At 50.8% G+C, this 288,358-nt stretch overlaps 5 protein-coding genes across 28 annotated transcripts; 3 read left to right on the plus strand and 2 right to left on the minus strand.

The window, feature by feature from the left end:
• Window positions 1–6,141: 6,141 nt before the first annotated feature.
• MYBPC3 (myosin binding protein C3) lies at window positions 6,142–101,354 on the plus strand. The gene is made up of 33 exons (XM_073541826.1): window positions 6,142–6,196; window positions 6,276–6,536; window positions 11,709–11,813; window positions 15,698–15,781; window positions 15,866–16,014; window positions 25,114–25,231; window positions 25,615–25,663; window positions 32,595–32,651; window positions 37,520–37,522; window positions 43,486–43,652; window positions 45,499–45,631; window positions 51,030–51,032; window positions 52,542–52,666; window positions 53,295–53,400; window positions 56,158–56,324; window positions 57,327–57,492; window positions 59,180–59,286; window positions 61,872–61,901; window positions 62,417–62,553; window positions 64,390–64,455; window positions 70,303–70,462; window positions 72,176–72,280; window positions 72,584–72,772; window positions 91,636–91,770; window positions 95,348–95,515; window positions 95,589–95,677; window positions 96,605–96,800; window positions 96,882–97,021; window positions 97,422–97,581; window positions 98,985–99,121; window positions 99,566–99,752; window positions 99,996–100,029; window positions 101,096–101,354. The coding sequence occupies exons 1-32, from the start codon at window positions 6,142–6,144 to the stop codon at window positions 100,004–100,006; spliced, it is 3,765 nt and encodes a 1,254-aa protein (XP_073397927.1). The 3' UTR covers window positions 100,007–100,029; window positions 101,096–101,354.
• A 1,482-nt stretch (window positions 101,355–102,836) lies between these two features.
• Window positions 102,837–169,313, minus strand: MADD (MAP kinase activating death domain). Of its 20 annotated transcripts, none has more exons than XM_073541602.1 (36): window positions 169,158–169,313; window positions 161,498–161,636; window positions 160,290–160,853; window positions 142,854–143,157; window positions 140,828–140,959; window positions 140,619–140,732; window positions 140,454–140,534; window positions 136,551–136,723; window positions 135,396–135,631; window positions 135,164–135,320; window positions 134,598–134,701; window positions 134,324–134,517; window positions 132,535–132,791; window positions 132,253–132,401; window positions 131,687–131,788; window positions 130,097–130,156; window positions 128,571–128,676; window positions 127,890–128,076; window positions 126,640–126,790; window positions 126,262–126,471; window positions 124,483–124,536; window positions 121,660–121,766; window positions 121,340–121,420; window positions 121,079–121,237; window positions 120,393–120,498; window positions 120,073–120,135; window positions 117,794–117,914; window positions 117,530–117,635; window positions 117,105–117,215; window positions 115,984–116,091; window positions 115,374–115,538; window positions 115,145–115,217; window positions 114,371–114,477; window positions 112,529–112,598; window positions 106,587–106,633; window positions 102,837–103,563 (listed from the first exon to the last, which is right to left on the minus strand). In XM_073541602.1, exons 2-36 carry the CDS (start codon window positions 161,557–161,559, stop codon window positions 103,456–103,458), a joined length of 4,929 nt encoding a protein of 1,642 aa, XP_073397703.1. In that variant the 5' UTR covers window positions 161,560–161,636; window positions 169,158–169,313; the 3' UTR covers window positions 102,837–103,455. The 20 variants fall into 20 exon arrangements, with proteins under 20 accessions (XP_073397703.1, XP_073397700.1, XP_073397702.1 ...); XM_073541599.1 differs by having other exon boundaries at window positions 132,535–132,794; XM_073541601.1 differs by lacking the exon at window positions 169,158–169,313 and adding an exon at window positions 162,309–162,448 and having other exon boundaries at window positions 132,535–132,794.
• Window positions 169,314–183,368: 14,055 nt separating this feature from the next.
• Window positions 183,369–193,230, plus strand: ACP2 (acid phosphatase 2, lysosomal). The gene is made up of 11 exons (XM_073541623.1): window positions 183,369–183,524; window positions 185,752–185,847; window positions 186,312–186,398; window positions 186,475–186,627; window positions 187,005–187,103; window positions 187,195–187,284; window positions 188,194–188,326; window positions 188,452–188,537; window positions 189,194–189,300; window positions 190,211–190,386; window positions 190,546–193,230. Exons 1-11 carry the CDS (start codon window positions 183,411–183,413, stop codon window positions 190,680–190,682), a joined length of 1,278 nt encoding a protein of 425 aa, XP_073397724.1. The 5' UTR covers window positions 183,369–183,410; the 3' UTR covers window positions 190,683–193,230.
• A 335-nt stretch (window positions 193,231–193,565) lies between these two features.
• On the minus strand, window positions 193,566–201,705 carry DDB2 (damage specific DNA binding protein 2). 2 transcript variants are annotated; one of them, XM_073541622.1, is made up of 11 exons: window positions 201,583–201,705; window positions 200,102–200,249; window positions 199,740–199,840; window positions 199,474–199,662; window positions 199,248–199,393; window positions 198,828–198,927; window positions 198,565–198,742; window positions 198,336–198,481; window positions 197,995–198,159; window positions 197,817–197,862; window positions 193,566–197,005 (listed from the first exon to the last, which is right to left on the minus strand). In XM_073541622.1, exons 2-11 carry the CDS (start codon window positions 200,247–200,249, stop codon window positions 196,794–196,796), a joined length of 1,431 nt encoding a protein of 476 aa, XP_073397723.1. In that variant the 5' UTR covers window positions 201,583–201,705; the 3' UTR covers window positions 193,566–196,793. The 2 variants fall into 2 exon arrangements, with proteins under 2 accessions (XP_073397723.1, XP_073397722.1); XM_073541621.1 differs by lacking the exon at window positions 201,583–201,705 and adding an exon at window positions 201,416–201,572.
• A 47,281-nt stretch (window positions 201,706–248,986) lies between these two features.
• Window positions 248,987–286,776, plus strand: PACSIN3 (protein kinase C and casein kinase substrate in neurons 3). 4 transcript variants are annotated; one of them, XM_073541624.1, is made up of 12 exons: window positions 248,987–249,119; window positions 271,231–271,306; window positions 274,890–274,981; window positions 275,503–275,659; window positions 277,739–277,974; window positions 279,549–279,704; window positions 280,033–280,208; window positions 280,391–280,511; window positions 281,517–281,656; window positions 282,091–282,153; window positions 283,958–284,115; window positions 285,906–286,776. In XM_073541624.1, exons 3-12 carry the CDS (start codon window positions 274,937–274,939, stop codon window positions 286,019–286,021), a joined length of 1,368 nt encoding a protein of 455 aa, XP_073397725.1. In that variant the 5' UTR covers window positions 248,987–249,119; window positions 271,231–271,306; window positions 274,890–274,936; the 3' UTR covers window positions 286,022–286,776. The 4 variants fall into 4 exon arrangements, with proteins under 4 accessions (XP_073397725.1, XP_073397729.1, XP_073397727.1 ...); XM_073541626.1 differs by having other exon boundaries at window positions 249,035–249,184; XM_073541627.1 differs by lacking the exon at window positions 248,987–249,119 and adding an exon at window positions 259,672–259,822.
• The last annotated feature ends 1,582 nt before the right edge of the window (window positions 286,777–288,358 follow it).

Below are 288,358 nucleotides of genomic sequence, written 5' to 3' on the forward strand. Positions count from 1 at the left end.
CAGATACATGCACTGCACACACCTCAGATACACGCACTGCACACACCTGATACACACTGCACACACCTCAGATACACGCACTGCACACACCTCAGATACACGCACTGCACACACCTCAGATACACGCACTGCACACAACTCAGATACACGCACTGCACACACCTCAGATACACACTGCACACACCTCAGATACACACTGCACACACCTCAGATACACGCACTGCACACACCTCAGATACACACTGCACACACCTCAGATACACACTGCACACACCTCAGATACACGCACTGCACACACCAGATACACACTTCACACACCTCAGATACACACTGCACACACCTCAGATACACGCACTGCACACACCTCAGATACACACTGCACACACCTCAGATACACGCACTGCACACACCTCAGATACACGCACTGCACACACCTCAGATACACACTGCACACACCTCAGATGCACACACCTCAGATACACGCAGTGCACACATCTCAGATACACGCGCTGCACACACCTCAGATACACGCACTGCACACACCTCAGATACACGCACTGCACACACCTCAGATACACACTGCACACACCTCAGATGCACACACCTCAGATACACGCAGTGCACACACCTCAGATACACGCACTGCACACACCTCAGATACACACACTGCAGACACCTCAGATACACGCACTGCACACATCTGATACACACTGCACACACCTCAGATACATGCACTGCACACATCTGATACACACTGCACACATCATAGATACACGCACTGCACACACCTGATACACACTGCACACACCTCAGATACACGCACTGCACACACCTCAGATACACGCACTGCACACACCTCAGATACACGCACTGCAAACACCTGATACACACTGCACACATCATAGATACACGCACTGCACACACCTGATACACACTGCACACACCTCAGATACACGCACTGCACACACCTCAGATACACGCACTGCACACACCTCAGATACACGCACTGCACACACCTGATACACACTGCACACACCTCAGATACACGCACTGCACACACCTCAGATACACGCACTGCACACAACTCAGATACACGCACTGCACACACCTCAGATACACGCACTGCACACAACTCAGATACACGCACTGCACACAACTCAGATACACGCACTGCACACAACTCAGATACACACTGCACACACCTCAGATACACGCACTGCACAAACCTCAGATACACGCACTGCACACACCTCAGATACACGCACTGCACACACCTCAGATACACGCACTGCACACACCTCAGATACACACTGCACACACCTCAGATGCACACACCTCAGATACACGCAGTGCACACACCTCAGATACACGCACTGCACACACCTCAGATACACACACTGCAGACACCTCAGATACACGCACTGCACACATCTGATACACACTGCACACACCTCAGATACATGCACTGCACACATCTGATACACACTGCACACATCATAGATACACGCACTGCACACACCTGATACACACTGCACACACCTCAGATACACGCACTGCACACACCTCAGATACACGCACTGCACACACCTCAGATACACGCACTGCAAACACCTGATACACACTGCACACATCATAGATACACGCACTGCACACACCTGATACACACTGCACACACCTCAGATACACGCACTGCACACACCTCAGATACACGCACTGCACACACCTCAGATACACGCACTGCACACACCTGATACACACTGCACACACCTCAGACACACGCACTGCACACACCTCAGATACACGCACTGCACACAACTCAGATACACGCACTGCACACACCTCAGATACACGCACTGCACACAACTCAGATACACGCACTGCACACAACTCAGATACACGCACTGCACACAACTCAGATACACACTGCACACACCTCAGATACACGCACTGCACAAACCTCAGATACACGCACTGCACACACCTCAGATACACACTGCACACACCTCAGATACACGCACTGCACTCACCTCAGATACACACTGCACACACCTCAGATATACGCACTGCACTCACCAGATACACACTTCACACACCTCAGATACACACTGCACACACCTCAGATACATGCACTGCACACACTTCAGATACACGCACTGCACACACCTCAGATACACGCACTGCACACACCTCAGATACACGCACTGCACACACCTCAGATACACGCACTGCACACACCTCATATACACACTGCGCACACCTCATATACACACTGCACACACCTCAGATACACACTGCACACACCTCAGATACACGCACTGCACACAACTCAGATACACGCACTGCACACACCTCAGATACACACTGCACACACCTCAGATACACACACTGCACACACCTGATACACTGCACACATCATAGATACACGCACTGCACACACCTCAGATACACACTGCACACATCATAGATACACACTGCACACACCTCAGATACACGCACTGCACACATCATAGATGCACGCACTGCACACACCTCAGATACACACTGCACACACCTCAGATACACGCACTGCACACAACTCATATACACACTGCACACACCTCAGATACGCGCACTGCACACACCTCAGATACACACTGCACACACCTCAGATACACGCACTGCACACACCTCAGATACACACTGCACACACCACAGATACACACACTGCACACACCTCAGATACACACACTGCACACACCTCAGATACACGCACTGCACACACCTCAGATACACACACTGCACACACCTGATACACTGCACACATCATAGATACACGCACTGCACACACCTCAGATACACACTGCACACATCATAGATACACACTGCACACACCTGATACACACTGCACACACCTCAGATACACACTGCACACACCTGATACACACTGCACACACCTGATACGTGCACTGCACACACCTCAGATACACGCACTGCACACACCTCAGATACATGCACTGCACACATCATAGATACACGCACTGCACACACCTGATACACACTGCACACATCATAGATACATGCACTGCACACACCTCAGATACACACTGCACACACCTCAGATACACACTGCACACATCATAGATACACGCACTGCACACACCTCAGATACACACTGCACACACCTGATACACGCTGCACACATCATAGATACACGCAAGGCACACAACTCATATACACGCACTGCACACACCTCAGATACACACACTGCACACACCTCAGATACACACTGCACACACCTCAGATACATGCACTGCACACACCTCAGATACACACTGCACACACCTCAGATACACGCACTGCACACACCTCAGATACACGCACTGCACACACCAGATACATACTTCACACACCTCAGATACACGCACTGCACACACCTCAGATACACGCACTGCACACACCTCAGATACACGCACTGCACACACCTCAGATACACGCACTGCACACACCTCAGATACACGCACTGCACACACCTCAGATACACACGCTGCACACACCTCAGATACACACTGCACACACCTCAGATACACACGCTGCACACACCTCAGACACACGCTGCACACACCTCAGATACACACTGCACACACCTCAGATACACACTGCGCACACCTCAGATACACACGCTGCGCACACCTCAGATACGCACGCTGCGCACACCTCAGATACGCACGCTGCACACACCTCAGATACACACGCTGCACACACCTCAGATACACACTGCACACACCTCAGATACACACGCTGCACACACCTCAGATACACACTGCACACACCTCAGATACACACTGCCCACACCTCAGATACACACGCTGCGCACACCTCAGATACGCACGCTGCGCACACCTCAGATACACACACTGCACACACCTCAGATACACACTGCACACACCTCAGATACACACGCTGCACACACCTCAGATACACACTGCACACACCTCAGATACACACTGCACACACCTCAGATACACACTGCACACACCTCAGATACACACTGCGCACACCTCAGATACACACGCTGCGCACACCTCAGATACGCACGCTGCGCACACCTCAGATACACACGCTGCGCACACCTCAGATACACACTGCGCACACCTCAGATACACACGCTGCGCACACCTCAGATACGCACGCTGCGCACACCTCAGATACGCACGCTGCGCACACCTCAGATACACACGCCGCGCACACCTCAGATACGCACGCTGCGCACACCTCAGATACGCACGCTGCGCACACCTCAGATACACACTGTGCACACCTCAGATACACACTGCGCACACCTCAGATACACACGCTGCGCACACCTCAGATACACACTGTGCACACCTCAGATACACACTGTGCACACCTCAGATACACACTGCGCACACCTCAGATACACACTGCAAACACCTCAGATACACACTGTGCACACCTCAGATACACACGCTGCACACACCTCAGATACACACGCTGCACACACCTCAGATACACACGCTGCACACACCTCAGATACACACTGCACACACCTCAGATACACACGCTGCACACACCTCAGATACACACGCTGCACACACCTCAGATACACATGCTGCACACACCTCAGATACACACTGCACACACCTCAGATACACACGCTGCACACACCTCAGATACACACGCTGCACACACCTCAGATACACACTGTGCACACCTCAGATACACACTGTGCACACCTCAGATACACACTGTGCACACCTCAGATACACACGCTGCACACACCTCAGATACACACGCTGCACACACCTCAGATACACACTGCACACACCTCAGATACACACGCTGCGCACACCTCAGATACACACTGCACACACCTCAGATACACACGCTGCACACACCTCAGATACACATGCTGCACACACCTCAGATACACACTGCACACACCTCAGATACACACGCTGCACACACCTCAGATACACATGCTGCACACACCTCAGATACACACTGTGCACACCTCAGATACACACACTGCACACACCTCAGATACACACGCTGCGCACACCTCAGATACACACTGCACACACCTCAGATACACACGCTGCACACACCTCAGATACACATGCTGCGCACACCTCAGATACACACTGCACACACCTCAGATACACACGCTGCACACACCTCAGATACACATGCTGCACACACCTCAGATACACACTGCACACACCTCAGATACACACTGCGCACACCTCAGATACACACGCTGCGCACACCTCAGATACGCACGCTGCGCACACCTCAGATACACACTGTGCACACCTCAGATACACACGCTGCGCACACCTCAGATACGCACGCTGCGCACACCTCAGATACGCACGCTGCGCACACCTCAGATATCAGATACACACGCTGCGCACACCTCAGATACGCACGCTGCGCACACCTCAGATACACACGCCGCGCACACCTCAGATATGCACGCTGCGCACACCTTAGATACACACTGTGCACACCTCAGATACACACTGCACACACCTCAGATACACGCTGCGCACACCTGAGATACACACTGCACACACCTCAGATACACACTGTGCACACCTCAGATACACACTGTGCACACCTCAGATACACGCACTGCTTTATTCTGAAGGGAACGAGATGTTGCACACTATAAGCTGCAGCTTCTCCCAGCAGACACCTCCATGCCTCTCCTCTCCTCTGAGGTGACTGACAGCAGGGAGCTGACAGGAACCATTTTCCCCTGGAGCAGCTCACATACAGGTGCTCACTGCTGAGGTTGGTAGGTGTTGGGTCTCAGCTCTCCCTTCCCCTCAGAGGCCCCGTGCAGGAGGACAGGCACACTGGCCAATGAGGACATGGCCTGTGGTGACATAACGGTTACATGGCAGGTCACATGATCGTGATGTCACTACAGGTCCTCATCCAGTCTCTCTCTACATGGGAAGCTTGAAGTTCAGTGATGATCAGTGGAGCTTCAGCTGTAGATGCTGAGGGCCTCCATGGGAGTGGGGCCCTAGGCAGCTGCCTAGTCTGCCTTGCCCTAACGCCGGCCCTGGTAATATATAGTTGGGCCCACACAGGACTTGGAGATGTCAGTTTTCCTAATGTTTGATGGCCATCATGTATGACAAGATGGAGATAAGCACATTCATGATACTTCCAAATGGTTCTAGAGGTCTCTCCGCAATAGTTTACTGTATGCTTCCACAGTATTACCTATTCCTCCACAACTTCTTGCTCACTTTTGTGCACAGCTTTTATCAAGAAGCCAAAATCTTCAGAGGTTGTGGTGGGAGATTCCATTACCTTTGAGGCCGAGATAGAGAAAGCTGGTCTTAAGGTGAGGTGGCAGAAAAATAACGTAGACATCGCCGCAAGTGACAAGTACATCATCAAGGCCGATGCCAAAAGCCACTCGCTGACCATCAGCCACGCTAGTGCCGAGGATGAAGCCGTCTACGCCGTCATCGCCGGGACTTCGAAGGTGAAGTTCGAACTCAAAGTAAAGGAACCAGGTAGGAACGACACAATACACGTCCATTTTCACGGTTCTCATTGTATTAGAATGTCACGTAATAAGCAGAGCTAGATCTACCATGTAGGCAATTTAGGATTACTTTTACTAGTTTTTTATTTTCTCAGTATGATGTTACAAATTTTCTCTTCTAATCACCCAATTTTCACCTTCTGAGCTGCAGACACTTTGGGGCACAATTGCTAATTTGGAGTTCACTCAGACTCATGCACTATTGTAAAGGTATCGTCTGCACCAATTGCCCCCAATTGTCACGGACACCCATAATATTAACTCCTAACTATGGTGAAGGAGGTCAACGCAGAAGCGTGGAATTGGTGGAAGCATGGATTGGGCGTCACAATGAGCGCACTATGGGGACTAGTAGGTGGTTGGCATTTGGAGCGTTACTTTGAGGTTGGCTCTCTGGGAACTGCTATAAGGCTATGTGCGCACGTTGCAGATTTTCCTGCGGAAATTTCTGCGCGGATTCTGCATCTCTTGGCAGAAAACTCAGTGGAAATTCCGTGCGTTTTTTTGTGCGTATTTCAGGAACCTGACCTAATTAAGACGCGTGATATCATGGCGCTTCATGATCAGGACATAAGGAGTTGTCCTGTCCTCTCATTCCAGCTTGTCCTCGGAGTCTTCAGTTTTTCTTTTGATAAACTACAGTATGTGGTTGCTTTCCAGTAGATGCATCTTCTGTAGTTCTAGAACCTGACTTTCACTTGATGAACCTTACCTTTACCTTTAGCAAAGGTGGAAACTGAGAGACTCATTGCTAAGGAAAGTAAAACAAACCCCAAACTATTCTTTAATGATATAAACAGTAAAATGATTAATATTGATGGTGTCGGCCCTTTAAAGAACAATGAGGGTGAAATCATGGAGAGCGATGTGGGAAAAGCAAATGTTTTAAATACTTTTTTCTCAACAGTGTTCACACAGGAAAAGGATTTGCCAGGGGAAATGCAGAGTGATAATGTAAACTCCCCATTAAGTATTACCTGCCTAGCCCAGGAAGAAGTGCAGAACCGCCTTAGTAAGATGAAAATGGACAAATCACCAGTCCCTGATGGCATTCACCCTCGGGTATTAAGGGAGTTAAGTAATGTGATAGACAGGCCTCTATTCCTTATATTTAAAGACTCTATAGAAACAGGGTCTGTTCCTTTTGATTGGTGGCAAGCAAATATGGTACCAATATTCAAAAAGGGGTGTAAAAGGGAACCTGGAAACTATAGGCCGGTAAGCTTAACATCTGTTGTGGGTACAATTTTTGAAGGGTTTCTAAGGGATACCGTTATGGAATATCTCACTGTTAATAAATGTTTAACCCCATATCAACATGGATTTATGAAGGATCGCTCCTGTCAGACTAACCTGATCAGCTTCTATGAGGATGTGAGCTCTCAAATGGACCCAGGAGAATCATTGGATGTCATTTATCTCGACTTCTCTAAAGCATTTGACACTGTCCCACATAAAAGATTGGTAAGTAAGATGAGAAAGCTTGGGCTAGGGGAAAATGTGTGTAGATGGGTAGGTAGCTGGCTTAGTGATAGAAAACAAAGAGTGGTTATTAATGGGGCATCCTCAGATTGGGCCAGGGTTACTAGTGGGGTACCACAGGGGTCTGTATTGGGCCCTCTACTATTTAATATATTTATTAATGATCTAGTGGATGGCTTACACAGTAAAATATCAGTATTTGCAGATGATACAAAACTATGTAAGGTAGTTACCACAAAGGAGGACAGTTTGCAACTACAGACAGATTTGAGTAAATTGGAGAATTGGGCTGAAAAATGGCAAATGAGGTTTAACACAGATAAGTGTAAGGTTATGCACATGGGAAGGAGAAACAGATGCTACAATTACTTACTAAATGGGAAACTGCTGGGGAAATCAGACATGGAAAAAGACTTAGGCATCTAAGTCAATAAGAAGCTAAATTGGAGTGCCCAGTGTCAGGCAGCTGCCACCAAAGCAAATAGGGTCATGGGATGCATTAGAAGAGGTCTGGGGACACGAGATGAAAACATAATTCTCCCTCTGTACAAATCACTCGTCAGACCACACTTGGAGTATTGTGTGCAATTTTGGACACCGGTGCTCAAGAAAGACATTACTGAACTTGAAAGGGTTCAAAGGCGTGCTACTAAAATGATAAATGGAGTTGGTTTACTACAATACCCAGAAAGGTTATCAAAATTAGGTCTATTTACTCTAGAAAAGAGAAGACTTAAGGGAGACTTAATATATATGTACAAGTATATCAGAGGGCAATACAGAGATCTCTCCAATGAACTGTTTGTACCAAGGACGGTGACAAGAACAAGGGGGCATTCTCTTCGTTTGGATGAAAGACAATTTCTGCACCAGCATAGAAGAGGGTTCTTCACGGTAAGAGCAGTGAGGCTCTGGAATTCTCTTCCTGAGGAAGTGGTGATGGCCAATTCACTGAATGATGTAAGAAAGGAATGGAGGCTTTTCTTGTGAGTAACAGTATAGAAGGCTACGAATAACAGAATATTATAGGTAGATGGGTGACCCAGCTTAGGGGAAGGAATTTTTTCCCTCTGGAGAAAATTGGCTTCTACTCTTGGTTTTTTGCCTTCCCCAGGATCAACAATGCAGAACAGCTGCACTAAAAATAGGCTGAACTAGATGGACATAAGGTCTTCAGCCTTCAAAACTATGTTACTATGTTACCTAAGTTGTGAAGACATTAGACCTTTTATACTGATCTAACCCAGTGATGATATACGAAATCGCAAATTTTAAATCTTGCATTCACTAAAATAGTGGGAAGCTGAGATCTCTGTTCTTAGTGCTAGTGGAAATCCCAGCGTTCCAATTCCATACTTTCGACAGTTTCCTGTTTTTCTATAGTGTGCATCCAAACCAGGATGGTCCTCGTACCAGTGATGTGGAACCTACGATGGTCTAAAAGGTCGATCTGCCCAATGTGCGGAGACCAGGACTATACATTACACATCCTATTTGTGTGCTTGGCTACATATTGTAAATTGGGGCCCAGGAGCCTTGACTTATGCCTCCATCTAACACTTATAGGTCTTCTTATAGTGTACGTTTGTGGCATATCCAAGGGGTTGCTTGTTTGCAATTTTTGAAATACACATAAAAATTAATAGAGACACCAATTTTTGCTCTTCATCCCTCATGGCCGTATTCTTGAGACAGAAAAAGGTTCCAGAAATCAAACCCACATTTGTCAAACACTTAAGGCGTATCATGTGAATATGCCATTTGAGCAAGGCCAGTTCTGACTATTGGATTGTGTGCGCACCCATCTTCTGCCTAAATTTTCGGGGTATCTATGTTGCTACAAAACACCATCACTTGACAGCAATTATAAAGTACATTTTTTAGAATTTAATAATTAAATCAGGATTTTTTTTCTTTTGAAATGGTCAAAAATCTCAGATACTTCCAGATATTGTCCATCTTCATGTGTTGCAAGTACCTAGAAGTGTCACCAAGTGAAACTTCTGCCGGGCAAATGTCTTGTAAAAAAACTTTGCATAAATACATTACATGAAAACGAAAGCGCTGAAAACAACTCATTATGGGTGAAAAAAAATAGTATGGAAGATGGATTCAATATAGCTTGTCCAAATAAAGCTAAAAAGGTAATGACAAACGGGGAAAAAAAAGTATGGGTCAACTTTTTTTTTTTTGACAGGAACTGAACACATCAACGCCCAAAAGTTGCTTGTGCCATCAGAATCTTGAAGTTCCTCTTTTGAACAATATTCCTTTTACTTTCTGTGCTATTAATACATTTACAAGCTAAGAAACCCTTCTAGAAACCTGCCGACCATTCCTCTGCTCCAACTTCTTCTTCTTTCTTTCACATGGCATCTCACCTTTAGGCATAACTGAGAAATGGAGCGTGATTAGCTGCATCTTCTTGAGCCCAGTACGTGAACTCTAAACCTGCAAGTCGCGACTTACGGGATTTACGTTCTCGGGTTTTCCTTTTTTAACTGCAATCCTATCCTGAAAGAGATCGTAAGAAAAGTAACATTTCAGTGTGTTTATGACCCTTACCCATCTTTAGCTCCTGTGCAGCTGTCAAGGAGGCATAGGATGACTTATCTCATGTGTCTTCTCTTCATCCAGGCTAACGTGTATGGCAACTTTTACTACTGGTACAAAAGGTGGGAAGAGTTAAGAAAACCATCTTCCAAATGCTTCTAATTGTAACTTAGAGTGCACTAAGTTACGTGGTGTTTCCACAACTCAAGCTTAGTCACGAGAGGGAATGTTCATTTTTCCATAAGATCTAATTTTGGCCTTCAAGCTCAATTCCAATCATTTCTGAAACCTACCATGGAAGTCTTACCTATAGTGAATAATAATGGGCTCATTCATTCAATTTGGCACTCTATATATGACCAAACTGGCCATAAAGGAATTATCTAGCATAGAAAGCCATTTTCCAAATAACAAAGGGCAATGCGAGTAAAGAGAGGAGAGAATCTCACTTGGGGGTTCTGAGACACCATGTGATCAACCAATGTTTAGGTGGCCCTTCGATCAAAAAGGTCCTATTGCCAGAAGGGGCCCGAGGGCCTCAGCGACATATATCACCGGTATTATAATTGGAACATAGTAGGCTTGGGCCCCTGAGACAGATTCTGCACTGAAGCCCAGGAACTTCAGGAAATGACTCTATTCACATTGGTGTCGGAAGCATGATGGAAACTTGAAGGTGGTCAGTCAGGTGCTGTTTGTGTCCATCATGAAGGATCTGCTCAAAATAAAGGCACTGAGCTTGGAGTCTTAGTCTTCACTGATCGGTTGATATGAGATTCCAGCTCTTCCATATTCACCTCTTATAATGAGGCAACCTAATGGTGCCATATCAGCACCCAGACATTGATGTCCCGCCTGTTGCTTGCAGCCTCTTCAAAACCTAAACTGCATGCCTATGACTGACCTCTACGTAATGTGTGTGCACTAACAGAGTGAGTGTAACCTTGCATTCACTATGCATTTCAGTAGTGATTTATACTATTAGCGACGCATTATGTTCTATGGCATGCCGATTTATTACGTTTAGGTATCATTGTTAGAAGTCGCCAAAATGTGTTATTTTTTAGAAGAATAAACTAACTGAAATTTCTATAAAAACCTGTAGAAAAAGCCAAAGATGCTCCGGCTCCAGCCCCTACTCCTGCCCCTCCTGCTGCGGAAGCCCCGGCCCCTGCCGTAGAAGTAAAGAAAGAGGAGCCACCTGCAGATGGTAAATATCACACTAATCAGCCAAAACAACAACTGGATTGTCCTGATGTTGCAAGTAATCCGAAGGATTGGGGCTAACGTTCAAAATGCTGGGTTCCAACTGCTGGAACCCCCACTAATCCTGGGATAGCAGTGCCGCATACGGCTGGTCTTGGAGGGTATTCCTGCTATACGGCGGGTCTTGGTGGGTGTTACTGGTATATGGCAAGGCTTGAGGGGGTTTCCTGGTATAATGTAGGTCTTGTTGGATATTCCCTGCATATGGTTGTTTTGTAGGATGCTGTCGATATACGATGGATTTTGTGGGGGTGTTCCCATTATATAGTTAGTGTTGGAAGGTGTTCCTGGTATACAGCAGTTCATGTGGGGGTGTTCCTGGTATACAGCAGGGCTTGTGGGGGTGTTCCTGGTATACAGCAGGTCTTTTTAGGTGTTCCTGGTATTTGTCAACTCTTGTGCATTGTTCTTGGTATACGGCAGCCTTGGGAGTGTTCCCGGTATGTGGTGGGACTTGCTGGGTGCTCCCAGTATATGTCAGGTCTTGTGTTAACCCCACATAGCCTCCTGTAAAGTATGAACCCCACATAGCCTCCCTATATACAATATGAGCCCCAACATAGCCTTGATATACAGTATGATACCCCCACATAGCCTCCTATATACAGTATGAGCCCCACATAGCCTTCAATATACAGTATGAGCCTACATAGTCCCCTATATACAGCAAATAGCCCCAAATAGCCTCATATATACAGGATTGAGTCTCTAGATAGCCTCCCTATATACAGCATTAAGTCCACATAGTCTCCTATACAGTATGAGACCCCCATAGCCTCCTCCTTACAGTATGAGCCCTGCATAGCCTCCATATACATTATGAGCTCCCCACATAGCCTCCATATACAGTATGAGCCTCTCACATATACTGTATACAGGAAGCTATGTGGGGCTCATGCTGTATATAGGGGGCTATGTGGGAGATCATACTGTTCATAGGAGGCTATTTTGTGCTCATACTGTATTTAGGAAAACATGTGGGGTCTCATACTGTATATAGGAGGCTATGTGGTGCTCATGCTGTATATAGAGAGGCTATATGGGGCTCATACTTTAAATATGAGCCCATATACAGCATTACCCCACATAGCCTCCTATACATTATGCACACCACATAGCCTCCCTATATACAGTATGAGGCCCACATAGCCTCCATATACATTATGAGCCCCCAAAAAGCTTCTATATACAGTATAAGACCCCAGCATAGCCTCCAATATGCAGTATGATACCCCACATAGCCTCTTATATATATAGTATGAGACCCCACAAAGCCTTCTATATACAGTATGAGCCCCCACATAGTCTCCTATATACAATGAGTCCACTATAGCCTCTTGTATACAGTATGAGACCCCACCGAGCCTCATATATACACTGAGCCCCATATAGCCTCCTATTTACAGCATGAGACCCCAGATAGCCTCCAATTTACAGTATAAGCCCCATATAGCCTCCTATACACAGTATGAGCCCCACATAGCCACCTATATACAGCATGAGCCCCCACATAGCCTTCCTATATACATTATGAGCCCCGTATAGCCTCCTGTATACAGTGTGAGACCCCACATAGCCTCCTATATAGAGTATCAGCTCCAAGTCGCCTCAATATACATTATAGGCCTCCCGCATATCCTCAATATACATTATGACCCCCACATAGCCTCCAGATATATAGTATGAGCCCCACATAGCCTCCATATATACAGTATGAGCCCCACATTGCTTCCAGATATATGGTGTAAGCCCTACATAGCCTCCAATATACAGTATGAGCCCCCCACATAGCCTCCAATACACAGTATGAGCCCCACATAGCATCTAATATACAGTATGAGCACTCACAAAGCCTCCTATATACCTTGAGTCCAACACAGCATTGAATATAAAGTATGAGCCCCACATAGCTTCCTATATACAGTATGAGACCCCAAGCCTCATATATACAGTATAAGCCCCATATAGCCTCCTATGTACAGCATGAGCTCCACACAGCCTTCCTATATAGAGCGTGAGGCCCTCACACAGCCTCACTACATAGCCTCACTATATACAGCATGAGACCCACTTAGCCTCCATAAATACAGTGTGAGCCCCACATAGCCTCGTATATAAAATATGAGCTCCACATAACCAGTGTGAGCCCCATATAATTTCCATATATACATTGTGATCCCCACATAGCCTCCTATACACATACATATGTCAAATACGCATGAAAAAAAAACCACAACACATATCCATCTCTCTCCCATTTACCTGGCGCTCTGCTCTTGTCTCCTGTACACTGAGTCTCAGCAGCAGCAAGATTAAATGATGTCTTCGCGTTTGCTGTCTTGCGCGCTGATTAGTGGAAGATGGAGACTGCGGCCTTGTCCTCCACCAATGTGTTCACCACTGTCTGCATCCCAGCAACAGGCCCGCTGTCTTGGGGTCATACTTGACTCCGAGCTTTCCTTCGCCCCCCACATTCGATCACTGGCTCGCTCTTGTCATCTGCACCTCAAAAACATTTCTAGAATTTGACCTTTTCTTACTTTTGACTCCGCAAAAACTCTTACTGTTTCTCTTATTCATTCTCGTCTCGACTATTGTAACTCTCTTCTAATCGGTCTCCCTCTTACCAAACTCTCCCCTCTCCAATCTGTCTTGAATGCTGCTGCCAGGATCATATTCCTCACCAATCGTTACACCGATGCCTCTACCTTGTGCCAGTCATTACACTGGCTACCCATCCACTCCAGAATTCAGTATAAACTTATTACCCTCACCCACAAAGCCCTCCATGGCTCAGCACCACCCTACATCTCCTCCCTTGTTTCAGTCTACCACCCTACCCGTGCCCTCCGTTCTGCTGATGACCTGAGGTTAGCATCCTCAATAGTCAGAACCTCCCACTCCCGACTCCAAGACTTTACACGTGCTGCGACAATTCTTTGGAATGCACTTCCCAGGTCAATACGAGTAGTCCCCAATCCCCACAATTTTAAGCGTGCCCTGAAAACGCATTTATTCAAACTGGCCTATCGCCTCAACACATTAACCTAATCTATCCCTGTGTGGCACAGCCAAAAGTTTTACCATAACCAGGTTCCCCGCATCATGTCCCCACATGCTTTATGCATCCATTAGCCCTCTGTGTCTGTACTGTTACACACTTAACATTATGGCTGGTCCATACAATCAGGGCAACTGTTACCACCCACCTTTCGTGTCTACCTCTTTCCCCATAGACTACAGTCTAGCTTGCGAGCAGGGCCCTCATTCCTCTTGGTATCTGTTATGATCTATGTGATTATTGTTATTCTGTAATGTCTATTGTCTGTACAAATCCCCTCTGAAATGTAAAGTGCTGCGGAATATGTCGGCGCTATAGAAATAAAATGTATTATTATTATTATTATCCTGAGGATGCAGATAGTGGTGACATTGGCAGCGGGTGGGGGAAGGCATGGTGCGGCCCGTGGGCCACTGTTTTAGCCCTTCAGCTGTCTCGGTCCCCGGGCCGGACTGGAACAGCCAGAGGACCAGAGGTGGCCCATGGGTTGCAGTTTCCCATGTCTCCTCTATAATATAATGGTTTTCCCCCATCATGTATGAGCTTAGATGGATGTGGGCCCCCAGGTCTCAGTGGGCTCCATGTCTATGCCATCAGCTTGAGATTACAAAGTCACCATGGTTTCCTGACATCTGGCTGGCCCTGGCATCTGCCCAGGTGTGGACTGCCAGCAATAAATGTCAGCATTTCTGATCCATAGTCTGCCTTTTGCATTAGGACCATTCCTACGCATCATGTTCATGTGACGATCTTTTGCAATGTCGTAGCTCCGGCTCCGCCAGCACCAGAACCTCCCAAGGATGAGATCGGGCTGTTCATGGAGAGACCGGTGGACGGAGAGGTCTCAGTGGGTCAGTGTACCATTACTGCCGACTATTATGTTATATTTATCTAGATCAAATGGATTTTTACATTATTTTAATTTCCCATTTCAGGATCAAACATCAAATTCACAGCAAGGGTTAATGGTGCCAACCTGATGAAGAAACCAGTGGCCAAATGGTTCAAGGGCAAATGGATGGATCTGTCCAGCAAAGTGGGCAAACACCTGCAGATCACTGAGACATACGACCGCAACAATAAGGTGACGGGGGCTAACCGGCTTATATACCAGGGACAATTGAAAATATAGCGGTTCTCATTCTGAATCCCTCATAAATTGGACCTTTAGAACACTGCATTATGTTGTTCCTCTGCTGCTCTTCCTGGAAATGTCTAAATAAATTGACAACTGGGTGTTACCATCCCCCCTTTTTATGGGACATGTCCCTGCACTGTCTGACGCTGAGCGTGAAGGGACGCACCCTATGGACTAATGGCAACACCCAGTTATCAGTTTATTTCCACGTTTTCAGGAGTAATAACAGAGGAACGGCAACATTTAGAGTCCTAAGATAAAAATACTCCAGAAATTTTATTTTAATGACATGCCAGGAGAGATGGAAGGTCTGTTTTAACTTATTTTTACACCCGAACATAAATGTACGTCTTCATTTTTTTACCATTTTACCCTATTTTTTTTCCCATTTCCCAGTACATTATAGAGTAAAATGAATCAACATCAACACTACAACTCATCCTGGAAAAAACAAAGCCTCAAAAAATAATGATCAGTGATGAAGAAGAGGAAGAAATGAATGCGCAAAAGAAAAAAAGCATCCAGGTCCTGATGGTGTTACAGGGTATTTCCAGTGATTAGGATTAATTATCGCCCTGGGCACGCTCGCACCATCACAGGTATTACAGATTGGCCCCGGCGCAGGGTCGGGGGCCTCGGTTGCAGGCACAGGACATGATTTAGGCTTTTCTGTGACAACTCAAATTGATTATGGCTGGAAATAAAAGCCGGACTAATAACCAGTTTTTCATTTTCTGACTGGCCCTCGCTGGTCTTATTTATAGCCGGCCATTTGGATGCAGTCGGCTCGTCCACTTCGCTATTGTGGCTATATATTCTGGGAACCATAAGAGGGAACAGCCGGAGTGAACGCGAGGAGACGGAGAGACTGCCGGACCGAACGCGAGGAGACGGAGAGACTGCCGGACCGAACGCGAGGAGACGGAGAGACTGCCGGACCGAACGCGAGGAGACAGAGAGACTGCCGGACCGCACACAAGGAGACGGAGAAGCTGCTGGACCGCACACAAGGAGACGGAGAAGCTGCTGGACCGCACACAAGGAGACGGAGAGACTGCCGGACCGCACACAAGGAGACGGAGAGACTGCCGGACCGCACACAAGGAAACGGAGAAGCTGCTGGACCGAACGCGAGGAGACGGAGAGACTGCCGGACCGCACACAAGGAGACGGAGAAGCTGCTGGACCGCACACAAGGAAACGGAGAAGCTGCTGGACCGAACACAAGGAAACGGAGAAGCTGCTGGACCGCACACAAGGAGACGGAGAAGCTGCTGGACCGCACACAAGGAAACGGAGAAGCTGCTGGACCACACACAAGGAGACGGAGAGACTGCCGGACCGCACACAAGGAAACGGAGAAGCTGCTGGACCGAACGCGAGGAGACGGAGAGACTGCCGGACCGCACACAAGGAGACAGAGAGACTGCCGGACCGCACACAAGGAGACGGAGAGACTGCCGGACCGCACACAAGGAGACGGAGAAGCTGCTGGACCGAACGCGAGGAGACGGAGAGACTGCCGGACCGCACACAAGGAGACGGAGAGACTGCCGGACCGCACACAAGGAGACGGAGAGACTGCCGGACCGCACACAAGGAGACGGAGAGACTGCCGGACCGCACACAAGGAGACGGAGAGACTGCCGGACCGCACACAAGGAGACGGAGAAGCTGCTGGACCGAATGCGAGGAGACGGAGAGACTGCCGGACCGCACACAAGGAGACGGAGAAGCTGCTGGACCGCACACAAGGAAACGGAGAAGCTGCTGGACCACACACAAGGAGACAGAGAGACTGCCGGACCGCACACAAGGAGACGGAGAAGCTGCTGGACCGCACACAAGGAAACGGAGAGACTGCCGGACCGCACACAAGGAGACGGAGAGACTGCCGGACCACACACAAGGAGACGGAGAGACTGCCGGACCGCACACAAGGAAACGGAGAAGCTGCTGGACCGAATGCGAGGAGACGGAGAGACTGCCGGACCGCACACAAGGAGACGGAGAAGCTGCTGGACCGCACACAAGGAAACGGAGAAGCTGCTGGACCACACACAAGGAGACGGAGAAGCTGCTGGACCGCACACAAGGAAACGGAGAAGCTGCTGGACCACACACAAGGAGACGGAGAGACTGCCGGACCGCACACAAGGAAACGGAGAAGCTGCTGGACCGAACGCGAGGAGACGGAGAGACTGCCGGACCGCACACAAGGAGACAGAGAGACTGCCGGACCGCACACAAGGAGACGGAGAGACTGCCGGACCGCACACAAGGAGACGCATAAGCTGCTGGACCGAACGCGAGGAGACGGAGAGACTGCCGGACCGCACACAAGGAGACGGAGAGACTGCCGGACCGCACACAAGGAGACGGAGAGACTGCCGGACCGCACACAAGGAGACGGAGAAGCTGCTGGACCGAACGCGAGGAGACAGAGAGACTGCCAGCCCGCACACAAGGAAACGGAGAAGCTGCTGGACCGAACGCAAGGAGACGGAGAAACTGCCGGACCGCACACAAGGAAACGGAGAAGCTGCTGGACCGAACGCGAGGAGACGGAGAGACTGCTGGACCGAACGCGAGAAGACGGAGAGACTGTTGGACCGAACGCGAGGAGACGGAGAGACTGCTGGACCGAACGCGAGGAGACGGAGAGACTGCTGTGCTGAACGCAATGAGACTGAGAGCCCGCCTTACTAAACGTGAGGAGACTGAGAGGCCGCCATACTGAAGAAGGGGAGACGAAGAGGCCGCCATATAGAAGAAGGGGAGCCAGAGAGGCTGCTGGACTGAACGCAAGGAGACGGAGAGGCGGCCATACTGAACGCAGGAGACGGAGAGGCGGCCATACTGAACGCAGGAGACGAAGAGGCCGCCATACTGAACGCAGGAGACGGAGAGGCCGTCATACTGAATGCAGGAGACGGAGAGGTCTTCATACTGAACGCAGGAGACGGAGAGGCCGTCATACTGAACGCAGGAGACGGAGAGGCCGCCATACTGAACGCAGGAGACGGAGAGGCCGTCATACTGAACGCAGGAGACGGAGAGGCGGCCATACTGAATGCAGGAGACGGAGAGGTCTTCATACTGAACGCAGGAGACGAAGAGGCCGCCTTACTGAACGCAGGAGACGGAGAGGCCGCCATACTGAATGCAGGAGACGGAGAGGCGGCCATACTGAATGCAGGAGACGGAGAGGTCTTCATACTGAACGCAGGAGACGGAGAGGCGGCCATACTGAATGCAGGAGACGGAGAGGTCTTCATACTGAACGCAGGAGACGAAGAGGCCGCCATACTGAACGCAGGAGACGGAGAGGCCGCCATACTGAACGCAGGAGACGGAGAGGCCGCCATACTGAATGCAGGAGACGGAGAGGTCTTCATACTGAACGCAGGAGACGGAGAGGCCATCATACTGAACGCAGGAGACGGAGAGGCGGCCATACTGAACGCAGGAGACGGAGAGGTCTTCATACTGAACGCAGGAGATGGAGAGGCCGTCATACTGAACGCAGGAGACGGAGAGGCCGCCATACTGAACGCAGGAGACGGAGAGGCCGTCATACTGAACGCAGGAGATGGAGAGGCCGCCATACTGAATGCAGGAGACAGAGAAGTCTTCATACTGAACGCAGGAGACGGAGAGGCCGTCATACTGAACGCAGGAGACGGAGAGGCCGCCATACTGAACGCAGGAGACGGAGAGGCCGCCATACTGAACGCAGGAGACGGAGAGGCCGCCATACTGAACGCAGGAGACGGAGAGGCCGCCATACTGAACGCAGGAGACGGAGAGGCCGCCATACTGAACGCAGGAGACGGAGAGGCCGTCATACTGAATGCAGGAGACGGAGAGGCAGCCATACTGAACGTGGGAGACGGCGAGGCCGCCATACTGAATGCAGGAGACGGAGAGGCCGCCATAGTGAACGCAGGAGACGGAGAGGCCACCATACTGAATGCAGGAGACGGAGAGGCCGTCATACTAAACGCAGGAGACGGAGAGGCCGCCATACTGAACGTGGGAGGCGGCGAGGCCGCCATACTGAACGCAGGAGACAGAGAGGCGGCCATACTGAACGCAGGAGACGGAGAGGCCGCCATACTGAACATGGGAGACGGAGAGGCCGTCATACTTAACGCAGGAGATGGAGAGGCGGCCATACTGAACGCAGGAGACGGAGAGGTCTTCATACTGAACGCAGGAGATGGAGAGGCCGTCATACTGAACGCAGGAGACGGAGAGGCCGCCATACTGAACGCAGGAGACGGAGAGGCCGTCATACTGAACGCAGGAGATGGAGAGGCCGCCATACTGAATGCAGGAGACAGAGAAGTCTTCATACTGAACGCAGGAGACGGAGAGGCCGTCATACTGAACGCAGGAGATGGAGAGGCCGCCATACTGAACGCAGGAGACGGAGAGGCCGCCATACTGAACGCAGGACACGGAGAGGCCGCCATACTGAACGCAGGAGACGGAGAGGCCGTCATACTGAATGCAGGAGACGGAGAGGCGGCCATACTGAACGTGGGAGACGGCGAGGCCGCCATACTGAATGCAGGAGACGGAGAGGCCGCCATAGTGAACGCAGGAGACGGAGAGGCCACCATACTGAATGCAGGCGACGGAGAGGCCGTCATACTGAACGCAGGAGACGGAGAGGCCGCCATACTGAACGTGGGAGGCGGCGAGGCCGCCATACTGAATGCAGGAGACGGAGAGGCCGCCATAGTGAACGCAGGAGACGGAGAGGCCACCATACTGAATGCAGGAGACGGAGAGGCCGCCATACTGAACGCAGAAGACAGAGAGGCGGCCATACTGAACGCAGGAGACGGAGAGGCCGCCATACTGAATATGGGAGACGGAGAGGCCGTCATACTGACCGCGGGAGACGGAGAGGCGGCCATACTGAACGCGGGAGACGGAGAGGCCGTCATACTTAACGCAGGAGACGGAGAGGCGGCCATACTGAGCGCAAGAGATGGAAAGGCGGCCATACTGAACGCAAGAGACAGAGAGGCCACCATACTGAACGCAGGAGACAGAGAGGCCGTGTCAGGAACACCGCACTGCACTTGCTCACTGTGCCAGTGCGGGTGTCCTGAGTACAAAGACAGTACTCACAGATACCTGTGGAGCAGGGCAGCAGCGGTGACGATGCGTGCTTCAGAGTATCAGGACCTGAAGCACATGACTGCTGGGGGCGTGGCCTAAGCTCCACAGATCTAGGAGCTGCAGGGAAACTCCTAGAAAGGTAACTACGGGGCAATGTTACCAAGGGGCATAGACAGAGACAGAAACCAGACAAAGCCAGGGTCAAAGCACCAGATAGCAATACAGTACCACGGGGTTTAGACAGAAAGGATAGTCAGGACGTAGCAATAGGTCAGAAAACCAGAACGGGCAATAGACGGTACAATAGGGACAAACTGTAACGGAGTAACGATAGCCAAGCCAGGAGGTCAGAACCGGAGAAGACAGTAGTACCAAAGCGAGAGACGGAGTACAGAGTGAGGGAACAGGCCGGGTCATACACGGGAATCAAACAAGCAACGCAGAATACACGCACACCAGGGGTCAGACACACCAGAACAACAGTATAGCTGACAGAGAACCCTGGTAAAGAGTGAGTATAAATACCCCTCCCAGATCCAGAAAGAGGCCACGAACGCTTAACCCTGTGAGTGCAGGGCAAGAACACTGTTCAAGCCATGACAGGCCGCCATACTGAACGCAGGAGACGGAGAGGCCGCCATACTGAACGCAGGAGACGGAGAGGTCGTCATACTGAACGCAGGAGACGGAGAGGTCGTCATACTGAACGCAGGAGACGGAGAGGTCGTCATACTGAACGCAGGAGACGGAGAGGCCGCCATACTGAACGCAGGAGACGGAGAGGCCGCCATACTGAACACAGGAGACGGAGAGGCCGCCATACTGAACGCAGGAGACGGAGAGGCCGCCATACTGAACGCAGGAGACGGAGAGGCCGTCATACTGAACGCAGGAGACGGAGACGCCGCGCTGAACGCTGGAGACGGAGAGGTCGTCATACTGAACGCAGGAGACGGAGAGGTCGCCATACTGAACACAGGACACGGAGAGGCCGCCATACTGAACGCAGGAGACGGAGAGGCCGCCATACTGAACGCAGGAGACGGAGAGGTCGTCATACTGAACGCTGGAGACGGAGAGGTCGTCATACTGAACGCTGGAGACGGAGAGGCCGCCATACTGAACGCAGGAGACGGAGAGGCCGCCATACTGAACGCAGGAGACGGAGAGGCCACCATACTGAACGCAGGAGACGGAGAGGCCGCCATACTGAACGCAGGAGACGGAGAGGCCGCCATACTGAACGCATGAGATGGAGAGGCGGCCATACTGAACGCAGGAGACGGAGAGGTCGTCATACTGAACGCAGGAGACGGAGAGGTCGTCATACTGAATGCAGGAGACGGAGAGGCCGCCATACTGAATGCAGGAGACGGAGAGGTCGTCATACTGAATGCAGGAGACGGAGAGGCCGCCATACTGAACGCAGGAGACGGAGAGGCGGCCATACTGAATGCAGGAGACAGAGAGGCGGCCATACTGAATGCAGGAGACAGAGAGGCCGTCATACTGAATGCAGGAGACGGAGAGGCGGCCATACTGAACACAGGCGACAGAGAGGTCGTCATACTGAATGCAGGAGACGGAGAGGCGGCCATGCTGAACGCAGGAGACGGAGAGGCGGCCATACTGAACGCAGGAGACAGTCTGCATAGCTTTGTGTGTATTTCTGCGGTTTGTCAGACATGCAGCCAGTTTTTGGCCTCTTTTATCATGGCTGTTATTTGAGTCAGGCTTGTCACTCCAATACAGGAGTCGCAGTGCAGAGAGCTAACACTTGAAGCTTTCACATCAATATGGCGGCCTCTATTACACTGTGCTCCCACTAATACCACACAGGCCGGGCCCCAACAACCAGACCCCGCTCCTTGGGTATCAGAACTCTCTTAGCATAGCAACCAATCGGAGCTCAGCTTTCACTTTACCTCAGCAGTGTGAGGAATGACTGCGGCCGTCGTCTCCTTGGTTCTCATTAGTAATGTGTGAGCACAACATGGCGGATTGTGATAGGGGAGGCGAAGTACACCCAGGGTCAGTCACACACATGGCTGTTCTACAGTAATAAGCTGTAAGATGCCAATAAACATTTCTGGGCTGAGATAGAAGGACCTTCAGGTCCTGTGACATTCACAGATCATGTGACTTTCTTAGGTCATGTGAGTGCAGCAGAGGAGCAGGACACAGGCGGGTGGGATGCCAGTGTGAGGATCCCCATACTGTGTACATCGGTTTTCATGGTAATGTGGCGCCCCTGAAGGTTCAGTTGCCACAGAGGTACTGCACCTCCTCCTGAGGTGTGGTGCCCCACCATCCAGGTGAGTTGGAGGTTCCTGACCACGCTCCAACACCTGCATCCCACACAACACAGTAGTTCAGCAAAGCCACATTGCGGCTCCCTGCTTGGAGTGTAGCAGAGCACCTTTGGTGGCTCCGTGCTTGGAACACGAAACGTGCTGGGAGGCGGGTGGAGTTTAGAATACATAAAAGAGTGGGAAGGTTTAGAAGTTCAGTCAGTCAGTCAGTGAGGAGTGAGGAGAGAAGATCCCTGAGAGAGGGATGGAGGAAGGAGGTGCTGCAGCAGATGTCGGTGATCTGAGCCAGCTGGCACGGGAAAGGAAAGAATGAGAAAGACATTGAACTGAAGCCTGAGCTTCCATAAGAAGGAGAGACTAGTATGGAACGAAGGAGTAAAAGGGAACAGAGGACGTGGGTTAGAGGAAGAACCCTGCCTAGAAGTTCTAAGCGCAAGGCCGGGGCCCGGTCCCCGAGGTTGTATGGACACTAATGGTTCTGCAGCAGACACCGGTGGAGTAGTGGGCTGTAAATGCACTACTCCCATCTAAGACTTGGGGGCACAACAGCAACACTGATAGTGAGCCGGGACTCAGGAGTAAGGAGTCCCCGAAGCAGGCTACAGCTGTCTGCCGTACAAGTATGGTTCTTGGGAACATCAGTCAGGAGGAACTCCAGTGTAACTCAGTACTAGGAGTACTTCACATCAAAGGCGCTATAAGAGGAGACGTTCAGAAAGGTACATGTTGGCGGAGTGTGGAAGGGAGCGTCCTATCTTACCTGGTGGTCGACTGAGTCCCTGACCCGGAGGACACAGCACGGAGGCAGGCACCTGTATGTACTACAGACTGTGAGTAAAGCTTTGGAACTACAAGCCCTGGTGTCCTCCATTGATTCTTGCGCCAACACACCTGGTACCGCTACATCTGGGCACCGGCCTCTACACCGCTTGTGCCTCTCCTCTACCCCTACATCTACACTGCCCTGGGACTACAGCTCCACCTGTGGGGAGCTTCACCATCTTGGCTGCAACACACCACAAGACCCAGAGGATCTGCATGCAGCGTCGGCTTAACATCTCCCTTGCCGAACACCACAGGTGGCGTCACGAACTATTCATCAATTCTATTTCATTGTTCTTTCACCCCCCTTTTGCCATGGAGCCCCAGGGCCACGGACCGGGTCACAGCTTCCGTGACAACTCCCATTGAGATCAACGGGCCCGGTGCTGAGTACCCCGATAGCCCTGGCCGGGCGCTCCAGTAACATGTAATGCTTCAATTTAGAAGTAGGAGTCTTGTTAACTGGTTTCTCTACAAATGAAAACTGATTCCTGGGGGATTTTAACAGGTTGTACAAATTAGATTGTCCTGGAGTGGAAAAACATGGCTTCTGTCTTCCAAAAACAGTAGATAGCTGCCATATTCACATTCGCAGAGTAGAGATGCAGTACCAGGCGCAACCCATGTGCAGTGGAGGCGCTGTTTCTTGGACAATAGCAGCCATGTTTTCTCCTGCTGGAAACCCCTTATCAGAAATCTTCTCCCCTCACGGCGAGCGCCGCAGGGATGATTCACAGATTTCCTGTAACCGTCTCTCTGCTCCGTCTTATTTCAGATTTACACTTTTGAGATCCAAATCATCAAGGCCAAGACGACGTACGCCGGAGGCTACCGCTGTGAGGTCTCCAGCAAAGACAAATTCGACAGCTGCAACTTTAACCTAAATGTGAACGGTAAATGGTTTTCAATAAAACTTCCAATAATGCCCAGGACGGTCTCTGCGCTTCCTCTTCTGGCAGGACGGGCATGTAACCGCTGCAGCAGTCACATGTCTGTATGACTGCAACAGCTCTGTATATACTGTTTTGGCTGCATGTACACATGACCGCTGCAGCCAGTCACTGACTGCAGTGGTCCCATTCCTATCTGGAAGAGGAAGCACAGACACCTGAAGATGAGCATCGGGGATTGGTAACGTGGGCATGATATATTTCACGCACTGCTGTGCATATGTACACTGGACCATGGTATTCGCCATGTAAAATATATATTTCTTTACTGCTCCGGAGCTTTTCACACACATTGAGATTTCACTTCCTGTGATTTTTCCATCCAGAGGTCAGCAATGCCGGAGACATCGATATTCGCGCTGCATTCAAACGCACGTAAGTATCTGTGAAGTAAGACTCCGATGTTGGAACATTCATTAAAGGGAACCTGTCAGGACATGTTTCCATATAGGAATAAATGTTAGCACAGCCAAATAGGGAGGTGCCACACAGTAGGTTCCCAAACCTTATAATCAAGTATAAAATACCGGGCACACTCAGGGATTTTTGGTGCAAAAATTCAAAATTTTAATACATACAGTAGCCATTAGTTACAAACGTTTCAGTCGTGATAGACCTTCATCAGTGCACTAGGGTTAATTTTTAGATGCTAGTGCGAGTAAATCACAAATAGCAGCCAAAGATCAGGTAGAGAGTGTAGCCCAGAACATAGGTGGTCAGTGACCTGCAATCAGGTATGTCAAGACAGGTTTGTGCCGGGTATCCTATGTCACAGTATCCACCGCAAAAATGTTTGCACCAAAAGTCCCTGAGTGTGCCCGGTATTTTTTGTAGGACATTTTTCCATGTGATGGTAGTGGTACGGTTACTTGCCCTACTGTTTTGGAGAGATCTGATGTGCCATTCAGAAATGATATATAGTAGAAATTATATGCAAATTAGGCTGGAAGTGCATTGGGGGCGTGTCAATGCACTTGGGAGAAGCTTAATTTTCTTATGGTTGAATTACCTAAATTCTTGCCTGTTACTACAGCTCATGTCATTCAGTCTAGTGGAGCTGAGCAACAGTACCAAACACCATGTTAGGATCCGTCTATGCATGGTATTGCATCAGTTCCTGCAGACACCTTCATTTTGATGATTTCTGATGATTAAACCTCCACTGATCACAAATTAATAGCGTATCCTAAACAGTGACCATCATTTTCATTTTATTTTTACATAAATCTATAGTACATGTGAAAATAAGAATCTTTGTAATATATCTTATCAGTGAAATCTCCAGGACTGCTCGTTCACTCTGAGTTCACAGGTAAATTGTGTCTTTAGTGAATACAGACTTTCCCATTATTCAAATAGGAGAAGATAGTTGGTCCTTATAAACATCTATGGAGAACTGTAACTGTCCTTTCAGGAGAACTTGCAGCAGAAGGTTTGTCACCTCTAGCTCCTCCCTCCTCTGTTTGTGTCTGTCTCTAGCTCTTCCCTCCTCTGTCTGTCCCCTCTAGCTCCTCTGTCCTCTGTCTGTGTCTGACTCTAGCTCAAGCCTCCTCTGTCTGTATCTGTCTCTAGTTCCTCCCTCCTCTGTCTGTGTCCTGTCTTTAGCTCTTACTTTCTGTCTGTCTCTAACTCCTCCCTCCTCTCGCTGTGTCTGCCTGTAGCTCCTCTCTCCTCTGTCTCTAGCTCCTCCCTACTCTGTCTCTGTCTGCCTCTAGCTCCTCCCCCTTTGTCTCTGTCTGCCTCTAGCTCCTCCCTCTTCTGTCTCTGTCTGGCTGTAGCTCCTCCCTCCTCTGTCTCCTCCCTCCTCTCCCTGTGTCTGCCTGCAGCTTCTCTCTCCTCTTTTTCTAGCTCCTCGCTCCTGTGTCTGCCTCTAGCTCTTCCATCCTGTCTGTCACCTCTAGCTCCTCTCTCCTCTGTCTGTGTCTGCCTTTAGCTCCTCTCTCCTCTGTTTGTAGCTCCTCCCTCCTTTGCCTCTAGCTTCTCCCTTCTCTGTATCTCTCTAGCTCCTTGCTCCTGTGTCTGCCTCTAGCTCCTCCCTTCTCTGTCTGTCTCTAGCTCTTCCTTCCTGTCTGTCACCTCTAGCTCCTCTCTCCTCTGTCTGTGTCTGTCTCTAGCTCCTACCTTCTCTGTCCCTAACTGGTCCCTCATTTCACTGTGTCTGCCTCTAGCTCCTCTCTCCTCTGTTTGTAGCTCCTCCCTCCTCTGCCTCTAGCTTCTCCCTTCTCTGTATCTCTCTAGCTCCTCCTTCCTCTGTCACTGTCTGGCTCTAGCTCCTCTATCCTCTGTCTCTAGATCCTCCCTCCTCTGTCTGTGTCTGTCTCTAGCTCCTCCCTTCTGTTTGTGTCTGTCTCTGGCCCTTCCCTCCTCTGTCTGTCACCTCTAGCTCCTCCCTCCTTTTCCATGTCTGTCTCTAACTCCTCCCTCTTCTGTCTGTATCTGTCTCTAGCTCCTCCCTCCTTCATAGAATCTTAGAAGCACCAACTGTCATCTATCTCAGTAATGGAATATCGCGCTTCACTGATAACAAATTTTACCTATGAAATAAGAATGAATGATCAGTCCTGGAGGAGAAAGAAGCAGATTTCTCTGATAAGATCTTTTACAATGTTTCCTATTTTCTTGTATATTATTGAGTTATAGAATACAAAAAAAGGTGAACAGTTACACTTTAAGGATATTTGATGAAAAAAGTGAATTAGGTAATGGGTAATGAATTATAAATCATGAATATTTTAATGTTTGGCCATCATTGTAGGTCGAGCAGAAAGTTTCTCAAAGTAGGAAAAGTTGATTACTTGAAATGTGAAATATCTTGTAATATTTTTCCATCTCATTTGTAGTGGGTTGAAGTGATAACTTTTAGTTAATCTATTCACTAATTTATCTAAACTCCCAGGAGCATAGTAGGACCTGGAAGCCGGAGGATATCCATAGCCAGGTAGCTAAAGCTTTGCTCCAGCAATTGATATAAAACATCCCAATGACCGTCTTCCTAATAGGACACCAAAATATTCTCACAATTTAATCTCTTATCCATCAGATAGGCGATAAATTACTAAATGCTAGAGGTCCGACCACCAGAATCCCAGAGATTCTGCTGTCCAATGATCATTCCTATATAATTGTTATAGTAAGGACTGTGAATGCTGAGCAGGGACCAAGGGGTGTGTCACTTCTACAAAGGCCAACTCTTTGAGATGACCAGGTTTCCTGTAAAGGTCCATTCACACCGTTCTGATCGGCAATATAACAAATCGATGCCCTTTTACATGGGCTGATGCAAACCTTATGAGGGCAAGCCATGGTTCGCTTTCCTATATAGTTTGCACATTACCGGATCCCAGGAGATGTGCTGCCAAAAGCAGACACCTTATAGTCCTCATAAGATATGATTGGCCGAAGATCAAGTATTTGATCAATTGCTGTCAATTTTCAGTGCAGTTTTTTTATGTGGCATGTCCATGAGAATTCTATAAGCCTCATCCACATTGCTGGTACTTTAATAATCAGCAAATTCTCAGCATGCAATTTTGTGGAGGAAAATCTGCAGTTTATTTGCCCTGTGAGACCATCTAAGCCAAGGATATCAAACTCAAATACACAGAGGGCCAAAATTAAAAACATGGACAAATCTGCGGGCAAACCTTGATATTAATTAAACTATATGGGCCCCACATAGTCCTTCCTACAATATAATGGGCCCCACAATGTCTGCCATATTGTATAATAGGCCCACATAGTCCTCTATACAGTATAATGCATCCCACATAGTCTTCCATATAGTATAATGCATCCCACATAGTCCTCCGTAGTGTATAATGGTCCCCACATAGTCCTCCAAACAATATAATGGGCCCCACAATGCCTTCCATATAGTATAATAGGCCTCACATTGTGTTCTAGACAGTATAATGTGCCCCACATAGTCCTCCGTACAGTACAATGGGCCCCACATTGTCCTCCATACAGTATAATGCGCCCCACATAGTCCTCCGTAGTGTATAATGGTCCCCACATAGTCCTCCAAACAATATAATGGGCCCCACAATGTCTTCCATATAGTATAATAGGCCTCACATTGTGTTCTATACAGTATAATGCGCCCCACATAGTCTTCCGTAGAGTACAATGGGCCCTACATTGTCCTCCATACACTATAATGTTCCCCACATAGTCCTCAATATAGTATAATGGGCCCCACATTGTCCTCCATACAGTATAATGGGCCCCACATAGTCCTACATATAGTATAATGGGCTCCACATAGTCCTACATACAGTATAACAGGCCCCACATAGTCCTCCATACAGTATAATGGGCCCCACATTGTCCTCCATACAGTATAATGGGCCCCACATAGTCCTACATATAGTATAATGGGCCCCACATAGTCCTACATATAGTATAATGGGCTCCACATAGTCCTACATACAGTATAACAGGCCCTACATGGTCCTCCATACAGTATAATGGCCCCCACATAGCCTTCCATACAGTATAATGTGCTCCATATAGTCCTCCATACAGTATAATGCACCCTAAATAGTCCTCCATAGAGTATAATGGCCCCCGCATAGTCCTCCATTCAGAATAACAGGCCCCACAAGTGCTCCATAAAGAATAATGGTCCCAACATGGTCCAATATAACTGGCCCCACACATTCATCCATACAGTAAAATGCTCCCCACAAAGTCCTCAATACAGTATACTGCACCCCAAATCATCCTCCATACAATATAATGGGCCCCACAATGTCCACCATATAGTATAATAGGCCCACATAGTCCTCTATACAGTATAATGCATCCCACATAGTCCTCCATATAGTATAATGCACCCCACATCATCCTCATACAGTATAATGGGCTCCACAGTGGCCTCACATTTAAAAACAAAAACATAATCGCCTCTCCTCATTCACCTGCTGCTTCGATCTCGGCAGCGAGCACTCAAACTCTTCACTGCTCGGCACAGTGGGCGCGAAATTGTGATGCCATCGCGCCCACTGCACTGAGACGTCAGATGCACAGGGAGAATGATGGGGGAGGGAGCAGACGTCTTCCCTTTTCCATCATTGCCTTCAGTTGTACCGACTTTCAGCATGCAGATAGGGTTGAAAGGCGTCGCAGGCCAAATATAATCGCCCTGTGGGCCAGAGTCTGACGTGTGCGCCAAGCCCTATAGGAAGACGGCAGCTGTCTTATCATTGGGATCATTGCTGAGCAAAGAACAACCTGAATTCTGTGTGTCGCCAAGGAAGATCCGATTCTGTCCTTCGACCATCAATATGACTGTATTGATGGAAATCGTATTTCCTCCCCGCACCGCCACCTTGTGACCCCCTGTTATGCCGCCCTATACCTCTGCCCACCGCTGATCCTCACTCTGCTGCATGCTGTGCAGTGCGCACCGTACAGAAGTTACTGCTTTTCCTCTATCAGAGCAGGGGATTTATCCTTCCCCACAACCTACAGACACCTCCAGCCGTAACATCTATATATTGCTGCGGGCTATGTCTGTCCTCTGCCGTACAGGTACATTTTACAACTTTTTGTCACTTTCTCAAACCCGTCCCCGATGCCATATGACTAGCGGATCATATACGCAGCGCAGTTGCCTTTTTCTTCCCAGTTTTCTGGATCCACTTTGCTCATGGTCCAGTTTGTGGATCCCATGAACTGTAAGGGGCCACGAAATAATGTACCATTATACTATGCGATTAGTCACCAAGGGGTCCAAGTCCATAAAAAAAAAAACATGAGGCCTGCATACTATATAGACTAATGTGCCCAAAGCCTTTTAACACACCTGAGCTGCTGTAGAACCTCTTGTTGAAGAGCGAGGAGGAGATTCCTGCCCATTGTTGGCTGATGTATTCCTACTGTAAAGTTCTGCAGCGGACTTGGTTGTGAATGATGTAGTTTGCAGCAGATGTAATTCTATAATGCGCTGAATCTGCTGAAGAACCTCTTTTTTTAATGAGGGTCAATTAGTGGTTCACCCTGGAAAAGATGCCTCAACTGTAGGAAGAGAAAAGCAGTGCCCAGAAGCAGCGCTCATCACTGCATATCGAGATCAGCTGAGTATGGAGTCTTATCAGCAGTGCTTCATGGGAAAAACATGCAAATTAGTACTCTACCAGAAGGAAAGAAAGTGATTTCACGATTTTCATTGGTAAGTGGCACTACGTAGTGTTTCAGACTTCTAGTATCGGGCATGTATGTAGGATAAAAGTAGGTGGCGTGGTTAGGGTCGGGGTCTCTCTAGCACTTTAACACCCCCCTAGATCTGAAGGAAAGGACGCATTGGTCACTGACTGCTTTGTATGACTAAGGCCTCATCAGACGGTCACTACATGGCCTCCCTATTAAGGCCACAATCCCGGGATCTCCCATTTCTCTGAAGTGGTTGAAGGTGGCTTCTGGGTCAAGGGGTATTCCAGCACGGCTCCAGATGAGCAATGACGGTGACCTTACCACTCCACCACCTGCTGAGATGTGTGCACGATACCCTCCGATAGGGCATGTGTCTGGGCAGGTGTGTGCGCTTATATCTCCGCTCAGCTTCAATGCGGTCGTGAGTGGCGCCAACATTCAGTAGAAGTTTGGGAGGTCCATGGATGCGAATGTAGTGTGGATGCTTAAAGGACGACTTGTTATAACCGTCTGTGGTCTGAAAGAGGTTGAACCAAGTATATAAGTTACCCACCAAACTGATAGGATGGAGGGGATAACATTTTGAAAGCTGTGGGTCTGATCTTAGAGACGGACCACCACTGATCCCATGAATGGAGAAGAAGTTGAGCGAGCGCTCCTCAGCTCCATTCAGTGTCTATGGGACTGCCAAGTTTTATCTTGTAATCTCCATAGGCTGACCATGGAGATGCTCAACTTCTGATCTGTGGGGGTCCCAAAGGTCAGATCCCCAGCGTTGAGTACATTGTCCCCTATCCTATCAATAGGATAAACATCATTCGGTATAAGCCCTTTACAGTAAGTAAATATTAGCGATAAGCGAAGATGACTCTTTACGCTCCCACAGGACCTCTCTCCTGCGGGATCTCAATTCCCCGTCTGCATTATGAAGGGTTAAATCCGCGGTGATATCAGCAGCATAAAGTCAGTAGCACCAGTCATTTTCCACTGCAGATTTTATCCTCAGCGAGTAAATTGCTTTTCTAGACACCATGCTGGTACATCCAATTCCATGGCAGAAAATCCACAGATAAAAAATCCACCCAGGAGGATCTCTGAGTAGGGCGCCAATAGTAGATTACTCATCGCAGGTCCTTGTTTTTTATTGCAGTGGAGATGGGAAAGAAGAAGCCGGAGAGCTGGACTTCAGCGCCCTCCTCAAGAAAAGGTGAGAACTCAGCCCTGATCTCGGTCATCCAGGCGGATCCTGTATCAGCAGTCTGCCATCTCCATACCCACGGATCTCCGGTACCCTACACATAGATCACTTATCTATAAATTCACGCTCCCTTATGTCCTCTGCTTCCTGTGCATTATATCCCCTCTGACACGGCTCACTGTGGTTATACAACATCGAGGACTGCAGTGAAGGGGGATCCTGACAGTCGGCTGGTTAGGAAGCAGATCCTGGGTCGGATGGACCCGGACTAAAAGGAAACTGCTGCTCTACTGTACTGATAAAAGACCAATATCCTGACGTGTACGGCCATGTTGGCCCCTGTCGGAGTAATGAATACATTTAAAGAAGCCCATCTCTACCTCCTCCTCCCCCTCTTCCTCCTCTACCTCCTCCCCCTGTTCCTCCTCTACCTCCTCCCCCTCTTCCTTCTCCCCCTCTTCCTCCTCTACCTCCTCCTCCTCTTCCTCCTCTACCTCCTCCTCCTCTTCCTCCTCTACCTCCTCCTCTTCCTCCACTACCTCTACCTCTTCCTCCTCTACCTCCTCCTCCTCTACCTCCTCCCCCTGTTCATCCTCTACCTTCTCCCCCTCTTCCTCCTCTACCTCCTCCTCTTCCTCCTCTACCTCCTCCTCTTCCTCCTCCTCTTCCTCCTCTACCTCCTCCTCTACCTCCTCCCCCTGTTCATCCTCTACCTCCTCCCCCTCTTCCTCCTCTACCTCCTCCTCTTCCTCCACTACCTCTGCCTCTTCCTCCTATACCTCCTCCTCCTCTACCTCCTCCCCCTGTTCATCCTCTACCTCCTCCCCCTCTTCCTCCTCTACCTCCTCCTCTTCCTCCTCTACCTCCTCCTCTTCCTCCTCTACCTCCGCCTCTTCCTCCTCTACCTCCTCCTCTACCTCCTCCCCCTGTTCATCCTCTACCTCCTGCCCCTCTTCCTCCTCTACCTCCTTCTCTTCCTCCTCTACCTCCTCCTCTTCCTCCTCTACCTCCTCTTCCTCCTCTACCTCCTCCTCCTCTACCTCCTCCCCCTCTTCCTCCTCTACCTCCTCCTCTTCCTCCTCTACCTCCTACTCTTCCTCCTCTATCTCCGCCTCTTCCTCCTCTACCTCCTCCTCCTCTACCTCCTCCCCCTGATCCTCCTCTACCTCCTCCCCCTCTTCCTCCTCTACCTCCTCCTCTACCTCCTCCCCCTCTTCCTCCTCTACCTCCGCCTCTTCCTCCTCTACCTCCTCCTCCTCTACCTCCTCCCCCTGATCCTCATCTACCTCCTCCTCCTCCTCCTCTTCCTCCTCCCATCAGTGTTCATTCTCTTGATCTATTGCAGTCATCATATTACACAGCACTGTGCACTTACTATTTCTTGTTTTCCTTTCTACCCAGTTAGTTCTGTTTTCCATTAGGTCTTTGACATGATTAATAAGTGACCAGCTGAATCCTCCTTAGCTCTATGTAGAAACAGGAGGTCAATTTTCCCTGCATGAGTCAAGAGTCCCTGCAAAAGTCCATGGCAGAGAGGGCGGGAGCCGCTGGGTCAGGAGGTGAAGAGGAAAATGATTTTTGCAGGGACCAGAGACTTTCTGTTTCTACATAGAGCAGACGAAAGAGAAGAATTTTCTGGGTAGAAAGGCAAAGAGAGCAATTGTGAGTATACAGTGCTGTATAATATGATGACTGCAATATATTAAGAGGATGGATGCTTTGACGGGAGGAAGAGGAAGAAAAGGAGGAGGAGGGCTTCTTTAATGTATGCACATGGAGCTTTCCACCAAACACTCACTGCAAAATGTTTTACACTTCGGGCATCTTCATTCCAGTTCTTATAAACCTTTCTTAGCTTCCATCTGAATAATAGTTAACAAATCTAGTCTTGTGGCGATTTCCATTAAAGGAGGTTATTCCGATCTCCTGCATTGATGCTTCATCTATATCAGATTGGTGGGGGTCCGACACTCGGCATCTCCAGCAATCCCCCTCTGGCGGTCAGATATACACAGTGTACCAGCTCTTTGCACCATGAAGTGGCCGTTCTAGGTACTGCAGCTCAGCTTTTATTAATGTGAGTGTGGACTGTGCTGCAGTACTGGGAATGGCCATTACACAGGGTATGGCGCTGTGGTGCTCCGGCCCTGAACGTTGTGCACATCTGGGCACTGCTGGAGCTGATAACAGCGGATCAGAGGAGGCACTGGGTGTCAGATCTCCACCATTGGTGTATTGATGGCTTATCCTAAGGGTAACTCATCAATATCTAAGTCCTGGAAACCCCCTGATTATACAGATGGGCCCCAGAATAGCGCCGGTTACCCTGGTACTCGCAGCGATGCCGCCCTTCCAAGGCTGTTTTAGCAATTTCTTGCATTTTCATTCGACATATCGATATCCTACATTTCCATTTCCGGCCACCGACACTGTCCCCTTAGTAGTCATCAGTATACTGTGTGTATATATACTGTATACTACATGCACCGCCTTATCCAGCTTTCGTGCGCTGCTATATCTCTTATGTGCTATTCTTTGCCTCTTGCATTGTCTGCAGTACATGTCGCTTTTTCGCTTTCTGCATCCTTCATTTTGCTATCCGGGCCGGGCTGTCAGGAAGTACAGCGGTTCGTTATCGAGCCCCCTCTTAATTTACCCTTGTAGGAGACGTATAGTAATGGCGACACGATGTCCTTTTTAACTAGATAGCCAATATGTGGGCCGAGCTGTCACATTGCCTGCAGCGCCCCCGGTCATTGTTCGGCTCTGTAGTGCTTGCCGTATAGGAGCGCCATGTCGGCTTCTCTGCAGTCTTCAATGTCTTGCAGCATCTTTATCCTCCATTTCATGGTACAGATGGATGCAACCACCTTGTCGTGCAGCTCTTCTTCTCCGTTACTGCATCACGATGACATCCCGTTAGTGTTTGCTTCTGGACGCTCATCATGTATCATCGCTTGCTATATTGTCTGTATTACTCTATTGTCTTCCTGTATATTCCGTCCAGTGCTTTGGTTGCAGCATCCCTTTTTATTTCGCTCTAGCATAGCTTGCGGCATCCCGTTAAAGGGAATCTGTCACCCCTTTTTTCGAATATGAGCTTCCGGCACCGCCATCAGGAGCTTATCGCCAGCATTCTGTAATGCATTCTGTAATGCTGTAGATAAGCCTCCGATGTAACCTGAAAGAGAAGAAAAACACGTTATATTATACTCACCTGTTGAGGGCAGAGCAGAGTCCTGCAGTACGCAGGCGCCGGAGCCACGACAGGAAGAAGAGGACGGCATCGTACGAAGATGGGAGGCACCAGACCGGACCACGACACCCATCGGACCGGACGCCCGGTATAATCTAACTCATTTTTCTTATCTTTCAGGTTACATCAGGGGCTTATCTACAGCATTACAGAATGCACTATAGAATACTGTAGATAAGCCCCTGATGGCGGTGCCGGAAGCTCATATTCGAAAAAAGGGGTGACAGATTCCCTTTAATTATGTGCTTTATCATTGCTTGCAGCATCCCATTTTATGTGCTATATCACTCCTTGCAGCATCCATTTATTTCTATGGTGTAATGTAGCTTGCAGCATCCCTTTTTATGTGCTTTAACATTGCTTGCAGCATTCCTTTACTTGTATGGTTTAGCATAGCGCGCAGCATCCCTTTACTTCTATGGTCTATTGTAGCTTGCAGCATCCCTTTACTTCTATAGTCTAGCATTGCTTGCAGCATCACTTTTATGTGCTATATCACTCCTTTCAGCATCCCTTTACTTCTATGGTCTAGCATATCTTGCAGCATCCCTTTAGCTCTATGGTGTAATGTAGCTTGCTGCATCCCTTTTTATGTGCTTTAACATTGCTTGCAGCATTCCTTTACTTGTATGGTCTAGCATAGCTTGCATCATCTCTTTCTATGTGCTCTAGCATAGCTTGCAGCATCTCTTTAGTTCTAAGGTCTAGCGGAGCTTGTAGCATCCCTTTCTATGTATTCTAGCATTGCTTACGGCATCCCTTTCCATGTGCTCTATTGTAGCTTGCAGCATCCCTTTTGCTTTGTGCATGGCTTGCAGCGCCTCCCCTTGCTTTGTCTTTCTATCCTAACGATGCTTCTGCCTTCCGTTTCCATCCGTCCGATGCTTTTTGTTCCCTTATCACCATTATTAAATGCTTTTGCATCATATATTCTGGTATGCTGCCTGCTGTGTCCTACGCTCCCTTACATAGTTTTCCTACGCTCCCTTACATAGTTTTCCTACGCTCCCTTACATAGTTTTCCTATGCTCCCTTACATAGTTTTCCTACGCTCCCTTACATAGTTTTCCCACGCTCCCTTACATAGTTTTCCTATGCTCCCTTACATAGTTTTCCCACGCTCCCTTACATAGTTTTCCCACGCTCCCTTACATAGTTTTCCCACGCTCCCTTACATAGTTTTCCTACACTCCCTTACATAGTTTTCCTACGCTCCCTTACATAGTTTTCCTACGCTCCCTTACATAGTTTTCCTACGCTCCCTTACATAGTTTTCCTACGCTCCCTTACATAGCTTTTCTACGCTCCCTTACATAGTTTTCCTACGCTCCCTTACATAGTTTTCCTACGCTCCCTTACATAGTTTTCCTACGCTCCCTTATATAGTTTTCCTATGCTCCCTTACATAGTTTTCCTACGCTCCCTTACATAGTTTTCCTACGCTCCCTTACATTGCTTGCAGCACCCCTTTTGCTCTCTGGCTACATCCCTTTAATTGCTTGCTTAGCTCTTCTAACACTGGCCTCCTATGTACTTTATACATGCACTAGTATTTGCATCTTTTTTTTTTATCTATAACCTTCTTATTATTATTTTCCTCTGACCTTGTTCCTGCGTACAGAGAGTAAGTTCTCCGTGATCTGCCTGCCACATGCATGAGAGCATGAGCTTTACTGATGCCTCTGGCCAAGCCTAATCCACCATGGACTTGGACCGACGTCCACAGGCCAGCAATACGCATTTAGTAACGCTTCGCGAATGTCGCACTCGCCCAAGCTCTGATGCCGCTCATCGGATCCACGTCACCATCACTGGTTCTGCCATATATATAGACAGTGAGTGCAGTGACCACGAATGGGCTCCCGAACGTGGAGAGTCAGGATGAGAGCGCACAACGCAGCTGTCTCTTCTCAGAGGGAATCTCACCTTCCCGTGGAAGTGACAGCTGGTCTGCAGAGAGTAATCGGATAGTCTGCATCATGGTCTGAAGAAAGGCCTGCGCTGCTATATTAAGCCCCCACTACAGGCCCGTAAGATGGATCTATCATCACGTCAAGGCGTGCACGAAAAAAGGAACATAAAAGAGTTTAGAAGCCAGTGATTCTGGGTAGAAGTGACATCCTTAGCCTTTAAAGAGGAATCCCTATCCTAGATACTGTGAATATGCCATAAATGCCTCCTGACTCCATAATTTTGGGTCCCTATACCCCTGTCCTGTATAGTGAAGTGGCCAAAGACTGGGAAACCATTGAGAGGTGGTACACGTGTGTCCGTGGCTCGGTCCATAGCCTTCTATAACTAAGCAAGTGGGCTCTGCTGCTTCCGTAACTCCCTGTAGAGAAAGATGCAGCCATGCATAGCCGCCTCTTCGTGGATTCTCTGACTCATACTATAGATAGGGGTCAGAGAACCCCAGTTCTGGACATACGTGCTAGTCCCAACTATCCGAAATATCCTCTGGCTATGTCTAAAATCAAAATACTCAATAAGACTTCCTGGAGCCACCACTAGGGGGAGCTGAGGAGATCATTGCATACTGGTGATACATTGAACTCAATGGTGGCGCAGTATGCGCTGAGCTCCCTCTAGAGGTGGCTCTAGGAAGTCAGAATTATCCTTTGCCATGCAGGGGATTAAATCATCTGTGCCAGTAAAAAAAAAAAAGAAGTTCTGATTGCTGTAAAAAAAATTAGGAAATGCAATAAGCAAGGGGTGTTAATCCTAAATATATTATGGTGATAAAAGACAGCAAATCACTTGACATAAAGATTTGTCCCCGACCAGTTAATTGTTTCCATATGAACACATGGAAGAGATTTAGTGACTTTTCCCTAAATAAGGAAACGTTTTCTAATATTCCCGTCTGGGTGCAACGACGGCAGACATTCGATGGTGCCACAACCTGGGACTGACTGAGCTATTCTAGGGCACTTTGTGGAATACTTGTGATTTAAGTGGGTGCCACTGCCCTAACTTGAGTGAACTTGTCCAAAAGATAGCAAACCACACATGTAGGGCTCGAACAATGGCTGCCTCCACTGCTTGTTCGTAACCTGGGACTTATAACAACCCTTGATAACAAATACGCTGCGGTGACAGCAATCCATGGAGAATTTGTGTTACGTCAGTGACCTCCACCTTCTCCAGAGCGGCAGAGACCGGCGCTCGCTTCGAGGGTGGAAAAAGCCACTAAAATTACTATCCAAGTTATGTAGAAAAGACACAACGATTTAGGAGGAGTGGGACCATGGCTGCTGTCCGAACACAACACATCGATCTCAGCCAAGATCGGAAACACCCAAATCATCACGACATGGCAGAGGGCAAAGTGCAAACCGGAAATAAGGTTTTTTTTTTAGACTTTACCCCAGTCGCTCTTGTTCCCCATTCCCTAAATGTGCCCATAGATGCTGATGTTCTGTCTGATGACGTCTCGGCGTCAAACCGAGAAAACTTTTTGAAGAACTTGTTTTCCGAACGTTTTGAACCCTTCCAGAGTTTGCGAAGTCTCTTAGTCGTGCCCCCTCCGGGGCCTTACAGGAGAGTCGTCAGGTCTGACGCTCAGCTCTGTGCCTGGGTAAGTAACCTGGCCTCGTCATGTAGTCGGGAGAACCCAACCGGTCCTATACTAAATGACCTACTCTATGGAGAGGCCATGAATGTGAACGTCCCAGAAAACGCCAAAATTTCCATTATGAATGCCGACTCATTTACGTACAGGACTTCAATAGACAGTATCGGGATGTGATCTCGGGCGTGATCATTAGCGGACTAGTTGACTGTCGTCCTTCAGATCTTCCTAAATCTACTGTTGTCGCGTTTTTTCCTGAAACCATCTTCGGTTGAATCGATCATATGGAAATACAGCAATTTTGCACCAATTTTGTCAATGATGAAACCCTTGTGCTCCATGATTGCTGTCACGGCCGCGTCGCTGGAGAATGTCCAGACCGTCACCTGCTTGTCCTGACCTGCTGTGCTCCAGGATTTGCACGCCTTCTTGATTTTGCACTTTTTCCCGGTTGTCACATTCTCTCTCCGCATGTAATAGACTCTTTCTTTGTACGGCATGATAAGAAATTACGTCTGCATTTCTGTCTTACCTCTTTGCCCGGTCTTGGCGAGTGGTCGTGATTTCTGGTGGTTGCCTTGCACTGACGTGTCTTGCTCTCTCTTGCCCCGGTGATGCGGGTGCCGTCTCCGATGCATGCTTTTCTGAATGCCTCTTTGCAAGTCCAGCAGTTTCCTGCGTTCCGTAAATCGGTAAGACCCAAAACATGCAAAAGTCTTTCCCTAAGGTCAAGAATGTGGTCAACCATGATGTTGTTCTCTACCAAGGTTGCTTATGTTGGACCTGCTCTATTTTGCTAAAATGGTCCTCAAAAAGTTATCTGGGTGTTGCGGCAATCAGCTGCAGGCTTCAGCAGGCGCTCAATTCTCCTGCAGCGCCACCACTAGGTAATTAAAGTATTACATGGTGCCCACTGACAGCTGTTCACATCATGCATGCATGGTCGCTCTCCATAGTAGGTCGAAAAGTGAATGTAATAGGGCCAGCGAATATTAATGGACGTTTATACCCCAACTCTTCCCGAGTTTTAGTCTCGTGCAGCTGTAATTTTGGCAATGAAGATGGGTTATCAATAGTCTGAGGGTCTAGTCCTGGAATAGAATCAGAGCAAACGCCAAGAAGGGTCCTGACCCCTCAACACTTTCAGAGCTTCCCCCTAAATCCACACCCATATCTAGTGCCACATTGCTGCGCCCTGGAGGATCCTCTTGACCGATGTTCAGTTCTCTCTTTAGAAATGGATTTACTGTCCTTAACGACGTGACGTGCTGGTGGATTACGATCCCCTGTAAACACATGTCCGGAATGCGATTTACACCGTCATACACACCGGCGCACCGGCTCGTAACTGTTCTGAACAGTGGCCAAGGCACGGCCCGCGCCTACGCCTGTCTATTTGTGGCCTCCTTATTACTAGCAAAGGGCAGATCTGTTTCATTGTAAAAAAGATCGTTGGAGTAACCGGAGGCTCGAAGCGAGACCCTCAGCTAAACGTCATCCGAGACAGCTGTCCCATAGCTAAATGCCATGCTGAGGCCAAGCCCCTCACTGGTGGTCCCCTCTGCACCCAGCTCCAGGCCACGGGCCCCCCCTAGATGGGGAAAAGGCTGTGCTGTCCCCAAATACGAGAGGAGCAGAGAACGTCTGAAGGACGGGGGATAGTGAGGTTACCTCTCACAACAAAGCCATCTCTCCAAAACTCATTGTTTCCTGCTATCTGTGCAGATAATCCCATAAGATTACAAGAGGAAGAAAAATGATTGTTTTAATCGGTCTTTTATGTTAAATGCATTTTCTTAAATGCTTTTGCACTAAGGGAGGAGGTGAGCTGTGACCATAGTGAATGGTGGATCCTATGTTATCTACTGTATATAGAGGTGTTATCCGTTATTGTATAGGAGGAGGAGGTGAGCTGTGACATCGCCTATTGTGAATGGTGGATCCTGTGTTATCTACTGTATATAGAGGTGTTATCCGTTATTGTATAGGAGGAGGAGATGAGCTGTGACCATAGTGAATGGTGGATCCTGTGTTATCTACTGTATATAGAGATGTTATCAGTCATTATACAGGAGGAGGTGAGCTGTGACATCATCTATTGTGAATGGTAGATCCTGTGTTATCTACTGTATATAGAGGTGCTATCCGTTATTGTATAGGAGGAGGAGGTGAGCTGTGACCATAGTGAATGGTGGATCCTGTGTTATCTACTGTATATAGAGATGTTATCAGTCATTATACAGGAGGAGGTGAGCTGTGACATCATCTATTGTGAATGGTAGATCCTGTGTTATCTACTGTATATAGAGGTGCTATCCGTTATTGTATAGGAGGAGGAGGTGAGCTGTGACCATAGTGAATGGTGGATCCTGTGTTATCTACTGTATATAGAGATGTTATCAGTCATTGTATAGGAGGAGGAGGTGGTGGTGAGCTGTGACATCATCTATTGTGAATGGTGGATCCTGTGTTATCTACTGTATATAGAGGTGTTATCAGTCATTGTACAGGAGGAGGAGGTGAGCTGTGACATCACCTATTGTGAATGGTGGATACTGTGTTATCTACTGTATATAGAGGTGTTATCAGTCACTGTACAGGAGGAGGATGTGAGCTGTGACATCACCTATTGTGAATGGTGGATCATGTGTTATCTACTGTATATAGAGGTGTTATCAGTCATTGTACAGGATGAGGAGGTGAGCTGTGACATCACCTATTGTGAATGGAGGATCCCGTGTTATCTACTGTATACAGAGGTGTTATCGGTCATTGTACAGGAGGAGGAGGTGAGCTGTGACATCACCTATTGTGAATGGTGGATCATGTGTTATCTACTGTATATAGAGGTGTTATCAGTCATTGTACAGGATGAGGAGGTGAGCTGTGACATCACCTATTGTGAATGGAGGATCCCGTGTTATCTACTGTATACAGAGGTGTTATCAGTCATTGTACAGGAGGAGGAGGTGAGCTGTAACATCACCTATTGTGAATGGTGAATCCTGTGTTATCCACTGTATACAGAGGTGTTATCAGTCATTGTACAGGAGGAGAATGTGAGCTGTGACATCACCTATTGTGAATGGTGAATCCTGTGTTATCTACTGTATATAGAGGTGTTATCTGTCATTGTACAGGAGGGAGAAGAGGTGAGCTGAGACATCACCTATCATAAATGATGGATCCTGTGTTATCAGCTGTATATAAAGGTGTAATCAGTTATTGTACAGGAGGAGGAGGTGAGCTGTGATGTCACCTATTGTGAATGGTGGGTCCTGTGTTATCTCCTGTGTACAGTATAGAGATGTTATCAATCATTGTATAAAAGGGGGAAAAGGTGAGCTGTGACATCACCTCTTGTGAATGGAGTCTCCTCTATTATCTACTGTATATAGAGGTGTTATTGTCAGGAGGAGGTGAGCTGTATATAGAGGTGTTATCAGGTGTTTTAGTCCTGTCTGTTTTGATAATGAGACTGCTGAAAAGTCACGTGTCCATTACAGGAAGTGTGATTCTAATATTATAAATAGATGGTGAAATGGAAAATTAAAAAAAAAAAAACTATAAAAATTATTTTGTCAAATTCCCTTTAAATCACCTGAATATGTAATATAATTTCAAAAATTAATTATTACAAGTGACCAGTCGTAATCCAACTCTCTTATCTGTACGATCCACAGTGACCAATCATTAAAAAGAACGTCTAGAAATCTGATCAGTACACTCCTGACAAGAGAGAGTTAAAGGGGTTTTGTGGGATTGGAAAAACATAGCTGCCTTTATCCAAAAAACAGCGTCACCCCTGTCTGCAGGTTGTGTCTGGTACTGCAACTCTGTACCATTTACTTCAATAGAGCTGAGCTGCAATACCAGACACAACCTGTAGACAGGGTGGCGCTAGTTTTAAAAGAAGGCGGCCATGTTTTTCTACTTAATAAAGGGGTCATCTGCCATCCTGAGGTCCAGGCTTGGAGGCGTCCATAGCTGTATACTGACTCCATCTCTCCTAACAGTAATGAGGCCAAGCAGGAGACCGAACCAGACATCGATGTTTGGGAGATCCTTCGTAAAGCGCCTCCCTCCGAGTATGAGAAGATCGCTTTCCAGTACGGTATCACCGATCTCCGGGGGCTCCTGAAACGTCTGAAGAAGATGAAGAAAGAGGAGAAGAAGAGCGAAGGTGAGGGGCAGGTCTAGCACTAGCACACGTTCATCCTAAAGTAGTGACTCCAATGGCCACAGATTAAAGCGAGCCCTGAAAGTGGCCATTCTGCTGGCTGCCTGTTATAGCGGGGGACACGCTAAGCAGATTATACCTAACTTGTCGGAAAAGATTCAGCAGAACATTTATTTTATTAATTTAAACTTAATTCTGGGCTTAGGAGTCCAGTGGGCGGATCTAGACTATGAGTCTCTTAGTAAGACCGCCCACTGGACTCCTAAGCTCAGAATGAGCACTGTTTTCAATGAGTAAAGAAGAAGTTACACTGAATCTTTTCCCACGAAGCTTCATATCAGTCTGCTCCGCGGACATGCAGAGTGGATGACAAGCCAACTTTATTTAGTAAAATGCGCCCAGTTTATGAAGAAGAGCTCGCCTCTCATCTTTTATGCTGATCTTTATGCTGGTCTTCTGGGTGTAAACTTGTAGTAAATGGGTCCGTTCCTTGAGACCCCACATCTCCTTCTAAGTCACACCGACTTTTTAAAAAAATGGGGGTCAAGAGCCAAAAATAAAAGAAAAGTTTAGCTCCGCTGTGATCCGGTGCCACAGAGCCCCCCCATCCGGGCGGCCAAGTAATGGCGGATTTGGTTTGCAGTAAATTGTGTCCGGTTTATAGAAACTGATCTTTTTAGTTTATGGGGATTTTAATTTGCTTTGCTGATGTCAAAATGCCAAAAATAACCCGACATTTCACAACAACCGCTTGTGTGTTACACCATTGTGCTGTTTTAGCTGCAGAAGTTTGGAATTGTGCAAGTGTGACCGCTCGCCCGGCCTTTCACCAAATTGCCTGAACGTAGGACAGTATTTTTTATTTGCACCACAGAATATGTCTGCCTGGTCCTATACGGAGAAACCTTTGGTTCTTGAGTCCTTTTTGTTGAGCTCTGGAATATTGAGAACAACAGTAATGATCCCAGTAACTCTCCCAATTCTGGGAAACGTCTCGTGTACAATGGGTAGTTTTTGGATCCAAGAGTTTTCTGTCTGAAGCCAATGACTCAAAAAGACGACCTTAGACCTATGTGGTCCTAGCTGCTCTGTCTAGCAGCTCCCTTAGAGACCCCTGGCCTTTACACTTATACCCCTATACAGGGATCTGGATATAGAACGGGGCCCCCTGGGTTGTGTTCACGGAGTAGGAGTGAAACTCAAGCAAGGATTGTCAACTATTGATGTCACTAACAGGAAAGGCAAAGCCGGGATCAAATCACATGATAAAACAAACAAACAAAAAAGGTAGAAAGGTTGGAGTCAAAGCCTGGCGGGACAACAAAGCAAAGTCATGATCAAGCCTCGTGAGAATCAGGAACAGATCAGAGCGAGAGATGTCAGAGGTAAACAACCCAGAACTTCTAGCAATTCCTACCGTAGTAGTATAGTGGGAGTTTAAGTAAGGCGTGGTTCTGCCCCATTGACCACTTCTGCTGAGCTTCTGGACAGCACACAATTTTGCCTGACTGGGCAGTACCACAAGTACCAGCCACACTAGTATCTCAGACTGGACAGTGTCTGCGCTCCCCAGAGATACAGGCCCTGACACATCGTCCATCACCAGTGCCATCCGCAGAGTGAATACAGAAGTGCCTGCTGGCAGAAGCAGACATGACCAGAGCAGGTACCATGAATCGAGAAGGATCCGTAAACGGCCGATCCTACTGCTGAAACGGGACCAGTCAGATAATTCTTGCACCTGCTGACTTTTACAGATGCCGCTCAGGCTGCTCACAAATTCTTGCCATTTTGGGTGGTGATATTCTTTAGCTGTCACCGACAATTGTTTTTCACTCCATCTTTTTAGCTTTCCTGAAGAAGCTGGATCCCGCATACCAAATAGATAAGGGCCAGAAGATGAAGCTGGTTGTAGAAGTGACAAATCCTGATGCAGAGGTGAAATGGCTGAAGAACGGTCAGGAGCTCCGCGTTACTGGAAGGTGAGATGGTCCCAAGATTAGGACCTGATTATGGGGAGACGGGCCGACTAGTACAAGCCCACTTCCCACCGAAAATCAAGAATAGGACCTGATTATGGGGAGACGGGCCGAGTAGTGCAAGCCCACTTCCCACCGAAAATCAAGAATAGGACCTGATTATGGGGAGACGGGCCGACTAGTGCAAGCCCACTTCCCACCGAAAATCAAGAATAGGACCTGATTATGGGGAGACGGGCCGACTAGTACAAGCCCACTTCCCACCGAAAATCAAGAATAGGACCTGATTATGGGGAGACGGGCCGACTAGTACAAGCCCACTTCCCACCGAAAATCAAGAATAGGACCTGATTATGGGGAGACGGGCCGACTAGTGCAAGCCCACTTCCCACCGAAAATCAAGAATAGGACCTGATTATGGGGAGACGGGCCGAGTAGTGCAAGCCCACTTCCCACCGAAAATCAAGAATAGGACCTGATTATGGGGAGACGGGCCGACTAGTACAAGCCCACTTCCCACCGAAAATCAAGAATAGGACCTGATTATGGGGAGAAGGGCCGAGTAGTGCAAGCCCACTTCCCACCGAAAATCAAGAATAGGACCTGATTATGGGGAGACGGGCCGACTAGTACAAGCCCACTTCCCACCGAAAATCAAGAATAGGACCTGATTATGGGGAGACGGGCCGACTAGTGCAAGCCCACTTCCCACCGAAAATCAAGAATAGGACCTGATTATGGGGAGACGGGCCGACTAGTGCAAGCCCACTTCCCACCGAAAATCAAGAATAGGACCTGATTATGGGGAGACGGGCCGACTAGTACAAGCCCACTTCCCACCGAAAATCAAGAATAGGACCTGATTATGGGGAGACGGGCCGACTAGTACAAGCCCACTTCCCACCGAAAATCAAGAATAGGACCTGATTATGGGGAGACGGGCCGACTAGTGCAAGCCCACTTCCCACCGAAAATCAAGAATAGGACCTGATTATGGGGAGACGGGCCGAGTAGTGCAAGCCCACTTCCCACCGAAAATCAAGAATAGGACCTGATTATGGGGAGACGGGCCGACTAGTACAAGCCCACTTCCCACCGAAAATCAAGAATAGGACCTGATTATGGGGAGAAGGGCCGAGTAGTGCAAGCCCACTTCCCACCGAAAATCAAGAATAGGACCTGATTGTGGGGAGACAGGCCGACTAGTACAAGCCCACTTCCCACCGAAAATCAAGAATAGGACCTGATTATGGGGAGACGGGCCGACTAGTACAAGCCCACTTCCCACCGAAAATCAAGAATAGGACCTGATTATGGGGAGAAGGGCCGAGTAGTGCAAGCCCACTTCCCACCGAAAATCAAGAATAGGACCTGATTATGGGGAGACGGGCCGACTAGTACAAGCCCACTTCCCACCGAAAATCAAGAATAGGACCTGATTATGGGGAGAAGGGCCGAGTAGTGCAAGCCCACTTCCCACCGAAAATCAAGAATAGGACCTGATTGTGGGGAGACAGGCCGACTAGTACAAGCCCACTTCCCACCGAAAATCAAGAATAGGACCTGATTATGGGGAGACGGGCCGACTAGTACAAGCCCACTTCCCACCGAAAATCAAGAATAGGACCTGATTATGGGGAGAAGGGCCGAGTAGTGCAAGCCCACTTCCCACCGAAAATCAAGAATAGGACCTGATTATGGGGAGACGGGCCGACTAGTACAAGCCCACTTCCCACCGAAAATCAAGAATAGGACCTGATTATGGGGAGAAGGGCCGAGTAGTGCAAGCCCACTTCCCACCGAAAATCAAGAATAGGACCTGATTATGGGGAGACGGGCCGACTAGTACAAGCCCACTTCCCACCGAAAATCAAGAATAGGACCTGATTATGGGGAGAAGGGCCGAGTAGTGCAAGCCCACTTCCCACCGAAAATCAAGAATAGGACCTGATTATGGGGAGACGGGCCGAGTAGTGCAAGCCCACTTCCCACCGAAAATCAAGAATAGGACCTGATTATGGGGAGACGGGCCGAGTAGTGCAAGCCCACTTCCCACCGAAAATCAAGAATAGGACCTGATTATGGGGAGACGGGCCGACTAGTACAAGCCCACTTCCCACCGAAAATCAAGAATAGGACCTGATTATGGGGAGAAGGGCCGAGTAGTGCAAGCCCACTTCCCACCGAAAATCAAGAATAGGACCTGATTATGGGGAGACGGGCCGAGTAGTGCAAGCCCACTTCCCACCGAAAATCAAGAATAGGACCTGATTATGGGGAGACGGGCCGACTAGTACAAGCCCACTTCCCACCGAAAATCAAGAATAGGACCTGATTATGGGGAGACGGGCCGACTAGTACAAGCCCACTTCCCACCGAAAATCAAGAATAGGACCTGATTATGGGGAGACGGGCCGACTAGTACAAGCCCACTTCCCACCGAAAATCAAGAATAGGACCTGATTATGGGGAGACGGGCCGACTAGTGCAAGCCCACTTCCCACCGAAAATAAAGAATAGGACCTGATTATGGGGAGACGGGCCGACTAGTGCAAGCCCACTTCCCACCGAAAATCAAGAATAGGACCTGATTATGGGGAGACGGGCCGACTAGTACAAGCCCACTTCCCACCGAAAATCAAGAATAGAACCTGATTATGGGAAGACGGGCCGACTAGTACAAGCCCACTTCCTACCGAAAATCAAAAATAGGACCTGATTATGGGGAGACGGAGCGAGTTATACAAGCCCACTTCCCACCGAAAATCAAGAATAGGACCTGATTATGGGGAGACGGAGCGAGTAGTACAAGCCCACTTCCTACCGAAAATCAAGAATAGGACCTGATTATGGGTAGACGGGCCGACTAGTGCAAGCCCACTTCACACCGAAAATCAAGAATAGGACCTGATTATGGGGAGACGGGCTGAGTAGTACAAGCCCACTTCCCAACAAAAATCTAGAATAGGACCTGATTATGGGGAGAGGGGCCGAGTAGTACAAGCCCACTTCACACCGAAAATCAAGAATAGAACCTGATTATGGGTAGACGGGCCGACTAGTGCAAGCCCACTTCACACCGAAAATCAAGAATAGGACCTGATTATGGGGAGACGGGCCGACTAGTACAAGCCCACTTCCCACCGAAAATCAAGAATAGAACCTGATTATGGGAAGACGGGCCGACTAGTACAAGCCCACTTCCTACCGAAAATCAAAAATAGGACCTGATTATGGGGAGACGGAGCGAGTTATACAAGCCCACTTCCCACCGAAAATCAAGAATAGGACCTGATTATGGGGAGACGGAGCGAGTAGTACAAGCCCACTTCCTACCGAAAATCAAGAATAGGACCTGATTATGGGTAGACGGGCCGACTAGTGCAAGCCCACTTCACACCGAAAATCAAGAATAGGACCTGATTATGGGGAGACAGGCTGAGTAGTACAAGCCCACTTCCCACCGAAAATCAAGAATAGGACCTGATTATGGGGAGACAGGCTGAGTAGTACAAGCCCACTTCCCAACAAAAATCTAGAATAGGACCTGATTATGGGGAGAGGGGCCGAGTAGTACAAGCCCACTTCACACCGAAAATCAAGAATAGGACCTGATTATGGGTAGACGGGCCGACTAGTGCAAGCCCACTTCACACCGAAAATCAAGAATAGGACCTGATTATGGGGAGACGGGCTGAGTAGTACAAGCCCACTTCCCAACAAAAATCAAGAATAGGACCTGATTATGGGGAGACGGGCCGACTAGTACAAGCCCACTTCCCACCGAAAATCAAGAATAGAACCTGATTATGGGAAGACGGGCCGACTAGTACAAGCCCACTTCCTACCGAAAATCAAAAATAGGACCTGATTATGGGGAGACGGAGCGAGTTATACAAGCCCACTTCCCACCGAAAATCAAGAATAGGACCTGATTATGGGGAGACGGAGCGAGTAGTACAAGCCCACTTCCTACCGAAAATCAAGAATAGGACCTGATTATGGGTAGACGGGCCGACTAGTGCAAGCCCACTTCACACCGAAAATCAAGAATAGGACCTGATTATGGGGAGACGGGCTGAGTAGTACAAGCCCACTTCCCAACAAAAATCAAGAATAGGACCTGATTATCGGGAGAGGGGCAGAGTAGTACAAGCCCACTTCCCACCGAAAATCAAGAATAGGACCTGATTATGGGGAGACGGGCCGACTATTACAAGCCCACTTCCCAACAAAAATCAAGAATAGGACCTGATTATGGGGAGAAGGGCCGAGTAGTACAAGCCCACTTCCCAACAAAAATCAAGAATAGGACCTGATTATGGGGAGACGGGCCGAGTAGTACAAGCCCACTTCCCAACAAAAATCAAGAATAGGACCGGATTATGGGGAGAAGGGCCGACTAGTACAAGCCCACTTCCCAACAAAAATCAAGAATAGGACCGGATTATGGGGAGAAGGGCCGAGTAGTACAAGCCCACTTCCCAACAAAAATCAAGAATAGGACCGGATTATGGGGAGAAGGGCCGACTAGTACAAGCCCACTTCCCAACAAAAATCAAGAATAGGACCTGATTATGGGGAGAAGGGCAGAGTAGTACAAGCCCACTTCCCAACAAAAATCAAGAATAGGACCGGATTATGGGGAGAAGGGCCGAGTAGTACAAGCCCACTTTCCAACAAAAATCAAGAATACGACCTGATTATGGGGAGAGGGGCGAGTAGTACAAGCCCACTTCCCACCGAAAATCAAGAATAGGACCTGATTATGGGGAGAGGGGCCAAGTAGTACAAGCCCACTTCCCACCAAAAATCAAGAATAGGACCTGATTGTGGGGAGACAGGCTGACTAGTGCAAGCCCACTTAGCTTCCCACTGAAAATTCTACATCAGGGGATAAAAGCATTGACAGACTTGAAATATCATGTTTATTTGGGCGTTGTATGGAGGGATTATTTCAGCGCTGTAGGATGCCTATAATTGGGCGTTATATGGAGGTAATTTTTAGCGGGTGAATAGTATTATTATTTGATTGTTGTACTTTATGGTACTGTGACGATCCTGCATCCACACCAGGTCACCAGCCCCTCCATGAAGTGTGCTGCATCGGGGTCTCCACAAACTTTGACGTTCCGCCGTACGTGGATAATCGTCATTATATTCGCCCGGCGTGGTGGTGACCGTCAGTGTAGCATTCATGGAGGCGTCGGGAGGGCACCCCCATTATAGTATTATAAACATCCGCGTGGCGGTACCGCAATATCTGTCACTTATATAGCTATGAGATGACCAGTCCTAGAATTCTAACCCACATATCGTCTTCTCTCCTTCTTCCCCCTATTGTTTGCCGTCTTCCTTTGTTCCTTGATGGATTGATCTGAATCGGACACTGATCCTTCAGCAAGTAAGTTCCCCGACACATTCTCGAGCTGTCCGTGTGTCAGACGTCTGTATTGTGAGACCCTATCAAGTCAACGAGGGCTAAGTCTTCGCGATCCCATCCCCGCACCTGCCTCTCTTCTCACTGATTCACATCCTATTCTATCTCGTGTCCATATACTTGGAAGTGTGAGCGCATGAATGTGCACAAATATTTCCTGCACGTGCATGCACTCATTTGCACCCACATATGTGTACGGTTTGCTGTCACTTGCAGCTGCGCCACCATGGAACGGCAGCGCCACCATGGAACGGCAGCGCTCCCCACCGTGCTGTGGCCACTCTTGGTACTGCAGGTCAGATTACATTCACTTCAATAGGAGCTGCTGTGGCAAAAACTGCACCTTTGTGGGGGGTATGCCATCAAAAGGACCTGCACGGATCCTGAGAATTAGCTGCTGCACGGTCTTTCCTTCCAGTTTTGGACGGTCATCCACTGTGCAGGGGAACTGCAGCGTGGCGCTATTAAGCCAAGCTTATGCTCCTTTATATACGTTCAGAATAAGGAATCTCGTTCCTTTCTCAAGGTTAAAGGGAGCGGTGTGAAGAAGCAGGATGAGTGATTGTCCTCAGTCGGAGACGTCAGTCAGTTCTTTATCCCTACTTGTCACCACTTTAATTTTACCCAGCGCTAGCTACTCGTGCCGTCCTTAATTATCTGCCGAAGGGCTTCACATAAACCCGTCTGTCAGTGACTGGATGAGGCGGAGGAAAGAGAAGCTGAAGATCCCTGCGGCCGACTCCTCTATAGTCATGGTCATACCCGTATGCCCAGGCCAAGGCAATGTGGCTAGCTGGCGCATGCCCCAGCCATAGTATTAAAAAGCCCAGATCCCCAATGCTAATCTGTGCCCCCATCTATAATACCGTGCCGTCGGCAGCTGCTCCTAAAGGAGCCATGGGTATTGGGTATTTCACTCTGGAATTAAAGGGATTCTCTATTTTGTCAATAGTTTTACAAAAAGGAAGTGATCCTTGCTGTATTGATTGGCCTGGATCTCTTTTTGACAGGTCCCCTGCAGGTCTCTGCTTCCTATTCCCTGCCTGCAGACGGGAAATGACTTCTCAGCCAATCACTGGCTACAGTGGTCACCCATCTCAGCCTGTGATTGGCCTCACTGGTCACATGACCCTGTGTTGGGCCATCATGGGTGTAGTAGGAAGTAAAGACTGGCGGGGTACCAGTGTCTGAGCATGAGTGCGTGCGGGGGGTATTACTTCTTTTATTTCGTTTTTTAACCATTTAACCCCGACCCTTACTCTGGGCAATGTGCAGTTCTGCAGCTCCTGGGGATGAGCTGCAGTACCAAGCATAGCCCATAGAGGAGCTATTTCTTGAAAAAAAAATTTGTGCATCTCCTTTAATGTCACGGCCCGGATATGTGACGGTACGCGGCAGCACCGGCCAGGAAATGCATAGACCTAACCTGTCAGCGCTCCGTGATGTTCACGTTCTCATTTTTTTGTTTCTCAGATACATCTTTGAGAGCATCGGGAATAAAAGGATTTTGACCATTAACAACTGCTCGCTGGCGGATGACGCGGCGTACACGTGTGTGATAGGAGAGGAGAAGTGCTTCACCGAGCTCTTCGTCAGAGGTTTGTATGGCGCGTAAAGTCCGCCAACCCCCAGGGTGATCAACGTCATCCATGGTAATGATCTGGGGGTCGTGTTTCCAAAGACAATCAATACTGTGCATACCAAAGTCTCGTATCCATCAATATCGCCATGCTGATGGTTTCCATGTAGCGACAGGAGCTATTTTGCCACAACACAAAGTCACAGGTTCCTAAAAATAGGTTACAAAAACAGCAAAAAGATTACTAGAGAACGTTTTCAAAGATGCGAGACTTTGCTTTTGCTACCGGCACGGTCACTTGTGATCATTTTTGCAGGTGATGGAAGGTGTCAGACATTGCATTGACTTTTTTCGTTTGCGTGCTGTGTTACATGCAGCCCCTTCTCCTACTGGGTAGTCAGACTTTTATATTCCTACAGCATATAACGTGCCGTTCCACCTAATCATATTCATCGCGTGGTCTAAACCTGCCCCATTTTTTGGAAATAGGTTCTTCTTCCTCCAAATTGCACACTGCAGCGTAATCACATGAGTGCACAGGTCACTTCCCACACAAAATCAACACATTCATCTCCTGCTGCTGAGATCCGAACACCTTAAGGGGAGGAGTATGATTGATTAATGCCATGCCCTGTGTTCTCGTACAGAGCCGCCGGTGCTGATCCTGCGTCCTCTGGAAGATCAAGCGGTGATGGTCGGAGAAAGAGTGGAGTTCGAATGTGAAGTGTCAGAGGAAGGAGCGCAGGTGAAGTGGTAAGTGACTATGGACCATGAGGTGATAAGGATACAGGTAGAGGGCTGTTAGTCTGTGGCCCGATACACCAACACCGCGTTCTCCGCACCATTCCTCTAGAAGAGGTGAGTGCATGTCCCGGCTTCCGGTCGGGGGCTGGAGGACATTTCATTGGTAATTTACGACACTTTTGTGGCATAAAATACGATGAATTTATCACCTACACTCATGGCCTGAACTGTGCACACTCCCATGTTGCAAGTAGAGGCAGCTTTAACTTTGCAGAATCGGAGGAGCGCAGGGGAACTCAGGCTTCAGAGCAGCGCTTGCAAGGTCTATAGAAAAGAGCTTGTAAGTGCTGAACTCCATGCCTAGGAGGACTGCCACTGCTGATAGACAAGTGACTTACAGCAACAAGCTGTACTTTATAGGTTTAAAACAAATGTTTGCAAGCAGAGAGGATTTTTAGTAAATTGCAAAGTTGCTTGTTTTTATGAGCACTTTGCAATTTTACGCTTTTAACCCCTATCGGTTGGGAAACCCTTGCAAAGAGCAGCCTCAAGGACATCAGTCGATCGGCCCGAGTCTTATATCCAGCACCCATGTGAAGTGGCTGAATTTGATAAGAAAGGATGCAGCCATGCTTGTAATACAAGGACGGCTCGATTCCTCCATGGTGTGGAACGGACGGGCCGGGCGTATCCACAGAATGACACATCTGCTTTGTTATGCCAGCGGAAAAAACAACAAAGAAAAGATGTTGAGAGGAGGTAGAGCTAGTACGGGAATGACAGCAGCAGCAGAGGGTGAGGGAGCTGTTCTTGCAGGAGAAAGTGACTTCGCTCTCTTTATCACTATAACTACATGTAATAGGCCAGTGCTCTGATATAGGGGAATGGTGTAAATATACATTGAGTAGGGGTCCTGTTTTGGAGAAGGAATGACGTACTCTGATATGATGTCAGCAGCCGGCCGGGCCGGGGATTCTGCCCCGTTGTCCTTGACCCTCTGCCACGTTGCGGTCGGAACCTTTGGCCTCGTTACGTGTTTACACCCTGTCTTTTTTAATTACGAGTTTGGATTACACAGAGAAGTAGCACTCGCACTGCAGGGAGCGAGTCTTACACCTCTCCCAGGAAGTGTTGGCATTTTAACAAACCCTTTTGCACCGTTCCTGCGGCCCCCTGATAATTACAACAGGGTATAGGTTTCAGCATTTAAAATAGCCCCTGGCTGCAGGGAGCGGTCCGCTCCTCCGCACACACCGGGAGGCCATCTTATTAATGTCATGTCACAGCTGCCAAAAGCCTCTTCCATGAGCGCAGAAGTAAAGGGCGAAGCCTCGTCAGCAAAATGCGTCTGAAAGGCACCTTGCCTGGAGGTCTGCGAGCTGCATAGCGCCCCCCGGGGGGCAGTCTGTGTCACCCACCCTGAAATCAGACACTTCTCCCACTTCGAACTGTTTTCTCCAGAAATGCACAGCGTAAACCTATAAGACGTCAAGTTGGTTTTTCACTTTGGGATCAGTGCAAAATAAGCTAATCCCCGGGTGTGATCCCAAGCGATCATCTGCAGATCTAGGCAGCCAGTGTCCACTCCCACTGCAGCGCCTCCGCAGGGGAAAGGATGCATTACATGCTCCGGTGTTAAAGCATTTTACACCACGTCTATCACTTTTATTTCGAGCTCACCCAAATTTTCCCATATTTATGACTTAAGACTTTTTTTAAAAAATGACGCACAAAAAAAATAATGCACAGATCATGGATAAAAAGGGAGGATGTGACAGTAAGAATATTAGTTACAGGATGGATCAACAAATATAAAAATTATTTTTTCAGTTGTCGCTGAGCGCCGTCAGTCTCACCATATACTATATTAGATTTTTCTGTGACAAGAGCGCCATCTATATGAAAGCAATGCTATTGCACATCGCTCTGCAACTTTTTTTTCTTTTATTTTAAAAAATTTGTATTGGAAACCTTTTTTTTAATATTTTATAATATTTGTAATTTTTTTGAATTTTTTTTTGATGCTTTTTTTCTTATTATTTTTATTTATTATTTGAAACCTTTTTTTTATATTTTATATATTTTTGCACTTTTTTTATACTTTTTTTTCTTATATTTTTTATAGTATTTTATTTATTATTGGAAACTTTTTTTATATTTTATATATTTTTGCACTTTTTTTATACTTTTTTTTCTTATTTTTTATAGTATTTTACTTATTGGAAACCTTTGTTTATATTTTATATATTTTTTGTAATTTTTTTGCACTTGTTTAGATACTTTTTTTTTTTCTTATATTTTTTATAGTATTTTATTTATTATTGGAAACTTTTTTTATATTTTATATATTTTTGCACTTTTTTATACTTTTTTTTCTTATTTTTCATAGTATTTTATTTATTGGAAACCTTTGTTTATATTTTATATATTTTTTGAAATTTTTTTAGACTTTTTTTAGATACTTTTTTTTTCTTATATTTTTTATAGTATTTTATTTATTATTGGAAACCTTTTTTTTATATTTTATATATTTTTGGTATTTTTTTGCACTTTTTTTTAGATTTGTGGCTGCCATTGAATTATGGAATTTGTATCATTTGTTCTATTTGGTCAAAGACCTTAGTTTTAGTTGCCACGTGCCATAATAAACGGCGGGGGGCCCTGATGACACAGAACTTGCACTGGGGCCCTGGCGCTCCGTGTGGCGCCTCTCACCTGTAGGATGTCCCACGTACTTGTTTTATGGCTTTTTCTTATTTCCTACAGGGAGAAGGATGGAGTAGAGCTGACCAGAGAGGAAACCTTTAAGTATCGCTTCAAGAAGGATGGGAAGAAGCATTTCCTCATCATTAACGAGACGACCGTGGAAGACAGCGGTAACTACACCGTGAAGACCAACGGAGGAGAGTCGGTGGCGGAACTGATGGTGCAAGGCAAGTACATTGGATACCGTGAGAAATGTAGAGATTGTGGCTCCAAGCAGCCACCACTAGAGGGAGCTCAGGAGCTGGCTGGAGACTGATGCTCTGTATTTAAAGGGATTTGTTTTGCATTTTTCAGGCAGCTGTGATCCATTGCCTGTCACTGCCTCCCACGTGTGTCAGTCCCTCACTGGTTACACTGGGGTAAAGGGTCTGATTTGGGCCTTTCATATGGTCATGTAGGTGAAAGAGCCTGGACAGCATTGTACATGTCATAAGGGCATTTTTGCATCTCCAGACAACCCCTTTAAAAACTTCCCAACTGAAACAGCAGCACAAACTGATTTTTTTTTTCTGTTTTTTTTATTTATTTTTTTTTTTTTACTAAATTTCGGATTTTTTTTCACCACTAAAACAATGGCAGAATTGCATTTGTTTCACCATTTCACCACACTTTTTTTTTTTCCTCCGGTTTTCCAGCACATTATATGGTGTCATTCAAAACTACGACTGCAAAAAAAAAACAAGTCCTCGAACGACTGTGGGGACCAAAAAAATAAAAAGTTATGGCCAGTGGCGTAACCTGAAACTCAGGCTCCAATGTACAAGCTCCAACAGGGCCCCAATTATTGCAAGTGTTTAACAGTATTGGTCTTTTTATAGGGACTTTTGGCCCTCGTAGGCTCCAGGGCCCGGGTGCAATTGACTCCCCTGCACCTATTGTGCTTACACCCCTGGTTATGAGTCTTGGAAGAAAAAGAGGGAAAAACAAAAATTGTCCGCAGGGTTTAAAGGGCCATAATAAGGCCATATGCAGAGAGCGCCCTCTGGTGGAGGCTGCATGAAATGTATATGCAGAGGTTTTGGAGCTGTGTATCTGAAAAATAAATCTACGAACACTACAGGTGTGATAAAAGGATTTTACTGGCGGATTACTATCACACATTTCTCACTTTTTTTATGTTGTGGAATTGCCCTTTAACCACTTTTTACTCTATCAATTCCTCTCTCCAGAAAAACAATTGGAAATTCTGCAAGGCGTCGCTGATCTAACGGTGAAGGCCAAGGACCAGGCCGTATTCAAGTGTGAGGTATCGGATGAGACGGTCACCGGAATATGGGTGAAGAATGGAAAGGAAGTGATTCCCAACGAGAGGGTCAAAGTCACCCACATTGGAAGGTCAGCGGTAAAATGTGAACTCGCCAGCAACAGCTTCCTGCAGAATTGTAACTCAGGTTTCATAGCGCTGAGCGTCGATTTGTTGCAGATTTATCAATAAGCAAAAAAAAAACAAAACACAAGTATAAGGCTACTTTCACACTTGCTTTGTTTTGCAGCGCGTTTTTCCCGCAAAAAAACTCATGGAAAAAACGCATACAAACGCATACAAATGCTGCGTTTTTTTCAAGCATTTTTATGAGCATGCATGAAAAAAACGCAGCGTTTTTATGAGTTTGTATGCGTTTTTACCGCGTTTGCGTTTTTTTCCAACATTAGTTGGCCCCTCACACTAACCCAAACCATGACTTTACTAACCCTAACCCTGACCCTTAACCAAACCATACCCTAACCCTGACCCTAACCCTTAACCAAACCATACTAACCCTAACCCTTAACCAAACCCTACTAAGCCTAACCCTTAACCAAACCATACTAACCCTAACCCAAACCCTAACCCTAAACCCCCTTAACTAACCCTAACCCAAACCCCTAATTTCCATTGTCTAACCAATGGTCAACAAAAAAACGCATGCGCAAAAAAACGCATACATGAGCATGCCAATGCGCACATATGCGCACCCATAGACTTATAATGGGTGTCTTGCTGTAAAAAAACGCATGCGGTTTTTTGAGGCAAGTCGGACGCCCAAAAAATGCAACAGGATGCATTTTGTGCGCCCGAGCGCACACCACAGAAAAACGCATGCGCGCAAAAACGCATACAAACGCATGTGTATGCACACATAAGCGCATCCCATGCAAAATATAGGGGGGAAAAGCGCATGCGTTTTTTAGCGCTAAAATACAGCACAAAAACACGCAAGTGTGAAACCAGCCTAATCCGTACTGACGTGCAAGTGGCAGCTAAAAAAAAGTTGGTATAAAATCCACAACTTTTGCACTGCGTTACTTGCAGAGTTTTTCTTTCCACCCCAGTTAAGTTAATAATGGAAAATCAGCAAGAAAAATCCATACTAGAATTCAGAAGTCAATGTCTGCACCTGAAAAGTTGCCATCATGTGAGATATGTAAAGTCTCCATCCTTTTACTTGCTAATCTAATTCACTGCGGATTTTTCCTGAGCAAATCTGCAGGGCAAAGTCGAAACCAAGTGGGCGGACAATTATAGTAAAATCATGGTGCAAATCCGGCAGATTTTACCTGTAGAAATCCGCAGAAGATTACAGAAGCCAGTAAATGGATGGAGACGTTACAAATCCCAACCACACGATGCAGAAACTCTCAATGCGGATTATTACATTTGCGGATTTGTTGTGGATTTCCGACATTACCTTTAATAAGATAGAAATAAAATTTGCAAATAAATCTGTAAATAATCTTTAAAAAGCTGATTTGCTGCATATAACCTGCGGTAAGGCTGGTTTCACACTAGCGTTTTTTAGCGCAGCGCATCGTGCGCGTGCATGCGCAATGCGCCCCAATGTTTAACATGGGTGCGCATGGTCTAGCGTTTGTAAGCGTTTTTGTGCGCATGCGTTTCTTTGCAGTGTGCGCCCAGGCGTGCCGGACATACCCTGTTGCATTTTTTGTGCGCCCAACCCGCCTCAAAGAGACCAGACTGACGCGAAATAGCGTGCAAATCAGGACCATGGAGGCATTTTGACAAAACATTTTATTTCTGCAGAGTTCACAAGCTGACCATCGATGATGTGGTAGCATCCGACGAAGGAGACTATTCCTTCATTCCCAATGGATTTGCCTTTAATCTTTCTGCAAAATTGCACTTTATGGGTGAGTTACATGTGCATCGTATACCATATAGGCAGCTATTCCACTTTTATTCTGATCCCATGTTGATAAATATTCATTACACAGTATAACCCCGATTCTCAACAAGTTGGGACATTGTGTAAAATCTATAGAAAAGTACAATATGATAATTTGGAAATCCCATCGCATTATTTTATTCACAGCAGAACATAAAACAGATCAGAAGTTGAACTTCGGACATTTTTCAATTTCATTTGAAAAAAATACGGTAACTCATTTAGAACTTGATGGAGGCGACACAAAGAGTTAAGTAAAGGCTGAAAAAGTGAGTGGAACCAATAAAAAAACAGCCGGCGGGACAATTTTTTACTAAGTCACCACTGTGTATAAAAAAAAGCGTGTTAGAGAGGCAGAGTCTCTCAGAAACAAAGATGGTCAGAGGTCACCGATCTGTGAACAACTTGCATCTGAAAATTGTGGAAGAATTCTAGAAAAACGTTTCTCAGTGTAAAATTGCAAAACTTTACATATTCCCCCCATCTATGGTACAGGAGATCATGAAGACATTCAGGGATTCTGGATAAATTTATGTCCACATGGAACAATTAAATTCAGGCATAATTCAGTCATGCAAATCACTGCATGGAATCAGGAAAACTTCCAGAAATCATTGTCTATGATCACAGGTTGCTGTGCAATCCACAAAAACAAGTGATTAAGCATCAACCTAGGGAATGGGGTGCACCAATAGTGTCGTAAGCATATATAACCAAATATAATACTAAACCAGGTGCTACACCCTGCATTGAAGGTACAATAGCCTTAATGGGAGAAGAAGGAATCAGTGGAATAAGGATGTGCACACTTAATACATGAATAAGTTTATCATTTTATTGGTACCAAAAAGACACACCTAAGAGTAATAAAATCACCAGCTGGAGAGTGATCGTCTAGTTCATTATCTAGGAGAGGGACCGTCCAGCTCGTTATCAAGGGGAGGGACCATCCAGATGGTTATCGAGGAGAGGGACCATCCAGATGGTTATCGAGGAGAGTGATCGTCTAGTTCATTATCAAGGAGAGGGAGCATCCAACTCGTTGTCGAGGAGAGGGACCATCCAGCTGGTTATCGAGGAGAGTGATCGTCTAGTTCAGTGGTTCCCAAACTCCAGTCCTCACGGACCCCAACTGGTCATGTTTTCAGGATTTCCTTAGTATTTCACTTGTGGTGGAAGTATCATCAAGGCATCAGGAATTCTCTCACATGTGTAACACTATGGAAATCCTGAAAACATGACCTGTTGGGGTCAGCAAGGACTGGAGTTTGGGAACCACTGGTCTAGTTCATTATCGAGGAGAGGGACTGTCCACCTTATTATCGAGGAGAGGGACCATCCAGATGGTTATCGAGGAGAGTGATCTTCTAGTTCATTATCGAGGAGAGGGACCTTCCAGCTCGTTATCGAGGAAAGGCGCCATCCAGTTTGTTTAGAATGAGAGGGACTATCCAGCTCTTTATCGAGGAGAGAGGCCATCCAGTTTGTTTAGGATGAGAGGGACCATCTAGCTCTTTATCGAGGAGAGGGACCATCCAGCTTGTTATCAAGGAGAGGGGCCATCCAGTTTATCAGTGCACAGTTTATATCCCTGATTTATGGTGGCCATTGGTGTCTGTTGCAGAGGCAGTGGACACTTGAGACACGTCATCAGTGCTGAGCGTCATATAGAGATGTGAGAACAGCATCTGCTCCATCGAGACAACGTCTATTTTCATGGAAGACCTTGCATATCTCACCAAGACAATTGTACACTCATAATGCATCCATCAAACAGAACGACTCCACAGAAGAAGAGTTTATTGATGATGTACTGGCCGACTGCAGTCCGGACCTTTCTATTACCTATTAATAATATTTAGCGCATTTTAAAGCAAAAAATCAGGCAAAGACGCCAAACTGAGGAGCAGCGAGAATCCAACATCAAGAAGGGGACAACCTTCCTCTCCCAAAACTCTCATGAATGTCTTCACACCTCCCTGACATTTATAGACTGATGCAAGAAGAAAAGGGGACACTGAACAAAGGCGGACATGGCCCGGACACATCCGTTCTGAGATTTGTTGCTGCCATCAATCTCTAAATTAGTTAATTTTATTTTTAAATGAATTATAAAACTGTGGGAGGTTCACCTTCTGATCTGTTCTATGTTCCGCGTGATAAAATTATGGCGATAACGGATTTCCAGATCAGTGCATTCCTTTTCCCAGCTTTTTATGGAATTGCGTTTGTCTAAGTGATTACGGTTAGTGATAGGCTACATAGACAGACTGTCAATGACCGTTCTTAACTAAACTTAGACAATAGATATACCAAAACCAGCAGTGTGGCAGGGCCTTTCTTCGGATTTTCCGTTAGACTGCAGTCCAACCCTTGCATTTATATACTGCAAAGGATAAATGGTGAATCCCCAGCCTTTCCGCAACGAAATGCAGAGCGGATCAGCATAGAACTGGTGTGTCTAAATGATGTAGATGCTGCCATATCACTCAGCCTGGTATTAGATTTACGTCGTCATCTCCTCTTTTCTTTTCCTTTTTATTTCCACAGAGATTAAAATTGACTTTGTTCCCAGACAAGGTGCGTTGTTCTGTGTATGTGATGTGTCAGGTCTATGTCCTGCTGATATCGTAGTCCTTACTATGCAACATTTTAGTCGCCCGTAGCATCATATATTATGTGTATTTATTGTTAGAGAGTAATAGAATGTGAGTTCTGAAAATATCTCTCGGTGCAGTTCCTTTTTTGCTTGACGTCGTGCATGTTAAGGATTCGATTGCGTGTGTTTTTGTTCTGACTGCACCATGATTTCTTTTTCTTAAAAAGCACCAAAATTCTGGTGCAAAAAGTTGGAATTATAGTAGACGATTTCCTTTTGGTCTTGGTCAGTATCGATCACCAATTAATGACCTATAGTAAGCGTCTAACTTCATACAAGAGGCGCCAAGTCCATGGCACGTCACGCTCCGCTGCGATCTGCCCCAGTACCCTCATGTGGGGTATTTTCACATTTTTTCGTCACGGCCGTATATGTGACTGACGTATTGTCCATTGTCGCGTTCTCGGATCTCATCTGGATCCTTCATCCTCATCAGAACCTCCGAAGATTAAATTGGATTGTATGTCCGGTAACGCCGACACTATCATCGTTGTCGCTGGGAACAAGCTGCGTCTTGACGTTCCCATCACCGGAGATCCGGCGCCTACAGTGATCTGGAGCAAGGGGGATAATGTAAGGAGCGGCCACATCTTCCTTCTTGGCGTTTTTTTTTTTTGATCATTTTGCTTTCTGTTTAGGTTTTGGTCCATGGGGGCATCAATCGTGCAAATATGGACGGAGCCCCCTCTTACTTGTTGGGCTAAGCTCGGAGATCCAGACCTGAAATCACAATTTCCAAGTGATTAGTGGGGGGTCCCAGTTCACAGCCCCCACTGATAACGTCAGAGGCAGTGGCATAACGTGGGTCCCTCCGCTCTCCACATCCTCCGGCGTTTCAGGCATCAGGTGGCACAGGCAGCCAGCATATTTAAGCAATACAGCTGTAGGTGCGGTTCTGCTGATACGCACAGCGCTGCAGTCCAGAGCGCAGCTCCTGCATGTGAGCATGGCGCAGATGAGATGGGTACCCACTTTGCACCATTCTCAACTCAAATGCCAATTTTCTGCTTGGATGCAGTGGACTTGAGCGCTGCAGATGCAAGACTCCATACAGTGCTGCCTCTTCTCTGTTGCTGGGCCTGTAGGTCTGGGCGCTGTTTCTCCTGCACCCCCTGCAACCATGATTAAGCCCCCTGATTAGTGGTCTCTTCAGCCTAAAGGGGTTGTCTGGTGTAGATGCCCACATCCAGACCTCCACGAAGGACCAGAAAAACTGTGGTCACCATGTAATGCTTCATTCCCCCCTGCGGTGGTGCTGTTGGGAAGCTGAGCACTTGCTACTGGTTTCCCGACAGATCACAACTGATCGCTGAAGAAGCCAATAGCTGTTTATCATTTGAAGACTTTTCTAACAAAAAGAGACTGACTGAAGCAGACGACCCCTTTGAAATGATAGCGGAAGATGAAAGAGCCGGAGTCTGGTCGCCAACTTTGCATTACTCCAATACCTCTTTGCCCACGATCTCTGGAGGGTTGCCTGGTCCACCCAATCTCCTGGCTGTGAATTAGGGCTCCCACCCACAGGATTAGGAGACCTGAAATGTGACAATCGAGAGTGATAGTGCAACCAGTAAAGCCAGTAACATTGGACTGGGATTGGCAGGACTATTGGTGGTTACCAAAGGTTACAGCGGAGGGGTGCTAGGTCTCCATGCCTAATTCCAAACAAGTCTCCCTTCCATAGTTGTACCGTTAGGGCATCTGGAGGGGGTGTAGAGGCGCAGGGATCCCAGGGGCCCAGAAGGTCTTTGCCTCATAGAAACAGACCCGTGTTAGGGTGTGTGCACACGCTGCGGATTCTGCTGCGGTGTACAGCACCATAATATCCTATGGGAAACGAAAACCGCAGTGCAGACAGTGTGGATGTTTCCGCGCGGATTTGCTGCGGTTTCTAATCCGCAGAGAGAATTGACATGTCAATTCTTTCTGCGGATTCCGCTGCGGTTTGCCATCTCCTCCATTGTATAGGTGATAAACCGCAGGGCAAAACCGCAGGATAATCCGCAGATAAACTGCAGATCTTTTGACCTGCGGATTTACCTGTGGATTTTGCAAAATCGGCGCGGATCAATCCGCAGCAGAATCCGCAGCGTGTGCGCACACCCGTACAGGTGTCAAATGGTCGGAGGGGGCCAGGTACACAGTCTGCATTGGGGTCCAGACCAACTCCCGGAATGCCTGGAAAAAGAAAACTCCTGGCGTCTCTTCTGAAAGTTGGCAAGTATGGCATTATATTACTCCTCTGGCACCGTCCATGTAGAACAGAGCGCTGGACATTTCTTCTGATCGTTATGGTTTTTCACTTTTGCTGTGATCGCACTGTCCTGAGCACAAAACATGTCAGCCCCCATCATCCGCTCCCTCCGTCTCTGCCCCTTCTTTAGTCTCAGCTTTATTTCCCAATATCAGGTCATTGAGCAGACCCATGTAAGGACTCACCCCGAGCCGGGGGAGGAGGCCGACGACGATGTGGATGTAAGTGGGCACCCTGCCCTCCATGTGCTGTACGAAGTGAGGAGTGTGCACAATTACTGATATCACGTGTGAGCTGTCTGGAGTGTGATCACCAACCACTCACCCCACTGGTGTTATGGTGTGTAACTGCACAGGAACATGGGTAGAGGGGTAGAGGGATAGAGAGATGAGAGAATGTCCATTGGACCCTTGTCCACCCGCGATGTTGGGAGTATGTGGCCACCAGACCAGAGCCCTACGAACCTACTACCTGCCGGCATCCATGGTTTAATCGGCATTGCGTGATGTCATAGTTGTGTGACGATGCAGGTGTGATGTCATCATTGTGGGGCTCTGCACCCGTGATGTCATCATTATGGGATGATGCAGCCGTGATGTCATCGTTGTGGGATGATGCAGCCATGATGTCATCGTTGTGGGATGATGCAGCAGTGATGTCGTTGTTGTGGGATGATGTAGCTGTGATTATTATTATTACTAGCTGAAGAGCCCGGCGCTGCCCGGGCACAGTAACTAACTGTGGTTAGTTCTAGCAAATTATAATTATCCTCCATCCCATAGTCGAGTGCCCATATACCCATCATACATATAATCCATCCCATAGTCCCGTGCCCATATACCCATCACACATCCTTCATCTCATAGTCCCGTGCCCATATACCCATCATACATATCCTCCATCCCATAGTCCCGTGCCCATATGCCCATCACACATCCTCCATCCCATAGTCCCGTGCCCATATACCCATCACACATCCTTCATCTCATAGTCCCGTGCCCATATACCCATCATACATATCCTCCATCCCATAGTCCAGTGCCCATATACCCATCATACATATCCTCCATCCCATAGTCAACCATTATGACATCATAATGAGGGGCGGGGCTTGATACACACACACTTTTCCCCCAGTATGTAGATAGGGGCAAAATTGTTTGGTGAATTGGAACTCGCGGGGTTAAAATTTTGCCTCACAACATAGCCTAGGACGCTCTCAGGGTCCAGACGTTTGACTGTGCCAAATTTGGTGGCTGTAGCTGCGACGGTGCGGATGCCAATCCCGGACATACATACATACCCACACACCCACACACACACACATTGAGCTTTATATATTATTATTTATTTATATAGTGCCATTAATTCCATGGTGCTGTACATGAGAAGGGGTTACATACAAAGTTATAGATATCGTTAACAGTAAACAAATTTACACTGACAGACTGGTACAGAGGGGAGAGGACCTTATCCTTGCGGACTTACATTCTACGGGATAGTGGGGAAGAGACAGAAGGTCGGGGGTACAGCAGCTCAGGCGGTGGTGAGGCGGCAGCTCAGGCGGTGGTGAGGCGGCAGAATGGTCATTGCAGGCTGTAAGCTTTCTTGAAGAGATGGGTTTTCAGGTTCCGTTTGAAGGATCCGAGGGTGGTGGATATTCGGACATGTTGAGGCATGGAATTGCAGAGGATGGGGGATATTCAGGAGAAATCTTGGAGGCGGTTGTGTGAGGAACGAATAAGTGTGGAGCAGAGAAGGAGGTCTTGGGAGGACCGGAGATTACGTGAGGGAAGATATTGGGAGATTAGTTAAGAGATATAGGGAGGGGACAGGTTGTGGATGGCTTTGTAGGTCAGTGTTAGTAGTTTGAACTGGATTCTTTGGGGAATTGGGAGCCAGTGGAGGGATTTGCAGAGGGGAGAGACAGGGGAGTAGCGAGGAGAGAGGTGGATTAGTCGTGCAGCAGAGTTGAGGACAGACTGGAGTGGTGCAAGAGAGTTAGCAGGGAGGCCACAGAGGAGAGTGTTGCAGTAGTCAAGGCGGGAGATGATGAGGGCATGTACAAGAGTTTTAGTAGATTGAGGACTGAGGAATGGACGGATTCTGGAAATATTTTTGAGTTGGAGGCGACAGGAGGTGGCAAGAGTTTGGATGTGCGGTTTGAAGGACAGGGCAGAGTCGAGAGTTACTCCGAGGCAGTGGATTTCAGATGCGGGAGAGAGCGTGATGCCGTTTACCATAATAGATAGATCGGGTAGGGAAGATACGTGAGATGGAGGAAAGATAATGAGTTTAGTTTTGTCTACGTTGAGTTTTAGGAAGCGAGAGGTGAAAAAGGAGGATATGGCTGATAGACACTCCGGGATTCTGGACAGCAGAGAGGTGACATCTGGGCCAGAGAGGTAGATCTGAGTGTCATCTGCATACAGGTGGTACTGGAAGCCATGGGACTTTATGAGTTGTCCTAGGCCAAGAGTATAGATGGAAAAAAGTAGGGGTCCCAGGACAGAACCTTGGGGGACTCCAACAGAGATGGGGCGGGATGAGGAGGTAGTGTGGGAGTGGGAAACGCTGAATGTGCGGTCAGAAAGGTATGAGGAAATCCAGGACAGGGCAAGGTCTTTGATGCCAAGGGAAGAAAGAATCTGTAGCAGTAGGCAGTGGTCAACTGTGTCAAATGCAGAGGACAGGTCAAGAAGGAGGAGGATGGAGAACTGTCTGTTAGCGTTGGCTGTGAGTAAGTCATTAGTAATTTTGGTCAGGGCAGTTTCAGTGGAGTGGTGGGGGCAGAAGCCAAATTGGAGGATGTCAAGGAGGGAGTTAGGGCCCCTTTACATTTAGCGTTGCACCAGCGATCCCGACTACGATATGACCCTGTCAGAATCGCTGGTGCAACACTGAATGGTCGCTAGTGAGCTGCCAAACTGGCAGATCTCACTAGCGATGCAGCAGCGGTCGGCGGTCGCTCTTACCTTTCAGATGCGGCGAGGGTGATGTCTTCTGCCTGCGTCCATGGCTCGCTCGTCGGCGCCAGCAGGAAGCCGACGACGAGAAATGAACCCTGGTCGATCTCACGCGATCTCCGATAACCAGCGGGGGAGCCGGTCGGAGGTATCACATGTAGCGATATCGTTAGCAATATCGCTGCTGCGTCACAAAATCGGTGACGCTTTAGCGTTATTGCTAGCGATATCGCTATGTGTAAAACCCCCTTTAGATGAGAGGTGGGAGGAAAGTTGAGCATGGACATGCTGTTCAAGGAGTTTGGAAGCAAACGGGAGCAGTGATATGGGGCGATAGCTGGGCATAGCATTTTGGTCAAGGTTTGATTTTTTGAGGATGGGTGTTATGGTGGCATGTTTGAAGGCAGAGGGGAAGGTACCAGAAGTTAGGGATAGGTTGAAGAGATGGGTTAGGGCTGGAATGATCATGTCAGTGAGGTTGGGGAGCAGGTGGGAAGGGATGGGGTCAAGTGCACAGGTGGTGAGGTGTGATTTGGAAAGGAGATGAGTAAGCTCTCCTTCAGTGATGTTGGAGAGGGAGATTATTAGGGAAGGGCAGAGGGCTGATATGTGGAGCGGTTGGGGTGGTGGAACTGTAAAGGTTTGCCTTGTTTGGTCAGTCTTGTTTTTGAAGTAGGTGGCAAAGTCCTCAGCAGATGAGGGGAGTTGGAGGTGACAGTGGTGGGCAGGGGAGAGAGTTGAATGTGCTGAACAGTTGTTTTGGGTTGTGGGATAGTGAAGATACAAGGTTTGTGAATAGGTCTGTTTAGCAGAGGTGAGGGCTGATTTAAAGGCAAGTGTAGCTTGTTTGAAAGCAGTGAAGTCGTCTGGCAGGCGTGTTTTCTTCCAATGCCGCTCCGCGACCCTGGATGCTTGTCGAAGTTTTTTGGTGAGGTTGTTGTGCCAGGGTTGCCTATTGGTTTGTCGCACTTTGCCATGCATGAGAGCGGCGACTGAGTCTATGGCTGATGTGAGGGTGGCATTGTAGAAAGCGGTGGCACTGTCCGTGTTGTGGAGTGAAGATATGGAGGACAGAGGTAGAAGAGAGTCTGAGAGTCTGTGAGTGTCTAGGTGTGCGAGGTTTCTGCGAGGATGTGCTAGTGGCTGGACATGGGGGGCAGGTGAGAAGGACAAGGATGAGAAGGTGAGTAGATGGTGGTCAGATAGAGGGAAGGGAGAGGTTGTGAGATTAGATAGGGAACAGAGGCGGGTGAAGGAAGATGAGGTCTAATGTATGTCCATCTGTTTGGGTGGCTGTGGAGGACCACTGAGTAAGTCCAAAGGATGGGGTAAGTGACAGGAGTTTGGAGGCTGCTGGCTGGTGGGTGTCAATGGGAATGTTGAAGTCCCCCATAATGATGGTGGGGATGTCAGAAGAGAGAAAATGGAGGAGCCAGGTCGAGAATTGGTCGATGAAGGCAGTGGCTGAGCCATAACTCAGTACGGCCGGGGAAGCCATGTCAGGGGGTATCAGCCAGGTCTCAGTCAGGGCCAGGAAGGAAAGGTTGCGGGAGGTAAAGATGTTGTGGAGCTTGTTGCAGATGGAGCGAGCATTCCAAAGTGCTCCAGAAAGAGGGTGTGGGGTGTGGGGGTCAGTGGCACAGGTTTTAAGTGTGAGGGATTGCGGTAGTTTTTCTTAGTGAGAGAAAGATAGGGGTGAGGATTAGTGGTATGTATGAGGCAGGGGGGGGCCAGGATTGGGGGATATGTCACCAGCAGTGAGAAGAAACAGAGAAAGGGAAAGCAGGTGGGTGAAGGAGAGTGATCGTCTTGTATTGTATGTTAGTAGGAGAGGTCTGAGGTTAAGGAGTATGTCTGCAGATAAAGTGAGGTGGGGGGGTAAGAGGGAGGGGGAGATAGTTATTTGGTTCGAGGGTGCAGGGGTTTGGGGATAGCGAAGGAGAGTGAAGATTAGTGGAGCAAAAACGGTGATGGCAAATGTGAGCATGGTTAAAGAGCCGGGGGGGCCAAAAAGAAAAAAACAAGTCAAGGAAGAAAGCAGTGGTTAGTCTTACCGTCTGACCGATTTCTGGTGTAACAGTCTGGTAATATTTCTCATGTATCACTTTAAATGATGTCACATCTGACCAAGGTCATATCTGACATGCTCTGTTCAACTTATACCATTCAAATGTCCATGAAATGAAGCCAGGTGAGGGCGGGAGGGAGGAGGAGAAGGGGGTGGAGGACGGTTCACAGCAGGGGGCAATTAACAGATTGCAGTTAATGGGACATTTGACTAGCATCAAATCTGGAGAAAAAAAGGCATAATAAGATGAAAGGAAAACACTAGGTGGGAGGAGCATGGGCAAATCAATATGCATATAGTAAGTTTGAAGTATGATACATGGAATTAAAGTCAGGGGAAAAACAGAGTACAGGCATACCAATTAAAAACAGAGGGTGAGGAATGCATGAGGGTTCAGGGGTGCAGTGGGTATTCTGGATAAAGCGGGTTCAAACGTACCAGTTAAAAACAGAGCTGTGATGTCATCGTTGTGGGATGATGCAGCTGTGATGTCATCATTGTGGGATGATGCAGACATTACTGTATGTCCAGCCAGGGATTCCAGCAGGTATCAGGGGCTTCGTAGGGCTGGGGTCCGGCGGCCACAGATTACCGTTGCTGCCATTGAGCCAGAGTCTTGCAAACCTCTTTACTCGTCTTTATTGAATACATAGGAGATCAATAGGATATAGATAGATTTGTCTGTGCCCACCAGGAGAAGCATGTTTGATAGAATTAGGGTCCTATCAAAGAAGGGGCACCTTGTTGTGGCTGGTGGGCACAGATTGGCCAATTTGTGCACGGTTATAAGAGATTTTCCGCCCTTGGACAAACTTTCGGCTACATAACACTTACACATGGTGGGTATTCTGTAAGCTGGACTGATGGGCAAAGTTTTTTCCAAAGATGGAAAACCCCCTTTAAACTAGCAAATATTGAGTGTTTGCACACACCCTGGTGTCCGCGGTATGGTGAGAGATGACAGACATTCTATCCGCTGGACAGAATGTTGCAGCCCCTTCTATGATCTGTACAGTAATAATCTTGTGCTTTAGATCATTTCAGAAGCTGCAGGCAGAGTCCATGTAGAGTGCCACCCGGACCACTGTGTGTTCACCATTGAGGGGGCAGAGAAGTCAGACGAAGGTGCATATACCGTCCTGCTGAAGAATCCAGCTGGAGAGGACAAGGCCACCATTAATGTGAAGGTTATCGGTAAGAGACCATGTGCATAGCCGTGCTGGAGATGATATGTACTCGTGTATATATATATACACTCACTGGCCACTTTATTAGGTACACCTGTCCAACTGTGTGTTAAGACTTAATTTCTAATCAGCCAATCACATGGCGGCAACTCAGTGCATTTAGGCATGTAGACATGGTCAAGACAATCTCCTGCAGTTCAAACCGAGCATCAGTATGGGGAAGAAAGGTGATTTGAGTGCCTTTGAACGTGGCATGATTGTTGGTGCCAGAAGGGCTGGTCTGAGAATTTCAGAAACTGCTGATCTACTGGGATTTTCACGCACAACCATCTCTAGGGTTTACAGAGAATGGTCCGAAAAAGAAAAAAAATCCAGTGAGCGGCAGTTCTGTGGCCGGAAATGCCTTGTTGATGCCAGAGGTCAGAGGAGAATGGGCAGACTGGTTCGAGCTGATAGAAAGGCAACAGTGACTCAAATTGCCACCCGTTACAACCAAGGTAGGCAGAAGAGCATCTCTGAACGCACAGTGCGTCGAACTTTGAGGCAGATGGGCTACAGCAGCAGAAGACCACACTGGGTACCACTCCTCTCAGCTAAGAACAGGAAACTGAGGCTACAATTTGCACAAGCTCATCGAAATTGGACAGTAGAAGATTGGAAAAACGTTGCCTGGTCTGATGAGTCTCGATTTCTGCTGCGACATTCGGATGGTAGGGTCAGAATTTGGCGTAAACAACATGAAAGCATGGATCCATCCTGCCTTGTATCAACGGTTCAGGCTGGTGGTGGTGGTGTCATGGTGTGGGGAATTTTTTCTGGGCACTCTTTGGGCCCCTTGGTACCAATTGAGCATCGTTGCAACGCCACAGCCTACCTGAGTATTGTTGCTGACCATGTCCATCCCTTTATGACCACAATGTACCCAACATCTGATGGCTACTTTCAGCAGGATAATGCGCCATGTCATAAAGCTCGAATCATCTCAGATTGGTTTCTTGAACATGACAATGAGTTCACTGTACTCAAATGGCCTCCTCAGTCACCAGATCTCAATCCAATAGAGCATCTTTGGGATGTGGTGGAACGGGAGATTCGCATCAGGGATGTGCAGCCGACAAATCTGCGCCAACTGTGTGATGCCATCATGTCAATATGGTCCAAAATCTCTGAGGAATGCTTCCAGCACCTTGTTGAATCTCTGCCACGAAGAATTGAGGCAGTTCTGAAGGCAAAAGGGGGTCCAACCCCTTACTAGCATGGTGTACCTAATAAAGTGGCCAGTGAGTGTATATACATTATTATGCTTGTCTGCGCTGTTTGGCGCTTAGTATGCCATGTTGTCCTCGGCCAGTGCTTGGGGTAAGGACTCCTATGGAGGCTACACAACTGGGGGTCACCTGTGCCTCCATTTCCACTGGTTGGGAACACTTACTTAGAGGACCTGGTGCAAGAGAACCTTCTAGGAACGTCATATATAGGTTCTCCTGGTGCAGCACAATGTTGGGGATGGGGAGGCTGATGGATTCACGCTACGTAGAACATGATGTAATATTACGCATCCAAATGGCGGTCTACACTCGTATCCATTGGCTTACCGTGTATTAACGAAACACAGACCCAGGCTGAGGCTGCTCAGACTCTATAGATGCTTAGATTAGATCCCTGTATGATTTATTTCTTTGGATCCACCCCAATCTTCTTACTGTCCTTTTTCTCACAGAGGTACCCGATCCACCCGAGGCTCCAAAGATCTTGAACATTGGAGAAGATTTCTGCACCGTTCAGTGGGAGGCACCAAAATATGATGGCGGCATGCCGATCACGGGTGAGTGATGATCAGACAAGACCAAGACCTCAATACCCCTATAACACAAGGGTGTATCACTGCTGACGGCGTGCGGGGGGAGTCCCCCATCCACAAAATGGTAACATTCATGCAGTAAGATAAATCTTGGCCATCTCCAGCAGTTCCATAGAGATTGAAGTGAGCAGCAGTATACCTCCATGACCACTGCTCCATTTATACCGGAGACACCGATCAGTGAGGGTTTTATCAGTCGGGACCCCCGCAGATATAGTCACTATCACCTATCCTTGTTGTTAACCCTTCGTATCACCGGCCCTGCAGGTTACATCTTGGAGAGGAAGAAGACGAAGAGTTACCGCTGGATGCGGCTGAACTACGACCTGGTGAAGGAGCTGACCTTCGAGTCTAAGCGTATGATTGAAGGGGTGATCTACGAGATGAGGATCTATGCTGTGAATGTCATTGGCATGTCTCGCCCCAGCCAGCCGTCTCAGCCCTTCATGCCCATTGGTACGTGGTGCTCGGTATATTATATTTTTACTTGTGTCCAGAGTTTGGGGGTCCTCAAGTCCACACTTCTGAGGTTCTCCCTCCATGGTGGTCTTTGCACACACAGAACAGATCACCAAGCACATCGAAGAGATTATTTGTGATCAATAATAGACCCCCCGGGCAGCTGATTGAGCAGAAGACAAACCAATTTGGAGGTGACTTTTTTGCAACCTTTGTGTCCGTGTCCACCTGACGATCATCATCTACCCTGTTGGGCTTGTCTGACCCTGTCTTGTACCATCGTCTCCACCTGACGATCATCATCTACCCTGTTGGGCTTGTCTGACCCTGTCTTGTACCATCGTCTCCACCTGACGATCATCATCTACCCTGTTGGGCTTGTCTGACCCTGTCTTGTACCATCGTCTCCACCTGGCGATCATCATCTACCCTGTTGGGCTTGTCTGACCCTGTCTTGTAGCATCGTCTCCACCTGACGATCATCATCTACCCTGTTGGGCTTGTCTGACCCTGTCTTGTACAATCGTCTCCACCTGACGATCATCATCTACCCTGTTGGGCTTGTCTGACCCTGTCTTGTACCATCGTCTCCACCTGACGATCATCATCTACCGTTGGGCTTGTCTGACCCTGTCTTGTACCATCGTCTCCACCTGACGATCATCATCTACCCTGTTGGGCTTGTCTGACCCTGTCTAGTACCATCGTCTCCACCTGACGATCATCATCTACCGTTGGGCTTGTCTGACCCTGTCTTGTACCATCGTCTCCACCTGACGATCATCATCTACCCTGTTGGGCTTGTCTGACCCTGTCTTGTACCATCGTCTCCACCTGACGATCATCATCTACCCTGTTGGGCTTGTCTGACCCTGTCTTGTACCATCGTCTCCACCTGGCGATCATCATCTACCCTGTTGGGCTTGTCTGACCCTGTCTTGTAGCATCGTCTCCACCTGACGATCATCATCTACCCTGTTGGGCTTGTCTGACCCTGTCTTGTTCCATCCAATTTTAAAGGGAGTAACCACTTTAGGTATGAAGATATTTTTTGAGAAGCTAATTATGGAATGTCTCCAAAATGGTCCAAGTTGTTGTTGCCCACTGAGCTGCTTGGCATCGGGGCACAACATGGCAGCGCTTGGACCTACGTGTTATGTATGGATGTCACGAGCCTCCATCGTGGCTGTAGAGTAAAGTCCATATTCCCTAATACCGAGAGACATAGCTGGGCCTTAGCCCTGGATCTAAATACTCAGACCGAGGCGAAACATCTTGTAGGCACCACCCCTGGTATCCAGCACCCATGGCACACGCCGCACTTACCCCTGTACATAGGCCTCTGTAATGGCCCAGAAGGGGACGGTGTCAGAAAAGATCACATCTGCTATGGATTTGCTAAATTGACTCTTGCTGGACCGAGCGATTTTTCCTTTTTTCATTTTTAGAGATGAAAATCTGATAAAATTAATGTGATCTTGGTAAATCCATATAAAAAAAAAAATCAAAAAACTTGATCCTTACTATTTTACGCCACAATCTGATACAATAGAGAAACCACATGTAACCGAGGAAAGATCTCGGGAAGACGCGCCTTTCTTTTCCTGCCTTATGTTCGTTGTTGCTGTGTGTTTGCACTAAAGTCACAAAAATACAGGAGAAACCACATAAAGGACAGTGAGTGCGGGGCAGACACAATGGTCGCCCCGGAACCATTCTTACTCCAGAAAAAGGGCGCAGAGACGACGATGAATCGGGGCCGTGCTGCTTCCTCGTGGCCGGACGACTCCTCAGATTTATCATATTATCTTGTGCTCTTCAGAACATGTAGAAACTCAAAGCTCAAGTATTAATGGCGTCTGCTCGATGTTCTGCGAGTCGGTATTTGAAGTCATAGGAGATATTTGAGGTCACAATTATGGTCTGTAGCAGCTGCGGCTCATGGAGACACGAGGTTTAGATGGACGCTGGTAGTATCTGTCCTGGGGATGCCACCAATATATGACAGGCAGAATAGTGAGTGCAGCTCTGGAGTATAATACAGGAGGTAACTCAGGATCAGTAATGTAATGTATGTACACAGTGACTGCACCAGCAGAATAGTGAGTGCAGCTCTGGAGTATAATACAGGATGTAACTCAGGATCAGTAATGTAATGTATGTACACAGTGACTGCACCAGCAGAATAGTGAGTGCAGCTCTGGAGTATAATACAGGATGTAACTCAGGATCAGTAATGTAATGTATGTACACAGTGACTGCACCAGCAGAATAGTGAGTGCAGCTCTGGAGTATAATACAGGATGTAACTCAGGATCAGTAATGTAATGTATGTACACAGTGACTGCACCAGCAGAATAGTGAGTGCAGCTCTGGAGTATAATACAGGATGTAACTCAGGATCAGTAATGTAATGTATGTACACAGTGACTGCACCAGCAGAATAGTGAGTGCAGCTCTGGGGTATAATACAGGATGTAACTCAGGATCAGTAATGTATGTACACAGTGACTGCACCAGCAGAATAGTGAGTGCAGCTCTGGAGTATAATACAGGATGTAACTCAGGATCAGTATTGTAATGTATGTACACAGTGACTGCACCAGCAGAATAGTGAGTGCAGCTCTGGAGTATAATACAGGATCTAACTCAGGATCAGTAATGTATGTACACAGTGACTGCACCAGCAGAATAGTGAGTGCAGCTCTGGAGTATAATACAGGATGTAACTCAGGATCAGTAATGTAATGTATGTACACAGTGACTGCACCAGCAGAATAGTGAGTGCAGCTCTGGAGTATAATACAGGATGTAACTCAGGATCAGTAATGTAATGTATGTACACAGTGACTGCACCAGCAGAATAGTGAGTGCAGCTCTGGAGTATAATACAGGAGGTAACTCAGGATCAGTAATGTAATGTATGTACACAGTGACTGCACCAGCAGAATAGTGAGTGCAGCTCTGTGGTATAATTCAGGATGTAACTCAGGATCAGTAATGTAATGTATGTACACAGTGACTGCACCAGCAGAATAGTGAGTGCAGCTCTGGAGTATAATACAGGATGTAACTCAGGATCAGTAATGTAATGTATGTACACAGTGACTGCACCAGCAGAATAGTGAGTGCAGCTCTGGGGTATAATACAGGATGTAACTCAGGATCAGTAAAGTAATGTATGTACACAGTGACTGCACCAGCAGAATAGTGAGTGCAGCTCTGTGGTATAATTCCGGATGTAACTCAGGATCAGTAATGTAATGTATGTACACAGTGACTGCACCAGCAGAATAGTGAGTGCAGCTCTGGGGTATAATACAGGATGTAACTCAGGATCAGTAATGTAATGTATGTACACAGTGACTCCACCAGCAGAATAGTGAGTGCAGCTCTGGGGTATAATACAGGATGTACAGTCATATGTAAAAGTTTGGGCACCCCTATTAATGTTAACCTTTTTTCTTTATAACAATTTTGGTTTTTGCAACAGGTATTTCAGTTTCATATATCTAATAACTGATGGACTCAGTTATATTTCTGGATTCAAATGAGGTTTATTGTACTAACAGAAAATGTGCAATCTGCATTTAAACAAAATTTGACCGGTGCAAAAGTATGGGCACCCTTATCATTTTCTTGATTTGAATACTCCTAACTACTTTTTACTGACTTCCTGAAGCACTAAATTGGTTTTGTAACCTCATTGAGCTTTGAACTTCATAGCCAGGTGTATCAAATCATGAGAAAAGGTATTTAAAGTGGCCACTTGCAAGTAGTTCTATTTGATTCTCCTATGAAGAGTGGCATCATGGGCTCCTCAAAACAACTGTCAAATGATCTGAAAACAAAGATTATTCAACATAGCTTTTCAGGGGAAGGATACAAAAAGTTGTCTCAGGGATTTAACCTGTCAGTTTCCACTGTGAGGAACATAGTAAGGAAATGGAAGAACACAGGTACAGTTCTTGTTAAGCCCAGAAGTGGCAGGCCAAGAAAAATATCAGAAGGACAGAGAAGAAGAATGGTGAGAACAGTCAAGGACAATCCACAGACCACCTCCAAAGACCGGCAGCATCATCTTGCTGCAGATGGTGTCACTGTGCATCGGTCAACAATACAGCGCATGCATAACGCCTTTTTGTATGACCAAACAACTCAATCTTTGTTTCATCAGTCCACAGGGTCTTCTTCCAAAATGTAACTGGCTTGTCCACATGTGCTTTTGCAGACCTCAGGCAACTCTGTTTGTGGCGTGCTTGCAGAAACGGCTTCTTTCGCATCACTCTCCCATACAGCTTCTCCTTGTGCAAAGTGCGCTGTATTGTTGACCGATGCACAGTGACACCATCTGCAGCAAGATGATGCTGCAGGTCTTTGGAGGTGGTCTGTGGATTGTCCTTGACTGTTCTCACCATTCTTCTTCTCTGTATTTCTGATATTTTTCTTGGCCTGCCACTTCTGGGCTTAACAAGAACTGTGCCTGTGTTCTTCCATTTCCTTACTATGTTCCTCACAGTGGAAACTGACAGGTTAAATCTCTGAGACAACTTTTTGTATCCTTCCCCTGAAAAGCTATGTTGAATAATCTTTGTTTTCAGATCATTTGAGAGTTGTTTTGAGGAGCCCATGATGCCACTCTTTATAGGAGAATCAAATAGGAGAACTACTTGCAAGTGGCCACTTTAAATACCTTTTCTCATGATTTGATACACCTGGCTGTGAAGTTCAAAGCTCAATGAGGTTACAAAACCAATTTAGTGCTTCAGGAAGTCAGTAAAAAGTAGTTAGGAGTGTTCAAATCAAGAAAATGATAAGGGTGCCCATACTTTTGCACCGGTCAAATTTTGTTTAAATGCAGATTGCACATTTTCTGTTAGTACAATAAACCTCATTTGAATCCAGAAATATAACTGAGTCCATCAGTTATTAGACATATGAAACTGAAATACCTGTTGCAAAAACCAAAATTGTGATAAAGAAAAAAGGTTAACATTAATAGGGGTGCCCAAACTTTTACATATGACTGTAACTCAGCATCAGTAATGTAATGTATGTACACAGTGACTACACCAGCAGAATAGTGAGTGCAGCTCTGGGGTATAATACAGGATGTAACTCAGGATCAGTAATGTAATGTATGTACACAGTGACTGCACCAGCAGAATAGTGAGTGCAGCTCTGGGGTATAATACAGGATGTAACTCAGGATCAGTAATGTATGTACAGTGACTGCGCCAGCAGAATAGTGAGTGCAGCTCTGGAGTATAATACAGGATGTAACTCAGAATCAGTAATGTAATGTACGTACAGAGTGACTGCACCAGCAGAATAGTGAGTGCAGCTCTGGGGTATAATACAGGATGTAACTCAGGATCAGTAATGTAATGTACGTACAGAGTGACTGCACCAGCAGAATAGTGAGTACAGCTCTGGGGTATAATACAGGATGTAACTCAGAATCAGTAATGTAATGTACGTACAGAGTGACTGCACCAGCAGAATAGTGAGTACAGCTCTGGGGTATAATACAGGATGTAACTCAGGATCAGTAATGTAATGTATGTACACAGTGACTCCACCAGCAGAATAGTAAGTGCAGCTCTGGGGTATAATACAGAATGTAACTCAGGATCAGTAATGTATGTACACAGTGACTGTACCAGCAGAATAGTGAGTGCAGCTCTGGAGTATAATACAGGAGGTAACTCAGGATCAGTAACGTAATGCATGTGCACAGTGACTGCACCAGCAGAATAGTGAGTGCAGCTCTGGAGGATAATACAGGATGTAACTCAGGATCCGTAATGTAATGTATGTACACAGTGACTGCACCAGCAGAATAGTGACTGCAGCTCTGGAGTATAATATAGGATGTAACTCAGGATCAGTAATGTATGTACACATTGACTGCACCAGCAGAATAGTGAGTGCAGCTGTGGAGTATAATACAGGATGTAACTCAGGATCAGAAATGTAATGTATGTACACAGTGACTGCACCAGCAGAATACTGAGTGCAGCTCTGGAGTATAATACAGGATGTAACTCAGGGTCAATAATGTAATGCATGTACACAGTGACTGCACCAGCAGAATAGTGAGTGCAGCTCTGGGGTATAATACAGGATGTAACTCAGGATCAGTAATGTAATGTGTTTACACAGTGACTGCACCAGCAGAATAGTGAGTGCAGCTCTGGAGTATAATACAGGATGTAACTCAGGATCAGTAATGTATGTACACATTGACTGCACCAGCAGAATAGTGAGTGCAGCTGTGGAGTATAATACAGGATGTAACTCAGGATCAGTAATGTAATGTATGTACACAGTGACTGCAGCAGCAGAATAGTGAGTGCAGCTCTGGGGTATAATACAGGATGTAACTCAGGATCAGTACAGGATAAGTAATGTATGTACACAGTGACTGCACCAGCAGAATAGAGAGTGCTGCTCTGGAGTATAATACAGGATGTAACTCAGGATCAGAAATGTAATGTATGTACACAGTGACTGCACCAGCAGAATAGTGAGTGCAGCTCTGGGGTATAATACAGGATGTAACTCAGGATCAGTAATGTAATGTATGTACACAGTGACTGCACCAGCAGAATAGTGAGTGCAGCTCTGGAGTATAATACAGGATATAACTCAGGATCAGTAATGTAATGTATGCACACAGTGACTGCACCAGCAGAATAGTGAGTGCAGCTCTGGGGTATAATACAAGATGTAACTCAGGATCAGTAATGTAATGTAATGTAATGTATGTACACAGTGAGTGCAGCAGCAGAATATTGAGCGCAGCTCCGGAGTATAATACAGGATGTGACTCAGGATCTTATAATGCCCTTTCCATTGCCATAGCGACTCTTTAGGATCACAGTCGTGTTTTGATAATGGTCCCTGTGCCATTGGGGAGACATAGTAATCATTGTAGGTGAGATGTCGTGGACATATCCAGAATATGTTTGTTCTATTCTTATGGCACCTGTGATAAAACACTCCGGGATCGCCTTTGCTGGGGTCAAAGGTCACGTGCGTTCAGCATGAAACTCAGGCGCAGAGCTGGGATTCGGGTGTAACTGACCCTGGGTCAGGTTTATTAACGGTGAAAGCAATGCAAAAGGAAATAAAACATAAAACAAATCCTTGCCTGTCCGGCACTAACTAAACAATGGACAACCTAACTACCAACTGGCGGGCTTCTCCCGTCCATCCAAACCACAGTTGCAGTGGGCACTGCTTTCACTCACGTGTGTCTCTCACACAGACAGGCTCTCTGTGTCCCCAGGCTGAGACACTCACACAACCACCTGGCATCCTTTTATATCCACCTCCCATTATTCATTAGTCACCAGGTGAGATACTGACCAGACTAGGCCACATAGGAAAGGAATCTGGGCGAGATATACCTGCCCTCATCCACTATTCCCACATGATTCTCACATATCCCCCCCCTCTGCTCAGACCACTCCGGTCGAGCAATGACACCCGCCAAACAGTGCACTCGAGACAGGGCATCTGCATTCCCCATCTGTACCCCTGGGCGGTGCTCCACCGTAAAAGTGTAGGCCTGCAGGGCAAGGAACCACCGGGTCACCCGGCTATTCTGTTCCTTGTTCAAGTGCATCCACTTGAGAGGGGCATGGTCAGTGATCAGCCTGAACTTTCGCCCACTTAATGGCGAGGCACTCTTTTTCTACGACTGCATACCTTTGCTCGTGTTTATTCAGCTTCCTGCTGAGATAGAGGACTGGGTGTTCCACTCCGTCCCTCACTTGTGACAGTACGGCCCCGATACCGGTATCAGAGGCATGCGTTTGTACCACAAACTCGCTGCGGAAGTCCGGAGTCACCAGTACGGGCTGAGAGCAAAGTGCCCGTTTTAGGCTATGGAAGGCTTCTTCAGCCGCTAAACTCCATTTAATCATGACGGAGTCTTTCCCTTTTGTAAGATCCGTCAGGGGGGTAGCGATGGCTGCAAAATTGGGTATGAACCGGCGATAATAGCCGGCGATCCCCAGTAAGGCTTGCACCTGCTTCTTGTTGAAAGGTTGTGGCCAGTCCTGAACCGCCTGAATCTTATCAACCTGGGGTTTAACAATACCCCTCCCAATTACATACCCCAAATACCGGGCTTCTTCTAGCCCGATGTGACATTTCTTGGGGTTCGCGGTTAGACCTGCCTCCCACAGGTCGTCAATCACAGCTTGTACTTTCTGGAGATGAGTCTCCCAGTCCAAGTTGTAAATGACAATGTCATCCAAATAGGCCGAAGCGTACCGCCTATGTGGCCTCAAGACTCGATCCATCAGTCTCTGGAAGGTCACCAGTGCCCCGTGCAGTCCAAACGGCATATACACATACTGAAATAAACCTTCCGGCGTAGCAAATGCCGTCTTTTCTCTGGCAGCCTCCGCCAGAGAGATCTGCCAATACCCCTTTGTTAGGTCTAGGGTCGTAATATACCGGGCTTTTCCTAACCGATCTATTAACTCGTCGACCCGGGGCATAGGGTAGGCATCAAATTTTGAGACCGCATTCAGTTTCCTGAAGTCATTGCAGAACCGGATGGTGCCGTCCAGTTTAGGAATTAGCACAATCGGGCTGGACCACGCACTGTGCGATTCCTCAATGACACCTAACTCTAACATTGCCTTCACTTCTCAGGAAACGGCTTCACGGCGCGCTTCCGGGATTCGGTAGGGCTTTACGTGAACTGTGACACCAGGTTCCGTTATGATGTCATGTTTTATTAGCGTAGTCTGCCCGGGTTTTTCTGAAAAAAACTTTTGGTTGTGAAGTAGAAACTGCCTGACCTCAGTCTTTTGCCGCTCCGAGAGAGTCTCTGCAACCCGTACCTCCGGTACGGTATGCGAGCAGACAGGACGGGCCAGCTCCGCTGACAAGGCAGACCGATCCTTCCAGGGTTTTATCAGATTTACATGATAAATCTGTTCAGGTTTCCGTTTACCTGCCTGGTATACTTTGTAGTTTACTTCACCAACTCTTTCCTTGATCTCAAAGGGGCCCTGCCACTTTGCCAGGAACTTACTGTCCACCGTGGGGACCAGGATCAACACCCTATCTCCGGGTGCAAACGTACGGATCTTGGCGCCCCTATCATAGATTCTTTTTTGGGCTCCTTGAGCCTGCATCATGTGTTCTTTGACAATAGGCATAACAGCCGCAATACGGTCCTGCATTTGGGATACGTGATCTATCACTGTTTTAAACGGAGTGACCTGACCCTCCCAGGTTTCTTTTGCAACGTCTAACAGTCCGCGAGGACGTCGGGCGTACAATAACTCGAAAGGTGAGAATCCCGTGGAAGACTGGGGTACTTCCCTGATGGCAAAAAGCAAATACGGAAGTAAATAGTCCCAGTTCTTCCCATCCTTGTCTATCACCTTTCTCAGCATCTGCTTCAGAGTTTTATTGAACCGTTCGACCAACCCGTCTGTTTGAGGGTGATACACGGATGTGCATAACGGTTCGATCTGTAACAATCGGCAGAGCTCCTTCATTACCCTGGACATAAAGGGGGTCCCCTGGTCGGTGAGTATCTGTTTTGGTATACCGACCCGACTAAACACATGCACCAGTTCCTTGGCAATCGTCTTGGTGGCCGTGTTACGCAAAGGGATGGCCTCCGGGTAACGAGTGGCATAATCCAAGATGACCAGGATATGTTGGTGTCCATGTGCAGACCGTGGAAGGGGCCCAACTAAATCCATCCCAATCCTCTCAAACGGGACTTCAATAATAGGTAGGGGTACCAAAGGGCTACAGAACCGGGGCTTAGGTGCAGAGGCTTGGCAGTCAGGACAAGTCTCACAATATACACGAATATCGTGATGAATGCCTGGCCAAACAAAACAGTGTAATATCCTTTCGGTGGTTTTCTGGACTCCCAGGTGACCTCCCATCACATGTCCGTGGGCCAGGTCCAGCACCTGCCGCCGGTAGGGTTTTGGCACGACTAATAGTTGCACCGTATCTTCCCCCTTTTTCTCTATCTGATAGAGTAAATCATTCTCCAGAACCATGTAAGGATATGCCAGCCTAGAGACAGGTTCTACAGGTACCCCATTTATCACTTTTACATTTGTCCTAGCCTGAGAAAGGGTAGGATCCTTTATTTGCTCGCTTTGGAAGTCATCTTTCTGAACTTCCAAATCCGGCAAACGGGGAGGTGGACGGCTGTCGGCCTCCTCCTCTTGCCCGGACTCCTCCGTATCACCCGTCGTGACTGAAAACGGGAACTGCAGGTCATTTCCAGCAGACTCTTCCCCCGAGTCTTCCGGGGAGACCTCTTCCAGGGGTTCGGGACCCACACACGCCCTGGGAGAAGAATCATGTACACTATTACCCGAGGGCATCAACTGATTCTCCCACAATTGCCAGAAGTGGGGAAAATCCCGGCCCAGGATCACATCATGCAATAACGCCGGGACGAGTCCCACTTTATGTTGCACAGACCCATAGGAAGTAGTAATGTATATGACCGTGGTGAGGTACGAGCAGGTGTCTCCATGCACACACGTTACAGAAAATTTGTCTGATGGTCCAGTCGGGGCTGACAACAGACTGGCCTTCACCAGAGTCACCACACTTCCCGAGTCTAACAATGCCACCACATTTTTTCCATCAACAGTTAACTCACACAAGTGTTTTTCCACATGCTTCTGACCAGCATTCACACTCACTACCCGTGCAACCATAGACATGCGGTTTTTAGAGTCAGTGATGTCGCACTGCATGGGTTCAGTAGTGAGCGGACAGTTCGCAGCAATGTGTCCCATCTCTTGGCAGCGGAAACACCTAACGGGCCCCTTGCTTAGACCATAGTTCGTTACTCTCGGCCTCGCAGTGCTGGCAGTCCCGTTTTCCTCCCCCACTGTCTTATGGATTTTTCCTTCTCCCCTACGCCCTGGAACAGTCTTACCGGTTGCACGTGGAGACGATGAAGAACGAGGTGGGGTAGCGTCGTCTCGGAGTCCTTCCTCCACGGAGTAACGTTCAACCAGATCCACCAGTTGATCTGCCGTCGTAGGATTTCCATGGCTTACCCACTTCATCAGGGCTGGCGGTAGAGCTCTCAGGTACTTGTCCATGATGACTCTCTGGATTATCTCTGGCGCTGTCAGCACCTCGGGTTGTAGCCACTTCTTCTTCACGTGGATCAGGTCGAACATCTGTGACCGCGGTGGTTTATCCGGCTGATAAGTCCATTGATGCACTCTCTGTGCACGGACAGCGGTCGTCACTCCCAGCCGGGCCAAGATCTCGGCTTTCAGTTTGTCAAAGTCCTGCGTGACTTCAGGCTCTAAGTCATAATAAGCCTTTTGGGCCTCACCGGAAAGAAACGGGGCAATCAGGCCGGCCCATCGTGCCTTCGGCCAACCATTTTTCTCGCACCGCCGTCCGTTCAAACGTGGTCAGGTATGCCTCGACGTCATCTTCGGTCGTCATCTTCTGCCAGTACTGACTCACGTGAATCACTCTCGACTCTGCTTCCAGGTTAACCTCAGGTAAGCTTGCCAGGCGCTACGCCACCTGCTGGAGAAGCGAACAATCAGTAGCTGTCATGTCCACCAACTCCTTCAGCTGGGCCATCATCACCCGATTAGCTTCTTGCTGGACGGCGGTGGACTGTACCAGCGCTTTCACCACGTCCCCCATGCTCATGCTTCACCACGTGATGCCCGCGTTCTCCACCACAATGTGATAAAACACTCCGGGATCGCCTTTGCTGGGGTCAAAGGTCACGTGCGTTCAGCATGAAACTCAGGCGCACAGCCGGGGTCCGGGTATAACTGACACTGGGTCAGGTTTATTAAAGGAGAAAGCAACGCATAAAAAAAACAAACCATAAAACAAATCCTTGCCTGTCCGGCACTAACTAAACAAAGTACAACCTAACTACCAACTGGCGGGCTTCTCCCGTCCAGCCAAACCACAGTTGCAGTGGGCACTGCTTCCACTCACGTGTGTCTCTCACACAGACAGGCTCTCTGTGTTCCCAGGCTGAGACACTCACACAACCACCTGGCATCCTTTTATATCCGCCTCCCATTATTCATTAGTAACCAGGTGCGATACTGACCAGACTAGGCCACATAGGAAAGGAATCTGGGCGAGATATACCTGCCCTCATCCACTATTCCCACATGATTCGCCCACACCTTTCCGTACAGTAACTATAGACTGTGCACTAGTCGGACTCCTTGGTGCGTCGTCTGCACGATCAGTAGAGTACAGGAATTGGATGTCGCCATTTGTGAAGAACGAGCAAACCTTGTCACAGCTGTCAGCAGCCTGACTGAGCACTGCCGCCTGCCGGCATTAAGGTCAGAGCGGTCAACCCGACCTCTGTGATCCTACAGGAACCAACCTATAGATCTGATCAGCGGTGCAGCGTGGACAAGGCGCCACTGTGCTGCCCCCACGCCGATCATCCCTGCACATTACATGATGACGCGAGACATCAGCGCCACATGGAGGAACCATCTCAGCAGCAGGCCCTGATTGACCGCACAACCACGCCACCGTGCTCAGCTGGTAAACCGGCCCCATAGCCAGGATGAGAGGCGCTGCTGACCGGCCAGGGATCCGTCCTACAGATAATCCCTGGAATGGTGTTTATTAGATTAGTGGTGGATTGTAGGTCAGTGATATTGGTGCACTCTATGGCGGCACAGTAGTGACATTGGGTGGCGCTATGACATAGGCACTATACATTATTTTATTCTTGCAGGGGATGTCGGTGGTGGTGGTAGTAGTAAGGTGACATGTTCTATTGTGTACTTTTATATACTACTATCTGAAGAGCCCAGCGCTGCCCGGGCATAGTAACTAACTGTGGTTAGTTGTAGCAAATTATAATTATCCTCCATACCATAGTCCCATGCCCATATACCCATCACACATCCTCCATCCCATAGTCCCATGCCCATATACCCATCATACATATCCTCCATCCCATAGTCCCATGCCCATATACCCATCACACATCCTCCATCCCATAGTCGAGTGCCCATATACCCATCATACATATCCTCCATCCCATAGTCCAGTGCCCATATACCCATCATACATATCCGCCATCCCATAGTCCAGTGCCCATATACCCATCATACATATCCGCCATCCCATAGTCCAGTGCCCATATACCCATCATGCATATCCTCCATCCCATAGTCCCATGCCCATATACCCATCACACATCCTCCATCCCATAGTCGAGTGCCCATATACCCATCATACATATCCTCCATCCCATAGTCCCATGCCCATACACCCATCACACATCCTCCATCCCATAGTCGAGTGCCCATATACCCATCATACATATTCTCCATCCCATAGTCCCGTGCCCATATGCCCATCATACATCCTCCATCCCATAGTCCCGTGCCCATATACCCATCATACATATCCTCCATCCCATAGTCCCATGCCCATACACCCATCACACATCCTCCATCCCATAGTCGAGTGCCCATATACCCATCATACATATTCTCCATCCCATAGTCCCATGCCCATACACCCATCACACATCCTCCATCCCATAGTCGAGTGCCCATATACCCATCATACATATCCTCCATCCCATAGTCCAGTGCCCATATACCCATCATACATATCCTCCATCCCATAGTCCCGTGCCCATATACCCATCATACATATCCTCCATCCCATAGTCCCGTGCCCATATGCCCATCATACATATCCTCCATCCCATAGTCCCATGCCCATACACCCATCACACATCCTCCATCCCATAGTCGAGTGCCCATATACCCATCATACATATCCTCCATCCCATAGTCCCATGCCCATATACCCATCACACATCCTCCATCCCATAGTCGAGTGCCCATATACCCATCACACATCCTCCATCCCATAGTCCAGTGCCCATATACCCATCATACATATCCTCCATCCCATAGTCCCGTGCCCATATACCCATCATACATATTCTCCATCCCATAGTCCAGTGCCCATATACCCATCACACATCCTCCATCCCATAGTCCCGTGCCCATATACCCATCACACATCCTCCAGAGCGGCGGGGCTTGCAACCTATGATGACATCAGCGTCGCCATGGCAACCATTATGACATCATAATGAGGGGCGGGGCTTGATACACACACATTTTTTCCCCATTATGTAGATAGGGGCAAAATTGTTTGGTTAATTGGAACGCGCGGGGTTAAAATTTCGCCTCACAACATAGCCTAGGACGCTATCGGGGTCCAGACGTGTGACTGTGCCAAATTTTATGGCTGTAGCTTCGATGGTGCGGATGCCAATCCCGGACATACAAACATACATACAGTACATACATACATACACAAATACACACATACAGTACATACACACATACACACATACACACATACAGTACATACACACATACACACATACACACATTGAGCTTTATATATTAGATTTTCTACTTTTTCAGCACCGTCCAAGATGAGGTCGGCCTCGGTTTCTGCTCCATTTACACTGATGGGTTTTTGGGGTTTTTTTTGGGGGGGTTAAGTCAAGAATCTACGTGGAAAATCACAGGCGCATGTGAAATGCCAGAAAAATGCTAAAAATGTCGATTACATGTCCAAATCCTCAGCCAGACTCCAATGGAATCTCCACGGCGGTGCCCACCGCAGCCGTCCTGTTACACACAGCTGTCCTGAGACCGGCGTCCATGGGGGGGGTCTCCGCACCCCCCATTAACACCATTATGGCTTAAGGCTTTGTAACCAGAGCTGAAAATGGGACACGGGAGCGGCTCCATCCATCGAATGTCTCTTAACCCTTTCTAATCACTGTCAGGAAGCTTCAGTCTACATGTGAGTCCTGGTTACATTACATCCCTATGTCCAGCGGGGTCGGGGGGACGGAGCGCTGCGTCTCCTGCCCTAATTAGGACGGCGACATCGGTGACGGCATGATAACCGCCGGGGACGGGACGGCCGTATACTCTCATTATGGGGGGCCGTCCGTTTCTTTCATGGGCTGCACGGCCTCATTTACTCGTAGGCCGTCTTTATGTTCATGATATTTATATTTTTGAAGAGCGTTTGTTCAGAAATTTGCGGGATTGTTGGACTTTACAGAGCCGCTCTTTATTAGTAGTATCTCAGTTTCCATTGGTCATGAGCCTCGCTGGGGTGTGCGGTCTGGTAATATTTAGGTATTGTTTGCAAGCATTGTGTGCACCCAATCGCTCCATTATTTAAAGCATAGCTGTGCACCTCCTGCGTTCATAACACAGTTACCAAAAACTTATTTGGTGCACGAGAGTCTAGGAAGTGTCCTGATTTTCATACTGTTTAATGTTTCATTTTGATTGGGTGGTTCCTCTTCATCAGCATTCTGTCAGCACTATAGGTGCTGGAACGTCTGTTCTGTCACTTCCCAGCGTACATTCAGCTTGCTAATGTGAAATTAAATTTCAGCCCAGAACTTAAAACCCTCCTCTGTCTCTCTGCCCCATTTCTCCAAGCTGCATACAAGTGTAACAAAGACCCACTTCCAGTACAGAGACAAAGCCCCTTCCCAAATTCCTGTAGAGAGACAAAGCCATGCCCCACTTCCTGTAGAGAGGCAAGCCACGCCCCACTTCCTGTAGAGACAAGCCACGCCCCACTTCCTGTGGAGATACAAGCCACGCCCCACTTCCTGTGGAGACAAGCCACGCCCCACTTCCTGTAGCGAGGCAAGCCACGCCCCACTTCCTGTAGCGAGGCAAGCCATGCCCCACTTCCTGTAGAGAGGCAAGCCACACCCCACTTACTGTAGAGAGGCAAGCCACGTCCCACTTCCTGTGCAGAGGCAAGCCACATCCCACTTTCTGTAGAGAGGCAATACATGCCCCTCTTCATGTAGAGAGGAAAGTCACATCCCACTTCCTGTAGAGAGGCAAGCCATGCCCCACTTCCTGTAAAGAGGCAAGCCACACCCCACTTACTGTAGAGAGGCAAGCCACGTCCCACTTCCTGTGCAGAGGCAAGCCATGCCCCTCTTCATGTAGAGAGGAAAGTCACATCCCACTTCCTGTAGAGAGGCAAGCCACACCCCACTTCCTGTAGAGAGGCAAGCCACACCCCACTTCCTGTAGAGAGGCAAGCCACACCCCACTTCCTGTGCAGAGGCAAGCCACGCCCCACTTCCTGTAGAGAGGCAAGCCACGCCCCACTTCCTGTAGAGAGACAAGCCACGCCCCACTTCCTGTAGAGACAAGCCACATCCCACTTCCTGTAGAGAGACAAGCCACGCCCACTTCCTGTAAAGAGGCAAGCCACACCCCACTTCCTGTAGAGAGGCAAGCCACATCCCACTTCCTGTGCAGAGGCAAGCCACGCCCCACTTCCTGTAGAGAGGCAAGCCACGCCCCACTTCCTGTAGAGAGACAAGCCACGCCCCACTTCCTGTAGAGACAAGCCACATCCCACTTCCTGTAGAGAGACAAGCCACGCCCACTTCCTGTAGAGAGGCAAGCCACACCCCGCTTCCTGTAGAATGATAAAGACCTGTTCGGCCTACATCTCTTCCTTTGGCATGCATGCTCGCTTTGCCCATGTGTTTTCAATGCGGAGAGGAAATTAACCTCAGTCAGTGGCTTATGTCTTGTGGGAACAACAGATTAAGCATGTTGCAATCCAGCATGCCTGACCCTTCTGTTCCCTGACATCTACAATTGTGGAATAGTCAGTACACCCCCCTACACATTAATTGCATGGCCAATGCTACTGAAATCGATGAGTTTGGGCCATTTAGGCCCCTTGTAGTCACTTTACATTTTTCCCTTGTGTTTCACCATCCTTCTGGGCTGAAATTTGTAGCATTTTAATAAATTTCAAAATGAAATTATAATTTAATGGCAATTTTTTTTTTGTGCCGTATCATCTCCGAAAGGCCGTCATAACCCGCTGGAGATCCGCGCTTCTCTGTGTCCCCGCTGTATCCATAGCAGCACGAGGGTTTCGGGATCTTCTCGTGACTTGAGACAGGACAGCGGCCTGACCCCTTCATACCAGACCAAGTGGTGGAGCGTAATAAAGCTTTTATATCACACATGAGTCAGATCGCGCTGCTGACATGTAAGAGATTCTCTCCGACAGCTGAGAACATCTTTGCGCCGGTTAGATGATTCCTCGTCGTCTTCTATTTTCATGAAACGTGATGTCACCTAAAGTCGTCTCTCCCAGGGGTGACTCAGATGTGGCCGCTGCGCCCCGATGCCGTCGTCATACGTGGGGTCTATATATAAGACTTTATTGTGTAGAGGGTGGAGATCACAACTTTTCTTTTATACACTTTTGTCCTCTTCTCCAAATGGTTTTTATGAATTTACCATTCCCGGTCTGGCTTTAGTTACGTAAATGTGCTGATGGGGAAGCGGCTGCTATATTTAGAGGTGAGAGCATTAGTGTTGAGGAGCATCAAGGCTCAGAATGCGGGAAAGAAATGTTCCTCCTCGGTATGAGGAGGGGTCGGGAGCGGGGTCTCTGAGCTCATCCTCCGGCCCCCTCCTCTCCTATTCTCATACTGTCCCTACATCCTTACACCCTTCGTCTTACTCCTTTCATCCTCACATTGGAGCAACAAGTGGGAAGTTTGGTTTCCTGGAGCCTCCACAAGTTCCATCATGACTCGATTGTCGCGTTTAGACCATAGTTCCCAAGTGGAAACTTCAAGACCCGTCCGAAGAAAACAAAAAGAAATTCTAGGTCTGATCCTCCTCTATCGCCCCCGATTATTGGAATAATCAATGCCCGTCGGTTCCGAGGACTCAACCATCGTAGGTTTGCAGGAACGGTCGTGTGATGCCGACTGGTGGAACTGTCCCTCGTGTCCCGTAGATCGTTCGGGAAGCAGCTGGAGAGTTTTTTTCGTAGATTTGGTGACTCTCGCGGAGCTTTTATATGGGGGTTAAGGTTAATTTTTCTTCTGCGTTGGACACTTGGTTGTTGTGTTGTGGGTCCGGCTTAGTTGTTGTACGTGTTGGATCGGTAGATGCACTTTGATTCGTCGTGATTTGGTTTTTAAGGAGTCGTTTTGTGCTTTTCTTTCAGGGTGAAGGAATCATGGGATCGTAATAAAACATGCCATAGATATATTCCTAGTGCAGTGTGTTGGGTTGTAGTCACAGGTGCCAGGAAAAATATTGTTTTTTGTACAAACAACTTGCAGGAATACCGCTATGGCAAAAATGGCCGGCGTATCCGCAGCCGTAGGCTTTCTACGCTCTTTTTTGGGGGCATCATTTTTGTACTTTTTCTTTTTTGTGTGTGTGTGTGTGTTTTTTTTTATATTCATCTTTTTTAGTTGATTCTTTGACATTATACCGGGATCAGGATTTTTAGATCCCTTTTTAGAATCGCATGATTTGTATTGTCAAAAATGTGACTAAAAAAAGGCACCAAAATACAGTAAAAAAATATACATTTTATCCATGGAGGCTTTTGATATCTCCCATTCTCCATCCGCTTATACTGAACAAACTTATAAATTAACAAAGAAAACCTTCATGAGGATCAGTAGAAAGATGAGCAGCTGATTATTGTGGTTTTATTACCAATGTGGTAAAATCTGAAAACCAGCCGTGTGTGATTCCGCAGCTAGTTTTTTATGCCGTTTTTATAGCTGAAGTTGAAGTGTCAGGAATAATTACAGTCATCGCTGTGCTGAGGTTGACGACCGACTTGTCAGGTACCACGTGTACTGTCTGCACTGGGACATGTCCATAGATTGATCTCGGACCCCCGTGCAGACTGCGCTGGAGATGACTCCACTGTATAAGTTGCTAATACTTCCCCCCTGTGTCTTTCAGCTCCTACAAGTGAGCCCACGGCGCTGACGGTGGAGGACGTGAGCGACACCAGCATTACACTGAAATGGAGGCCTCCCGAGAGGATCGGTGCCGGAGGACTGGACGGATACATCGTGGAGTACTGCAAGGAGGGATGTAAGTGCAGAGCCGGTCCCTGCCCCCAGCGGGGCTCACAGGCTAATCTCTTACACCGTGTGTGCTCTTGGCGTGTGAGTAGAAACCCTAATTCACAAATTCCAGTCCATCACCACAAAATCAGCCATCAAAAACTGAAATTTCATACAAATTGCAAAATAAAATACTGCAGTTTCCCTTCTGTTTTTGGTACGTGGCGGCTTAACGTGGCCTGCGGGTCACATAGCGAGCCCAGCAGAGCTTATGAACATTGCATGCACATTAGCTCTGCTGCACAGGATGCGTTTTCTCCAGTGTCACCTATAGGTAGTCATCATTTATAGGTGGAACTAGACTGACCGTCCTTACTGGAGAAGAGCTAATTTGCATCCCCATTCCCAGAATGCTTTGCCTTCCTACACTGGATCTCCAGAAGAAGCAGAACCTTCCAAGAGTAGGAACAGAAATATAATCCCATGGTCGCATTTGACTTCTTCTCCCCTGGTTACATGAGGCTGCCACTTTCATGTGCCATTCGTGCAAATTTAAAGGGTTATTCCTGAAATTAAACGTTATATTGTATTGATAGGATAAGGAATAACTTACTGATTGCTGAGCGTTTGATCGCAAAAATGGAGCTCTGGTGCATCATCAGTGAAGAACTGCACATGCTCTCGCTCCATTCATTGTCTATGGGACTGATGGAAATGGGAGACTTTTCCCAGACAAACCCGTAGAAAAGGAAGAGAGTGGAGGATGAGCATGCATAGCTCTGCTACATTCTGGCAGGACTCCAAGCAGTTGATATGTCCCATCACAGTGAAATGCCCCCCCTTCGCTATCAGTGCCGTCTCAGTGGTTGATATGTGCCGTCACGGTGTAATGCCCCCTCGAATCGGTACCGGTCCCAGTGGTTGGTAGGTGCCATCACAGTGAAACGCCCCCCTCGGGATCGGTACCGGTCTCAGTGGTTGATAGGTGCCATCACAGTGAAATGCCCCCCTCTGGATCGGTACCGGTCCCAGTGGTTGATACAGTTGTGGCCAAAAGTATTGACACCCCTGCAATTCTGTCATATAATACTCAGTTTCTTCCTGAAAATGATTGCAAACACAAATTCTTTGTTATTATTATCTTCATTTAATTTGTTTTAAATGAAAAAAACACAAAAAGAATTGTCCTAAAGCCAAATTGGATATAATTCCACACCAAACATAAAAAAGAGGGTGGACAAAAGTATTGGCACTGTTCGAAAAATGATGTGATGCTTCTCTAATTTGTGTAAGTAACAGCACCTGTAACTTACCTGTGGCACCTAACAGGTGTTGGCAATAACTAAATCACACTTGCAGCCAGTTGACATGGATTAAAGTTGACTCCACCTCTGTCCTGTGTCCTTGTGTGTACCACATTGAGCATGGAGAAAAGAAAAGACCAAAGAACTGTCTGAGGACTTGAGAAACCAAATTGTGAGGAAGCATGAGCAATCTCAAGGCTACAAGTCCATCTCCAAAGACCTGAATGTTCCTGTGTCTACCGTGCGCAGTGTCATCAAGAAGTGTAAAGCCCATGGCACTGTGGCTAACCTCCCTAGATGTGGGCGGAAAAGAAAAATTGACAAGAGATTTCAACATAAGATTGTGCGGATGTTGGATAAAGAACCTCGACTAACATCCAAACAAGTTCAAGCTGCCCTGCAGTCCGAGGGTACAACAGTGTCAACTCATACTATCCGTTGGCATCTGAATGAAAAGGGACTGTATGGTAGGAGACCCAGGAAGACCCCACTTCTTACCCCGAGACATAACAAAGCCAAGCTGGAGTTTGCCAAAACTTACCTGAAAAAGCCTAAAACGTTTTGGAAGAATGTTCTCTGGTCAGATGAGACAAAAGTAGAGCTTTTTGGGCAAAGGCATCAACATAGAGTTTACAGGAGAAAAAAAAGAGGCATTCAAAGAAAAGAACACGGTCCCTACAGTCAAACATGGCGGAGGTTCCCTGATGTTTTGGGGTTGCTTTGCTGCCTCTGGCACTGGACTGCTTGACCGTGTGCATGGCATTATGAAGTCTGAAGACTACCAACAAATTTTGCAGCATAATGTAGAGGGCCCAGTGTGAGAAAGCTGGGTCTCCTTCAGAGGTCATGGGTCTTCCAGCAGGACAATGACCCAAAACACACTTCAAAAAGCACTAGAAAATGGTTTCAGAGAAAGCACTGGAGACTTCTAAGGTGGCCAGCAATGAGTCCAGACCTGAATCCCATAGAACACCTGTGGAGAGATCTAAAAATGGCAGTTTGGAGAAGGCACCCTTCAAATATCAGGGACCTGGAGCAGTTTGCCAAAGAAGAATGGTCTAAAATTCCAGCAGAGCATTGTAAGAAACTCATTGATGGTTACCGGAAGCGGTTGGTCAACCAACTATTAGGCGGAGGGTGCCAATACTTTTGTCTGGCCCATTTTTGGAGTCTTGTGTGAAATGATCAATGTTTTGCTTTTTGCTTCATTCTCTTTTGTGTTTTTTCATTTAAGACAAATTAAATGAAGATAATAATACCAAAGAATTTGTGTTTGCAATCATTTTCAGGAAGAAACTGAGCATTATCTGACAGAATTGCAGGGGTGTCAATACTTTTGGCCACAAGTGTATGTGCGATCACAGTGAAATGCCCCCCTCGGGATCGGTACTGGTCCCAGGGGTTGATAGGTGCCATCACAGTGAATTGCCCCCCTCTCCTGGTGCCCTGTGACACATGGCTCACATTGGTAGTCAGAAGAACAGCTGATGGGGACAGGACACGGGCGCAGTGCGAGGGTCCAGGTACATTTATGGTGCACGCTGCTGTCCAAGTGTCGGCACTGACCCCTCACAGAATCCCTGACGCTGGAGGAGCGCGGCTTACAGGCTTATCGTCTTGTGTTTCGCATTTTGTCTCAAGAACTGGGCCTCTGCCATGATAAACCCTCCGCTCCGCACTTAGAGGCTGCCGAGCTCAGTAGCGGCACAGGAATGCCCAGATTAATTGCCCTCCGGGCCTTGTTGCGCCCATTGTCTCTAATCAGGTGTCACCAGATCCATTTACTTCTGGATTTCCACGCTGCTCATAATGATGTAATATGATTTGGAGGCTTATGAGCATCATCCCGCCAGAGTGGCCTCTCCGAAGTGGCCGACAGCGGGAGGCCAGCCGCGGATTCACAGCTGCTCCGAATAGATCTCAGAGGGGCGATGCGGCCCTCCACTATTCCCATAATGACACCGGGATCCGGGTATCCAATATCAAGAGAGTGAGGATCGGCCAGACGCAGGAAGAGGTGACAGTCCGTAATGCTGGCGTTATCTATAAGCCGTAATTAAAGGGGTGCTCCCATCATACACTGCTATGGCACTGGGACATGCCACGTCGCAGTGACTCCTGAACGGCCCCTGTCCGACAATGTCTGACCTAGACGGGACTGAGGACTGTTCATCCTGAGACTCCTGGTTCATGACTAGACGGTATACCGACCGGCGTGCATCTGATAGAAGCTCGCACGTCGCATCCTCCACTCCGCAGCATCTTCTTACATAATACCGCACTAACGTTTTCTATCCGCAGCTTCTGACTGGGTCCCCGCACTGCAAGGCCTGACCGAGAGGACATCATGTCTGATCCGAGATCTCCCCACCGGCGAGAGACTTTCCTTCAGGGTGAAAGCAATGAACCTGGCAGGAGCCAGCGAGCCGTGCACCATGAAAGAGCCGGTCACCATCCGGGAGATCATGCGTAAGTGTCCACGCGCCACTCTCTGTATTTCTCTCATATCTATCGGTTTATCACAACTTTCATCTTCCTCCAGAACGACCCAAGATCTGGCTCCCGCGTTTCCTGAGACAGAAGCTTGTGAAGAAAGTCGGAGAGACCGTGAACATCGTCATCCCCTTCCAGGTATTCATGGTGTAGCAGGCCATATGCAATACTGAATCCCCCCTGCGGGGGGCACTGTAGCAGGACTGCACACTTGCTGCCAGGTTCCGGACGATCGTTGGGGATCGCAGGGGTGGAACAACCTGTAATTGACACCTCTAATCAAAAGGAATTATTGGGGCGAACAACTCCAATAGCCATACAGCCCTCGGACTTATTAGTGGTCGTAGCGAGGAGTCGAGGTATCCAAGTCGCCCCCATTAGATGTGACCATGAGTTTATATTGGCTTTGTTTCAAGATCTAAGGAAGCAAAGCTACCGTGTAAAGCATGGGGGAGATAGGTCAACCTCCTAAGACGACATCAGACAATACAGTTAAGCTAAAAAGCCGCCATATTGCACCTGTCCTACGAGGGCCTTTAGATTCAGCCGGAAATCGCACACTTGGGGTCTCGAGAGCAGTTTACAGGCAACAACGATAGACAATGGCCATTATCAGAGCCAAGCAGCTGCTGTAAAGCGAGGACATGTGTGTAGTGGTCACGCGGTAGCAGCCGGGGTCATTTCGCCTTCACACGCAGTGGAGGCTGATGAGAGATGGGAATGTACAATGAGGGGCGAGGTCGCGGGGATGAGGATTGAGCTCCACAAGAGCGCGACACGTGGCGGCCAGGACGCTGGTAAATTTAGGATGCAGTGTGAGACGAGAGATTCGGGATGATACAGCCATGGACCGGAGGAGGCCGTTAGCCCACGAACCCTGCATCGTATACATAGAGCTGCTCCTGACGACCACCTCACCCACACACATCTATCCGTCCCAGTCTACCAGGGGTCCGTACAGGTGTCCCACCCCAAGCACCATTTCCCACAGGAGATGTAGACTCCTTCCCGCCGCCTGTGCCTCCTTCCACCATGTCGTTCTCATGACGTTTTTTTGGGTTACAGGGAAAGCCTCGCCCTGTGGTCACCTGGCTGAAAGACGGGCAGCCCATCGATCCGAAACAGGTCGGCATCAGAAACAGCGAGGCCGACACCATCCTGTTCATCAGATCCGCCGAGAGGCGTCACTCCGGAGAATACCAGGTCAAAATCCAGATCGAGAACTGCGATGACGCCACCACCATCCAGATCCAAATCGTAGGTAAGTCACGGCGCCAGAAGAGAAGCCACGAAGACCCCCCAGACGCCGGCATGTGATCATAACCGAAATGTTCTACTGCAGACAAGCCCAGCGCCCCCCAAAACCTGAAGATTGTGGAAATCTGGGGATTTAATGTGGCCCTAGAATGGTCTCCACCTCAAGATGATGGAAATAGCGAGATCTCCGGCTACACCATCCAAAAAGCCGACAAGAAGACCATGGTGAGCAGAAGTAGGACAGAATGGGTGGTCGGGAGGTGGCCATTGGGTAAAGGATGGCCGAACCCCCGACGTTCAGTGCGATGGGCGACTATTGCTTATAGCAGCTCTGTAAATTCCCGGACTGTGACCCCACATACTCAGATACTGCTCCGGCCGAGGCTTCTCCATGGGTCAGCCTACCGCTAAGAGCTTGGCCACGTTTAGAGGGGGGAATGGAGGGCCGCTATGGAGAGGGCTGTGATGGGGACCCTGCTCTCCAGATGGATGCAGCCCACCTAGTGGGACCCATCGAACATTGCGAAAGATAAGATCCCCCTGTAGAAGGATAAAACCCAATCTCTGCGGTCCCGAGTACCGTGAGATCCGCGCTTGTCATCGTTGCCCCTTATTCTTTCTCCAGGAATGGTTCACAGTCTACGAACACTACAGACGTCTTCACTGCGTGGTGTCCGATCTGATCATGGGGAACGAGTATTATTTCCGGGCATTCAGTGAGAACATGTGCGGTCTGAGCGAGAAGCCGGCCAACTCCAAGGACAGCGCCAAAATCCTGAAGACAGGTAACTGTGCAGCGAGGACCGAAGACCTACAGACGACTCCTTGTAATATCTGATAGAGTCACTACAAGTGTAATAATGGCTCAGGAAAGAGCAACCATAACCCCAATATACTCTGATAGGGGCTGTCTCCCCCGTGACCTAGGAGCAGGGCCCCCCCATCCCTGGTGACTTGGGATCAGGCTCCACCCCCGTGACATAGGAGCAGGGCCCCCATCCCTGGTGACATGGGATCAGGCTCCACCCCCGTGACATAGGAGCAGGGCCCCCCCATCCCTGGTGACTTGGGATCAGGCTCCACCCCCGTGACATAGGAGCAGGGCCCCCCATCCCTGGTGACTTGGGATCAGGCTCCACCCCCGTGACAGAGCAGGGCCCCCCCCATCCCTGGTGACTTGGGATCAGGCTCCACCCCTGTGACATAGGAGCAGGGCCCCCCCATCCCTGGTGACTTGGGATCACATTCCACCCCTGTGACATGGGATCAGGCTCCACCCCCGTGACATAGAGCAGGGCCCCCCCATCCCCGGTGACTTGGGATCAGGCTCCACCCCTGTGACATAGGAGCAGGGCCCCCCCATCCCCGGTGACTTGGGATCAGGCTCCACCCCTGTGACATAGGAGCAGGGCCCCCCCCATCCCTGGTGACTTGGGATCAGGCTCCACCCCTGTGACATAGGAGCAGGCCCCACCCCTGTGACATGGGATCAGGCTCCACCCCATGACATAGGAGCAGCCCACCCCAGTGACATGGGATCAGGCTCCACCCCCATGACATAGGAGCAGGCCCCACCCCTGTGACATGGGATCAGGCTCCACCCCATGACATAGGAGCAGCCCACCCCAGTGACATGGGATCAGGCTCCACCCCCATGACATAGGAGCAGGCCCCACCCCTGTGACATGGGATCAGGCTCCACCCCATGACATAGGAGCAGCCCACCCCTGTGACATGGGATCAGGCTCCACCCCCATGACATAGGAGCAGGTCCCACCCCAATCACTCTCACACCAGGGCTCTGGAGGTCCCGTCACCCCCATTTGCTAGATCACAGCAGTAATGAGTGTGGCTTCCGACCATTGAAGTCTACGGGGAGTGCTGTGAATTGGCAGCCGGGTCTCGGCGCGTCTCTTGCCTTTAGTATATACTGCGGATACCTCGTAAAGGAGGTGGTGCTTATACTTAAAGGGGTATTTTGGTTCAGGAAACCCATTTCAGAATTTCCATCATTTCCCCTGTGGGGGGCGCTGTAGCCGATTGAACATCTGCTGACAGATTGCACTCACCCTGAGAGCAACTTATTTGTACAATGATTTAAAGAGACAGTGTCACTTTTCACTTTTTTTTATGCCAGATAAGAGTCAGATTTTTTTATTACATTTATTGTCTTTTCTTTTTTTCCTAGGAATTTCCTACAACCCCCCCAACTACAAGGAACCCGAGTTTGGGGAAGCTCCTAAATTCACACATCCTCTCGCCAACCGCTCCGTCATTGCAGGATACAATGCCACCCTCAGCTGTGCCCTCCGGGGGTCCCCCAAGGTGCGGCCCCCAGTAATGTTACCATAGGATTGTGGAATGAGGGGGACGGCGATAATGGAACTTAAGGGAAATTACCGTCTGATCCGCAGCCTGCAGGAGGAGCCGAGCAGTCATAGACATTACTGTAGGGAAAGTTTCACTAAAACTTTCATTTTAATCACTGGTGTTTGTATGTAGGAGTCCAGTGGGCGGGGCTATTCAGTGATTGACAGTCCTACCTATGTGACTGTCCATGCAAAGGTAGCTGTCAATCACTAGTAGCTCCACCCACTGGACTCATGTGCACAAACACCAGGGATCTACCTGAATAAAATACAAGTGTGAACAAGCCGTAGGGCAACATGCTGAGAAGAGAGGGAGGTTGCGCGGTGCCCGGGAGGGCTTCTTCTGGGACCCTCCTTCACCTGCTTTGTGATAACTTGCTTTCCTCTTCACCCCCTGTAGCCAAAAATCACTTGGTACAAGAACAAGATGGATCTGTCGGGAGAGGCCCGTTACCGCTCCTTCAGTAAGCAGGGCGTGCTCACCCTGGAGGTCCGGAAGCCCAGTCCATTCGATGGCGGCGTCTACACGTGTAGAGCAGTGAATGAGCTCGGAGAGGCAGAGACCGAGTGCCGGCTGGAGGTCCGAGGTGAGGCCGTGTACCATAGAGTCCTAGTAGGCTTTGATCACACAGACGTTAGGGTGGGCATCACGTCCTTGACCCATCCACCTCTAATTATTACTCAAGGCTACAAGAGCCGGTATTAGGGTCTTGCCCATTGTGGGAAGGGGTGTGATTATACGTCAGGTTACCAGTGCGGGGAGATGCCGGGGGATATGCAGTAACGTAAAATGGCGGATGGTTTAATTATCTCTTTTTCCTTGTTTTTAGTGCCCCAGTAAATGGCAGTGAAGGGTGACGGCAGGTGAGTGCATTAATACTTTCAAGGGTGGGAGAAGGGCCCAGAAACTGACTGCATTTATGAGTTGGGATGCGGATTATTATTATTTCCCCCTTACACCATGTTGTGTCAGACTCAATAATGAGTTCTTATCAATTACTTGATGTTTATTGCGGACGGAGCTCCAAATCCCATGATGGCCCCATTTATAACATGACATTCTCTGGCTGCAGCCACCACCAGGGGGAGCTCAGGAACTGATAGTATACAGTGAGCACCCTCTAGTGGGCGACATGGAAATGAAGGGACAGAGCTGCACATGCTCGGCCACCGGCGTAGTCACAGTGATGTCAGGGGGCTCCCGCCACGACGAAAGTCATAAATCACGACAGAGGTCTACCTGATTAGATTAACAAAAAATAAATAAACTTTGCAAATTAATCTGTTGAAAAAAAATCAAAACTCACCATTACAGGTTGTACACGGTGGGCCATTTCTATGGATACACCTAAATAAAGTGGGATGGTTGGTGATATCACCTTCCTGTTTGTGGCACATTAGTATATGGGAGGGGGGGGGGAACATTTCAAGATGGGGGGGGGGTGACCATGGCGGCCATTTTGGATCCAACTTTATTTTTTCCAATGGGAAGAGGGTCATATGACCCATCAAACTTATTGAGAATTTCACAAGAAAAACAATGGTGTGCTTGGTTTTAACGTAACTTTATTCTTTCATGAGTTATTTACAAGTTTATGACCACTTATAAAATGTGTTCACAGTGCTGCCCATTGTGTTGGATTGTCGATGCGACCCTCTCCTCCCACTCTGGGAAAGAGCGGCGTTGTAGTGGTTCATTAGATTCCCCCATGGGTTCTCCATGGTAATGGGCAGAGGGGCAAAAAATCGTGGCCATTTCCCTATCGAGAACGTAAAGTAGGTTCAGAATCATAAATAATTCTGTTTTCTTTCCTGCTCCAGTAAGGTCAGTATTGTGCTTGCTCTGGGGTTGCCATGGTAGCACATGACCAGCCTTCTATACTTCTTGTCATGTGACCATGTAGTTACTCTTTGTCCTCTCTCTCCACAGGTGAAGGACGGCGGCAGCGGTGGAGCGCCATCTATAGGCTGCAGTAGTTTATAGTATTTACATGTGTAGGATGGCGCCATCTGTTCATGTTCCACAGGGGAGACATCAGCTTCAGTATTTTTTTTTTTCTTTTTTTTTTTTTTCTAAATGTTATGAAGGATGCGATAGTCCCGCTCCAGTCGTACAGGCGAGATGACGATGTAAAATACAGACGAGATTTATGTGGATTCAGAAGGTGAAATAAAGAATTGTAGAAAATGCAGAATATTTCATGTTTTACCAAAAATAGAAAAGACTGAGAGCCCCATCCACCTGTATAGAACATGGCTGCTACAAAATCCGCAGTGTGGAGACCCCCAGGGTCAGGCCGTAAATGCCTTTACAATGAATTCTCACTGTTACCCTAGACCACCAGGGAAATCCATACCAACAATGTTTTAGCACACTAGGGAAGTTATGGTGGACGGGCCCTGGGACGGGCCGGCACAAGTGTCCCCGGGACGGGCCGGCACAAGGGGCCCCGGGACGGGCCGGCACAAGGGTCCCTACATAGAATAGTACACAGCATCCTAGCTCCTCAGTCTTCCTCGTGGACGTGCCCACATTCCGGTGGGTTCCCACGACCATTTGCTCTGTATTTTCCCATCCGTACGCCCAGTTCAGGTGTAAGATGCTGTTCGAGTCTACAGACTTACGGCTGTGATACGGATGTAAAAACCTTCCCCCAAACCTGCAGGACACATGCACACTAGACTTGGGAAAACATCAGAAGTCACCGCGCATCCTGTGGATGATTTTCCATAAGTCGCCACCTGCAGTGCGGAAACACAAATGAACAGCGGAAACGGACAAGATGAGGATCTGCAATTAGGCTGCAGGTTTTGGTGATCCCACTACGTTGGATGTGGACACCGCCATCCTCACACTTCGCGCCTTACAACATGTAGAGCCCACGGCCAGACCCCGGGCGACTCATGGTTCCTGGGCTCTCTCCCCTCCGCTGCCCTTCGTACACACATTGCAGCATGCTGCGCACCTCGTCCTTCGCCCGGACAGTCACCGGAGACACGAGTGTGCAGCGGACACTATTAGGGGAGGTCAGGTCCGCACCGTCCACAATGTGCTCTGCAGCAGTCAGACTCACTGACAGGTTTAGGAGTGAAGATTCAGGACCTCGATGACTCATATGGAAGTCAAATGTCTTGGCAGCTGCCGCTGCTGACAGGCGGAAAGGCAGCAGAGAAGATAAAACAGACAGCAGTGGGGGGAGGGGGCGGCTGCAGGAATCCCAGCAGCAGCGATAAGTAAGCTGCGGGATAATGGGACAGGGCCGAGGGCCACACACGTGAGCTATGGAGGACGGTACCACCAGACACGAGGGAAAGGGGGTATCACATGAATGTGTGATTGGGGTGGGGGTCTGATGGGACCCTCATTGATATCCAAGCGAATGAAACTCAACTGCACACAGTACTCAAGGGGAATGATGACACACGTCCACAGGATAAGTCCGATATGTCAGCTTGGCCCTATTCACGGCGATGATGCGGAGCTGCGGCTCCAGGGGGTAGAGAAGGGTCTGGGCTCCCATATCTGGACCCCAGACCATTTCTTACAGGACATAACCCGGCAGCAGACAGCACCACGAGGTCATGTGATATTTCCAAACCGGCCTTATAAATTATTATGTGCTGCCCCCTAGAGGCCTAACCATGAAATAATGGGACGGAGCGGCCCGAAGTAGATGAATGATAGTTTATTGCACATTCAGAATCTGTACAGATTTCTATAAATAAGAAAGAGCTGGATATTTACATGGTGCGCTGCATGCAGAGGTGCAGTGCCGGGGAGAGCGCTGCGGTCACATTAGGGATATTTACACTCCGTACTGTAGGACGTCACAAATCGCTCGACCATAGAAGCGAGCAAAGCGAGCGCGGGGGCAGTCCTGTTCTCACATCGAACGCTCGCTCTGCTCCAAGCTTACACAGAAGGGGTTAAGTACGGAAAACGCCAGCATGTTGCCCTGTGGCCCCGAAATTGAAGCAGCCTGGAGCCGATCCTATACTAACTGGTCAGTGGCAGAGAACGACGCCAGCGGAGACGGACACAACGTTTGCATCGTCATGGAAGAGTTGTGCTGTAGTTGTCGCACGGATCGGCAGTACACACAAAGCACACGACACGAAAGCGGGCGGCAATATGGGGTCACGACACGTAGCGCTCACTACAAGGGAATATATGCAGGCTCCAGATACGGGAGACAGAAATGATACAGCGGAACGCCCACGGGACAGCTGCCAGCGATGCCAGTGACGGGGCACAGGGGACAGGGCACAAGGGACGGGGCACAGGGGAGGTCAACTGGACACGGGCCGAGGGGGTCTGCTCTTCATCTCCGCCTCCTTCCCTCTGATGGCGGCCACGTAGGAGAAGAGACACAGGACGGAATAGCAGATCTCGTGGGCCTGAAGAAAATCAAGAGAAAAAACAGTGGTCAGGTAAGAACTTGAGAAAGTGACCTGCAACTTAAAAGGAAAATAACCTGAAAATACATAAAAAGGACGCTTAAACGTATCGCCCAACAATCCATTATTTGTTCACCAAAAAGCGCAACCCCCCCTCAGGAACCTCCCCACCCCCTTCTGCAGCAGGAGCCTCCCCCCCCCTCTGCAGCAGGAGCCTCCTCCCCCCCTTCTGCAGCAGGTGCCTCCCCCCCCCCCTCTGCAGCAGGAGCCTCCTCCCCCCCCCTCTGCAGCAGGTGCCTCCTCCCCCCCCCTTCTGCAGCAGGTACCTCCTCCCCCCCCCTTCTGCAGCAGGTGCCTCCCCCCCCCCCTTCTGCAGCAGGTGCCTCCTCCCCCCCCCTTCTGCAGCAGGTGCCTCCTCCCCCCCCCCTTCTGCAGCAGGTGCCTCCTCCCCCCCCCTTCTGCAGCAGGTGCCTCCTCCCCCCCCCCTTCTGCAGCAGGTGCCTCCTCCCCCCCCCCTTCTGCAGCAGGTGCCTCCTCCCCCCCCCCTTCTGCAGCAGGTGCCTCCTCCCCCCCCTTCTGCAGCAGGTGCCTCCTCCCCCCCCTTCTGCAGCAGGTGCCTCCTCCCCCCCCCTTCTGCAGCAGGTGCCTCCTCCCCCCCTTCTGCAGCAGGTGCCTCCTCCCCCCCTTCTGCAGCAGGTGCCTCCTCCCCCCCCCCTTCTGCAGCAGGTGCCTCCTCCCCCCCCCCTTCTGCAGCAGGTGCCTCCTCCCCCCCCTTCTGCAGCAGGTGCCTCCCCCCCCCTTCTGCAGCAGGTGCCTCCTCCCCCCCTTCTGCAGCAGGTGCCTCCTCCCCCCCTTCTGCAGCAGGTGCCTCCTCCCCCCCTTCTGCAGCAGGTGCCTCCTCCCCCCCTTCTGCAGCAGGTGCCTCCTCCCCCCCCTTCTGCAGCAGGTGCCTCCTCCCCCCCCTTCTGCAGCAGGTGCCTCCTCCCCCCCTTCTGCAGCAGGTGCCTCCTGGGGGTTTAGCAGGATGAAGGTTGCTAAGCCCCCACCCCCCTTGGGCTCTGTGCCTCAGCCAGCAGTTAATCAGCAGGAGATCCAGCCAGTGTTTTCTGCAGGATTTCTACAAGACTGACCGTGAAAACACTTGAGGATGAGATCAGGTTAAGAAAAGGAAAAAAAAAAAAATGGGGAAAATAACATTCTAATGTTCTGTGTTGCTCTCCTTCCGAGCAGAGTTCCCACTGGTCTGGACACCTCTATAAATCCTGTGAAAACTGCAGGCCGACAGTGACATCATTGAAGTGCCAGACAAGAGTTAATGATGTTGCCATATGGGCAGCCCAAGGACAGAGCAGGGGCGAGGTTCATGGAGGACGTGGTGCAACCCAAAACCGGAGCTGTCAGCGCAGGATGGGGCCATAAAAATGATGGATTTGACGTGTCTCCTTCAGGAGGCGGCCGGGTGTGAACGGCTTATTAGCTGCATGAAATGAAATATGATGCTGGGGCAAGGATTACTGACTGCGACCACTAACCCGGGACCGCAAGGATCACTGACCGCGACCACAAGCCCAGGGCCACAATCCCGGGGTCGCAAGGATTACTGACTGCGACCACAAACCCGGGACCGCAAGGATCACTGACCGCGACCACAAGCCCAGGGCCACAATCCCGGGGTCGCAAGGATTACTGACTGCGACCACAAACCCGGGACCGCAAGGATCACTGACCGCGACCACAAGCCCAGGGCCACAATCCCGGGGTCGCAAGGATTACTGACTGCGACCACAAACCCGGGCCCCAAGGATTACTGACTGCGACCACAAACCCGGGCCCCAAGGATTACTGACTGCGACCACAATCCCGGGCCCCAAGGATTACTGACTGCGACCACAATCCCGGGGTCGCAAGAATTACTGACTGCGACCACAAACCCGGGCCACAAAGATTACTGACCACGACCAGAAACCCGGGCCCCAAAGATTACGGACCGTGACCACAACCCTGAGGCCGCAAGGATTACAGACTGTGACCACAAAACCAGGGCCACAAGGATTACAGACCGCGACCACAAACCCAGGGCCACAAGGATTACAGACCGCGACCACAAACCCAGGGACACAAGGATTGCAGACCGCGACCACAAAACCCAGGACCACAAGGATTACAGACCGCGACCACAAAACCCAGGACCACAAGGATTACAGACCGCGACCACAAACCCGGAGCCGCAAGGATTACTAACGGCGACCACAATCTCGAGGCCACAAGGATTACTGACGGCGACCACAATCTCGGGGCCACAAGGATTACTGACCACAGCGACTAGACCCCCGGGGCCGCATGGATTACTGACCACAGCGACCAGACCCCTGCTCGGTGCATGGGATGCAGACGAGATAAGGAGGGAGTGAGGATCCCAACCACAGCAGAACCTTATACATTAATCACATTAGACCTGAAATATAAATCTGGTGGAAGGAAGGGGGGTCCCCAAAAACCAACAGCAGGGGGCGACTATATCCCCTACCAAGTCCGGGGGCCAAAGAGATCGGGTACAAGGCTGGCACAACATGGCCTCCGTCTTTCAGGTTGTGTTTGTTGCATCACAGTCCCATTTACTCCAATGGAGATGAAATTGCAGTGCCAGACACAACTTGCAGACATGGGTGGCGCTGTCTTAAGCAGCCAAGGTTTTAGAGGAGGAGTGCGCTTTATTTGGCTTATTTTACGTAGGGTCCTTAAGCAATTGAGGGGTTGTCCAATAATGGAGAACTCCTTTAAAAGCGTTATAGCCTGCTGGGCAGGTATTAATGATTGCTATGGATCTGACCCGACCGATTATGAAATCTCCCATTAGCCTGGAGCGGAGGTGTCCATCGCACCTCCATGGCCTACAGGGCATCTCAGAATTGGTGGGGTCCCAGCAGTAGGACCCGCAGAGATCAGCTATGTAAGCCGCCCCTTTAACGTAGAATCACAAAGTCGTAATTTGATAGAAGCCTTGAGGGTCGGCGGCCACTTACCATGGGGGTCTTGTATCGGTGGCTCACCACTTCTTTAGTTTCAGGAACTAAAATCGGATCCAAGAGACAAAACAGAAAGTTCAAAAACACAAAGAAACAGAGAAACCAGAGGGAGTTCGGACACCGAGCGGGGGGGGAGGGCTACAGAGAACACCCGGTGGGGGGGCTACAGTGGACACCCAGCGGGGGGGGCTAGAGGACACCCAAGCGGGGGGGGGGGGGGATGGGCTACAGAGGACACCCAACAGGGAGTGGGGGCTACAGAGGACACCCAGTGGAGGGTGGGGGTAGAGTACACCCAGTGGGGGGCGCCTAGAGGACACCCTTTTGGGGGGGGGGGGGGGGGGGCACAGAGGACACCCAGTGGGGGGGGCCCTAGAGGACACCCAGTGGGGGGGCCCTAGAGGACACCCAGTGGGGGGGGGCCCTAGAGGACACCCAGTGGGGGGGCCCTAGAGGACACCCAGTGGGGGGGCCCTAGAGGACACCCAGTGGGGGGGCCCTAGAGGACACCCAGTGGGGGGGGCCCTAGAGGACACCCAGTGGGGGGGGCCCTAGAGGACACCCAGTGGGGGGGGCCCTAGAGGACACCCAGTGGGGGGGGGGCCCTAGAGGACACCCAGTGGGGGGGGGGGCCCTAGAGGACACCCAGTGGGGGGGGCCCTAGAGGACACCCAGTGGGGGGGGGCCCTAGAGAACACCCAGTGGGGGGGGGCCTAGAGGACACCCAGTGGGGGGGGCCCTAGAGGACACCCAGTGGGGGGGGGGCCCTAGAGGACACCCAGTGGGGGGGCCCTAGAGGACACCCAGTGGGGGGGGGCCCAGAGGACACCCAGTGGGAGGGGGGGCCCTAGAGGGCACCCAGTGGGGGGGGCCCTAGAGGGCACCCAGTGGGTTAGAGGACACCTGGGGGGGGTAGAGGACACCCAGTGGGGGGGTACAGAGGACATGAGAAATGGCCACAGACACCACAACACGGGGACATCCGAGCACGGAGTAGGGGAGAGGCACAATGACAACAGAGGATTAAATGGCACAACGACACCCAGGGAAGCAAGGTCAGAAGAATCAAATGTCAGGGTCCGGCGCCGCGGCCGGGGGTCCGCACGTGAGGATTTCTGTGCAAGTAACAAAACTAAGAATCGATTGTGGGGTCATGACAAAAATAGCAAGAAAGTCCCAAAAACATCAGAGAGACGAGACACGTAATAAAGGTCATCAAGTTTGACTTTACTGAGAAAAGATCGGACTGAATCCCTATGACAACACTTCCGGCCTTGTGTCCTCTCATCTCAGTGTTATCAAAGGGATGACGAGTCTAAAGCCGACCAGAGTCCAGCTCCGAAATCCAGAGCCAATGGCAGAAGTGAAGAAAACTGCCCCGATGACAGAACACGCCCGATAATTTAAGGGGTTGTCAAGTATAACATAGGTGTCAAATGTATCACTGGGTGTCCGCACACTAACGAGAACACACTAATATCACACGGTATTGGAGGAGTATTGAGCATGTGCAACCATCGCCCCAGTCACATTCTATAGGAGGTGGTCGCACACACTCACTACCAGGGCTGTGGAGTCGGAGTCGTGGAGTCGGAGTCGGTGCTCATTTTGGTGGAGTCGGAGTTGGAGTCGGTATAAAATGGACCGACTCAGACTCCTAAAATATATAATAAATTGGGTACAGTAGTTCAATGTAGAATGTGCTGAATATTTTTTCATAGGAGTTTGGGAAAGTTATGAAATGTCCTATAAATGGCTGTTATATTCCTGATCTAAGGCTACATTCACACACAGCGTTTTTCCTGTGTTTTTTTGAGGATACGTTTTTCAGCTGCAAAAGCCGATCAGATTTTTAAAAAACTGCATCACCTGAAAGGTTTTTGAGCTCATAGATGTTTTCAATAGCAAAAGCAGATTAGAAATCTGCTCTATCTATATATCCATATCTGTCTATCCATATCGTATCTGTACCAAAAAGAATGAAAACCGGGTAGTACACCAATATATATTCTGTTCTATCTAAATATCTTGATTATTGGATCATAAAAATTATTAAATGTCTGAGGTTCACATTGTACTACAATAAATTTTTCACTTAAATATAAGCAATATGTGTGGGAGTCGTGGAGTCGGAGTCGGAGTCGGTGTAAGGGAAATTGAGGAGTCGGAGTCACAGGTTTGGCTTACCGACTCCACAGCCCTGCTCACTACCGCTCCATTCACCGTCTATAGGAGGTGGTCGCACACACTCACTACCGCTCCATTCACCGTCTATAGGAGGTGGTCGCACACACTCACTACCGCTCCATTCACCGTCTATAGGAGGTGGCCGCACACGCTCACTACCGCTCCATTCACAGTCTATAGGAGGTGGTCGCACACACTCACTACCGCTCCATTCACCGTCTATAGGAAGTGGTCGCACACGCTCACTACCGCTCCAGTCACCGTCTATAGGAGGTGGCCGCACACACTCACTACCGCTCCAGTCACTGTCTATAGGAGGTGGTCGCACACGCTCACTACCGCTCCATTCACCATCTATAGGAGGTGGTCGCACACGCTCACTACCGCTCCATTCACCGTCTATAGGAGGTGGCCGCACACGCTCACTACAGCTCCAGTCACCGTCTATAGGAGGTGGTCACACACGCTCACTACCACTCCATTCACGTCTATAGGAGGTGGTCGCACACGCTCACTACCGCTCCATTCACCGTCTATAGGAGGTGGTCGCACACGCTCACTACCGCTCCATTCACCGTCTATAGGAGGTGGTCGCACACGCTCACTACCGCTCCAGTCACCGTCTATAGGAGGTGGCCGCACACACTCACTACCGCTCCAGTCACTGTCTATAGGAGGTGGTCGCACACGCTCACTACCGCTCCATTCACCGTCTATAGGTGCTCGCACACGCTCACTACCGCTCCAGTCACCACCCTCTATAGGAGGTGGTCGCACACGCTCACTACCGCTCCAGTCACCATCTATAGGAGGTCGCACATGCTCATGACCGCTCCAGTCACCGTCTATAGGAGGTGGTCGCACACATTCACAACCACTCCAGTCACCATCTATAGGAGGTGGTCGCACACGCTCACTACTTGTCATGATGCATGCGGGATCATGTCAGATAAGAGCTCTGGTAACCTTTTTTTTTTCCTCTCTCTAAGCTTTGTGCTTAGAAATAGTTTTGCCCCCGGTGGTGGTTAGTGTAATTGCACGGGAATCACTAACAGGTGTGTTTACTCAATAAAGGTGTGTCAGTTGTTCTAACGTTGGTGATACTTTTGGGCTTTTCCAACCATGCTGGGTGAAGGAAGGAGCTGAGGAGAGTCCAGGACAGCTCAGTCAGAGTCCTGGAGTGGCAGCTATGGTGTCAGCGAGGCGTTCGTGTAAAGCATGGTGGAGTGGCAGCTATGGTGTCAGTGAAGAATTCTTGCAAAGCTTGGTGGAGTGGCAGCTATGGTGTAGAGCTGCACTCAGTTGCTGGACTCTTTTGCTGGAAGCTGCACTCAGATGCTGGACAGCTGCACTCAGGTGCTGGACACTGTTGCTCCAAAGCGGCACTCGGGTGCTGGACGCCGTTGCTGGACAGCTGCACCCAGGTGTTGGACACGGTGGGAGGAAGATGCACTCAGGTGTTGGACTCTGTTGCCTGGAGCAAGTGCATCAGAGCAAAGCTAAGTGTTTCCCTGTTTGTCACTTTTCCTCATGTTGGTGTTAGTACAGCGGTGGGGCCAGTGCCTGCACCACCCAGCTCCCTAGTAAGGAATAGGTGTAGGGTGTGCTAGGGTGACAGGTATCCTGATCGGCGACAGGTGAGGAGCCTGTATAGGGAACGTCAGGAGTGTTAGGGACACTGACTCAGGGGAGTGCAGGAGGTCCCCACGTCCCCCGTTTCCTATCGCAGGGCCCACCGTTGTAAATGTTTCCCTATCCCGTATCTTGTTGTATTAGTTACCGGCCTGCTGGCCGTGTCACACAGGACGGGGCACGTGACACCATGCATACAAGGACTGGGACAGGGGAGCCATGCATACAAAGACAGCAACAGGGATGCCATGCATACAAGGACAGGGATGGAGGAGCCATGCATAGTTACTGGCCTGCTGGCCGTGTCACACAGGACGGGGCACATGACACTACCGCTCCAGTCACCATCTATAGGAGGTGGTCGCACACGCTTACTGCCGCTCCATTCACCGTCTATAGGAGGTGGTCGCACACACTCACTACCGCTCCAGTCACCGTCTATAGGAGGTGGTCACACACGCTCACTACCACTCCATTCACCGTCTATAGGAGGTGGTCGCACACGCTCACTACCACTCCATTCACGTCTATAGGAGGTGGTCACACACGCTCACTACCACTCCATTCACGTCTATAGGAGGTGGTCACACACGCTCACTACCGCTCCATTCACCGTCTATAGGAGGTGGTCGCACACGCTCACTACCGCTCCATTCACCGTCTATAGGAGGTGGTCGCACACGCTCACTACCGCTCCAGTCACCGTCTATAGGAGGTGGTCGCACACGCTCACTACCGCTCCAGTCACCGTCTATAGGAGGTGGTCGCACAAACTCACTACCGCTCCAGTCACCGTCTATAGGTGGTCGCACACACCCTCACTACCGCTTCAGTCACCGTCTATAGGAGGTGGTCACACACACTCACTACCGCTCCATTTACTGTCTATAGGAGGTGGTCGCACACGCACACTACTGCTCCAGTCACAAGGGACACTGGGCCCCCCGTTCTCGGATGAAAGGCAGCCATCACACATTTATCGTTTATGCTCATGTGTTTATAGCACAACCCTCATATTAAGCTTCCAGAACACAGGGCAGGAAGTGTTGTCATGGGGGAGCGTGTTGAGGTCTGGTAAGCTTTGGGGGTCTGTGCGGCCAGAGGGGTCCCACATGCGCACAAGCACCCGGATGACGTCCACTGTGCTAGTAACGTGTAGGTCTAGAGTAGTTTGTTTGCCGCTTTTACATCCCCGCATCAAACAGTGATAACATAAACATCGTACGGACAGACGAGGACACGGGGGCTGCCGGGCAGAAAAAAAAAAAAAAAAAAAACAACTGTGGACATTTTGGGATGTTCGGAAACATGAAAAGGGAGCAGGGTCCTCCTGTATGAGCCTCTTAGTCTCACTCTGCAAATCAGGGGGCCTAATACTATCACTTAAAGGGGTTGTACACAACCCATAGTAGAGGAGGACATTAAAAAAAAAAAAAAAATAGGTTGAGCGAAGAGTTTCCGAACTCAAAGCAATCAGCTTTAATCTGAAGAGTAATCCTATAAAAGTGTTCAATCCCCTGCAGCGCCACCACAGGAGGAGCGAGGCATTACACAACTCTTAATACAAATCAATGGGCGCCATGTGCAATGCATGGTGGGGATGGCCCTCCAGAGCGAGAGGCGCCCTATGGAGGTCATGACAGGCACAAATCATCTAACCGACCTTTATATTAGGATTCCTAATATTAATATCCCATAAAATGCCATAAGTGCCCCAGATGGGAACACCACCTTTAATTGATGGCATCATGTGATCTAAAGGCTCATCTAAAAAGTTTTAAAAAGATAACACTTCTACAGAATAAATACCTGCGGCCGGACTCATGACACGTCTCTGCTATGAGGGGATCCCATAAAGTGGCAGAAGTAACGTCTAGGACTGGGCAATGGGGTAGAGCATTACCTGATCGGAGGAGGAAGGTTTTCATAGATGCCACAGGCAGACGCAGCACACATTATATGGCGGTAACTCAGAGGACCCCCAAGACATATCTTTACGATATTCCTGGAAACACCCCAAAAAACCTCCCCTCCAGAGACGGGCGTTAAATATGGGGCTTCCTACACTCAGAGTTACGGCCATAGCAATACAGACCCAGCGGCACAAGGACGGTAATTACCAAATTCCTCCAAGACAAAGACGCCCCGTACAGTGTTACACTTTTTTATGTGATTCAGCTGTATAAAAACCTGGAGGAGAGAAGGGACAGGGAAAAAAAAGACGGGGGAAGAGAGGAAGAGAAGAGAAGAGGAAATGAAAGAGGAGGGAAAGGAAGAGAAGAGGAAATGAAAGAGGAGGGAAAGGAAGAGAAGAGGAAATGAAAGAGGAGGGAAAGGAAGAGAAGAGGAAATGAAAGAGGAGGGAAAGGAAGAGAAGAGGAAATGAAAGAGGAGGGAAAGGAAGAGAAGAGGAAATGAAAGAGGAGGGAAAGGAAGAGAAGAGGAAATGAAAGAGGAGGGAAAGGAAGAGAAGAGGAAATGAAAGAGGAGGGAAAGGAAGAGAAGAGGAAATGAAAGAGGAGGGAAAGGAAGAGAAGAGGAAATGAAAGAGGAGGGAAAGGAAGAGAAGAGGAAATGAAAGAGGAGGGAAAGGAAGAGAAGAGGAAATGAAAGAGGAGGGAAAGGAAGAGAAGAGGAAATGAAACAGGAGGGAGAGGAGGTGAATGTACGAGGAAATCAAAGAGGAGGGAAAGGATAAAGAGAAGGGGGTGGAAGAGAATGTAAGAGGAAATGAAAGGAGGGAAAGGATAAAGACGAAGGGAAGGAAGATAATGTAAGAGGAAATGTGAGGAGGGAAAGGATAAAGAGTAGATGGTGAAAGCACCGAGAGAACGGGAAAGGATGTAGCAGACAGGAAGAGAGATTGTGAGGGAAAGGGAGAGAGACAGAAGGCACTGGTTAATTTTTCATATCCAGGATCTTTCTGGAGGTCACAACATTTCTGTAACAGAATTAATGAGTCGAGGGGAGAAAACAGCTTTGGAATAATGGGGAGACAAACCCTAAAACACAGCAAATAATCAGGAGGTAAACCAGAACTAAAGCCGGGGGGAAGAAAAGTGTTGGAGGTAAGACGGGAGGAGGTAGCACAGACAGCTCAAAACTAACAGGAGAGGGAAGGGAGAGCAGCGAGAAGCAAAGATGGCGGCAGAGTGAGTACCTTCCGCTCCTTGCAGGAGGAGTGAGCGTGGGAGAGAAATGAGACTGTTAGTGACATAGCGAGACCACACCGCCCCTCACTTCGTATAACCCTCAGCAACACACAGCCCAGACCAGAACATCAATACGGGGAGGCCAGGAGAAAAAAAAAAAAAAAAAAGTAGCCCCGTCATCAAATCCGTCCCTGCTCCTCACCCAGCACGGAGCGCAGGCCCTGCTCAAACTTATATGGAGGGGAGATCACACCGGACCCCGCACCCGAGTGTAAAATCTGCTCACTTATGAGTGGACAGCACTGGAAGAAAGTAGAACAATCAGTGTGGAATCTGCACGTTGTCCTCGCATTCTTGTGTGGATGACCTGCTGAGCCCTGGGTGACCTTGTGATGAATGCGGACCTGAATTTATATTTTGCCCCTTTTCCCCCCCACCTGGGTGACCTGAGAATGAGCTGTGGATGGAGGTTCAGCGCTGGGAGAGGGGGCTACAAAACGACAGCATCAGACACCCTCGATCCTAGCAGGCAAAGGGCAGCATGGAGCAAAGACAGCGAGAGACGGCACAAGTGTCACACAGCTAGAGCAAGCGGAGGAGACACAGACTGAGGGGCAGAAGAGGGGCTGAAGATATGGGGGGACCCGGCACACTGCATCCCACACACTACAATGGTGCACGGTCTGGTGAGGACACAACACAATGTATGAAGACACAAGTACAAGTATGGACGGGGCCACCACCCCTACTTACATACACCGTACCCTACGCAGACACACTATGCTGCCCGCATTCACACTCCCCTCATACCTGACTGTGCATGAATTTCAGGTTAATGCCTTCCAGGGTCACTTGGAGGAGACCCCCTTCCCCAGTTTTCATGTCTTGAACTGGGAACTCGCCACCAAGCTCTGGGCCTGCGAGACAAAAAATGAAAAAAGGTGAGCAGGGGGCTAAATGTGGATTTATTTTTTCACTTCCGTAATGCGGCGTTTGTTTCTATGTAAGGACAATGTGTGAACAAAGACTTGTAAAACAAAACTGCTCTGAAAGGCGAATGTGCGTCACGATGTCCCAGACTGTACTTTATGCTGCACACTCAGAGATTTATAGGGCCAACAGTAAGTGGGGGTCCGACTACTGATCCTAAAAATAAAAAGGCTGCACTGCTGAGTCGGGGTTGCGTCCCCTTTACCCCCATAGTAAAGAGACACTACATGGTGTGCGCAGCTGTGCTGTGACAACGTGTGCACCTGACCACCATGGGACTACCGGGGGTCTCACACCCACTGATCTGGTATTGATGACCAATTGTAAGGATAGGGCATCAATGTTAAAGTCCTGGACAACCCCTTTAAGCTTCTCTAAAATAAAGTAAATAGGATTGTACACATTTGTATGACAAAGGAAAGGATGAAGTTCCCAATTGGTGGCCACTGATTGCGATAACCATTAAGGGTTTTCTGATCATGACAAGCCCCGTGTGAACACATGGTATTACATGGCGGCCATAAACCCCTTCGTCGGTGACACGAATACGCCCTAGTAACCCGCACGGGTCACACACGGCTGTGTAGACATTACCTGGCTTAATGCTCTGCTGCCGGGCCGCCGCTCTCTCCATACTTTCCTTTACACAGTAGTAGAGCTCCCGACACTAGAGAAATAAAGTAAAGGAATAAAATTAAGTTTTATTTTGGAAACACAAAATATCCAAACTTTACTCTTCACTGCCCCTCGCTGTGCGCCCCATTTTACAGACGATGGGGGTCTAACAGAACGGCAGCAGCCATTGCTCCGTGCCTGTACGCACCTTCTTAGTGAAGAACTTGTTGAGTTGTGTCTCTTGTCCGTTCCTTCTCCACAGACAAAGGACTTTGGTCTTGGGACAATAGGTCATATTAATGAGCTTCTCGTACCACCAGCGCTCATACACCGCCCCGATGTTACTGCGCAGAACGATGCAGTCATCGCAGACCTGCAAGTAACAGAGGGGTGAGATAAGGACTGGCCGCACTGCGCACGTTATAGGGTTACACATATTACTAGTGGTCACCTAGGCCACAGGATAAGTGACCGACTGCTGATCGCTCATGGTCCACCACCGTCACCCAGAAAGGGGCATGGTCGTGACGGTGCACTCATTGCTTACAGGTAGTTGGGCCCAATACTTTCCCAACTTGCACCTCTGGCAGCACAATAGATAATCTCGGTTAAAAGGGTACGGTCCCTTTAACAAACGTGGTATTAATTTATAAAAATCTAACTGTTCTGAAAAAAAAAAGTCCATAGGTAGTTTGGTATCGCAGCTCCGTTCTAATAAAGAGAAGGATTTGCAGTACCACAAATAACCTATGGACATGTGTGGCGCCAATTCTGGAAAAACAAAAGCAGCCATGTATATGAGTACGTGTGTGACCTACCTCCATGAAGAACAGGTCTCCAGTGGTGTCCGTGCCAGCGTGCACCACGAACGTCTGCTTCTTGATATGACGGCTTCCGCTGGGCCGAACACTGAGATCTCGGCCGTTCTAGATTTCGGGATAAATCACGTCAGTTTTGCATGAAACAGAAATGCAAAAAGGCACAAAGGAGCACAGGCCACGCGGATCAGTGACCGGACACATTAGTGATGAGCGGATGTGCTCGGATACGGTATTCTCGGAGAACACTCGGGCGCTAACCGATTATTTTATCCGAGCGTGTCCGCATCATCCCCGGTCTGCAGCCAAATCCGGATGAGAATTCCTGGCCTGAGCCGACGTTAGATCCCATGAGTCGCTCGACCACTGGATGGCATTTAACATAAGTCAACTGGAAAATCAGCAGCAAAAATCACAGCTGTAATTCCTGATGAATTTGCTGTAGAAATTGTGCAGATTTACATTACAGAAGGGGAATCCCGCAACGACATCAGCAGCACACGGAAGAGCTGCAGAATTCAAACGCATGTCATGGGAAATCATCCAGAACGCCGCTACTGTAACAGCAGATTTCCTGTGTGCAAAACCCCCGTGCGGTGAGAACGCAACCATGCAATGCAGCATTAAATAATGATCATATCTTGGCAAGAAGTCCAGGTCAGCAGTCGGCAGATGGGAGCGCTGCAAGCAGGGACCAATAATCAGAAGAGGAGCCGAGGAGGCCGTATGAGGTGGTTCTCCAGGAAGGCTTTAGTCTGACATGACCACTCGACCACTGACCTGTCTACCAGACCCCACCCTGACTTGACCACTAGCCCACACCCCTCCTGACAAAACACCACTGGACCATCCCTCCCTGACCTGACAACTCTAGACAACTACACCACCAGGGAAATGACCACTGGACCCCCCCTTCATTACCAGATCGTTGGACAGTCAAGAACACCCCCCTCCCCTCCGGGCCCCTTAATCCACCGACCCCTGGGCCCCTTAACCCACCGACGACGGCCGCTGGGCCCCTAAATCCCTGACCTGACTGTTGGACCAGGGTGCTGTGACTCTTTTTGCTTATCTCTTTCTGATCCTGTGACATTATTGACCCGTCCGTGTCGGCTCCTCACCAGGTCGCTCACTCTGTCCAGCAGCTCGTTGATTAGTTGGCTGTGAGATAAGCCAATGTGACACTTTCCCAGGAGTCGTCGAACCTTCCTGCGCAGATCGGTCTTATTAACCTGGGAAGAGTAATTGTCCAAATACAGAAAATTGAAAAATAAATATTTCCCCCCCCCCCCCCCCCCAGAAAAAAATCACCCTCATGAGCACAGCTGTGGCTACTGCTCAAACCCCCTGACCTGCACAGCCAGAATAATATCCATCACCAGTGGGGGACGCACTATGACCGGGGCCATGCAATAAGCAGCCCACCTAGGTAAAATATCTGCAATGATGTTCCCCCAACCTGCAATACCGCGGCCCAGCTGCAGAGTCTGGCTGGTGAGGACTTTTATGTACCACAGAGTCCTCCAAACAAGCAGGGAATTGTTACCTTCATCATCACCATGTAAGCCACCATATTGTGCAGAAGAGTCGCCAGCAGACGGTCCTCATCATCCTCCAAGCGCTTCCGGTCATGGTCCCCCAAAGAGAAATACCTAAAGATAGGACCCCCCAACGATTAGCGGCAGCACTGCAAGTATATAATGCAGCCATAGTCCTTCTTTTGGCAACGATACCACCAACACCTTCAAGGCTGCACACAGGGTCCTCGCTCGGAACCTGGGACCCCAACACAACCCTCTAGCAGTCTCACCTGTCTATCATTTCCTGAGGTCCTTGGTCCATCCCCATCCCCTCTCTCTCCAGCATCACCGCATCCAGGAAAGCATCTTCCCAAAACTGCATTTGGTCCCAGAGGGTGGAGCGTTCCTTACCTAAAATATGAGCACAATTTATGATAAAGCCTCTGTATTTATACAAGAGGGGCTGCCCAGGATCTCAAGTCAGAGCACGAAATGGTACAAAAAATAATATATATATTTCCCTGCAGCTCTGGAGGTCCCTGCTGGTCCTGCAAGTCACCAATCACTAACCTCAGCTGCTTGAATGTGCGACCAGGGAACGATTGGCTGCAGGGGTCGTGTGATTGATGAAGGTGACACCATCACTGCAGGACCGGTGGGAGCTGATGGAGCATTTGTAGCTGTAGTTCTTTTTTATACTATGACACTTCCTGCGATAGTGCGACGGTCTGAGAGTCCTGCACAGCGTGACGGACAACCGCACAACATGCACAAACACGTCACGTGCAAACCGGAGACCCCACAAACCAAAAACAAAGACCGATCTACACTGCGCTCAATCCCCGGAAGACCCAGAGCTGAAGTCAGATTTCTGCTGGGGAGGAACGTAACCCATCGAAACGGGTCTCCTGAGCTGATGGAGGAAGCGCTGGACGACCCTTACTAGTGATAGGGGGTCCGACACGAGGGCTCTCGCCTTCCCATAACGGACGGCGGACATGACATGGAGGGAAGAGGACGGAGATCTATTCCCCCCCACATCACATCTCTGTGACAGTCCGTACACAGCTGGTTTTAGAGGAGGCACACTGGGCAACTTCCCGGAGCGGTGGGGAGGCCGAACCCGTCCAGCGCTACCTTGTAGAATCATTAGGGCATGTTATGGGGGTCTGGAAATGCGGTTCCCATCGTCTGGTGAAATTAGACGGCCAAGATCGGATGGTATTATTTGGATACTATAATGGCGCATTATTCAGGCTCGGTACTGTGGCATTTTGGCGTCATACTGGAGCGTTACTCAGGTTTAGTATTGTGGTATTATTTGGCGTTATATCGGAGCATTATTCATGTTCAGTGGTATTATTCCTGCTTAGTACGGTGGTATTTGAGTTATATGGGAGCAGTATTCAGGCTTAGTACGGTGGTATTATTTTGGCATTATATGGGAGCATTATTCCGGCTTAGTACGGTGGTATTACGTCACGTAATATGGGAGCATTATTCAGGACCAGTACGGTGGTATTATTTTGGGAGCATTATTCAGGCCTAGTATGGTAGTATTACCTTGGCGTTATATGGCAGCATTATTCAGCTCCTGTAGGGTGGGACACAGAATGACATTATTTTATTGCCAGTGTAACAAGTGCACTATATGGTGGCATTTTTAGGATACTGTACAGTATTTTGCACCTCCCTATTAGCAGGTCACCGTACTGCTACCTGCCGCCCAGGAGATTGGTTTCCTACTAATAAAGCTGGGTACCTACGTTCGCCTACTGAATAATGCATCTGGCTACGACTGACACAAGTATCTGGAGATCCTTGATATCCTTTACATGTGTCGTCTCCTTTACTGGATGCTGGAGATAGAGGTTTCCACATCGGGGGATCAGGCGTCCTACCCCAATGATGACGCTGCTGTAAACCAGCACGTTTAACCTATATACCTTTACGTCCTATCCTGACGTACGATGACGCCACAAATCCTCAATATAGAGGTGACCGAGACCCTTGAATGATGAAGACCACCCTGGACTAGATCCTTAAGGGCAGCAGGTATGGATTACACAAGATCAGGGGGTCACAATCTGCTCACATTCACTTTCCTCACGTTGTGATGCTGCCACAGCCTAGGATTTCCAGACGGACATCTTGCACATTTTGCTCCATCCTCTTTGTTACAGAGAGGATTTTTCTGCACTCACGATAAAATTTGTTTATGGTTCAGCTCATTGGGCGACAAAGTTCATGGCTCCGGCATCCCCCAAGTATATTACCGTACCATGAAATCAACCTAACAATTATTGCAGCCATCTTTTAGCTGACAATAGCCACTCATTTCGGTCACCCCCTCCTGCCCGCAGGCAGTTCACCGGCCTAAATGCACCAGATACATACGAAGAAGTGGGAAAATTTATAAATCTGAAGCTGGGTCATATACAGCTGCTCTATCTATAGATACACTACAGCGTTAAATGCAAAAACGAGGAACAGGAGGGGTAGATCCCAAACAAATGCACAAGCACACGGGCATGCCGGGGTATCGGGCAGGACTGCAGAGATGTATTACTCAGAGAGAAGGTCTCCATCGCTGCCTCCTCGAGCTGGTCCCAGACTGAACCTTTATCTCTTCCTGTACAAAGAAGCCGGTGCACAGCATAATGCAGCGTGAGAAGAGGGAAAAAAAGAGCAAGGAAGGGTTAAAGAGCACGGCGATAGCCGCATTATATATTTGGGATGAATCAATAATCAGCAAGAGACATGAGGGTTATACACTGATGACTCGGACCACCGATCTGCCCCGTGATGGCCTGACCACATCATTGCTTCCTTCTTTGTGACACCATTATAATGGGAGATGTAATAAAAAACACGAACTATAATTCTTACCCAACAGTCCTTCATACAGGTAAATGCGCTGGCTGAGGTCTTGCAGGGGACGTCCCGGACTGACGCTGCCATTCCTTTCCCCAGGACGCAGAATCTGCTGCTTTCCCTGTGGAGCAAATATCAAAATCAGAACAGATGATATTTAGTAATCAGCGTGTCCAAAATATTGGGAGCCAAGTGACTGCTGCCTGCTTCTGAAAGGTTTCTAGGATGCGGCCTACTGATATGGGCAGCAGTGGACGCACATTCAGAGAGGATGGCCCGAATCTCAGGATCGTGCATGCTGACCTTGCTGTCCACCTCTATAGGAAGGCTCCACAGACCGCAGCCCTGGAGCTGAACCGCTAGTGCTGCCCAAATAAAGGGTGATTCGCATGTCGCCCAGTGAGCATCGGACCTGCGCCTCTCGGCTCTAATGCGTGTAGCAAGTTATGCTCCAGCCTCATCACTGCTGGCGGCCATGTTACCACGCGCAGAAACGCGGCTTTTCCTTCCGCAGGCGTCTGTACTGACATATGCAAAGGCCATCTGCTCCAGGGGGTTCTGTGCTTTTGGGTGCAGATTTATGAGATTTTTTTTTTTAATCTAACACTTATTTTTTGTAGTACAGAAACGCGTGGACCCTGCACTTAAGAACACAACTGCGCTTCTGATATATATATATATATTTATTAATCAGTACTTACAAATATGGCCCCGGTGAAGGAGTTCATCTGAATTTCACTGTCAGATATGGCGCCCCTAGATCCTGACAGCCGCCCTCCTCCGGGTCCTCCAAGGGTGTCCCCAGCATTGCTGCTCAGATCACTATCTGCTCCCAGAGTTTCCCCCGAACTGTTACTGACCTGCAAGAAAGGGTTAATGGGGCTGTAATAGCCAGTATTTGGGTCTGGCCTCCGACCACCCGCTTATGCCGTCCCCACTGTCGGGAGAAGCGCAGGTCCTACCACTGTGCTGATCTCAGAATCCTGACTGCTGCTTCGGATGAGAATGGCGGGTCCCGAGCTGACACCATCCAAATCACTCCGCTGCTCCCGCGGGCACAAAGAGGGGGACACAAAAGAAACAAACAACCCATCTAATGAGACATGGGGATGGCAGGGCCCCAAGGAGATGGCACGGCCCCTAATCCAGAGTCCTAACGAGGGACTGCATCTAACCCCAAACTGTACATGACGAGACTGCATCTACTTCTACACAAGGACACGATCCTTCTCGCCCCCACACCCGCCATCTCTTACGTTACAGCGCAGATGTCACTTTATACCTGGGAGCCGGACGTGACGCTCAGGCCGCTGTCCGCACTTATCTGGGAGCGCTTCTCGTCAGTGTCGGCGCTGTCTACTGGCGGCTTTGGCTGCTCGGTGCCTGCATCTGTTTAAAGAAGACAGTGATGAACAATAAGGACGCCGAGGAGGGAAACAATATTCTTAACCCAAACGGCAGCACAGAAGGTCGCTACTCATCCTGACCAGGTAAGGAAGGTTCTAGGCCCGGTCGGGGCGAGCCAAAATATTAATATATAGTGCCAGCGTTATCACCAGTAAATCAAGTCCCCGGGCTTCCGCTCATATTCTCACGTCAGCTCCTAAGTGACAACCAATATGGCCGCCAGACTCCTGATGGCCTATTTGTACAACTGGGAGTGGCCACCATAACAGGAGATTTGTTTTGAATGAGACTTGTATTTGCCTGTGATTAGACATTTTTTTTGCTTTTTAGCCTCGACCAGTCTAGGACAAATAATAGGAGAAAAGACAATGAAAACACAAAATCATTAATAATGTCATCCACATATAAAGGAATGCAAGTCCACTAATACTATGGCCGTGTGCATCACTCCTCCTCAATGCGCAAATCTCAGGACACAATGGTCCATGGTCGGTAACTGCTCCGGCCACCAAATTGTGACTGCACCAGTGTCATATTGCGAAGTTCGGTTCCACTCCCTGTATGGACACGTGGAGCGATGCCGCTTCCGATCACATCTGTCCTCTCAGTGCGGTCAGAGAAGGGGGTCACCGCTGCAGAGCCAGAAGCAGCGACATTGCGAGCAAAGGCTCATGTGGTGCCGAGTGATATGAGAGAGGAGTGAGAGCATGAATAAAAAGCGCTAGATCAGGAAAGATGGCGGGAGCAGGGGAAGGGAAGCAGTGTATTCACCACTACAGATACTATCTAAGGACGAGAAACCCCTAACAAACCAGTCGCCAATGGAGAATCTGCCAGCAAGGCCAGGAGGAGTGTGCTCGCCTAACTCTGCCAAGAAGGCCAGGAGTGTATGCCCGTCAAGCTCTGCCAAGAAGACCAGGAGTGTGCCCGCCTGCTAATCTGCCAGCAAGGCCCAGAGTGTGCCCGCCTGCTAATCTGCCAGCAAGGCCCAGAGTGTGCCCGCCTGCTAATCTGCCAGCAAGGCCCAGAGTGTGCCCGCCTGCTAATCTGCCAGCAAGGCCCAGAGTGTGCCCGCCTGCTAATCTGCCAGCAAGGCCCAGAGTGTGCCCGCCTGCTAATCTGCCAGCAAGGCCCAGAGTGTGCCCGCCTGCTAATCTGCCAGCAAGGCCCAGAGTGTGCCCGCCTGCTAATCTGCCAGCAAGGCCCAGAGTGTGCCCGCCTGCTAATCTGCCAGCAAGGCCCAGAGTGTGCCCACCTGGTAAATCTGTCAGCAAATCTGCCAGCCTAAATCTGCCCACCTGAGTGCTGGTGAATTGGTCAGCCTCTCATGTACTCAGTATTAGATTTTCAGCATTTGTAAATGGGAAATTTAAAGAAAATGAGCAAAACAAATTACCGTGTTTTTCGGATTATAAGATTCACTTTAATTCCCAAAAATTTTTGGGGAAAATGGGGGTGCGTCTTATAATGCGGATACACCTCACCAGCAGCGGTGCAGTGGATCGCTGCTGCAGGCCGATATGCGGCGCTGCGGGTGTTCGGTGGTGCGGGGGCTCTGCTGACATTTTGTGAACGCCCAGAGCCCCCCACACTAACATGGTTTAATGTGCGGTGGACTCCGGGAAAATGGCTGCCGGGGCATGCGCAGATGGAGACCTCGGCACCAAGATCTCGGTAAGCAATAAGACGCATGGATTATAAGCACCACCATTTTATTACAACTTAGTGATGGATTATGGGTAACAAAGTCCGTGCCAAATATATACAATCTGCAAAAACGGAATCTGGCGTCTCTATTACAGGGTGGGTCACGAATACCGACCTCCTGCCCCCCTTGAGCACAGGATGGAGAGGCTCATCGGGCCTCAGCCATTAGCTGTGTGTGTGAGGACTGAATGTGGCTGTCGTTTGATCCTTTTGGGCAATGTCTGCACCTTGGAGCTACACTAAGAAGTGGGAACCAAATTGCAAAAAATATAAACACATCAGACACCGGACATCACTGCGGACGTCCAGGATTATGAGGAACCCCAGGAAATGAAAGTAAAAATGATCCCGGAAGAACATAGCGGTGTGAACGGAAATCACCGCAGATTATGGTTGGCTATTGGACATGATGGAGGACTCATTACATCTGGTCCACGGAGCGCTGCTCCGGATGTTACCGCACATAAATGAGCCACGAGATAAAAATCAGCGGCTACAGGAGCAGTGATTGCAGGTGATGACACCGCGGTCACAATGAGGACAATGTACAGAGAACTAGTTACCAATGGGGTGCTTGCTCCTTTCTGCAAGAAGCAGGGGTCTGTATTACACGGTCCACCTTGTGTATAGTCACTTGCGCCTTGTAGAAAAAAAATCCGCTGCTACCTGGAACCCATCAACAAGCAGGCGAGGAGGATGAGGATGTTCATCTAACGATGAATGATGTGTATTCCTGGACGGCGCGGCACGCTGACACAAGGCTGACCACTACACCCGGCACTATGCCCGGCCCCCCGCGCACCTAGGAATGTGCAGCTTGGCTGGTTTTCTATGGAAGCCCCTCCATCAATCCCATCTCCGTTTTATCCCCATGATTAGACTAACAGAAGATTGGCAGAGACCCCCTACAAAGTGCTGGACGTGACCGCACCATATATGCGGCCTCCCTGACAGATCGGGGACGGTTTGGGGGGTTTCTCCGGTTTCTTACTCTGTTTCTCCATAGCTTTTTGCTTTCTCACTTCTCGGTGCTTGTTCCACAATTCTACCCAAGATGTATTGCAAGCAGGAGAGAAAGACAGAAAGAGTCAGGTGCGGATCAGACAGGCCTGAAAATGGACACAGAGATCCCCGGCCCCCTCCCCAAACAGCCCAGACACGGACGGCACAGACACGTGAGCACGGGTGTGATGGCGAGAGAGTGTTAGAGAGAGCGCACAGTAAGTAGCGGTTGTATTTATGTATCAGCACGCGGTATACATAAATATCCATCCCCTATGTATATACTCATCTGTGCACTGTATACACATAGGACTGGCCCCACCCAGATGAAACCCACCATCTAGCGCTACCTAGGACATGGACACCGGGAGCTACTGCAGCTGTGACTCTACAAGTCTCAGCGTCACATCTATTAGTCCACACGTTGGTAAACCGATAGACAATGAACTACAGATCCCAGCATGAAACTCCCAGTCTAATGCCGCGGGTTCTGCACAAAGGGGCGGTCAGGATTAGGAAACAGAAAGGTGGCACTATGTGTATCCACAGGCTGGGCCTGGTATTGCAGCTCACAAAAGCTGCAATACCAGATGCCACCTGGGAGGGCGCCGTTATCTAATGACAAACGTCATATAAACACACTAGGTCTCCTCCTAGCACCGAGGGTCGTTTATATGAATACATGGAGTGAAAGACGAGACGAAACCCTCTAACCGGACCGAACACGGATGTACGTATGAGGAGAGCAAATCGATCTGCATGATCCCGGGTCTAGAGGCCTCATCAGTAGTCCACGGCCAACAGACAGGAGTCGCGATCCTGATCACTAGGCCCGGCATCACGTGTCTCATGCCACAACAGATCTATTAACCAAGAGGGCCACCAAGAATTCCAGCAGGAAGGAAGCAGCCCCCAGACCAGGGCCCTGCCAGAGGCGGCCCCCAGACCAGGGTCCTGTGAATCGATTAGCTTATCTCTAAAACACATCCGTATCCGTACAGAAGCCACCAAGCACCCAGACAGATTGCCAAAATAAGAGTCGAATAGTCAAATGAAGATCGACTCTGGTCCTGGTACCAGGATACAAGTCAGCAGTCGGGGGTCCGCATCATCCCAGAGAACAGGAAAGGGAACACAATAATCAACGCTCATCATCAAGATGAATGGGCGTTATGGGGATCTCAGGAAACATTTACATGGGACTGCTCAGGTGTGGATACTCAGCCAGGAATCGGCAGCAGAATATTTTTGGTGCAGATTGTGTCATTTCTCTCTGCGTCCTCAGTGTGGACTTCTCACTATCCAATAGAAAAGGATAAAATATGCAGCAAAAGCCCTGCAATGCCAACTGCGGCAAAAAAAATAAAAAAAAAACCCTGTGGCACCATCTGCACCAAACCTTGTGGCACCGTCCGTCCTTCTACAAAAAAAATCCTGCAGCCACCGTGCAAAAATTAAGTACTGGCAAGAGAGAAGAGCTGCTAACACACGGCCCCTGCAGAGGCAGACGAAGCCATTGATTTATAGGGTTTCCTGATGGCGGACATCGCTCAGTCCTTCCCACACGTGACGCAAACACACATTACAGATGGAGCAGACACAACCATAGACAAACCCCTCCTACGATTCACGTTACTGAGGACTGGATGTGGGAGCGGATAATGGTGGTTTGGTGGAGGGGAAAGGACAGCAGCGATGCCGGCGGAGGGTAATGCGGTGGGTTCGGAGAGCACTGCCCCATGTTCTCTTTCCTCTGCTCTATACACACCAATGGAAGCCACAAAATTCTCTTCCTTGAGACTCCGAGTGTCAAATTGTCGCGCCGCCCGACTAGCGGGGCCTGACGGGCGAGGAAGCAGCTGCTGGGCTGGCAGCTTGGGGGCAGGCTGAGACTCTCCTCGGGGGACGGACACTGAATCCCTAGACACGGGGGTCAGAGTGCCATCGGCAGTAGGACTGTGCTTCCTTTTCTCGGGTTCTTAGTAGAGGCGTAAAAGAGAAAAACAAACAGGTGGGAAGAGAAGATATAGAGATTGAGGAGAGAAGAAAACATGGAAGTTAGTAGCAGATCGGAGCCATGACGTTATGTACAAAGATCGGCACCGCGCAGAACATCCTCCGCAGCCGATCACCCGCCGGCCTTTACCTTTGTTGTAGTAGTGCGTGTGAGCAATTTCCAGGAGGCTGAAGATGCTCGCCATGCCGCCCAGGCCAGCGTTGGCGTACGACTGCTCCAAGCTGGACACCGTGCACTTCAGCATGTCCAGCATGCCCTTGTAGACTTTCTTGCTGACCTCCTAAAATCAAAATAGAAATGTAAGGACGACTGCAGAGAGAAGGATCTGGGTGTAGTGATCTGTGGGCACCATATGTGCCAGGGGGGAGGAAAACTAGGAGAGTCACTGGAGAGAAGAAACTGGGTGTAGTCATTTGTGGGCAGAGTAAAAACTATTAATATGTGCATGGTTGACCTCAGAAGCTGTTTCTTTACTGTAAGAGCAGTGATTATATGCACGACCGACCTCCAAAGATGGTCACAGCAGAAACCATTGATTAAAAAATGGCTTAAAATCTTTATTAGAAATATATTTATTGATCTACATTTGTAAAATTCTTGTTCTGAATGTTGATCCAACTGATCGACACTCCTGATCTGCCTTGTAGGGCTGGATCATGCATTAAGGTCGTACTTATACCTCTTTCCTTTACCCTACCCATCCCATGGCTGACCTTGATGGACAGGTGTCTTTTCCACCATGCTATGTAACTGCTGACCTGCTTGGGCTTCTGATGGGCCTCATGCACCAGTGCTGTTGTGATACGTAGGACCGGTGGTGTGCGATACTTTGCCAATAAGGCTGAGGGCTTGAATCATCATTATTCAGGAGCGCGCTGTGTGACTGACGACTTATAAATCGCCCCCGATGCACGCAATGTGAGCTGCCAGACCAGCAATAACCAGGTATCGATAGCTTACGCTAGTAGAGATGAGCAAATTTATTTGTAGGAACCTGGTCCAGTGGCCGTGTTGGTAGTCAGTGGTTGCTGGATGGGAGCCCTACAAGACACTTCCTATCAGAATGCACCGACTATTCTGATTAGAAGGTCCAGTGCAGCGTACTGCCTGGATCACACCACAACTATGACTTGTAGGTCTACTAATCAATGGAGGAACCGACTATTCCAGCCAGTAGGACGTGGCTTGCGGGGGGCTCCCCATCTCACAGCTCGTGGGAGGCTCAACATCTCCCGGTGGGCTACCCATCACCGGGGGGGGAGGGGGAGGTTTCCAGACCGGTAGCCGCTGGACCAGGGTCCTGTGAATCTATTCCATCATCCCTACGCACTAAATATTCTGTGATGACCCCGGCACAGAAGAGACGAGGCCGCGCTCACCACTTCCTGGATGACCTCGTTCCTCGCGTCCTCCTCGGTCTGGATGGACCTGTTCAGTTTGCTCAGGACAAAGACACGAAGCTGTTCGCTTTCCAGCAATCGGCGGACTTTCTTCATGTTCAGCCACCCAACACCTTGTCCCTCGAGGACACTTAGTGCCACCTCCTTCAGAAACTGCTGGTTCTCACTACAGGAAAGGAGAAATGACCGATGTCACAAGGACACAAACTGCTAATAATCACCAAAAATGAAAATTAATGACAACGATCATGAATTACAAAAAAGAGCGTGAGAGCGGATTGTCAGTCACTACATGTCTCACACTGCTAATGCCCAGTAATTATCATAATCTCTGGAGGCAGTGTTACAGGGAGATTTATGCCCCACCCATAGATCTTAACAGTTCATTTACATATTAATTAAAACATGGATTTCTCTGGAATAAGACATCGGATTGCTTTCTGTGATCTGCATGCCCATATAGATGGCTTAGAAGGATGAATCCTACAGACATTCCCTTTAAGGGATGACGTGCTGAAGGTTTCCAACATTCTCCTGTAACGAGCTGATAACAGCTGGCGTACACTGTCCTTTGTGTGAACAGGCCTGTGTGTCCGATAACCAGGCACAATGGTAAATACAACGGCCTCATCATGCAGAGGCTAAAACATCTGCACTTACCCAGAATTGTTTGCTCTGCCCTGAGGGGAGGGAGATTCCCTTTTTACGGTTGGGCTGTGTTTTATCACCGAAGACTTGTGATCTACGAGCGCGCGCCTATTGCTGGCTGCAAAATAATAATAAAAAAAACACTATTGGAAATTCCAGATTATGGAGGCGCAAACTTCAGCTAACACAAAACAAAAATGTCCACTAAAAAAATCAAATTGCCTCCAATAAATCTAAAACAAGTGACAATTTTTTCCCGTAGAGTCACACATGTTCTGGGTAATGTTCATATTCGGTACCGCCATGGGGGCATTTTGCAGCTTTCCAAGAAGCCTGAACGGCAAACAGTCATGTGATGTAACGATAGGAAATTTTGCCAGGCATTTAAAGGGAAATTCTCTTATTAAGAATTCATGGACTAGTAAAAGGATCAACCCCACAGCATTACTATAGTTGGGGTCGGAGATTTGAGAGCCAACGGTCAGGCCCCTTGCTGATTGTCTCTATGATTTGCAGGTCCTTGACCAAGCTGCCCGGCGATCTCCATCACGGCTGCATTCAAGTGTTTGCTGCAATGCAGATGGATGGGAGCGCTACTCTGGGGCTTGCAAACGTTTCTTTTAATGCAGTTTTTGATGCTGATTTTTGAGTCAAAGTGGAGGTACCAAGAACAGGAGCTATAATGGAAGCTTTCATACTCCTCCTTCCTGCCTACTCCACTTCTCTATGAGAGGATCACATGAGGACCCCAATCGTCGGGAGCCTGTGATCGCATATCCAATACATGTGCAGACTCTGGTTCAGCGGCCACTTCAGTAGTCCAGAGCTACTGGACCAGAGCTCTGTGAAATCCTCCTAGCTGCCAGCGTCACTAACGATTAGTAGGTCCGGTGTCTCCATGGCGGGACAACGCTGACGTGATGTCACGCCGAACCGATTAATGAAGAGAGGTGCTGGGATACTGGCCGGTAAGAGGTGGCTCACAGGGCTCTGGGCCGATGGCCATGGACTACGGACATGGCCACAGCACCAGAGTCCTGAGGATCTATTTGATCATCACTAAAATCCAACTTTGGTGAGATAACCCTTTTAAATCACTGTGAAAGCTGCAAAACGTCCTTATTTCTCATCACCCATGACAAAGCAAAAGGCAAAAGAGACATTTTACCAACTTTAATATTCCCATTTTTGGGGGAGATGGTGATAAATAATGATGACTGTGAGACGGGAAAAGGCAGACTGAGCTGTGAATCTTAGATGAGTCACTGAGGAAAAGAACAAATCCACCGCTCAGTGAGCGCAGGGAGGAAACACTGGAGAAAAGAGCGTGGCACAACCCGTGACCTGAGGAAAACATGGAGACTGGAGAATGGCGTCATGACCAGAAGGATAAAATAACTACTACTAGTTACAAGGACACAAGGAAAGCACAAGGCACGGTATGACAGATGGAGGCCGATGAGCAGCACAATATGGCGGGTGGCAGAGAGGATGCTGGGAGTGGGGCAACATGCAGAGCTTATGCTACAGGCACCCACCTTCTGCAGGCACGGGCCCGGAGTCTGCAATTATCTCCATTATAGTATTAAGCCCAAATACTGGGACAAAAAATGCAAAGTTAGTGGCAACCGATCAATCAGAAAACACAGCTGGGCTGCCTACACTGGAATGTTCCCCACTGCACGGAGACCCCGATAATACGGAGACCCCGATAGTCCTAAAGGCTGATAATCCACATCAAAATGCACAGGTGTCAGTACAAGCCCGTCCAACCCCGCAGCTATGTAATCCCCCAGACCCCGCATTATTGCTTCTGAGGACGCATGCACTTACGCTTTACCATAGTAAACCTGATCACACAAGGACAAATCCGCACCCACTTAATGAAATGGTTAATGAGATGAGGGATCCCGACACCCCAGAGAACGTCACTGCGCCTGCAGGTTTCTGGAGAAGAATGAAGGAAAAACCGAAAGGAATCTGCAAACTAAAAAGTGTCCCTGCTGCCTACAAGGAGCAGAGACGGAAGAGGAAAGAAGCACGAGGACCTGTGGACAAACACCGGCTCCTAACCTGACTGCAAACTAATGCGCAGCGCCCCCCCCGTGCCGAACTACCAGCCCCTCTGTATTCACACAGTGCAAAAAAACATATAACACTGATGAACTACTGCATATGGCTCTATTAGATCTGCAATGTGTGAACCCGGATCATCTGATCCGCGATTGTGATCCTATATCACGGTGCATAATTTATTTAGGCGCAACATGAGAGCTTCTGGGGGCGCTGCACCCGCAGACCACAGGGCGCCGCACCCGCAGACCACAGGGCGCCGCACCCGCAGACCACAGGGCGCCGCACCCGCAGACCACAGGGCGCTGCATGTGAGCTTCTGGGGGTACTGCACCTGCAAAGAAGAGGGCGCAGCATGAGAGATTCTGGGGGTGCTGCAGTCCCACGGGACACTGGAACAGAGTGCAAGCACCAAACTGGTTGCAAGAGGAGCAATTCCAATAAGTAGGTTGTAATAGAAAATTGCTAGTTATACAAATCTGGGTTTATTCTCCATAGTCACATTGATAATTATCAGAGGTTGATGCAGCTTAAACTTAAAGGTAAAAAAAAAAGAAAAAAAAAGTCACGCCGCTATCCTGCAAGTCAGATCCTACGTACACTCATATACCAGAGTGACAGCCGTCTATACAAGCGCGCACAGCAGGAAACACGCAGCCATGCTCTTCCAAATGCCACTCACTGAAGGCGATCTTTGGTTCCTGGCTATACATAAATCACCTGAAGCACATACTAACCTTTTCCCAAATCCCCTGCCATGTCTTGCTGACCTTTGACCCCCGAGTGGGAGAAGCATGCAGAAATTGAAACAAGGGAATGACAAAACACAAATGTCAGCGCTCTCACATCACTCTGCAAAGCCGCGGAGGAGAGATGGATACGATGGAATGGTTCATGGAAGGTGACCTCCCCGGACACCATGATGCACAACTTACCTCCATGGGGACATGATGGGAGTCGTTGTCCAGGTGTGCTCTGCATCTGTCCTGGGAGAACACTTACCTTCCGAGCTGTATGGAATACCTCCCTATGTAATATCATCAGGGAGCGCTTACCTTTCAAGCTGGGAAATGGAGTGGCCTTATCCCGGCTGCTCTTGGTTTGAAGGGTCAAGCTGGACAAGCTGAAGCTGCTGCTATGGCTCTTGTATAGATTACCTGGAAGGAGAGAGTAAGAGGATGAGCGCAGGGGGAACAAACAAAGCAAAGACAGGCGCACTTGACCGCGATGCGGGTCCTGCTACATTCTAATCTATATCAGTATAGTTGTAGATCAGGATACAGAAGCAGCAGAGCGGTACCGCCACATTCGCCGGGTGCCGATGTGTAAATCTCTTTAAGGCCGAGGTCAGACTTGCGAGAGCAATGCAAGAAACTCGTGCAAGTCTCTCACATCAATACTCGGCACTGCCGCCAGCACTCGAGACCAGATTGCATAGGAATACATGCAGCCACACACTCCGGGCCCGAGTGCCGGCGGCAGTGCCGGGTATTGATGCGTGAATTTCTCGCATTGGTCTTGCAAGTCTGACCTCGGCCTAAAGACAAGACTCCAACTGCGTAACACACGCTCAGACACATAATCTGACGCACTCCGGGAACCTTCCCATTGCCACACTTACTTGCAAAGGACATGATCCCTCCAAAGCCTTCATTATTGCTACTGTTGTTGGACACGGTCGAGGTGGGCGAGCTTCCTCGAGAATCCGTTTCTGCGTCTGAATCGCTTGCTAGTTTCAGGCTGTTTGGTCGTAGCAGAGGCTTCTGGGAACTGACAATAGAGAGAAAAGTCAAAGAAGACGACCAACAAGGGTGAAGATTATGTGAATCTACCGACGGTAAAAAATCGTCATCACATGGTGCATATGGCGATAACGGCGCGTACACGTGTATGGAGAGCTTACCGGGTGCCATTGACGGTCTGGTTAAACATAGGGGTGTAACTTTCTTCCCGCTCCTCATTCTCTTCCTCTGGTGGAAATCCATATTGTGGTTCAAAATAGGGATTGTCATACTCGCGTCTCCGCGCCTCCCCACCGACAGATGCCTCACTCTCACGCCGTTCCATCACCAGCCGGTTGAATGTGGGCACCAACGTGGGTAAGTGATTCTGCAGGACCCCCAAAACCTTCTCATCAGGCTCAGTAGAGTCTGCAGATTCCTGCTGAAATATTGGTGAAAAGACAACTATGAAACTTATTTTAAGTTTTGTTTTCTGCGTCTTTTTTTTGAGTTTCAGACCGGCAAATGTTTTAACCCCTTTGCGACATGCGTCGTACATGTACTGCACATGTCGTGTCTCTCCCTTAGACGTGGGTTCCGGCGTGAAGCCCACATCTTTGCTGGCACATGTCAGCTGTTTTGAACAGCCAACATGTGCCCCTTACAGCTAAGGGTGGAATCGCGGTCCGCCCGCGGCTAATAACCTGTTAAATGCAGCTGTCAATCTCTGACAGCGGCATTTAATGTGATCATGCAGGAAGCACTTCACTAATCCTGCCCGTATCATATGACTGTGGGTTGCCATGACAACCTGGAGTCTGCAGGAGACCCCTGTGGTTGTCATTGCCGGATTGCTATGAGCACGGCCCAGTGGTCGGCCGCTCATAGCAAGGGAGCATTTTTGCTACAAACAGGCGATCTGAGTGTGTAGCAGTGCCGATCGGATTATCGCAGCTTCTAGTCTCCCATGCAGACTATTGAAGCAAGTGAAAAGTTAAAAAAAAGTGTTTAAAAATATAAAAAGTTCAAATCACCTTTTGCCCCATTTAAAATAAAATTTTAAAAAATAAAAAGAAAAAATACATATTTGGTATCGCTGCATTCAGAATCGCCCGATCTATCAAGATATTAAAATAATTAATCCGATTGGTAAATGGCGTAGCGAAAAAAAGGTAAAAAATGCCAGAATTACGTTTTTTTGGTCGCCGCAACACTGCATTAAAATGCAATAACGGGCGTTCAAAAGATCGTATCCACACCAAAATGGTATAATTGAGAACGTCAGATCGGCACACAAAAAATTAACCTCTCATCAAGCCCAATATCACAAAAAAATAGAGATGCTACAGGTCTTGGAAAATGACGCAACTTTTATTTTTAACAAACGTTGGATTTTTTTTTTTTCACCATTTAAATAAAAAAAGAACCTAGACAGGTTTGGTGTCTATGAACTCGTAATGACCTGGAGAATCATAATGGCAGGTGAGTTTTAGCATTTGTTAAACATGGTAAAAAAAAATCCAAAAGAACAGTTGTGGAATTGCACTTTTATTGCAATTTTTTTCCCGTTTTCAAGTACATGATATGGTAAAACCAATACAACTCGTTCCAGAAAAAACAAGCCCTCACATGGCCATATTGACAGAAAATTAAAAATTATGGTTATGCGAAAAACAAACGCAAAAACGAAAAAGGGCTGCGGCGTGAAAACATCAGAGTGGTCCGCATAGGACTCTGCAAGTCTTACCAGCTGAGTCTTACCAGACCCAAATCAGTCCCTCAAACTGCAAGGTGCCAGGTCAAAACAGGGGACAAAAAGCCAGGGTCTGAACTGATTACGGAGATATGAAAGGGCTTTAATAAGACATCCAGATATTAAACATAACTAGGGAGGCCATTCTAGAGATATGGCATCACACCAAATGTATTTTACAGGCATTGTACCCGGTTATCCATAAGGCTCCCACGTACCGTGTTGGCGCCATGGATGACCGTACTGGGGCTGCTGCTGGCCGTGGTGCTGGATCCCGAGCGCGGCTGGTTGTTATCCGGAGAGTTCTCACTATCTGGTGCAGTTTCTTCCACCTCTCCGGCGTATTCATGGAAATCATCAAACTCCACTTCGCTGGCGTCTCCCAGAGCAGCATGCGTTAGCGGATCTACATCTGCAGGTAGAAAGCATAGTAAGGTGACCTGAACCCACAGAAGATTCATCCGTTCGATCACGTGTCTGACATGTACTCACTCGGCGTGTCCCCATTGATGTCGCATTTTATCATTTCGCTGACAAAGTCTCCAAGGGAAGAGTAGGAAGAGCTGGAGTCGTCATATTCGACGCTGTCACTACCGCTGCAAACACAAGTCATCAGGGAGCATTCATGGAAAGCTGCACCGTTACTACATAGGGAAACGCTGCCATTACTGGATCTATGGGAGCCTCAGGTTTCACAATGCCGATTGGTGGAGATCCAACAAGGATCACCATCGATCCGGACTAATGAAGCCTTGACACCCCCATTTCCAAGGAGCAATGGTCATGTAGGCGGAAAACCTTTTCATTCATTGTCTATGGGACTGATAGAAATAACACAGTGACCGAATATATTTACTAGTCACATAGGAAATGAATAGAGATGTGGTGGGCTGGCATGACTATCCCTGTACTCAAAAGCACTGTGGTTACCCCATGGTCGGACCATCACTAGTAAGCATCCTACCTTCTATCCCATAGATCAACCTCTTTAATTTAATGGGGAAAGCCAAAGCACAAAACACATCCATCTGGGCTTGCAGTGCTGAGAAACGACGTACCTGTCATCAGTAGGATCGGAGTCACTGTCCCGCTCCATGGGGACACTGAGGGCTTCAGCAAGCTGGGAATTCGCGTCGTAGACACGATAATGGATGGGCTGCAACTGGTGGGCATACCACTTAGGCTTATCCCCAATAGATGCTGGGTCAAACATGTCTGTAAAGCGAGCGAGAGAACAAGTGTCATAAAGGGCATCAGAGAGCAAGACGTAGGGAAGAGACAGGGACTTACTGTTGTGGATCCTCTGAAAGGCAAAATTAGTGGGGTTCAGAGACCATTCTCCAAAGTATTCCACTGCCTGCGTTCTGGAAAGCTTCTCGGAGAAGAGGGACGCCTTGGGGCGTGAGGCCAGGAAGGAAGAAGCCTGGAAAGCCACCACGGGGCGAGGGAAGAGACGCAGAGTCCGGGTGTGAAACTGAAAACCGTGCAGCATGTTGGGAGAGTTAAAGAACCGGACCATGGCGACCCTGTAGCCGGAAGTTGGAAGAGAATGAGGACAAATGTTAGAGGGGCCACAATGCTGGAAAGTCGATTACTTGCTTCAAAAACATCAAAAAAGGCCTCTAAATTCAGGAACCCTAAAGTCTGATGCTGAAATACTGCGTATAAAGGGAAACGGACATGTGCAGGTTACATCTCCGCCATTGGTGCCACCGCAGGACTCAATCCACAGCTAAATATGCGCGATTTATGGCTGCAGATTGATGGCAAAAGTTTATTGATGAGGTGGAAGCCTCAGAAAATCCGCTGCATTACGGCACTGGACGCCACCAATACATAAGGATAAGCGTTAAGCATCTTCATGGAGGATAAAGTCCGGCAGCGCGGTACTTATAAATATAGTGGGCTCAAGGAAGTGACTCGTGGTCCAGTCTCAAAGTACAAACCTCAGCATCACAAAAAAGAAAGTGGGACTTGTAGGTCTTAATGTAGTGTTATTTCTTTTGATGCGGCAAGGAGTCAAAACAGAAATGGCCCAACGTTTCGCCCGAGAGCGGTCTTCATCAAGGCATACTATGAATTCAGGCAGTGCCAGCAGCGAAGTGCACCGTCTGCCGAGTGTCCGCACGCCATCATGCATGTAGTGAGATGTACAGGATGGCCCCCTGGAGCCGATCTATACAGCTACACATGGCGTCCGTGCACTCATCAGGGCTCTGCGCCTGCTCGTGGTCATCTCTCTGTAAATATATGGCGATGACTGTGCAAACCTCAGAACAAGCCCGATGTGGGGTGCAAGTTATTTCTTCTCCAATGTGCGATGTCTTGTGAAGCCGATGCCGCACAGACATCAGCAGCAGGGAGTGGAGTGGTGTGAATGACGGGCAAAGCCAAAAAGCCCTATACCTTGATAGGATGAAAGAATGGGGGTAACCCATGTCTTACCGCGTGGCCACGTCTACAGAATCCACGTCGTTCCCGTAAATAAGAGGGTTGAACTCGGTGGAGGGCGTACCCTGCGCGTCGCTGTGGGGTCGCAGCATGGCGGCCTCTGAGCTCTCGTGGAATCGGTCCAGGTTCAGGATGGGCTGCGTGTTGAGGCTCATACTGGCCAGGGCCTACAGCAGGGAAGCACAGTCAGCCATTCTGCCTCATCACCACATACACATCAGTAAAAAGAGATGTACAGATATAGGGACAGGCACGGCCCCAGTCCTCCCCACCCTGCATGCCCCCTTTTATGCACACAGTTCATTGAGAGAGCCGAGACCTAATCAACCTGGCAACAGGCTTCCTGACAACACAAGGAAGACACTGGTTATACGGAGGGATTCTCCAGCTACCAGATAGATGGACGTGCAGTAAAAGCTGCCAGGCAGCAGTGATGTCCCGGCATTTCCCCCATAGGGCCCTGGTATATCGGCTTTTAAAGGGAATCTGTCACCTATTTTTTCGACTATAAGATGCGGCCACCGCCATCAGGGGCTTATCTACAGCATTACAGAATGCATTATAGAATGCTGTAGATAAGCCCCTGATGGCAGTGGCCGCATCTTATAGTGGAAAAAATAGCTAACAGATTCACTTTAAGAAACCCAAGAGCAAATGGAGGTCATGGGGGGCGCCAATATAATCCCATGTGTGTACTGGGAGAAATTCCAATGAGCTATAGATTACAAAAAGTCCTGAAATCTTGCAATGTTCATTGTCCGCTAAGGCTGACACCTCCTGATCTGCAGAGATCACTCCTCCGCAGCCATCTCATCGTCACACAGATAATGCAGAATATACAAGAGATTATCACAAGTCCCAGAGCCCGCAGGGGCACTCCCAGAGCCCGCCCGCCCACCGGGGGCACTCCCAGAGCCCGCCCGCCCACCAGGGGCACTCCCAGATCCCGCCCGCCCACCAGGGGCACAACGGGGGCACTCCCAGAGCCCGCCCACAACCCACACCTACCAGGGCATGCCCACAACTTCCAAAGCGCCTCCACAAGACATGCTCACATCCCCACAGCTCCCAAAGCCTGCACACAACCCCACAGCTTCTATAACACACTGCAGCTCATGGAAAATGCCCTTTTTCCCTTCCCATAATTTTGTAATGTAAAAAGATTATATTAAAAAATAAAGTCTTGTTGAAACACAAAATAAAAATATCCAACACTATGGGGCCTTAATTCATTATGGGAAGAAATCTAGGTGTCACAATCCCTTTAAGATCAGGCCTATATGATGACAAGAAGCGACACCGCAGACCTCATACACATTTCTATATGAAAGCATAAAAGGAAAGTGTGAAAATAGAAAGAACGGCAGGAACCTTGTTATCAGAGGCGAGAAGGCGCTGCTGCGTGATCACGGACATGCTGTGCAGACACTGAGGACGTCACATGACAACATCAGCGGCCAATCAGAGACAAGACGAACACACGAGCACAAAGAGACAGATGGAGGAAGAGAATTACGATCACAGATGAGACGATGACGGCAAAACACAGGACAGAAGATTTCATTGTTATTTTTCCAAAGTGAAGAAAAAATAAACCTTAGCAACAGTAAAATGTGGAGAGACGATCGCCGGGAAGAAGGGGCCTAACACCACTATGCATTCATTTTTTTCCCCCTAAATAGATCCAAAATTAATAAACTCCCTTTTTGTAGGGTCAGAGCTCTGATTTCACAGAGTTTCAAAACTCAGCTTCCCCACATACAGCCAAAGAGTTAAATGAGAACACGCCGGTGTCCTGCCTCCACCACCAGGGGGAGAACTTAGGCCGAGTGTGGCTCCGCTGCGCTCCTAGCCTTATGGAGTATAATGGAAGTGCATCACACTGCCTTCAGAAGGTCACCGCCGGGGCAGTGCCGGGCCGCAGGAATCTCACGTCTAAAGGGCATTTCTATCTTACAAATGAAAGCATATCGCTGGGAAACGCTACCACTGATCAGTGGGGATTTAACCTCAGACCATTCAAATCCAGAGAGCGAAGAGGTCTTCCTCGCTAGGTCGGCATCCCCTCTCCAGTCCTTGCTATCAGGCGCCCGTTCCGCCCCAGGTCTCCGGTGCCCTACTTCCTTCTCTCTCGCGCAGCGCAGCCTCTCGCGTCTTTCTCTCTAGCACCGCGCAGCCTCTCGCGTCTTTCTCTCTAGCGCCGCGCAGCCTCTCGCGTCTTTTTCTCTCGCGTGCCGGGCAGCCTCTCGCGTCTTTCTCTCTAGTGCCGCGCAGCCTCTCGCGTCTATCTCTCTAGCGCCGCGCAGCCTCTCCCATCTTTCTCTCTAGCGTTGTGCAGCCTCTCCAGTCTTTCATGGCAGCACTTCGTCATCTCTCCAGCATTTCCTTACCCCACTAGCACTGCATGCCATGTGTGAATTAACGTAATAATTGGAAAAAGTTGAATGAACATGGCGCTGAGTCTAAGAGCTGCGACCTCTTCTTTGTCTAGAATGGTGGGGGTTTCGAAGAGAATATCTCCACCAGAGAGGCGCTCTGTCATAATATGCCATGACAAAGTAAGATGGAATATCCCTATAATTTTATGGCCGTACAGTACAGAGTGCGGAGCTCTGGCCCTCTATAAAGGAATAATATGAAATAATTAATTTTGGACCTGCAGAGAAAAAGAAACAAAAGATAGGAGCACAATATCCGTGATACAAGGCAAGATGAAAGGGAAATAATCAGACAAGCTGTATGTGCAGGAAGCAGATCCTCCAACGATCGAACAATGCAAAAAGACCCCAAAGAGAAAATACAGAGAGGAAAGAGGGCAACACAAAAATCAGAGAAAGAAAGACTGCAGATAAAAGTGAAAGGAGCAAATGAAATACAGTGAAAAAAAATGCACAATAAAAAAAGAAAAATAACCAGGAAAGCAATACACGAACATAAAATACTACCACTGAGATCACGGCTGCCATGCTCTACTAGGAAAGCAATATAGTGAAGTGAGGGTCTGTGTCTTTCCCCCTGTAATGCAGGCTGAATGTGAGGTATGTGTGTCCCTCTCAGTAATACAGGCTGGATAATACAGGCTGGATTGTGAGATCTGTGTCTTCCCCCATGTAATACAGGCTGGATGTGAGCTGTGTGTCTCCTCTCTGTAATACAGGCTGGATGTGAGGTCTGTGTGTCCCTCAGTAATACAGGCTGGATGTGAGGTCTGTGTGTCCCTCTCAGTAATACAGACTGAATGTGAAGTCTGTGTGTCCCCCTCAGTAATGCATACTGGATGTGACGTGTGTGTCTCCACTCTGCAATACAGGCTGGATGTGAGGTCTGTGTGTTCAGGATGCTGCTGCCTTCAACCCTGGAATGAAGTCCTATAACATGAGAGCTTGTGTTTTCCTCTTCTTATACAGCCTCTAATGAACCTCTTTTCTACTAATCCTAAAGAGTATGTGAACCCCTATCTTGCAGAGTAGATGATCATTTGATGCTTCCCCCTTCTTCTTATGGGAAATTGAGAAACTATGAAGACAGTAGGTGCACATAGCACTTGGGCTGACTGTCCTTGATGGAGGTTGTGGGGTTCATCCACCATAGGGCTCTATTGTAAAAAGACGCAAACCTACAGTATTTATCTTTAGTGTGGACCTTTGTATAGAGGAGCTCAGCCTGCGGCGCTCTTATACAGCTGAATTTGCGACGCCTTATGATAAACATAGTAAATGAATGTGCACTTAGATTTACAACAAGAATGCAGGTAAAAAGCTGCAGGAAAGAGCAGCAGAAAACACACAAGAAACAATATAAATGGGCAAATGCATAGGAACCATTGGAAATAACCCAGATCTCTCCTTCCACACCCCCTTGTAAACTCCAGGTTACACCACAGGCGCGTCCCGTCACCTGTTTCAGGTGCTTCTTGAGCTCTGAAGCTTCGGGCTCCGGGAGGACCGGCAGCAGCTCAGCATTGCTGGGGGCCACAACCTGTTCAGAAACATAAATGCTAAATAATGCTGGATATTACCGCACCAGCACTTCAGAAGAGGGCGGCCGAGTAGCCAGGCTTACCTTGTTGGTGTCCAGGTCTACCAGCCACACGTCGTCCGGCATCCTGAAGTCTGACTTGTAGAGGAAGAAGCTGGCAGGAACGCCGATGATGTACGGGGTCGGTGCCAGGAGAAGCTGAACAAGAAGCAGCAAATGGAGAAAAGTAACAGGAGTCAGATTAGGATCTGCTGCCCGAGGCCAAGAAAAAAGTGAGGGCTCGCCCGTCTTACCTGCTCTGCTGAGGCCATGCACGTGGGCAGGAGAGGGATCACAGGAAACATATATTCAAGAGGGTAAATCATTGATACGAACGCCATCACCGACATCGACAATGCATTGTAGTCCCGGGACTGAAGCACCACCTGAAAAGAGGCATATAATGGATCCGTGGTTTCCAGTTCTGACATCGAACGCCCGATAAGTGGACAATAATAAGCCTGCCAAGTGGTCGGATTAACCATGTATCAGTGCTTACACATGGATCTCACATACAGCCTATATTATAAGGGAGGACACGCAGGCATCACATCCAGACGGTATTACTGGGCGGACACGCAGGCCTCACATCCAGCCCGTATTACTGGGAAGACACGCAGGCCTCACATCCTGCCTGTATTACTGGGAGGACACGAAGGCCTCACGTCCAGCCTGTATTACTGGGAGGACACGCAGGCCTCACGTCCAGCCTGTATTACTGGGAGGACACGCAGGCCTCACGTCCAGCCTGTATTACTGGGAGGACACGCAGGCCTCACGTCCAGCCTGTATTACTGGGAGGACACGCAGGCCTCACGTCCAGCCTGTATTACTGGGAGGACACGCAGGCCTCACGTCCAGCCTGTATTACTGGGAGGACACGCAGGCCTCACGTCCAGCCTGTATTACTGGGAGGACACGCAGGCCTCACGTCCAGCCTGTATTACTGGGAGGACACGCAGGCCTCACGTCCAGCCTGTATTACTGGGAGGACACGCAGGCCTCACGTCCAGCCTGTATTACTGGGAGGACACGCAGGCCTCACGTCCAGCCTGTATTACTGGGAGGACACGCAGGCCTCACGTCCAGCCTGTATTACTGGGAGGACACGCAGGCCTCACGTCCAGCCTGTATTACTGGGAGGACACGCAGGCCTCACGTCCAGCCTGTATTACTGGGAGGACGCGCAGGCCTCACATCCTGCCTGTATTACTGGGAGGATGCGCAGAGCTTACATCCTGCCTGTATTACTGGGAGGACACGCAGGCCTCACATCCTGCCTGTATTACTGGGAGGACACGCAGGCCTCACGTCCAGCCTGTATTACTGGGAGGACACGCAGGCCTCACGTCCAGCCTGTATTACTGGGAGGACACGCAGGCCTCACGTCCAGCCTGTATTACTGGGAGGACACGCAGGCCTCACGTCCAGCCTGTATTACTGGGAGGACACGCAGGCCTCACGTCCAGCCTGTATTACTGGGAGGACACGCAGGCCTCACGTCCAGCCTGTATTACTGGGAGGACACGCAGGCCTCACGTCCAGCCTGTATTACTGGGAGGACACGCAGGCCTCACGTCCAGCCTGTATTACTGGGAGGACGCGCAGGCCTCACATCCTGCCTGTATTACTGGGAGGATGCGCAGGGCTTACATCCTGCCTGTATTACTGGGAGGACACGCAGGCCTCACATCCTGCCTGTATTACTGGGAGGACACGCAGGCCTCACATCCTCCCTGTATTACTGGGAGGACACACAGGCCTCACATCCTCCCTGTATTACTGGGAGGACACACAGGCCTCACATCCTCCCTGTATTACTGGGAGGACACACAGGCCTCACATCCTCCCTGTATTACTGGGAGAAACACACCGATCTCACAGGTGGGCAATGTCATTTATTACTATATGACTACTTCCAACCCCACATCTTTAGTGGGCATAACTGTCAACGTTAATTGTCTATGATCAGAGTTTTCCCCGATCCCGGCTTGAGTATTTCAATCACAAGGAAAAATCATTGAGGGCACATTCTCGGTGCTGATGCGATCACAGTGCTAAAATATATGGCGCATAAATGTACATTTGCAGCACATGGTGCCCAGGGATTATTGAGGCTGTGTGAAATATGGAAGTAAAAATGGACTCTTTCCAGGAACAGCGCCAGTCTTCTCCATGGGTCGTGCTCTGCAACCCGGTCGCAATGTGGTGTCTGGGAATGAGGTGTAAGACCAAGCGCAGACGGTGGACGTGACTGCCGGCTGCACCCGCAGGCCTTACCTTATGTTCCAGCAAAATACACGACAAGACTTGCAGACAGGCCTCCACGCCAAGGAGCTCTAGGGGCAAGTGTAGGGGGAAATCCACCAGAGAGAATCGGGATGGGTCCGGAAGGGCGAAGGTCAAGGACGGCTGCATCTCTAAGGGCAAGACTTCCACATCCACCCGCTTCTGGCCGGGCACGGGAGTGGGGGAACGCAGCAAGCGATAAATCCAAGCTTCAATTTCCCGCAGGTCGTGCAGGAGGACGTTGGACTTCTCTTCTAACTGTATGGCGCCGGTGAAGATCCTCCACATGGTGTCCCTGAAACACAAATGGAGGAGAGATCAGAGCATTAGCATCCGGCTAAAAACTACATGATATTTTGATTTTTTTTTTTCCGACCAATTTTTAGAAGCAAAATTATTTAACAGGGGCTGGACTGCAAGGACGCCCCATTGTAAATCAGCCGAGAGGACCTCAGAATATGCAGATAAGAGAGACAAGCTCTCCTGTCAATCAAGGTGCTCACTGACTGTTTTCTGCAGCCAGCGATACCGGACAACACGGCGGCTGGAGAAGAAAAAAAATGGGCAACATTTCTAATGAAAGTCAGCTACAAAAATTTTCAGCCCCCAATACAAGCCACAAAAAGGGGACACAAAAAGGTGGACGACCCCTTCATTAGTAAAATATCCATTGTGAATGACTATTACAGGGACTCCGCACATTGCCGAAACCTAGCCCCCTTACCCCAAAAGCAGTGGACCCAACAGTTTTGTACCGGCAACCAACTTTTATAGGGGTCTTTTCTCTAGATTCTTAGAATCATCCCCCAACTGCATCCGACGGAGACTATGGAGGACCCCCCACCAGAGGGAGCACACGGCCTCCGCACGGATGCGATAGTAGGTATATAACGGTAATATCGGTGGGATATTAAGTCGCCTAGCAGCAAATCTAGGGGGATATCTCGCTGTGATCCTCCAGGACACTTACGATATTGATCACTGTAATTAAAGGCCACGATCGGTCCTGTGCATTGGGAATTAGCCCAGGACGATCAATAATGTGACCATGGAGGAAATGGAGTTTCTATAGTTGGAAATGAACAATGGATAAAAAGCAGACGAGCCCAAAAAGTGAACGAGCAAACGAGGAGGACGCAGCAAACAAGCGCCCCCCAATACTAGATGTCACAGGAGAGATGGAACGGCCACGGTGGATGGGGAAGGTCACTGTGTGTCCTGTATACAGGATTAAATATGCTATATACCCCCGTGGTGAGAGGTCACAACCTATGTACGCTCCAGTGCCCAGGGAGCCTTATATCCAGGGTGCACTGGACTATATACAGTATATACCCCCCCATGGCGAGAGGTCTCTATACGCTCTCTAGTTCCAGTGCCCAGGGAGCCTTCTATCCAGGGTGCACAGCTGTATACAGAAACTATACACGCTATATACCCCCATGGTGTCATCCTATATATGCAGCAGGTATCTATACGCTCCACCTACGATGCCCGGGGAGCCTTATATCCAGGGTGCACAGCTGTATACAGCACTATATAGCCCCATGGCGAGAAGTCACACTCTATATATGCAGCAGAGGTCTCTATACATTCCACTTCCGATGCCCAGGGAGCCTTACAGTGAGGGAAAGTATTTGACCCTTTGCTGATTTTGAAAGTTTGCCCACTGACAAAGACATGAACAGTCTACAATTTTAAGGGTAGGTTAATTTTAACATTGAGAGATAGAATATCAAAAATAAAATCCAGAAAATCACCTTACATAAATTATATAAACTGATTTGCATTTTGCAGTGAGAAATAAGTATTTGATCCCCTACCAACCAAGAGTTCTGGCTCCTACAGACCAGTTAGACGCTCCTAATCAACTGGTTATCTGCATTACAGACAGCTGTCTTACATAGTCACCTTTATAAAAGACTCCTGTCCACAGACTCAGTCAGTCAGACTCTAACCTCTACAACATGGTCAAGACCAAAGAGCTTTGTAAGGATGTCAGGGACAAGATCATAGACCGGCACAAAGCTGGAATGGGCTACAAAACCATAAGTAAGACGCTGGGTGAGAAGGAGAGAACTGTTGGTGCAATAGTAAGAAAATGGAAGAAATACAAAATGACTGTCAATCAACATCGATCTGGGGCACCAAGCAAAATCTCACCTCGTGGGGTATCCTTGATCATGAGGAAGGTGAGGGATCAGCCTAAAACTACAGGGGGGGGGGGGGAACTTGTTAATGATCAAAGCAGCTGGGACCACAATCACCAAGAAAACCACTGATAACACATTATGCTGTAAAGGTTTACAATCCTGCAGTGCCTGCAAGGTCCCCCTTCTCCAGAAGGCACATGTGCAGGCCTGTCTGGAGTTTGCCAATGAACACCCGGATGATTCTGTGAGTGATTGGGAGAAGGTGCTGTGGTCAGATGAGACGAAAATTGACCTCTTTGGCATCAACTCAACTCGCTGTGTTTGGAGGAAGAGAAATGCTGCCTATGACCCAAAGAACACCATCCCACTGTCAAGCATGGAGGTGGAAACATTATGTTTTGGGGTGTTTCTCTGCTAAGGGCACAGGACTACTTCACCGCATCAATGTGAGAATGGATGGAGCCATGTAACGTAAAATCTTGAGTGACAACCTCCTTCCCTACACAAGGACGTTAAAAATGGGTCGTGGTTGGGTCTTCCAGCAACACAATCACCCAAAACATACAGCCAAGGCAACAAAGGAGTAGCTCAGAAAGAAGCACATTAAGATCATGGAGTGGCTAGCCAGTCTCCAGACCATAATCCCATATAAAACTTATGGAGGGAGGCGAAGCGCCGAGCAGCCAAGCGACAGCCTCAAAATCTTAAAGGGGTTGTCCGGGCTTTTCACATAATCTCAGTACATATCTGGGCTGCAGAATTATGACAATAAGTAATTTACTTTCTGTCACTAGTTTGCATGGTTTTCTAGATATTCTGAACAGAACGTCCAAGGGGGGGGGGGGGGTGTTATGGCATTGAAATGAGAACTGGTCGTAACCTCCTACTCTACTCCAAACATGCCCTCTATAGCAACAACCCCACTCTCCATAGCAACAGGTCCTCCCCGTCCACATGAAGCAGCTCTCATCACACAGTAAGGCTATGTGCACACGTATGCAGAAAATTTCTGCATAAAAACCGGACTCCTTCCCAAAAAACGCACTTTTTTTCAGCGCGTTTTTGCCGCAATTTTTTCCCAGAGTCCCCAGACACACAGAAAATAGCCAGAAATGCGGAATTTACCGCAAAATTAATGAGCATGCTGCGTTTTTTACCGCAAAGCGTTTTTTTTCGCTGTAAAAAACGCATCGATATGCACAAAAAGTGCAAAATGCATTAAAATGAATGGGAAGCTTCTTTTAGGCGTTTTTTGAGCAGATTTTTTGGTAAATCCGCGGGAAAAACGCGAAAAAAAACGCAACGTGTGAACACAGCCTAACAAATCCTCCCCCTCTTGCAGCCTCGCTGCAGAGAGCAGACTACCCAGCTGCTCCTCCCCCAGACACACACTGAACAGTGATCTATGGAAAGTGAAACTAGTGAGGAGGAGGGAAAATCGTCCTGTATTCTGGGCCACTCCATGATAACAATACATAACTCATTATCAGTAATTCCTTCCCTCACTGTCCCAGGCTGCTGGCAGCAGTGAGAACAGACTGTGTGATGGCCAGTGATGGGGGTCTGCAGCTTCTAATCTGCACAGGGGATGGCAGTCACTGATGTGATCTGTTGTGTGACAAAGCCTCTGCTGTGTGAATGAGACGGCTCTGTGTCACTGATGTCTTCACACAGCAGCAGATTTGGTGCAGTGTATGTGTGAGCACTGTCTCTAAAATGACACAAATACTGATGGGAGCAGCCTGTCCCAGAATACAGGACGATGTTCCCTCCTCACTAGTTTCACTTTCCATAGATCACTGTTCAGTGTGTCTGGGGGAGGAGCAGCTGGGTGGTCTGCTCTCTGTAGTGAGGCTGCTAGAGGGGGAGGATTTGTTACTGTGTGATGAGGGCTGCTTCATGTGGACGGGGAAGGCCTGTAGCTATGGAGGGTGGGGTTGCTGCTATAGAGGGGGCATGTTTGGAGTAGAGTAGGAGGTTACGACCAGTTCTCATTTCAATGCCATAACACCACCCCTTGGACGTTCTGTTCAGAAAATCTAGAAAACCGTGCAAACTAGTGACAGAAAGTAAATTACTTATTCTCATAATTCCGCAGCCCAGAAATGTACTGAGATTATGTGAAAAGCCCGGACAACCCCTTTAATGATTTACAGATGATCTGCAAAGAGGAGTGGAGCAAAATTCCTCCTGACACGTGCACAAACCTCATCATCAACTACAAGACACGTCTGACTGCTGGGCTTGCCAACAAGGGTTTTACCACGAAGTATTAAGTCTTGTTTGCCAGAGGGATCAAATACTCATTTCTCACTGCAAAATGCAAATAAATGTATATAATTTATACAATGTGATTTTCTGGATTTTATCTTTGATATTCTGTCTCTCAATGTTAAAATTAACCTACCTTTAAAATCATAGACTGTTCATGTCTTTGTCAGAGGCCAAACGTAAAAAATCAGCAAGGGATCAAATACTTATTTCCCCACTGTATATCCAGGGTGCACAGGTGTATACAGCACTATATACCCCCATAGTGAGCGGTATCACCCTATATACGATGCAGAGGTCTCTATATGTTCCACCCCCGGTGTCCGGATAGCCTTATATCCAGGGTGCACAGCTGTATACAGCACTATATACCCCCATAGTGAAGTGGTATCACCCTATATACGATGCAGAGGTCTCTATATGTTCCACCCCCGGTGTCCGGATAGCCTTATATCCAGGGTGCACAGCTGTATACAGCACTATATACCCCCCATGGTGAGAGGTATCCCCCTATGTACAATGCAGAGGTCTGCAGACATTCCACCCCCGGTGTCCGAGGAGCCCTATATCCAGGGTGCACAGCTGTATACAGCACTATACCCCCCATGGTGAGAGGTATCCCCCTATATATAATGCACAGGTCTCTATACGCTCCACCTCCGGTGTTCTGAGAGCCTTATATCCAGGGTGCACAGCTGTATACAGCAATACAGCACTATATACCCCCATGGTGGGAGGTATCACCCTATATACGATGCAGAGGTCTCTATACGCTCCACCTCCGGTGTTCGGGGAGCCCTATATCCAGGGTGCACAGCTGTATATACATTTGCTCCCAGATTTCGCCCTACGGCTGCACCTTCTCGGCGCCAGGTGCAGCCTCTCAGCATTTATAGCCTCGTTCCCCATCAGTCTGTGACCCCAGGGGAGGGAGGAGATGATGAGTGATTACAGCACGCGCGTGCGGATTACTGCTCCTCTCCTACGTCCTGACAATGTGTCACCCGCAGCACAATGACAAGTCCGGATGCAAATACTTATCACTGGATAATGAAGGAAGAAAATCCTCCGCACAGAGCCAAGCACCATCTCACAGCATCAGTGCGGACACTCCTCTTCAAGGCAATGCATCACGGGAAATAGATATGCAAAGTAGCTCATCTGACCAGACCCTCAAATCAGCCGCCTCCATGAGGGGCTCTGGTCTGTCTGGTAGGAGCGTCTTCCATGTTTCTTTCCCATGGCGCATTGCCTGGAAGAGAAGTCTCCATAACCAGTTGTGCCTGAAGCCAGAGCCGATGCCCCCTGACCGTCATCTAAAACATCTCCATTGGCCAACAAGTAGCCTTCACTGAGCTGATGAGGAGCAAATGACCCGAAACAGGGCTGATCTCCTGACTGCAGTGTCTGGCTTCGAGAAGGAGCAGGCATATTTTGCTTGGCTTGTAACATGCCCAATCCTTTTTCACCAGCAGAAAATAGTCCGACACTAGAGAAATAGACAGCGGCTTAGCTCCTACCCCTCACTGTCCACACATGCACGCTTGATTGAGATGAGCATGCATATGGGAGAGGCTTTAGAGAGTTGGGATCCAGCCGCTGGGTCCAGCACTGATTTGCAGATAAGGACCCTTTTTCCCCCACTAGGATGGTGGCAGCAGTGCACTCGCTCTAGGGGACCGTGGAGCGCTGCGCTCGTTTTTTCTTCCAGCAGACCCATAGAGGATGAATAGAGCAGTGATCCGGCATATAAAGGGGTATTCAAAGCCTCCCTATTTTCCCATAAAACCCCTTCAAAAAGGTGTTTTCCTCATCTTCTGCATTGGAGTACCGCTCCACAGCCTTGTCGGGAGCTGCTGTGCCCAACTGTGCACCGCTCCTGCTGCATGAGCCACCGTACTGGAGCAAGAAAATGCCAAGCTCTGCCATTCCTCCAACGTTCAGCGGTCAATCCTCGAGTTTGGACGGTCACCGGTCCCATTTTTTACTTTTTGGGTAAATTGACCTCCAAGCTTGCCTCGTCAAACGGCCGCCAACCAGCAGGAAGTGTTTGATTTCTCAGCAGCGCCACCATGGGGGGGGGGGGAAGAGAAGCATTACATGATGCTGGACAGCCAGCTGTCAGAGCCTGCTGGGAGTTGTAGTGCCACATTCTGCGTGGAAAAGCTCGTTACGTTGTTTCCAGCAGAACTAATCCTCATTTTACGTTGTCATTCGGCCGTGAAGAAGCAGATCAACAGCTCGAAACGTCGCGTCTCCCAGCGGACGGGCCATCTCCTATTACAGAGCTCCACAACTGATGTGGAAAAAGGGAAAGTCACGCACCCGCCGCCCCGGGGCTGAGGACATGGAGGACAATTTTACGATTGAAAGACTTTTTTTTTTTTAGAAAGAGCACTTCGCCCTGACGGCTCCGCTGGCACGCCGGCCCGCTGCGGGGTCACAGACAGAATAAATCTCATTAATAGATGCACGGGCCAGCCGGGTACCTGCTGCCCACTGTCATACGTGGCGCCACCTGCGGTCTGTCCGCTGGCATTTCTCTGCACGCTAGGTGGTCGGGATGTGTGTGAATGGGCTGCAGTTCTCTGCAGGGCCGGGAGCGCTGCTCCGCAGAGAAAGCTTCCCAGTCCCCGCACATCATACGGGGTCTCCGCACGGCAGCTGTTTGTGAACAGGCTCCGTCTTCCCGTGTTTACATGTGCACACAAAGACCGGTCATACAAGTGTCATGGAAAGGCAAACATGAGCCGGTGCAGCAGCTAATTACAGGAGCACAATGGGGGTATTGTCCCAGGGACGGTGTGCAGAGGTGAGGGAGCACTGCAGAGCCGAAAGGGTTACAAAGGGTTCAGCAAGAGCCTTCTATGTGCCATGTACGGACCAGTCCATCTAAGGCAGGGGTGGGCAACGTGAGAGACCGTGACTGTTGTGGAGGGCCGAACCAAAAGGCCGAAATTAATGCTGCTCAATATTAATAGCAATCTATTCTATTATTTCTAAACACTGTTTTTCGGTGATTCCTCTGTAACCCCGCTCATACTGCACCCACACACACACGATACACCATTTGAAAGGTAAACTTTCCCCCTTCGCAAGAAAACAGCCAAACAAAACACCACACATCCACAATTTTATCACTAAATACAGTGTAAACATTCATTTTCATAAACCTGCAGAAAGACAGTGACCTGCAGGTGGCGCCTCAACCGGAAAACATTTTTTGGCCTCTACTTAATTTGACCAGCTTGCTTTTTCTGAAATTGCCTGCGCCCCTGACGACCAATGTGCGAAAATTTTGCACGGGCCAAGCTAGTATATTATAATTATATTATTGATAATTTTATTAATATTAATTGCATCACTTAATATTGAGCAGAATTAAGTATGCTGACATCCCCCTATATATCATCTGAACCGGTGTACAGCCCCTTCATTATAGCATATGAGCACCCACACAGCCTCCCTATATACACTGCATGCCACCCCCCCCCCCACGTGCAGCACCGTGCCAGCCCCCCCACGTGCAGCACCGTGACACACCCCCCACGTGCAGCACCGTGACACACCCCCCACGTGCAGCACCGTGACACACCCCCCACGTGCAGCACCGTGACACACCCCCCACGTGCAGCACCGTGACACACCCCCCCACGTGCAGCACCGTGACACCCCCCCCCACGTGCAGCACCGTGACACACCCCCCCACGTGCAGCACCGTGACACCCCCCCCCACGTGCAGCACCGTGACACCCCCCCCCACGTGCAGCACCGTGACACCCCCCCCCACGTGCAGCACCGTGACACCCCCCCCCACGTGCAGCACCGTGACACCCCCCCCCACGTGCAGCACCGTGACACCCCCCCCCACGTGCAGCACCGTGACACCCCCCCCACGTGCAGCACCGTGACACACACCCCCACGTGCAGCACCGTGACACCCCCCCCACGTGCAGCACCGTGACACCCCCCCCCACGTGCAGCACCGTGACACCCCCCCCCCACGTGCAGCACCGTGACACACCCCCCCACGTGCAGCACCGTGACACACCCCCCCACGTGCAGCACCGTGACACACCCCCCCCACGTGCAGCACCGTGACACACCCCCCCACGTGCAGCACCGTGACACACCCCCCCACGTGCAGCACCGTGACACACCCCCCCACGTGCAGCACCGTGACACCCCCCCACGTGCAGCACCGTGACACCCCCCCCCCACGTGCAGCACCGTGACACCCCCCCCCCACGTGCAGCACCGTGACACCCCCCCCCCCACGTGCAGCACCGTGACACCCCCCCCCACGTGCAGCACCGTGACACCCCCCCCACGTGCAGCACCGTGACACCCCCCCCCACGTGCAGCACCGTGACACCCCCCCCCACGTGCAGCACCGTGACACCCCCCCCCCCCACGTGCAGCACCGTGACACCCCCCCCCCCCACGTGCAGCACCGTGACACCCCCCCCCACGTGCAGCACCGTGACACCCCCCCCACGTGCAGCACCGTGACACCCCCCCCCACGTGCAGCACCGTGACACCCCCCCCACGTGCAGCACCGTGACACCCCCCCCACGTGCAGCACCGTGACACCCCCCCCACGTGCAGCACCGTGACACCCCCCCCACGTGCAGCACCGTGCCAACCCTCCCACGTGCAGCACCGTGCCAACCCTCCCACGTGCAGCATGACAACCCCATAGCCTCCCCATGCCCACTCAAACATCCCATACAATGAGACAGCCAGAGGGCCGGATGTGGCCCATGGACCGCACTTTGCCCAGGTCTGATCTAAGGTGTTGGTCACTGCTGAGGCCAATGATTGACTGCAGTCATGGAGAGGAGGTATGGAGGTTGGCGGGGGGGGGGAAGAGAGGGTAAACGTCCTCCCACACAGTGTCACATAGAGGGGACAGGAGCAACGTCCCCCCCGCACAGTGTCACAGCGGAGGGCAGAGGAGTGTCACAAAGCGGAGGGGGAGAGGGGTAACGTCCCCCCACACAGTGTCACATAGCGAAGGGGAGAGGAGTAACGTCCCCCCGCACAGCGTCACATAGCGGAGGGCAGAGGAGTGTCACATAGCGGAGGTCAAAGGAGTAACGTCCCCCCGCACAGTGTCACAGCAGAGAGGAGTAACATCCCCCTGCACAGTGTCACATAGCGGAGGGGAGTGAAGTAATATCCCCCCGCACAGTGTCACATAGTGGACAGGAGAGGAGTAACGTCCCCCCGCACAGTGTCACACAGCGGCAACATGTGCCTCATTATAGGCTCCAGAGCGACTCATTTGTGGGTCAAACTGGTCTCTGGTAACCTGAACCCTTGTCTTTCATATATACATTTTGTTCATTCCATATATATAGCCTGCCTGTCTTGGAATTAGATGTGATTTTTTGAATGCCTATCTTTTATTTTTGTCCATATATCCCGGTCAGGAACTTTCATATGGTTCTATATGGATTTATTGCCCATCATGGCTATTCAGCGCATTATTAAGCTTTATGAACACTACTTTGCTTGCCATTGGTTAAAATTGGACTAGGCAGGTGCACAGGTAAGGCCTCTTTCACACTTCCGTTTTTGACAATCAGTCAAGATCCGCCAATTTTGAAAAAAAACAGATCCGCCATTTTTCTTTGCGGATCCGTTTTTTTCCCCATTGACTTTCATTATTGGCGGATCCTGACTGATTGCCGTCCGTTGCATCCGTTTTTTTGAGGATCCGCCATAATGTTAGGCCTGTTTCACACTTCCGTTTTTGTGTCCGCCAAACGGATCCGTTTCCGTTTTTTTGACGGAAACTGATGCAAACGGATCCGTTTTTTTAAAAACGGATCCGTTTTTTTGACGGATCCGCGGTAACCGTAATGGAAGTCTATGGGACAAAAAAAACGGATCCTGCAAAAAATGGCGGATCCGTTTTTTTACGGAAAACAACGGATTTTGACGGATTTGAAAAAACGGAAGTGTGAAACAGGCCTTAGTGTCCGTCAACATCCTCAAAGATTTCCAAACGGAGCTTGCAACGTTTTTTTGGCCGGCGGATCCTCCAGACACTGAATTAACCCCAAATTCTGTCTGGGTGCCGGACAAAAATTCATTCTCTCTCTCTCGCTCATTTTCAGGATCCGTCTAAAAACGAATCCTGTGCCATCCGTTCACATCAGTTCAGAACGGATCCGCTTGTCTGCCTTTTTGGCGGATTTTAACTGATGCAAATAACTGAAGTGTGAAAGAGGCCTTAACCGTTATTATTTACAAAGCAGACAGGGTCCGGGTGCATCACATATTTCCTGCCTAGTACTATATCCATGTATCCTGGACAGGGCTCTTTATATGGCTCATTTTCCATCATGGTAATCTAATGCATTACTCGGCTTTATGCATGTTACTTTGCCTAGTATCTTATTATTGTCCATATATTCCGGACATTTCCATCATGGTATTTAATGCATCATTCGGCTCCATACATGGTATTTTGTTTGCAATTGGATAGCACAATTTTTGACCAGGCAGGCACGCAGGTTGACTGCTATTATTCATAAATTGGACAGGGTCAAGGTGCATTACATGTTTTTTGCCTAGCACTTTGGAGGAGGTGTGGTCCTTATATGGACCAGGGGGTGTACAATCTCCACATGGCATACTTGCGGTCTTTTTAACTGTTTTTAATTATTGACTTCGTGAGAGTGTCTTTTTTCTGTGTTTTCATTAATAAAATTTATCATTTTTTTTTAAATTTTTTTCTACATATTGTTGTCATTGTGTGGTTGATCATGACCTTTTTTACACACTTTTCTTTTTCTTATGGCACATATTGTATTGTGTGTGGTCTTTGATCCCCTTTAATATTAAGTAGTGCCCTCAAGCCCATATTTTTCCCATAGCGGAGGGGAGAGGAGTAACGTCCCCCCCGCACAGTGTCACATAGAGAGCAGAGGAGTAACGTCCCCCCCGCACAGCGTCACATAGCGGAGGGGAGAGGAGTAACGTCCCCCCCGCACAGTGTCACATAGCAGAGAGCAGAGGAGTAACGTCCCCCCCGCACAGCGTCACATAGCGGAGGGGAGAGGAGTAACGTCCCCCCCGCACACAGTGTCACATAGCAGAGAGCAGAGGAGTAACGTCCCCCCGCACAGCGTCACATAGTGGAGGGGAGAGGAGTAACGTCCCCCCGCACAGTGTCACATAGCGGAGAGCAGAGGAGTAACGTCCCCCCGCACAGCGTCACATAGCGGAGGGGAGAGGAGTAACGTCCCCCCCGCACACAGTGTCACATAGAGCGCAGAGGAGTAACGTCCCCCCGCACAGCGTCACATAGCGGAGGGGAGAGGAGTAACGTCCCCCCCGCACACAGTGTCACATAGCAGAGCGCAGAGGAGTAACGTCCCCCCGCACAGCATCACATAATGGAGGGCAGAGGAGTAACGTCCCCCCGCACAGCGTCACATAGCGGAGGGGAGAGGAGTAACGTCCCCCCCGCACACAGTGTCACATAGCAGAGAGCAGAGGAGTAACATCCCCCCGCACAGCGTCACATAGTGGAGGGGAGAGGAGTAACGTCCCCCCGCACAGTGTCACATAGCGGAGAGGAGAGGAGTAACGTCCCCCCGCACAGCGTCACATAGCGGAGAGCAGAGGAGTAACGTCCCCCCGCACAGCGTCACATAGCGGAGAGCAGAGGAGTAACGTCCCCCCGCACAGCGTCACGTAGCGAAGAGCAGAGGAGTAACGTCCCCCCGCACAGCGTCACATAGCGGAGAGCAGAGGAGTAACGTCCCCCCGCACAGCGTCACGTAGCGGAGGGGAGAGGAGTAACGCCCCCCCGCACAGCATCACATAGCGGAGGGGAGAGGAGTAACGTCCCCCCGCACAGCGTCACGTAGCGGAGAGGAGAGGAGTAACGTCCCCCCGCACAGCGTCACATAGCGGAGAGGAGAGGAGTAACGTCCCCCTGCACAGCGTCACATAGCGGAGGGGAGAGGAGTAACGTCCCCCCCGCACAGTGTCACATAGCGGAGAGGAGAGGAGTAACGTCCCCCCGCACAGCGTCACATAGCTGAGGGGAGAGGAGTAACGTCCCCCCCGCACAGTGTCACATAGCGGAGGGGAGAGGAGTAATGTCCCATCGCACAGTGTCACATAGCGGAGAGCAGAGGAGTAACGTCCCCCCGCACAGCGTCACATAGTGGAGGGGACAGGAGTAACATCCCCCCGCACAGTGTCACATAGCGGAGGGGAGAGGAGTAACGTCCCCCCGCACAGCGTCACATAGTGGAGGGGACAGGAGTAACGTCCCCCCGCACAGTGTCACATAGCGGAGAGCAGAGGAGTAACGTCCCCCTGCACAGCGTCACATAGTGGAGGGGAGAGGAGTAACGTCCCCCCGCACAGCGTCACATAGCGGAGGGGAGAGGAGTAACGTCCCCCCCGCACAGTGTCACATAGCGGAGGGGAGAGGAGTAACGTCCCATCGCACAGTGTCACATAGCGGAGAGCAGAGGAGTAACGTCCCCCCGCACAGCGTCACATAGTGGAGGGGACAGGAGTAACGTCCCCCCGCACAGTGTCACATAGCGGAGGGGAGAGGAGTAACGTCCCCCCGCACAGCGTCACATAGTGGAGGGGACAGGAGTAACGTCCCCCCGCACAGTGTCACATAGTGGAGGGGACAGGAGTAACGTCCCCCCGCACAGTGTCACATAGCGGAGGGGAGAGGAGTAACGTCCCCCCGCACAGCGTCACATAGTGGAGGGGACAGGAGTAACGTCCCCTCGCACAGCGTCACATAGTGGAGGGGAGAGGAGTAACGTCCCCTCGCACAGTGTCACATAGCGGAGAGCAGAGGAGTAACGTCCCCCTGCACAGCGTCACATAGCGGAGAGCAGAGGAGTAACGTCCCCCCGCACAGCGTCACATAGCGGAGAGCAGAGGAGTAACGTCCCCCCGCACAGCGTCACATAGCGGAGAGCAGAGGAGTAACGTCCCCCCGCACAGCGTCACATAGCGGAGAGCAGAGGAGTAACGTCCCCCTGCACAGCGTCACAACATAGTGGAGGGGAGAGGAGTAACGTCCCCTCGCACAGTGTCACATAGCGGAGAGCAGAGGAGTAACGTCCCCCTGCACAGCGTCACATAGCGGAGAGCAGAGGAGTAACGTCCCCCTGCACAGCGTCACATAGTGGAGGGGAGAGGAGTAACGTCCCCTCGCACAGTGTCACATAGCGGAGAGCAGAGGAGTAACGTCCCCCTGCACAGCGTCACATAGCGGAGAGCAGAGTAACGTCCCCCCGCACAGCGTCACATAGAGGAGAGCAGAGGAGTAACGTCCCCCCGCACAGCGTCACATAGCGGAAGGGAGAGGAGTAACATCCCCCCGCACAGCGTCACGTAGCGGAGGGGAGAGGAGTAACGTCCCCCCCCACACAGCGTCACGTAGCGGAGGGGAGAGGAGTAACGTCCCCCCGCACAGCGTCACATAGCGGAGAGCAGAGGAGTAACGTCCCCCCGCACAGCGTCACATAGCGGAGGGGAGAGGAGCAACGTCCCCCCCGCACAGCGCTCGCTGAATGAGGGGTCAGCCGCCAGCACCGCGCTCACCAACCGCACAACTCCATCTACTCGGGCATCTTGGCTAAAGGGTTGTAAATCCATTTCATTTCACCTAGCAGCCAAGTTAAAGGGGACGTGGTCCCAGTGTGTACGTCAGGATGTCGTGATAAATTAATTTTTATATTTCTAGCACAATGTGTGTCTTTCATATTAAAATAAAAATTAGAATTCCTGCTATTTACCACATCCTGCTACTGCACAGAAGGAGGTGGTGAGCTTTGACATCATTTCTGTGAATAGTGGATCCTGTGTTATTCACTATAAATAGAGGTGTTATCAGTCATTGTACAGGAGGTGGAGGTGAGCTGTGACATCACCTATTGTGAATGGTGGATCCTGTGTTATCTACTGTATATAGAAGTGTTAGGCTATGTGCACACGCTGCGGAATGCTCTGCGGATTTTTCCGCGCAGATTTAGTAAAATCCTGCGGATTAGCCTGCGGTTTATCATCTCTACAATGGAGGAGATGGCAAACCGAGCGGAATCCGCAGAAAGAATTGACATGTCAATTCTTTCTGCGGATTCGAAACCGCGGAAAATTCCGCAGCATCTGCACTGCGGTTTTCATTTTGCATAGAAAATAAAGGTACTGTACAACGCAGCAGAAACTGCTGCAGATCCGCAGGGCCAAATCCGCTGCGGATCCGCACACACCCTTATCAGTCATTGTACAGGAGGAGGAGGCGAGCTGTGACATCACCTATTGTGAATGGTGGATCCTATCAGCTGTATATAAAGGTGTAATCAGTTATTGTACAGGAGGAGGATGTGAGCTGTGACATCACCTATTGTGAATGGTGAATCCTGTGTTATCTACTGTGTATAGAGGTGTTATCTGTCAATGTACAGGAGGGGGAAGAGGTGAGCTGTGACATCACCTACTGTGAATGATAGCACCTCTATATACAGCTGATAACACAGGCGCCATCAGTCATTGTACAGGAGAGGGAGGAGGTGAGCTGTATATAGAGGTGTTACCTGACATTGTAACACTGTCTCTGATTATTTCAAATTTAAAAAAAACAATGAAAACTCTTCCCGATGGTCCAGGAAGTCTGACTTTATAAGTCCCAATCACCAGTGTGAACATTCAGGCTTATACTCAAATTCCAGAACTTAATACAGTACAGACCAAAAGTTTGGACACACCTCATTCAAAGAGTTTTCTTTATTTGCATGACTATGAGAATTGTAGCTTCACTCTGAAGGCTTCAAAACTATGAATTACCACATGTGGAATTTTATAATTAACAAAAAAGTGTGAAACAACTTAAAATATGTCTTATATTCTAGGTTCTTCAGAGTCGCCACCTTTTGCTTTGATTACTGCTTTGCACACCTCTTGGCATTCTCTTGATGAGCTTCAAGAGGTAGTCACCGGAAATGGTCTTCACTTCACAGGTGTGCCCTGTCAGGTGTAATAAGTGGGATTTCTCGCCTTATAAATGAGGTTGGGACCATCAGTTGTGTTGTGCAGAAGTCTGGTGGATACACAGCTGATAGTCCTACTGAATAGACTGTTAGAATTTGTATTATGGCAAGAAAAAAGCAGCTGAGTAAAGAAAAACGAGTGGACATCATTACTTTAGGAAATGAAGGTCAGTCAGTTCAAAAAATTGGGATAACTTTGAAAGTGTCCCCAAGTGCAGTGGCAAAAACCATCAAGCGCTACAAAGAAACTGGCTCACATGAGGACCACCCCAGGAAAGGAAGACCAAGAGTCACCTCTGCTGCGGAGGATAAGTTCATCCGAGTCACCAGCCTCAGAAATCGCAGGTTAACAGCAGCTCAGATTAGAAACCAGGTCAATGCCACACAGAGTTCTAGCAGCAGACACATCTCTACAACAACTGTTAAGAGGAGACTTTGTGCAGCAGGCCTTCATGGTAAAATAGCTGCTAGGAAACCACTGCTAAGGACAGGCAACAAGCAGGAGAGACTTGTTTGGGCTAAACACCACAAGGAATGGACATTAGACCAGTGGAAATCTGTGCTTTGGTCTGATGAGTCCAAATTTGAGATCTTTGGTTCCAACCACTGTGTCTTTGTGAGACGCAGAAAAGGTGAACGGATGGACTCTACATGCCTGGTTCCCACGGTGAAGCATGGAGGAGGAGGAGGTGTGATGGTGTGGGGGGCTTTGCTGGTGACACTGTTGGGGATTTATTAAAAATTGCAGGCATACTGAACCATGCTATTGCAGCGGCATGCTATTCCATCTGGTTTGCGTTTAGTTGGACCATCATTTAATTTTCAACAGGACAATGACCCCAAACACACCTCCAGGCTGTGTAAGGGCTATTTGACCAAGAAGGAGAGTGATGGGTGCTACACCAGATGATCTGGCCTCCACAGTCACCAGACCTGAACCCAGTCGAGATGGTTTGGGGTGAGCTGGACCGCAGACTGAAGGTAAAAGGGCCGACAAGTGCTAAGCATCTCTGGGAACTCCTTCAAGACTGTTGGAAGACCATTTCCGGTGACTACCTCTTGAAGCTCATCAAGAGAATGCCAAGAGTGTGCAAAGCAGTAATCAAAGCAAAAGGTGGCTACTTTGAAGAACCTAGAATATAAGACATATTTTCAGTTGTTTCACACTTTGTTAATTATATCATTCCACACGTGGTAATTCATAGTTTTGACGCCTTCAGAGTGAAGCTACAATTCTCATAGTCATGCAAACTCTTTGAATGAGAGGTGTGTCCAAACTTTTGGTCTGTACTGTACATTATGACATCAGGCAATTTCCTGATGACAGAGTAAGATCCACACTGTCAGGACTCCCCTGTACTGGACGATTTGTGGGAAGCTGATGAGAGCGCATGTATTTGGAGCACTCTCGTATGTGACAGAGGAAACCTGAGGTCTCGCCTCCTGCAGGGATCACAGCTAATCCTATATTCATGCAGCGGCCGAGCCTGGATTCACCATCCGTTCCTACGTGATGCGATCTGGTCCCTGCCGGCAGCTCATAGCCACAGGGATGACTCCGCTGACACCAAGCAATGAATATCATGGGTTCAGGTCGCTATGGCACTTGTAGTGCACTGCAGAGCAGCAATGTTCAACCTTTGACTCTCCAAAATCTAAGAAACTACAAGACCCAGCATGCCCTGACAAATTCAGCCATTTGCAACTGTAAAACCTCATTCAGACGAGTCATCGCTGCAGCCAGTACTTTCTCAGGACCGGTCCCGGGGTATACAGCGATATTTCCCTCTAGTGATGGCATATATCTTTAAGGCACCGTACAGATGTCAACATTTAAAGGGAAGAGCATTCTATCAAAACAAATATGGCCGTCGTCACAGCGCCCACAAGGGTCATGACGGCAGCACTGATGCCCAAGCAATCAGCACAATCAGATGCGTGAAGTCCCATGTCTTACCTTTGGACGCCCTTGGATATCCCGGCCTTCTTGCTAACCAGCCGGTCGCTGCAACAGTCCACCAACCTCTTGAGAGTATAGAGACATTCCCGGAAGGTGGAGAAGAAGGGATAATGGCTGATGATGCACAGCGAGGTCAGAGTGCTGTTACGGGATCTCTGAGCTCCTTTAGACAGACGCTTCCCCCGAGGCGAGTGATTGAGATCCGGAGTGGACTCTGCGCTCTGGGCCTGTAAGGTCGACCCTCCGTCCGAGCCCTCGGACCCGTTCTCGGAGGCCAGTTTGGGCTGTTTGCGGCTCTTGTCTCTCGGGATGCGTTTTTGAAAGGAGCGGTAAAAATTCATGCAGATTCCGTAGCGTATGACGCCGCTGTCCTTATCGGTAAGCGTGAACACAAACGACGTGTCGTCCCGTAGGCTCATCCGTTTCTGCCGTACGCTGAGACATCCCTCCGGCTGGCAGAAAAACACCACGTCGGGAGGAAGCGGGAATTCTGGGTGGTCCTCGAGGGGGTAACGTCGAAGAAGCTCAGGCGTCTGGGCAACGCTGTCGCTGCTCGGCTGCCTGGAAAGGAGAGGAAAGCAGTGAGTGTAGATGGTGGACAAGACACAAGGTTTCATTATCAGACACCTGGAGCCTCAGAGCAGCGCTCAGCGCACTGCCGTCTCTGTACAGACCGCTCTTCCCAAAGGCACATGACCAGTGCAGCCAATCACTAGTTACAGCTGTGACCTTTGCGTCTGTGCAGCTCGAGCAGAAAGTACAGATTCCCCCCGACGCCTCTTCTGATTAGTCAGCAGCAGGAAGTCATGCGTGACAACGATGGGCATACTAGTCAGAAGAGGCTCCAGGGATGCCGGCAGGTTGATGGTTCGCAGGGACCATGTCCGCAAGCGGTGACCAATGGTCGGACGAGTAAATGGGGGGTCTCCTCTTTTAAACCATACGGCCACTGCCGGGGGAGGGAACGGTTCAGGCCGCGTGTGTTAAAACTTGGCTTTAGGGCGTCTTCAGCCCAGCGATCTTTTTAAAAAAAAAAACAAAGAAAAAAAACACATTTCCTTTTGCTCCCAGTAACACGGGTAACTGCGCCTACTGCCGACATGACATAAAGGTAATCCGATGTCCCCGGGGAAGGAATGAAATATTCATTCAAGACGACTGATCCCCCAACAGGTCATGTTCAGGCTTCCTTATTCCGAACTCACCTTGCGCCTATGATTACCAGGTAGTCCAGCAGCCTGGGACACAGCTTCTTCTTCTGCCCCATGGTGGTGCCGCCGCACTATTTCATCGTACTATGGCTCGCTGGACCATCGCTGATCAGGTGGAAACATCCGCAGGGTCCTGGGGGGATGAAAGCCGATATTAGCACATGGCAGGGTTATATATAGGCTGAGGAGTATACGGCGCCGCCCTGCACAACCTCCACAGATCATCCGCAGAGTAATATCCATCCGATCTGCAGCACAAGACCACCGTATGACAAAGACCAGAGCCATGCCGAAACCTCACCATGCACCCACGTCCCAAAGATCTCAATCACTGATCAACCATCGCCGCACCTACCTCCCCACACATCCCAGCTCTCGGCACACTCCTCCGTCATCTCCGCCTTGCAGCACGGCGGCCTGGCAGTCAGCCCCTCGCGTCTATCACAGCCTTCCAATATGCAGCCCTGGCGCACGGCCCTGAACGTCCTTGCAGCCGCTATGTGAGTGAAGAATCTCTGTCCCACAGCTGGGTGGTCTTGACATCACTGACCTTGTGCAGACCCCACCACCTGTAGCCAAGCTACCAACCCTTGAGAGCCCACCATGCCGACCTGCTGTGCAAAAGCGCTTCCTCAGCAGGATTGCTGCCTTTTCCACACCAATGAAAATTTTCCACAGCCCCCTCCATGTCCATAGCTCCCAGCAGAGCTGCCTGTCACCATCTCCCTGCCCCGGCTTCATGCACCTGCCCACTATATGCAACGTGCCCTTACCAGCCCATGTATTAGGAACCCACGACCCTGACCTGGCACTCAGGGCCCATCTGCATCAGCACAGCCATCTCTCTCCTTGCTGGAGCGTTCACACAGTGCACACTCGTCCCCGAGCCTCGGCTCCAGCACAGCCGTCCTCGTACGTGCGAATTTCTCTCTCCCTATTAATCATCCGTCCCTGCTGCTCTTCTGGAATATCTTTACCCTTCTTCCCTTCCCTCGCAGAAGCCATCCCCTGCCAGGTGGGAGTCATGTCCGCTCCAATCATCGCTCCGCACATCTCGCACTCAGCCCGCCAGTTTGTGAAGATGTAGCAGAGCTGAATTTGCAATGTCACGTTGCAACACATACACAAGACATATCGGCATGCTTACTCATGAAGGACAAATAGCCATACGCCGACATCACCTACAGAAGTGTGGCTGACAGTGGGGGCTCCGCGGCGCGCAGTGGGGGCTGCACATTATGGCGTCAGGTGATGATAGTTACCCCTACAATATCAGAAATGATTTAGACATCAAAAAGGCACAGCACTTAAAAAGGTCATTCCCTTGATCACTGGGGTCCAACCGTTGAGACCCTCGGCGGTCCAGAGACTGTGGCGCCCCTTCTTTAATGGAGTGGAAGTGCACAACGCCACATTGTCTATGGGACTGCTGGAGAAAGCACAGTGCACCTCTATGTCTGCAAGTCCCATAGACAGTGAATAGAGTGGAGGCCAAAATGTACTCCTCTGCTCCACTCAGGGCTGTGCAGAGCCCCCTTCTCAGGATCATTGTGGTCCAGCAATCAGAAGATTGTAATTAGGGGCAGAACATTCTGCTGTGTGATTCGCCTGTATCTCAGTATATAGGGTATTGCTTGGACATGCCATTTAATGATGGGTCGGGGTCCGACCTCTGCGCACCCCTCACTGCCTTCCCCAGTGTTATTGCCGGTCATCTACTGCACCACAGCTCTGTGCAAGTGAATGCAGCCGGCTTCTATTTCCCTGCACTGTCAGGTGGCTGGGAGCGCTGCTCTGCAGGGAAAAAATGTAAAGAAAAGCAGTGCTGAAAGAACATCTGATCAGTGGGGGTCCAAGAGATCAGACCACCAACCATCATTAAAAGAGAATTCCAGGACATAAACAGATGGGCAATCCTTAGAGCAGGTCGTCAATGTCAGAACATTGGGGGTCCGATAGCCTCACTGATCAGCTCCGGGGTAGTGTTCAGTTTGAGTACTGCAGCTCAGCTCCTAATAAGGTGAATGGGAACTGAGCTGCATTACATTTTAACATGCGGCCACCAGTGCTACAAACAGCGGATCACTGGGGGGGGTGTTGAAACCCCCACCGGTCTGATATAGATGACCTATCTATGGGAAGGCCATCAATACACAAATCCAGGACAACCTCCTAATGGTGGGCATCCTAGCGATAGACTCAATCTCTGCATTGGTTATGTGATGTGTATCTAAAGCATAACAGCGCCACATCTGTCCACTGGTCATGTGCGGTATTGCAGGCTGCTCATCTGCCGACTGTAGTGCCAGACAAAACCCATAGACAGGAGAGGAGCCGTTTCTTGCACACGTACCTGCTGGGAGAACAGATCAGGCAGTAGGTTTACCTTAAAGGGATTGTCTATTACTGAATAACTCCTTTTCAATGGGCCCAACAAGATAAAAAAAAAAAAAAAGATCATACATCACTCCTGAGCTGACGCCGCTCCTCTATACTCACTGCGTCCCTCACTGATCCTCTTGGCATCAACATTGAGTGCAGAGGTCACGTAAGCGCTGCAGCCAATCAGCAGCGACTGATCATTAATGCTGCAGCCGATCCATGGCTGCGGACCTCACTTGATGCAGCACCGAGTATAGAGGCACATCAGTTATCCCCCAAAGTGCTCCGATCAGCTCACAACATCCATGTAGGATGGCGGTGTCACGCACGCATCCTGCTCTCGGCCGCTGATCTGTGCCTCCTGCCGCACCAGAAGCGACGATATATACACAAAACTAGAAGTGTGGAGAGCCGCGCCGCCATCTGTACACAGACGTATCGCCGTCACGCCTGTGCACACATTCCTAGTGCGGCCTTGTTGGCTAATGGTAGCTGAGAATACTGCAAGCAGCGTGCCATCTGCCTCCTCCGAGCCGCACACCCGCCTCCATCTACAAACACCACACCGTCCTCCTATTCCCAGACTCCGCCGCAGCTCGTGTGGGCGCTGTTTAACCATTTACATTCACTTGCACAGGTTTTCGGGATTTCCTTTGTAACCATTTCATTCCACTTGGATGATTTTTTCCGCGTTTTTCAGGACATTATATGGTAAAGTGAAAGATAAGCACTACCAGCGCTCCGGGCGTAATGTACACGTGCTCCAACATTTGCACCGTTTTCCAGCTCTGGTATTAATCTACCCAGAATATGTTGGCCCCGCCCACTTCACATGGACCACACCCACTTCCCAATATAGGCCACACCCACAAGTCAATTTGCAGTCACGGGTGCAGCGGCGGAGTCTGTGGTCGCCGGAGAGGATCCTGTAAGACCCCCATTGCTGCAGCGTGATGGGCGCACACACGCCGCTCCAGGCCGGCTAACCAGAAGAGGGCTTCTGTCCGGCGGCTTTTGGGGGGGGGGAGTGGGCTGTTTAATACTAAACTTGTGAAGTTTTTCAGCCTATTGAAATACATACATACATATATATATCAACCTTCACATTAGCGCCAAACTCTTCAAATATCTGATGCAGAATCCGCCGGTGCAAAAAAGACAGAACGTGATCCTGATGATAACCACCGGCCAGCGCCGACGGGCCGTAGACTATGATGGTGCCGACAGAATGAAGATGCGCTCGGTCGTGCGTTATTTTCGAGGATGTATGCCTACTGGGGCATCACACGATTACTCTGCCGCCACCATTATAGTCTATGGCCTCGCCCGGCGCATATGTCCAAATCCTGTTTTGCGGGGGGTTCGGACATAAGAACGGGGGTGTAAGAGCACCCTAAGGCTTATACAGTTTTTCGGGGTTGCCGACGTAGTACAAGTGTAAACTTCGCCTACACAGCTGCAATAACGGAGCCAGGGCCGGTTGTTCAGGCAACAGAAACCATCATCGGTTCCCCTGCCGGTTCGTTCCCATGTACCGCTATCTGATGAGGATTTTCTAGAAACACCTATGGATCTGTTTGCTGAAAAAGTGCAAATTTTCTGCACTTTTAGCCCTTTGCACCGCTAAGGGAGGACTCTGCAGTGACATCCACAGAGCTGGATTTTCCATAATCTCCTGGCGCTGTAATCCACAGGGAATTATCTGCCGCATCTTCACGCCATAGAAACATGCGCCAGATCCATGGCATTTGTGCTATAGGGATCTAGCAGATCCATGGTGCCTTCATGTGGCAGTAACATATGGATCTCCGAATACTCGGGGGCGCTGTAAACACAATGGAGATGTTAGTGAGGTGATGGTAAGGCCGCAGTTTATTCCCGGCCTCCCGCGGGACGATGCAACCATCTGTGCGCGGGCAATGTGCCAATCAGGTCGCGTTTTGCAACAAGAAGTCATAATCAGGATTATAAAGAATCTCCAGAGATAATGGGTTGATGGCAGGAACCGACACTGGAGCAGCGGGGGACCATGACCTACAGGCGAAACGGAAAGGCGGCTGACAACGACTTCATCAGGAGTGAATAGGACAGCGAGATGAAGAGGCAGCGGGGACATGATGGATGGAGGGGGAAGAAGCAAAAGGGGGAAGGGAAGAGGAAGGGACCGGAGATCTGCAAATTAGGATGTCCAGAGTGACAGCAGATCAGGCAGGGAGATGAGCAGCTGCCGCCCGGCACTGGCCCCTCATATCCCCACTGCAAATAAGGGACTGGACGGGAATGTCTACCCGATACTACGGCTCCGAGAAATGAGACTCTGCATGACAAGCGAGAATGGTCAATGGGACACTTCTCAAGAAGAGCAAAACACACCAGACATTCCAGGTGCCGGCACCGAGCACTATAGAACACGGCAATAATCGCAGACCTCACTCACCGCTCCATGGGGTCTCCTAGCACACCATAAAAAAAACGCCACAATTAAAGGGGAGGTGACATACGCAGGTCCCCACTCCTGGTAAACAGCCGACTGAGCCATCAGGGAGATGCAGGATTACAAGGCGGCCAGATAAGCGACAAGCACGGCTCTCACTGGGGAGTCCGAGGACCCCCGTATAAAACCCACACACAAATAACAGGGGTGTCAGAGGCAGAGCGCAGGGACAAACACGGGCCCTGTACACATAGGCTGCGACTGAGATATTGGGATCCACCTCCCGTTCCATCTACTCTACCCAACACAGATCAATAATACAGATCTGGATGTAGCCCCCCCCCCATCAAATAAAACGGACGCAGCCACGTGGCCCCCCCCATCATACACAATGGACGCAGCCACGTAGCCCCCCCCATCAAATAAAACGGACGCAGCCACGTAGCCCCCCCCATCATACACAACGGACGCAGCCACGTAGCCCCCCCATCAAATAAAACAGACGCAGCCACGTAGCCCCCCCATCAAATAAAACGGACGCAGCCACGTAGCTCCCCCCATCAAATAAAACGGACGCAGCCACGTAGCCCCCCCCATCATACACAACGGACGCAGCCACGTAGCCCCCCATCGTACACAACGGACGCAGCCACGTAGGCCCCCCCATCGTACACAACGGACGCAGCCACGTAGGCCCCCCCATCGTACACAACGGACGCAGCCACGTAGGCCCCCCCATCGTACACAACGGACGCAGCCACGTAGGCCCCCCCATCGTACACAACGGACGCAGCCACGTAGGCCCCCCCATCGTACACAACGGACGCAGCCACGTAGGCCCCCCATCGTACACAACGGACGCAGCCACGTAGGCCCCCCATCGTACACAACGGACGCAGCCACGTAGGCCCCCCCATCGTACACAACGGACGCAGCCACGTAGGCCCCCCATCGTACACAACGGACGCAGCCACGTAGGCCCCCCCATCGTACACAACGGACGCAGCCACGTAGGCCCCCCCATCGTACACAACGGACGCAGCCACGTAGGCCCCCCCATCGTACACAACGGACGCAGCCACGTAGGCCCCCCCATCGTACACAACGGACGCAGCCACGTAGGCCCCCCCATCGTACACAACGGACGCAGCCACGTAGGCCCCCCCCATCGTACACAACGGACGCAGCCACGTAGGCCCCCCCCATCGTACACAACGGACGCAGCCACGTAGCTCCCCCCTCATCGTACACAACGGACGCAGCCACGTAGCTCCCCCCCATCGTACACAACGGACGCAGCCACGTAGCTCCCCCCCATCGTACACAACGGACGCAGCCACGTAGCTCCCCCCCATCGTACACAACGGACGCAGCCACGTAGCTCCCCCCCATCGTACACAACGGACGCAGCCACGTAGCTCCCCCCCATCGTACACAACGGACGCAGCCACGTAGCTCCCCCCCATCGTACACAACGGACGCAGCCACGTAGCTCCCCCCCATCGTACACAACGGACGCAGCCACGTAGCCCCCCCATCGTACACAACGGACGCAGCCACGTAGCCCCCCATCGTACACAACGGACGCAGCCACGTAGCCCCCCCCCCATCGTACACAACGGACGCAGCCACGTAGCCCCCCATCGTACACAACGGACGCAGCCACGTAGCCCCCCCCCCATCGTACACAACGGACGCAGCCACGTAGCCCCCCATCGTACACAACGGACGCAGCCACGTAGCCCCCCATCGTACACAACGGACGCAGCCACGTAGCCCCCCCATCGTACACAACGGACGCAGCCACGTAGCCCCCCCATCGTACACAACGGACGCAGCCACGTAGCTCCCCCCATCGTACACAACGGACGCAGCCACGTAGCCCCCCCCATCGTACACAACGGACGCAGCCACGTAGCCCCCCCATCGGACACAACGGACGCAGCCACGTAGCCCCCCCATCGGACACAACGGACGCAGCCACGTAGCCCCCCCATCGGACACAACGGACGCAGCCACGTAGCCCCCCCATCGGACACCTCGGATACTATGCAGGACCCACGGCGTCCCCTCTATGCTGAGCCTATAGAAGACCCCCAATGTGTCAGGGGCTCGCACTACCCTCATCTGCAGCACAGTGGATGATGACTACTCCCATCCCGATACTGGACGGTGCGCACCACTGACTGCAGCCGCACAATGTCGCCGCCGTCAGCACGACCCACAAACCGGGGAAAAGTGAAAGACCAGGAGAGGAGGGGGGGAGACACATGGACATCGGCGTATGGGGTCCCGGGGCAGACAGATGTGAACGAATCGGAGGGCGAGTCTATATACTGGTGGTACATATGGTCCCGGGGCACACACGGACGTCGGTTATACGGGGGGGGCGTCCCGGGGGAAAAAAAGAAAAGAAAGTTGGTTATACGGGGGGGGGTCCCAGGGCACACACGGACGTCGGTGTACGGGGGGGCACACGGACGTGTTATACTGGGGGGGTGTCCCGGGGGGGGCACACGGACGTGTTATACTGGGGGGGTGTCCCGGGGGGGGCACACGGACGTGTTATACTGGGGGGTGTCCCGGGGGGGCACACGGACGTGTTATACTGGGGGGGGTCCGGGGGGGCCCAGCACCCGGGCCCTGACTCTCCGCACTACCCTGCGCCCAATGACGGGTGACCCCGGGCCGCCCTCCTGAGAGGGTCCTGCCGCCTCCTCACACGGCCGTGACTGGCCGCACTGGGGCAGGAGGACGTCAGGGAGCCGCAGGATGAATGGCGCAGGGACACCGCCTCCCAGGGGGCAGCGCACGGCGGACACACCGGCTGTCACCGACCTGTCACCGCCGCGGTCTCTCCGGAGCCGACACCGACCATCAGCGCGCACCGGCTGCTCCCCGCCCGCCCATCACCAGCTGCAGCAGGGCCGAGCCACGCCCCCTCTCGCCTGCTGCCCACGACGTGACGCACGTCCAATCCTGGCGTCACGACGTCTTCTGCTTTGTTTCTATGGCGACGGTGTGAGGCCTAGAAGCAGCACCAAAGCCTTAGTAGAGTACTAAACCAAAATGTATGAAAATAAAATCTGTCAGTGACCCTGTGCAGCTCATGTGCTGAGACGTCATACAGGGGGCTGGTCACGTGTCCCGGCCCTCACACTCCCAGGGGCCCTTCTGCACTATAGCTTGCTCATTTTCTGTTTCTGACACCATTTTGTCCGCACGACTTTCTGCTCTTTAATTTCCTTTTTTTAGGCGTCAAAGTGACCAAAAATCAGCGATTCTGACACATACATATGACTTCACAGACATGTACATTGCAGACCGGGGGGTCCGTGAGGAGGCCATGACGGCAGACAAGCTGCTGTATAACGAGCAGACGAACCGCCGTATAACGAGCACGAGCAGACGAGCCGCCGTATAACGAGCAGACGAGCCGCCGTATAACGAGCAGACGAGCCGCCGTATAACGAGCAGACGAGCCGCCGTATAACGAGCAGACGAGCCGCCGTATAACGAGCACGAGCAGACGAGCCGCCGTATAACGAGCAGACGAGCCACCGTATAACGAGCACGAGCAGACCAGCCGCCGTATAACGAGCACGAGCAGACCAGCCGCCGTATAACATGCAGACGAGCCTCCGTATAACGAGCAGACGAGCCGCCGTATAACGTGCAGACGAGCCTCCGTATAACGAGCAGACGAGCCTCCGTATAACGAGCAGACGAGCCTCCGTATAACGTGCAGACGAGCCGCCGTATAACGAGCAGACGAGCCGCCGTATAACGAGCAGACGAGCCGCCGTATAACGTGCAGACGAGCCTCCGTATAACGAGCAGACGAGCCTCCGTATAACGAGCCGCCGTATAACGAGCAGACGAGCCGCCGTATAACGAGCAGACGAGCCGCCGTATAACGAGCAGACGAGCCGCCGTATAACGAGCAGACGAGCCGCCGTATAACGTGCAGACGAGCCTCCGTATAACGAGCAGACGAGCCTCCGTATAACGAGCCGCCGTATAACGAGCAGACGAGCCTCCATATAACGAGCAGACGAGCCGCCGTATAACGAGCAGACGAGCCGCCGTATAACGAGCAGACCAGCCGCAGTATAACGAGCAGACGAGCCGCCGTAAAACGAGCAGACGAGCCGCCGTATAACGAGCAGACGAGCCGCAGTATAACGAGCAGACGAGCCGCCGTATAACGAGCAGACGAGCCGCCGTATAACGAGCAGACGAGCCGCAGTATAACGAGCAGACGAGCCGCCGTATAACGAGCAGACGAGCCGCCGTATAACGAGCAGACGAGCCGCAGTATAACGAGCAGACGAGCCGCCGTAAAACGAGCAGACGAGCCGCCGTATAACGAGCAGACGAGCCGCCGTATAACGAGCAGACGAGCCGCCGTATAACGAGCAGACCAGCAGCAGTATAACGAGCAGACGAGCCGCCGTATAACGAGCAGACGAGCCGCCGTATAAGGAGCAGACCAGCCGCCGTATAACGAGCAGACGAGCCGCCGTATAACGAGCAGACGAGCCGCCGTATAACGAGCAGACCAGCCGCCGTATAACGAGCAGACGAGCCGCCGTATAACGAGCAGACGAGCCGCAGTATAACGAGCAGACGAGCCGCAGTATAACGAGCAGACGAGCCGCCGTATAACGAGCAGACGAGCCTCCGTATAACGAGCAGACGAGCCGCCGTATAACGAGCAGACGAGCCGCAGTATAACGAGCAGACGAGCCGCCGTATAACGAGCAGACGAGCCGCCGTATAACGAGCAGACGAGCCGCAGTATAACGAGCAGACGAGCCGCCGTATAACGAGCAGACGAGCCGCCGTATAACGAGCAGACGAGCCGCAGTATAACGAGCAGACGAGCCGCCGTAAAACGAGCAGACGAGCCGCCGTATAACGAGCAGACGAGCCGCCGTATAACGAGCAGACGAGCCGCCGTATAACGAGCAGACGAGCCGCCGTATAACGAGCAGACCAGCAGCAGTATAACGAGCAGACGAGCCGCCGTATAACGAGCAGACGAGCCGCCGTATAAGGAGCAGACCAGCCGCCGTATAACGAGCAGACGAGCCGCCGTATAACGAGCAGACGAGCCGCCGTATAACGAGCAGACCAGCCGCAGTATAACGAGCAGACGAGCCGCCGTATAACGAGCAGACGAGCCGCCGTATAACGAGCAGACGAGCCGCCGTATAACGAGCAGACGAGCCGCAGTATAACGAGCAGACGAGCCGCCGTATAACGAGCAGACGAGCCGCCGTATAACGAGCAGACGAGCTGCCGTATAACGAGCAGACGAGCCGCCGTATAACGAGCAGACGAGCCGCCGTATAACGAGCAGACCAGCTGCCGTATAACGAGCAGACGAGCCGCCGTATAACGAGCAGACCAGCTGCCTCTTGGCCTCGATTTTGAGGATCGTCACCATCTAAATTACGACCACTAAATTTTATGGCGTCCTATTTCCTGGAATAACCGGATTGGCGGCCTAGACGGGCGAGCGGCCTCCTCATTGTGTGGGTTTAAGGCTGTGTGCACACGCTGCGGATTATGTGCGGATTCATCCGCGCGGATTTTGTAAAATCCGCAGGTGAAACCGCAGGTCAAAAGACCTGCGGTTTTACCTGCGGATTGCTCTGCGGTTCCTCAATGGAGGAGATGGCAAACCGCAGGAGAATCCGCAGAAAGAATTGACATGTCAATTCTTTCTGCGGATTGAAAACCGCAGATAATCCGCGCGGAAAATTCCGCACCGTCTGCACTGCGGTTTTTGATTCCCATAGGGAATCATGGTACTGTACACCGCAGCAAAAACTGCTGCGGGTCCGCAGCGGCCAAAACCGCTGCGGAACCGCAGCAAAATCCGCAGCGTGTGCACACAGCCTTATGGGAATTCTTCCTCGTGTGCAGAGAAAGCTCCATTCAGAATAATGGCCGAGTATTCGCTTGTTGAAGTGTTTTTAGTGTAGTCCACGGACAATAACTCGGCCTCCGATGCGTTCGTACGACAGAAGTCACTTCTCCATACACAAAGGCGTCTCTGTGGAAGACATTTACAGGAGGAGTAACTGAGGAACAGCACGACACACAATGCCAGGAAAAGAAGCCCCAGAATCGATATTTCAGGACGTTTACAAAAATATATGACAGCGAGATTACAGGAACAAGATGCCACGTGTGTTTATGGAGGATTTCTGAGGTGCCACCAACTGCTATATGGGAAGACGAGATGAGGATGCTTTGTGAAAGCCCAGTATGGAAGATGTCTCCTATCCCCATCACTGGGACCCCCACCGTTCTTGGGAACAGGGGGCCTTTCTGAATTGAGCAGAGGTAGAGCAGCACACCTCCGATCCATTTATTCTCTATGGGACTGTCAAAGATAACAGCCGGGGAAGGGGTCGTACATATCCCACCGCTGCCAACAGTTTGTCAAGGATAACAGCCGGGGCAGGGGGCACACAGATCTCACCGCTGCCAACAGTTTGTGAAGGATAACAGCCGGGGTGGGGGTCACGCAGATCCCATCGCTGCCACCAGTTTGTCAAGGATAGCGCCGGGGCAGGAGTCACACAGATCCCATCGCTGCAACCAGTTTGTCAAGGATAACAGCCGGGGCAGGGGTCACGCAGATCCCATCGCTGCCACCAGTTTGTCAAGGATAGCGCCGGGGCAGGAGTCGCACAGATCCCATCGCTGCAACCAGTTTGTCAAGGATAACAGCCAGGGCAGGGGGCACACAGATCTCACCGCTGCCAACAGTTTGTGAAGGATAACAGCCGGGGTAGGGGTCACGCAGATACCACCGCTGCCACAAGTTTGACAAGGATACCAGCCGGGGAAGGAGTCGCACAGATCCCATCGCTGCCACCAGTTTGTCAAGGATAGCGCCGGGGCAGGAGTCGCACAGATGCTATGGCTGCAACCAGTTTGTCAAGGATAACAGCCGGGGCAGGGGTCACGCAGATCTCACCGCTGCCACCAATTTGTTAGGGGACAAAACTTCACTGCCTCCAATCATCAGGACAATTACGCAATTGAGTGATGGACGAGCTCGCAGCTGCTTCCACTACTAGGCCGGTTATCGGGGGACTCACAATGAGCATATGATATGTACACCTCCGACTCCAATGCATGGAATATATATATATATATACACACACACCCCAGTACAGTCACTGCCAACTCCACAATAACAAAAGGGACTACTATCTGCCACCACCAATCGTTTATACAGGCTGATTGGACTTCTGTTACAGGTGCTTCAGGGGTGCGGTTTACAGAGTAAGAGGAACAGTACTATTACATTTTATTTTATATGTTTCATGCAGACGGATAGGCAGTATTTATAAAAAAAATACAAAGATGTTACAAAATGGTAACAAAACAATAATGTATATACAATCACATAAAATAAAAAGGATTAACAAAAGAAAAGTACTAAATCTGGAGTTGCAGGAGTGGCTCTCATCTTTATGAAAGGAAGCTCTCTGAATAGGAAAATGGAGCACTCTCACAGCGAACTATGTCTTCCAGAATAAACAAAGACAGACTACCAAACTTTCATTTTTATTAGATCAAGGTTACACCCTTATACCTCCCTTTTTTGAAATCATTTGGGGTTGGTTATGGGATGTGCTAGGTGTGTTAGAAATTTATGAGATCCCCAACTTTCAGAATATCTTCGCCCCTGGAGGTCCCAGGTGGTAGACATTGTTATCATGTTTCTTATCGCAATTTTACCTATCCATAGAGATGAAATATGACATGAATAGCATCTTCCATAGGTCCAATATTAAGATGGAGGGATTCTGCCGGCCGTACGGTGATGTGAGTGATTACATTATTTTCATCCCTTTGCTACAGCGCCAAAAATATATCTCCCATAAATATTGGATCGATGCAAACCCCAATATTCATCACCACCTCCAAAAAGTCTCAGAAAAAATCCCTTGAACAGAGAAAGCCCCTGTACTTATCTGTCTCTGAATAAATTAATCTCAGCTTTGGTGTAAAGCTCCCAGAATAGCAATTACCCAGCTGGCAGGACATCGTGCATCCATCACTACAGATCTTTGCAATCTAATTTTTACAATTGCGTGCAGATTGTCATGATCCAATGTGGATCTGACAGTTTCAATGCACAAAGTGAACTTTTTTTTCTTTGGCTTGGTGCCAAAGTGGGTTGACTGACCCCGGTGGCCATTAGAATTATTACACGTGGTGTCTAAATTCGCCAGTTGGAGGCGGTGTATCCTGCTGCACGTGTTTATTATTTAAATTCGCCCCACTGGAGGCGGTGTATCCAGGGTCACGCGTGTCATGGGTTCGCCTTGCGGTACTCGCTGCATCCAGACACACGTGACCGTGACATTATCAACAACTTTATATTTCTTTTTTCTGGTGAGCTTTGGCCATGTAGAGACCGCTGAGTAATTGCTGCCGGGCCCCATGGAGGTGAGTGGGGAGCGGCAAGGTGTTTAGAGCCGCTGCAGCAGCACTTATCAGGGTCTGGGGCCTCTGCTCAGGGAACCAGGAAATCAAAATGGTGGCTTTGGCAAATTGTGGGTCTGGCAAAAGCCCCCTAGAGTCGCTGCTGGGGAGCGGGACTTGTTCATACAGGCGGTCGTACCCAGACAGGTGGGTGGAGTTGGTGATCCCTATGGTGCTGTCTGGGGTGCCCCGAGGTGAAGGGGTACGTCCCTGTAGTGAGCAGACTGGTGATAGTCCGCGGGGCTGACGCCAAATCTTCTATACCACCGAAGAGGTCGCCCCCTCCTGGTCGTGTGGAGGAAGGCAACCAGCGAGTGTATATTTCCTCCATATTCCGATTCCCTTCACCTCCAGGTGTGAGCAGCAGGTGCGCTGCGGGGGAGTAGGGACAAATCTCAACTCTCGCCATGAACCAACCCTGGGAGGGTAGACCTCATGGTGAAAGGGTTGGAGGGTGGTGTCCCCTGGTGAATAGCGGGGGTGCGAGTGTGGTGACACAGGGGGACGCCTCTGTTGTCGAGTCCAGAAGGAGTTCACCAAATATATGACAAACGAATGTGTGGCAATAAACGTTCAGGTCCGGACCTGTGTGTGAACGAGTGTGTATGGGTGCCACCAAAAAACATCTTGTGGAAGTGTGTTGTGGAGTCTGATCAGCTCATAGCAAACATACACATACATAAACTCGCTCCCCAGGTCGGCGCTGTGGAGATGAGTGGTGCCTCCAGACCATTTATTGCCAATACCAGCGGTGCATTTGTCATAAACCTGTAGTTTCAGGTGGTGGTGGGGTGAATCCAGGATCTGGGCGTCCCCGCTGTTGGTGTTTCCCTAATGAGGAGTGGTCTTGAGGGTCCAGAGGCCCCTCATTAAGGAGGGGGTACTGTCATGATCCAGGCTGGATCTGACAGTTTAAATGCACAAAGTGAACTTTTTTTCCTTTGGCTTGGTGCCAAAGTGGGTTGATTGCCCCCGGTGGCAATTAGAATTATTACACGTGGTGTCGTTCATTCTAAGTTGCCCGGTGGTGGTGAGTGGTATCGCACCTTAGTTTTAGGTTTAATGTGCACTTAATTACAAATCAGGTGCAGGTGTTAGGCTCTATAAAAGGGAGCCAGGTGGGTTCAATCACGGTGGGTGATATTGATTGTGTTCGTCATTTGGGAAGCAAGCCTGGGTGATGAAGGAGCTGAACATGAGTCCTGCGCAGCGCAGCCAGAGGGGACGAGTGGCAGCTAGGTGGTCTTCAAGAAGGGCTGGCATGGCATGGTGGAGTCACAGTTTATGGTGTTGGCAGGAAGTGCTTGCATGGCTTGGTGGAGTGACGACTATGGAGAGAGTTGCACTCACCATGCTGGACCTGGTTGCTGAGAGCTGGACTCAAGCATGCTTGACTTTTTGGGCAGGAGCTGAACTCATCTTTGGGACTCTGTTACTGGACAGATGCAATTGGTGGTGGACTCTGCTCCAAGGCTGCTCTATGGTGAAGGATCCAGTTATGGTGATGGACCCGGGTGGAGGAGAAGATGCACACAGGTGGTGGGCTCGGTTGCTAGGAGCGTACGCAACAGAGCAAAGCTAAGTGGTGTTTCCCCTGTTTTGTCATTTTCCCTCATGTGTGTTTTAGTGCAGTGGTGGGATTAGTTTCTGCACCGATCAATTCCCTAGTGAGGGTTTAGGTCAGGACGAGCTAGGGTTTTTAGGTTCCTGTGCGTCGCCCGGTGCGGAACCGGCATAGGGAACGTTAGGAGTACAGGGACACTGGCTCAGGGGAGCTCAGGAGGTCTCCACTTCCCTATTCCCTATCGCAGGACCCACCATTGTTAATGTTTCCCAGGTTCCCCTTATTGTTTAAATTCACCTTATAGGAGGCGGGTTTTCCAGTCTTGTATATACGTGTAATGTCTAAATTCGCCAGTTGGAGGCAGTGTATCCGGCTGCACATGTTTATTATTTAAATTCGCCCCACTGGAGGCGGTGTATCCAGGGTCACGTGAGTCACATGGGTTCACCTTGTGGTACTCGCTGCGTCCAGACACACGTGACCGTGACACAGATATTGCGCCTGCAACACGGATGAAGACTGCGGCCGTGGCACGTGGCGCTGATCAGCGCAGTTTAAAAATGACAGCAGCTAAAAGTATTTTCATTGCTAATGGCCGCGGGCAGGACAGCGGTTTTACTACAGAACTGTGCTGCTATTAACAATCAGAGCACAGCTATTATTTCACATCCGCTCCTTGGTCCCCCGACGCGCGTTGGCCGTGATGCGGTGGTGACTCGTCAGCACCGTACAGAACTAACAGGAATTTCCACCTCTGATTTACGAGTGCAAACTCCACTGTGTATTACAGCTCCACGTGGATGAGATTTTAATAAATATGAAATCTGCAGCTTGTCGTTCTACGTTGTGGATTTTAATGCAGCGGGTGACATCTGCCCCATTTCCACAAAAAAAAATCTGCATTTTATTTCTGTTGTGAGAATGATAGGTTTCTGAAATGTCCCTTAGCTGTATAGTAGAACCTTGTGAGGAGTCAGGTGGGCGGTCCCAGACTCCTTAGGAGACACCTAGGTCTGGCCTAACATCACACTTGCTGGAATGCACCATTACAAGGCAGATCTAGTGCATGCGCAGTGAAGCACAACGTATTGGCCTCGGGGCATTTTATAATCCTTTCACCACCCTATATAATGTTATGGCAACGGTCTAAGCATCCTGATGAAATTCTGGCTGTTTGCAGTCACCACTAGGGGGAGCTCATTGCAATATGAAGCTGATCGCAGTGACTCAGGTCATTGTCGTGTATTGGGGAATTACTATTTCAGCTTTTTCCTGCACATAGATGTGTACGGTACTTTCTGATTAGTTCATGGAAGGTGAAACCATTGGTGTCCTCAGTTAATTGCTTGTGACAGGCCAGGACACGTTTCGCTGTATTTTACAAGCTCGGCTGCCATCTTTTTATAGCTGGTAATTACTGCTTCCTGGTGCAATGTCCTCGCACATTCCCGAGCTCTCAGACTGCACGGGGTTAAAGCCGAAGTACAAAGAGTGATCCAGTCACAGACTGCCGGTCCCTGGTATATACAGGCGCTTCTCACAAAATGAGAATATCATCAAAGAGTTAATTTATTTCAGTTCAGAGTCATTACACACAGAGTGATCTATTTCACGTGTTTATTTCTGTTAAAGGGAATCTGTCACCTGGTTTTGGCGGGCGATGAAAACGAGGTCGGTCCGGTCCGATGGGTGGTGTTCCCGATGTGTGCCGCCTCCCCATCCTTGGCTGCCGTCCACAATTTTTTGAGGAATAGGAGTAGGTCTCTGCCACTTGTTGCGCATGCGCTAAGCATTCTTGGCTAGCGCACGCGCAGTATGCAAAGCTGAAAAGCCTGACTGCGCATGTGCCGGTTAACTAAGCCCCGGAACACAGCAAAATACTTCCGGGGCTTAGTTAACCGGCGCATGCGCAGTCAGGCTTTTCGGCTTTGCCCGCAGTTGGGCAAAGCATACTGCGCGTGCACTAGCCAAGAATACTTAGCGCACGCGCAACAAATGGCGGAGACCTACTCCTATTCCTCAAAAAACTGCGGACGGCGGCCAAGGATGGGGAGGCGGCACACATCGGGAACGCCGCCCATCGGACCGGACCAACCTCGTTTTCATCGCCTGCCAAAATTAGGTGACAGATTCCCTTTAATGTTGATGATTATGGCTTACAGCCAATGAAAACCCAAAAGTCATTATCTCAGTCAATTAGAATACTTTATATCACCAGCTTGAAAAATGATTGTAAAATCTGAAATGTTGTCCTACTGAAATGTCTGATCAGTAAATGCACTCAATACTTGGTCGGGCTCCTTCTGCATCAATTACTGCATCAATGAGACGTGGCATGGAGGCGATCAGCCTGTGGCACTGCTGAGGGGTTATGGAAGCCCAGGTTGCTTTGATAGCAGCCTTCAGCTTGTCTGCCTTGTGGTGTCTGGTGTCTCTCATCTTCCTCTTGACAATACTTCATAGATTGTCTATGGGGTTAAGGTCAGGAGAGTTTGCTGCCAATCAAGCCCAGTGATACTGTTGTTTTTACACCAGGTATTGGTACTTTTGGCAGTGTGGATGGGTTGCCCTCCCAGGGCTGTGGGGTACTCGGTATCGGGCCGGTGTCGGCGGGATGTGTCACAGCAGCGGTGACCCGGTCCATGGCCCTGGGCGCCTAATTAATAGGGGAAGTTTGAATGGTGGAATGTACAGTAGTTAATGGAATAGTTCGTGACACCACCTGTGGTGTTTGGCAAGTGAGATGTTAAGCCAACGCTGCATGCAGATCCTCTGGGGCTGGTGGTGTGTTGCAGCCAAGATGGTGAAGCTCCCCACAGGTGGAGCTGTAGTCCCAGGGCAGTGTAGATGTAGGGGTAGAGGAGAGGCGCAGGCGGTGTAGAAGCTGGTACCCAGATGTAGCGGTGCTGGGTGTGTTAGCGCAGGAATAATTGGAGGACACCAGGGCATGCAGTTCCAAAGCTTTTCTCACATGCTGTAGTACACACAGGTGCCTGCCTCCGTGCTGTGTCCTCCGGGTCAGATGGAATGCTCCCTTCAAACACTCCGCCAACATGTACCTCTCTGAACGTCTCCTCTTATAGCGCCTTTGGTGTGAAGTACTCCCAGTACTGAGTTACACTGGAGTGCCTCCTGACAGATGTTCCCAAGTACTCTGCTTGTATGGCAGACAGCTGTAGCCTGCTTCGGGGACTCCTTACTCCTGAGTCCCGGCTCTCTATCCAAGTTGCTGTTGTGCCCCCAAGTCTTAGATGGGAGTAGTGCATTTACAGCCCACTACTCCACCGGTGTCTGCTGCAGAACCATTAGTATCCATACAACCTCGGGGACCGGGCCCCGGCCTTGCGCTTAGAACTTCTAGGCAGGGTTCCCTCCTAACCCACGTCCTCTGTTCCCTTTTACTCCTTCGTTCCGTACTAGTCTCTCCTTCTTATGGAAGATCAGGTTTCTGTTCAATGTCTTTCTCCTTCTTTCCTTTCCCGTGCCAGCAGACCCAGGTCACTGAGATCTGCTGCAGCACCTCCTTCCTCCATCCCTCTCCCAGGGATCTTCTCTCCTCACTCTCTCCCACTGACTGACCTGAAATCCTAAACCTTCCCGCTCTTTTATGTATTCTAACTCCACCCGCCTCCCAGCACGTTTCGTGTTCCAAGCAGGGAGCCACCAAAGGTGCTCTGCTACACTCCAAGCAGGGAGCCGCAATGTGGCTTTGCTGAACTACCGTGTTGTGTGGGATGCGAGTGTTGGAGCGTGGTCAGGAGCCTCCAACCTACCTGGATGGTGGGGCACTACACCTCAGGAGGAGGTGCAGTACCTCTGTGGCAACTGAATCCTCAGGGGCGCCACATGGACAGGGGCCAAGTCCTGCTGGAGAATGACATTTCCATTTCCAAAAAGTTTGTCGGCAGAGGGAAGCATGAAGAGCTCTAAAATGTCCTGGTAGACGGCTGCGCTGACTTTGGTCTTGATAAAACACAGTGGACCTACACCAGCAGATGACATGGATCCCCAAACCATCACTGATGGTGGAGACTTCACACTAGACCTCCAGCAGCTAGGATTGTGGCCTCTCCACTCTTCCTCCAGACTCTGGGACCACTGACTACAGTCCGGTTCTTCTTCTCCTTGGCCCCGGTAAGACGCTTCTGGTGTTGTCTATTGGTCATGAGTGGCTGACACAAGGAATGTGACACTTGTAGCCCAGGTCCTGGACACGTCTGTGTGTGGTGTGAAGCAATGACTCCAGCAGCAGTCCACTCCGTGTGAATCTCCCCCACATTACTGAATGGCCTTTTCTTAACAATCCTTTCCCGGCTGCGGTTATCCCGGTTGCTTGTGCACCTTTTTCTACCACACTTTTTCCTTCCACTCCACTTTCCATTAATATTCTTGGATACAGCACTGTGTAAACAGCCGGCTTCTGCAGCAATGACCTTTTGTGGCTTCCCCTCCTTGTGGAGCGTGTCAGTGACTCAGCCCTTATCAAAGTGAATGGGTTCTGAGCTGCAGTACTGAGAACGGCCACTACATGGTGTACGGAGCCGCCGATGCTGATAACAGCTGATCTGTGGAGGGCACAGTTGTCGGACCCCACTGATCTGATACTGATGACCTCCATGAGGCCTCCTTAGTCGTGTGCTGTGTTTATGGCCTGGAGACTTACAGAGGATGCAGAGCAGGCCCGCGATGCAGCGTCATAGGGACCGGCGCAGACCCCTCTATAGCGGCACTGACTATCATCACTTACATTCTCCCCATACTGGATCCTTTTATTGTGTTCAGACGTCGGAATGGCCGCCGTTGACGTCTCCTCTTAGGCTGGTTTCACACTTGCGTTTTTTTTTGCGGGATTTTAGCGCTAAAAAACGCATGCGATTTTTTTTCCTATACTTTGCATGGGATGCGCTTATGTGCGCATACACATGCGTTTGTATGCGTTTTTCCGCGCATGCGTTTTTTTGCGGTATGCGCTCGGGAGCACAAAATGCATCCTGTTGCATTTTTTGAGCGTCCGACTTGCCTCAAAAAAACGCATGCGCACGCAATGCGTTTTTTTACAGCAAGACACCCATTATAAGTCTATGGGTGCGCATATGTGCGCATTGGCATGCTTATGTATGCGTTTTTTTGCGCATGCGTTTTTTTTTTACCATTAGTTGGACAATGGAATTTAGGGGTTTGGGTTAGAGTTAGGGTTAGTTAAGGGGGTTAGGGTTAGCTAGGGTTTAGGGTTAGCTAGGGTTTAGGGTTAGGGTCAGGGTTAGGGTCAGGATTAGGGTTAGGGTCAGGGTTAGGGTCAGGGTTAGGGTCAGGGTCAGGGTCAGGGTCAGGGTTAGGGTTAGGGTCAGGGTTAGGGTTAGGGTCAGGGTTAGGGTTAGGGTTAGTAAAGTCATGGTTTGGGTAGTGTGAGGGGCCACCTAATGTTGGAAAAAAACGCAAACGCGGTAAAAACGCACTAAAAACGCATACAAAAACGCATAAAAACGCTGCGTTTTTTTCATGCATGCTCATAAAAATGCTTGAAAAAAACGCAGCATTTGTATGCGTTTGTATGCGTTTTTTCAATGCGTTTTTTTGCGGGAAAAACGCGCTGCAAAAAAAATCAAGTGTGAAATTAGCCTTAGTCCTCTGACACTTTCTGCATTATCTCTGACCGCAGCCACATACCGGACGTCCCAGGTCATCAGGATGGAGAATTCTGGAATAACAAGATCGTCTGTAGGATCAGAGCCGTGTCAGGGCTGCCACGGAGAAGAGTAAGGGTGCAGATAAGGGGTTAACCCCTGTCAGGACATACAGAGGATATGGTGGGGTCCCCACTTCTGTCTTACAGCTGCAAAGATTATTGCTCCAAAGGCTCAGGGGGGAGACAAAATCCAAAAACGAGCCCTTACTCGGCATCCAGGGGTCCAGCGCTGCTGCTCCAGTCATTGATGATCGACTGCAGCCAACAACAGCGCTGCAGCCAATCACTGCGACCAGCTGTAGAGGGCATGAGCCTCTGAGCTCAGCGATTGGCTGCAGAGTGTTGGACATGCCGTCACAGCGGTGAGAGGCAGCGCCGGCCCCCGGCAGGGTGAGGAGGAGACCGCTTTATGGGACTTTGTGTTCTATGGGGGGGTTAATCCTTATAGTGGGGTCTCTGTATCCTTATTGACCAGCAAAATATAGTCATGTGATGTGAATTATAATCCAAGAGGTCAGAAAAAAATAAAATAAAAACATGATTCAAAATAAGGCAACCGGAATAAAAAAAAAATCCGAAAAGTGATTATTTAGGGCAAAAAAAAGTAAAAATGAAACAATAAATCTGACATCGTTGCAATCATATTGTCTCGCAGAATAAAGAGCTGTCAATTACACCAAAGGGCCATAACTGATCTGGAAAGTCTGTTTTCTGTTTTTCTTCATCCTGCCCCAAAAAAGTGTAAAAAAGTGATAACGTCGTATGGAGCAGAAAATGTTACCAACAACAAGAAAAGGACAAGTATCAGCCGTCACGTCGCTGCGTCGACGGAAAGTTGTAAAATCAGTCAAGATTCTACCTTATTTCTGCAGCACAAGAGAAAACTCCAAAACTGCCATCACTGTTTATAGCCCATCCCTCACCTCGCCACTAGAGGGAGCCTCACATCACTCAGTATCCTTCTTATTGCCGTTCCACGCTCGGCCACTAGGGGCATAAGGAGAGTACGGCTGGTGATTTGCGCAGTTATGTCACATGACCTGACGTCATTGGAAAGGCAGCCATCTTTGCAATCCATGACTAACGGCAGCCATATTTGTACTCTTGTTTGTTGCCGGGATACTGTTCCCCACAAGAAATGCGGCTCTGGGCTTGGGGTTCCGGGGTTTGCTAAGTCAGAACACGTGACATCATACCTGGAAGCAGCCCATAGTGTAGCGTCCACCCTGGGGGCAGCCATGTTTGTACTCTCGTGTTGCCTGGATACCATTCCCCACAGGAAGTGCGGCTGTGCACCTGTGGTTCCGGGGCCGGACATTTTGCGATGGCTGCCGGCTGCGGCTCCGGATCCCTGCTGGGGGCGGTCGTGCTGTTATCGGGGCAGATTCTGGCCGCCGTTCACACCGCGCCGGCCCGGCAGCTGCGCTTCGTCACTGTGGTGAGTAGGAGAGGACGGCGGCGGCCATTACACAGACCCCGGAAGTGGCTCCGTCCGGGGGGAAGGGGTCCGCTCAGTGTCGCCATTAACCCCTGAACCCCCGGAGCGGTTTTCGGTTTTGCGTTTTTCGCTCCCCTCTTCCCAGAGCCGTAACTTTTGTATTTCCCGTCACTATGGCCATGTCAGGGCTTATTTTTTGCGGGACGAGTTGCACTTTTGAAAGACCCCATTGGTTTTACCATGTCGTGTACTGGACAACGGGGAAAAAAGTTCCAAGTGCGGTGAAATTGCAAAAAAAGTCAATCCCACACTTGTTTTTTATTTGGCTTTTTTGCTGGGGTCACTAAATGCTGAACCTGAGCTGCCGCTATGATTCTCCGGGTCATTACGAGTTCATAGACACCAAACAGGTCTCTTTCATCTAAGTGGAGAAAAAAAATCCAAAAAACAATTGCGCCGTGTTCCGATCGCCTCTGTGTAGCAGAATTGCAGCCTCGCTGTGAGTGGCGGAGGGACCGGGCGCGGGGGGGGGGCACAGGGACAGGACACGGCGGTAGCAGAGAGATGGAGCAGGTCAGGGGCGGAGGGACCGGGCGCGGGGGGGCACAGGGACAGGACACGGCGGTAGCAGAGAGATGGAGCAGGTCAGGGGCGGAGGGACCGGGCGCGGGGGGGGGCACAGGGACAGGACACGGCGGTAGCAGAGAGATGGAGCAGGTCAGGGGCGGAGGGACCGGGCGCGGGGGGGCACAGGGACAGGACACGGCGGTAGCAGAGAGATGGAGCAGGTCAGGGGCGGAGGGACCGGGCGCGGGGGGGCACAGGGACAGGACACGGCGGTAGCAGAGAGATGGAGCAGGTCAGGGGCGGAGGGACCGGGCGCGGGGGGGCACAGGGACAGGACACGGCGGTAGCAGAGAGATGGAGCAGGTCAGGGGCGGAGGGACCGGGCGCGGGGGGGGCACAGGGACCGGACACGGCGGTAGCAGAGAGATGGAGCAGGTCAGGGGCGGAGGGGCCGGACACGGCGCGGGGAGGCTCAGGGACCGGACACGGCGGTAGCAGAGAGATGGAGCAGGTCAGGGGCGGAGGGGCCGGACACGGCGCGGGGAGGCTCAGGGACCGGACACGGCGGTAGCAGAGAGATGGAGCAGGTCAGGGGCGGAGGGGCCGGACACGGCGCGGGGAGGCTTAGGGACCGGACACGGCGGTAGCAGAGAGATGGAGCAGGTCAGGGGCGGAGGGGCCGGACACGGCGCGGGGAGGCTTAGGGACCGGACACGGCGGTAGCAGAGAGATGGAGCAGGTCAGGGGCGGAGGGACCGGGCGCGGGGGAGGCTCAGGGACCGGAAACGGCGGTAGCAGAGAGATGGAGCAGGTCAGGGGCGGAGGGACCGGGCGCGGGGGAGGCTCAGGGACCGGAAACGGCGGTAGCAGAGAGATGGAGCAGGTCAGGTGCGGAGGCGCCGGACACGGCGCGGGGAGGCTTAGGGACCGGACACGGCGGTAGCAGAGAGATGGAGCAGGTCAGGGGCGGAGGGGCCGGACACGGCGCGGGGAGGCTTAGGGACCGGACACGGCGGTAGCAGAGAGATGGAGCAGGTCAGGGGTGGAGGAGCCGGGAGCGGGGGAGGCTCAGGGACCGGACACGGCGGTAGCAGAGAGATGGAGCAGGTCAGGGGCGGAGGGACCGGACACGGTGGGGGGGGGGAGTCTTGGGGACACCGCTGGGGCAGAGGCACCTGGCATGGCGAGTGGAGGCTCGAGGATGTTGCAGGAGCAGAGTTACCAAGCACAGCCACAGAGGAGGCGCAGGGGGTGTGGGGTCTCGGGAGACGTGGGGACGCAGGGGGCTGACGGACCAGGACACGTGGGATGCAGTGGGTGATACACTCGGGCGGTGGCCGCACAGTGACTGACTGATCCCGCCATGAATGCTCAGCCTTCTGCAGTGGACATTGCGCCCCTCGGTCTCTCGGACCCCTCAGTGCGGATGACGTTCGGGTCGCGTCTGTTCCGATTTTCTGAGTCATCTTACGAGAAATCAGTGACGATTCGCAGTCACGCCGCTCCTCATCCTCCGACGTGCCGCCAATCACCATTGATTCCTGAGCCGATGATTTCCCTGCGGAGAATCTGCCAGTGTGAATGAGCGCCTGCGGTGAACACGGTATTGTGTGCGGGGACGCTCCGCTGATGGCGGCTTTCGCTGTGGTTTATCTTCCAGGTGTATCGGCACGGCGACCGCTCCCCTGTGAAAGCCTATCCCACCGATGTGCATCAGGAGAGCGCCTGGCCCCAGGGATTTGGGCAGCTGACGCAGGTAGGAGTGGCGCCATGTATTATTTTATTTGATTTTAAATGTAGCAATTATTTATTTTTCTATTTAAGACACTTTTATGATTAATTTTTACCTCTTAACATTGTCCTGAATATTAATGCTAAAGTCCATGCTGCGTAATATTATAATATATCTTTCTAGTGGTCGGAGCTTGGTCCTATTCTGATACAGAGCTCCAAATCCTCAGCTCTCCCATCACCAATCTCTACCATTGTAAATGCCTGCGGCCACCACCAGAGGGCGCTCCCTGCACTGCATTTATTGATCTCCCTGTCTGTACAGTGTGTAGTGAGCTCCCCCTGCTGGTGAGTTGATATTACTGTCAGTGTATGCAGAGAGCGCCTCCTGGTGTTGAGATGCCAAATAATGATCTAGAAATTAGCAGGAAACTAATCTATGTACTCGGCATCTAGTTTTCTGAGTTTTTGTGAAACTTTATTGTTTAGATTGGGATGAGGCAGCACTGGGATTTGGGACAGGCCCTGCGAGCGCGTTACAAAGGATTCCTGAATGAGTCGTATGACAGGCACGAGGTAAGAACTTCTCAGGGCTGGGGAACGTTGGCACAATATCATGGCTTCTTATATTTGTTTCCTGTCCCTTCCCCAGATCTATGTGAGGAGCACAGACGTGGACCGCACGCTGATGAGTGCAGAGGCCAACCTGGCCGGCCTGTACCCACCTGCGGGTGCAGAGGTTTTCAACCCAAACATCAGCTGGCAGCCGATCCCGGTGCACACAGTGCCGGACTCTGATGAGCGGGTGAGTAATGGTGGCGGTGCTCAGGTACACAAGGGCGTGTGCGGACCTCCTGGCATGGGAATAGCAGAGCTGAGTCTCATCACGCCTTTATGGAGATGGAGAAATTCCTTCCCGTCAGTCGTGTCTGTATTTTTAACCCTACATTTGTACTTTGTATTGATGCTGCATTTTACCATTTGATCTGCTGAAAAACGGGGAAAAATTCCCGCTCCGCAGCCACTTACTGCCATTGTCAAAGATCATCTGCAGCGAGCAAAGGCAGGAGCCGCATATAACGTACACCCGCTCCTACGTGCGGCACATGATGGCAAGGGTTAAGGGCTTTTAGTGGTGGTAGTTTTTGCTGTTGACCCCATATTTTTTTTTTTTTATTTCAGCTCTTAAAATTTCCAATTCTACCTTGTCCGAAATATCTGAAGCTACAAGAAGAGACGCGGCACTCGCCTGAGTATGTGAACAAGACCAGAGACAATCTGGTAAGTCCAGCGGAGGCCGTGTGCCCGGCGGAGTCTGTGCCCCCTGCTCGTCACATCCCGCGCTTCATCCTGACACCTCTGTATTCTGTAGGATTTCCTGCACATGGTCGCCAATAAGACCGGACTTCCGGATTGCTCCCTAGAGTCTGTATGGACGGTCTCCGACGTCTTGTTCTGTGAGGTCAGTCATCTCTAGAGTCTGTTCGTGACGCTGAATTCTGCTGAAACCTTTCCAATATCGGGGGGGGGGGGGATTTGTCATTAGTGTGCGATTGTGAGGTCTCTGCACCCCCCCCATCCCCAGGACCCCACTAGTCAGATCCAGACTCATGCGTGTCTGGTTCTCACGCTCGTTAGTCCCTGCAAATCCACTCAGCCATTGTTGTGAATGCATTTCGGTTTATGACATCGCTGGCAGTGAAAGGGTTATTGGACCTTCATCAATCGAAGGGAAGGGGCCGCAATGGCTGACGGATGTGACCCCCCCCCACACACACACACACACACACGTGGGGATCTCCAGATATCGCTAAATTACAATTCTAATGATGCATTGAGATCACATGGTGTTGTGGGATGTTGAGAGTTGTAGCTTTCACAAGGTGGGGGGCAGAGTTGTAGTCCATTCACATCGCATACATGGTAAATGGCGCCATAGGGGTCTGTCGGACCCTCGGGCTGATGGACGCCGCTGTGTGGGATCAGTCACCGGCACCTGTGAAATATAAAGAACAGCTACCCATGTCATGTACATGAAATCAACATCATTATAGCGAGCTGTGGCCGCCTGTGACCGGTACCTGGCCCCCCGGCCTCCATCTGTGTCTGTTACATGGATGCAGCCTCTAGTCTATGGACAATGGAGGCCACTGTCACAGCCTCCATGTACAGCCTCCATCGGGAGACTTTGCCAATCAGAGCTGCAGAGGCACGCTTCTCACCCTCGTTCTTCTGCCCCTTTGTCATTGGGGTCTTCAGCTCCTGTGCCCCCCAATATAACTGATGATGGCAGAAAGGAAAAAAAAGACTCTGGCTCTTTTAAATGTTTATCTTTCATTCAGAATTATGAATTTATTCTTTTTTCCCGTAGTCGAGACACAACCTGAGCCTCCCGTCCTGGGCGACAAGAGACGTCCTGGAGCGACTGAGGGACTTGAAGGATTTCAGCTTCAGGTTCCTCTTCGGGATCATCAAGCAGGAGCAGAAGGCGCGGCTGCAGGGAGGTGAGAGCGGGGGGACGCTACCGCCAGCCGCTTCGGCCGGTGACCCGATGGTGCCGCATGCAGCCAGAACAGGCCGGCGCCGGCTGTCGGGCACTGTTATAGGTAACGTGTTTTGCTTTCTGCAGGTGTATTGGTGGATCAGATCCTGAAGAATCTAACAGCCGCGGCACACAGCGACTCCGCAGGCCTGAAGCTGATCGCGTACTCAACAGTAAGTGGCTGATTTATGGACGTGACGCAACCTGAATTTCTGGTTTGCCTTTTATGGACCCTTTTGAGGACACAATTGTTGTTTCTATCCTCTATGCATCACTGAACATAGCACACTGCAGCATGAGTTCCCAATGATCAGTCAGCGAGCTCATCCTCTGGTCTGTACCTCTCCTCCATCCTCTATGCATCACTGTACATAGCAGACTGCAGAATGAGTTCCCATTGATCAGTCAGCGAGCTCATCCTCTGGTCTGTACCTCTTATCTCTCTTCTCCCAAAACATCATTTGAACTACATTAATGACCAGAGATGAAAAAAGATGAGAGCAGCAAACAACCAGAACAATGGCGGTCTGCGATTTGTGGCCGTACATAGAGGATGCAGAAGACAAACAATCCCGATAGTAAAATAACAAATCCCCCGAGGGGCCTGTGTCATTTAGGCAGATTCCTGCCACTCCTCGGTATCAGTAGGATCCTACGGGTACAAGTCACGCATTGCATATATCTGTCACCTGTCCCCCCATATCTATCCCCACACGAGGACCAACCACCCCCAGCCTTGACATTTACCTCGGGGGATGGTGGCCACCAGATATATCATGGTCTCTCGTCTTGTAGTCTGCAGTCATGATTTCTGACCCTGTCTCCTCAGCACGACACCACGCTGGGCGCCCTGCAAATGGCGCTGGACGTCTACAATGGAAAACAGGCCCCGTATGCGTCCTGCCATATATTCGAGCTGCATGAAGAGTCTTCGGGGTAAGACACTCGCAGTAATCGGCTGCTATCGCAGATATTTTCCCCCAGTGACACGTGCAGTGGAGACGGCGACATTGTAAAAGTTACTGATATGTTCCCATTAGATGTGGCGCAAATTGATTCACAGGTGAAGGCCCATCAGCCACGTGTCAGATCTGTGGGGGGGAACCACTGTTTCGGCGCATGGCAGAGCTCGGAAGGGAAGGAGCGCTGTTTGACTTTTTTCAACGCAAAATTGGCTGGAATTGAGATCTGGAGCCATGTCACATTTGGAGAGCCCCTGATGTACCTAAACAGTGGAAACCCCCACAAGTGACCCCATTTTGGAAACTAGACTCCCCCCCCCCAAGGAACTTAGATATGTGGTGAGAACTTTGAACCCCCAAGGGCTTCACAGAAGTTTATAACATACAGCCGTACAATTAAAAAAAATCATATTTTTTCCACAAAAATGATCTTTTCACCCACAATTTTTATTTTCCCATGGGAAACAGGACCCCAAAGGTTATTGTGCAATTTGTCCTGAGTACGCCGATACCCCACATGTGGGGGTAAACCACTGTTTGGGCGCATGGCAGAGATCGGAAGGGAATCAGCGCCGTTTGACTTTTTCAATGCAGAATTGGCTTGACGCCCCTGATGTGCCTAAACAGTGGAAACCCCCCACAAATGACACCATCGCGCTGTTCCGAGGGGCTCAGGGAAGCATGCAGGGAGCCCTCTCCCTGCGTGATTCCTCCCTATGCCCCCGGTACACTGTGATCATGTTTATGTCAGATGTCAGAAAGGGGTTAAACATAGAGCAATTTACCTTTATTTATGGAAAACCCCTTTAAGGATTATGACAGGACATCGATCGCTCCGCCGTCTCCTCCATGTCCATCGTTCATGGTCCTTTGTCTTCTACCAGAAACTTCACGGTGGAGATGTACTTCAGGAACGACAGCTCGCGGCTGCCCTACCCCGTGACGTTACCGGGCTGTGCGCACAGCTGCCCCCTAGAAAAGTTTCAGAGCTTACTGGATCGAGTCATCACTAAAGACTGGGAGAAAGAGTGTCAGCTCTCCAGCCCAGACAACGACAAAGGTGAGGGAGCGGCGCAGATACTTCCCTACCAGGTACTAATAGTCCTGGACCCGTGCGAGGAGGCCGGTAACGTGGCGACGGCTGCCTCCTGCTGGAGCCAGGATGATTGTGCCGTACTCCGGCGTCTCACCCTGCGGCTTTCTCTTCTCTCCTGCCCAGAAGTCATCGTGATTCTGGTCGCCATCGGCTGCATCCTCTTCCTCCTCATCATCCTGCTGCTCACGGTGCTCTTCCGGCAGAAGTCTCCAGCCAGCGGCTACCAGCACGTCTCCAGTCTGGGCGAGGATCAGAGCTGATTTTGCTGCCGAGAGATTTTTTTAATTCTTAGCAAATTTTTTTACATTTTATTCTTTTAAAAGGTTATTTCTTAAACCTCCAGGGAAAAAAGGGTTTTAATGGGAACAAATCAACGCGAGCGATCACGTGGACTGAGGAGACTAGGTCTCCAGCACAATGTGCGCTGGGACTGTCGCCAGCTCTGTGGGTCAGTCTCATGGCTCCCCATACACAGACTGTGGTTCAGTGGTCTCAGATATATCTACGGGGTCTCTTTCTATTCTGCGCCGGCCACAGAAGGTAAAGGATTCATTCACATCGGTGCAGCCCGTCCACTACGTCCTGCGATCATCGGGGGTTTATAGGCACCTACTGCTGTCCAGACCACCTAGCTGTAGTGTTAGACACTCTACCCGTAGGGGGCAGTACAGGCTATTCATCCCCAGATATTTTCGGGAGAGGTCATAACTTTGGTTTTTCTTCAGCCTCGTGTGTGTTGGCGTCTCCGCTTTTTTCCGATTTGCAGTACTTTCCTCTGCCAGTAATCCTGCGCCCGTCACATTCAGGAAACACTAAATATTCCTGATGTGACCGAACAGGTTTTTTTTTTTTCTAGATTTGCTACTTCATGGTTTTTAAGGCAATTTTTAAAGCAGTAACACTTTTTACCCTTTCTACACATCCTAATAGGATATGGACTTTTTTTTTGTTTAGACGATTGCTCAGCGGCGCCGTCCATGTATTGCACCGTCTTCCGTTTAGATGTCTGTCGTGTCATATTCTAGGGCGAGATCGAGGGATTGTGTCTGAACCCTCACTCTGCGCCCACTTGTTAGGGCCGCCATTATATTTACATATTGGCACAAACTTGTTTTTGTACCATCATTGCCATCTGAGCTGCCGCGCGCTACTGTTGTCTTTCTTAATAATCCTTAGGGATCTGCTGCTAAGCAAAACTGTCCTAACTGGCGATGCGATCCCACAGACGGGTCACCGTGTGCCGCACGAGTACTGGGGATCTTATGGGTGGGCCAGCGTGTGCGGCATGATTACTGGGGATCTTACGGGTGGACCGCCGCGTGCGGCACGATTACTGGGGATCTTACGGGTGGGCCAGCGTGTGCGGCACGAGTACACGGGATCCTACTGGTGGGCCAGCGTGTGCGGCGCGAGTACTGGGGATCCTGCTGGTGGGCCAGCGTGTGCGGCGCAAGTACTGGGGAACCTACGGGTGGGCCAGCGTGTGCGGCACGATTACTGGGGATCCTACGGGTGGGCCAGCGTGTGCGGCACGATTACTGAGGATCCTACGGGTGGGCCAGCGTGTGCGGCACGAGTACTGGGGATCCTACTAGTGGGCCAGCGTGTGCAGCTAGAGTACTGGGGATCCTACGGGTGGGCCAGCGTGTGCGGCGCGAGTACTGGGGATCCTACGGGTGGGCCAGCGTGTGCGGCGCGAGTACTGGGGATCCTACGGGTGGGCCAGCGTGTGCGGCGCGAGTACTGGGGATCCTACGGGTGGGCCAGCGTGTGCAGCTAGAGTACTGGGGATCTTACGGGTGGACCGCCGCGTGCGGCACGATTACTGGGGATCTTACGGGTGGGCCAGCGCGTGCGGCTCGAGTACTGGAGATCCTGCTGGTGGGCCAGCGCGTGCGGAGCGAGTACTGGAGATCCTGCTGGTGGGCCGTCGTGTGCGGCTCGAGTACTGGGGATCCTACTGGTGGGCCGTCGTGTGCGGCTCGAGTACTGGGGATCCTGCTGGTGGGCCGTCGTGTGCGGCTCGAGTACTGGGGATCCTGCTGGTGGGCCGTCGTGTGCGGCTCGAGTACTGGGGATCCTGCTGGTGGGCCGTCGTGTGCGGCTCGAGTACTGGGGATCCTGCTGGTGGGCCGTCGTGTGCGGCTCGAGTACTGGGGATCCTGCTGGTGGGCCGTCGTGTGCGGCTCGAGTACTGGGAATCCTGCTGGTGGGCCGTCGTGTGCGGCTCGAGTACTGTGGATCCTGCTGGTGGGCCGTCGTGTGCGGCTCGAGTACTGGGGATCCTGCTGGTGGGCCGTCGTGTGCGGCTCGAGTACTGGGGATCCTGCTGGTGGGCCGTCGTGTGCGGCTCGAGAACTGTGGATCCTGCTGGTGGGCCGTCGTGTGCGGCTCGAGTACTGTGGATCCTGCTGGTGGGCCGTCGTGTGCGGCTCGAGTACTGTGGATCCTGCTGGTGGGCCGTCGTGTGCGGCTCGAGTACTGTGGATCCTGCTGGTGGGCCGTCGTGTGCGGCTCGAGTACTGGGGATCCTGCTGGTGGGCCGTCGTGTGCGGCTCGAGTACTGGGGATCCTGCTGGTGGGCCGTCGTGTGCGGCTCGAGTACTGGGGATCCTGCTGGTGGGCCGTCGTATGCGGCTCGAGTACTGGGGATCCTACAGATGTGATTTTTGCCGCTGCTGGATTGGTTATTTTGCACATTGATTCTGTTGTACTTTGTGGGTTTTGATCGTTTCTTTATCTGTCTAACGTGAGAAATGTGATTTGTCTTTTTTTTTACCGAATAAACATTGGAAGGATTGGGCCAGAGCCGTCGGCACAGAGTAGTTTATTATAAAGTCCACATCGGGCAATGTTCGGCTTTTTCTGAGTCACAACTGATCACCTGCCTATAAAGGTAAGTGATAAGTCACTGATCATTGGGGACCCTCAGCAATCAGAAGCACAGAACTGAGATCGAGGACACGGGCTGACAGACGTGCGACATGTGCACTCGCCTGACCACCGACATGTGCACACAAGGGCTTGCAACGGAAACCCAGAAATGGGAGTTGTACTCATTAGTGACATCTGCAGGTCATATCAGGCCATTACACACGAACAAAGAATCTCCTGGATATAAAACACAAAAAAAACGCTAAAAATTGAAAAAGAAAGCCACGTTTATTTCAGCTCAACATTACAGCAAACAGTATGTACAGAATACACTGATAGTCCCCAGTGACCGCCCGTGTATACATCCTGATCACTGAGCGACGCCTGCGTGTTCAGCCCTGGGAATTGGTGATCCCGTTACCTGTGTTCCTACAAGAGTAATGCTGGGGTTACACGGGGACACAGGCGGCGAGTTGCATTGCGACCCCCTGGGGTGCTGCCACCATGACAAACGGGTCAAAGTCGGAAGCAGTTGGATTTTTTTTTCTTTGCAACTTGTTTGTTGTGTTCTCCTGGCAGTAATAATACGACTCCATTTGCACTGATGTTCCGACCAAAGTTAGTTGCGCCCCGACCTGCGGCTGCAGGGCAACCAGAAAAATATTGGGCAACCTCCCGTGCCATTTTATGCAGCATTTAACCCTTGCATTAACGTTTATAGCAAGTGAGTCGCATGCCAGTGTCGCAGGTCACCGTGTTACAATGCAGCACCACGATCTCGGCATCGCCGTGTAAGCCTTGGCCTCAATCTGCAGGAAATTAACCCCTCACATCCCACACTGTCCATACGTTGTACTTTTGGGCACAGAAGCGGATGACGTCTCGAGCAGATTATATAACCACCACCTCCTGCCAAAGGCTGAACCGTCTGATTTTTACCTACAGCTCAACTTCCGGACAAAATATTTGGCTCCATATTTACATCCGATGCGCAACGGCGGCTACTGATCAGCAGGATAGCATACAGAAAATGTCACCTCCACGTGGCAGAAAAGAAAAAAAAACATGGCTGTGCCCAATCCTAGTCACGATAATGTGGCCGAGGCAAAGTGCCGCCCGTTGGGATCCCATTGCTGGGCGATTATAAATTACAAGCTTAGGTTATACCAGCAAAGAAAGAAAAAAAAAAAAGTCTGACTCCATTCACACAGGGGTTGCATCCTGCACACCTGCTTCTCCTGACGCCGGGACCCACACCAGACCCAGCCTGTGGTCAGGGGTAGCGCCATTTCTAAAAGAAGCAACATTTTCTCCAAAGCTGGACATCCCCTTTAAATGTGCAAGCCTTAAGGGAAACCATACCCTTCCTTTTGAAGCTCATTTTTTATTTTTGAGCTTTTTTTTTGTTTTCCTCTTCCCATAATGTTTCTATGGACACAGACATGCAAGGGCACGATGTTCTGCAGGGCGACGCAATCATTCACTTTACCATATTATGTATCGAAAATATGGAGGGGGAAAAAAAAATGCAAAGGTAAACCAGAATCTATGGCGGATGTAAGCGAATGTGAACCGGCCTGGAGCAATGATGTCTATTGTAAAGGAAGAACAATCGGGCCGAGCGCAAGACGGGTCCAATGTGTCCGCAGATCGCATTATAACGGGGCACCGCAACAAAGGGACAGAAGCGACAGAAATTACATAAGACGCCATGTTATTCCTATATTATGCCACCTCGCACTTTATTCCTAGCATGGAAAGGAGACGAGACGTCCCGTAGTAGGATCCATACTCTTCTACAAAAAAAAAATAAAGATGCGATGCTTAATTCTAAAGAAGATTAGGGGAAGCCTTCCTATATTTTTTTTCTCCTACTAGTACACCATCTTCATTCTCGATTATTGCAGAGATCCAACCACAAAACCCATCCTGACCGCTGAAACGCCCCATCCGCAAAGCACCGCTGTGACCGGCTAAGCGTCCTCATCGGTGCCAGCATTTACGTGCACGAGCCTGGACCATAATGATGGACGGACACATCATCCGTCTGTATTAAAAAAAAAAACAGCCTCCCTCCATGCAGCCGCACTAGATGAGCACACGGACAATGCACTGAATGTACAGGCTCAACACATACATTTCACAGTTTTTGCATGGACACCATTTTCCAGACCAGACGCAGGTCTCGCACCCCAAACAGTCACATACAAGGCTGATAGTTTGGGTCAGGAGAACCAGGATTAGTTCTGGAAATTGGGGCCTGTGAAATGCAGTCAATTCAGGCCCCATTCGCATTGCTGACATTCTCGTGCTCGTTTCATTCATTTTTTTCTTTGTGGGCAGCACTTATTATAGTCTCCGAGCCTTTTCAATTGCCCGTTGTCTTTTTTTTGCAGACCATCAATTGAAAAAAAAAAGTATTAATTGTTGGAGAACGGAGCCCTCTCTTCAAATTGTTTTCCAATTTAGTGTCAGACGATTTTTAGGTTCCATGCACACCCAGACATTGTGGGGTTTTTTGTTTTTTTTTGATTGCTCAGAAAAATGTTTGCAAAAAGAAGAAAAAAAAAAAAAAAAAAGACTGAAACCGCTTAAAAAGACTTTTCTTATTAAGTTGTACACTAAAATCACTTTAGAGATCATATTTTCAATCTTAAGAGCGTCTTTTTTTTTCCAAGTTCCGGTTTTCAAAAACACCTGACGAGACAAAAGTGCAGATCATGGCTATAAAGCATCTCCTGCTGGATAACGCTCCAAACTTGGCGATGCCCAATCAGAAGGGTGCAAAAACTTTGAGAAAAGAAAAAATCCTCCAAAAACTCCCTAGGGATAGAGAGTTTCCAGAAGAGGTTTTTACTAGAAAAACTTGTAGTTTTTAATAAACTCAAAAAAAAAAAAAAACTGCACAAAGCTTTAAGCGACATCATAAAAGTCTGAACGTAGGAAGCTCTGCAGGACCGGTGTCACTTCCATATGGTCACAACCACCCACGTTCCATCCATGCATTCCTTGTGAGGGATGGATAGCGGGTGAGGGGGCTGCAGACCCCATACATGACTGTGCGCGGAGAGCTGCATGAGTAGCGGTCACACCGGCCTGTAGCTGGCAGCCGCATCCGCACATCTGACCCAATCGTCAGCTGCACCGCACATTTTCATTACCAATTGCTGCATATAATCCTCTGCTCTTTGTATGACTCCGCATGAATTCTTCACGTCTGGTAGCTGCCGCCCATCGCTGGCTAGGGCAATGCCATCCTGGCTTTTTCAATCATATTACACATGCCTCTTTGCCTTAACCCTTGTAGGAAATCCCATCAATGCCAGGTCAGAGTCAGAAGATTCCTGCACGGAGGCAGCAGCAAGTTTTATAGAAACGTCATGCCTTTTGCAAAAAGTTAAGAGAAACGACAGGTGATGTAACCAAACGTCCCCGGCTTCTTACACCATAAGGCACGCGCGGAGTTTGGTTACAGCAGAGGTTATGTCTGGACTTTCTCACTTTTCCTTCTCTTTCCTTTTGTCTCGTTGGCTTGTGGCTTCTTTCACCAGGACTTTCGTCAGCTGCGACGTCTTGTCTTTTTTAGGAGGACGAGTTTCGGATTCTTTATTCCTTCCCACTGGGATCCCTTTTTCTCTCAAGGCTTTCACCATCTCCTCTTCCTTCATCATCAGGAGGATTTCTCGGCTCCAGATCAGAACGTAAAAACCTGAAACGAATAGGAAAAAAAAAAAAATCTTGCTTCATGAGCCGAACACAATTCCAATATCCACTGAATAAATGACGGTACCAATATGAATCTACGGTCTGGAAGCAAAAGGCCGAACTCAGACGGCCGACGTTCACGCTCCGAGGATGGACGACGAAGTGTGGAGCGGCCCCGGGTCTCCTGACCTGAATACACAGCTCCATATTTGCCCTTGGAGCTGTTGTATTCTGGACAGGGAGACCCACCAGCTGATCGAGACATTGCGTCCCGCATGTGTGAACCCAGCCTTAGGTGAAGACCAAGGAATGACATTGATGCTCTGCATATCCAGTCATTGCCGGGGCGTGCGTACACACACACTGCTGCGAGCGGTGGCTGAGGCCGCGCCAGCACGACTGGATGACAAAGCCAGCTGCTCCAGGAGGAAATAAAGGTAATTTTCTCCAAGTAGCCGCAATTTCAGCAAGTCGGCCGGGCAACTTTCTAACTAAATTAACCTATGCATTAACCCTATATCTGCAACTTAATAGCATTAATTGAGGAGATTTAAAGGGTAAAATAAGGTCTGAAATATCTGGACTCCATCCGGGTCATTACAACAGTGATTGCAGACTGATTACACACAATTCCCAGCACGGAAATTTTTTTTTTTTTTTTTTTAAATTTTTATGCCCTTTACACCCCAGGTAACATTCACTCACTAGTTTCTATGTTTTCGTGATCTAAACCTAGAAGATCGCTAAGGTAACGTTACATTAGGATCAGAAAGAGGAAAAAAAAAAGTATTAAAAATCAAGGTGACAGCTCTTACCCATTCCTGAAGCCAAAAGGTCTCCCATAGGGTTGAACTTGTTTAGCTAGACACAGGGGGAAATAATAAAGCGAATTATGTTGCTTTTTTTGTTTTCAGATCTATACAGCAAAATTCCTCTAGAGGATCAATAAAAACCAAAGAGGACGAGAGCCCTATGGATGGTTCAGGAACCTACCGAGATAATACCGGATGCATAGGGGTCGCACAGCTGGCACACTATGTTACCGCTCTGTCCATCAAACACGTCTACTGTGCGCAGCTCATCTGCTGTGTATCCTGGAAATTGGGGGTCCGGGTATCGGCCAGCAACGATTAGGTCGTAGCGGGGATGCCAGGCAGCCTGCACAACACATGAGTTATATATTAGAGAGAAAAGCCTCTAGAGCACAAAGTTACGGGTCCGACCTAAAAGTTTTGCACATAAGAATGTTTGCAGTAGAAGGCAAAATTACATTACTGGGTGGCAAGGATGTGCACTGCAGGGGGTCGGCCAAAGACCTGAAAGCCAAAACAGACCTTTATGGCAGTGAGGTGCTGGAACTGGCGGTGCGGGTGAGGGATAATGCGCTGCGGCTGTGACCAATCAATGGCAGAGTACACGCGGATCTCGCTGTGCTGGTCGGTGGTGAGAAGTTTGGCGCCGTCCCAGGGGCTGAAGTACGCTGCAGCACAGGAGACATCAGAATGAGATGGGGTCTGCAGCAAACAGCTCTGAGGAAAGGACAGTGGAGAGCTGCGTCATTACCGGAGTTTACGCCGCGGGTGTGCGGCATTGTGTACAGGCAGCTGGACTTATCCTTGATCTTCCTCAGGTCCCACAACTTCACGGTTTGATCCACGGAGGCGGTGGCCAAAAGCCAGTCACATCGAGGGTTAAACTCCACATGTGTCACCTTCTTTTTGTGCAGCCTCTGCTTAAAGATCTTAAGGGGAAAGAAAAAAAAAAAAAAAAAATCACGGACCCTATAATCCTCAGTATGGGGGGGACCCACAGAATCCTCTCTGCACCTCGTTTCCACTGGTCTCCAGCAGCACCACGTTACCCACGTTATCTCCAGTGACCACGCACCGCTGGCGGGCGGACACGTCCAGGCTGCAGTACCACATGCTAGGAATAAGGAAAAAAGGGGCTTATTGTTTGACCTTGCTGTCAGGGCATGCTGGGAGTTGTAGTTTTACAAGAGCTAATGGCGAGCCACCGATTATAGCAGCAGCACAAAGGATGGGATCACAGACACCAGATTTTCCTACATGCTCCGCTATAGCAAGGGGTAATCCACATTGATAACTGCTAGGGATCACAACATTGAGACCCCCACCACCGAGCGCTACTACTGGGGTCCGAGTCCCCGTTTGCAGAGAATGGGGGTCACATGCACGACCACAGCTCCACTAAAAAAAGGGGAGCATTAATCAATCCGCTCTTACGCCCAGTCTTCGGTCTTTGTAAATGTCTGCACGATGCGCCCGGTTAAGTCCTGCAGGATGGTGCTGCCCGCAACGGACGACGTATAAAGCTGATTCGGATTAAAAGGGTCAAATTTCATCCCGGTGATGCAGCCTCCAGCTCCAATCTGCAGGACAGGAGAAGCGCCATGAAAAAAAACAGCACAGATCGCACCTGTACAGCATCGCTCTGCCCCACCATACTTACTCCGGGGATCATGGTGTTATTTAACTCCTCGTAGTCCCACAAAATAATGTCTCCTCCTTTCGACCCAACGGCCACCGTGTTGGGCTGAGTCGGATGCCATTCTAGAGTGGTGACTCTTCTGTCGAAGGGACTGTCAGTCCGATAGACAATGTAGGAGGCCAGGGACTGCAGGAATGGGGTCTGCAGGTACTGGGGAGGGACACACATGGCGGTCGGATGCAATGCACACATGGACGGTCGGCGATCACATCACACGGGTCTCTTACCTTCGCTCTGACGTTCCCGCCGAGGGTGCTCCTGTACAGGTAATGCACGATGCTGGTCTGCACATCCTCCGCTTTACGGAATTTTCTCTCATTTTGTAATTCTGACAAAGAAAAAAAAAAAAACTCAATGCCAAGACATTAAGGGGTAAGCAAATTATCCTTATCGCTGGGGTTCCGATCTCTAGGCCCTGCAGCCACCTTCCTGAATGGAGCGTATGTGTGCGACCTCCTCTCTATTCATTGACTATGAGACTGCTGCACTCTGCAGCCCCAGACAATGAAAATAGCAGAGGACAGCGCTAAAGAGGAGCGCGGAGGGGGGTCCCAGCAAATCCCCTCTCTGTATTACTCCATATTATCACCTTTGCTGCACTCCGGTGCATCTTGAGGAACATTTTTCTTTCTACCGGATGTCTTGGGCCCTTTATCGGCCCCAGGATCGGGCTCTCGGTTTTTTTTCGCCAGTGGCTCTTCTGTCGTCTTGGCTTGAGCTGACCGTTTGGAACGCATCTAGAAGGGGGGAGAAAGAGAGAGCGCATGTAACGCCTGATAATCGCCCGTAGCCCCCCCCCCCCCCAAGCCAGACCGCCGTTAACTGCTCGGCGTACGGACGAGCGCGGCTGCAGTATTTCCGGTCTCTTTCCATTGGAGGTGAAGGGACGGGAGCGGCGATGCCGCGAGATCAGACTATACACTGGGCCTATAGCCATGGAGGCACATAGCTCTGCATAGGGGCTGCATACACAAAAAGTGGGTAACTTAAAGCCAAGAGTGTAGGCAATGGGTCTCATTTTTTACCGCTAAATTTAAGGAAGCAATAAAAAAAAAAAAAAAAGGTAAAAGGGTTTTTTTCCTAGCAGAAAAATAAATCTATTTTTCATCCCAGGCAACAATTTAATACTTTTTACAGTTCCAGATTTATTTCTCCAGCAGTGACCTGGTGGAACTACATGTCCCACAATGCCTTGCACCTACTATTCATGGCTGCGTTTTCGCACTACACCTCCTATGCAGGAGTAAAATCTGCCAGGCCCCGAAAATTAACCCCTCACTGCAACGTTAGGGAGGCCGCCCAACGCGGCGAGATACGGACCGCACGAGCGCTGTATTAACCCCGTCCCGCACGGGAGGTCAAGAGCAAGCGTAAGGGGCGAGCTCAGGAGCAACGTTCACTGCATGCCAAGCAAGTGCCGGCTGTGTTATACAGCCTGATCCAGGTTTATAGAAGCGGTGGAGTCATGTGACCGGTCTGGACCCAAGCGCTCACCGCTCCCCCCCTCCCATGATGCCTCCTCATCGCCGCCATCTTTGTACTCCAGCGTCAATAATGGAATAAAAAAAAAAAGTTAAATCTATCAAAAATTAAATGAAACCCCAAAAACATGAGAAAAAGGGATCAAAACGTCACGATGAAACCAATGAAGACCTCGTCCTGCCACGAAAAAAATAAATTAATGGAAAAATTATAAAATGGCACAGATTATTATAAATATATATATATATATATAAAGTAGCGATTTGGTGTCGTCGTAATCTCGCCGCCCCGGAGAAAATATGGGAGCTGCAGCCCGGGGAGGAAAAAGAATGCTGGAAGGAAGGGGTTAATGCTTGCCGTGACCTTTGACTCGTGGGGTCACCTGCGCTATAGGGGGGGGAGGGAGCATAATAACACACACCGTAATAACTGCCTGCACCACGTGACTCTTAAAGGGGTTGCACACTTCAGCGTTATATAACCCCCCCGCTGCCGGCTCAGTGGACATCATGCGGCCAGCATGCTCTGAGGAGGACGTGTGCCGGTTCCGTGGCCCCCGTACGTCCGCCCGGTTCCTCCTCACGTTACCTGTTAGCCTCGGTATAACGTCCGTCCGCTAGGGAACCAAGATGTCGTGTGAGTAGTGCGCAGGCGCAGCAGGAGGCGCACCTCCCTCCACAGCTCCGCCCTCTAATATTTGCATGACGCTTTCTGATTGGCTGGTGGTTATTATCAGAGCTTGCGCCCTGTGAAGAAAAAAAAAGGCGGGAGTCTCGTTCCCTCACCTCAGACGATGTCCTCTGTCTCAGCGATCACATCGGCCGATCTGATTGTACAATCTTGTTGTAGAATAAAGATGATGTCAAGCTATGGCTGCCTTGTTCATGGCCGACATGTTAATGCAGATACCGTGTGGTGAAGTTCTGTTCCGCGTTGTAATAAAACTCGTCCTGTAGTTATTGATGAATTTGCCCTATTTTTTGGCGCTTTCTGTAAGTGCATATGGTGCCCGGCCGTGTAATCGCCACATTCCGCTCCTGTGTAGGATGTGGTCGTTACCGCGGCCTCCTCTGGCGGACGGACGTCTGTACAGGAAAGCGCAGTCCGTTCACTCGATCATTTTCCTTTTCGCATCTTTTTTTTCAAACTTCTGATTTTCTTTCACGACTAAAATAAGAAAAACATTGCCCGTGTTGTGTGTCGCCGTATCCGCCGGAGCGGCGTCATATCGTGAGGCGGCTCACCACCACAAAATGTCCGCCATAAACCAAGTCCCGAAACAAGCGATGTCAGAATTGTGTTTTTTCTCCACACTATCGGCCCACTTGGTTTTCCAGGGCACCCTGTGGTAAAATAAATGGCGTCAGTCGAAAGTACAAAAAAAAACCCCACACCTATCTCTAATACCGCTGTGTGGAGAGAAAAACACAAGGATAAGGCTCTGGAAAAAGGGGAGGAAAAAACTAAAAGGCGAAAATGGAATGTGGCCTTGGCGGGAAAGGGGAATGTCCGGGAATAATTAGCACTGCTGTATTGGATGAACCAGATTATTACACATCACGGATCTGCAAATGATGGAGAAATGGAAACAGTTTCAGTGATTACACAGGAGCTGCCGGCAGCGTCTCCGGACTTGTCTCCATCGAGCACATCGGGGACGTCATTGGTCAGTGATTACACAGGAGCTGCCGGCAGCGTCTCCGGACTTGTCTCCATCGAGCACATCGGGGACGTCATTGGTCGGTGATTACACAGGAGCTGCCGGCAGCGTCTCCGGACTTGTCTCCATCGAGCACATCGGGGACGTCATTGGTCGGTGATTACACAGGAGCTGCCGGCAGCGTCTCCGGACTTGTCTCCATCGAGCACATCGGGGACGTCATTGGTCAGTGATTACACAGGAGCTGCCGGCAGCGTCTCCGGACTTGTCTCCATCGAGCACATCGGGGACGTCATTGGTCGGTGATTACACAGGAGCTGCCGGCAGCGTCTCCGGACTTGTCTCCATCGAGCACATTAGGGACATCATTGGTCAGTGATTACACAGGAGCTGCCGGCAGCGTCTCCGGACTTGTCTCCATCGAGCACATCGGGGACGTCATTGGTCAGTGATTACACAGGAGCTGCCGGCAGCGTCTCCGGACTTGTCTCCATCGAGCACATCGGGGACGTCATTGGTCGGTGATTACACAGGAGCTGCCGGCAGCGTCTCCGGACTTGTCTCCATCGAGCACATCAGGGACGTCATTGGTCGGTGATTACACAGGAGCTGCCGGCAGCGTCTCCGGACTTGTCTCCATCGAGCACATCAGGGACGTCATTGGTCGGTGATTACACAGGAGCTGCCGGCAGCGTCTCCGGACTTGTCTCCATCGAGCACATCAGGGACGTCATTGGTCGGTGATTACACAGGAGCTGCCGGCAGCGTCTCCGGACTTGTCTCCATCGAGCACATTGGGGACGTCATTGGTCGGTGATTACACAGGAGCTGCCGGCAGCGTCTCCGGACTTGTCTCCATCGAGCACATCGGGGACGTCATTGGTCGGTGATTACACAGGAGCTGCCGGCAGCGTCTCCGGACTTGTCTCCATCGAGCACATCGTGGACGTCATTGGTCAGTGATTACACAGGAGCTGCCGGCAGCGTCTACAGACTTGTCTCCATCGAGCACATCGGGGACGTCATTGGTCAGTGATTACACAGGAGCTGCCGGCAGCGTCTCCGGACTTGTCTCCATCGAGCACATCTGGGACGTCATTGGTCGGTGATTACACAGGAGCTGCCGGCAGCGTCTCCGGACTTGTCTCCATCGAGCACATCAGGGACGTCATTGGTCAGTGATTACACAGGAGCTGCTGGCAGCGTCTCCGGACTTGTCTCCATTGAGCACATCAGGGACGTCATTGGTCAGTGATTACACAGGAGCTGCCGGCAGCGTCTCCGGACTTGTCTCCATCGAGCACATTGGGGACGTCATCGGTCGGTGATTACACAGGAGCTGCCGGCAGCGTCTCCGGACTTGTCTCCATCGAGCACATCGGGGACGTCATTGGTCGGTGATTACACAGGAGCTGCCGGCAGCGTCTCCGGACTTGTCTCCATCGAGCACATCAGGGACGTCATTGGTCGGTGATTACACAGGAGCTGCCGGCAGCGTCTCCGGACTTGTCTCCATCGAGCACATCAAGGACGTCATTGGTCGGTGATTACACAGGAGCTGCCGGCAGCGTCTCCGGACTTGTCTCCATCGAGCACATTGGGGACGTCATTGGTCGGTGATTACACAGGAGCTGCCGGCAGCGTCTCCGGACTTGTCTCCATCGAGCACATCGGGGACGTCATTGGTCGGTGATTACACAGGAGCTGCCGGCAGCGTCTCCGGACTTGTCTCCATCGAGCACATCAGGGACGTCATTGGTCGGTGATTACACAGGAGCTGCCGGAAGCGTCTCCGGACTTGTCTCCATCGAGCACATCGTGGACGTCATTGGTCAGTGATTACACAGGAGCTGCCGGCAGCGTCTCCAGACTTGTCTCCATCGAGCACATCGGGGACGTCATTGGTCAGTGATTACACAGGAGCTGCCGGCAGCATCTCCGGACTTGTCTCCATCGAGCACATCGGGGACGTCATTGGTCGGTGATTACTCAGGAGCTGCCAGCAGCGTCTCCGGACTTGTCTCCATTGAGCACATCAGGGACGTCATTGGTCAGTGATTACACAAGAGCTGCCAACAGCGTCTCCGGACTTGTCTCCTTTGAGCACATCGGGGACGTCATTGGTCAGTGATTACACAGGAGCTGCCGGCAGCATCTCCGGACTTGTCTCCATCGAGCACATCGGGGACGTCATTGGTCGGTGATTACACAGGAGCTGCCAACAGCATCTCCGGACTTGTCTCCATCGAGCACATCGGGGACGTCATTGGTCGGTGATTACTCAGGAGCTGCCAGCAGCGTCTCCGGACTTGTCTCCATTGAGCACATCAGGGACGTCATTGGTCAGTGATTACACAGGAGCTGCCAACAGCGTCTCTGGACTTGTCTCCTTTGAGCACATCGGGGACGTCACTGGTCGGTGATTACACAGGAGCTGCCAGCAGCGTCTCCAGACTTGTCTCCATCGAGCACATTAGGGACATCATTGGTCGGTGATTACACAGAAGCTGCCGGCAGCATCTCCGGACTTGTCTCCATTGAGCACATCAGGGACGTCATTGGTCGGTGATTACACAGGAGCTGCCGGCAGCGTCTCCGGACTTGTCTCCATTGAGCACATCGGGGACGTCATTGGTCGGTGATTACACAGGAGCTGCCGGCAGCGTCTCCGGACTTGTCTCCATTGAGCACATCAGGGACATCATAGGTCGGTGATTACACAGGAGCTGCCGGCAGCATCTCCGGACTTGTCTCCATTGAGCACATCGGGGACGTCATTGGTCGGTGATCACACAGGAGCTTCCGGCAACGTCTCCAGACTTGTCTCCATCGAGCACATCGGGGACATCATTGGTCGGTGATTACACAGGAGCTGCCGGCAGCGTCTCCGGACTTGTCTCCATTGAGCACATCAGGGACGTCATAGGTCGGTGATTACACAGGAGCTGCCGGCAGCATCTCCGGACTTGTCTCCATTGAGCACATCAGGGACGTCATAGGTCGGTGATTACACAGGAGCTGCCGGCAGCGTCTCCGGACTTGTCTCCATTGAGCACATCAGGGACGTCATAGGTCGGTGATTACACAGGAGCTGCCGGCAGCATCTCCGGACTTGTCTCCATTGAGCACATCGGGGACGTCATTGGTCGGTGATCACACAGGAGCTTCCGGCAACGTCTCCAGACTTGTCTCCATCGAGCACATCGGGGACATCATTGGTCGGTGATTACACAGGAGCTGCCGGCAGCGTCTCCGGACTTGTCTCCATTGAGCACATCAGGGACGTCATTGCTCGGTGATTACACAGGAGCTGCCGGCAGCGTCTCCAGACTTGTCTCCATTGAGCACATCGGGGACGTCATTGGTCGGTGATCACACAGGAGCTGCCGGCAGCGTCTCCAGACTTGTCTCCATCGAGCACATCGGGGACATCATTGGTCGGTGATTACACAGGAGCTGCCGGCAGCGTCTCCAGACTTGTCTCCATTGAGCACATCGGGGACATCATTGGTCGGTGATTACACAGGAGCTGCCGGCAGCGTCTCCGGACTTGTCTCCATTGAGCACATCAGGGACGTCATTGCTCGGTGATTACACAGGAGCTGCCGGCAGCGTCTCCAGACTTGTCTCCATTGAGCACATCGGGGACGTCATTGCTCGGTGATTACACAGGAGCTGCCGGCAGCGTCTCCAGACTTGTCTCCATTGAGCACATCGGGGACGTCATTGCTCGGTGATTACACAGGAGCTGCCGGCAGCGGATCCTGATGATTTGTACACTCAGCAGCAGAACTTTCTTCGGACGACCATTAATAACCTCAGTGACAGCAGCCGAGGCCGGAGGTGCCGGGATCACTGCTCGAGGCTCAGACTCCGGATTGGACACATCCAGAGCTTATGACCAGGTTGTTACCTTTTTCACCAGCTGGCAGCACCCACTAATGGTTGTAACACAATGGGGCATTTCTTGTGCCCTCAGGAACCATTGTACTTTTTGTGCTGCTGTAAACATTGATATGGAGCGTCCGATTACCACTCCTAAGGCCATTATAGAAACTGACGGGAGGCCTATTACCCACAGAATGCAAAATGATGTGTCCCCACATATAGACAGCTTATGTCTGCACATCTTACCATGTCTCCATCCTGTGATTGTCAGAATTCCCCACTTTGCCGTCTTGGTGTTATAATTTCAATATATACATTGTAGCGAAGAAAGCTAGGATAGGGTTAAATCTTAGCACTGCAGGTCTCAGGCCTTTTTCACATTTCAGTTTTCTGGCGTCAGTCAAAATCCACCAGAGTGTGAAAAAACAGATCCGTTTCCGTTTTGTGACAAACGGATACCACCGGATCCGTTTTTGGACGGATCCGCTTTTAGTCGCTAGTGCATGAAATTTAAAGTAACGAGAGAGAGAGAGAAAGAAAGAGAGAGAGAGATATTTGCTGCCAGAACGGAATTTGGGGTTAAATATCATGAAAAGAAATTCTTCCGGGCATGCTCAGTAGAAAAAGGCGTTGGCGGATTACGTCAATTAACGGTTGGCAACGGATCCGCCGCCCATAGGCGTCCATTATAACGCATGGCGGACAGCGACAGATCCGTTGCTATCCGCGGTTTTAACACACACAAAAAAATCATTTAATTGTCCGTCCACTCAAGAGAGCGCACGCTCAAAATCCGCCGCAATGCAAGTTAATGGGGGAAAAAAACGGATCCGCCAAAAAAAAAAAATGGCAGATCCGTTTTTTTGCAAAACGGCGGATTTTGACTGACATAAAAAAACTGAAGTGTGAAACAGGCCTAATATAGATGCACCTGGCTAGCTTTGACTAAGAACCATGAGTTCACCTGAGAGCTCTCTGTCTGCTGGAGGGTGAGCACAGTGGTGTATGCTAAAGCTGGTGAGTGACCAGCTAAAATGTGAGCTGTAGGAGAGCGACAAGCCAGAGCCCCAGAATCTCTGAACGGAAACTGCTTGGGTCAGCTAGGAAAGCTGAGCAGTCTGTGTGTTGGAGCTGCAGAGAAACAAGTGGAAGCTGCAGCCTGTTCAGTGTGAATTGTTCCTGAAGTTGAACCCTTCTGTTTGGCGTTGAAAGCTGTTAGGGGTCAGGCTGAAGGTGATACCGAAACTCGTGGGATCGGCCTCTTCTGTTTATGAAGTCTGCTCTGGGAGAAAGGACGGCACTCTATTGGGGTGAGCCCGCACTGACATATGTGCTGCTGAATGAACCGGTTATTGGCTGTGACCTTTGTGCCCTGAAGAGGCAATTTTTGGTTTTAATTCATTTGGAGTTTTATGAAAGCAAAAAAATCAACCTGTTTGGACCAAATCATATTACCTGTGTGAACGCTGCGCAATGCCTACGTGAGGGCGTGAATCCCTACAATATATATATGACCTCTGTAATTACAGCCTTTCTCCTGAGACTAAATAAACGTATTTTGTCTCGCTGCATCCAAAAAGCAAAATGAGATCAGAAAGTTGCACGGATCCAAAAATGGTGATAAAAACGAAGGTTTGCACCGCGAAATCCCAAGTCCCGATACAAGACTACCAAACGGAAAATGCTATAGATCTTGGAAGTGAAGAGGGGCCCTCTGGGACGGTAAGGGCCCGCATAGACCTGGAGCCGATGCTGATGGATAAGATGGCGATAAACCCTCATGGTCCACATCCTCGATGTCTTTCTGCTGCACTGTCTGATCGCTGCCTGCAGGGGGCGCTCTCCTCTTATGTCACCACTTGTCTGGCCTGCACAGTACACAATGCCTCACTGACGTGGGCCCTGGGCTATGAGATGTAGATGTGGAGGAAAGTAGGACAGAGCTGGACTTTGGCTTTGCAGTCGGATATAATGGCTGGGTCTGTAGTATCCAGCAAAGGCATAAACAGAGAGTTCTGACAACTAGGTCAGGAGAATGCAATCCCAAGCTGTGCGCCGTCCCTGTGCGCCGGGCTCATCAGTTCTATCAGACACTGATAGTTTCAAAGGTGTGAAATATTGCATATCCCGCGCACTGATCCGCATGGGAGCTGCATACAGATATAGTCTCTTCTACAATCCACCCACTTGGCAGGTGCTTGTCTGCGGATTTTGTAATCAGGTTCATAGCGGCAGACCCTCCATATTTCTGCTTCTGGTGGGCGCACGTATCTCCTCTCCAGAAAACATAGGGGAACAAGGTTTGTACACAGGTGATAATGGGACGCCCTCACACCCAGGGCTGTGGGGTACTCGGTACCGGGCCCGGTGGATCTCAATGGAAGTTGTCACTGTAGCTGTGACCCGGCCCGTGGCGCCCATTGTAAATGTTCAGTGTGAATGAATAAGTCGTGACGCCACCTGTGATGTTCGGCAATGTAGATGTTATCCCGACGCTGCAGACAGATCCTCTGGGACTGATGGTGTGGTGCAGCAGTGATGGTATAGCCCTCCACAGGCAGGGCTGTTGTCCCCGGGCAGAGTAGATATGGTGACACTTAGGTGGTGTAGTGTCAGGCGCAGGGGATGTAGCAGTGCCGGGCAGGTTGACGCTGGAATAAGTGGAGGACACCAGGGCTTGTAGTTCCAAAGCTTTACTCACAGTCTGTAGTACACACAGATGCCTGCATCCGTGCCGTGTCCTCCGGGTCTGGGACTCAGTCAACTCCCAGGCCAGATGGAATACTCCTTTCCAACACTCTGCCAACATGTGCCTTTCTGAACGTCTCCTCTTATAGTGCCTTTAGATGAAGTACTCCTAGTACTGAGTTACACTGGAGTTCCTCCTGTCTGATGTTCCTATGAACTCTACTTGTACAGCAGACAGCTGTAGCCTGCTTCGGGGACTCCTTGCTGCTAAGTCCCGGCTCACTATCCAAGTTGCTGTTGTGCCCCCAAGTCTTGTGTGGGAATAAAGCGGTCACTACTTCTATTCCTCCGGTGTCTGCTGCAGGACCATTAGTATCCGTACAACCTCGGGGACCGGGCCCCGGCCTTGCGCTTAGAACTTCTAGGAAGGGTTCTCCTCTCACCCACGTCCTCTGTTCAGTTTTACTCCTCACGTTCTGTACTAATCCTTTCTTTCTATGGAGAGTCAAGCTTTCAGTCTATGTGGCTCTCTCCCGCTTTCCCGTGCTAGCAGACCCAGATCACTGGGATCTGCTGCAGCACTTCCATCCATCTATCCCTCTCTCTAGGGATCTTCTCTCTCCAACCAACTACTGACTAACTGACTTAAACTATTCCCGCTCCTTGTAATGTAATCTAACTCCACCCACCTCCCAGCACGTTTCGTGTTCCAAGCAGGGAGCCACCAATGGGTGCTATGCTACACTCCAAGCAGGGAGCCGCCAAAGGTGCTTTGCTACAGTACTTTGTGGTGTGGGGTGCAGGTGTTGGAGTGTGGTCAGGTGTCTCCACCTTACCTGGATGGTGGGGTACCACACCTCAGGAGGAGGTGCAGTACCTCTGTGGCGACTGAACCCTCAGGAGCGCCACAATAACTTTCTGCGCATGCTCACTTCATTCAGACGACGCACTGCAGAGCCCCGTTTTTGGGATCAGAGGGGTTCCCCCCCAATGAGATATCATCATCTACTTTAAAGGGGTTCTCTGGTGAAAACAAGTTATAACGTGTCCGTAGGGTGGGTGATTGTGTGAGTCTGAGCGCTGAGACCGGCGCCAATCAGCAGACTGGGGCACTTTACCCCCGATAGAATAGACCACCAATGTGCATGCCCAACCGCCGGTCCCTTCATCCCCTACGGGCAGCAGAGGGCTGCGCTCAGCATCCTCCGACAGCCTCACAGAGAGTGAATGGTCTTCTGAGCAACCGCTCTGTCTGTAACAGGGATACAAATGCCCCATTCTGCCGGGATCGGTGCAGGTCCCAGCAACAGACACCCACTGACCGGTGAGTTATCACCTAGTCATCGCTTCTTTTCACCGGAGAACCTTCAAAGTTGCTGAGAGAGCAATGATGGACAGTAATAATGCTGAAAGTGCCAAACTGTGCGCAAACTAGTGCCACACAGTGCCATAGGGTGCCCTCATAGTGCCGCACAGTGCCAAAGGGTGCCCTCATAGTGCCGCGCAGTGCCATAGGGTGCCCTCATAGTGCCACACAGTGCCATAGGGTGCGCTCATAGTGCCACGCAGTGCCATAGGTGCGCTTATAGTGCCACACAGTGCCATAGGGTGCGCTCATAGTGCCACACAGTGCCATAGGGTGCGCTCATAGTGCCATAGGGTGCCCTCATAGTTCCACACAGTGCCATAGGGTGCGTTCATAGTGCCGCACAGTGCCATAGGGTGCCCTCATAGTGCCATGCAGTGCCATAGGGTGCCCTCATAGTGTCACACATTGCCATAGGGTGCCCTCATAGTGCCGCGCAGTGCCATAGGGTGCCCTCATAGTGCCACACAGTGCCATAGGGTGCCCTCATAGTGCCGCGCAGTGCCATAGGGTGCCCTTATAGTGCCATACAGTGTCATAGGGTGTGCTCATAGTGCCACACAGTGTCATAGGGTGCCCTCATAGTGCCACGCAGTGTCATAGGGTGCCCTTATAGTGCCACACAGTGTCATAGGGTGTGCTCATAGTGCCACGCAGTGCCATAGGGTGCCCTCATAGTGCCGCGCAGTGCCATAGGGTGCCCTCATAGTGCCACACAGTGCCATAGGGTGCCCTCATAGTGCCGCGCAGTGCCATAGGGTGCCCTTATAGTGCCACACAGTGTCATAGGGTGTGCTCATAGTGCCACACAGTGTCATAGGGTGCCCTCATAGTGCCACGCAGTGCCATAGGGTGCCCTTATAGTGCCACACAGTGCCATAGGGTGCCCTCATAGTGCCACGCAGTGCCATAGGGTGCCTTCATAGTGCCACACAGTGCCATAGGGTGTGCTCATAGTGCCAAGCAGTGCCATAGGGTGCCCTTATAGTGCCGTGTAGTGCCATAGGGTGCCCTCATAGTGCCATGCAGTGCCATAGGGTGCCCTCATAGTGCCACACAGTGCCATAGGGTGCCCTCATAGTGCCGTGCAGTGCCATAGGGTGCCCTTATAGTGCTACACAGTGCCATAGGGTGCGCTCTTAGTGCCACACAGTGCCATAGGGTGCACTCATAATGCCATGCAGTACCATAGGGTGCCCTCATAGTGCTATGCAGTGCCATAGGGAGCCCTTATAGTGCCACACAGTGCCATGGGGTGCGCTCATATTGCCGCGCAGTGCCATAGGGTGCCCTTATAGTGCCACACAGTGTCATAGGGTGCGCTCATAGTTCCACACAGTGCCATAGGGTGCCCTTATAGTGCCACGCAGTGCCATAGGGTGCGCTCATAGTCAGTGGCGGATCTTAATAGGGGTGAATGGGGCGGTCGCCCCGGGCCCAAGGTTTTTTGGGGGCCCAGGGGCAGGGGCGGGCTGGGCCGGGTGTCAGAGAGGCAAATGCCCCCCCGGGCCGCTCCCCCAGCACCTGTACAGTGCCGGCCGTGCCCTGTGCTGTGACGCCGCCAGCAGCAGACAGCCGCCCGCGTCACATTCTATGAGGCCGGGGCCGGGAGCTGTGCACGGCCGTCACCTTGACGGCTGCTCAGCTCCGGCTCCCTCCGGCTGTACTTCCGGGTCAAATGTCGGGCGTGCGCGATGACGTCATTGTGCACGCGGCGACATGTCCCGGAGGATGCTGAAAGCAGAGGCGCTGCTGGGGAGCGAGCCGGCTGTGAGGTAAGTATGGGGAACTTTTTTTATTTTTTTTTATTTATAAAATGAATTAAATGGGGGAGGGGGTGAGTGGGGGCTGTACACAATGAAGGGGGGGGTGACTGGGGCCTGTATATGATGACGGGGGGGTGACTGGGGGCTGTATATGATGAAGGGGGGTGAGTGGGGGCTACACAGGATGAAGGGGGTTGAGTGGGGTTGTACAGGATGAAGGGGGGTGACTGGGGTTGTACAGGATGAAGGGGGGTGACTGGGGTTGTACAGGATGAAGGGGGGATGAGTGGGGACTTCACAGGATGAAGGGGGGATGAGTGGGGGCTTCACATGATGAAGGGGGGTGAGTGGGGCTACACAGGATGAAGGGGGTTGAGTGGGGTTGTACAGGATGAAGGGGGGTGACTGGGGTTGTACAGGGATGAAGGGGAGTGACTGGGGTTGTACAGGATGAAGGGGGGATGAGTGGGGGCTTCACAGGATGAAGGGGGGATGAGTGGGGGCTTCACATGATGAAGGGCGGTGAGTGGGGCTGCACATGATGAAGGGGGGTGAGTGGGGCTGCATATGATGAAGGGGGGTGAGTGGGGCTGAACATGATGAAGTGGGGGATAAGGGGGACTGCACATGATGAATTAAGGGGTAAGTGGGACTGCACATGATGAATTAAGGGGTAAGTGGGACTGCACATGATGAATTTGTGGTAAGGGGGACTGCACATGATGAATTGGGGGTAAGGGGGACTGCACATGATGAATTGGGGGTAAGGGGGACTGCACATAATGAATTGGGGGTAAGGGGGACTGCACATGATGAATTGGGGGTAAGGGGGACTGCACATGATGAATTGGGGGTAAGGGGGACTGCACATGATGTGGGGGTAAAATTAACTGCACATGATGATCGGGGAGTGGGGCTGCACATGAAGTTGGGGGGGAAGGGGACTGCACATGATGAAATGGAAGGGGGGATAAGGGGCTGCAAATGATGAAGCGGCACTGCAGATGAAGTGAGTGGGTGATAGGGGACTGCAATGGATGAAGTAAGGGGACTTCAAATTAAAGTGGGGACATTAAAGTGGATCCCCTATGGCCAGGATCACATTGGGCGATTTTGTGCGTATTGGCCATAGGCCTACAGCTTATGTGCAACGTCTTTTTAGGCCATGTCCACACGTGGTGGAATGGTGGCGGGTTTTCCGTATGGACCCGCAGCAAACCAAGTGCTGCGGTCCGTACGGCTGTCAATTCCCGCACGGGGACCGCAGCGATCAGGTGGGAAGGGGGGTACAGGGGCCCAGGTTTTATGAACAGCCCCGGGCCCATAGTCCACTTAATCCGCCACTGCTCATAGTGCCACGCAGTACCATAGGGTGCCCTCATAGTGCTACGCAGTGCCATAGGGAGCCTTTATAGTGCCACACAGTGCCATAGGGTGCGCTCATATTGCCACGCAGTGCCATAGGGTGCCCTTATAGTGCCATACAGTGTCATAGGGTGCGCTCATAGTTCCATGCAGTGCCATAGGGTGCGCTCATAGTGACACGCAGTGCCATAGGGTGCTTGCAGTGCCATAGGGTGCCCTTATAGTGCCACACAGTGCCATAGGGTGTGCTCATAGTGCCACACAGTGCCATAGGGTGTGCTCATAGTGCCACACAGTGCCATAGGGTGCCCTTATAGTGCCACGCAGTGCCATAGGGTGCACTCATAGTGCCACGCAGTGCCATAGGGTGCCCTTATAGTGCCACGCCGTGCCATAGGGTGCCCCCATAGTGCCACGCTTCACCCCCAAAGTCACAATGGCAAACTGTTCGCACATAGTATCAACATACAGCCACATAGTGTCCGATAGTGCGAGGAGATCCATCCATCACTAGTCCACTGTATATAAATACCCAGTGTAAGGTAAGAACTCATCACCGTTCCCCATTATTTAGCTCCACGGCCTGAGACACAACATTTTCCCCTTTGGAATCTGAGTAATTTGTGGTGACGTCGATGCGAAGCTTCTTCCTCATAAATGTCAAGAAACTCAAAACTAGAAAGTCCAGATTACTCCGCAGAGAGGACAGACTTCGCTGCTTTTGTAGCTCAGCGCTGCAGCCATCGTCGTCGCTCACGTCCCTATTTTGGCTCACAATCACGTTCCCAGTCAGTGCACGTCAGTGTAGGAGGAAATCCTGGCAACTAACACAAGAACATACAGACTCCATGCTCAGTACCCAGGACCAGGGCCGCCATCAAAGCATTACTGCAATTACTGGAGTATGGGGCCCGGTGAGCAGAGGGGGCCTAGACTGGGCCCCCCACCTTCTGCTCACCGGCCCCCAGTGCAGGATCCTGCTGGTTCAGTTGAAATCTATTAAGGGTGTGTGCACACGCTGCGGATTCTGCTGTGGATTGATCCGCACGGATTTTGCAAAATCCGCAGGTAAATCCGCAGGTCAAAAGATTTGCGGATTAGCCTGCGGTTTTGCCCTGCGGTTTATCATCTCTACAATGGAGGCGATGGTAAACCGCTGCAGATTCTGCAGAAAGAATTGACATGTCAATTCTTTCTGCGGTTTAGAAACTGCAGCAAATCCGCGTGGAAAAATATGCACCGTCTGCACTGCAGTTTTTGATTTCCATAGGTTATAATGGTGCTGTACACCGCAGCAGAAACTGCACACACCCTAAGTCTTGTACCCGACAATAGTTAACAGTCGCCAGCCAATCACAGACCGGCAGATGACATTACCGAAGTATGACGTCCCTGCCATGCACCGGCGTGTCGGTTCCTCAGGTGGATGAAGGAGAGGACGCCACTGAGGATTTTTTCTTTTTTTACTTTTTTTGTAAAGACACACTATGGGGGCAGGAGAGACATGGGGGGGCAGTATGGAGATACATGGGGGGCCATGTGAAGAGACATGGGGCAGTGTGGAGAGACATGGGGGCAGTGTGGAGAGACATGGGAGCAGTGTGAAGAAACATGGGGGCAGTGTGAAGAAACATGGGGGCAGTGTGAAGAAACATGGGGGCAGTGTGAAGAGACATGGAGGCAGTGTGAAGAAACATGGCGGCAGTGTGAAGAGACATGGGGGCAGTGTGAAGAAACATGGGGGTAGTGTGAAGAAACATGGGGGCAGTGTGAAGAGACATGGGGGCAGTGTGAAGAGACATGGGGGCAGTGTGAAGAAACATGGGGGCAGTGTGAAGAAACATGGGGGCAGTGTGGAGAGACAGGGCAGTGTGGAGAGATACGGGGGCAATGTGGAGAGGCATGGGGGCAGTGTGGAGAGACATGGGGGCAGTGTGGAGAAATATGGGGGGTAGTGTGGAGAGGCATGGGGCAGTGTGGAGAAATATGGGGGGGTAGTGTGGAGAGGCATGGGGGCAGTGTGGAGAGATATGGGGGCAATGTGGAGAGGCATGGGGCAGTGTGGAGAAATATGGGGGGGTAGTGTGGAGAGGCATGGGGGCAGTGTGGAGAGATATGGGGGCAATGTGGAGAGGCATGGGGCAGTGTGGAGAAATATGGGGGGCAGTGTGGAGAAATATGGGGGGCAGTGTGGAGAAATATGGAGGGCAGTGTGGAGAAATATGGGGGCAATGTGGAGAGATATGGGGGCAGTGTGAAGAGACATGGGGGCAGAATGGAGAGACATGGGGCAGAATGGAGAGACATGGGGCAGAATGGAGACACATGGAAGCAGAATGGAAAGACATGGGGACAGAAATGAGACACATAGGGTTCAAAATGGAGTACATATGGGACCAGGATATGTGACATTATTACTGTAGGGGCTTATTACTGTGGTGATGTGTTTTATTTTTGAGGTTATTGTTTTTAGTGAGGGGAGGAGAAGTACTGTTACTGTGCAGGGTGACACTGTCACTTTTTTTTCTTCATCTGGAGAAGTGTAGAAGTTGGGGAAAAATGGTGCATCTGCTCTGGAAGTGGAGCTCTAGATAACTGTTATTTTCTGCAGAGACGAGTCCTGGCTGCAAGAAGTGATGGCGATCTGTGCTGGATGAAGATGAAGGACTTCAATTCAATTCAATGTCACTGGCAATCCCTGTATTACCTGTACACTATATACAGAGCTCCTGTGTAAAATGTCACTGGTGATCACTGTATTACCTGTACACTATATACAGAGCTCCTGTGTATAATGTCACTGGTGATCACTGTATTACCTGTACATTATACACTATATACAGAGCTCCTGTGTATTACATTGTGCTTGGTGATGTATGGCTGTGTCCAGCCGTTTGGCCATGAAGCTCCGGGCGGGGGCTCAGTGTTACGGCTGATGTTAATACTAGTGGAGGTTTGGGGTCTGCCAAGAATTGGTGACTTTTCTGCCCTCCGCTCCTCGGCACTTGGCCCCCTGCTCTGTAATATTATGGGGTCTCCATTTCGTGGCTGAGTTGATGCTTTTCCTTCCACTTCTCTATAATATCACTCCCAGGAGATGTAGAAGATCCAGGAGGAAGAAATGTCATGGACGGGCTTGTTACCCCGATGTTATACTCTGGGGGGCAATGGGACTGAAGGAGAAAATGGAATTCAGTGAATAAATGTGCAGCCCTTTATCTTTCGGCACATAGTGTATGTTGTCGCTTACTATGACCACTTCTTATAAAGGGCAGTGGCTCAATCATTATCACTATTACTGTACACTAAGGGCCCAGGGTGCGAATCTGACTAAATGATCAAGTGTTTATGCGTTCGGCTCCATTCACAGCTGTAAAATAATGCTGCATGATGTTATGTCATCCGCTAAGGCCTCTTTCACACATCATTTTTTTGCCATCAGTCACAATCCGTCATTTTTTGAAAAATACGGATCCAGCGACAGACAAAGTAACGTTTTTTGTGTACGTCGAAAAGTCGGACAGCACCACTTCCTACCAGACTGATACACCATGGTATATTCTCCTTCATGCTGCCATGTCCTGATCCATCTGCTTTCATCCACAGGTATATCTGCTGAACCCGCTTCAGAATACCCACTGCACCCCTGAACCCTCATGCATTCCTCACCCTCTGTTTTTAATTGGTATGCCTGTACTCTGTTTTTTCCCCTGACTTTAATTCCATGTATCATACTTCAAATTGACTGTATGCATATTAATATACCCATGCTCCTCACACCTAGACTTATCTGTCCATCTTATCCTACCTCTTTCTTCAACTTTGATGCTAGGCAAATGTCCCATTAACTGCAATCTGTTAATTCCTCCCTCCTGTGAACTGTCCTCCAGCCCCTTCTCCTCCTCCCTCCCGCCCTCACCTGGCTTCATTTCATGGCCATTTGAATGGTATAAGTTGAAGAGAGCAGGTCAGATATGACCTTGGTCAGACGTGACATCATTTAAAGTGATACATGAGAAATATTACCAGACTGATACACCAGAAATCGGTCAGACGGTAAGACAAACCACTGCTTTCTTCCTTTACGTGTTTTTTTTTTTTTTACCCTCCTCTTTAACCATGCTCACACTTGCTATCCCCAAGCCCTTACACCGTCGAAACAAATAACTATCTCCCCTCTCTCTTATCCCCCACCTCACTTTATCTGCAGACATGCTCCTTAACCTCAGACCTCTCCTACTAAAATACAATACAAGACGATCACTCTCCTTCACCCACCTGCTTTCCCTTTCTCTGTTTCTTCTCACTGCTGGTGACATATCCCCCAATCTTGGCCCCCCCTGCCTCATACATCCCACTAATCCTCACCCCTATCTTTCTCACACGAAGAGAAACTACTGCAATCCCTCACACTTAAAACCCGTGCCACTTACCCCCTCCCTCCCGCACCCTCTTTCTGGAGCACTTTGGAATGCTCGCTCCATCTGCAACAAGCTCCACGTGATCCACGACATCTTTACCTCCCGCAACCTTTCCTTCCTGGCCCTCACTGAGACCTGGCTGACACCCCCTGACACGTCCTCCCCGGCCGCACTGCGTTATGGCGGCCTCCACTTTACCCACACTCCTTGCCCTGGCAACAGACATGGTGGAGAAGTGGGTTTCCTCCTTTCTAAAAAGTGCTCCTTCAACCCTATCCAACCCCCACCCTCCCTTATCCTCCCTTCTTTCGAGGTTCACTCTGTCCGTATCTACTCTCCCTCTAATCTCCAAAAGGCTATCATATACCGACCACCGGGCTCAGCTACTACCTTCATCGACCAATTTTCCACCTGGCTCCTCCACTTTCTCTCTGCTGACATCCCCACCATCATCATGGTGAACCTCAACATCCCCATTGACATCCACCAGCCAGCAGCCTCCAAACTCCTGTCACTTAACCCATCCTTTGGACTTACTCAGTGGTCCTCCACAGCCACCCACTCAGATGGACATACATTAGACCTCATCTTCACCTGCCTCTGTTCCCTATCTAATCTTACAACCTCTCCCTTCCCCCTATCTGACCACCATCTACTCACCTTCTCATCCTTGTCCTTCTCACCTGCCCCCATGTCCAGCCACTAGCACATCCTTGCAGAAACCTCGCACACCTAGACACTCACAGACTCTCAGACTCTCTTCTACCTCTGTCCTCCATATCTTCACTCCACAACACAGACAGTGCCACCGCTTTCTACAACGCCACCCTCACATCAGCCACAGACTCAGTCGCTTCTCTCATGCATGGCAAAGTGCGACAAACCAATAAGCAACCCTGGCACAACAACCTCACCAAAAATCTTCGACAAGCATCCAGGGTCGCAGAGCGGCATTGGAAGAAAACAAGCCTGCCAGACGACTTCACTGCTTTCAAACAAGGTACACTTGCCTTTAAATCAGCCCTCACCTCTGCTAAACAGACCTATTCACAAACCTTGTATCTTCACTATCCCACAACCCAAAACAACTGTTCAGCACATTCAACTCTCTCCTCCGCCCACCACTGCCACATCCAACTCCCCTCATCTCTGCTGAGGACTTTGCCACCTACTTCAAAAACAAGATTGACCAAACAAGGCAAACCTTTACAGTTCCACCACCCCAACCGCTCCACATATCAGCCCTCTGCCCTTCCCTAATAATCTCCCTCTCCAGCATCACTGAAGGAGAGCTTACTCATCTCCTTTCCAAATCACCCCTCACCACCTGTGCACTTGACCCCATCCCTTCCCACCTGCTCCCCAACCTCACTAACATGATCATTCCAGCCCTAACCCATCTCTTCAACCTATCCCTAACTTCTGGTACCTTCCCCTCTGCCTTCAAACATGCCACCATAACACCCATCCTCAAAAAATCAAACCATGACCCAACTGCTCTGCCCAGCTATCGCCCCATATCACTGCTCCCTTTTGCTTCCAACTCCTTGAACAGCATGTCCATGCTCAACTTTCCTCCCACCTCTCATCTAACTCCCTCCTTGACAACCTCCAATCTGGCTTCTGCCCCCACCACTCCACTGAAACTGCCCTGACCAAAATTACTAATGACTTACTCACAGCCAAAGCTAACACACAATTCTCCATCCTCCTCCTTCTCGACCTGTCCTCTGCTTTGACACAGTTGACCACTGCCTACTGCTACAGATTCTTTCTTCCCTTGGCATCAAAGACCTTACCCTGTCCTGGATTTCCTCATACCTTTCTGACCGCACATTCAGCGTTTCCCACTCCCACACTACCTCCTCATCCCGCCCCATTCTCTTTTGGAGTCCCCCAAGGCTCTGTCCTGGGGCCCCTACTTTTTTCCATCTATACTCTTGGCCTAGGACAACTCATAAAGTCCCATGGCTTCCAGTACCACCTGTATACAGATGACACTCAGATCTACCTCTCTGGCCCAGATGTCACCTCTCTGCTGTCCAGAATCCCGGAGTGTCTATCAGCCATATCCTCCTTTTTCACCTCTCGCTTCCTAAAACTCAACGTAGACAAAACTGAACTCATTATCTTTCCTCCATCTCACGTATCTTCCCTACCCGATCTATCTATTATGGTAAACCGCATCACGCTCTCTCCCGCACCTGAAATCCGCTACCTTGGAGTAACTCTCGACTCTGCCCTGTCCTTCAAACCGCATGTCCAATCTCTTCCACCTCCTGTCACCTCCAACTCAAAAATGTTTCCAGAATCCGTCCCTTCCTCAGTCCTCAATCTACTAAAACTCTTGTACATGCCCTCATCATCTCCCGCCTTGACTACTGCAACACGCTCCTCTGTGGCCTCCCTGCTAACTCTCTTGCACCACTCCAGTCTGTCCTCAATTCTGCTGCCCGACTAATCCACCTCTCTCCTCGCTACTCCCCTGTCTCTCCCCTCTGCAAATCCCTCCATTGGCTCCCAATTCCCCAACGAATCCAGTTCAAACTACTAACACTGACCTACAAAGTCATCCACAACCTTTCCCCTCCCTATATCTCTGAACTAATCTCCCAATATCTTCCCTCACATAATCTTCGATCCTCCCAAGACCTCCTTCTCTGCTCCACACTTATTCGTTCCTAACACAACCGCCCCCAAGATTTCTCCCGAATATCCCCTATCCTCTGGAATACCATGCCTCAACACGTTCGATTATCCACCACCCTCGGATCCTTCAAACGGAACCTGAAAACCCATCTCTTCAGGAAAACTTACAGCCTGCAATGACCATTCTGCCGCCTCACCACCGCCTGAGCTGCCGCCTCATCACCACCAGAGCTGCTGTACCCCCGACCTTCTGTCTCTTCCCCACTATACCGTAGAATGTAAGTCCGCAAGGACAGGGTCCTCTCCCCTCTGTACCAGTCTGTCAGTGTAAATTTGTTGTGGAAATTTGTTTATTGTTAACGATAGCTATAACTTTGCATGTAACCCCCCCTTCTCATGTACAGCACCATGGAATTAATGGCACTATATAAATAAATAATATTATTATTAGGCTGATTAGTCATATAAATAGTCGTCCGTGGCCCCCATGGTTGGGGCCCGTGCGCTGTCAGCAGGTGATACTACCACCGCTGCTCAGGAATGAAGGAAGTCCAGAATGTAAGGCATTCCTGCTCAGGTGACGCGTAGGTTATGGTTTAACCCCTTGTACAGCACTCCGTGGCTGGGATTACTGCCGCCGCTGACCTGTTTACATTCGGCGGGTTTTTAGCTCTTAGCCGGTTAAACACACTCACAAATCCCTGCAGGAGCTGTAATCCGGATTAACCACTCAATCCAGCACAATAAACAAATAAAAGAAGGAACAACTGGATAAAAATAAGGCAGCCACATAGTAACGTACACGGGGCATCATAGTAAAGCATGGTGGATCTGCTCAGCTCATGCAACACGCATCGCAGTGCGCAATAAAGCAATATGGGGGACCTGTAGTCAGGGGCCTATAGAATGGCACACACTCACCGATCAGCTGCTCTACGCCTACACAGCCTAGACTAACTGAAGGGTCCTAATTTAAAGGGGTTATTACAATCTAAAAAGGTTTGCCACTACCCCCTGAATCAGGAAGAGTTGGATAGAACAGCATGGCACATGTGCCAGGAGGAGTTGGATAGAACGGCATAGGACATGTGCCAGGAGAAGTTGGATAGAACAGCATGGCACATGTGCCAGGAGGAGTTGGATAGAACGGCATAGGACATGTGCCAGGAGGAGTTGGATAGAACAGCATGGCACATGTGCCAGGAGGAGTTGGATAGAACGCAATGGTACATGTGCCAGGAAGAGTTGGATAGAAAGGCATGGGACATATGCCAGCAGGAGTTGGATAGAATGCAATGGCACATGTGCCAGGACTAGTTGGCTAGAGCGGCACATGTGCCAGGAAGAGTTGGATAGAACGGCATGGCACATGTGCCAAGAGGAGTTGGCTAGAACGGCATGGCACATGTGTCAAGAGGAGTTGGCTAGAACGGCATGGCACATGTGCCAAGAGGAGTTGGATAGAAAGGCATGGCATATGTGCCAGGAGGAGTTGAATAGAACGGCATGGGACATGAGCCAGGAGGAGTTGACTAGAGCATCACATGCACCAGGAGGAGTTGGATAGAACGCAGTGGCCCATGTGTCAGGAGGAGTTGGATAGAACGCCATGGCACATGTGCCAGGAGGAGTTGGATAGAACGGCATGGCACATGTGCCAGGAGGAGTTGGCTAGAACGCAATGGCACATGTGCCAGGAAGAGTTGGATAGAACGGCATGGCACATGTGCCAGGAGGAGTTGGCTAGAACGCAATGGAACATGTGCCAGGAGGTGTTGGATAGAACGCAGTGGCACATGTGCCAGGAGGAGTTGGATAGAACGGCATGAGACATGTGCCAGGAGGAATTGGATAGAACGGCATGGGACAAGTGCCAGGAGGAGTTGGATAGAATGCAATGGCACATGTGCCAGGAGGAGTTGGATAGAACGGAATGGGACATATGCCAGGAGGAGTTGGATAGAATGCAATGGCACATGTGCCAGGAAGAGTTGGATAGAACGGCATTGGACATATGCCAGGAGGAGATGGATAGAACAGCATGGCACATGTGCCAGGAGGAGTTGACTAGAGCGGCACATGTGCCAGGAGGAGTTGGATAGAACAGCATGGGACATATGCCAGGAGGAGTTGGATAAAACGGCATGGGACATGTGTCAGAAGGAGTTGGATAGAACGGCATGGCACATGTACCAAGAGGAATTGGATAGAACGGCATGGCACATGTGCCAAGAGGAGTTGGATAGAACAGCATGGCACATGTGTCAAGAGGAGTTGGTTAGAATGGCATGGGACTTGAGCCAGGAGGAGTTGGACAGAATGCAATGGCACATGTGCCAGGAGAAGTTGGATAGAACGCAATGGCACATGTGCCAGGAGGAGTTGGATAGAATGGCATGGCACATGTGCCAGGAGGAGTTGGATAGAACGCAATGGCACATGTGCCAGGAGGAGTTGGATAGAACGCAATACCACATGTGCCAGGAAAAGTTGGATAGAACGGCATGGCACATGTGCCAGGAGGAGTTGGATAGAACGCAATGGAACATGTGCCAGGAGGAGTTGGATAGAACGGCATGGGACATATGCCAGGAGGAGTTGGATAGAGCGGCATGAGACATGTGCCAGGAGGAATAGGATAGAACGGCATGGGACATGTGCCAGGAGGAGTTGGATAGAATGCAATGGCACATGTGCCAGGAGGAGTTGGATAGAGCGGAATGGGACATATGCCAGGAGGAGTTGGATAGAACGCAATGGCACATGTGTCAAGAGGAGTTGGATAGAACAGTATGGCACATGTGCCAGGAGGAGTTGACTAGAGTGGCACATGTGCCAGGAGAAGTTGGATAGAACAGCATGGGACATATGCCAGGAGGAGTTGGATAAAATGGCATGGGACATGTGACAGGAGGAGTTGGATAGAACGGCATGGCACATGTGCCAGGAGGAGTTGGATAGAACGGCATGGCACATGTGCCAAGAGGAGTTGGATAGAACGGCATGGCACATGTGCCAGGAGGAGTTGGATAGAATGGCATGGGACATGTGCCAGGAGGAGATGGATAGAACGCAATGGCACATGTGTCAAGAGGAGTTGGATAGAACAGCATGGCACATGTGTCAGGAGGAGTTGGATAGAATGGCATGGGACATGTGCCAGGAGGAGTTGGATAGAGTGCAATGGCACATGTGCCAGAAGTTGGATAGAATGCAATGGCACATGTGCCAGGAGGAGTTGGATAGAATGGCATGGGACATGTGCCAGGAGGAGTTGGATAGAATGCAATGGCACATGTGCCAGGAGAAGTTGGATAGAATGCAATGGCACAAGTGCCAGGAGGAGTTGGATAGAACGCAATGGCACATGTGGCAGGAGGAGTTGTCTAGAGCGGCACATGTTGCAGGAGGAGTTGAATGGCTTGGCATGACGTATGTGCCAGGGACAGCTGACTGGAGCAGCAGGGCACCTGCACTCGGAATAGTTGGGTAGAGGGACCACTTATCCATTTAGGCTGATATAAGTCCAGGTCTATTTCACATGCACTAATTACTCTTTGCCCCTTTTTCCCTACAGTAGCAGGAGGTGTATACTATGGGTGTGAAACGATACATGAAGACCAAATGATTTTTTTATATCATTTATATTTGAAAATAATGTTGGCACAAAAGCTTATGTGGCTTTGGGAGCAATGACAAAAGTATCTGATTGTGACGACACAGTATATTAACCAGACGTCTATGATTTATTTCCCTTTCCAAAAACTTACTGGTAAATATTTAACATCGTAAGAGATGTCAATTATGGAAAGTAAAAAATGCTAAACTTCGTATAGGTCATCAGTATCAGATGGGAGGAGAGCTGGCACCTCCACCGATCGGCCGGATGGACACAGTGTGCAGAAGCAGAACAGCTCAGCTCCTATAGAAGTGAATGTGACCTGAGCTGCAGGACCGAGAGCGGTCACTACTCAGTGCACAGGTGATTTGGTGTGTGAACAGGGGCGCAGCTATGGGGCAGTCCCGTCCCCCTTTGTCACACTAGAATTACATATAGCCGAGCGTCATTTTCGCGCTGGGACCCCGGAGCTACAAGTTCAGGCTTTGGTGTGAACAACCTCTCCAGTCCACATAGTCCGCGGGTAAACACGAAGGACGAACCGCAAGTCCATAGGACATGTTTATCTAGGCAGCTCGTGATTAAACCCCCGTGTAGTTACAGCCGCCTCGCGTTCATGTGAGCGGTATTTGTAACCAGCCCGTGTGGGCGCCGGCTCTGTACCCGCTAAGGGTCTGTGCACACGTTAAGTATTTGGTGCAGAAATCTATGCATCTCTTGACGGGAAAAATGCAGCGGCAAAAAATGCACGTTTTTGCTGCTTTTTTTTACTTGCGATTTTGGTGCAGATTTTTCTCTACCGGTGAAATCCGCAGCAAAAATGCTGAAAGAACTGACACGATGCGGATAACAAGCACCGTGTGCGGGAGACTTCAGGAACCTCATTCACTTTGCATCGGGAAACCCTTCAGATTTTGTGACAAATCTGCACTGAAAAAAGCAGCAAAAACGCAGCATCCCGGTTCTGCCCGGATCCTGAGCCAGCGGGTGCTGCGGCAGCTCCTATGACACTGCGCTGGGCACTATCTCCGCCGTGGGCAATGCTCACTCTCTCTAGCCTCATCAACTTAAAGGGATTGCGAGCTGACTAACCCCTGTCCTCCGACCGCCGTGTGGTGCATGCTCCTGTAAATTACCGTTACTGAGCGCTGCAAGCCCAGGATAAGTAATAGGATCAAGGGATCCACTGAGATGGCACGACCCGTCCTAAGTGGCAAGGAAAGGGCAGGCTCGGCCGGCCTCGACATGATGCATCTCCAAAACCTGCAGCAAATCTGTCATGGGCATGCTGAGGACCCCAAAATCTACAGTACACCCCCAGCGCAGCATCGTCTAAGCGCAGCTTTAAAGGGAACCTGCCATGCTGCCCAAACCCCGGGTGGCATTATTCAGGGCCGACGGTAGAGAGGTATACTTTGAAGATCTGACCGGCCGGGGACCACGGGATTGGACGAGACTGGTCCGGCGCCCCCCGACACCTGGCAGGGTCTCCGCGCACCGCTCCATGTGATTGACAGGTCTCTCGCTATGGGATGACGTGTAAAGCGCCATGGAATAAATGGCACTATAATGATAAATAATAATAACCTATAGGTCGTGTTCCCGTGTAGCTGCTCTGATTAGTTTTCTGCAGCACGCAGATGAGATTTCGGAATATTTCCTCTCAGCCCTGATCCCGCGGTGCAACCTCCTGTGCCGACACGTCCGCCGCACATCTCACCCTTCGCCCATGTTCACACCTGCAGAAACGCTGCTTTTTTATGGTGTTTTGTAATCGCACAGTATTTTATGGCTCTTAGAGTTTTTTAGGGGTCTGATAAAAAAAAATGTTGGAAAAATCACTAAAAAAATGCCCTACTCCTGCACTTTCCGTCCAGACATTAAGTCTTCTTTAGCATCTTTAGTTCCCGTCAGGTCCCCAGAACGCGGCGTCTAATAGACAAGGGCGGGCAATTGTCGGGGGGTCCCCATAGCAGGTTACCATGGGGGTCAGCAGGAAGGATGCTGGCTGCCCTCACTCTTTTCTAGGGGTTTTATGGGGGTCAGTGGGAAGGATGCCGGCTGCCCTCACTCTTTCAAGGGTTTTTATGGGGGTCAGCGGGAAGGATGCCAGCTGCCCGCACTCTTTCAAGGGTTTTTATGGGGGTCAGCGGGAAGGATGCCGGCTGCCCGCACTCTTTCAAGGGTTTTTATGGGGGTCAGCGGGAAGGATGCCAGCTGCCCGCACTCTTTCTAGGGGTTTTATGGGGGCTAGCAGGAAGGATGCCGGCCGCCCGCACTCTTTCTAGGGGTTTTATGGGGGTCAGCAGGAAGGATGCCGGCCGCCCGCACTCTTTCTAGGGGTTTTATGGGGGTCAGCGGGAAGGATGCCGGCCGCCCGCACTTTTTCTAGGGGTTTTATGGGGGTCAGTGGGAAGGATGCTGGCCGCCCGCACTCTTTCTAGGGGTTTTATGGGGGTCAGCGGGAAGGATGCTGGTCTCCCGCACTCTTTTCTAGGGGTTTTATGGAGGTCAGTGGGAAGGATGCCGGCCGCCCGCACTCTTTCTAGGGGTTTTATGGGGGTCAGCGGGAAGGATGCTGGCTGCCCGCACTCTTTTCTAGGGGTTTTATGGGGGTCAGCAGGATGGATGCCGGCCGCCCGCACTCTTTTCTAGGGGTTTTATGGGGGTCAGCGGGAAGGATGCCGGCCGCCCGCACTCTTTCTAGGGGTTTTATGGGGGTCAGCGGGAAGGATGCCGGCCGCCCGCACTCTTTTCTAGGGGTTTTATGGGGGTCAGCGGGAAGGATGCCGGCCGCCCGCACTCTTTTGTAGGGGTTTTATGGGGGTCAGCGGGAAGGATGCAGGCCGCCCGCACTCTTTTCTAGGGGTTTTATGGGGGTCAGTGGGAAGGATGCCGGCCACCCGCACTCTTTTCTAGGGGTTTTATGGGGGTCAGTGGGAAGGATGTCGGCCATCTGTACTCTTTTCTAGGGGTTTTATGGGGGTCAGTGGGAAGGATGCCGGCCGCCCGCACTCTTTCTAGGGGTTTAATGGGGGTCAGTGGGAAGGATGCCGGCCGCCCGCACTCTTTTCTAGGGGTTTTATGGGGGTCAGCGGGAAGGATGCCGGCCTCCCGCACTCTTTTCTAGGGGTTTTATGGGGGTCAGTGGGAAGGATGCCGGCTGCCCTCACTCTTTCAAGGGTTTTTATGGGGGTCAGCGGGAAGGATGCCAGCTGCCCGCACTCTTTCAAGGGTTTTTATGGGGGTCAGCGGGAAGGATGCCGGCCGCCCGCACTCTTTCAAGGGTTTTTATGGGGGTCAGCGGGAAGGATGCCAGCTGCCCGCACTCTTTCTAGGGGTTTTATGGGGGCTAGCAGGAAGGATGCCGGCCGCCCGCACTCTTTCTAGGGGTTTTATGGGGGTCAGCAGGAAGGATGCCGGCCGCCCGCACTCTTTCTAGGGGTTTTATGGGGGTCAGCGGGAAGGTTGCCGGCCGCCCGCACTCTTTTCTAGGGGTTTTATGGGGGTCAGCGGGAAGGATGCCGGCTGCCCGCACTCTTTTCTAGGGGTTTTATGGGGGTCAGTGGGAAGGATGCCGGCCGCCCGCACTCTTTTCTAGGGGTTTTATGGGGGTCAGTGGGAAGGATGCCGGCCACCTGTACTCTTTTCTAGGGGCTTTATGGGGGTCAGTGGGAAAGATGCCGGCCACCCGCACTCTTTTCTAGGGGTTTTATGGGGGTCAGCGGGAAGGATGCCAGAGGCCCGTACTCTTTTCTAGGGGTTTTATGGGGGTCAGTGGGAAGGATGCCGGCCACCGGCACTCTTTTCTAGGGGTTTTATGGGGGTCAGTGGGAAGGATGTCGGCCATCTGTACTCTTTTCTAGGGGTTTTATGGGGGTCAGTGGGAAGAATGCCGGCCACCCGCACTCTTTTCTAGGGGTTTTATGGGGGTCAGCGGGAAGGATGTCGGCCATCTGTACTCTTTTCTAGGGGTTTTATGGGGGTCAGTGGGAAGGATGCCGGCCGCCCGCACTCTTTCTAGGGGTTTTATGGGGGTCAGTGGGAAGGATGCCGGCCGCCCGCACTCTTTTCTAGGGGTTTTATGGGGGTCAGCGGGAAGGATGCCGGCCTCCCGCACTCTTTTCTAGGGGTTTTATGGGGGTCAGTGGGAAGGATGCCGGCCGCCCGCACTCTTTCTAGGGGTTTTATGGGGGTCAGCGGGAAGGATGCTGGCCGCCCGCACTCTTTTCTAGGGGTTTTATGGGGGTCATCAGGATGGATGCCGGCCGCCCGCACTCTTTTCTAGGGGTTTTATGGGGGTCAGCGGGAAGGATGCCGGCCGCCCGCACTCTTTCTAGGGGTTTTATGGGGGTCAGCGGGAAGGATGCCGGCCGCCCGCACTCTTTTCTAGGGGTTTTATGGGGGTCAGTGGGAAGGATGCCGGCCGCCCGCACTCTTTCTAGGGGTTTTATGGGGGTCAGCGGGAAGGATGCCGGCCGCCCGCACTCTTTTCTAGGGGTTTTATGGAGGTCAGCGGGAAGGATGCCGGCCGCCCGCACTCTTTTCTAGGGGTTTTATGGGGGTCAGCGGGAAGGATGCCGGCCGGCCGCACTCTTTTCTAGGGGTTTTATGGAGGTCAGCGGGAAGGATGCCGGCCGCCCGCACTCTTTTCTAGGGGTTTTATGGGGGTCAGCGGGAAGGATGCCGGCCGCCCGCACTCTTTTCTAAGGGTTTTATGGGGGTCAGCGGGAAGGATGCAGGCCGCCCGCACTCTTTTCTAGTGGTTTTATGGGGGTCAGTGGGAAGGATGCCGGCCGCCCGCACTCTTTTCTAGGGGTTTTATGGGGGTCAGCGGGATGGATGCCGGCCGCCCGCACTCTTTTCTAGGGGTTTTATGGAGGTCAGCGGGAAGGATGCCGGCCGCCCGCACTCTTTTCTAGGGGTTTTATGGGGGTCAGCGGGAAGGATGCCGGCCGCCCGCACTCTTTTCTAAGGGTTTTATGGGGGTCAGCGGGAAGGATGCAGGCCGCCCGCACTCTTTTCTAGTGGTTTTATGGGGGTCAGTGGGAAGGATGCCGGCCGCCCGCACTCTTTTCTAGGGGTTTTATGGGGGTCAGCGGGAAGGATGCCGGCCGCCCGCACTCTTTTCTAGGGGTTTTATGGGGGTCAGGGGGAAGGATGCCGGCTGCCCGCACTCTTTTCTAGGGGTTTTATGGGGGTCAGCGGGAAGGATGCCGGCCGCCCGCACTCTTTTCTAGGGGTTTTATGGGGGTCAGCGGGAAGGATGCCGGCCGCCCGCACTCTTTTCTAGGGGTTTTATGGGGGTCAGCGGGAAGGATGCCGGCCGCCCGCACTCTTTTCTAGGGGTTTTATGGGGGTCAGCGGGAAGGATGCCGGCCGCCCGCACTCTTTTCTAGGGGTTTTATGGGGGTCAGCGGGAAGGATGCCGGCCGCCCGCACTCTTTTCTAGGGGTTTTATGGGGGTCAGCGGGAAGGATGCCGGCCGCCCGCACTCTTTTCTAGGGGTTTTATGGGGGTCAGCGGGAAGGATGCCGGCCGCCCGCACTCTTTTCTAGGGGTTTTATGGGGGTCAGCGGGAAGGATGCCGGCCGCCCGCACTCTTTTCTAGGGGTTTTATGGGGGTCAGCGGGAAGGATGCCGGCCGCCCGCACTCTTTTCTAGGGGTTTTATGGGGGTCAGCGGGAAGGATGCCGGCTGCCCGCACTCTTTTCTAGGGGTTTTATGGGGGTCAGCAGGAAGGATGCCGGCTGCCCTCACTCTTTCAAGGGTTTTTATGGGGGTCAGCGGGAAGGATGCCAGCTGCCCGCACTCTTTCAAGGGTTTTTATCGGGGTCAGCGGGAAAGATGCCGGCCGCCCGCACTCTTTCAAGGGTTTTTATGGGGGTCAGCGGGAAGGATGCCAGCTGCCCGCACTCTTTCTAGGGGTTTTATGGGGGCTAGCAGGAAGGATGCCGGCCGCCCACACTCTTTCTAGGGGTTTTATGGGGGTCAGCAGGAAGGATGCCGGCCGCCCGCACTCTTTCTAGGGGTTTTATGGGGGTCAGCGGGAAGGTTGCCGGCCGCCCGCACTCTTTTCTAGGGGTTTTATGGGGGTCAGCGGGAAGGATGCCGGCTGCCCGCACTCTTTTCTAGGGGTTTTATGGGGGTCAGTGGGAAGGATGCCGGCCGCCCGCACTCTTTTCTAGGGGTTTTATGGGGGTCAGTGGGAAGGATGCCGGCCACCTGTACTCTTTTCTAGGGGTTTTATGGGGGTCAGTGGGAAGGATGCCGGCCACCCGCACTCTTTTCTAGGGGTTTTATGGGGGTCAGCGGGAAGGATGCCAGACGCCCGTACTCTTTTCTAGGGGTTTTATGGGGGTCAGTGGGAAGGATGCCGGCCACCGGCACTCTTTTCTAGGGGTTTTATGGGGGTCAGTGGGAAGGATGTCGGCCATTTGTACTCTTTTCTAGGGGTTTTATGGGGGTCAGTGGGAAGGATGCCGGCCACCCGCACTCTTTTCTAGGGGTTTTATGGGGGTCAGCGGGAAGGATGTCGGCCATCTGTACTCTTTTCTAGGGGTTTTATGGGGGTCAGTGGGAAGGATGCCGGCCGCCCGCACTCTTTCTAGGGGTTTTATGGGGGTCAGTGGGAAGGATGCCGGCCGCCCGCACTCTTTTCTAGGGGTTTTATGGGGGTCAGCGGGAAGGATGCCGGCCTCCTGCACTCTTTTCTAGGGGTTTTATGGGGGTCAGTGGGAAGGATGCCGGCCGCCCGCACTCTTTCTAGGGGTTTTATGGGGGTCAGCGGGAAGGATGCTGGCCGCCCGCACTCTTTTCTAGGGGTTTTATGGGGGTCATCAGGATGGATGCCGGCCGCCCGCACTCTTTTCTAGGGGTTTTATGGGGGTCAGCGGGAAGGATGCCGGCCTCCCGCACTCTTTTCTAGGGGTTTTATGGGGGTCAGCGGGAAGGATGCCGGCTGCCCTCACTCTTTCAAGGGTTTTTATGGGGGTCAGCGGGAAGGATGCCAGCTGCCCGCACTCTTTCAAGGGTTTTTATGGGGGTCAGCGGGAAGGATGCCGGCCGCCCGCACTCTTTCAAGGGTTTTTATGGGGGTCAGCGGGAAGGATGCCAGCTGCCCGCACTCTTTCTAGGGGTTTTATGGGGGCTAGCAGGAAGGATGCCGGCCGCCCGCACTCTTTCTAGGGGTTTTATGGGGGTCAGCAGGAAGGATGCCGGCCGCCCGCACTCTTTCTAGGGGTTTTATGGGGGTCAGCGGGAAGGTTGCCGGCCGCCCGCACTCTTTTCTAGGGGTTTTATGGGGGTCAGCGGGAAGGATGCCGGCCGCCCGCACTCTTTTCTAGGGGATTTATGGGGGTCAGTGGGAAGGATGCCGGCCGCCCGCACTCTTTTCTAGGGGTTTTATGGGGGTCAGTGGGAAGGATGCCGGCCACCTGTACTCTTTTCTAGGGGTTTTATGGGGGTCAGTGGGAAGGATGCCGGCCGCCCGCACTCTTTTGTAGGGGTTTTATGGGGGTCAGCGGGAAGGATGCCGGCCGCCCGCACTCTTTCTAGGGGTTTTATGGGGGTCAGCGGGAAGGATGCCGGCCGCCCGCACTCTTTTCTAGGGGTTTTATGGGGGTCAGTGGGAAGGATGCCGGCCACCTGTACTCTTTTCTAGGGGTTTTATGGGGGTCAGTGGGAAGGATGCCGGCCGCCCGCACTCTTTTCTAGGGGTTTTATGGGGGTCAGCGGGAAGGATGCCGGCCGCCCGCACTCTTTTCTAGGGGTTTTATGGGGGTCAGCGGGAAGGATGCAGGCCGCCCGCACTCTTTTCTAGGGGTTTTATGGGGGTCAGCGGGAAGGATGCCGGCCGCCCGCACTCTTTTCTAGGGGTTTTATGGGGGTCAGCGGGAAGGATGCCGGCCGCCCGCACTCTTTTCTAGGGGTTTTATGGGGGTCAGTGGGAAGGATGCCGGCCGCCCGCACTCTTTTCTAGGGGTTTTATGGGGGTCAGCGGGAAGGATGCCGGCCACCCGCACTCTTTTCTAGGGGTTTTATGGGGGTCAGCGGGAAGGATGCCGGCCGCCCGCACTCTTTTGTAGGGGTTTTATGGGGGTCAGCGGGAAGGATGCCGGCCGCCCGCACTCTTTCTAGGGGTTTTATGGGGGTCAGCGGGAAGGATGCCGGCCGCCCGCACTCTTTTCTAGGGGTTTTATGGGGGTCAGCGGGAAGCATGCCGGCCGCCCGCACTCTTTTCTAGGGGTTTTATGGGGGTCAGCGGGAAGGATGCCGGCCGCCCGCACTCTTTTCTAGGGGTTTTATGGGGGTCAGCGGGAAGGATGCCGGCCGCCCGCACTCTTTTCTAGGGGTTTTATGGGGGTCAGCGGGAAGGATGCCGGCCGCCCGCACTCTTTTCTAGGGGTTTTATGGGGGTCAGCGGGAAGGATGCCGGCCGCCCGCACTCTTTTCTAGGGGTTTTATGGGGGTCAGCGGGAAGGATGCCGGCCGCCCGCACTCTTTTCTAGGGGTTTTATGGGGGTCAGCGGGAAGGATGCTGGCCGCCCGCACTCTTTTCTAGGGGTTTTATGGGGGTCAGTGGGAAGGATGCCGGCCGCCCGCACTCTTTTCTAGGGGTTTTATGGGGGTCAGCGGGAAGGATGCCGGCCGCCCGCACTCTTTTCTAGGGGTTTTATGGGGGTCAGTGGGAGGGATGCCGGCCGCCCGCAGTCTTTTCTAGGGGTTTTATGGGGGTCAGCGGGAAGGATGCCGGCCACCCGTACTCTTTTCTAGGGGTTTTATGGGGGTCAGTGGGAAGGATGCCGGCCGCCCGCACTCTTTTCTAGGGGTTTTATGGGGGTCAGTGGGAAGGATGCCGGCCGCCCGCACTCTTTTCTAGGGGTTTTATGGGGGTCAGCGGGAAGGATGCCGGCCGGCCGCACTCTTTTCTAGGGGTTTTATGGGGGTCAGCGGGAAGGATGCCGGCCACCCGTACTCTTTTCTAGGGGTTTTATGGGGGTCAGTGGGAAGGATGCCGGCCACCCGCACTCTTTTCTAGGGGTTTTATGGGGGTCAGCGGGAAGGATGCCGGCCGCCCGCACTCTTTTCTAGGGGTTTTATGGGGGTCAGTGGGAAGGATGCCGGCCGCCCGCACTCTTTTCTAGGGGTTTTATGGGGGTCAGCGGGAAGGATGCCGGCCGCCCGCACTCTTTTCTAGGGGTTTTATGGGGGTCAGCGGGAAGGATGCCGGCCACCTGTACTCTTTTCTAGGGGTTTTATGGGGGTCAGTGGGAAGGATGCCGGCCACCTGTACTCTTTTCTAGGGGTTTTATGGGGGTCAGCGGGAAGGATGCCGGCCGCCCGCACTCTTTTCTAGGGGTTTTATGGGGGTCAGCGGGAAGGATGCCGGCCGCCCGCACTCTTTTCTAGGGGTTTTATGGGGGTCAGCGGGAAGGATGCCGGCCGCCCGCACTCTTTTCTAGGGGTTTTATGGGGGTCAGCGGGAAGGATGCCGGCCACCTGTACTCTTTTCTAGGGGTTTTATGGGGGTCAGTGGGAAGGATGCCGGCCGCCCGCACTCTTTTCTAGGGGTTTTATGGGGGTCAGCGGGAAGGATGCCGGCCGCCCGCACTCTTTTCTAGGGGTTTTATGGGGGTCAGCGGGAAGGATGCCGGCTGCCCGCACTCTTTTCTAGGGGTTTTATGGGGGTCAGCGGGAAGGATGCCGGCCACCCGCACTCTTTTCTAGGGGTTTTATGGGGGTCAGCGGGAAGGATGCCGGCTGCCCGCACTCTTTTCTAGGGGTTTTATGGGGGTCAGCGGGAAGGATGCCGGCCGCCCGCACTCTTTTCTAGGGGTTTTATGGGGGTCAGTGGGAAGGATGCCGGCCGCCCGCAGTCTTTTCTAGGGGTTTTATGGGGGTCAGCGGGAAGGATGCCGGCCACCCGTACTCTTTTCTAGGGGTTTTATGGGGGTCAGTGGGAAGGATGCCGGCCGCCCGCACTCTTTTCTAGGGGTTTTATGGGGGTCAGTGGGAAGGATGCCGGCCGCCCGCACTCTTTTCTAGGGGTTTTATGGGGGTCAGCGGGAAGGATGCCGGCCGCCCGCACTCTTTTCTAGGGGTTTTATGGGGGTCAGCGGGAAGGATGCCGGCCACCCGTACTCTTTTCTAGGGGTTTTATGGGGGTCAGTGGGAAGGATGCCGGCCACCCGCACTCTTTTCTAGGGGTTTTATGGGGGTCAGCGGGAAGGATGCCGGCCGCCCGCACTCTTTTCTAGGGGTTTTATGGGGGTCAGCGGGAAGGATGCCGGCCGCCCGCACTCTTTTCTAGGGGTTTTATGGGGGTCAGTGGGAAGGATGCCGGCCACCTGTACTCTTTTCTAGGGGTTTTATGGGGGTCAGCGGGAAGGATGCCGGCCGCCCGCACTCTTTTCTAGGGGTTTTATGGGGGTCAGCGGGAAGGATGCCGGCCGCCCGCACTCTTTTCTAGGGGTTTTATGGGGGTCAGCGGGAAGGATGCCGGCCGCCCGCACTCTTTTCTAGGGGTTTTATGGGGGTCAGCGGGAAGGATGCCGGCCGCCCGCACTCTTTTCTAGGGGTTTTATGGGGGTCAGCGGGAAGGATGCCGGCCACCTGTACTCTTTTCTAGGGGTTTTATGGGGGTCAGTGGGAAGGATGCCGGCCGCCCGCACTCTTTTCTAGGGGTTTTATGGGGGTCAGCGGGAAGGATGCCGGCTGCCCGCACTCTTTTCTAGGGGTTTTATGGGGGTCAGCGGGAAGGATGCCGGCTGCCTGCACTCTTTTCTAGGGGTTTTATGGGGGTCAGCGGGAAGGATGCCGGCCACCCGCACTCTTTTCTAGGGGTTTTATGGGGGTCAGCGGGAAGGATGCCGGCTGCCCGCACTCTTTTCTAGGGGTTTTATGGGGGTCAGCGGGAAGGATGCCGGCCGCCCGCACTCTTTTCTAGGGGTTTTATGGGGGTCAGTGGGAAGGATGCCGGCCGCCCGCAGTCTTTTCTAGGGGTTTTATGGGGGTCAGCGGGAAGGATGCCGGCCACCCGTACTCTTTTCTAGGGGTTTTATGGGGGTCAGTGGGAAGGATGCCGGCCGCCCGCACTCTTTTCTAGGGGTTTTATGGGGGTCAGTGGGAAGGATGCCGGCCGCCCGCACTCTTTTCTAGGGGTTTTATGGGGGTCAGCGGGAAGGATGCCGGCCGCCCGCACTCTTTTCTAGGGGTTTTATGGGGGTCAGCGGGAAGGATGCCGGCCACCCGTACTCTTTTCTAGGGGTTTTATGGGGGTCAGTGGGAAGGATGCCGGCCACCCGCACTCTTTTCTAGGGGTTTTATGGGGGTCAGCGGGAAGGATGCCGGCCGCCCGCACTCTTTTCTAGGGGTTTTATGGGGGTCAGCGGGAAGGATGCCGGCCGCCCGCACTCTTTTCTAGGGGTTTTATGGGGGTCAGTGGGAAGGATGCCGGCCACCTGTACTCTTTTCTAGGGGTTTTATGGGGGTCAGCGGGAAGGATGCCGGCCGCCCGCACTCTTTTCTAGGGGTTTTATGGGGGTCAGCGGGAAGGATGCCGGCCGCCCGCACTCTTTTCTAGGGGTTTTATGGGGGTCAGCGGGAAGGATGCCGGCCGCCCGCACTCTTTTCTAGGGGTTTTATGGGGGTCAGCGGGAAGGATGCCGGCCGCCCGCACTCTTTTCTAGGGGTTTTATGGGGGTCAGCGGGAAGGATGCCGGCCACCTGTACTCTTTTCTAGGGGTTTTATGGGGGTCAGTGGGAAGGATGCCGGCCGCCCGCACTCTTTTCTAGGGGTTTTATGGGGGTCAGCGGGAAGGATGCCGGCCGCCCGCACTCTTTTCTAGGGGTTTTATGGGGGTCAGCGGGAAGGATGCCGGCCGCCCGCACTCTTTTCTAGGGGTTTTATGGGGGTCAGCGGGAAGGATGCCGGCCACCCGCACTCTTTTCTAGGGGTTTTATGGGGGTCAGCGGGAAGGATGCCGGCCACCCGCACTCTTTTCTAGGGGTTTTATGGGGGTCAGTGGGAAGGATGCCGGCCACCCGCACTCTTTTCTAGGGGTTTTATGGGGGTCAGCGGGAAGGATGCCGGCCGCCCGCACTCTTTTCTAGGGGTTTTATGGGGGTCAGCGGGAAGGATGCTGGCCACCCGCACTCTTTTCTAGGGGTTTTATGGGGGTCAGCGGGAAGGATGCCGGCTGCCCGCACTCTTTTCTAGGGGTTTTATGGGGGTCAGCGGGAAGGATGCCGGCCGCCCGCACTCTTTTCTAGGGGTTTTATGGGGGTCAGCGGGAAGGATGCCGGCCACCCGCACTCTTTTCTAGGGGTTTTATGGGGGTCAGTGGGAAGGATGCCGGCCACCCGCACTCTTTTCTAGGGGTTTTATGGGGGTCAGCGGGAAGGATGCCGGCCACCCGCACTCTTTTCTAGGGGTTTTATGGGGGTCAGCGGGAAGGATGCCGGCCACCCGCACTCTTTTCTAGGGGTTTTATGGGGGTCAGCGGGAAGGATGCCGGCCACCCGCACTCTTTTCTAGGGGTTTTATGGGGGTCAGTGGGAAGGATGCCGGCCACCCGCACTCTTTTCTAGGGGTTTTATGGGGGTCAGCGGGAAGGATGCCGGCCACCCGCACTCTTTTCTAGGGGTTTTATGGGGGTCAGCGGGAAGGATGCCGGCCACCCGCACTCTTTTCTAGGGGTTTTATGGGGGTCAGCGGGAAGGATGCCGGCCACCCGCACTCTTTTCTAGGGGTTTTATGGGGGTCAGTGGGAAGGATGCCGGCCACCCGCACTCTTTTCTAGGGGTTTTATGGGGGTCAGCGGGAAGGATGCCGGCCACCCGCACTCTTTTCTAGGGGTTTTATGGGGGTCAGCGGGAAGGATGCCGGCCACCCGCACTCTTTTCTAGGGGTTTTATGGGGGTCAGCGGGAAGGATGCCGGCCACCCGCACTCTTTTCTAGGGGTTTTATGGGGGTCAGTGGGAAGGATGCCGGCCACCCGCACTCTTTTCTAGGGGTTTTATGGGGGTCAGCGGGAAGGATGCCGGCCACCTGTACTCTTTTCTAGGGGTTTTATGGGGGTCAGTGGGAAGGATGCCGGCCGCCCGCACTCTTTTCTAGGGGTTTTATGGGGGTCAGCGGGAAGGATGCCGGCCGCCCGCACTCTTTTCTAGGGGTTTTATGGGGGTCAGCGGGAAGGATGCCGGCTGCCCGCACTCTTTTCTAGGGGTTTTATGGGGGTCAGCGGGAAGGATGCCGGCCACCCGCACTCTTTTCTAGGGGTTTTATGGGGGTCAGCGGGAAGGATGCCGGCTGCCCGCACTCTTTTCTAGGGGTTTTATGGGGGTCAGCGGGAAGGATGCCGGCCGCCCGCACTCTTTTCTAGGGGTTTTATGGGGGTCAGTGGGAAGGATGCCGGCCGCCCGCAGTCTTTTCTAGGGGTTTTATGGGGGTCAGCGGGAAGGATGCCGGCCACCCGTACTCTTTTCTAGGGGTTTTATGGGGGTCAGTGGGAAGGATGCCGGCCGCCCGCACTCTTTTCTAGGGGTTTTATGGGGGTCAGTGGGAAGGATGCCGGCCGCCCGCACTCTTTTCTAGGGGTTTTATGGGGGTCAGCGGGAAGGATGCCGGCCGCCCGCACTCTTTTCTAGGGGTTTTATGGGGGTCAGCGGGAAGGATGCCGGCCACCCGTACTCTTTTCTAGGGGTTTTATGGGGGTCAGTGGGAAGGATGCCGGCCACCCGCACTCTTTTCTAGGGGTTTTATGGGGGTCAGCGGGAAGGATGCCGGCCGCCCGCACTCTTTTCTAGGGGTTTTATGGGGGTCAGCGGGAAGGATGCCGGCCGCCCGCACTCTTTTCTAGGGGTTTTATGGGGGTCAGTGGGAAGGATGCCGGCCACCTGTACTCTTTTCTAGGGGTTTTATGGGGGTCAGCGGGAAGGATGCCGGCCGCCCGCACTCTTTTCTAGGGGTTTTATGGGGGTCAGCGGGAAGGATGCCGGCCGCCCGCACTCTTTTCTAGGGGTTTTATGGGGGTCAGCGGGAAGGATGCCGGCCGCCCGCACTCTTTTCTAGGGGTTTTATGGGGGTCAGCGGGAAGGATGCCGGCCGCCCGCACTCTTTTCTAGGGGTTTTATGGGGGTCAGCGGGAAGGATGCCGGCCACCTGTACTCTTTTCTAGGGGTTTTATGGGGGTCAGTGGGAAGGATGCCGGCCGCCCGCACTCTTTTCTAGGGGTTTTATGGGGGTCAGCGGGAAGGATGCCGGCTGCCCGCACTCTTTTCTAGGGGTTTTATGGGGGTCAGCGGGAAGGATGCCGGCTGCCCGCACTCTTTTCTAGGGGTTTTATGGGGGTCAGCGGGAAGGATGCCGGCCACCCGCACTCTTTTCTAGGGGTTTTATGGGGGTCAGCGGGAAGGATGCCGGCTGCCCGCACTCTTTTCTAGGGGTTTTATGGGGGTCAGCGGGAAGGATGCCGGCCGCCCGCACTCTTTTCTAGGGGTTTTATGGGGGTCAGTGGGAAGGATGCCGGCCGCCCGCAGTCTTTTCTAGGGGTTTTATGGGGGTCAGCGGGAAGGATGCCGGCCACCCGTACTCTTTTCTAGGGGTTTTATGGGGGTCAGTGGGAAGGATGCCGGCCGCCCGCACTCTTTTCTAGGGGTTTTATGGGGGTCAGTGGGAAGGATGCCGGCCGCCCGCACTCTTTTCTAAGGGTTTTATGGGGGTCAGCGGGAAGGATGCCGGCCGCCCGCACTCTTTTCTAGGGGTTTTATGGGGGTCAGCGGGAAGGATGCCGGCCACCCGTACTCTTTTCTAGGGGTTTTATGGGGGTCAGGGGGAAGGATGCCGGCCACCCGCACTCTTTTCTAGGGGTTTTATGGGGGTCAGCGGGAAGGATGCCGGCCGCCCGCACTCTTTTCTAGGGGTTTTATGGGGGTCAGCGGGAAGGATGCCGGCCGCCCGCACTCTTTTCTAGGGGTTTTATGGGGGTCAGTGGGAAGGATGCCGGCCACCTGTACTCTTTTCTAGGGGTTTTATGGGGGTCAGCGGGAAGGATGCCGGCCGCCCGCACTCTTTTCTAGGGGTTTTATGGGGGTCAGCGGGAAGGATGCCGGCCGCCCGCACTCTTTTCTAGGGGTTTTATGGGGGTCAGCGGGAAGGATGCCGGCCGCCCGCACTCTTTTCTAGGGGTTTTATGGGGGTCAGCGGGAAGGATGCCGGCCGCCCGCACTCTTTTCTAGGGGTTTTATGGGGGTCAGCGGGAAGGATGCCGGCCACCTGTACTCTTTTCTAGGGGTTTTATGGGGGTCAGTGGGAAGGATGCCGGCCGCCCGCACTCTTTTCTAGGGGTTTTATGGGGGTCAGCGGGAAGGATGCCGGCCGCCCGCACTCTTTTCTAGGGGTTTTATGGGGGTCAGCGGGAAGGATGCCGGCTGCCCGCACTCTTTTCTAGGGGTTTTATGGGGGTCAGCGGGAAGGATGCCGGCCACCCGCACTCTTTTCTAGGGGTTTTATGGGGGTCAGCGGGAAGGATGCCGGCCACCCGCACTCTTTTCTAGGGGTTTTATGGGGGTCAGCGGGAAGGATGCCGGCCGCCCGCACTCTTTTCTAGGGGTTTTATGGGGGTCAGCGGGAAGGATGCTGGCCACCCGCACTCTTTTCTAGGGGTTTTATGGGGGTCAGCGGGAAGGATGCCGGCTGCCCGCACTCTTTTCTAGGGGTTTTATGGGGGTCAGCGGGAAGGATGCCGGCCGCCCGCACTCTTTTCTAGGGGTTTTATGGGGGTCAGCGGGAAGGATGCCGGCCACCCGCACTCTTTTCTAGGGGTTTTATGGGGGTCAGCGGGAAGGATGCCGGCCACCCGCACTCTTTTCTAGGGGTTTTATGGGGGTCAGCGGGAAGGATGCCGGCCGCCCGCACTCTTTTCTAGGGGTTTTATGGGGGTCAGCGGGAAGGATGCCGGCCGCCCGCACTCTTTTCTAGGGGTTTTATGGGGGTCAGCGGGAAGGATGCCGGCCGCCCGCACTCTTTTCTAGGGGTTTTATGGGGGTCAGCGGGAAGGATGCTGGCCGCCCGCACTCTTTTCTAGGGGTTTTATGGGGGTCAGTGGGAAGGATGCCGGCCGCCCGCACTCTTTTCTAGGGGTTTTATGGGGGTCAGCGGGAAGGATGCCGGCCGCCCGCACTCTTTTCTAGGGGTTTTATGGGGGTCAGTGGGAGGGATGCCGGCCGCCCGCAGTCTTTTCTAGGGGTTTTATGGGGGTCAGCGGGAAGGATGCCGGCCACCCGTACTCTTTTCTAGGGGTTTTATGGGGGTCAGTGGGAAGGATGCCGGCCGCCCGCACTCTTTTCTAGGGGTTTTATGGGGGTCAGTGGGAAGGATGCCGGCCGCCCGCACTCTTTTCTAGGGGTTTTATGGGGGTCAGCGGGAAGGATGCCGGCCGGCCGCACTCTTTTCTAGGGGTTTTATGGGGGTCAGCGGGAAGGATGCCGGCCACCCGTACTCTTTTCTAGGGGTTTTATGGGGGTCAGTGGGAAGGATGCCGGCCACCCGCACTCTTTTCTAGGGGTTTTATGGGGGTCAGCGGGAAGGATGCCGGCCGCCCGCACTCTTTTCTAGGGGTTTTATGGGGGTCAGTGGGAAGGATGCCGGCCGCCCGCACTCTTTTCTAGGGGTTTTATGGGGGTCAGCGGGAAGGATGCCGGCCGCCCGCACTCTTTTCTAGGGGTTTTATGGGGGTCAGCGGGAAGGATGCCGGCCACCTGTACTCTTTTCTAGGGGTTTTATGGGGGTCAGTGGGAAGGATGCCGGCCACCTGTACTCTTTTCTAGGGGTTTTATGGGGGTCAGCGGGAAGGATGCCGGCCGCCCGCACTCTTTTCTAGGGGTTTTATGGGGGTCAGCGGGAAGGATGCCGGCCGCCCGCACTCTTTTCTAGGGGTTTTATGGGGGTCAGCGGGAAGGATGCCGGCCGCCCGCACTCTTTTCTAGGGGTTTTATGGGGGTCAGCGGGAAGGATGCCGGCCACCTGTACTCTTTTCTAGGGGTTTTATGGGGGTCAGTGGGAAGGATGCCGGCCGCCCGCACTCTTTTCTAGGGGTTTTATGGGGGTCAGCGGGAAGGATGCCGGCCGCCCGCACTCTTTTCTAGGGGTTTTATGGGGGTCAGCGGGAAGGATGCCGGCTGCCCGCACTCTTTTCTAGGGGTTTTATGGGGGTCAGCGGGAAGGATGCCGGCCACCCGCACTCTTTTCTAGGGGTTTTATGGGGGTCAGCGGGAAGGATGCCGGCTGCCCGCACTCTTTTCTAGGGGTTTTATGGGGGTCAGCGGGAAGGATGCCGGCCGCCCGCACTCTTTTCTAGGGGTTTTATGGGGGTCAGTGGGAAGGATGCCGGCCGCCCGCAGTCTTTTCTAGGGGTTTTATGGGGGTCAGCGGGAAGGATTCCGGCCACCCGTACTCTTTTCTAGGGGTTTTATGGGGGTCAGTGGGAAGGATGCCGGCCGCCCGCACTCTTTTCTAGGGGTTTTATGGGGGTCAGTGGGAAGGATGCCGGCCGCCCGCACTCTTTTCTAGGGGTTTTATGGGGGTCAGCGGGAAGGATGCCGGCCGCCCGCACTCTTTTCTAGGGGTTTTATGGGGGTCAGCGGGAAGGATGCCGGCCACCCGTACTCTTTTCTAGGGGTTTTATGGGGGTCAGTGGGAAGGATGCCGGCCACCCGCACTCTTTTCTAGGGGTTTTATGGGGGTCAGCGGGAAGGATGCCGGCCGCCCGCACTCTTTTCTAGGGGTTTTATGGGGGTCAGCGGGAAGGATGCCGGCCGCCCGCACTCTTTTCTAGGGGTTTTATGGGGGTCAGTGGGAAGGATGCCGGCCACCTGTACTCTTTTCTAGGGGTTTTATGGGGGTCAGCGGGAAGGATGCCGGCCGCCCGCACTCTTTTCTAGGGGTTTTATGGGGGTCAGCGGGAAGGATGCCGGCCGCCCGCACTCTTTTCTAGGGGTTTTATGGGGGTCAGCGGGAAGGATGCCGGCCGCCCGCACTCTTTTCTAGGGGTTTTATGGGGGTCAGCGGGAAGGATGCCGGCCGCCCGCACTCTTTTCTAGGGGTTTTATGGGGGTCAGCGGGAAGGATGCCGGCCACCTGTACTCTTTTCTAGGGGTTTTATGGGGGTCAGTGGGAAGGATGCCGGCCGCCCGCACTCTTTTCTAGGGGTTTTATGGGGGTCAGCGGGAAGGATGCCGGCTGCCCGCACTCTTTTCTAGGGGTTTTATGGGGGTCAGCGGGAAGGATGCCGGCTGCCTGCACTCTTTTCTAGGGGTTTTATGGGGGTCAGCGGGAAGGATGCCGGCCACCCGCACTCTTTTCTAGGGGTTTTATGGGGGTCAGCGGGAAGGATGCCGGCTGCCCGCACTCTTTTCTAGGGGTTTTATGGGGGTCAGCGGGAAGGATGCCGGCCGCCCGCACTCTTTTCTAGGGGTTTTATGGGGGTCAGTGGGAAGGATGCCGGCCGCCCGCAGTCTTTTCTAGGGGTTTTATGGGGGTCAGCGGGAAGGATGCCGGCCACCCGTACTCTTTTCTAGGGGTTTTATGGGGGTCAGTGGGAAGGATGCCGGCCGCCCGCACTCTTTTCTAGGGGTTTTATGGGGGTCAGTGGGAAGGATGCCGGCCGCCCGCACTCTTTTCTAGGGGTTTTATGGGGGTCAGCGGGAAGGATGCCGGCCGCCCGCACTCTTTTCTAGGGGTTTTATGGGGGTCAGCGGGAAGGATGCCGGCCACCCGTACTCTTTTCTAGGGGTTTTATGGGGGTCAGTGGGAAGGATGCCGGCCACCCGCACTCTTTTCTAGGGGTTTTATGGGGGTCAGCGGGAAGGATGCCGGCCGCCCGCACTCTTTTCTAGGGGTTTTATGGGGGTCAGCGGGAAGGATGCCGGCCGCCCGCACTCTTTTCTAGGGGTTTTATGGGGGTCAGTGGGAAGGATGCCGGCCACCTGTACTCTTTTCTAGGGGTTTTATGGGGGTCAGCGGGAAGGATGCCGGCCGCCCGCACTCTTTTCTAGGGGTTTTATGGGGGTCAGCGGGAAGGATGCCGGCCGCCCGCACTCTTTTCTAGGGGTTTTATGGGGGTCAGCGGGAAGGATGCCGGCCGCCCGCACTCTTTTCTAGGGGTTTTATGGGGGTCAGCGGGAAGGATGCCGGCCGCCCGCACTCTTTTCTAGGGGTTTTATGGGGGTCAGCGGGAAGGATGCCGGCCACCTGTACTCTTTTCTAGGGGTTTTATGGGGGTCAGTGGGAAGGATGCCGGCCGCCCGCACTCTTTTCTAGGGGTTTTATGGGGGTCAGCGGGAAGGATGCCGGCCGCCCGCACTCTTTTCTAGGGGTTTTATGGGGGTCAGCGGGAAGGATGCCGGCCGCCCGCACTCTTTTCTAGGGGTTTTATGGGGGTCAGCGGGAAGGATGCCGGCCACCCGCACTCTTTTCTAGGGGTTTTATGGGGGTCAGCGGGAAGGATGCCGGCCACCCGCACTCTTTTCTAGGGGTTTTATGGGGGTCAGTGGGAAGGATGCCGGCCACCCGCACTCTTTTCTAGGGGTTTTATGGGGGTCAGCGGGAAGGATGCCGGCCGCCCGCACTCTTTTCTAGGGGTTTTATGGGGGTCAGCGGGAAGGATGCTGGCCACCCGCACTCTTTTCTAGGGGTTTTATGGGGGTCAGCGGGAAGGATGCCGGCTGCCCGCACTCTTTTCTAGGGGTTTTATGGGGGTCAGCGGGAAGGATGCCGGCCGCCCGCACTCTTTTCTAGGGGTTTTATGGGGGTCAGCGGGAAGGATGCCGGCCACCCGCACTCTTTTCTAGGGGTTTTATGGGGGTCAGTGGGAAGGATGCCGGCCACCCGCACTCTTTTCTAGGGGTTTTATGGGGGTCAGTGGGAAGGATGCCGGCCACCCGCACTCTTTTCTAGGGGTTTTATGGGGGTCAGCGGGAAGGATGCCGGCCACCCGCACTCTTTTCTAGGGGTTTTATGGGGGTCAGCGGGAAGGATGCCGGCCACCCGCACTCTTTTCTAGGGGTTTTATGGGGGTCAGCGGGAAGGATGCCGGCCACCCGCACTCTTTTCTAGGGGTTTTATGGGGGTCAGTGGGAAGGATGCCGGCCACCCGCACTCTTTTCTAGGGGTTTTATGGGGGTCAGCGGGAAGGATGCCGGCCACCCGCACTCTTTTCTAGGGGTTTTATGGGGGTCAGCGGGAAGGATGCCGGCCACCCGCACTCTTTTCTAGGGGTTTTATGGGGGTCAGCGGGAAGGATGCCGGCCACCCGCACTCTTTTCTAGGGGTTTTATGGGGGTCAGTGGGAAGGATGCCGGCCACCCGCACTCTTTTCTAGGGGTTTTATGGGGGTCAGCGGGAAGGATGCCGGCCACCCGCACTCTTTTCTAGGGGTTTTATGGGGGTCAGCGGGAAGGATGCCGGCCACCCGCACTCTTTTCTAGGGGTTTTATGGGGGTCAGCGGGAAGGATGCCGGCCACCCGCACTCTTTTCTAGGGGTTTTATGGGGGTCAGTGGGAAGGATGCCGGCCACCCGCACTCTTTTCTAGGGGTTTTATGGGGGTCAGCGGGAAGGATGCCGGCCACCTGTACTCTTTTCTAGGGGTTTTATGGGGGTCAGTGGGAAGGATGCCGGCCGCCCGCACTCTTTTCTAGGGGTTTTATGGGGGTCAGCGGGAAGGATGCCGGCCGCCCGCACTCTTTTCTAGGGGTTTTATGGGGGTCAGCGGGAAGGATGCCGGCTGCCCGCACTCTTTTCTAGGGGTTTTATGGGGGTCAGCGGGAAGGATGCCGGCCACCCGCACTCTTTTCTAGGGGTTTTATGGGGGTCAGCGGGAAGGATGCCGGCTGCCCGCACTCTTTTCTAGGGGTTTTATGGGGGTCAGCGGGAAGGATGCCGGCCGCCCGCACTCTTTTCTAGGGGTTTTATGGGGGTCAGTGGGAAGGATGCCGGCCGCCCGCAGTCTTTTCTAGGGGTTTTATGGGGGTCAGCGGGAAGGATGCCGGCCACCCGTACTCTTTTCTAGGGGTTTTATGGGGGTCAGTGGGAAGGATGCCGGCCGCCCGCACTCTTTTCTAGGGGTTTTATGGGGGTCAGCGGGAAGGATGCCGGCCGCCCGCACTCTTTTCTAGGGGTTTTATGGGGGTCAGCGGGAAGGATGCCGGCCACCCGTACTCTTTTCTAGGGGTTTTATGGGGGTCAGTGGGAAGGATGCCGGCCACCCGCACTCTTTTCTAGGGGTTTTATGGGGGTCAGCGGGAAGGATGCCGGCCGCCCGCACTCTTTTCTAGGGGTTTTATGGGGGTCAGCGGGAAGGATGCCGGCCGCCCGCACTCTTTTCTAGGGGTTTTATGGGGGTCAGTGGGAAGGATGCCGGCCACCTGTACTCTTTTCTAGGGGTTTTATGGGGGTCAGCGGGAAGGATGCCGGCCGCCCGCACTCTTTTCTAGGGGTTTTATGGGGGTCAGCGGGAAGGATGCCGGCCGCCCGCACTCTTTTCTAGGGGTTTTATGGGGGTCAGCGGGAAGGATGCCGGCCGCCCGCACTCTTTTCTAGGGGTTTTATGGGGGTCAGCGGGAAGGATGCCGGCCGCCCGCACTCTTTTCTAGGGGTTTTATGGGGGTCAGCGGGAAGGATGCCGGCCACCTGTACTCTTTTCTAGGGGTTTTATGGGGGTCAGTGGGAAGGATGCCGGCCGCCCGCACTCTTTTCTAGGGGTTTTATGGGGGTCAGCGGGAAGGATGCCGGCTGCCCGCACTCTTTTCTAGGGGTTTTATGGGGGTCAGCGGGAAGGATGCCGGCTGCCCGCACTCTTTTCTAGGGGTTTTATGGGGGTCAGCGGGAAGGATGCCGGCCACCCGCACTCTTTTCTAGGGGTTTTATGGGGGTCAGCGGGAAGGATGCCGGCTGCCCGCACTCTTTTCTAGGGGTTTTATGGGGGTCAGCGGGAAGGATGCCGGCCGCCCGCACTCTTTTCTAGGGGTTTTATGGGGGTCAGTGGGAAGGATGCCGGCCGCCCGCAGTCTTTTCTAGGGGTTTTATGGGGGTCAGCGGGAAGGATGCCGGCCACCCGTACTCTTTTCTAGGGGTTTTATGGGGGTCAGTGGGAAGGATGCCGGCCGCCCGCACTCTTTTCTAGGGGTTTTATGGGGGTCAGTGGGAAGGATGCCGGCCGCCCGCACTCTTTTCTAGGGGTTTTATGGGGGTCAGCGGGAAGGATGCCGGCCGCCCGCACTCTTTTCTAGGGGTTTTATGGGGGTCAGCGGGAAGGATGCCGGCCACCCGTACTCTTTTCTAGGGGTTTTATGGGGGTCAGGGGGAAGGATGCCGGCCACCCGCACTCTTTTCTAGGGGTTTTATGGGGGTCAGCGGGAAGGATGCCGGCCGCCCGCACTCTTTTCTAGGGGTTTTATGGGGGTCAGCGGGAAGGATGCCGGCCGCCCGCACTCTTTTCTAGGGGTTTTATGGGGGTCAGTGGGAAGGATGCCGGCCACCTGTACTCTTTTCTAGGGGTTTTATGGGGGTCAGCGGGAAGGATGCCGGCCGCCCGCACTCTTTTCTAGGGGTTTTATGGGGGTCAGCGGGAAGGATGCCGGCCGCCCGCACTCTTTTCTAGGGGTTTTATGGGGGTCAGCGGGAAGGATGCCGGCCGCCCGCACTCTTTTCTAGGGGTTTTATGGGGGTCAGCGGGAAGGATGCCGGCCGCCCGCACTCTTTTCTAGGGGTTTTATGGGGGTCAGCGGGAAGGATGCCGGCCACCTGTACTCTTTTCTAGGGGTTTTATGGGGGTCAGTGGGAAGGATGCCGGCCGCCCGCACTCTTTTCTAGGGGTTTTATGGGGGTCAGCGGGAAGGATGCCGGCCGCCCGCACTCTTTTCTAGGGGTTTTATGGGGGTCAGCGGGAAGGATGCCGGCTGCCCGCACTCTTTTCTAGGGGTTTTATGGGGGTCAGCGGGAAGGATGCCGGCCACCCGCACTCTTTTCTAGGGGTTTTATGGGGGTCAGCGGGAAGGATGCCGGCCACCCGCACTCTTTTCTAGGGGTTTTATGGGGGTCAGTGGGAAGGATGCCGGCCACCCGCACTCTTTTCTAGGGGTTTTATGGGGGTCAGCGGGAAGGATGCCGGCCGCCCGCACTCTTTTCTAGGGGTTTTATGGGGGTCAGCGGGAAGGATGCTGGCCACCCGCACTCTTTTCTAGGGGTTTTATGGGGGTCAGCGGGAAGGATGCCGGCTGCCCGCACTCTTTTCTAGGGGTTTTATGGGGGTCAGCGGGAAGGATGCCGGCCGCCCGCACTCTTTTCTAGGGGTTTTATGGGGGTCAGCGGGAAGGATGCCGGCCACCCGCACTCTTTTCTAGGGGTTTTATGGGGGTCAGTGGGAAGGATGCCGGCCACCCGCACTCTTTTCTAGGGGTTTTATGGGGGTCAGTGGGAAGGATGCCGGCCACCCGCACTCTTTTCTAGGGGTTTTATGGGGGTCAGCGGGAAGGATGCCGGCCACCCGCACTCTTTTCTAGGGGTTTTATGGGGGTCAGCGGGAAGGATGCCGGCCACCCGCACTCTTTTCTAGGGGTTTTATGGGGGTCAGCGGGAAGGATGCCGGCCACCCGCACTCTTTTCTAGGGGTTTTATGGGGGTCAGTGGGAAGGATGCCGGCCACCCGCACTCTTTTCTAGGGGTTTTATGGGGGTCAGCGGGAAGGATGCCGGCCACCCGCACTCTTTTCTAGGGGTTTTATGGGGGTCAGCGGGAAGGATGCCGGCCGCCCGCACTCTTTTCTATGGGTTTTAGGAGTTTCAGTGTCATTGAAAGCGATGGTGAATCGCCGTCTGACCGCACCTCGGGCCGTGTTCACACTGCAATGGTTTCTGGCGGTAAAGTACGATGAGATTTTTAAGTGGAAACCTCTCCACGATACGGTGCGTTTAGGCTAAGTGCACACGTAGCAGAACATTTCTGCTGAAAATCCTGACTCCCTTCCCAGAAACCGCGCGGTTTATTCTGTGCGTTTTCCGCGCGGTTTTTATGCGTTTTTTTTCCGTGCGTTTTCAAGTCGCATAGAAATAGCCTGAATCGCGGAAACATCCGTGAAATTAATGAGCATGCTGCGTTTTTTACCACAAAGCGTTTTTTCGCGGTAAAAAAATGCATCAGTATGCAGAAAAAGTGCAAAATGCATAGAAATGAATGGGAAGCTTATGTTTAGCGGTTTTATTGGAAAATCCCCTAAAAATACCGCTAAAAAAACGCTGTGTGTGAACACAGCGTCCCAAAGTGTTCCTGTGCTTTTTTCCCCTTTTTCTTACATCCAGCAATGAGGTGCGTCCAAATAATGAGTTTACAAAATGAATTGTTTTACTATCTGACGCTGTGTGATTTGTCGTTTTATGTCGTGATTGTCAGAGGTTTTTTTCCCCAAAATCCATAAGGGATTAATAATAATGTTACAGAGCAGGCCGCGCCATTGTGGGGTCTCCCCTCAGAGCTATGGGGGCAGACGGGTTGCCATGACAGCACGGAGGCCGGGAGGAGGAGGCCGCGGCCCAGGCGGCGGGCGGAGCGTATAATTACCGGGGAGGAGGCGGCGGCGGTAGTGGTAATAGTGCGCGGGCAGGACGGAGGTGTAGGACGGGCACAGGAGCACACAGGCCGGCACAGGTGAGGCGGCGGGGGTGTGCTGAGACCCCCGTACTGAGCTGCTGCAGCACTACAACTCCCAGCAGGTGAGCAGTCACCAGCCGTAGACTGCGAAGGGAGGACTGCCCCTGTCATGGGGGACCGAGAAGTGTCCGGAGGGGTGGGGGGGTTACGGATATGGGGAGTGGGATGTTGGGGTGGGGGGGTTACGGATATGGGGAGTGGGATGTTGGGGTGGGGGGGTTACGGATATGGGGAGTGGGATGTTGGGGTGGGGGGGTTACGGATATGGGGAGTGGGATGTTGGGGTGGGGGGGTTACGGATATGGGGAGTGGGATGTTGGGGTGGGGGGGTTACGGATATGGGGAGTGGGATGTTGGGGTGGGGGGGTTACGGATATGGGGAGTGGGATGTTGGGGTGGGGGGGTTACGGATATGGGGAGTGGGATGTTGGGGTGGGGGGGTTACGGATATGGGGAGTGGGATGTTGGGGTGGGGGGAGTGGGATGTTGGGGTGGGGGGGGTTACGGATATGGGGAGTGGGGTGGGGGGGATACGGATATGGGGAGTGGGATGTTGGGGTGGGGGGGTTACGGATATGGGGAGTGGGATGTTGGGGTGGGGGGAGTGGGATGTTGGGGTGGGGGGGGTTACGGATATGGGGAGTGGGGTGGGGGGGTTACGGATATGGGGAGTGGGGTGGGGGGGTTACGGATATGGGGAGTGGGATGTTGGGGTGGGGGGGTTACGGATATGGGGAGTGGGATGTTGGGGTGGGGGGGTTACGGATATGGGGAGTGGTGCTGTGGGGGGCTGTGGATGTGGGGAGCGGGGATGGGCGGTCATGGCTCTGGGGTGGCTGCACTGATGACTGGTACGATGCGGTGCATATTACAGGGGTTGTTCTCCCTGCTGGGTGCAGTGAGGAGCGACCCACCATCCTCCTCCTCCAGGTGATTTGGGGTTGTCGGTTTTCACCCCCCGGAGTGTCTGGTGGTCTCTTTGGTCGCTGTGCCCACACGGGGCTGATTTTCCGTCTGAATCTGCTGGTGGGAGTCTCCACTGTACCAGTTGGGTGCGGATGGTGCGAGGGTTATGGACCTGTTCAGACTTGCAGACTTTCTCGGGCCGCAGAGAAGCTGCACAGTGATAATTGCAGCGCTGATGTCTGATGCGTCTCCATTTACGCTGTGGATTGCGCAGGTTGCGATGCCGGGGGTGAAATCCTGCAACAGAACTTGCATCATGTGGTGCAGCCGCGTCTTATCTTTCCGGTGTGAACATGTCCCACGTTGGGGGGGGCACACGCTCGGCCACGGGTGAAATCAGTGTCGCGTGTGTTGCTTGGGGGGGGGTCACTAGTTGCCGCCTTCTGTATGTGCTGCCGGCGTGTCGGCCGGATGTGCCGGGGATGCTCGGCGTGTCGGCCGGATGTGCCGGGGATGCTCGGCGTGTCGGCCGGATGTGCCGGGGATGCTCGGCGTGTCGGCCGGATGTGCCGGGGATGCTCGGCGTGTCGGCCGCTGTTAATGTGAGCGTCCTCGTTACTAATGAACGTGGAGCAGATATGGCCGATGGAGCCGCGCAGAGATCTGGAGCCGCTGCTCTTCCACCATGTGATTTATTGTCTTTGGGTTTCTTCAGGTCTTTAGACCCTTTGTTTTTGGATGGTGGTGGCACTGATCGTGGGGTAATGGCTGCAGATGTGGCACCGTGTCCCATGCAGCGACCGCTCCTGCTCGCCCTTAGGAGTCGCTATGTGGAAGGTACGCCCGGCGCTATCGGCGGAGTATGTGGCTTTACAATGTGTGTTTTGTGCAGGTTTATGGCTTTTTTATCTCCTTTTTATAGCGGCTGTATACTGAGTACGCGGCCGGCCATCAGTGTCCGTGTGGGATCGCCAGGAATGTATGGGAATCCTTCAGCAGCGTTCACACAGAGCAGACACGTTGCAGGTTTTCTTCAGATTTGCACTCCATAAAACCCCTTGTGGTTCCAGCATTTCTTTCTGCATGGTGCGGATCTGCCGCAGTTGATGGGTTTGTCCGTGTGGCCGGCTGCTTCCGTCCCCTCCATTATGGGGTCAGACGAACTCGGCGTTCCTCCTCTCCTGAAATGCAGCGGACAGAAGACGACATGGACGGGACGTGTTTGATTCCTGCAGCTCGGTTCTTTTGGAAGTCTTTGGCTTCTTCTTTGCTCGGTTTTGTACCTGGCAGCGAGGCTCGTGTTGAAGTTTCCATGCATCCTCCCTGCCAAGAGCGAGCTGAGCGCGGTCTATCTGTGAGTGACAGCTTGGCTCTTACTAGTACATGACGTGTTTGGAGGTCTTAAAGGGATATTCCCATCCAGGATGGTTGGGGCTCCGACCTCTGCTGATAATTGCGACGACTCCGGTCTCTTTGCAGGAGGCTGTGACACCGCGAGACCATCCTGGCAGTCGGGGGTGCTGTTATTTGGGGCCCCTGGTGCCTTTTCTTCCTTCCTGGATTTTTCTGCAGCGTGACCTGCAAACCAGTAAATGCACATACCTCCTCGGTAAGATATTTGGGACATTCAGAGGTTTTTTTTCTTCTGCATTCACTAGTGACTCTCACGGGCACGTGTGTGTGTGTGTGTGTGTGTGGGGGGGGGTGTTGTGAGTTCATTTTCCCCTCCGTCACTGAGGCCTGGTGAACTCCCTATTCTAGTGAAGGAAGGTAGTGAGCCTGATTATCAGGCACCTGGGACTGATGAAGACGATTGGCTGAGTGGAGTCACTGACTGGATTTAAGGCAGCCTACACCCTTTCTGGCCTGCGGGTGATTTCTCTGTGGACTCTTGGACACCAGTCTGATTCCTGCTCTCCTAAAGCTAAGTTTTCTGTTTTGCCTTTTTGCATCTAAGATTTGTTTTTGTTTTTCTTGCTTTTTGGATTCTGCCACTCCCTGCTGGAGTGTGCAGTGTTCCGTGAGCTCTGTCTTCTGAAGGTACCTGAGTGCTGATTTAGTTTTTGAAGCTTAGTTGCTTCAGGGCCATCTTTATATCAGCTTGTTGGCTTTTGTCTCTGATAGGGTTTTGGCAAACTGCAGACAGCAGCCTTCCTATCCGTTCCTATCTAGGTAGTTTTTGGGCCCCGTCTTTGCTCAGTCTATCTTTCTGTCTGTGTAAGTGTTTTCATCTTGCTTCACCGACATTATATGTGGGGGGCTGCCTATTGCTTTGGGGTCTGCTCTGGGGCAGTTAGATTTCCCCTTTCCTTCTTTAGGCCTATGTATCTCTCCAGCTGTGATCGAGGGGTCTAGGTCATCGTAGGAACCCCCCACGGCTACTGCTAGTTGTGTTGATAGGTTCAGGGGTCTGCAATCTGATAGTTGCCAACTTCTCTGGTTTTCTGGACTTGGCTAGCATTTCTGTTTTTGCCTCCTACGGTGACTCAATCATAACAGAATCACCCGCCAAACCGCAGATCCTGGGGTACTCAATAGCAGGAAAGAATTGTTTTAAAAAAAAAAAAAAAAAAAAAGGTGTGTGTGTGTGTATATTTTTTCCTCTATATCTCTGAGGCCGTAGGGGGAATTTTTTTTTCTCTCAATGGAGATAAAGCAATTTTCTGATCGTGTGGAGCAGCTCGCTGTGGAAGTGCGAGGAATTTCCGCCTATCTTGCTCGTTCACATGCTGTTGAACCAAGGATCCCCACACCTGATGTATTTTTTGGGGATCGGTCTAAATTTGAGTTTCAAAAATAATTGTAAATTATTTTTTGCTTTGAAGCCTAACTCGTCAGGGAGCCCCGCGCAGCAGGTTAAAATTGTCCTCTCTTTGCTGCGCGGCGATCCTCAGGATTGGGCGTTTTCTTTGAAACCAGATGATCCTATTCTGACTAATGTGAACGCATTATTTCAAGCCTTGGGGTTGCTGTACGACGAACCTAATGCTATTGATCAGGCTGAAAAGACCCTGTTAGCATTGAACCAGGGTCGAGAATCTGCAGAGTTGTACTGTGAAAAGTTCCGAAAGTGGGCGGTCCTTACTACCTGGAATGATGGTGCCTTGGCTGCTCTCTTTTGGAAGGGTTTGTCAGAAGCCGTAAAAGATACTATGGTGGGATTTCCTGTTCCCTCTGGTCTGGACGATTCTATGTCTTTAGCCATTCAGGTTGATCGGCGTTTACGTGAACGCAGGATTACACGAGGTGTTGCCACCGGTTGAACAGATGTCTGAACCTATGCAATGTGATAGAGTTTTGTCTAAGGCGCAACGTCAGGAATTCAGAAGGCGTAATAAGCTGTGTTTTTTCTGTGGAGATGCCTCACATGTTATTTCTGTTTGTCCTAAACGTGAGAAACGCTTTGCACACACGTTTTCTGTTGGTGGGGTTCAGCCTAAGTTTCTTTTGGCGATTACTCTGATCTGTTTCCTGTCCACATTTTCCGCCAAGGCTTTTGTGGATTCGGGAGCAGCGCTAAACCTAATGTACTTGGATTTTGCTAAACGTTGTGGATTTCCGTTGACACCTCTGCAGACGCCTATCCCTTTGAGGGGGATTGATGCTACCCCTCTGACTAAAAATAAACCTCAGTTTTGTACCCAGTTGGTCATGCGGGTCGCCCCAGACCACCAAGGAAATTGCAGATTTTTGGTGTTGCATGGTCTGCATGATGCCGTTGTTCTGGGGTTTCCCTGGTTGCAGATTCATAATCCAGTTTTGGATTGGAAGTCTGTCTGTGGTGAGTTGGGGTTGCCGGTGTACCTTTAGTGAGGCTCCGTTTTTTTCCACCTCTCCTCAGTCGCATGAGGTTCCTGACAATTTGGCGGACTACTATGATGTATTTAGTGAGAATGAGTCTGCGTCCTTGCCTCCTCATAGGAGTTATGACTGTGCAATTGAACTAAACCCGGGGTGTAAATTTCCCAAGGGTCGGCTCTTCAATTTATCTGTACCCGAGCACGAGGCTATGCGATCCTATATTAAGGAGGCGTTGGAGAAGGGTCATATTAGACCATCCTCTTCACCCTTAGGTGCTTTTTTTGTGGCCAAGAAGGATGGTTCTTTAAGGCCTTGTATTGATTATCGTGCCCTCAATAAAATTACTATTAAATATCAGTATCCGTTACCCCTGATTTCGGATCTATTCTCTAGAGTCGGAGGTGCTTGCTGGTTTACCAAGCTTGACCTCAGGGGGGCGTATAGTCTTATCCGCATTAAGCAGGGGGATGAATGGAAGACGGCGTTTAATACTCCGGAGGGACATTTTGAGTACCTGGTGATGCCTTTTGGGCTCACTAATGCCCCTTCTGTCTTCCAGTGCTTCATGAACGATATTTTCCGAGACTTTGTCGATAAATTTTTGATTATCTATCTGGACGATATTTTGATCTTCTCCAAGGATTGGGATTCTCATGTGGAACATATTCGGACTGTGTTCCGGATCTTGAGAGAGAATTCTCTGTATGTCAAAGGATCAAAATGCCTTTTTGGGGTACAGAGAATTTCTTTTTTGGGATTTATTTTGTCTCCGTCAACTATTGAAATGGACCCGGCCAAGGTACAGGCCATTTATGATTGGGTTCAGCCCACTTCTTTGAAGGCCCTCCAGAAGTATTTGGGTTTTGCTAATTTTTATCGGAAATTTATAGCAAAATTTTTTAGTATTGCCAAACCATTGACTGACCTGACCAGGAAGGGTGCGGATGTGTTGAATTGGTCTCCGGAGGCGGTTGTTTCCTTTCAGGAGCTGAAGCGAAGATTTACCTCCGCCCCGGTTCTGCGGTAACCTGATGTCTCACTCCCGTTCCAGGTAGAGGTGGATGCTTCTGAGATTGGTGCAGGAGCGGTGTTGTCCCAAAAGGATCCGGTAACATCTAAAATGAATCCCTGTGCTTTCTTTTCCCGTAAGTTCTCTCCATCTGAACGTAACTATGATGTGGGGAATCGGGAACTGTTGGCCATGAAATGGGCATTTGAGGAGTGGAGACATTGGTTGGAGGGAGCTAAGCATCAAGTTGTGGTCCTCACTGACCACAAAAATTTGATTTACCTAGAGTCGGCTAAGCGCTTGAACCCTAGACAGGCTAGGTGGGCCTTGTTTTTTACACGTTTTGATTTTGTGGTCTTTCCTTCCTGGAACTAAGAATGTCAAGGCAGACGCCCTCTCTAGGAGTTTCTTTGCTGATTCTCCTGTGGTGACCAAGCCTGCCACCATCTTAGGCGAAGGGGTATTTCTTTCTGCCATCTCGCCCGATTTGAGACTTGCTCTGCAAGAGTTCCAGGAGGACAAACCTGAGCGTTGCCCCAGTGGAAAGTTGTATGTTCCTGACCAGTGGAGGAAGAGAGTGATGTCTGAAGTTCATTGCTCTGCATTGGCTGGTCATCCAGGTATTTTTGGTACTAGAGATCTGGTGAGTCGCTCTTTTTGGTGGCCCACCTTGTCTCATGATGTCAGGAATTTTGTGCAGTCCTGTGGGACTTGCTCCCGGTCTAAATCTTGTTCTCGCTCTAGTGGGTTGTTGATGCCTTTGCCGGTCCCCAGGAGGCCATGGACCCATATTTCAATGGATTTCATCTCTGATATGCCGGTCTCTCAAAGAATGACTGTTATTTGGGTGATTTGTGATAGGTTCTCTAAGATGGTTCATCTTGTACCACTCCCTAAGTTGCCATCTTCTTCTGAGTTGGTGCCTCTGTTTTTGCAACAGGTGGTTCGCTTGCACGGGATTCCTGAGAACATTGTATCTGACAGAGGAGTTCAATTTGTGTCTAAATTTTGGAGGACGTTCTGTTCCAAGTTGGGAATTCAGTTGTCCTTCTCCTCTGCTTTTCACCCTCAGACCAATGGGCCGACAGAGAGAACAAACCAGACCTTGGAGTCGTATTTGAGATGTTTTATTTCGGCTGATCAGGATGATTGGGTTTCATTTTTGCCCGTGGCCGAATTTGCTTTAAATAATAGAGCTAGTTCTGCCACTTTGATGTCACCTTTTTTTTGTAACTTTGGTTTTCACCCTCGATTTTCTTCAGGGCAGGTGGAGCCTTCTGCCTGCCCAGGTGTTGACACTGTGGTGGAGAGAATGCACCAGATCTGGGACCAAGTGGTGGATAAGTTATCTCTCTCTCAGGAAAAGGCCCAGCGGTTTTCCAATCGACATAGGACCATTGGTCCCCAGTTTAAGATTGGTGATATGGTGTGGTTATCATCAAAAAATATTGCTATGAAGGTGGCTTCTCCTAAGTTTAAGCCTAGATTTATTGGACCTTACAAGATTTTGGAGATTATTAATCCGGTCTCTTTTCGTTTGGCTCTTCCTGTCACATTTAAGATCCATAATGTGTTCCATAAGTCCTTGTTGAAGAGGTTTGTTGAGCCAGTTGTGCCTGAGGTGGCACCTCCGGACCCTGTATTGGTTGAAGGTAACTTGGAATATGAGGTAGAGAAAATTCTGGATTCCCGTCTGGTTAGACGGAGACTCCAGTATTTGGTTAAGTGGAAGGGTTATGGTCAGGAGGATAATTCCTGGGTCTCTGCCTCTGATATTCATGCCAAAAGATTGGTGCGTGCCTTTCATCGGGCTCACCCTGATCGCCCTGGTAGCGTTGTTGAGGGTTGACCCCTCCTCAAGGGGGAGGTACTGTTGAGTTCATTTTCCCCTCCGTCACTGAGGTCTGGTGAACTCCCTATTCTAGTGAAGGAAGGTAGTGAGCCTGATTATCAGGCACCTGGGACTAATGAAGACAATTGGCTGAGTGGAGTCACTGACTGGATTTAAGGCAGCCTACGCCCTTTCTGCCCTGCGGGTGATTTCTCTGTGGACTCTTGGACACCAGTCTGATTCCTGCTCTCCTAAAGCTAAGTTTTCTGTTTTGCCTTTTTGCATCTAAGATTTGTTTTTGTTTTTCTTGCTTTTTGGATTCTGCCACTCCCTGCTGGAGTGTGCAGTGTTCCTTGAGCTCTGTCTTCTGAAAGTTCCTGAGTGCTGATTTAGTTTTTGAAGCTTAGTTGCTTCAGGGCCATTTTTATATCAGCTTGTTGGCTTTTGTCTCTGATAGGGTTTTGGCAGATTGCAGACAGCAGCTTTCCTATCCGTTCCTATCTAGGTAGTTTTGGGGCCCCGTCTTTGCTCAGCCTGTCTTTCTGTCTGTGTAAGTGTTTTCATCTTGCTTCACCGTCATTATATGTGGGGGGTGCCTATTGCTTTGGGGTCTGCTCTGGGGCAGTTAGATTTCCCCTTTCCTTCTTTAGGCCTATGTATCTCTCCGGCTGTGATCGAGGGGTCTAGGTCATCGTACGAACCCCCCACGGTTACTGCTAGTTGTGTTGATAGGTTCAGGGGTCTGCAATCTGATAGTTGCCAACTTCTCTGGTTTTCAGGAGTTAGCTAGCATTTCTGTTTTTGCCTCCTACGGTGACTCAATCATAACAGGGGGGTATATAGGTTTACTGTGCAAATAGGTTGCAGTCTATTAGGTCTCCAGGAGGCTGATCTCCCTGAAAATGAAGCGTGACAGAGCACACGTTCATTCGGTGGTCCCTGTTGTAGCCTGTGGGCCCGTGTGCCCAAATCCTGTTTTGTAGGAGGTTCTGACATGAGCCTCAACGGGACCAAAGAACGGGTGCCAAAACGCAGCATGACAGCGCATGTTTTGGATCTGCTGTGCCGCAGTGATGACCTCACGTCCAGCGTTCACGTGTCCACTCTCCGGCATCATCGGTCACCAGCCACACGCATCGCTGTGACTGACTGGTGGTCGTGTGAATGATTGATGTGAAGCCGGTGCTGCGAGGAATGAATAGGTGGATGTTACTTGTTTACTTTCCTACCTTTTTTTTTTTTTTTGTCCTCACACTTGTGACAGCTCCTTTAAAACACAAAGTGGAAGATGGAGTGAAGGTAGCGGAGAGGTCGGCCAGCGAGCGGCTGTGGACAATCCACCTGTTTTGCCGCTTGTGTAATTCAATCTACAAGGTTTTATCACTCGGGAGGGTTTTTTACGTACAATGCTTTGTTGTTGGCAGCACATCCTGATGACATGGATGGATGTGCTGCCGAGGGATCTGGGCAAAAAGCATTGCAGGACGTTGGTCTGTGGCTGCTGGACCAGAGCCCAGTGGGCCACCTCCTGCCCACGGCCTCCACTGCTGAGGATGTAGCTGCAGCGTCACGTGTATCATGGCGGCCTAATCATCGAGATGTCAGTAAGAGGTCCAGCGGCCACTCTCTAGGCTGCGTGTAAGGGCTATATGCAGATGAGGCTTTTTTGCTTTCAGCCAGCCCCCCCCCCCCCCCCCCACAAAAAAAAAACCCAAAAACTGAAAGATGTGGTCACCCTGTGAATGGCCATCCACGTAATAGAGCCACTCTGACTAGTAGGGGAGGGCGGAGGTCTCTACATGGGTCACATGGCCAAAGATCGCAGAGTACTGTGGGGGGGGGACAAGAACCACTGCTGGGGGGCACAAAGACCACTGTGGGGGTGTGGAAGAACCACTGGGGGGAGGAACAAGAACCACTGCTGGGGGGGCACAGGAAGCACTGAGGGGCATCAATTCTAAAGAATGGCCTCAGAAGTCATTAGTCGGTGACTGTAGCGGCCAACGTTGCTCGAGTCCCAATCGCACCCGGCACTTGTGATAAGTTGGAGTAGAACTTGTTACGGGGAATACGGCTGTGATAGCCGCACTGATCGGCCTCTGACTCACCGGAGAGAAGGATTTATTAGCGTTACACAAGAATAACAGAGGACAGGATCATTGCCAACAAGGCGCCAATATTTACTAAAGGCTAAGTGCTGAGAAATGTTATCAACACCCCCTCCCCTTTTAATGAAGTGACCTGTTTTTAGGTAAATGTACAGGAGGAGCTGAGCTGTGACATCACCTGGTGTGAATGGTGGATCCTGTTACCGGCTGTATATAAAGGTGTTGTCGGTCATTGTAGAGGAGGAGAAAGAGGTGAGCTGTGACATCACCTATTGTGAATGGTGGATCCTGTGTTGTCATTGTCACAGCTCACCTCCTCCTCCTGTACATCTATAGACTCCTGTGTTATTAGTTGTGCTCTGGCTGTTATACGCCTGCAGCAGCCACTTATCTTTTTGGTAAAGGATGGAGCATGTTGACATGTAAGATGCTCAGTTGTTGTTTTCCTGGACATGCACTATTGGGACCGATATAAATAAGATTTTAGGACCCTGCATATAGCGACTGATCACTGTGGTGGGTGCATTACACACCCTTAAAGGGACTCCAGAAAGAAGGTAACTTGTGAGAAGTTGTTGCGTCCATTGGCCCCTATTGACCTAGCGGATCCCCCATCTGGGCTGGGCTCCGGTTTAGGGCCACAGCCGGGGTAAGGCGCAGTATACGTACATCTGGCGTCGTATCTCCCTCCTGGGCTGTGTATAGTGATCCTGGCCGGGGCCATCGCTCCCTCTGCGTCCCCCCCCCCCCCCCTCCATTTCCTTTTTATTTCCCTTCTTCCCCCAGAACAAAGCTCGTTCTGTCCACTGGAGCCCTGCGGTGGCTGAACCGGCTCCAAGGGGGCTCCTGCTGCATTATGCGGTCTGCGGCCGCTCGCTGGCATATTCCTGTGTTACGTCGATTGATTGACTCCGTGCATGGATCCAGCTCCCTCACACGGCGCCGCTGCCGCGCTCTGCCAGCCCAGACTGAGCTTTCCAGCCTACTCGCTCAGCAGCAAGAGCCGAGGCTCCCGAGACGGCGTCCACCCTCAGCCACACTCCAGGTACGATTCTCCATTACAACCCTGACATGTTGCATGGAGGGGGGCTTTTGCATTTAAAGGGATATCCATCGCTGCTCGGACCCTGTTGCACACGGCGCTGGGGCTGCCTGCGGGGGGGGGGGGGGAATCGGGCACCAGCGCTCGCTCAGTGGCTGGCTCTCTGGAGCCGGGACGTCGGTGCCTCTGCAGTAATGACCTATTTAGCTTCCTAAAGTGAGTGTTTTATAGGGAGGGGTGAGTACAGCTGCTGCTGTGACTCCCAAAACGCTCCCTAAAATCCCACACTGAAACCAAACCCCCCCCCCAATAAAATCTATTAACCCTTCGTCTGCTGAGTGTCTTGCTGCTGACTCCTCTGCACAATTTTTCTGGCTATATTTTGGGGCGGTTGCAGCTCCCGCAGGGACGGCTTCTGACAGTAGATCCTTTTTGGCACGAGCCAGGAAAATTTTTTTTTTTTTTTTGCAATTTAATACCAAGGGGGGGGGGGGGGGTCTGGCAGCTTGTGTTCAGGTCGTGGTGGTTTTTGGTGCTGGGGACGGACCGGCCGTTTCTGTAGGAAGGGTATGCGCGGTAATTCCCGGCGTGTGCCCTGTGAGGATAAGGAAGGCCCTTGCCGCTGCCTCAATGTCCTTTATAAACCCGTCCGGGCAGTTCCTGTGCCAGCCGCACCACAGAGATCCCACGGCCGGAGGCATTTCTTCTGCTTGGGAATAATTTGTATATTCCAAGCAAGAACAGCGGGGCAAAGGTGAGCGGCTCCAAGCTGGAGCGTGTGTGTCAGCACCCATCCTTACGAAATACCAGCGCTCGGGCAGGGAGTGACTTCAGGGTGGGAGAATTAAATGGAATTGCATCAGTTTGTGTTTTGAGAATCGTAGAGTTGGAAGGGACCTCCTGGGCCATCTGGTCCAACCCCCTGCTCAAAGCAGGATTCGCTAAATCATCCCAGACAAATGTCTGTCCAGCCTCTGTTTGAAGACTTCCATTGAAGGAGAACTCACCAACTGTCAGTTTTTTCTAATATCTAATCTGTGTCTCCTCCCATTCAGCTTCATCCCATTGCTTCTAGTCTTTTCTTGTACAAATGAGAATAAAGTTGATACTTCTACAATGTGACAGCCCTTTAGATATTTGTAGACAGCTATTAAGTCTCTTCTCAGTCTTCTCTTCTGCAAACTAAACATTCCCAAATCCTGCAACCTTTCCTCATAAGACAGGGTTTGCAGACCGGTCACCATTCTGGTCGCTCTTTTCTGAACTTGCTCCAGTTTGTTGATGTCTTTTATAAAATGTGGCGCCCAAAACTGGACACAATATTCCAGATGAGGTCTGACCAAAGAGGAGTAGAGGGAAATAATGACTTCATGTGATCTAGACTGTATGCTTCTGTTAATACATCCTAGAATTGCATTTGCCTTTTTTGCTGCTGCATCACACTGTTGACTCATATTCAGTCTGTGATCTATTAGTATACCCAAGTCTTTTTCACATGTGCTGTTGCTTAGGCCTATTCCTCCCATTCTGTATATGCTTTTTCCATTTTTATTGCCCAGATGTAGTACTTTGCATTTTTCCCTGTTAAAAGCCATTCTGTTAGTTGCTGCCCACTGCTCCAGTTTATCTTTTTGAATCCTCTCGTTGTTACCTATTCCAACGAGCAAGGAATAGGTAACACAGGATAGGCTAGCATAAGTCTGCATGGCTGCACAGACCCATAGGCCACTATGAATTATACTTTTATTTTTGAGCATTGGGCATATTGCACTCCCACCAGCCCCATCCTTAACTACCACCATAAATAAGGTTCCTCTAGTGCTGCGGCTTATGCCCTCCTACCCATTAATATCATGTACACACCCGGAGAAGCATGCTTGTGTTATCACTACAGCTGATCTCTGCTGTACACTGGATTGTATGTTGTACATGGTGTGGTTTTCTATGTCCTGTATCTGTGTAATCACTAGTGCTGATCTGTGCCATACACTGGGCCTTATGCCAAAAATGGTGCTGTATCTGTGCGCCATACAATGTTGTCACTGTTGCTGAACTGTGCTGGATCTGCACTCCTTGAAATTCTTTTACTGGGGTTGATGTGTGCTCTCTGGGGCTGTATCTGTATATGGTGCAGAGTGCTGTATCTGTAGATCATGCTGTGTCCTCTCTTGGGCTGCATTCTGTACATGTGTATTGTACATTGTGCTGTATCTGTAGATCATGCAGTGTCCCCTCTGGGGCTGTATCTGTATATGGTTCGGTATCTGTACGTCGTGCAGTGTCCCCTCTGGGGCTGTATCTGTATATGGTGCTGGTACCTGTATATCATGCAGTGTCCCCTCTGGGGCTGTATCTGTATGTCGTGCAGTGTCCCCTCTGGGGCTGTATCTGTATGTCGTGCAGTGTCCCCTCTGGGGCTGTATCTGTATATGGTTCGGTATCTGTATGTCGTGCAGTGTCCCCTCTGGGGCTGTATCTGTATATGGTTCTGGATCTGTAGATCATGCAGTGTCCCCTCTGGGGCTGTATCTGTATATGGTTCTGGATCTGTAGATCATGGTGTCCCCTCTGGGGCTGTATCTGTATATGGTTCTGAATCTGTACGTCGTGCAGTGTCCCCTCTGGGGCTGTATCTGTATATGGTTCGGTGTCTATATTGTGCAGTGTCCCCTCTGGGGCTGTATCTGTATATGGTTCTGGATCTGTATATCATGCAGTGTCCCCTCTGGGGCTGTATCTGTATATGGTTCTGTATATCATGCAGTGTCCCCTCTGGGGCTGTATCTGTATATGGTTCGGTATCTGTATATCATGCAGTGTCCCCTCTGGGGCTGTATCTGTATATGGTTCTGGATCTGTAGATCATGCAGTGTCCCCTCTGGGGCTGTATCTGTATATGGTTCTGGATCTGTAGATCATGCAGTGTCCCCTCTGGGGCTGTATCTGTATATGGTTCCGAATCTGTACGTCGTGCAGTGTCCCCTCTGGGGCTGTATCTGTATATGGTTCGGTATCTGTATATTGTGCAGTGTCCCCTCTGGGGCTGTATCTGTATATGGTTCTGGATCTGTATATCATGCAGTGTCCCCTCTGGGGCTGTATCTGTATATGGTTCTGTATTTGTATATCATGCAGTGTCCCCTCTGGGGCTGTATCTGTATATGGTTCGGTATCTGTATATCATGCAGTGTCCCCTCTGGGGCTGTATCTGTATATGGTTCTGGATCTGTATATCGTGCAGTGTCCCCTCTGGGGCTGTATCTGTATATGGTTCTGTATCTGTATATCATGCAGTGTCCCCTCTGGGGCTGTATCTGTATATGGTTCTGGATCTGTATATCATGCAGGGTCCCCTCTGGGGCTGTATCTGTATATGGTTCGGTATCTGTATGTCGTGCAGTGTCCCCTCTGGGACTGTATCTGTATATGGTGCTGTACCTGTTGATCGTGAGGTGTCCCCTCTGGGGCTGTATCTGTATATGGTTCTGGATCTGTAGATCATGCAGGGTCCCCTCTGGGGCTGTATCTGTATATGGTTCGGTATCTGTATATCGTGCAGTGTCCCCTCTGGGGCTGTATCTGTATATGGTTCTGTATCTGTATATCATGCAGTGTCCCCTCTGGGGCTGTATCTGTATATGGTTCTGTATCTGTATATCATGCAGTGTCCCCTCTGGGGCTGTATCTGTATATGGTTCTGGATCTGTATATCATGCAGGGTCCCCTCTGGGGCTGTATCTGTATATGGTTTGGTATCTGTATGTCGTGCAGTGTCCCCTCTGGGACTGTATCTGTATATGGTGCTGTACCTGTTGATCGTGAGGTGTCCCCTCTGGGGATGTATCTGTATATGGTTCTGTATATCAGGCAGTGTCCCCTCTGGGGCTGTATCTGTATATGGTTCTGTACCTGTACGTCATGCAGTGTCCCCTCTGGGACTGTATCTGTATGTGGTTCTGTATCTATAGATCATGCAGTGTCCCCTCTGGGGCTGTATCTGTATATGGTTCTGTATATCATGCAGTGTCCCCTCTGGGGCTGTATCTGTATATGGTTCTGTATATCATGCAGGGTCCCCTCTGAGACTGTATCTGTATATGGTGCTGCACGTCGTGCAGTGTCCTCTCTGGGGCTGATCTGTGCCGTACCCCGGGCAGCTGATCGCCGTCTTTAAGGATTACATGGATGTAAGGGGCTTAGACTTGCGTTTACTTGACCTTATTGAATCTCTTATTTTCTTCCTCAGTTGAGAGGTGAAGACTCAGACGTGAATGCCTCTTTGCTAGATTATTACTATTTTTTTTCCCTGTGATTGCTCTGAGCATCTTTTTATCTGTCATGATATTCGTGACAGCGGCCATCAGAGCGAGGAGTCGTGTTTCCCGGCCATTGCATTGAAGGACAATGGCGTTCCATCAGGGACCCGGGTGACGTCCCATTTTGCACCAATGTCCCGTTAACTCTTCGCTGGCTGTTCCCCTGCTGTATGGTAAGATTCTGCGTCGTACAATACAGGACAGACGTCTGATCGCTGTTATCAGGCGCCTCGGCTCCACACTTGGTCACGGCGGCGTGTGACACCGCGCAGGAAGAGGAGCACACTGCACCTCATTGCACCGCCACGGGCCTGGTTATTGGATGAAGGACTGATGGGTCGTCACAAGTCAGTGGTATGTCCCCTCCACCACCATTGTCCACCTCTGTGTGGGGGTCCGCGGTGTGTAATGCCAGCAGGTTCAGCTCGGGGCCTGAAATCTGCACCTCGGGGACTTTGATCTCTGTCCATATGCGGAGTCTGTGCATGGGAGCCGATGAATGGGGGGCTCTGTTCTGTTGCGGCTGTGGGGGCTTTACTGAGCGCCACATTTGCATTCCTTATTGTGTCCCATCTTCTTGCTGACCTTTCGATAGCGGAGATCTGAGGGACGATGTCCTCCAGATCCCGGCTATGAACCGATGCTTTGTTACGCCTCGGTGCTATTGTGCTTCTGGTCCTTGGAGTTGGTCTGTAGCCCCTCTTTGTACCGACAGATGCTGGTTGCTGCCTCATCTTGTTTCATGCTTTACACTGCTGCTCTGCTCCTTCAGAGTACCACACCACTACTAAACGTGTCCTAAGGAAGGTTCTGGAGTTTGCCTTTAAACTTACGACCCTCTTAGCCTCCTATTGGTTGGGGCTGCCTGGTCCTGGTGCCTGGTCCATGTGGCTGTTCAAAAAAAAAAAAGCCGACCGGAACCAATATGGCGGACGGTCTTGGAGACTTCGGTGTGTAGCCCCATGGTGGTCTTTAGTTCTTTTTAAAAAAAATCTCCTCTACTCTTACAGGACTTTCCCTGTTCCTCTGCACTGCTCTGTCCTACATCGGTCATATGGCTTATTCTTCCATTGGGGGCATCTGGTGACCACGAGTCAAACAGCCGCCATGTTCCATCTGTCTTCTGGCTGAGAATGGATGCAGCGGTCCTGTCCAGTCTGTGGCTGTTTGGCTGCAGTGGTCACACAGCAATAGGTAGGTGATTGATAGAACACCAGTAGCAATAGAGGAGTAGTTGGGGTCATGCAGGTGGGTATGTGTGGGCCACCCACCCATGCGCCTTCCAAGACCTCCAAGGGCCCGTTTTTAAACCAACGACCCCTTTAATACAATCCCTCCTTCTCCGTCCGGCGTGCACCATGTCGGCTGCCATTCCTCCGTCTGCACGGCTGTGTGCTGCCATTATCGATGACTTCGCCGAGGCTCTAGCGTCTTTGGACAATGGTTGGAAACGACGGTTCACAAACTTTCGCTTTTTCACTTCTTGGCCTCGTGAGCCCCCCCACGTCTCCCAGTGCCCCCGACCTCCCCATATAACTGCACGTTTGGTCCCTTGTGCACTTGTTCTATAGGGGGAGTCGGTCGCTGTCAAAGATCTGGGGAAAAAAACGCAACGGTGTAAAGATTGCACGTGGCTGATTCCCCTTGACCTCCGGTCACCGGGCCCTGTGCCCAGTAGCCGTCCATCTTTACTGAACGTGTGCGTCTGACCTAAAGCTCGAGTCCATCCAGAAACTGCCACGGACCGCCTAGAAGAGCCCTCGTCCTCCGACCACGCACTTACATGGAAGGCTGTGTACGACTGTGACCCGATCAATGAGTGGCCACACCCAGATCACAAGTGGCAGCGTCTGCATCGCTTGCCAACCTTAAAGGCATTCCTGATTTGTCAGTCACATTGTTCATAAAGGGTCTGGATTCAGGACCCCCCCTGCAAGTTCTCAAAGATAGATATATCTATATATTAGAGATAGAGAGATAGAGATATATAATCTCCTTTTTCTCCTCCCCCCCCAATGACGGCACCACGGAGAGAGGGGATCCGCCCCACAGGGACAGGAAACCTACCGATAAAAAGGCGGTACCTCTCTCCCGCATCAGTTGGTTTCTTGTCCCCGTAGGGAACCTACAGACTTACCAGATGCTGGGGCCGACCAGGCTGGATTACAGCGCGTCCCCACTGTTAATGTAATGGATTTTCCTTCCAGATTCTCTCAGTTTATGCACTTCTCCGTACGAGCGCTGTGTCTCTTTATGCTTCACCCGCCGCAATGCATCCTATAATGTGCCTTTAGCGCTAGTTTCACATTTGCGTCTTTGTGCGCAGCTTATTGTCCGCAAACGCATACAAAAACGCATGCTAATGCGTTTGCGTTCAATAGAACAATGCTTTTTCCGCTGGAATTTCCTGGACACAAGTCACGCCCAATGGGCGTGTCTTATGTAAATTCTGGCGTCCCCTGATGGACTGACCCTCAAACGCGCGTCGGGGTGGGTGTCTGGATGTTGGTGGCCGCTGGCAATTGTCCTCAGGTATATTGTATACTGTATTTACTTGGCTATCGCCATGACGTTTCTCGGTGACCGCTTGGGAACCTAAGTGTTTAGTGTAGTGATTACTGCATTTCCCTGTGGACTCGTATGTTACCTACTCTGTATATGAGCACATTACAATTGTACCTGCCAGTTGGGCTATCCCATTCCAGCCCCCTTTCTTTACCCATGTGGTTTTGGATGTGACAACATCTCTGTCCCCCTCCTCTCTTTTTTGCTATGTCCTTATATGTATTAAACTATAATTATTATATATGCCAATAAATTTATATATTTTTACATCAATTTGTGGATCTGGTTTGTCACGTCTTTGGAGCTTTTGCTCATGTTGTTGTTCTTACAGTAAGGGTGCGTTCACATGTAGCTTGGCATTGTGAATAAACTCCGTGTGCCCGGAGCGGGCCCTGGTGGGCAAGGGAAGGGGTAAATGTGCGGTTTGTGATCCCGGGATTGTAATTGATCTGCTGGTGTTGGTTGCAGGGGGCGTACGGTAATGAGGCGGAGGCGCGCGTTCTTATTTTGGGTGTCCGTGACTTGCACTGAACAGCTGGACTGCTAAATAGGACCCCGAACGCTTAGTCAATCTGACGGCTAAGAATACCACCTGTTTCTATGAGCGCACACTGTCCGCACGGACGTAACATGGGAAGGGCTGAAAGAAGAGCTCCAGCCTTGGAAATCTTCTTTATTGCAGATGCCCCCCCCGGTATTGTGCCCACCGCCAGGGAATGTGCCACGAGGCTCCGTGACCGCGGCTCTAATGGCTGCACCATCACAACATGGATCTGGACAGGAGATGCGACTTGTTACCATCCGCTGCAAAAATTGACTTATTGGTGTGACTTCATAAAACGTTTGCGTCCTGTCGATTGCAGATTTCTCCCTCTGCGGTGGAAATCGCGCTGACGAAAAAGCCGCAGCAAATGCAGAAGTGTCATGGTGAAGATCGGCGGTAAAATCTCTGGCAGTGGATTGATTTTCGGTGAAGTCTCCAGTGATCCTCGCTTATTCCTCAGGTTCTTCTACATGTGAAGTGGTGACTATCTGCAGCATGGAGGCGGATGGCAAATACGGAGCGTCGCTCAATTTACGACGCAGGCTTATAGGATTTTCTGACGTGTGTGAACATGGCCTAAGGCTTTATATACTCAGCAGAGCAATGGATCCTTGTAGCCCCCTGGTGCTGTCTTACAGACAGTAGCATTGGCAACCATCCGTCTTTATAGGGTGGACCTAGAAAGGTGGTCGGTAGAAGTCTGCTGGCACCGTCCTAAAACATGGAGTAAGTACCGAGCCATGTGACTTTCCTTTCGTTCTTCTGATCCCCTGTATACAGTGCCATGTCACTCATTGAGTCGCATTGTTTTACCCCGCAGCCATTGGGAGTGTAAAATTGCTTTGTGTGGAGTCGACTTCTCTGTGTGTCGTGGGCGCTGCACCCACATTACATGTGATGTTCCTCCTTTCTCCCAGACCTTCTGTAACTTCACATATGATGGGTATTTCCTAAATCTCTGCCAGGATGATGAAGATGCACAAACACGTTATTTCTTTTTGCTTTAGTGCATTTGAAAAGCTGCATACATTTTTTTTTTTTTTTTTTTATATACTGTTTTGTGTATGCAGAACTATGCATAATGTGTTGACTAGCTTCTGTGCTGTCTCCACTACAGACCTGACTAATTCCTGCTCCTCCCCTGTCTCCATGTAGCACATGTGAATGCAGCATGGAGCATATTTTCCAGCTTTACTGAGCAGTGTAGCTGTGAATCCAGCTCTGGCGTGAGAAACTCTTACCTAAGAGCTGCAGCACAATTGCTCTTCCTTTACCTGTTATCACTGTGCTCCTGCCTTCCCTCTCCCATTAATGGACCTCAGTAGGCAGCTGCAATCTGATCTCTGTGAGCGGGACCGTCTGTGTCTTGAGACGGATTTCACAGTTTCAGAGTGAAGTAGTGGAGAAAAGCCGATTTCTCCAATATTAAAAAGCTTCCTTATACCAAGAATCTGAGATGGTTTAGGCTATGTGCATAATTTCTGCAAGGTTTCTACATCTCTTGGCAGCAAAAAACGCTGTGGAAAACTCTGCTGCGTTTTTTTTTGCATGTGCATTCAATGGGTCAAAAACGCACAAAGCATTGATGCAGCAAATACCGAAAGGGAAAATACTGATCATGTGCACAGCACTTCAGGAGTCTCAGACTTTGCTGGCAAATTCCACGCATGAAAAAAAAAATCGTGTGCACACAGCCTTAACCCCTTACCAACATCTGATGCATTATTATGCCGATGTCGGACGCCCTTCCTTTGATGCGGGCTCTGGCGGTGAGCCCACATCTTTTCTGGGACATGTCAGCGGTTTTGATCAGCTGACATGCTTGCAATAGCCACGGGTGGAATTGCAATCCACCCGTGGCTATTAACTAGTTAAATGCCGCTGTCAAACTCTCATAAGTGCTTCTGGCCATCAGGCTGGAAATGCGCATACCAGTGACCTGCGTCACGTGATCGCGGGTTATCGGTGTGTCGGCATGACAACCTGAGGTCTCATGGAGACCTCCCGGTGGTCGGCGCTCATGGCAAGTCAGTAATTCTATTACATAGAGGCGATCTGATCATTGCCTCTGTGTAGCAGAGCCGATCGGGTTCTGGCAGCTTCTAGCCTCCCATGGAGACTATTGAAGCATGCCAAAATTAAAAGTGTTTAAAAATATTAAAAAAAAAAAAATTATAAAAGTTCAAATCACCTCCCTTTCGCCCCATTCAAAATAAAACCATAAAAAAACAAACACCTATTAGGTACCACCGCGTTCAGAATCGCCTGATTTATCAAAGATTAACCTGATCGCTAAACGGGGTAGCAATAAATAAAACGCCATAATGTTTTTTGGTCGCCATGACATTGCATTAAAATGTAATAATTGGCGATCAATAGATTGTATCTTCACAAAAGTGGTATCATTAAAAACGTCAGCAAAAAAAAGCCCTCAGCGGGTATCGGAAAATGGCGCTTTTTTTTTTTTTTTTTGCAAGTTCACCGCACTTGGAATTTTTTCCCCCGTTTTTTTTCTAGTACACAAAATGGTAAAACCAATGGTGTGGTTCAAAAGAACAACTCGTCCCGCAAAAATCAAGCCCTCACATGGCCATAGTGACGGAAAATTAAGTTATGGCTCTGGGAAGAAGGGGAGCGAAAAACGAAAATGCAAAACCCGAAAAAAGCTCCAGGGGTTAATGTTGCTGTTCTCTCCTCACAAGCAGCTGCCCTTTTGTCTCCATGCTTTACACTGCAGCACTGATTTTTAGGTTTGGCTGTTTTGAGGGATAATAACAGAGTAGACCTCACTTTTTTTGGCACGGAGAGAAGAATAAACTTCTTAAGGAGCCAATTCCCCATTAAACTGATGGTTGGATAATTGACAGAGTAGGCCACCGCCCTAAGGTAGGCTTTTTTTTTTTTTTTTTTTTCTTTAAATGGGGTTTCTGGTTTCTTTAAAGGGATGATCACTCAATGATTGCTAGGACCCTGATGCAGAGACTCGAGGGTCTGTAGCCCCCCGTGTGAATGCCACATTATTGCATTGTTCGGCGTGTGTGGTTTTTTTTTTTTTTTTTTGCTCCCTGTGGCTTTTCATATCTCTGACAGATGTGGGGTCCACAAGATCACTGGAGTTCTTCTGTCCTGACCCCATTCTCGGCATTGTGAGAGCCCAGGAGTGACTGGGCCGGGACCATGTGTACGCGGCCTCCTTTATGGCCTGGAGCACGATATGTGCTAGGACGCGCGCTTCATGCAGACCCTCCCAGGTCACAATCAATAATGCCGGCTGGACTGAGCAGAGTCGGGACACCACAGCGCCGAGCACCGTTCAGTGGCCGTTCTCCCCAATAGGAGCCGAGATTTCAGGGACCTCACACCGCATCACTGCTTGTCTGCACCCGCTGGGCCTGCTCATCAGCCTGCTTATGTCTTATTGTTATAGCCTCCCCCTCTATAGGGCTAATTTTTGTGAATGAATAGAAACCCCTTTAACGTGGGGAGAAGTCCTCGGCTGTGGAGCAGGACAGGTTGTGACAACACGGTGCGCAAATTTGTGTCAGAAAGGCGGCTGTGAGCAGGAGAGACCCTTTCTGTCCAGAGCTGCCCTTTTGGATGATTCCGGGGGATATTTGGGTTCCGGCGTCTCCATAAGTTTCCGCACCGGTCGGGCCGGTTCCCGGTTTGGGCCATTACTCTGCCTTTATGAATAAGCCGTCTGGGGTAATTGGTTCCTCAGATGTCAGTGAGCTGTCGCCGTCTGGGAAGGGTCCATGCAATTTAGGATCCCAATTGCGTGTCGCCCCCTCGGTGCCGGGCTCCGGACCACTCCCTGTGGGGGTTTTCATGAGTCATTTGCTGTAAGGAGGGGGATGTATGCGGCATCACCGGGGCGTCATGTTGGCCAGTGCTATATTGGGGTCTCCATATTTATAGCGTGTCATGTGAAGAGCGTGCGAGTTCTGTGCAGCTGCCCCTGACCGCTCATCTCCTTCTCTCTGCAGATCGGGGAGCGCACAGGTCTCAGCTCGTCCGTCTCCTCCCTCTCCTGGATCCTGGAGCTCCTCTTCTGGCTGCAAGGTACGTGCCACGAATACTGAGGGTCTGGGGTCTGCACGTTGTGCATTGGGGGTCCATGCCTGTCACATCAGATCCTGCTCCTCCGGTAAGACTGCGCCTCGCTGCTTTACACGGGGGTCCGACAGGTCCTAGGAATCTGCAGCTGCGTCCCCAGCCGTCTCCTGTCCATCATTGGCTTACGGGGCAGATCCGCGAGCTGCAGATTCTGCTGTGTCCCCGATGGTCGCCATTTACTCTGATCATTGTGGATATTGGTATATCGGGGTCTCTACTGATCCCTGGGGGGCCGGGGGGCAGTAAAGTTTCTACAAGTTGTGGTCTGGAGAATGCAATCGTCCACGGGCTGGAAGGCGTGATTAGCTGGAGTTACTCATATGCACTTTGTGTCATATTTGTGACTTCTTGCTCTGACGTTCCTCTGGAAATAGGAAAGACCTTGAGGTGCCCTTGGCTAAAGTATTGGTAGTTGGGGGTGACATCACTTGTGGGGGTGCAATACTTGATGTCATATAGGTCGCAGAATTGCCAATCAACATCAGGAAAGTTGGATGACTGCTCCATGTGTATCAAAAGCAATATTAAGTCACCCTAAACTTTATATATTTTTTTTTTTATCCCCTCTCCCAAAGATGGGGGGGGGGGGGGGGGGGGGGGTACCTAGCTGAGACCCCCAGCCATCACAATATTGGGGCTCTGGACCCCCCACCCTGAGAAGCGGCCTCTAATGTAACCTCCACTATTAGATGTATTGGGCTTTCTCCATCAGTTCCATAGACAATGAATGGAGCGGAGGTTGGGTGTGAGTCGGGTGGGGGGGGGGGGGTTCTTTTTTTTTTTTTTTTTTTGTTAGAAATGAGCTTTGCAACTTTTTTGTTTACTGTAGTCTAGATGTAAACTTTGCTTTTATAAAGTTTCACAAATCTGTTTTATTATAAATTATGGGGGTGACTGTATGAACCCCCAAAGCTGAGGTCACTCTTCTCTACGGGGGACGATAAATGCACAATTTGTGTTACGGTGGACGGTCGATACTGCAGCACGGTGGGTATATGGGCCGTGTTGTGCCCCCAGGGTGGTGCCCATTGTGCTCCATCCATGGGGGCAGTTCTGACCTTTCCAAATTTCCACCTTCCTTGCCATCCCCCATCTTGGGCTGGTGAGTGCCAGTAATGGGAAGAGGGGGCGCCCTCATGGCTGGCAGCAGGTGCTGATATTTTAGGCCTGTGTTCAATGTTTATTTTGGGAGTGAGAACAGTTTCCGTTCTTGGATCCTTTGCTCATTTAATAACGAGGAGTCTGATCGGAGGCGGACGGATCCCCGCAGTCAGTACAAGGGACGGTGTCTGATCAGACTCCTGGATCTTTATGGTGGGGTACGATCAGACCCCTGGGGAGAGGGGGACATCGCTAAATACCGCAACAGGCCGAGAATTATACCGCGAGGTGACACCCGACGTGACAGCAGCTGCCGCAGGGGCTGATGTGTAATATACGTTCCCAGGGGAGATAGATAGAGATATATATATATATATATATATATATATATATATATATATATATATATATATATATATATATATATATATATATATATATATATACACACATATATACATACATACACCCATCCCAGCAGGAGTAGAACACGTACATGGTTTTGTAGGGGGCTGATTCTCTAGACATGTTTGGAAACTTGTGGCCTAGTTTTAAAGGAGACGTCACATTGGGCCGAGCAGATTAGTAAATGGTTTCTGGGATGGGATTCGCTTTTTTTATTCCCTTTAATCCCCCGCTTGTTCGCTCGAGTCCAGTGGGCGGTCCTACTCGGTGATTGACAGCTTTCTCTGTAGGCACAGAGCTGTCATTCTAGGTCTGGGGTCTGGTGGGCGCTCCAGCAAATGGCTGAATCCTGTAGTTTATAACTTCAGTCTGAGCCCCACCAGGGCCCAGTAATGTATACAGGACCGGACGATGGCCGTCATTACGCTTTTACGCTTATCGGACTTTGACGTTACCTTGCACCGGCCACATGTGCTGACGGCAGCAGCCCAGATGTTGTAAAAGCTTTCAGTTTGCTGAGACTTGTAGTTCCACACAACTGTAGTGCTGCAAGTTTCCCATTTGTGTAACGGCGCCTCCATGGCTGAACTGTCACCGTGTACACCCGCCATTCCTCCTTTTTCCTTTGCCTCTCACAGATCGTTTCTGCTAAATTCTACCTGCGTACAACCGCGCTGTACATGGCAAACTGAAAACCTGGAGGTGCAGGAACAATCAGATGAATTTTGCTGTTGGCCTTAAAAAAATGCAATGAATGTTTGAGCTACAAAAAAGTGCAAAGAGGTTCTGCAGCGACGTGCCCAGTGCTGAAGTGTACGAGTCCTGCATCTCCCTCCAAAGTGGCGGCCGCATCTGTCATGTCCTGAGGTCGGATCCTCAGCTTTTTTTTGGTGCAGGATGTGTGCATTTTCAGGCTTCCACATCAGGAGGCGCTGCTGACGCTCTGTCCGTATGATGTATCCGTTCTATACTAAATCACTGTACACGGCTTGCTGTGTGGTCGGCAGACATGGCAGTGAAGACTTGCCTTGTATCTAGGGGTGCACCCCGGCTCCTGCCGCATTAGGATGAGCATTGCATCTACGGGTGCACCCCGGCTCCTGCTGCAGCAGAACAAGCCTTGCATCTAGGGATGCACCGTGTGCCCCGGATTCTACTGCAGCAGGACTAGCCTTACATCTAGGGATGCACAGTGTGCCCCGGCTTCTGCTGCAGCTGGACTAGCCTTACATCTAGGAATGCGCCCCGGCTTCTGCTGCTTACATCTGGGGGTGCACCGTGTGCCCAAGCTTCTGCTGCAGCAGGTCTCGCCTTACATCTAGGGATGTGCCCCAGCTTCTGCTGCTTACATCTAGGGATGCACCGTGCGCCCCGACTCCTGCTGCAGCAGAACGAGCCTTGCATCTAGGGATGCACCGTGTGCCCCGGCTTCTGCTGCAGCTGGACTAGCCTTACATCTAGGAATGCGCCCCGGCTTCTGCTTACATCTAGGGGTGCACCGTGTGCCCAAGCTTCTGCTGCAGCAGGACTAGCCTTACATCTAGGGGTGCACTGTGCACCCCGGCTCCTGCCGCATTAGGATGAGCCTTGCCTCTACGGGTGCACCGTGCACCCCGGCTCCCGCTGCAGCAGGACGGGCCTTGCAGCTAGGGATGCACTGTGTGCCCCGGCTTCTGCTGCAGCAGGACTAGCCTTACAGCTAGGGATGCGCCCCGGCTTCTGCTGCTTACATCTAGGGGTGCACCATGTGCCCAAGCTTCTGCTGCAGCAGGACTAGCCTTACATCTAGGGGTGCGCCCTGGCTCCCGCTGCAGCAGGATGAGCCTTACATCTAGGGGTGCACCATGCGCCCTGGCTCCCGCAGGACAAGCCCTGTCTGCAATTCTTCCTCTGGGAGTTTGTGGCTTTGACGGGTCCTCGTTGCGGTCGCAGTAATCTGTGGGTACAGGGGATTGCATAGTCTTTTGCTCACCGGACCGGTATCCACATTAATTCTCTTGCTTTTTTTTTTTTTTTCCTCCAGTGTTCATCTAATCTGCAAAAATTCTGTGCTGCAAGAAATCCGCAGTCATGATCGATGACGGGGGAGGCCCTGCTGGGGGCAGCTTCTGGGAGGTGAGTGCCACATGAGCTTCCAGAAAATATAAGTGTCTTTGATGCTGTCTGTCATCAGCAACATAGACACCATGGAGGAGCCCCACGGGAGCCACGGTCAGAGGTTTTAGTGGTATCAGTTCTAATAGTGATCCATTATGTGACTACCACAAAGGTGTGAATACAGCCTTAAAGGGGGCATCCAAGACCGATATGGCTTGGTCAGCATCAGATTGGTTGGTTCTGGAACTGCTCCCGCTGGACGTACAGAGCCCGAACGTCACCACTCCTTGCACCGTTTAGTGGGGGCTGCAAGTAATCAACCTGAATTCTTGTCCTGGCTAATGAGATTTTTCTGCAAAATGAAATGTCAAGAGGCTCTGTGTAAACCATGATGAACAGCTTCTGCTCTTCCAGTCTGTGCCAGGTCCCCGTCCACCTCACTAATGTGTTGGCCTGTGAGATAACTGTCTGCAGCAGGAGCCTCTTCCTTCTGTTCCTTCAACAGTAGGATCATGCAGCTGTCTGTCTACCTTCTCTAGGCTGGTAACTACCGCCGCACCGTAAAGCGGATCGAGGACGGGAACCGGCTGTGTAATGACTTGGTCACCTGTTTCAGAGAGCGGGCCAAAATTGAGAAGAGTTATGCCCAGCAGCTGACCGACTGGAGCCGCAAATGGAAGGGCAGCTTGGAAAAGGGTAAGAGGTGGGAAAACATGAGATGACAACGCTCTGAGCAATCATTAAGATGAGCTAGAAGGGCTATGAGGGGGTGGACCTGACCGGGAGAATGGGCCAGGCGTCCCCTCCATAGGGCTATGGCCTCGTGGGGGGGCCCGGAGAACGGGCCAGGCGTCCCCTCCATAGGGCTATGGCCTCGTGGGGGGGCCCGGAGAACGGGCCAGGCGTCCCCTCCATAGGGCTATGGCCTCGTGGGGGGGCCCGGAGAACGGGCCAGGCGTCCCCTCCATAGGGCTATGGCCTCGTGGGGGGGCCCGGAGAACGGGCCAGGCGTCCCCTCAATAGGGCTATGGCCTCGTGGGGGGGCCCGGAGAGCGGGCCAGGCGTCCCCTCCATAGGGCTATGGCCTCGTGGGGGGGCCCGGAGAACGGGCCAGGCGTCCCCTCCATAGGGCTATGGCCTCGTGGGGGGGCCCGGAGAACGGGCCAGGCGTCCCCTCCATAGGGCTATGGCCTCGTGGGGGGGCCCGGAGAACGGGCCAGGCGTCCCCTCCATAGGGCTATGGCCTCGTGGGGGGGCCCGGAGAACGGGCCAGGCGTCCCCTCCATAGGGCTATGGCCTCGTGGGGGGGCCCGGAGAACGGGCCAGGCGTCCCCTCCTTTGGCTGTCAGCCACCAGCAATCATCTATCCTGGATGTAAAATGTTGTGGGGTGAACTCCCTTAAAGTCTGCGCACGCGGGGTCTCTGCAGATGTTTCTGCTTCGTAAGGTGGTGGCCCCTTGTGCACAGACCCTGGAAGGGCCCAAAATCTCTTCTCCTTGCAGTAGAGGGGGTTGTGGTAAAGGGGCCCAGACGAGACTTTGTGAAATGGTAATTAACAGCAGTAGGAGACTCGTGGGCGCAGGGGCGAGTGCAGTAAACCCCAATCCTCGTTGCATCGTATGATCTTTCCGTAAATAGGATCCGGTAAGTGGTGAATCCGGTTCCTCCAGTTCTGTGGCGTCTGACACCACCCGGAGTGCTTCCTTACCGTCGCTGTTAATCCCGGGGGTGGGGGGGGTCTGACGGTCAAACCACATACAGAAGCGAAAAAATGTGCCTGACTTAAAGGCTGATATCAGGCCCGGACACATCAGTCGCTGGGCCCCGGGGCCAGTGACAAGCCGTAGGGACCGCTCCGTGCAACCTGAGACTGATGCACATGTACAGAAAAATGCAACAGCCCAATGTCTGCACAGAGCTGAACTTCTGAAGCTACTACAACCCCCATCCTCTCAGTCATTGCAGGACTACTGCTGTGTGCCCAGTGCTGGCAAGAGGCCATGTACTACAGCCTATTGTCAGGTGCTGTCTTCCTTCAGCCTTGGCTGATTGAGACCAGGAGGAGCAGACAAGCGACTGCCAGCTTGCTGAGGAGTCACAGATTACAGCTGCGTATTCAGATCGCTGCATAAGGGAAGAGAAAGATGGATTTATCACTACAATTCAATGCTACACTAGTTAATTCTGCTGTAAATGGTCTTTATGCTGCAGTTTTCTAGTAAGTGTTTTATTTCACCCCAGAACTGGATTCACACCCACACTGCTCATGGAATTATAAAGGGAACTAACTGGTGGTGTTGTGAGATAAAATACTGGAAAGCAGCAGCTTGGTGGTCAGTATATAGAACTGAGTAGTGAATTCTTCACTTGGCTAAGAGAATATCCAAAGCTGGATTATGGGAATTATACAGTGTCTTATTTCATTCCAGTGCAGGATTAATGGCTCAGTAGTGCTGCTTTCTTTTAAGTGTTTTATCTCACCCTAGCTTGATTAACAACGACACTGTTTAGTCCTCTGTATAATTTCCTCCTTTTTGCAGCTGCTTTCTAATTGGCAATTTTTATCCCTGCCCAGTGCAGCATTCGCAGCTACAATGCTCGGTACTGCTATAACATCGCTGAGAAAACAAAACTAGTGAAAACTGCCAGCTCTGTCATATAATGCCTGGTAATGGTGTTATTCCTCATGGACATGTGACTGCGTTTTCCGAGCAGTCAGGTGAAATGTACAATCTAACTAGTAGATGTAATGCTTCCTCCCTTGTTGCCCGCAGGTCCACAGTACGGCACCCTGGAGAAGGCTTGGAACGCTTTCCTCACCGCTGCAGATGCCCTCAGCGAGATCCACACTGAGCTGAGGAATCAACTATGGGATGAAGACAGCGGGAAGGTGCGGGACTGGCAGAAGGAAGCCTTCCACAAGCAGATGATCGGAGGCTTTCGAGAGACTAAGGAGTCGGAGGACGGGTTCAGCAAAGCGCAGAAACCCTGGGTGAAGAAACTTAAAGATGTAAGTGTCTTGCGCTACAAATTTCCCAATTCCACAACTGGAGACAAACTTCTAGCCTTAGTTACACAGCTCAGCGCTTCTGTATAATATCCTCCATGCTGCTGCTTTCCAGTAAGTGTTGGCTGTCATCCCAGAGCTGGATTCATAGCTGCATTACTCAGTACTTGTGTACAGTGTTTTCTCATCCTTTTGCTGGAATCAGATGCAAACCTGGGTACTTCTGTATAATGTCTGCCATACTATCACTTTCTATTAATTTAATCTCATCCCAGTGCCGGATGCACAGCTACACCACTCAGGATATGTCCTAACTAACTTCACAACAGATGTACACTACTATGTACATGGTGGGTGTATAGTAGATCTCGAGAATACACTGTTGGAGAGGTGACTGTAATTCCCATCCAGATCAATGGGAATGCCATCCCTCTCCCCAGTCAGTGCCGTATCAAGGCCCCCTTCTTGATTGCGGGGGGCTACATCTACTACAGATTTTTCTTTTTTTTTTTATGCATCCTGTGGATGTTAAGCATATCATGGGAACACCCCTGTACCCCGCACTAGTCCTGTGGGTGCCATACATTTGATGTACATGACGTGTGGACTGTAGTGTCCTCCTCTGTTGTACAAAAACTGGAAAAGACTCTATGGGATGGCATAAATGCCGACCGCTGTGTATTACAAGACCAACGTTGTCAATGAGGTCAAACCTCCTTCTTGCACTGCAGAGGAAAAAGGCGCTGTGGATTTAAGGTCTGCGGTATGTATGATTGATGCTGCCATTGCAAAATCTACAACCGTATTTACCTCTGCGGGGCCTGGTGGGAACATGACCCCCTAGGGGGAGACCAGATGGTGTTGCTGTGATTGTCATTCAGTCGGAGTAGTAGGACCCATGTGGATCTTGACTGTCCACATCCACGCTGTCGGCTCTTCCCATTACCAAACGGAACCTGTAAACAAATGCGGCGCAAACCTTACCTAGAAGTGAGCGGCTCCTACGGCCTCAGCACGGTGTGGCAGCTTTAATTCTTGCGTGACTTTAAAAAATTTTTTTTTTTTCTTTACTCCCAATCGCTAAACTTCTCAGGGTAATCGCCTCCATGTCCTGCACAAGTGCTCTAAAAATATTCCCATTAGGAAATCGCTCACTTTATAGTTTCCCCGGAAGTTTATAAATCTCTTGTCCTGTATCTCGGGACTGTGGGACCAGACAGGGTGACCGCCGTGTGACATTGTGCATGCTGGGAATCTATGGCCGAGGTGGTGACACATGGGAAATGGCTTCTCCTGTTTAAGTTTTCCTTCCTTCTTGGAAAAGGAAATCTGTCTAAACTTTTTTTTTTTTTTTTTTAACCTGGAAACCATTAGCAGGTTGCTGTGCATCTGATTTAATGTCTTTTGTACTTCAAGCTCATAATGCTGCCCTCAGAGAGTGGGCCTCTGGTCTCCCGGGATCAGTCGCACAACACTCGCCACCCCCAGGAACGTTATCGCAAATTGCATTTTTTTTTTAATTTTTTATTTCCCCCCCCTGAGTGATTTTTTTTTTTTTTTTTTTTCTTCTCTTACAGGTCGAGACAGCGAAAAAGCGTTACCACGCTGCCCGGAAGGATGAGCGATCGGCACAAGTGCGAGAGGATCATTCAAAGGCTGATGCCTCCGTGTCACAAGAGCAAATCCGCAAATTACAGGAACGGGTGGAGCGGAGCACCCAGGAGGCGGAGAAGGTTAGAAGCCGAGATATTGAAGAAGCTTCTCCCTAGGACAAGTCATCACTATCGGATCATGGCGCCCCCACTGATTGGCCGGGTGACCGTTGTACAGTACAGCTCATTACTGTGTAGTGGCCGTTCTCAATACTGCAGCTCAGATCATTCACTTCAGTGGGAGTTGAGCTGCAGTACCGAGAACAGCCACTACATGGTGCTCTCCTGGCCGCCTCTGATATAATGGCTTCTCCTAAGGACTTGTCCATTTTTTTTTTTTTTGTAGTGTCTTTGCCCTAGAAGTAACCCTAATTTTTTTTTTTTTTTCTTTGTCCTGCACATGTCACAGGAGAAAGGGGTGTATGAGAAAGCCCTTGATGAGCTGAACCGATACAACCCCCGCTACATGGAGGACATGGAGCAGCAATTCGAGAGCTGCCAGGAGGCCGAGCAGAAGAGACTCCGATTCTTTAAAGAGATGCTGCTGGATTTTCACAAGCACCTTGATCTTTCCAGCAAAGACAGGTAATGGTGGGCAGCGCTGTTCGAGGTCCAGACGTCGCGGCGCCTTCTGAGCAGATATATCGATCTGTCTTAAACCCCCCCACCCACCCACTTGGACGCTGCCCCCGGCACCTCATTGTTCTCCCGTGGGGTTACACGGCCGGCGCTCTGGCTCTGATCACATTTTATTTGCTCTCTTGCAGCTTTCATGCTTTGTACCGAGACCTCCACCAGGGCATCGGGGCGGCTGAAGATCAGCAGGACCTGAAATGGTGGAGGAACACCCACGGGCCAGGCATGGCTATGAACTGGCCGCAGTTTGAGGTAGCCGTCCATACTTGTTTGATTACTTATTAGGTTTGATATAGCATCTCTGCCCTATTAAGGTGATTGGGATGCAATACCTCATGCAACCTGTGGATAGCTGTGGCGCTGTTCTTTGGCTCCTGCTTCGCAGCAGTCTGTCTGTGCTGTGGGGGTCTGAGATCTTCACCAATCAGATAGTGACTGCTCCAGCAATCATCGGATGTAAACTGTAGCAAACCAGCGCTGCTCCATACACCACGTAGTGGCCATTCTCGGTACTGCAGCTCTGCCCTCATTCACTTCAGTATATGTGAAAAGCCATTGCCCTCGGTATGGAGCTGTGCCTTTCTCCACAGTTTACATCCGGTCAAAGCCACAGCTGTAACCAGTTGATCGGTGGTGATGTCGGGTGCAGGATCACCACCGATCTGCTATTCATGACCTTTTCCTGAGGACGAACCCTCGCTGTCTATTGGTCACGGGCAGAGGCTTTGGTGTCTGAGGGTGGAGGCCGGGGCCCTCGCCGTCTATCGGTGGACCCCTTTAACAGTCCGGTCAGCGGATATCCCCTGGTCGGGGTCCTGTTTGCCTTTTTCTAGTGGCTGTGAAGCCTTCCTTCCTGATTACAGCTTCAGTCCTCCCAGGATAAACTTCCTTTGCTTCCTCTGCACTGTAAACAATTGTGGAATTTGCACTTTGAAGAATTGGTGAGTGTTTTTTTTTTTGGCTTTTTTTTTTTGTGGGAGAAAAAAAACTTCCTGCTAATTTGTAAGTGCAAAAAAAAAAAAAAAAATTTTATATATATACATGCATACTGCTGCGGCTAAAAGTTCACCTGGGCGGGATTGCCCATCCTGAAGCCCCCACCGGCCTGGTGTTTACTCTGCGATTTGTGGAGGTTTCCCTTCCCCTAATATTAATGGCCTGGTACGTGGGGGTGCAGGACGGGGAGACCATCAGCCGATATTCATGAATTTTTTTTTTTTTTTTTTTTTTTTTCTTCCCTGCTGCATCTAAATCCAGGAATGGTCTCCGGAGACACAGAGGCCAATCAGCAAGAAGGAGCGCAGCAGTAAAAACGTGGAGGAGGTCACCCTCACTGGCATCGTGCCAGCCAAGGATGGGGTATCAGCCGGGACCCCCACCCAGCAGCTGAACCGCGGGTGAGTCTGACATGCTCCGGACAATATCAGTGCACAGATTGTCGGCGCAACGACAGCCGACCATGGGCTTCGTAGGACAGGGAACCCCCTTCTTGTGTATTAGGTCAAGGTTCATCTGTGGCTTTCCAGCTGTTGTAAAAATACCACCCCCCCATCATACCGTGGTTCTACAACGGCTTCAGAGCCACAACTCCCATCATATTTTGGCAGCCTGTGGCCATCGGTACATGATGGGACTTTGCAATGGCTGGACAGTGACCCCATGCCCTGATGGCCACCGTTCTGCAGCAGGCTGTAGTTGCGTGCCGGAGCCACAGATTCAGGAACGCTGCACCAGAGCATTAGACTGACCAGTTTGCCCACTTATGATGCTGGGATGTGGGACACGGAGGGTTTGGTGTCGGTTCACGATCTGTTTGACGTCCCCCTCCCAGGTTTTCCTATGCAGATGAAGACCAGGATTTCTATGCCACTTTAACGGATAACCGACGTTCAGAGTCAGTACTGGCCGTTCGTCAGCTGCTCCCGCTGACGCGGGGTCCCTGTCTATGCTTTCTCCTTGGTGGCGGGGTTCCTCGGCTGACCTCTCATTCATGGACCTCTTCTAATTAGACTCTCCCGCTTTCTCTTCATCTGTTCTCTGGGTGGTGATCGGTGGTTGTGGGATCACAGGGGCTTTTCTGGTGGTCACAGCCCCTGTATGTGTAGATCTACGTTCTGTGTTTTGTGTACGGAGTCTTTATCTGGATGAAAACATCGTCCTTTTTGCTTCATTTACCCTGTAAAGGGCATTTCCGCCAAAAAATGCCCCTCACCGCACATTGGTCAAACACTAGATGTAGAGGGGTTTTCCAGGACGCAAGCACTAAAGACATTGTCTATGTGAAGGAGACACTGCCAATGAGGGCGCATGCTGAGCTGCGATACCAGACACTGCCACAGTTGTGTGGTGGCGCCCACTTATCGCAATTTTCTGTATTGCCACGGCTGCACAAGGTTTGGCTCTATCATTGATGGCACTGATCCTCATTAAGGCCCCTGACACGTCCGAGTCTCTAGTATGTGGTGACTGTTTTCATACTTGCTGAAGACTCTTGCCCACAAACGCCCATTATAATCTATGGGGCTGCGCACATGTCGTCTACATGTGTAAACACAACATGTCAGTTTTTCCAGCAGAACAGACGTCCATACGTCCGGCACACGGATTACATAAGTGTGAAAGGTCTGTATCGGACTAGAAGTGGCAGATGTTTAAGTATTAGATGTGCAAAGATGGAATAATGTCTGTGTAGTGTGTGAAGTTTTCTGTCCTTGTAATTGGCTAATAAATGAAGAAAATGTAGGGTCCCCTCTATCTATAATAACCAGCAGAGGCTAAGCAGGCTGATATCAATAGGCTGGGAAGGCGCCATGGATAGTTATCTGCTTGGCCTTTTCTGGTTGGTAATAGTAAAAGCCTTTTTTTTTTTTTTTTTTTTTTTTTTTTCTCCTCCTTAAGGGTCCCCCTATTTTTAGTAACCAGTAAAGCCTAAGCAGACAGCTGTGAGTTGATATTAATAGGCTGGGAAGATCCATGGATATTGGACTTGTCCAAGACTAATGAACAGCGCACAGCGGTCTGCTTGACCTCAGCTGGTTATTGAAAATAGGGGAACCTCACAACATTTTTATTTTTCATTTATTAGATAAATACTTGTTAAGTAAACTACACACGGCACTAATTTATATACCTCCCAGACATCTGATCTATTCTGTTTGCACAGTTAACACCTGAATATCTGTAACTTCTATTCTGCATGCTATTCCAGTACGTGTCACACGGATTGTGCACATGGATGGCACCAGTACTGGAAATATCAGGATGTGTGAAGGAGGCCTAATAAGAAGGAAGGAGCTTCTGCCTGGAGCTGGCAACTGTGGCCGGGTCTGTCATTCGCTGGAGATGAGGCCTGAATGGAGCCGGCAGTCTACAGACACTTCTCCCAGGGAGCATTGCCCGGCCTAGAAGGGTCTGGTTCTCCTCTCCACTGAACCCCCTCCTATTCCTGGGTTTTGGTTGCAGAATCCCCTCACATGTAGGAAACTCCGATTTGGGGTAAAACCTGCATAAACGAGGCCTAAGATTCCCCCCGTCATGTGTCCGTCCTGGAAAACTCCTTGGAGAATGTCTTTCCTCTTGGAGATGTTGGGTGACATCCATCCCCCCCGCCTATATGGGCGTATATCATATATTGGGTGGCGTTGCTCTGCAGGGTCTCAATTGTCTGCAGTGGTCATTAACCCTTGTGCTTCTTGCAGTGCCGTGAAAGATGACGGCTCGGAGTGGTCCGAAGACGAAAGTCCTAAAAAGTCACTGGACAGTAATGGTCGGGAGGCGTCACAGGTAGAGGGCGTGCGTGTGCGGGCGCTGTATGATTACACTGGACAGGAGGCTGACGAGCTGAGCTTTTCGGCAGGTATACACCACTAACCTTCCCTTAACTCCCCAACTGTCTCCTTATCCACAGGCACGTACCCCGCACCCCCATCCTCCATCCCTGGTCAGGCCTAGTGCATGACTCTGGCAGAGCCCGCAGGCTGGCATCCTGCATGGTGCACGCATCTCCCTACCACACGCCACCCACCCGATCGTCCACCATTAACACTGCACTAATTACTGTACTAACGTCAGCTGCACATTGCTGGGACCAGAGGAGACGCAGCGCCGGTCATCCAATGCGTATGGTGCAGAGAATACCGGGAATCGGTCCACATCCAGGAACAGAAAATACAAAAATGGCACCACCCCTGTCTACAAGGTGTCTCTGGTATTACAGCTCTGCTGCACTAACCACAGGAGCTGAGCTGCAATAAATACTGCAGGTGGCGCTGTTCTTGGAATCCCACACAACCAATTTAAAGGGAAACTCCTCCTCTCGGAGCCTTTAATATCTCTGCTACATAAGAGGTTGTCCTGTGATTGTAAGTGACCTCCTGTTTGTAGAATAGGGGAGAATGCGCTGATCGCCCATACACCTCAGTGGAAAGTCTGCCGGGCTGCCCGGGCGTCCACACTGAAGGATTGGACCTGTACCTTCTCCTTTATGACAACACATGCACTTTGTGCTGAGCGGAGCGTGCATATGTATGGGCGAGTTGGGGCAGTGGGAGTCCTACACTGATCTGTCATGGCCCCTTTACAGGGTTGTGAAAACATGGCTCCTTTCTTGCAAAAAAAACAGCGCCACCCCTGTCCTGAGGTTGTGTGTAGTACTGCAACTCTGCTCTATTCACTTCTATGGAAGCTTGCCGCAATATCAGACATGACCCCTGAATGGGTGGGAGGTAGCGGTGGGGGGCGCTGACTTTGGAAGAGGGAAGCTATGCATCTCATTAAATCATAATGAGGTGGCTATTAAAGGGGTCTGCAGCACCACCCCTTATTGTAGGCTGCATCTGGTACTGCAATGTTCCCCCATAAGTGTATGCAGTGAAAGTACTGCTAATAAAAGGCATAGAAATATGTAGAGAGCGGCTGTGCGCAGAGATGGTGCCATTGCTATAGTGACGGGGTCCCACAAATTACTTGTATAACGGATTGTAGTTATTTATGTACCCCCCCCCCCCTCCCTGGCAGAATCACAAGGTAAGTGATGCATCGATCTCACGTGCAGGCAGATTGCAGACTGGAGCACTTGTAATGCCCATAGAGGTCAGTGGGCACCGTGCACACAGGATGGACGCTGCACACGATCTGTAAAACCTACAGGAAGTTGTGGAGTTTTCACCTTCTGCATAGATTAGTCTGCATTGCAGTGGCTTAAAGGGGGTTGTTCAGGCATGTAGTAATGATGGTAGGCCATTGATATTGGTTCGTGTGGGTCCGGGCGCCCAATGATCAGCTGTTCATACATTTGGCCGCATAGTGCACAGATCTTACAGCGCTGCACACCGTATAGTGGCCGCTCTGGGTACTGCAGCTCGGAACCCATTCACTTTGATAGGAGCCGAGCTGCAGTTTCGAGAGTGGACTGTGTATGGCGCTGTTTTGGATCTGTGCATTTAATACATGTGGCCACCATGGATCCTGCAGCCCGGCGGCTCCACCAATCTGATATTGATGGCATATTGTGACGTCCTGGACATCCCCTTTAAGCCCTGCTGTCTGGCCGATGGTGTGAGGCCGTCCTCTTATAGCCGACGTTGCCTGTGGCCTGTTCTGTGTCATTCTGGTGATTTATGGCCACCTATTCTCTCTCGTGTCCAGGAGAGGAGCTCGTGAAGCTGGGCTCTGAAGATGAGCAGGGCTGGTGCCGCGGACGTCTCCTCTCTGGGAAAACCGGGCTTTATCCTGCAAACTACGTGGAGGACGTCGAGTCCTGAGTGTCCACCCCGAGCGTCCTCCGACCTGAGTGCGGACCCTCCCAAGGACAGGGGGCTGATCTATGAACATTGGAGACTTCTAGTGAATCCATTGCTGCTTTTACCATATTATTTTAGACATGCCGTCACATATATATATATTTTTTTCCTAATAAATTGTACCCAGAAGATCAGGGCCCAGCTGTGCCTCGGGGATGTGCGGCGTGTAGAGTCCAGGTGAGCGTGTGCGGATCGTCCACGTGTAAATGGCAAAGGTCCGAAATATACGAAAGTGCTTCCTCAAAACCCGCGGATGATCCCTGGCCCGGACTGCGGATGTTTCCTGGCCCGGTGCCCACTGATGTGACGGACGCCCCGAGGGACTTATTTTTATACTGTCCTGCCCACATTTGCACAGAGGTAAAACCGTCCCTGCGAGGTGGCGGATATATGAACCCCGTGATGTCCCCCCGGCCCCCGTTGAGTACACAGGCGATTCCCTAATAATGGGGTTATGGTTCTAGGATTCCCCGCGGCACATCGTAGGATGGCCGAGATTCTTTAATTTGAGGGTTTAGTCGTGGTGACGCTAGACATCGCTCCCTGTATGTCGTGTCCCCGCTCGCTCTGCGCCGTCTCGCCGATTTCGGGTTCAGCATGAGACTTGTCGAGTTCGGGGCAGATCCGAGCCTCTTGTGCCATCTCATCATGCAAGTGACCTTATTGTGAATGATGTATTTTCTATTTAAATGATAATAAAATCCACGTTGTTTTTACCCCCGTGTGTCAGCTTCTGCTGCTGTCAGGTTGGGGGGGAGGAGGAGAAGTTTTACAGGTGGAATTAGGGTAAAAAGTCACTAGAGTTAATATTGGAGTTTATATTTTGATACTATATGGGCCCACCACCTCTCCAGCACTGCTCCTCTCCGCTGGCCAGGTCCCTTCTTCCAAAATTGGCGCAAAGTGTGAGGCAACCAGGAGGTGGTAAAACATCGCAGCCATTCTCGGCTGCAGCCGGACCTCACGATCTCTCCACCCGGGGTCCGCAGCAGTACGCAGCCCCCCCCACCCTCCCCTGCTTCCCATTGGCCGCTCTGGGGGACGGGTTCGCTGGTTAATTTGCCGTTCTGATTGAGCCCCAATGATGGACATGAAGCGACGTGAGCGGTGACATCTGTACGCCGCTGCCGAATCTATTGTAGATTTCATAAAATGGCAAAATCAGAAGTGACTGCGTTTTTTGTTTTAACTGTTTCACATCTGGCTGCCAAAAAGTTTCTACCAACATGTGGGCGTCTCCTGACAGGCACCGAAGTTTGGGTTTTGTGATCTATTTCTAAAAAGTAGATAAAGTGGCCACTGTTATCCTGAGTTGAAGGGGTTAAAGTCCTTTTTGGAGCTGTGTGACCAGGATGGCGCCACCTGGTGGTACAGAGCAGGATCTCGGGGTTGTGAGCAATCACAGTTGTGCTACATGTTGGGCGAGCAATGTTTAAAAGACCGACCTCCTTCTAAATATGGAAGCGTTTTCCGCCATTCTACAGATCCTATTCCATTGGAGCTGCCACCGTAGCGCTTGTCATTTAGGGATAAGTCTCTAAAGCCTTAAGAACTAGTTGCCTGGTCTAAAATGGACCGGTTTTTACTCTTTATTTTCTTCATGCTGCTCCTCTGAGTAATCCTAACTTTATTTTATATTTTTTTTTTTTTTTTTTTTTACATTGATCCAAATTTGATTGGGTGCATAAAAATCAGGTCCAGGATGTTGAGGGAATGGGGGGAGTTGAATATAAAATACATACATATTTTTTTTTTTTTTTTTTTTCCCTTCCCCATGAGGTTTTCACACAATTTTCAGGAGATTTTGGAGCAGGTAATTTCGAAATCCAATGTGGTTTTTGGAGATCTTCTGCTTCGAAGACTCCCCTGAATGTCAGTGCGTGCACCCCCCCAAGGGTCCACAGGGGCAGAATAGGTGGCAGACCGCCCTTCCCCGAGTTAAAGGGATGTGTCCCGGTAACCGCTGTCCTACACAGTGGAGTTATGCGGCGGCCTATTCTCACGCAGGGCATGGAGTGGCGCTGATAACTGAGTTACCGGTTCTCGTCCGTCAGTGAACGTCGGGTGACGGTTCGGTTAATTCGAGAAACGCTGATCGTCCCTGTGATGGGCTTCTAATATAAAGCTTGACACGCACAGCGCTGCTGCACCCAGCGTGTTTCTTAGACATCGCGTCCTGATTCCTTCTGGTTGTTTTATTAACAATTATATCGTAATATTAACGAGCTGCTAGAAATCGGTGATTATGTGGAAAAACACCTCATCATGACCTCAGTGTTGGTATAATATATAATAATG

Source organism: Dendrobates tinctorius, unplaced genomic scaffold, assembly GCF_039654945.1.
Source record: "Dendrobates tinctorius isolate UK_male_01 unplaced genomic scaffold, ASM3965494v1 ptg000124l, whole genome shotgun sequence".
NCBI lineage: Eukaryota > Metazoa > Chordata > Amphibia > Anura > Dendrobatidae > Dendrobates > Dendrobates tinctorius.

Coding starts and splice junctions, on each gene's coding strand:
- MYBPC3 (XM_073541826.1), top strand. CDS start 6,142: ATGTATGACAAGATGGAGATAAGCACATTCATGATACTTCCAAATGGT. Junction 25,232..25,614: donor CTTTAACCTAAATGTGAACG/GTAAATGGTTTT, acceptor TTTTCCATCCAG/AGGTCAGCAATGCCGGAGAC. Junction 57,493..59,179: donor AAAGTCACCCACATTGGAAG/GTCAGCGGTAAA, acceptor TTATTTCTGCAG/AGTTCACAAGCTGACCATCG.
- MADD (XM_073541599.1), bottom strand. CDS start 161,559: ATGGGGCAGAAGAAGAAGCTGTGTCCCAGGCTGCTGGACTACCTGGTA. Junction 128,677..130,096: donor CGGGCCCGTGCCTGCAGAAG/GTGGGTGCCTGT, acceptor ATTATTTTGCAG/CCAGCAATAGGCGCGCGCTC. Junction 126,791..127,889: donor ACGAGGTCATCCAGGAAGTG/GTGAGCGCGGCC, acceptor TTTTGATTTTAG/GAGGTCAGCAAGAAAGTCTA.
- ACP2 (XM_073541623.1), top strand. CDS start 183,411: ATGGCTGCCGGCTGCGGCTCCGGATCCCTGCTGGGGGCGGTCGTGCTG. Junction 188,327..188,451: donor GAAGGCGCGGCTGCAGGGAG/GTGAGAGCGGGG, acceptor TGCTTTCTGCAG/GTGTATTGGTGGATCAGATC. Junction 190,387..190,545: donor CAGCCCAGACAACGACAAAG/GTGAGGGAGCGG, acceptor TCTCCTGCCCAG/AAGTCATCGTGATTCTGGTC.
- DDB2 (XM_073541621.1), bottom strand. CDS start 201,505: ATGATGTCCACTGAGCCGGCAGCGGGGGGGTTATATAACGCTGAAGTG. Junction 197,863..197,994: donor ATGCATCCGGTATTATCTCG/GTAGGTTCCTGA, acceptor CCCTGTGTCTAG/CTAAACAAGTTCAACCCTAT. Junction 197,006..197,816: donor CCTTTTGGCTTCAGGAATGG/GTAAGAGCTGTC, acceptor TATTCGTTTCAG/GTTTTTACGTTCTGATCTGG.
- PACSIN3 (XM_073541624.1), top strand. CDS start 274,937: ATGATCGATGACGGGGGAGGCCCTGCTGGGGGCAGCTTCTGGGAG. Junction 275,660..277,738: donor GAAGGGCAGCTTGGAAAAGG/GTAAGAGGTGGG, acceptor TGTTGCCCGCAG/GTCCACAGTACGGCACCCTG. Junction 281,657..282,090: donor ACCCAGCAGCTGAACCGCGG/GTGAGTCTGACA, acceptor TCCCCCTCCCAG/GTTTTCCTATGCAGATGAAG.